This window comes from Myodes glareolus, chromosome 2, assembly GCF_982192425.1.
Source record: "Myodes glareolus chromosome 2, mMyoGla1.1, whole genome shotgun sequence".
Lineage (NCBI taxonomy): Eukaryota > Metazoa > Chordata > Mammalia > Rodentia > Cricetidae > Myodes > Myodes glareolus.
The window spans coordinates 122,425,995-122,669,787 of NC_142027.1; the positions used below are offsets into that span (position 1 = coordinate 122,425,995).

Here is a 243,793-nt window from a genome sequence, read left to right on the forward strand (position 1 = left end):
TACTATTTTAAGCTTTGGAGGAGGTTCTCATTGTAGCCCCGGCTGGCTTTGAACTATTAATCCTCCTGTCTCAGCACCCATCAGGCAGTTTGTTTTGTTTTTATGATCTTTTGATAAAGTAAACAGTTTTAGTTTCCATGTTGGAGCCTCCTCCTCCTCCTCTTCCTCACAGGCTCCAGGAAGATTTGGCCCTGACTGGGATGCCCAACATTTGATGGTGGCTGTAAAATGGAGTCCAATGTTTGCCCCCCCTCGTTCTTTTTTCCTTCCTTCCTCCCTCCCCCCAGCCCTCCCTCCCTCCTTTCCTCCCTTCCTTTCTTTTATTTTCTCTGCATTGGTGTTTTTGCCTGCAAGTATATCTGTGTGAAGGTGTCAGATCTTGGAGTTACAGACAGCTGTTTGTAGTTGGAATATTCTCTGGACCACCAATTAGCTCCCAAGTAAAGACACGGAGACTTATTATTAATTATGAATGCTTGACCTTAGCTTAGGTTTGTGTCACTGACTCTTATGACTTAGTTTAACCTGTTCCTCTTCATCTGTGTTTTGCCTCGGGCCTTTTATCTTCCTTTCATTCTGTATGTCTTCTTGCTTCCTCCGCGTCTTTCTGTCTGGCCCCTGCATCTCTTTTTTTTTCTTTCCTGAGCCTTGATTCTTCCTCCTACTTACTCTTCCTGCCCAGAAGTCCCACCCATACTATTGGGCATTCAGCTTTTTATTAGACCAGTCAGGTGCCTTAGGCAAGCAAGGTAAAACAGCAACACATCTTTACATAATTAAACAAACACAGCACATCTTCGCACAGTTAAACAAATATTCCTCAACAGTTGTTAGCTGCCGTGTGGCTGCTGGGAACTAAACCTGGGTCCTCTGGAAGAGCAGTCAGTACTCTGAGCTGCTGAGCCATCTCTCCAGCCCTCTTGTTTTCTCCCTGTTTCTGGGAGGAAATCCTCTGTCCCAGGGTATCCTGGGGTACTGGGAGTGGAAACTTCCATCTGAGGTACCTCCTTCCTTCGCTGCTTCCCCACATCACAGCTGCTGAGGACCAGGGACTGCTTTGACTCTGTCCATGCAGTGTTTGTCTCTTCTACAGAACACAACTGCTGGAAGAAGGAGGGTCTATGTGGCATGGCATGGCATGGCGTGGTGTGGTGTGGCGTGGTGTGTTGTGATGTGGTCTGTTGTGGTGTGGCATGGTGTGGCATGGCATGGTGTAGTGTGGTGTGGTGTGACGTGGCTTGGCATGGTGTGGTGTGGTGTGGTGTGGCGTGGTATGGGGAACTCTGGGGGATCTGATGTCATCCACCTGGAGTCAGAGTACAGATGTGTACGCAGACCTTGGCACAGGGCAGAAGTGCCAGTGCCCAGCTGGGTGAGCAGAGTCTGTGGGGCTGGGGCCACTCTCAGGCTGTGACTTGGAACACACACCAGGGAGAAGGGAGGTCCCTGTCCTCAGAGGCATGCAAATAAAGCATCGGACCCTCAGGACCAGCTCGCTGTTGGGGATCCTGTGGCTGAGGGCAGGTCTTCCCCCATTGGGGCCCCAGGTCCCTGGCTATCTTGAGCCTATCTTATGGAAGTCAAACCCTTGTACTCCTTGCCTGAGTCCTGAGAGCCAATTCTAGGAGCCGTAGACCATGGTGAGAGCCAGGGTCCTCCCAGAACCCAGACCACTCATGTTCATTTTTGGTTTGGTTTGGTTTGGTTTTTGTTTGTTTCTTTTTTCTTTCTTCTTTCTTTTGTTTGGTTTTTCGAGACAGGGTTTCTCTGTGTAGCCCTGGCTGTCCTAGAATTTGTTCTGTAAACCCCATTCTGGTCTCAAACTCAGAGATTAGCTCACCTCTGCCTCCTGAGTGCAGGAATCAAAGGTGTGCACCACTATGCCCGGTTATCACCCACATTCTTAATACGGCATAGAACTGTCTGGGACAGACTGACTACTCACCCATCCATCCACCAACAATCTGTTCATCTACCTACCACCCACCAACAAATACATATTTTAAAGACTTTTTCATTAATTTTTTAATGTATATGGGTGTTTGGAATGTATATCTGACACTATGTATTTGCAGTCCCCTTGGAGGTCAGAAGTGGTCATCAGATCCCCTAGGACTGGGGTTATGGATGGTTGTGAGCCATCATGGAGGTGCTGGGAACTGAACTTGGTCCTCTGCCAGAGCAGCCAGTGTTCTTAACTGCTAAGTCATTCCTCCAACCTCCAAGGTGTGTGTGTGTGTGTGTGTGTGTGTGTGTGTGTGTGTGTACATGTGGGTGCAGTACCTATGGGGGCCAGAAGAGAGCATTGGATTCCCTTGAGCTCAGGGAATTCTGAGCTGTTCATTATGGGTGTTGGGAAACAAATTCAGGTCCCCTGCAAGATCAGTACCCATTCTTTTTTTGTTTGTCTGTTTGTTTTGTTTTTTTCGAGACAGAATTTATTTGTGTATAACCCTGGGACTCACTTTGTAGACAAGACTGGCCTCAAACTCCTGCCTCTGCTTCTCAAGTGCTGGGATTAAAGGTGTGTGCCACCACAGCCCAGTCTTAACTCATCAGCTATTTCTCCAGTCCTCTGGGTTTTATTGCTATTTTGTTTTTGGTTTTCAAAGCAGGGTCTAGCCACCTTGCCAAGACTGGCCTCAAACTTGTGATCCCTCTCTCTGCCTTGGCTCCTGAGCACCAGAATGACAAGGGTGGACCACTTCACCTGGCTCGGAAGGAGGCTGTTAGAACCCAGCTCACTTCTGAAATCCTCATCAGAATTGCTGTCAGAGGGGTTTGGGGAGTCATCATTACTCCATTTCACTCAGGACAAACTGACGCACAAGAAGTATTCAGGGCTCAATGTCAGCTACACGGGTATTTATTTCTGTGTTGATATACCCCCTGAGGAAGATGGCAGAGGCCGTCCGTATTGCGACGGAGGTGACCCCACCCACAGGAGCCTGTGTGGGGGCCACTGGAGCTGGTACGGCTTGGCCCCTGGCCCCTGGGAACAGTTCTGTCCTGTCACTATTGCCTGTACCTCAGTTTCTCCTTCATGAAACCCAGGCCTTTGGTGACAGTGAGGTAAGTTATATATCTACCCATGATTCCCTCAGGGGTTGTTTGCAGAGTGATTCTAGGACTTCTCATTTCGGCTCAGTCTCCCTCCATTAGAGAACAGTGTTCCTGGTGGGAGGAGCGACATGAACAGAGGGTGCCCCGGGCATGTGGGCTGGGACAGGGTGCAGTGCCATCTGGCCACTACAAGCGCCCGCACCTTGGGGGTGAACAGAGGACCGAGGAGGTGTGAAAACAGCAGGTGACAGCCTCTTCTTGTCTCAGGAGGCAGATACCTAGAGGCTAGAGACAGGCCGAGGTTCACCAGCTCCACAGAAGCCTTGTTGGTTGTCTGAGGTGACAGTCATCACTGGAGAGGGGGACAAACAGGCTGTGTCAGGAGGGGGGAGGTCTCCCCGCAGTCTCCTCCCTCTGTGAAGCTCTCCCCACAGCCTGCAGCTGTGGAAAACGCCGAGTCTGCCTTTTCCTGAGCAGGACCCCGGTGACTTATTACAAACTCAGACGAGCCGCTTCCTGCCCTGAGATGACTCAGATGGATTCACTGGGGGAGGGGGGGAGAGGGGGGCGCTGCAGCTGCCATCCTGGATTAATCTGGAAATGCTGGCTCAGGATGTGGCGCTGTGGCCCTTCGCCAAGGTCAGGATCTCTCCGCTGTCTCCGGGCTTAGGCTAGGCCTTGAGGGGCCTCTGTTTGAAAAGTCACACCCCCAGAGGGGGCCGTACAGGCCTTTGGAGACTCTCCAGAGGCTCCTCTGTCCCTCTGTTCCAGTAACAGTAGCTAGAGAGGGCATGGGGGTGGGTGTTTCTTCAGTTGTTCAATCAGTAGGTTATTCTGTCAACAAACTTCCGCATTCATCCGTTCCTAGTGCAGGTGCCAAGCTAGGCGCTGTGGCACAAAGTAAAGGCGTTGTCTTCTCTCTCAAAGAATCCCAGCCCCACCGGACTGTTTGCAGTTAAACAGAGTGAAACCCTTAAGCCAGTTTAGGCCAAAGGGAATTGACTGATCAGCTTGTGATTGAAAAATTAAGTCCGTGCTTTCAGGTATGGATCCAGGCACTCCAAACATTTTCTAGGGGCTGGGGACATGGCCTGATCAGTCAAACTCCTGCTACACCAGCATAAGGCCTTGAGTGAAATCCCCAGAGTCCACTTAAAAAGCTGAGCATTGGGGTGGTGGTGGCGCACGCCTTTAATCCCAGCACTCAGGAGGCAGAGGCGGGCAGATCTCTGTGAGTTCAAGGTCAGCCTGGTCTACAAGAGCTAGTTCCAGGACAGGCTCTAAAGCTACAGAGAAACCCTGTCTTTAAAAGTAAAAAAAACTGAGCATGGCTACACGCACCTGTAATCCTTGCACCCAGAGGCAGAGACAGAAGGAGCTGTGGGACGCATGGTTGAGACAGACAGTGAGAGACCGTGCCTCAAAAAATAAGGGGAAAATAGTATGTGATGGCCAAATCTTTAATCCCAGTATTCGGGAGGCAGAGGCAGGCAGATCTCTGTGAGTTCGCGCCAGCCTGGTCCACATTGCCAGTACCAGGCCAGCACTTGCATGAAGCATACGCATATATAAGTCATACACACACACACACACACACACACACACACACACAAACACACACGCACACATGTACACGTAAGTCATTACACACACAAACACAGGCACATGTAAGTCATTATACACACATGCACACACACATACGTAAGTCATTACACACACACATGCACACGTAAGTCATTACACACACATGCACACGCACACGTAAGTCATCACACACACGCGCGCACACACACATGCTTTTCAAGGATTTCTTTGCCCTGCAGGGCAATGTGTTCTCCATTGCTGCAGCATGCCTTGCAACCCTGGCAACCACATCTGTTGACATCTTAAGTGAGGACCCCTCCACATCAGACTCACCATCTCTCCACACCCATGAGCCTGCCAAAGTCAATCTTCCCTCAATGCCTATGTCCTGTCCCCAGTGATTCTAGATGGAACCAGCTTGGGCCACATTCCCAGCTCGGAGACAATCACATGACCATAAGTGCTGTGATTGACTGGGTCTTTGAGTGGATGGGGACCACGCACATACTGGGACTGAAGGTCCCTGCAGGTAGGGAAGACACTGGACTGGGCTCCATCCAAAGGCGAATGGAGGTGGGGCAGTCAGAAGCTTCAGTGGGCTTGCAGCAGGGAAGGAGGGCCATGCTCCCCCAGTCCTTTCCTGGCTCTGAGCTGGGTGACCTTTGGTAGATGGGACAACCTCTCTGGTCCTTCTTTTCTCATCAGTAAAAAAAAAAATCAATCAACAGATCCAGCCATGCCTCTTCCTGGGCTGGGACCATCCTGGAACACTTGTACTGGCTTTGAACTGGTTCTGGCTTGTTTCTGCTGCCCGAAAGCTTAGGAGCTTGGCTGGGCTGGCAGGGCTCCTGCCTTCAGAGTTTGTTCAGAGACTTGCCTTTATCTGGGTGTGAAATGGAATCCTTGCTGATGACTCAGACTTCAAAGGATGGGCTGTGACCCTCTGGGCTGGGACCTTCTGGGTTGGGCTTCCCACAGCAGGAAAGCATTGATGCTGGGCCAAAAAAGGCCGGCTTCTCCCTTCAGCTTGGCTTGGCAAAGGCCAGGCACCCTTCCTGCACCAGAAGCTTCTATCAGAGCTGGCTGTTGGGGATGGGGGGGTGCTTTGCACTTGTCCTCAGCACACCCTCCCATCTTCCCAGAGGCAGCCAGCAGCTGGTGAGAATGCATTTAGCCCTCATTTGTTTATAGAGGACAGAAGTGTGTGTGTAAAGAGGTAAACAAGAGAGTGTCTGCTATTGCGGAGACTGTCCTGTCCTTCATCCCCCGCCCTGCTCAAGCCCCCAAGTTCCTGGGTCTTCCCTCTCCCCCTTGAACCCCTGCTGCTGCCTCTACTCCTAGGAATGGGGTGACAAAGGTGCATCACCGTCCAACCTCACCCAACTCCAATGCGGACTCTCGCGCAGATCCAGGGGAAGCCCGGATGCCTCTAGTTGCTAAGGTCCCTTGTTGACTACTCCGTCTCGGCCTGCCAAGGGGGCTGGAAGGGCACCAGCTGGGGCTGCTGGGAGGAACAGTGAATAGACTTACTGGTCCTTGGGCAGAGTCTGCCTCCTCATGCTTCATTTGACTGGGACTTTAAGCCCTCAAGTCATGTACGCTCCATGGATACAAGTACCACAGACCCACTAGTTGTCCACACTGGCCTGGCCCATGCTTACAGACTTGGCTTGCACGTGGGCCTTCATTGCAGACTTTCGCTGTCCAGCTCATTCTAAAATATGACGTTCCCACAAAGGGACACAGGAAACACTTTTTCTTAGGCATTTCTTGATTTGTGTTTTATTTTGTGTTTATTATGAGTGTTTTTGCCTGCATGTAAGTCTGTGCACCACATGTATGCAGTACCCTCAAAGGACAGAAGAGGGCACTGTATTCCCTTGGAACTGGAGTTATAGATGGTTGTGAGCTGCCGTGTAGGTACCCAGAATTGAGTCTGGGTCCTCCAGAAAGCCAGCCAGTACTCCTAATCATGGAACCATCTCTCCAGCCCCAAGGAGTGAACTATTGATTCACCCCAGGATGAGAGAAATGGACTACTCCCACAGCATCGGGCTGAATGACAGAAGCCAGCTGCTGAGCTGAGAACAGACAGGGCCAGGATAGAAGCTCAGAGAAAAGACCAAGACCCTAGAGTGTACCATAGTCACCTGCTCTGTCCCCAAGACCTCACAGGTCCACTTGCTGCTCTCCCTGTCCTAGCTTCTGCCCTGCTTCCTGAACATAAGACAGAGTCCCTGCTTCAGGGTCTTTGTCTTGGCTGTGCACACACCCCCAAATCCAGACACGACCTCAGAACACACTGCTGCCTCCCAGCCTTGGCCCAAGTGTTGCTCTTCAAAGAGACCTGAGTAGACCCTTTTCATAACCCTCACGCTGTGTGCACATGGGGTACATCTGAACACATCCCAGTGTGGATGAGCCTCATCTATCATACAGGACTAGGGGCATAGGTTAAAGGAGGCAAGCTGATATAGTATGTATGAGGTCCTGAGTTCAAACTCTAGCCTGTAGGGGGCAGAGAAGAATGAAGGAGGCCGGACAGAGACTGGCATGGCCCCACTGACAAGAACAGTTGTATATAGTCACACAAATTGTCTACTTCCAACAGTATCAATAAAGGTCACAACTGCCAGCCGCGCACGGGTAGAGTCCTTGAACTCTGACTTGAATACAGAGAAAAAGAATTTTATGTCTTACCTCATTTTAACGAATTTCAGTCAGAATAAAAGTAAAAGAGGCCATGTGTGATGGCTCACACAATGTCCCAGAAAATGCGATCTTGAGGCAGGAGGATCACTGTGAATGCAGGCCATCCTGGGTTATAGAGGAAGACGCTATTACCAAACCCGGCCTCCATTAAAATTGCATCAAAAAGTCCTTTTGGAGAGGTGGATGGGAATACTGAAGAGAAAGGATGTTTTGGATCTGGACCCCAGGAGGTGTTCTTCTTCATGGGAGATGTGGCAGTACGTTAAGTTGCCTCTGTGTGTATGTATGTATGTATGTATGTATGTGTGTGTGTATGTATGTGTGCACCTTTGTGTGTGCACACACATGGGTATGGAGGCCAGAGGCTGAACTCGGGGCCTTCCCACATCACTCTGAACCATTTATTTATCTATTTATTGTGTGTGTGTGCTGTGGGAGACATGGGATTATCAGAGGACAGCTCTCAGGATTTCATGCTTCTCCCCCTATCACGTGATTCTCAAAGATGGAACACAGGATGTCAGACTCTTCAATGAGTGTCTTCACCCAGAGAGCCATCAATCGTATTGTTTTGAGATAAGGTCTTACTGGACCTGGGACTCACCTGCTCAGCTAGGCTGGCTGACCAATGAGCTGCTGGGAGCTGAGTCCACCGCCTCCCCGCCGCTGGCTGTATATATAGTCCTATGATATATGTACATATATTATATAACACCCGATAATACTGGTCTCCTAGGGGCTATGGGCCCTGGGCCGTGGAATTTTTGTTGTAGGAGTTGGGCATGGGCAGCTTTCAAACACTTGTGAATGCCTTAGGGTTTTTTTATGATTTATTTCTTTTTATGTTATGTGCATTGATGTTTTGCTTGCATGGATGTCTGTGTGAGCGGGTCAGATCCATTGGAACTGGAATTGCAGTTGTGAGCTGCCATGTGGGTGCTGGGAACTGAACGCCAGTCCTCTGGAAGAACAGTTACTGAACCATCTCTCCAGCCCTGGGGGACAGTTTTTAAATGGATCCAACTCAGATGGTAATTTATGGGATTGGATTGGGTTAGAGGAATTTAAAATCCTTGCTCCTGATGTCTGTCTTTTCCTATCTGTCGTGTGTGTGTGTGTGTGTGTGTGTGTGTATGTGTGGTTTTTCGAAGCAGGGTTTCTCTGTGTAACAGTTTTGACTATTCTGGCACCTGCTTTGTAGACCAGGCTGGCCTCGAACTCACAGAGATCCGTCTGCCTCTGCCTCCCAAGTGCTGGGATTAAAGGCATGTGCCACCACCACCCAGCCTTTCCCTGTTTCTTGGAGAGGCAGCTGGTGCGCTTTAACCTTGCCCATGGAAGTCTGTGCTATAAATACTGTGCCCATGGCTTACAGGCAGACCCAGCTGCTGGCCTTTCTCCAACACAGCCTCTGTGTCCTCGCAGGATTCCTTATGTGCTGAGCCTGTCATCCATAGAGTCCCCAGCCACAGAAGGCTGTCTACAGCCAGGTCACCAGCTCCCGGCTCTTTACCTGCTCACAGCTGATTGACCGTGTGTCTTTCTGCCGGCTGCCTGAAGCCTTGAGGCAGCTGAAGGTCAGACCCACTAGGAGGGACCTGCAGTGTCCTTGCTTAGGAGATGTGATCAATATGGCAAGGATGACTGGCTGCCAGCCAGCTTTCCCGGTGCAGGTACCACCAACTGGAAGTAGGAATCAGACCAGGATGCTGGTGACAGGGTCTGGGCTCCCTGGCTTCTTAAATTTGTTTAAAAAACTGTGGTTTGCCACAGTAGAGACATCAAGAAATGGTCACAGGGGCTGTTTTCAAACAGCTAGTTCCATGGCATTGAGCATCTTCCCAGTGATGCACTACTGTCCTCGTGGGCTGTTTCTAGAACCTTTGTCTTCCCAGTCAGTGGCCTAAAGCCTCAGGGAACCTCAGGGAACCTCAGGGTTTCTGCAGAAGGAGGCTAAGAAAGGGCAATATTAGAGGCCAGTAGCCCAGGGTGGATCAGAACCTGGAGGTTGGTCTGGAAAGATGGCTCAGTGGTTAAGAGCACTGGTTGCTCTTTCAGAGGACCTGGGGTCAGTTCCCAGCACTCACATGGTGGCTCAGGAACACGTGAACTCCAGTTCTGGGAGATCTGATGCCCTCTTCTGGCCACCTAAGGCACTACATACATGTAGTACACATACATACATGCAGGCAGACATTCATACACACTAAATAAGAATAAAAATCTTAAGAGAAGCTAGAAGTCTCAGGTGGGAAGTTCCTGGAGGGTTTGCTAAAGGAGCTGGGCTGTCAGTGAGGGAGATACAGGCATCCCTGGGCCACAAGAGAAATTCTAGAAACCCAAGAGAATCCAGAGCCTCTCTCCTATCTTCTATTGGGGCTTCCAAGGCCCAAAGGGAGCCAGAAGGCAAGAATAATAGCTATAGCCAAGGGCTTCAGGCTTGGGGACTGAGGGTGGCTGGCAGAGGGGTTGGATAATCTAGGGAGCCTGCACCCCAAATCCAGTTTTGGTTCCTTTTCTTTTCTTTTTTTTTCTTTCTTTTTTGCTTGTTTGTTTTTGTTGGGGGGTTGTTTGTTTGTTTTGTTTTGTTGAGATAGGGTTTCTCTGTGATCAGCTCTAGCTGTCTTGGGAACTCACTCTGTAGACCAGGCTGGCCTTGAACTCATAGATATCCTTCTGCCTCTGCCTCCCAAGTGCTGAGGTTAAAGGTGTGCACAACCACCGCCCAGCGTGGATTCTTTCCTTCTGGCATCAGCCCTGGTTTTCACAGGGTCAGGGTAAATCTGGCCACCTTCCCAGCTTGAAGACACTGACCCCCAATTCTAGGGCCATTTTCCAGGGGCCAAAACCAGACAGCTCTCTGCTCTCCCTCCGTCTGGCCTGGTTTAAGGTGGCTGATCAGGACTGGTTGGGGCCTTTGCAGAGGGACTGACATGCTCAGGGATTTTTTTTTTCTTTTTTGAAGTTAATCAGGAACGCTGAGCAAGCAGCAGATGGGCAGCAGTGAGCTGTCTTCTGTCTCTGGTCTGCGTCAGCGCTATGTCTGCACTCGGCTAGGCAGTGCGCCTGTGTCGAGGAGGACCCCGAGGACTGGTCCTGCCGAGCTGCTGTAAAACACAGGGCTTCATGAGTCAAACTTCTGACTTTAACCTGAGCCAGGTTCCTGTCTATGGGGCGAACCTGGTCCTCGGTCTTTGGGGTTCTCCTAGGTAGGGTGAGACTCCCCGTGTGCGTGTAGACTCAGTGGGTACAACGGCCTCTTAGGGTGGCAGGGATGGAATTATTAAACCTAACTGAAGCCTGCATGAGATGTCTAACTCTAAGCCAGGACCGTTCCAGGGCTGTCGAGTCTGGGAACCTCTGGGGGACAGTGCCGTGGCCCCAACTCTAAGACATCCAATGTGGCTGCTCAGAGATGGAACTGTTGTGGTTTGGATCTGCCCCCAACAGGCTCATGTGTTTGAACTCTTGCCCTCCAGTTGGAGGTGCTATTGTGAGAAACCGTGGCACCTTGGGGACCCGTGGCCTAGCTGGCAGCAGTGGCTCTCTGTGGACAAGCCGCGGTTGCGTTCCCTTCTGGTTCTGGTCAGAACGGTCTGGGTCCTGATTCATCAAGGTGTGAGAAGCTGTATACACTCCCGCCACCACAGACAAAGCCACTTACCCTAGCAATCCCCTCCGCTATGGGCCTTGTACCCAAAATCTTCCCCCTCCCACTGCCCCCCGCAGCTGTAGTCTAAGCAGTACATGTGTTCACACTAATCTTGACCTCAGCCAGGAAAGGGTAGGTTTTGCTTCAGTAACGAATGACCCCCAAGTCCCAGGTTACCGGATGCTGACCATGATGCATTTGCAGGCCAGTGGGCCCAGCAGAAAGCTGGGCGCTTGATGGACAGAGAGCCGTGACGTGACAGAGCTAAGGACATGATGGGCAAGGCATAGAATTGTGAGGATGGGGGTTCAGATCCCTGGTACCCATGTAAAAGCCTGACGTGTGTGCTGACTGCCCACCTGGAATCCCAGCACACGGAGGCAGAGCCCGGGGATGCCCCTAGAGCAAGCAACTAGTTAGATTAGCTTGGAATCGGTGAACTCTGGGTTCAACTTAGAGACCCTGTGTCAATGCACAGGGTAGTAGTGATACAGTAGTAGTGAGAAAGACAGCAATGTCAGCCTTTGGCTGTCATGTGCTAACACCCATGCACAACCTCCACCCTCAAGGGATGCAAACCTAAGTAAATCAATCTCTCTCTCTCTCTTTCTCTCTCTCTCTCTCTCTCTCTCTCTCACACACACACACACACACACACACACATCTTGCTATGTAGCTCAGCCTAGCCTCAAACCTGCAACTTCTCTGCCTTAGTCTCCCCCAAATGCTAGGATACAGACATGAACTGCCCCACCCAGCTTAGTTGTCATTCTTAGAATGTCATTACCCGCTCTGTCCATGATCCACTGCCCAGAGACTCAGAAGGGGGTGGCTTGCGCCAGCACCTCTACAAACTGCTACCCTCATCTGCTGTGGGATGAAGGAGGCCCAGAGAAGTCGCTTACCTTGCTCAAGGACACAAAGCAAAGACATCTCCCTAGGTCCTCAAGAAACCCTTTACTTGCTGAGCGTGTTGGCACACACCTTTAAGCCCGGGATTTGGGAAACAGAGGCAGGTGAATCTCTGTGAATCTGAGGTTCCAGATCAGCCAGGGTTACAGAGTGAGACCCTGTCTCCAAATAAAATAGCCTTCATCTTTTCTTTTCCTCTAGATACATCTCTTATTCTGGGACACAGACACACACACGCACACACACGCACACACACACACACACGCACGCACGCACATACACACGTGCGCACACACACACACGCACGCACGCACGCACATACACACGTGCGCACACACACACACATGAATGCATGCACACAGGCATGCACAATGCGCCACCCTGCTCGCACACAGGATGGTAATTTGGGGCAGGATGGGGCTGGGGGCCTGTCTTACTCCCTCTTAGGGACTGAGATCTCCGTGGCTTCCTGTCCCGTGTCATGATTCATGGCTTGTCTAAGGTGCCCGCCGCAGCGTGAGCTCATCCCAATCCTGTCTATTGTCTGAGTCGCTCCAGGAGATGCATCCAAGGCTGGGGATCACAGTGGCTGATTTATGACGCCAGCCTCCCCACAGCGTGAGGCAGAGGCAGTTAGAGGTTCACTGAGCTCCGAGAAAGATCTGGTTGGCTTGCTTAATCCCCAGAGGAGACGGAGCCTGCGGCGAGCCGAGATGAGCAGAGGTTCTGAATTCTCCAGGCAGACAGCGCATCCTGTTTCCTGCAGAGAAGTCCCAGGAGGAAACTGAACGCTGTGGGGTGGCAGATGGCTCATGGCATCTTGAACTTGCCACTGTTGGAGATTGGCCTCGGGCCCACTTCTTACAGCTCCCGTCTCTCTGCCAAGCTGAACCATCTGGCCGTGCTGGACTAAGGACTCAGGGTCACCCCTGGCTGCTTCTTTCCCAGCCTGTCCTCTAACCGATCCACTAAATTACAGCCACCTTCATTGCCTAGACCCACGCAGTAATCCAGTTCTCTGGGCTTCCAGTGGCCACACCTCCCCCACCAGCTCGGTTTCTCCCACAGCAGCCTGTTAAATCTGTTAAGACCTATAGCATGGTCTCTGCTCTAAAAACCTCCCATGTCTTCCGCCTTTCTCAGAGCAAAGACCCTGGATGCTCTCCCCTCAAACCAGTGACCGCCTCCCCTCACACCAGTGACCCCCTTCCCTCCCCTCACACTGGAGACCCCTTTGCTGTCCACATCTGCCTCCTGATCCCGCCAGGGTTCTTAAAGGCAGCCAGGCCTCTGGGCCTTTGCTTAGGCCACTCCACACCCCAAACTGCACACGACTGGAGTTCACCTCTTTCAGCTCTCCTGGCCTGAGCCTTCCTGCGGCTTGCTTGAAAACCTCTGGGTGTCCCTCTGCGCCCTGCCCCCACCCTGCATTTTTCCGGTCTTGCTTCGGACTGTGGTCTGTCGCTGGGACAAGACCAGCACACAAGCGGTCTCTCTGATTCTCTACCGAATGTGTACATTTGCGCCTACAGTTAGACAGGCACTTAAGGGTGGCAGCAGCAGGGGGAGGGGGGAGAGAGTAAGACTTGGGTTCCAGTAGAAACCAGGCTCAAGGTCCACATAGTTAAGCTCTGGGCTCGAGAACGCAGCCAGTTCCTCCCCTGCCCCCAAACCCCCCCAGTGTGGCCTCCTATATGGCTAAGACTGGGATCCGGGATACTTTCCAACTGGCTCAAGATCTGCTCCAGGGCCAGGTGCTGTACGATGCTGGGTCAGTTTCCCAACTTCTTTGAGCACATGCAGCACAGGATGTCGTGGATGATCATGAGGCCAGGTGGGAGCACATATCCCATTCCAAAGTCTCCCCCAGTCCAGGGAGGAGAGGAGTCCCAGCACAGTAACACAGACCTGGGGATGTTCTCCTGGCTCACTTGACAAATCAAAGGTGTCAAGTTCTGTGGCTATAGAGCCGCCATCGTCTGAGATTTGGAGGAAGCAGAGACTGAATCTAAGGTCTAGTTACTGTCACAAGCCCTGTCGTCAGCGAGGCGATGGTGCCTCTGTGCCCAAGCACAGTAACTACAGTGACTGAGTTGAGGCTCAGCCTCCGTCCCCTGGCCTTCCTGCTCCCTAGTCCTCTTCCTCCGTGAGCAAGCCTCTGGCCACAGGGCCTTTGCACCTGCTGGACTTGGTCCTGTCTGCCCCCCATACACAGCCCTCCACCCTGACCCACATCCTGAGCCCCTTGGTATCCTCCCCCTCCCTGGGCTTGGCTGACGCCTCTGCTGTGGGTCCCCATGCTCTGAAAAAGGAAATCTATTTAAGACATGAAGAGATGGAAGCGGCGGGGGGGGGGGGGGGGAGTTGTAGCACATGCTCTGACATGGAGACTCAGCTGAGAAGCAGCCAGCCCCCAGATGGCAAGAGGCCCCGTGGGAGGCAGCTGCAGCTGTCACATGCACAGATGGGAGGCGGGACACTGGGTGCCAGGGCTGAGGGAGGGGTGGAGCTCAGGGGGAGCAGAGCTGCTGTTGAAGGAGATGAAAACCTTCTGGAAGGGGGTGGCAGGGATGACTTCACAGAACAATGGCCGCACCGTAAACATCACACACAAGCTCACATACACATGCGCAACACACATGCACACACACAGACACAGAGATACACACACATACACATTTAACACACAAGCATATATGCACACACACATAAACATACATATATGATACACACACACACACGTGTGTGTGTGTGTGTGTGTGTGTGTATGCATTCATGTATATACAAACACTCCAGACAGCCTGGCCTGCGATGGCCAGACCCTAGTGCAGGGCAGGCTCCAGTGCAGGAGAGGAGCAGCCTAGGACGCAAGCCTGCCTTGGGAAGCCCCCTCTCTGGCCTTGCCTCTGGAGCTGTGGGTCTGTGGCATGTTTTTTTCTGGTGCTGAGGATGAAAACCATGGCCTTATGCTAAGCAGGGGCCCCACTACTGACCTATGGCCCACTCTTTTATTTTTTATTTTATGTGTATGGGTTTTGCCTGAATGTCTATGTGGCATGTGAATGCAGTTCCCACAGGAGCCAGAAGAGGGCGTCTGACCCCTTGGAACTAGAGTTGCAGCTAGTGTGGGCCACCATGTGGATGCTGAGAATCAAGCCTGGGTCTCTGAAAGAGCAGCCAGTGCTCCTCATTGCTGAGCCACCTCTCCAGCACCCAGCTCTTTTACTATCTATTTTAAGGCAGGACTTCACTGAGCTGCTCAGGCTGCCTTGAACTCATTGTATAGCCCAGGCAGGATCTCAAGTGCTAGATTGTTGGCCTACATCAGCAGGCCTGGCCTTGGCTGTTTATTCCTTATTGCATGTGTATGACGTGCATATGGGGGCGGGGTTGCATGCATGCGCAGCAATCATGTGGAGGTCAGAGGACAATTTTGTGGAGTAGATTCTCTCCTTCCACCTCTTCATGGGTTCCTGGGATTAAAGCCAGGTTGCCAGGCTCACAGAGCAAGTGGTTTTACCCAGTCACTGACAACTGTGATTTATTTTATTTATTTATTTATTTATTTATTTATTACGTATACAATATTCTGTCTGTGTGTATGCCTGCAGGCCAGAAGAGGGCACCAGACCTCATTACAGATGGTTGTGAGCCACCATGTGGTTGCTGGGAATTGAACTCAGGACCTTTGGAAGAGCAGGCAATGCTCTTAACCGCTGAGCCATCTCTCCAGCCCGTGTGATTTATTTTTTAACTTATTATGTATATTGGGGTTTTGCCTGTATGTGCAGTCCGTGTAAGATTGCCAGATCCCCTGAAACCGGAGTTAGAGATAGTTGTGAGCTGCCATGGAGGTGCTGGGAATTGAACCAGGGTCCTCTGGAAGAGCAGCCTGTGCTCTTAACTGCTGAGCCATCTCCCCAGGTCCCCACCCCCAGCTGTGATTTCTAAAGCATGCAGCGGGTCCAGCAGGTTGTCACCATCGTAGAACCTGGGAAGTTTTCATAGTTGCTACTGTCCTGTGGCAAGGCTGGAAACATGGCGGTGCTTAAGAGCTCTTCCTGCTCTTCCAGAGGACCTGAGTTCAGTTCCCAGTCATCTTATTGGACTCCAGCTACAGGAGATGCCATTCATTTGAGCTCCGTGGGCTTCTGCATGCACACACGCGCACGCACACACACACACACATACACACACTTCCTTAAATTTTGACAGATTCCTTGAAATGTTTTAAATTTATATTTATAGATATTATAAATATAGAATGTTCCACCTGCTTGTATCCCTGAAGGCCAGAAGAGGGCACCAGATCTCATTATACATGGTTGTGAGCCACCATGTGGTTGCTGGGAATTGAACTCAGGACCTTTGGAAGAGCAGACAGTGCTTTTAACCCCTGAGCCATCTCTCCAGCCCCTTAAATTTTTAATTGAAAAACATCTAATGCTCCAGAGAATTCACTTAACCCACCCACATTCTGCTGGGTGAGGATGGAGGTGGGGGGTGAACCCATGGAACACAGGCTTTCCCCTACCTCCCTGTGTCTCCTCTGCATTGGCTTAACATCCATGGTGGCTCACTGTGGCCTGGTTCTTGTTGGCCGAGCCTGGCATAGTCTGGTTCACCATGACCTGGCTCTGGGCCACTACCAGGGGACACTTCAGCCACCCGGAGGAGATCCGGTCTGGGAGCAGAAGTCAGGAGAGTCAGGCCTAGCACATTCACCCCAGATGAACTTCACGCTTTTAACACTATATATCACCTGTCCCTGCTGGACTCTGACCTGAAGGGCCACTTGCCAGCCCCTGGGCCAGAAGGCCATTACCTTGGAGAGCAGGCATTTGTTGAGCAGTTCTGGTTAACCAGCATCTGCCTGTTATCAGCCTTGGGTTGGGGTCATCTGGGCTGCTGTGTGATGGAAACTCAAAGTAACCATTAGTACTGCGTACTCGCTAAGCTGGTAAGAGTGGTACATGCTGGCTTGCTTCTCATGATATGGAGATTATGGAGTACACAGTATAAAAAGTGGTCACGTCTGTCCCTCATTTTCCCCATCAGGAAGACCCTGCTTAGAAACCAACTCTACAAAGGAGGAAACAATAGAATAGGATATATCCCCCTAAAAAAGCCAGTTCCCGTGGACCGGTGAGTGCTTAGATCCAGCGATACCTGTAGCTAGCCATTCCATGCTGGTTCCCAATACTAAGAAAGCAAGTGTTTGGCTGGGAATAGAACTGGGAACCCATGTTCCTGGGAGTCTCCCCTGGTCCCCCAACCCCTCCAATTGTGAAAGCCCAGCCCGTGACCTCAGAATAAACAGCTCTCTGTAGGCCTGGAGCCCTGGCTCACTGGGGCTCCTCACTGGTCCCCACCTGCAGGCTGTGCTATTGACTGCCGAGCTGTGATATGTATTTAACAATGGCTCAGAATCAAATTAATTCAGATTGGTTAATAAACTGCAACCTCCATCTTCCTCTTGGGCAGCTGTTGCTTTCATTTGTTGCCGTTGTGGTCCTTAAAACACTGATGAAATTATGAGAAGGTTACTAGTGAAATTACCCAGATTTGATTAGGTTTGAATGTATTAATACAGCTCTTTCCTGCTGTCTCTGGAGGGGGGCCGTGGGGCGCGGCAGAGGGGAGGAGTCTGGAGAGGGAGGGGCACGGCAGAGGGGTGGAGTCTGGAGAGGGAGGGGCGTGGCAGAGGGGTGGAGTCTGGAGAGGGAGGGGCGCGACAGACGGCCCGTGGCAAAGGGGCAGATCATTGGGAGCATAGGGGGTCACCCAGAGCCCGGTTCACCTTGTCACTTCGGATAAACCCCTTTTGGGGGTAAAGTCTGCATCCATTGAGTGCCGACTGCATGCACGGCCCTGTTGTGAAAGTTCTTATTGAGTCTACAGGGCCAGGCTGGGACAGGGGCTATAGGAGGAAGTCATGTCCCAGGTCAGCTCCAGGTAGTGCTCGAATGTCGCTTTAAACCCAGCTTGGCCGGAAGGAGGGGTTCCTATGCGAATTAATTAGATTAGCTTGACTTTTGATGGTGGATTGGGCTGTCCCTGTGAGAGAGGCCCATCTGGCCTAAGGCCAGGCAGAAGACAGAGGCCCAGTCAAAACTCAGCCTGGGGCCAGCCAAGGGACATTGGTAGCTGAGGAGGCTCCCCTCCCTGCTTAGGTCACTCTGTGGCTGCAAAGACCTCACTCTGAAACATGTGACTTTGCCCTGACATTCCTGAGCGGCAGAGAGATCCGCAGGGGCCTCTGCCATTTCTTCAGAACTCAGCATTGAGCTAGGCTAGAACTGAACCCTAGGATGGGTGCTACAGAGGGTTCCCCACCATGGCCAGTCAGAGTGTAGGGTGGGGGCTCCAGTGTCCCCAAGAAGGACTCCTGGGTTCCAGCATTTGTGACCACTCAAAGAATGTCACACAAGTGACCCCCGGATCTTACTCAGTTCTACTGGAGTCAGCAGGGTCAGCAGCCAGACAATCCTCCCTACTGTCGGGCGTGGAGGGTGCACCAGCCCCATGGGTAAGGGCTCTGTTAGGACGGACCACACAAGGCCATTCTGGAGGGCTAAAGTGATTTCCTTCCTCAAACCCTGCTGCCCCACCCCCACCCTGGCTGAGAAGCCAGAGAAATCAGAAAGAAGCCTGTGTTGTTGACTACTTTAGATTTTTTTTTTTCCTCCAAAACTACAGAGAAGATCTCTTTTCTTTTTTTCTTTCGGAGACAGGGTTTCTCTGTGTCGATTTTGAAGCCTGTCCTGGAACTCGCTCTATAGACCAGGCTGGTCTCAAACTCACAGAGATCCGCCTGCCTCTGCCTCCCGAGCGCTGGGATTAAAGGTGTGTGCCACCACCAGGATGTTGCTTTCCAAATGAAGTCCACGGAGCGGAGGCCAGGGGACTCAACTCTAGCCCGAGGAAACGGCTCATTTGGTGAAGGACTCACCTGGAAGGGTCGGCTAGGGCTACCCAGTGAGACGAAAAAGGAGGGTAGAAGGGGTTCCCCATAATGGCTTAACAGGCAATGACGGCACCTGCTGAGCCGAGCAAACCCGGTGACCTGAGTTCAGTTCCTGGAGTCCACAGCCAGGGGTAGAGAAAACCAGCTCCACAAAGTTGTTTTCTGACCCCCGGAGCCAAGGGAGAAAGTCACTTTCACTATCTGTGACTATCTCAAAAAACAAACCAAAGAACCCCAAAGAAACACAAAAGAAATGCGGAGGGGAACAGAGGGGACAAGCGAAGCCTAGCCAGGCAAGCTTTTTTGTGGGATGTTTGGAGGACGAGACAAGGGGACACGGGATATCCTCGCTTGCTAGGTGTCATCCCTTGTCCACGCCCAGCCCACGTCTGCCCTCTGGTTCACACTTGCTCCCCAGCCCTGACCACGGCGTTCAGGACAGCCTCGTCCCTGCTGGGCATCAGCCCCTGGAGGTCAGTCCCTGTGTTTGCTCACAGGCGGCTCCGACAATAGCTTGATTTTACTAATCTTGTCCAAAGCAATAATTCAAGAAAGCTATTTAAGTCTGGTGAGGGAGGAGGGTGTTTATCCCACCTGTGCCACACGGTCTTCCTCCTTCTCATAATCGGCCCTGGAGCCAAAGGAGAGGTGGTTCCTGGTAGTGAGGGCTGTGCCGGCTCCAGATCCCACGGTCAGTGGTCTGTGTGGAAACAGGTGCTTAAGCCTGGAGGAGCACCCAGGGCGGGTGGGGAGCACGGAAGCTCAGGGAAGAGCTTCACCATGTCTCGTCCAGGTCAGATCACCACCTCTGGTCTCCAGCCTGTCACTCAGCTTTGGAACATGGATCTGTGAACTTTTTAAAAAATACCTTTTTATTTTATGTGTACAAATGTTTGCCTGCATCTGTATAGTATGTATGTGTACAACATGCCAGCTTGATTCCTGTGGAGGCCAAAAGAGGGCATCAGAGTCCCTGGAACTGGAGTAACAGACAATTGTGAGCTGTCAAGCAGTCGCTGGGAATCGGACTCAGGTCCTCTGGAAGAGCAGCCAGTGCTCTTAAATGATGAGCCATCTTTCCAGCTCCAATAGTTGAACTTCAAAAAAAAAAAAAAAAAAAAAAAGCTGAGGTTGTAGCTTGTGAGTGAAAGTGAGATCTGTTGGGGGCAGCAAGGGAGCTTGGGGCTGTGACAGGGTCTGCATGTCACCAGAAGGCCTGTGTCTGTGACGGGGTCTATACGTCACCAGAAGGCCTGTGGCTCTGCCAGGGTCTATATGTCACCAGCACACCTGTGCCCATGATGGTGTCTGCATGTCTCCACCATACCAGCGCTTGCTCCAGACAGTACTTACAGGGTTCAGTAGCGCACACAACCTCCAGGAACCACTGAGGGAATGAGCTGACTGTAGGTTAGTCAGCTTGTGGCTTCTGGTATATTGTCACATTGCCGTCTGTGTGGAGGTTATAATCCCGCCTCTCCAAAGCCACCTGTCACCCTCTCTCCACTCTGCACAATCTGGGGGACCCCTGTGAGCTATACCGCAACTATAGGCCCCCTAGTACCCTGCTGGGGACTACAGATGGGACAGAGAAAGACACTGAGTATCCCTGAGTCCCCTGGGTCTGCTGGCTGGTGGGGTCCTGGTAACAAAGACTAGAGTTCTTGATCTGGCCTATCAGCTACGGTCCTCAACCCCCAGGCTGCCATGGAACCCGGGATCCTCCTGCCTCAGCTGAACAGTGAGGCAGACAGGACAGATCACTGTTCACCTCCCAGTTGCTCCCTATTCCTCCTTTGAGGCCATGCCAAATAGTAGCTGAGTGGCTAGGCTAGGCAAGGTGGCACACACCTTTAACCAGCACTAGAAGGCAGAGACATGCACATTTCTGGGAGTTTAAGGCTAGCTTGTCTACAAAGTGAGTTCCAGGACAGCCAGGGTTGTGTAGGAAGAATTTGTTTCACAAGCAAACAAACAAACAAACAAATTGCTGAGTGAGCAGCTCTCCCAGCATCGGGACCGTCTGGGGATCGCTTGTGAACTGCTAGCACCTCTCATCCTGTGGCGACCACTTCCTGTCCCCTGCTCATCTCTGCTTTAGGGTGGCTGCAGGCCAGAGGTCCTTAGGGTGGCATGGTGCAGGAGCGGCTGCTTCAACACCCTCTAGTCAGAAAGGCAGAGTCCAGCTGGTCTGAGGGCACCGGCTTGTGTTGGCAAATCCTTCTCTGAGGAGATGCAGGTGCCTATCCAGCCCTCAAAAGGCCCTAATGACAAAGCACAGTTCCACCGCAGCCACCCTGGGGAGCCAAGTGAGTTTACTGGGCTTCCCTACACCGTGTGGGTAAGGGGTGACTGACGGGAGCATGAGGGACCCTAAAGTCTGCACCCACAGTAAACAAAGGCTTCTCTATAGCTGCATGGAGCCTCCAAGGTCAACCTTCCCCAGCCTGTATGGAGACCACAGACAATCAGGGCAGAATTGCATGCAGTCGCTGAGAGGAGCAGAGGGAACCTCAGGGGAAGGTCCAGCAGTCCTCCACGCCTCATCCTTCTAGGACAGAATATCACAGCCCACAGGCACAGTGGTAATGGACTCTCACAGTAGGCACAGAAGAGCTCATAAGGACCGGGGCAGCATTGCTTTGAGAGTGTCTTGTGACAGCCTGTCAAACCAGATACTCAACCATGAGGCAGGAGGATCTCAGTGTCAAGGGCTGCAAGAACTACAGACTAAGTTCGATTCCAGTCTGGGCAACTTTAGGGAGATATGTACCAGAATAAAAAGTGGGGCTGCAGAGATGCTCGGCAGTTTGAGAGCACCGAGTTCTCTCCCAGACCTGGGTTGGATTTCCAGCATCCACGCGGGGCCGGGGGGGGGGGGGGGGGAGTTCACAGTTGTCTGTGACTCCAGTTCCAGATATCTGACCCCCCTCTTCTGGCTCCCATGGGCAATACGCGTAACTGATGTAGAGACATGCATGTATCATACACACAAAATATTAAAATAAATTTATAAAAAAGAGGGCTGACAATGTAGCTCATTTGATAGAGCAGTTGCTTAGAATGTGTGAGGACTTGGGTTCTGTTACCAGCACTGAGAGAGAGAGAGACCCAGGGAAGATCCTCAGGCTGAGTCAATTGCCTCGTAAGGTCTAGAGGGAAGGGCAGCAGGTTCTGACACAGATGCCCAGGGACCTTGAACTCACTCAATTATAGGACTCACCAGCAAGTGGGAATTCCTGGGCCTGGAGAGATGGCTTGGCAGTTAGGAGCACTGGATGTTCTTGTAGAGGACCTGGGTTCAGTTCCCAGCATCCACATCACAGCTCACTGCCATCTGGGACTCCAGCTCCAGGAGATCTGGCACCCTCTTCTGGCCTCTTGAGGACACTGCACTCACAGTTGCGCATAAACTCAGGCAGAGACACACACGTAAGATAAACAAACAGGGTTTAAGTTAGAATTCCTGTGAATGAGAAGGTTGGTGTGCCTGGTCTGTGCAGTGATCCCAGCACACCCAATCCCCCTTCCTGAGTCCTAAACCCTGATTTCTGTTCAATACCACCATGGCCTATGTACTCTCTTTCCCCAGTTTCTGCATGTGACACTGCTCCAGACAGGAAGATGAAGAGGGTGTCACAGGGCGGAGCTCTGAAGGGGGAGGGGAGAAGTTAGCAGGGAACTTTGGTCTGCTCCTCCTGCCAAGATACAGATGCAATGCTGGAGATGGAGCAGGCACCTTGTAACAATAGCGAGTTATAAAAATGGAAAAGGGTAGGTCAGAGGCTGGGGCTGAGAGCCTGTGCTTTCAACTTGGGGATGGGAGACCTGATCAACGGGGGGGGGGGGGGGGGGGGCAACTGCCTCTGCTCTTGACTGTGGGTGACCCCATCAGAGGCCCTGTACAGGATTGCTACCGAGTCCCTTCCTACTTTCCAGACCCAGGAAATAGGAAGCACTGGTCCCTGTTAACAGCTGCTGAGGAAGGGGGCAGCTGTCTTGGCTCTCTTGTACTTCAGGCCTGCAGGGAGCTCCATCCTGAGTGGACTTAAAGTTTGTCAGCAATAGGCCATTTTTGAGTCACGTGATTGAGAGCAGCCCAGTCTGTTTAGGGGTGTGGGCGTCTTGGACTAGAGGCTGATTCACCTGTGCATTGTTGTGTATCTCCCTTAAGAAGCCTGGGTCCAACTGGGCTTGGTAGTGTACATCTTTAGTCCAACACTTGGGAAGCAGAGGCGGGTGGATCTCTGTGAGTTTGAGGCTAGCTTGCTATGTAGAGAGACCCTGTCTCAAACCAAAAAGAAATGAGAAAGACAGAAAGAAAGAAGGAAAGAAGGAAGGAGAGGGAGGGAGGGAGGGAGGAAGGGAAGGAAGGAGGAAGGGAAGGAGGGAGGGAGGGAGAGAGGGAGGAAGGAAGGAATACCCTCCCCACTGAGTGGTTTCAGTCCCTTGCTACTTAGTCACTGTTGAGGAACCATGGGCTGCCTGGGTTCAGTCTCAGATGAGACGTCTCCCAACTGTGTCTCTTAGCTACTTTCGTGTCATCTTTACACAAGCTAGGGTGCTTTGGGAAGAGGAAACTTCAACTGAGAAAATGTCCCCACCTACGGGCAAGCCTCTGGTGCACTTATTCCCCTCCCCCTCCCTGTTGGTTTTTTTGAGACAGGATTTCTCTATGTAGCTCTGGCTGCCCTGGAACTCACTCTGTAGACCAGGCTGGGTTCAAACTCAGAGATTCCCCTGCCTCTGCCTCCTGAGTGCTAGGTTTAAAGGAGTGTGCCCGCCCCCCAGCTATGTGTATTTTCTTAATTAGTGATTGATTTGAGAAGGCCCAGTCCACTGTGGTTGGTGCTTCCCCTGGGCAGGTGGTCCTGGGATATAGAGGAAGGCAAACTGAGCAAGTCAGGAGATAAAGAGCCAGTAAGCAGCATCCCTCCCTGGCTTCTGCATCAGTTCCTGCCCTGACTTCTTCAGTCAGTGAGGGAGTGCTACCCCAGGCGTTTGACCCTGTGTGACCTTGGAGAAGTTACAGAATCACTCTGTTGCCTGGGGCAATCCTATCAACACCCCCCACCTTTACTGAGTTGACAGACACTGGGCAGGGCCAACCACCAGCTGGACCTCTAAGCCACAGCTCACGTGTCCCTCCAGTCTCCTCTGATGAAACTGACCGCAGTCATCTTGCCTTGGCTTTGATGGAGTCTGGAGGTCCCTCAGCAGCCCCCCCCCCCCGGGGGTGGCTCGGCCCTCTGCAGTGGCTCTTGTGCCTCCTGGGACAGAACCCAGGTGGGAGGGCCATCCTGAGGCTCCTGACAGAGGGGAATTCCACCCTTGACCTCGCGTAGCTCTGCTCGGCAGTTCAGGGAACAGCGGATCCCTTGAAGGGGTCAGCTTTGCTGATGGGAACACTCAGAACTAGGTCCCCATTCTCAAGAGAGTCACTTGGGAACCGCACAGCTCGGTTCATGTTGACTTTGTAACAGCTGGACCCCATGGTGCCCGGCTGACCAAACCTCCACTAATGAAGAGACAGGGAGATGTCCCCTGTTTCACCCTGGACAGGCTCTGGGTGGGACTGGCCGTGAACGTGCAGGCAGACTAGGGGATACCGAGGGCTGCTCTGTGAATTTCTATCCATGGCTCAGGGAGGAGCCACAGGGCATTAAAGGCCCGTGTGTTCAGAGCCCTTGCGTGTGAATGAGACCCGCCACACCATGTCACTAGTGAAGACCTTTGGAGCTAGAAGGCTCTCTTTGGTCTTCAGGGCTGGGTCACTATGGACTTTTATCACACAGTGCAGGCTTTATCTTTGGGTCTGCGGCTGTCAGAGCGCCAGAACCCTCTGCCCCAAGCCGGGTGGGACTGGCTTCCCCAGGTGTGCTCAGGAACCCACACAAAGGAACTTTCCCCCGAGAATTTGAGGTGATTAGGAGTGGACTGTTCTGACCCACTGGGTACACTGGACTTCGACCAGAGCAAACACTGTACAAAGAACAAAGCGGTCAGGTGCACCAGTTCAATGGACGACCCAAAGGAAAATCGAGCAGAGGAACGCTACGCAGAAAGAGAAAAAAAAATCTAAACACAAACAAAACAGACGCAGGGATGGTGACACATGCCTTTTATCTCAGCAGAAACAGGTGGATCTCTGTGGGTTGGAGGCCAGCCTGGTCTACGCAGAGAGTTTCAGGCTAGCCAGGCCTACATTGTGAGACCCCTTCTCAAAAGCAAACAACGAAGATAGAAATTTACCCACCTAAGGTTGCCTATGATACAGAGATGGTTGGCTGTGACCCTGTCTCACTGTTGGCTAGCTATGTTCTCCTAGCAGTCTCAATTTGAATTTGTCAGTCTGTGTGATGGGCACAAGTGTGTGTGTGTGTGTGTGTGAGAGAGAGAGAGAGAGAGAGAGAGAGAGAGAGAGAGAGAGAGAGAGTCTTGGAGGCATGTAAACTGTCCCTAGGATTGGGTTCCTCAATGATTCTAGCCTTGGCTGTGGTTATCACTGCTGCAGCAGGAGGTGGGGACAGGACCTTTGAGATTTTTCTGGGATTTTCCACAGCTGTTCACATGGGTTTGGTCACACATTTTTTTTTTTTTTAACAAGGAAGAAAAAGAAATTGAGCTCTGTCTCTCCTGTTTTCGCAGTTAACAGCCAGGAAGTTGGGAAGCCACAGCCTGGGATTCCCTGGGGGCCACGTGGAGGCTGAGGTGAGTTCAGCTGGTGCTGTGGCCGCCTGGTGAGGGCCACGGAGGGGTCAGCAGAGCAGCCTGCCTCCTTCCTAGCCCTGTGCTGCCTGGACATCTTAGGACAGGGGCTTCGAGAGGGCAGACGTGAGGCCCCAGGGACCAGTTTCACCTGGAAGATTCCACAGCAGGGTAGAGCTGGCCCCGGAGGCCTCTGACCTTGAGGTCAGCTAGGTAGGAGGGGGGAAGTTTATTGATGTCTACAACCCTCAGGTCCCAGGCCCTGAGGGCGGGCAGTAAAGAAACAAATTGGTCCAACAGTGTCTTAGGGGTTATATTGCTGTGCAAAGACACCACGACCTTGGAAACATTATCTATAGTGGCTCGCTTACAGTTCAGAGGTTCAGTCCATCCTGGGAAGGTAGACCTACGGGGTGCTGTAGCTGAGGCAACAGAAGTTGACTACCTCACTGGGCAGTATCCTGAGTATGTGAGACCTCAAAGCCCGCCTGCAGTGACACTCTTCCTCCAACAAAGTCACACCTCCTAACAGTGCCGCTCCCTTATGAGACTATGGGATTATGGGGGGCCAATTTCATTCAAAGTACCACAAAGGGTAATCCAGCTACTTGGGAGTTAGGTGGCTGCTGGCCCCATGAGCCTGGTGTCCTTGTGTGTGTGTGGGGGGGGACAGGAAGAGAGGCCCCTGGGCATAGGAGCAGAGAGTGGACTGATGGAGACATCAGCCAAGGGCTGCTGAGTGTGTCCGCTTGGCCACCTCTTACCCACAAACCTCAGCCTATGGGATTCTGCTCCCCCAGCCTGTGACACTTTGTCCGCGACACAGATACTCACGTCTGAGGTGAAGGTTTAGGGGACCGTCTTCTGATGGTCCAGCCCGGCCCCCATCGATTATCCCTCTGGATGCACAATTCAGTATCACTCAGGTCAATCTGGTTAGGGGTCAGCCAGCTTAGCTGAAGAAGTGGGCTCGGCAAGCCATGATCTCTGTGACACTGTGTAGTTGTTAAGGCCTGGAAACAGCCATTGATGATATGTAAAAAGGATGTGGTATTTATTTATTTATTTGTTTGTTTTTTTGTTTGAGGCAGGGTTTCTCTGTGTAGCCCTGGCTGTCCTGGAGCTCACTCCATAAACCAGTCTGGCCTCAAACTCAGAGATTCACCTGCCTCTGCCTCCTGACTGTTGGGTTTAAAGGCATGTGCCACCACCATCCAGCAATAAATCTTTATTAACAAAAACAGGCCAGGGGCCAGATTTAGTCAGCAAACTGTAGTTTATTAAGCCTTGGTGTCAGTCAATCAAAGGTACCTATTTCCCTCCATGTGACCCAATTCTAGCCAACGAGAAGGGCTTCCCTAGGGAAAATTGTGGGTTATTTATTTGTTCTTAAAGAGAAACAGGGGCTGGAGAGATGGCTCAGTGGTTAAGAGTACTGGCTGCTCTTGCAGAGGGCCCAGGTCCAGTTCTCAGCACCCAGATAGCAGCTCACAACTACCTATGACTCCAGTTCCAAAGCATCTGATGCCCTCTTCTGTCCTCTGTGGGTACTGCACACATGATGCACAAACTCATACAAGCACACACATATATAGAAAAACAATAAACACGTTTTTAAGAGAGAGAAAGAAACAGGACTGCGGTAAAGGTCTTGGAGGGAGAATCGCCTGTCATGATAGCATGAAGACCACATGAAAAGCCAGGCCTGGTGCACATACCTGCGAGCTTAGCCCTGGAAAGAGAAAATGATTGCCGAGTCTCCTCGCCGGTCAGTCTAACCTAAATGGGCAAGCTCCAAGTTAGTGAGAGCCTGTCTCAAAGGAGGTGAATGCCTCCTAAGGATGGAGCCTGAGGTTATCCTCTGGCTTCCACACACTTGCACACAAACACACACGCAGATGCACACATGAAATACGGTTCAGTCCTAGTGTGTTTGCCTTGTATGCACAAGGTTAGAAACCCAGCATCCATTAATAAAGTAATAATGATGATAATAATGAGCTGAGCCCCTCATTCCTCCCCTGTGGACTTCTTATCATGGGAATGAAGATGCTTGATAGTCTGACGAGCTGGTTCAGTGTCTGAGGTTAGACAAGGGGTCAGGGCCCTAAGCTGTTTAAAGCTCTACCAGCCTGTGCTTGGCTAGGGATCCATGGGGACCCCCAGATGACCTCTGGGACAGGGAACAGGGAGAGGCGTCTCCAGAGCCCTGGCCCTGCAGTCCCCAGAGAGGAAGGATGTGGCCCACGCACAGGGAGCGGGCCTAGCCCTGTCACCATGGCAGCAGTCTCCAGCGTGTGTGCCAGCTGCCCACGGAGCTGCAGCTCCACCCGGTTCCCTGTGAGAGCTGCCACGGTGGCTGGGCTCCGTGCCCACGGCAGCCTCCTGCCTCTCAGCTGGGAACGCTTGTTGGCCCCAGGCACACAGTGGGCTATTAAAATCCAGGTGGCACTATGCCAAGGCATTCAGAGTTGCCCCAGCAGGTTAGCACACAGGCTGGCCCTCTTTCCTCGATCCTTTGTCCCTTCTGGGTGTGTGCCTCGGTCAGTCATGCCTCCTTCTAGCTGGTGGCCTTGGGCATGGGGCTTCATTTTTCGAAGAGTGTTTTAAAGATGTACTTTTTAAAGTACTTTTTATGCATATGGGTATTTTACCTGCAGGTATGTATGTATGCATGTATGTACTATGTGCATGCTTTACTTGCATGTATGTACACCATGTACATGCTTGGTAACAAAGAAGGTCAGAAGAGAGCATGTGATCCCCTGGAATTGGGGTTGCAGAAAATTGTGAGTCACCATGTGGGTACTGGGACCTGAACTCAGGTCTCCTGCAAAAGCAGCCAGCACTCTTAACCTCTGAACCATCTCTCGAGTCTCCTTCAGGGATGTTTCATTACCTGTGTGGTAACAATGAGATGGTGTGGTAGGATTGTCTAGGATGGTACTGAGAACACTGTGGGTTGTGTAGGCCTCTGCCCAGCCTTGGGACCCATGGTAGCCCAGGCTGGACCACTTGCTGTGTGCCAGAGACAGACCCTCGAATCCCCACAGATTCTTTGAACTGTGTCACAGGTAGGGAAACTGAGGCACAGGAGGTCACATAACCAACCTAAGCAGGGCATCCATCTACTCTCCAATCCTATTCTATCTTGTTTTACAGAGGCCCTCAAATAACAGCCAATTATTATGAGTGGACGCTTATTGGGCATCTTCTGAATGCAGGCATCATATTGACCACTTAGGTGCAGGGGGTAAATCAAGGCAGAGCCAGGTCCCCAAAGGCAGGAAGAAGCTGAGATCCCAGAGGCTACCAGACGGCCGGCCAACTCTGCGGGGTTTCCTGGTTCTGGCGTAGGGAAAGGGCTTGAGTACACCCACAGTGCCTTTCTCTGTGGCAAAGGGAACATACGCAACTAAAAGCCTGTGACTGGGAACTATGTTCTCCTGACTTCATCGCCCTTGGCTTCTTCCAGCCCAGTGGTGGATATTGGGTCAATTTCACATAATCAAGTCCAACTTCACCCCGACAACCGCCCCCCCTTCATTCTCCAGATGGTTTAGGCCTCACCCAGAGAGAATCCTGGCAAGGTTTAAGTTCAGAGATTGGCCTTGGATCTTGGCAGACATCAAATTTCCACAGACCTTGGGTCTCACTGGTCTCCAGTCCCCGCTGACCTCAGGGTTCCACTGGTCTTGGGTACCTGTAGCCCTTTGGTCTCCATTAGCCTCATGTCCCTGCTGACCCTACTGGGCTGGGGTCCCACTGACCTCTGGTCCCCTCTGTCCTGTTCTGTCCTGTAGCCTGTGTTGTGGGTCCTTTAGGCTCCAATGTCATTGATCTGGTGCTTGTTGTCTCAAAAGGGGGGACCCAGAGCTGTGCTCACACAGAGACATGAACACAGGTAAACACACAAAAGTGTATTTGGGTACGTGTGCAAATACAAACACATGCACACACATATGCATGCATGGACACGCAGGTACACACAGTCACTACCACCACTGACCCTTACATTCAAGTTGTGCCATCACGCACCAGACTTGGGTCCCTCTGGGCCCCAATCTAATATGCCTTCACTCTGATGGTCCTGCCTCTACGTCCTGGGGACTCATGAGAAGAGGGCGTTCTGTGAACTACAAGATGCTTTCCTCACCTAGAACAGAGCAGAGTCACTGAAAAATACCCCAGAGAACACTCAGATTCCTCTCCCACTGCCTCTTCCTTCCTTGCCCTGCCTCCCACCCCAGCAGTGGGGACCCCGAGCTCACCATCACTGCCATGGGAGCCGCAGGCACGCCACCCCCCTGGCTCTGTGAAGTCGGAGCCTCCTCGGCATTTCCCTCCTTCAAAGTGCTTCCTTTCGTGCTAAATAATTAATTCTCGCCACGCTCCCAAGTGAGGGAATAAATAAATGTTATTTGTGTGGGGCAACTGAGAGCATGGCTGACAGCTCCAGACTTTGGCAGAGGGGTCAGCCGGGGACACAGCCCTGGAGCTCACAGCGAAATAAGAGGACAAAGCCCCTGCCACCAGCTCCTCAGCCCCGTCAGGGTGTCAGGAGCAGAACCAGAGTGAGCTAAGCGACACCCAGGGCTCCCTCACCAGATACCAAACCAAGCGGGCACAGATTAGTCGGGCCCCTTCCCCTCATAGGAGAGCCCCCGCAGCTCTGTTCTCAACCCAAACCACCCCCAGGTGGGAGCCATTGTCACTGGGAGGGACTCACTGCTCCTGGCCACCAGGCCCCTCTCCCTCCGGGCTCTGCTTCCTTGTCATTGCCCAGAGTGTCCTCCCTGGCTGCCCCTCTGAGAGGATCACACAGTGAGATCTCCTGCATCTCCCATATTTCACTGTACTTCAGATCCCGCGCCATGAGTCACTCGTCTGCTCCAGCCCCAACCTGTGAAGGTCTAACCATGGCCCGTCTGGTGTCTGGCGTACAGGAGGTACTTAGGACATGGTGGTTCCCTTCTCGGCTACTCGGGAGTGGGCCGGCAGCCGTACCCACCAGTCCATACCACACTGATGTCTTTGGCTCAGCTGGGCTAGCAGCCAGAAGTGTGTGTAGTAGATGGGTCAGTCAGCATCTGCCTGATGGATGGCGCCATCAGCCCGCAGCTTGAAATACAGTGTCTAACACATTTAATGTGAGTGTAGCTGGGCCCTCAGCTCCTAGAACAGTGACTGGCATACAGTTGGCACTCAATAACTACTAGTTCACTTTTCCTGCCACACCTCTGACACCCAGCACTTAATAGACAGTGACTTTTACTCAATGAACAAACAACCTGCGCCTCCCAAGTCCAGAAGGTTTCAGAATGGAGGGGCTACAGTGTGGGGGAGAGGTGGGCCTATCTAGAACCAGTCTGACAGGCCATGACTCGTTCTTCCTCTCTGGGGAGCAGTCCTCTCCTGCCAGGCCGAGTTTGCCTGCCCTGCAGTACCCGACCCCAGCAGGTACTCTGGAGCAGCCCGGCTCTGTGGGCCTGAAGAGTGGAGAGGAGGAGAGGAGGAGGAAGAGGAGCAGTGGAAGGAAGAAGGAGGGTATGGAGGGAGAAGCAGGAAGGAAGGGAGGAGAGCTGCAGATGGCTGGCCATCTGGCTACTCGGGAGTGGGCCGGCAGCCGTACCCACCAGTCCATACCACGCTGACGTCTTTGGCTCAGCTGGGCTGGGCAGGGGCTCCAGGGCAAGACAGATTCTTAAGGCTCCATCGAAACCTGTGGTTGCTGGTTCCCTGTGTGGGGTCTGCATTTGGACCGATGCATGGCAGGTTGGCAGGTATAAGCAAGTGATCAGGGGGCTCAGGGCTCCAAGGTTATCCCAGATCTGAGGGTGCCAACTGCCCATCCCAGGACTCACAGCTGGAGGGTGGGCATGGAGGACTCAAGCGTGTTTACACGTGCACGCACACAGGTACATGGAGTTATGAGTTGAAGACCAGGCAGGAAGAGAAGGGGACAGAATTGTCCAGACTCGTGAAGCTCAGTTGATGTTGTTTTCTGTTTATTATTGAGAACATGGTTCATGAGAACACACGTGTGCTAATGTGTCTGAGTGTGCCCAAGGCAACATAAGGCTTTCATGTGAACATCGAGGTCTCTGTGCACAGATATGGGTCATGAACCTTTAACAGGGATTGCCTAATGCCACCGGAAAACACAGGCCAATTATGCCTACACACAGATACTTACATCACAAGTAATAACAGTAGCAAAGGGGATGGAGAGGTGGCTCGGTGGTTAAGAACACTGTGCTCTTCCAGAGGTCCTGAGTTCAATCCCCAGCAACCACGTGGTGGCTCACAACCATTTCTAGTGGGATCTGATGACCTCTCCTGGCATAAATATGTGCATGCAGATGGAATACTCATATTCATAAAATAAATAACAGCAGCAAAGTTACAGTTATGAAGAAGGGACAAAAATGTTACAGTTGGGGGGTCACCGCAACCGGAGAAATGGTATTAAAGGGTGGCAGCGTTAGGAGGGTTGAGGACCACTGCTTTGTAGGGAGAGAGCAGACAAGGTTTGTACACACAGGGGGCCAAGTGGACAATGTCGGATCTGTCTGCATATCTAGCAGGGGTGGGTGGGGATGGGGTGGAGCTTTGTTTCGATGCTAGAAGGCTGAGTGTGGGCACCACTTGAGCGCAGTGTCCCCAGTGGTGTGCTTCATCACACCTTCAGAGGACCTCATTACTTGCACCCTGTTTCCATTCTCATGACGTCATCTCCTCTCCAGGCAGCTTGCTGCAAGTAGCTGGCCTCCAGGGTGAGTCAGGGATGCTGGGCTGAGCAATGGCGGCTGCCCTCTATCCTCCACCAATCTCGGCAGATGGGTCTGTGGGGCTCTGGGTGGCAGAGTCTACTCCCAGGGTTTAGTGGTCACTTTATAAGGGACAGATTCCATCCACCTGACAGTGGGCGCTGAGATGGCCATGTCTCGAGGGAACAAGACTGTCACTGCAGAATGTGGGCCACGCTGCCCCTCGGCATCGCTAGCCGTGGAACACGGCAGGAAGGTGAGCGGTGTGACTCTCAGACTGGGCGGTGTCAGGAGGCTTGGTGAGCATGGACTCTCCTTCATTGCCATGGCAGCAGCTGCTCGGAGTCTGTCTTCCCATCCTCTCTCTTCTGTCACTGAGTGTGAGCCTCTGGAGGGCTGGCAGTGGACACCAGTAGAAGTGTCGGTCTGAACAGGGATCCTGATGCAGTGGCAGGCCTACGGTTGCTGGGGCTGGGGTTGCTCCACCCACACCTCTCTGCAGGGGTAGTACTAGCTGCCAGAGAGAACCTCAGCTGGGTAGAGGCCACAACGTGTGCTCTGAGCTTCAAAAGCCAGTGTCCCAAGAGGTGGCAGAAGACTGTCACTCTCCGCAGGATGGACCTCTCTGCCCCCCTGGACATCTGTCCCGGTGGGATTGGGAAGGCCACATGCAAAGTGAGGTCCAACCAGAAATGGAATGATGGTGCATTAGGAGTAACTAATGGCAGAGGGCAGGGGACCTGATAACAGCAAGGTGTGATGCCAAGAGTGGTGGCATCTTAGCCTTTGTATCAGGCCCACTGTTTAGAGAGGCCAGGTAAAGCCACCCTGTCCTTTAAAACTTTGGAAGGCAGAAGTAGACAGATCTCTATGAGTTCAGAGCTAGCCTGGTCTACATAGTACACTCCAGGCTAGTTGAGGCTACATGCGGAGGCAGGGGGAAAGGGGAAGAAGAAAGACCCTATCTCAAAAATAAAAATAGGGATGGGCACACATAGCGGAAATAATGCTGGAGTGTGGCTGTGGCTGATTGAATGAGAAGGACCCCAGGGGCTCATATGCTTGGTCTCCAACTGGTGGAACTGCTTGGGAAGGATTAGGAGGTGTGGCCTTGTTGGAGAAAGTGTGTCATTGGGATGGAGATTTCAAAACCTCAAGCTAGTCAGTTTTCTTGACCGCCCATTCCTTTCCCTCTCCCCCTTCTTTCTCTCTCTCTCTCTCTCTCTCTCTCTCTCTCTCTCTGCCTCAAGGTTGTTGTCTCTACACATAAGCTCTCGCCTGCTGCTCCAGCACTTTACCTGTCTGCTGCCCTGCTCTCTGGAATGACGATCATGAACTCCAATCCCCTGGAATCGAAAGCCCCCAAATTAAATGCTTTCTTTATTTTATTTATTTATTTTTAATTTGAGGCAAAGCCTCTCTAGTCTGTAGTCCTGGCTGTCCTGGAACTCACTCTGTAGACCAGGCTGGCCTTGAACTCACAGAGATCTGCCTACCTCTGTCTCCCCAGTGCTTACGTTAAAGACGTGCACCACCTCACCTGGAGAATACTTTTGTTTATAAGTTTCCTGGGTCATGGTGTTTTGTCATGGCCACAGGAAATGAACCCAATAGCTCAGGACAGGCTGTCCTTGTTGCTGCATGGTTTTCCTCTACATAGACACATCACGACATGTCTGTGACCAGATATAATGTCCTTTCCCAGCAGCCCCTTGTTAAAGTTTCAAAGGATGTCACTTTGTCCTAAATAACATGATCTGGGGCTGGAGAGATGGCTCAGTGAAGAGCACTCACTGCTATCCCAGAGGTCCTGAGTTCAATTCCCAACAAATTACATGGTGGCTCACAACCATCCATAATGAGATCTGATGTCCCTTCTGGCATGCAGGCAGACATGCAGCTAGAGCTGCACACCATGCACATAAATAAATAATATGATCTGATACAGCATTCATGAGGTAGGTGGTTAAATTTTCTCTAGCACACATTAAAATAAATGCACAATTATTTAAAAATGACAATGCGTGTCAAGACCAACTCCTGTACCCTCACTCCTATATAAGGCTCATTTTGGCCTCCATCTCAACCCTTTGGTGGTCAGCTTAGAATGTCAGGGTCAGGCTGTAGCTCAGGCTTGACCATGGGTAGAGGGGCCAAGACAGCCTTCCTGTCCCTCCTTGGTTTCTGGAACCCGCTCTTGCCTGGCCAAGTCCCAGTCACTGGAGGAGACACTAGGTTCAATTCATCCAGTCTTCAAAGCACGTCTGTGTGTAGCAGGCTCCAGAACCCTAGCCAAGCCCTTGACAGGAACACACTGGGCCCTTGTGGAGGCCACGGCTGCTTGCTCAAAGGTGGCCAGCTGCCAGCGAAGAAGCCTCAGTTCCACTGCTGAGTGTGGCATGGGAGCAGCTTCATGCCTGGAAGTGGAGGCTACCTAGGGGAAGGAGGCCTCACCTCAGGGCCTCAGTGCGCCTAGGGGCTGCCAAGGTGCCATCCATCACCACTGTCAGCCTCTCAGAGACTATGTGCTTCTTTTCTTCTTCTTGGACCTCTGTGGCTTCTTCTCAGCCAGCTTTTCTCTGTTACCAGGCACCCAAAAACCCATTGTGGGTTCTAGTGATTCCCCCACCCATGCCCAGGTCCCTGCGTAAGACAGAAGGCTCTGTCCAATAATCCTGATGCCCTTCTAAAAATAGTAGTGGTAACCGAGCCACACACATAGGCAGAATGCATTAAAAACATGAAGGTAGAACTAAGGATACTGTGTCTACAATCCAAGGGATGCTAAAGATGGCTGGTGCTCTCTAGAAGCCAGGAAAGAGGACCAGAGCACATTCACACCAGGAACCCGCTCTACTGACAGCCCAACCACAAATGCCTGGCTCCAGAGCTGTGAAGTAAATTCACCCCGTTCAGTCTACCTGTTGGACTTGACGATTGCAGCCGGAGGCAACAAACACACCCAGGGGGCACTTATGGGAAAGACAGTTTAGCCCTATGATCCCCATGGTCTCTGCTTCCCAGAGTGCCTCACTTCAACCAGGGGGGTTTTCTGGCCACTATTTGCGCAAGGTTGGCTGATCTGTGGCTTGAACAGACAGATATATCTTTTTTTTTTTTTACCTCTGAGGAGAAACTCAGCTATAAAAACAAAAATCAAAAAACCATACGTTCATATTAATAGGAATAGGGAAATCAGATGGCAAACTACAATGTCTGTCTATGGAAAACACACTCAGCAAAATCCCTTAGCCTGATGAATAGCATCCACAAAGATCCGATAGCTGGTGCCTCACCCACTGTGAGATGCTTGGTCCTGCTCCCTAAAGATCATGAAGAAGACAAGAAGGCCACTGTACCCCTCTTCTGAGTCACACAGATGCCCTGTGGCCAGTGAGTAGATACAGTGCATCCAGCACAGGGGGCTGGAACATCAGGGGATGGACACGTTGTTGCTCTAGTCAGGGACAGAGAGGTGGATGCTGGTCCTTAGCTTGCTCTCTCCTGTTTAGTCCATCCAGGACCCCAGCCAGAGAACGGTACTACCCACATTTAGGGCCGACCTTCCCTTCTTAGTCAATCTAACCTAAATACTCCCTCACAGGGTTGGCCAGAGGTGTGTCTCCTAGGTGATTCCAGAGCTTGTCAATCATGGGAAGGAAGGCATAAAACTGTCTTCACAGGGGGAAGATTTCTTTATATCTCAGGGACTCAAGGACAAAGGCAAGCCAGAACCATGAAACAAAACACTCTGGTGTGAGTAGACAGCTGAGCAAGGTTGCAGGATGCATGGTAACTATACGAGCATCAGCTGCCCTCCAGTCTATCAGCAGGGGAAGAGTCACATCCAGCTCCAGGCCTGCTTTGCAGGAGGCTGAGGCAGGGGCAACACATGCTCACAGCCTGTCTGGGCTACAGAGTGAGTTTGAGGCCAGCCTGGGCAATTTAGAGAGATCACATCTCAAAGAGTAAAAATGGGACTGGAGATGTAGGTCAGTGGCTCAGTGCTCTCGGTGACATCCTCAGAGCCATGAAAGAGATGGGAGGAGAGGAGGCAGACGCTGCCACCGTCTGACAGCAGTTGGTTTCTGTTGGTATTATTTCAAAGATTTGTCCGCGCGCGCGCGCGCGTGCGTGTGTGCATGTGCGTGTGCGCACGTGTGTGTGTGTGTGTGTGTGTGTGTGTGTGTGTGTGTGTGATGGAGAGGGAGAAAGAGAGAGACAGACAGACAGACAGACAGACAAACAGAGTTTATATGCACCACACATGTGTCTGGTACCCTCAGGAGCCAGAAGAGGGCACCAAATCCCCCAGAACAGGAGTTACACGGCAGTTAAGAGCCACCTGACATGAGTGCTGGGAACCAAAGCCAAGTCTTCTGCAAGAGTTGTAAGCACTCCTAACTGCTGAGCCATCCCTTTATCCCCTGCTGGTGTTATTTCAGCAGCTGGGCTCTGTCAGGACCTTAGTGACTCTCTCTCTTTCTCTCTCTCTTGGCGTGGCATGAGAGCTAGAAGGTTCTGGAGCACCCAAGACAAAGAAGGATGAGAGGATGTGCAGGTAATGGCTGGTAGCACTTGCTGAGCCTGCTCAGGATCAGTCTGGCTGCTGGACACTTTAATACCCTCGGCCAAGGCTGAGTGGGGCCTGGGTGGAGAGAAGACTCAGGCTTGCTCACAGGCCTTTCATGGTTCCTAGGAAAGCTACGGCCCAGCTGCCAGTCATAATGATGTCCTACATAACACCATTTCATTTTTTCCTGTGGTGCTGATGAACCTAGAACCTCAACCCTGCTAGCCAGACACCCCAACCTCTTCCTGGGGGATTGTAATCATGGGCCCTACCTCTCTGTCACACTCAGACTCTCACTGAGGGATTCTAGGCAGGGGCTCTACTACTGAGCCATACCCCAGCCCCTCACTGAGGGATTCTAGGCAGGGGCCCTAACTCTCTGTCACACCCCAGGCCCTCACTGAGGGATTCTAGGCAGGGCCCCTACCACTGAGCCACACCCAGACTCTCACTGAGGGATTCTAGGCAGGGACCCTACCTCTCTGTCACATCCAGACTCTCACTGAGGGATTCTAGGCAGGGGCCCTACCATTGAGCCACACCCATTCCCTCTTTTCTCTTAATTTTTTAAATTTTTAATTATATGCGTGTGTGTACTGAGGGTGTGTGCAAGTGTGAGTACAGATACTTGCAGAAGTCGGAAGAGGGCATTAGGTCCCCTGGGGCTAGACTTACTGCATCTCATGAGGTACCCAGGGTGGGTCCTGGGTAAGAAATTTGAGTCCTCCGCAAGAGCAATAACCTTAACCACTGAACCATCTCTCCTGCCCCCTCTTTTTACTTTCTGAGGACAGTGACTAAGTAGCTTGGGCTACACCTCTTCCTGCCCAGACCCTTCTCTGTCTCCTGAGGCCATCACTGTCACCTTCAGCCCAGGGATCCTCACCATTCCTGGCGCCTGCACCATCCCCCATCAGGACAGTAGAAGAAATGGATAGGGGACAAATGGTCCCTGGCTGGTATCACATGGGTTTGTTTCTCCCAAAACAGGAGGTAGGGAGTGGGGGATGGGAGGGCTAGGGAGCCAGCCTCACCATGCTGTTGCCCAGCTAGCCCTCATTTCCCATGGTTCTGCTTCTCCTGCCTCAGGGCCTTTGCATGGGCTGTTCTTATCACCAGAACTTTCTCTACCCACCCCTGACCTAGTTGCCTTTAGCTAAGCTGAGCTCCTTCTGGATGGTGGGTTTATGGAGTGTCCCCTGATACCTGTGTCTCCGCCAGTGTCTCCTCTAGGCTCATGTGGGGCCACACGCTGTCTCCATCACAGGCCAGGCACCAGGCTTACAAGACACGCAGCCCTGTGGCTCTGAGACCCACCCGTGAGCGGAGAGATTGCTTTAGCCTCTGCTGTGCCCAGCTCCTACCACATCATGCGTGCTGAGAAAATAGTATTGAATACGAAAATTAGTAGTAAGACTCCAAGCAGGCAAGGGAGGGACAGTGGTGATAGAACACTGGGCATTCAGGACCATCTGTGGGGGATGGGCACAGCATGGACGCATGGTCCAGGGTCCGTACTGAGAAAGGTCTCCTCCCAGGCAGGTACCAGAGAGGTCACACCCCTCAGGAGCTGGTGATGTGGCCTGGACTCCAGGCAGGAGATAGTTGCAGATGTGCTGGGTGCCATCTGAGATGACTGGGTGCAATAGTGAGGCATCATGGGTAATCCACCTGACGGCACACCTTTGGAGGGTGCCAACATGTGGGTGGGGTTAGAGCAGTGGATGTGGGTGACACAACAGAGTGGAAAAGGCAAATGAAGGGAAGGAGCGTACCCAGGGATTATGGGGGGTGGGGAGGCCAGGTCCCAGGAAGACCTTTAGATGTTGAAGAAACAGCTTGAAATGGGGATCTGGCCCTGGCTCATCCTGACTTCATCTGAGTTGGGAGCTGCAGACCCCTGGCGCCTTGACTTTCTCGGCCTGCCTCAGACCCTTTGCCTGCTGGAGTGAACAGAGTAAACAGCTTGTTTACCTGTGCCCGCAGCTGCTCTGAGCACAAGACCCTCATGAGTGCCTGCTGGCAGGGGAGTGGATTCTGGTGGTTTTACAGCTGGAGATCCCAAGTGCTGGGGCGTGGCTATCAGTTAAGGATCCCTTTATAAGCTTCCCTGGAACACAATGAAGTTGGCGTTCTTGTATCAAGGATGACCCGTGTCCCCGTCTGTCTGGATGCGTGTGTTTTTAAGTCTCCAGCCTAGTTTCCGGTTCACGTACCGCCACATAGTGCAGGCGCTACACATCTGGACTCCCAGAATGCCCTGGACCCCCTGCAAGAACTGTTGGTAACCATCACTTACGTGACCACTGGGACACCCCTGTTCTCACAAGACCTCAGGCATTGTGAGCCTGCCGGCAATTGGTATATAGATGATGCCTGGAAGCCTGCAGGCTCAGTGGGGACACGGGAAGGTGTGACTGGTAATGTAGACACCACTGCCGGCCCTTCTAAGTTCCCTGGCCACCCATGGGCCACACACAGGCAGCCCCTTGACCAGGTGTCTGTCACATTCTACATAACGCGCCAGTTCTGTCGTCCACAGAGCTCCGTTCCATTTTGTCAGTGGCTGTGTGTCTCTGGGGCAAGTGCTTGCCCACTCTGTTTCTGTATTTTCTGCTCTATGAAATGGAGTCTGTGGTATTCTTTTGCCCTAAGGCCTATATGAGAGTTCCCTATGGGGCTCCCTGAGCTCTAAGACCCCGGCTTCCAATTGACAGTCGAGGAGTTCACTGTAGCCCTCTGTGCCCAGTGCTGAAGTGACATCTGGTCAGTGTCCTAGGCCCGGATGACTCTTGGCCCTGGGCCTGCAGCCTCACCTCTCACACTTGCCCCATTTATGTCCCCTTTGGTGGCAGCATGCTAGGTTTTCAGCTGGCTGAGAGCCAGCGCATTTCCAGCTGAGTGCACCTAACTCATCTGTGCCCTGCCATCGGGGTGGAAACTAGTGCTCCCCCGCCCTCCCCTCCCCCCCCCCCCCCCCGACAGGCACCGGAGAGGCCCAGGAGACTTCTCTCAGGAGGGGGGACCAGCTGACTCCAAAGGCACAGGCAGGTCACCTCCCCGTTGGCACAGAGGACACGTCCCTGTGTCTTGTCGCAGTGCAAGGGGGCTCATTAATTACAGGGCCATTAAGCACTCAGCTCCTTGTAGACGTGGCTGCAGCTGTCTGAGGCCCACTGGCTGGGTGGGGGAAACCTGTGTCCTTGTCATTAGGAGCCGCAACCAGCCACCAGGTTGTAGAGACTTTTAATTTCATCATGGCCATTCATCCATGCTCCCTTCTAAATCATGTTAATGGAGGATTAAAAATATGTAAGCTTAAATTAGTAGGCATTCTCAGCACCTCCATAGCTATCTTAAATCAATAGTCTGGCTTAATTGTAGTTGGGCACCATGAGTGAGCTGGGGAGAGGGGGCAGGATAGGCTCTTCCCTTGTGGTCCAGGTCTGGCCTGGTGCCCAGGTACATCTCCATAGCAACAGCCATCACTGACACATTCTGTGTCCCATACAGTTCTGGGTACTTGGTGTCATGTAACTCGCCCCAGTTTTGATGTGGTTGTGAGAACCACTTTATAAATGGTTCTGCGAGCTCAGGGGAGGTAGCTGGGTCGGTATTGTGTTACATAAGCAGGAGGGTCCGAGTGTAATACCCCAGACCCTAGGTAAAAAGCTAGAGATATGGATGAGTGTGCTTATAATCCAGCAGGGGAGACAGAGATAGGTGGATTCTTGGGGCTCATTGGCCAGCCAGCCTACCCTGACTGGGGAGCCCCAGGTCCTAGTGAGGAACCCTAGCTTAAAAATCAAAGTGCAAGCATGGGCAGTGGTGGCGCACGCCTTTAATCCCAGGAAATGGGAGGCAGGGGCAGGCGGATCTCTGAGTTTGAGGCCAGCCTGGTCTATAGAGTGAGTTCCAGGACAGACAGGGCTGTTACATAGAGAAACCCTGTCTCAAAAAGCCAAAAAACAAAAAATGAAAAACCAAGGTGTAAGGGGAGTGGTGACCGGAGAGATGGTTTAGCAGTTGTTAAGAGCACTGACTCCTCTTCCAGATGACCAGGGTTCAATTCCCAGCACCCACATGGCAGCTCACAGCCTTCTATAACTCCAGTTCCAGGGAATCTGGCATCCTCTTTTGGCTGCTGTATAAACTGTATTCATGTGGTGCACACGCATGCCTGCAAAACACACCATTTTAATATGCGCATTCTTGTGGCTGGTGTGCGTCTATGCAAGCAAAACACCCACACACAGAACACAAACATTAAAATCATTTTAAAGCTGTTCCTACCTCAAGGCCTTTGCTCTTGATGCATGAGGACCCTTGCCTGCTGTGCCCCTCGGTTTCTCCTCTCCCTCTAGATAAGGTCCTACTATACAGCCCAGAGTGGCCTGGCACTCGCTACGGATAAACCAGGCTGGCCTCCACCTCAGAGAGATCTGCGTGACTCTGGAGTGCTGTGTTAAAGGTACACGCCACCATTCCTGGCACATTCCTGTCATTTCTGAAGTACTTATGAATCAATACCACTTCTTCTCACAAACCTGAAACCCCCAAAAGGTCAGGGGCTTGATGAGGCTTGCCTCTGATGTCCGCAGCAAGTGCAGGACACTCCGCTGAACTTCTGTGCTGGGACCTTGTGACTTCACTCGTCTATATCTGGAATCTTCCTGAATGATTAGTGGGCTTGGGATCTGTAAGCTGCCAGTCTTCAAACTCCCTCAGAATCCTACTTCAGAGAGGAGGCCCCGGCTTCTGCCCTACCCACTCCAGTTGGGAAGGATTCTATTTAGGGCCTTTTGGCAGAAGCTGCAATCCCAGAGGGCTCCGTGGAAGAGAAGCCATGACCCTCCCAGTTTCATTTTTTGGGGGGCTCCAGGTCTGACAACTTGGCCTTAATTCTCAAATTCTTCCCAGAGCCCCAGCCTCCCTTCTCCAAGTCCAAGCTGTTGTCTCCAAGCCTATGGTCCTTGCCCAGCATGGATTGAACAATCTCTTCAAGAATGCCCACAGTCAAGGTCAGGGCCCCTAGCCTGGGGAATTAAGAGTCTGGGCCAAGCCATCTGTCTGAAAACAATTAGCAATAACCACGCCAGCGCATCGGGCTCAGGTCACAGGGGGATGAAGCTGTGGGGGTGAGGAATCCCAGAAGGTTCCCAGCTGAATAAACTTTCCTGTGTGTGGGCCAAGAAAAACCTGCGGAGTGGGAGCAGGATCCTGGAGCAGGAGGAAGCCTGGCGAATGGGAGGAGGGGGCACTCTCTGACGCAGGCAGGCAGGCAAGCCTCACAAAGCGGCCTCAGCTGCTGATGTGGGGGACCATCTGGCGAGGGCTGGCGGCAGAGCAGCCTGTTTGCTTCCTTTCTACAAACACACCGCATTCTGTGAGGGGTGGCTGCTGGCCACCTGGGTGAGAGAGGTGGGCGAGCGAGGGAGGAACGAGGTCCCTGGGGTGTGGAGACCCTTTGAACAGACATCTCACCCTTCTGGGCTTTAGTCTACTGCCACCCTCTCCTCCCTTCACCCTGGAGTCCTCTTTGCCCTAGAAGGGGACAGTGGTTTTCTGGTCAACCTTGACTATGTATTCACATAAGGTTCCGTTCCCTGACTCGCTTTTCTTTGTGTTAATTTGAAGAAGTTTCGTGTCTTGTTATTTTTGAATGAAAGTTTTTTGCAGCAAGAACTGTATACTTGATGTCTTTTGGAAAAAGAGAGATCCAGAAGGTTGGGGCAGCAGTTCGGCAAGCCAGGGCCAAGGTCAGCTGGAGTGGGCCAGAAATGGCTGCTCCTGCAGCCAGGTGTTGATGGCTCTGCCTGTTTTCCGCTTATTTAGTCACTGGTTGGACACCCCAGAGAGAGAGAACTACCTACCACTCTGGTGACTCCAGTTAGCCTGAGGCATTCTAGGGGCACAGGACACCTGAGGCAAAGTTGGGACAGTCCCAGGCAGGCACCAGTAGAGCCGTCCCATAAAGGCACGTCTCTAGCCACCCTGTCTGAGGTAGGAGAGGGGAGAAGGGTTCCTATCAGGCTCCCAAGCTCCCATCAGTGGTGGCGGACAGGTGATGGCTAGAGCAAGCTTCATGGTGAGGCTGCCGCTTATTCTAGGATGTTAAAGAGACAACTCCACCCTCAGATGGAGGCGGCACAGGCCAAGGCCAGGGTGGGACCAGGAAGAAGGGGCATACCACACCCCGTGCAGACAGAGCTGAAAGAGGAACCCCAGGACCCAGGATAGGGGATGCTCCTCAACCTTCCAACAGTTCTCAGGTGCCGCCTGGGTGTGAAATCTCAAGTGATTTCTGATGACATCAGAAAGTGCCACTCGCTCTCTGGACCTCCCTGAAGGCGGCCTGGTCACTAATCAGTATGGCTTTCTGGTGAGGAGGTGGAGCCAGATCCCCTACTTCCCCGGCTGTGGGCCTTCGGGCTGGTTACCTACCCTCTTGGAGCCTCTTTACATCTTTGCCTGCCTGTACTCCAACTTTGATGTATAAAATAACACATCTGTGAGAGGTTTGTGTAGAAAATGTGAAGTGTGTGTGTGTATGTATGTGTGTGTGTGTGTGTGTGTGTGTGTGTGTGTATACCGGCACACATACTAAGATGTACCTGTTGGGCACCTGTTGAGCACCAGAAAATATGTAAGAAAATTCTTTTCTTCCACTCTGGGTTCTGCGGTCAAATTCAGCTCACCAGATTTGTACCCTAAGTGCCTTTACCCCCTGAGTCAATTCTCTATTCCACAGCTAGCGGCCTTGTTTTTAAGTTTTTTTTTTTTTATTGCGTCTGGGTGTGTATCTGCATGTATGTCTGTGTACGATGTGCATACGGTGCCAGTGGAGGCCAGAAGGAGGCGTCAGATCCCCTGGAACTGGAGTTGCAGGTGACTGTGAACTGTGGGTACTGAGAACAGAACTTGGATCCTCTGTCAGAGTAACAAGTGCTTTTAAGTGCTGAGCCATCTCTGGCCCACAGGTAGCTATTTTGAAGTTTTTAAGCATAGTATGATAACAGTCACCAGTTATCCCGTCCTGCGGAAGACTGAAACAGGAGGATTACCTACATAGCAAGGCCCTGTCTCAAAAAACAGGCCCATGAGCAGAACATAGCTCCCATCAGATCTGCCACCTCCCCAGTGTGCTAGGTGGAGTGGTTACCCCACCACACCCACATCTGTTAGCTCTGGGGCAGGGATCCAAGCTGTCTAATATCTGTCCTGCTCCCTTATAACTCAGACACTGGTTCCACGCACTGCTGGGCCAGTGTCTGTGTCCCTGGGCTCCGTTTCCTAAGATAAAAGCCCTCTAGAGCCTGCGTCATGGCTCCCAAGGCCACACTTGGCGTCGGTGCCACAAAGAACACCAAGCAGCTGCTTTCCCCAGACAGAACAGCAGAGGGTAGGCAGAAGGAGAGGTCAGAGCAAACAGCTTCAGGCATCCTTCCCGGTGGAGTCATGGCCATTGATTTGTTCTCCCACAAGCCTGGGTGACCGTAAGTACAGTGACCTGCCAGCCGGCAACACTCAGCTGAGATCTGGCGTTCAGGACTTGGGGATCAGTCACAGCAGCACAGGGTGTCCCATATGGCTGGACTCAGTCACTCAGCTCCTCTTGGTCTTCAGCCTCTGCCCTAGAGGTCAACCCCATACAAGTGTGACCAGGGCTCAGGCCAACAGAAGCAGGTCTTCCTTGTGACCCAGAGTGTCAGCGCAAACTCGGGTGGGGCCACATCTCCAACATGAAAGGACACTACGGCAGGAGGAAGAGTCCAGCAGCTAGGACATCAGAAGCTATCCTTCCTTTAACCTATGAGGGGTGTGGCAGTCCAGACCTGCACAGTGAGCCCTTAGCACACAGGCTGGAGGGACACTTCCATGATTGTCCCCAGCATTGCCTGGTACTGGGTTCCATGGTTACAGCATCACCAGGGGTTTCCTCATGGACCGGAGAGCCTTGAGGACCAGGACTGGACCTCCCTGGTTCCTGGGTGCTCTTGGAGGACCAGAGGGGACACTGCAACATTTGGGATGACACGGGATCCTGTAACATCATAGGATAGCTTCCAGGACCTGGGGGCAGGTTGGTGTGAGATTTTCCATCTGCTCGCAAACCCTCATTAGCTAGGGAGCAGTAATATTTGTTAAGTGAATAATAGATCATAAATCCTTTCTTGACAGCCAGGCTAGTAGATGGCGAAAGTGAGATAAAGCACACAGTTCCTGACTAGGAGGAGGAACCAGAAATAGTGGTTACGAAGGCACACTTATCATCTTCATCAACCAGTTCCAGGCCGAGTGAGTGAGCGCCATCCTTGTCTGGGCCAGTGGCCTCTGGTGGGGACAGCTCGTGGGAGGGTCAGTGAGGGGATAAGAGGCATTAGTGAGTGGGGTGAATAATTCTGGCAAACATCAGAGGTGCTTCTCACCAGGGTTGGCCCAGGTTGGGCATGGTGGCTTCTGCCTGTAATCCCAGCCCTGGAGAAATTAGAGGCCTAAGAATCAGAGGTTCAGTATCATCTTTGGCTACATAGTGAGTTCAAGGCCAGCCTGGGCTATATGACTCACTTTAAAAATAATAATAACAAACTGGGTGGTGGTGGTGAATTCCTTTAATCCCAGCACTTGGAAGGCAGGGACAGATGGATCTCCGAGTTTGAGGTCAGCCTGGTCTACAGAGTGAGTTCCAGGACAGCTAGGGCTACAAGAGAAACACTGTCTCAAAAAATCAAAACAAATAAATGAAGAATATTAGGGGCTGGAGAGGTGGCTCAGCAGTTAAGAGCACAGGCTGCTCTTCCAGAGGACCCGGGTTCAAGTCCCAGCACCCACATGGCAGCTCACAACTGTCTGTATCTCCTGTTCCAGGGGATTCAGCACCCTAACACAGACATACATGCAGGCAAAACACCTATGTACATAAAATAAAAATAAATAAATTATTAAAAAGAATATTAACAACAACAACAGGTGTAGGGAGGGCTGAGATTATGCTACACCTGCTTTGGGGAAGGAGATGGGGTGGGAGTAGGGCTGGCTCCAGGAGCTGGGGAGGGGTAGATGGAATCTCCAGGAGCCTCCAGAGGAAGCCAGCTCTGTCCACACCTTGAATTAGCCCCCACAAGACCTCCAAGAGACCTCAGACCTCTTGGATTGTAAAATAACTGTCCTGAGCCCTAGAGCTGTGGAGGTCACTTCCCAGGCCTCCAGAGTTGACTGTGGCAGGTGTGAGCAAGGTCACCCACAGGAGCCATGAGCTGCCACATAGGACAGATCCTCCGACCTCAGTCCTGGAGAGTGGAGGCCAGAGACGAGGACCCTAGCCAGTCCTGTAGCCACAGCCCATTCCACTGGAGGCCAGGGTGGGGTCTCAGATACACCACTGTGGCCGATACGGGATACAAAGCAGGCCCGATGGGAAAGGAGTCTCGGCTCCTATGGGGAGGGTGCAATACTGAACCTGGACTCTGGCTCTGGCTGCCCTCTGTCTTCTGGGCGGTTTTCCAAAGGAGCCTCGCCTACTTGCTCTTTAGTACTGGTGTGAAATCAAGGCTATGGATTAGGAAAGGAAGATGACACTGGCTGGCGTGTGGGCTGGGAGGGGTTGGGCCTCCCCTAGCCAGGCTGGTCTATCCCTGTCCCCCTGGGAACAGAAGGTGCCAAGGATGAGCTTGTAGGTGGGCTCTGCCTAATGGACCTCCTGTGAGCCCCAGAGTTCCACTCACCGGCGAGGGAATTGCAATGTCCCCGAGGCTCTGTGATTTATAGGCAGGCTCCTTAGGGTTGAAGAAGGAGAAGGAATGTACTCAAGACAGAGCCACACAGGACTCCACACCCTGTCAGCAGACACCGGGAAGTTTCCTTCCACCACTAGAGGCCTAGGCAGCCATTGGGCTTCTGATGGGCCTTCCTAGGCTCTACCCTCAGCCCATCCCAGCCTTCCCCAACTACTCTTGCCTAGCACATGCTAGTCCCACCATGGAAAATGCCATTCCTGGCTGTCATCTCTGTCTGTTTTTAATAAAGACTCATCCAGTGGGTAAGATTTTCCCAAATCTAGAGCATGGTCTCCTGGGATCAGGGTATGGGCACAATGGAATTCCTTTTTTTCTTTTTTTTCGTTTTTGTTTGTTTGTATGTATGTGTGTTTTTGAGACAGGGTTTCTCTGTGTAGCCTTGGCTGTCCTGAAACTCTCTCTGTAGACCAGGCTGGACACCAACTCAGAGATCTGCCTGCCTCTGTCTCCCTAGTGTTAGGATTTAAATAATTCTGGTGTTTCCTGGAGAGTGAGGAAGCTCTGGACTCGTTCTCTTCCTGGGGTGGGAGAACAATTGTCCATTCACATGACCCAAACCCTCACACAACCCTTCCAGAGTTAGCTGTCTCTGAAGGACCCACACCAACTTTTTTGCTCTGCCTTGGAACTTTTGACCTGGCAGGTGGCTTCGGGACACACCCTAACAGCCAGCTCTACACTGCCACAGCCTAGAAGCAGGCTTCAGGCTAGGTTCAAATCCCAGCTTGACCACGTGAAACAGGGCACAGATAAACCAGCCATTGCTGTGGACGGTACCATCTTGGATGCATCCTCCAGCTCCATGGAGCCTCCATGGACCCCCTGACCACATCTCATTTAGAAACGCCAAGCAGAAACTTCCAGTTAAGCTGCCTCCAGCCACAAACTGATACAGAACTCACTGCTGCAGAAGGACCTTGGGGCCAGCAGGCTCCCAGGTGAGGCTGAGCCCTGTCTTGTGGGCCTGGAGCATAGTGACACATCGGCTACAGCCCACCAAGCTCCTACCTCTCCCAGAAGGTGCTGGAGGTCCACACACACTCTCCAGGCTCCTGTGAGTGTGGCCACCCGCTCCTTTGCTCCTTTGCTCCTTTCCCTTGCTCTCACCACCCTGTGCCTATCGATGCAGCCTTCACAGGGAAAGGCCTCGGCACCCATCTCCCTAAAGGACTCCCAACCAAGGAGCCATCCTCTATAACCAGAGGTGACCACAAGCCAGTCACACTGTCCTGCACCAGACTTTAGATATTGAGGGAAATGAAGAAATAGATAGGGGATACTCTGCAGAGTTTGTTACCTGTATGCACCCTCCACTCCTTCCCCAAGCCCAATCCTGTTTATATGTTTTTAAATTATTATTTTTATATTTTATGACATTATTGGTTTATTTTGTATGCATGTACATGCATGTGGAGGTCAAAGAGTAACTGGAGGGGATTGGCCTCTTCTGCCATGTGGGTCCCAGGATTCAAGTTCACCCCAGCAGAGCCATCTTGCCTCCCCACCCCCTTCCCACCCCCAACTCCCAGCTTGCATTTTGGACCTGGTTTCTTTAGCTCTGAGCTACCCACTTCCGACTGACATGCTTGGTTTCTGATGGGTTTTTCTTTTTAATCCCACAGGATTAATTGATTTGTGCCAGGCATACGGTTGGCACTCAATACACGTTGATGAGCAGCAGACAAGAGGCGCTGGGAGAGGGGCATCGGGCACCCTGCACAGGTCAGGTAGGTTTGTTTTCCCAGGAGCCTAACTCTAGAGTTCTGCAAGGCAGAGCTGAAAACCTCAGTAGCCGCTGGAACATCTGGCAGCCTTGGTGGCGGGATATCTTTCTCCCACCCAGCCACTGGGCACCAACTGCAGAGAAAAACTCTTTTCCTTTTAATTTTTGCTGGTGCTATTACTACAGTTCACCATATAGACATCTGTTGTGCCCACCTCCGGGGCAGTGGCCCTTCCTGAAGGACAAGCCTGTAGGCTGCAAGTTGGGGATTTTGATTTTAATCTTTTCATACTGGGCATCAGTCTCCACAGATAAAATGAAGGGTATACACAGGCCTGGGTGTGTACCCAATCTCTGGGGAGTGCATAGTATAAGTGTGTATACAGGGTCAGGTGTACACATGGGCCTGGGTGTGTGCACAGGTCTCTGTGTGTATGCACAGGTTTGTAAATGTTTATAGGTCTTAGTGTGTGGTGGGTCAGTGCTTGCACAAGTCTGGGTATATGCATAGGTCTCTGCGTGTGCATGTGTTGGTGTGTGTACAGATGTGTGTGAATGGATCTGGAATGTGTGTATACAGGTCTGGAATGTTTTTGCATAGGTCTGGAGTGTGTGCACAGGTCTATGTTTGTATGTGAATCTGTGTGTGTACAAGTTGGTGTGTGCACAGGTCTGGAGTATGTGCACAGGTCTGGAGTGTGTGTACAGGTCTGAAGTATGTGTACATGTCTGAGTGTGTGTATAGATATGAAGTGTGTGCACAGGTCTGAGTGTGTACACAGGTCTGAAATGTGTACACAGGTCTGGAATGTGTGAGCAGGTCTGAGTGTGTGCACAGGTCTGGAATGTGTGCACAGGTCTGAGTGTGTGCACAGGTCTGAGTGAGTGCATAGGTCTGGAGTATGTATATGGGTTTTAGGTGTGTGCACAGGTCTGATTGTGTGCACAGGTCTGATTGTGTGCACAGGTCTGGAGTATGTATATGGGTTTCAGGTGTGTCCACAAGTCTGGAGTGTGTGTACAGGTCTGGAGTGTATGCACAGGTCTGAGTGAGTACACAGGTCTGGAGTATGTATATGGGTTTCAGGTGTGTGTACAGGTCTGAGTGTGTGCATAGGTCTGGAGTGTGTGCAAAGATCTGGAATATGTGCACAGGTCTGGAACATAAGCACAGGTCTGAGTGTGTACATAAGTCTGGAGTGTGTGCAAAGGTCTGGAATGTGTGCACAGGTCTGGAACATAAGCACAGGTCTGAGTGTGTGCATAGGTCTGGAGTGTGTGCAAACGTCTGGAATGTGTGCACAGGTCTGGAACATAAGCACAGGTCTGAGTGTGTACATAGGTCTGGAGTGTGTGCAAACGTCTGGAATGTGTGCACAGGTCTGGAACATAAGCACAGGTCTGAGTGTGTGCACAGGTCTGGAGTGTGTACACAGGTCTGGAGTGCATACATGGGCTCCAGGTGTGTGCACAGGTCTGAGTGTGTGCACAGGTCTGGAGTATGTGTGTACAGGTGTGGAGTGCATACACAGGCCTATGAGTGGATATGAATCTGTATGTGCACAGGTTGGTATAAGCACAGGTGTGGATGTGTGTGCCCTCTGATCACATTGGTGTGACCGCTGAACCTCTCCTTCCTCCTGTTCCTCTGCTGAGACACACAGACCAGCCTCTCCATTCCCTAAGATCTCTCAACCCTGCTGGCAGGAATGTGGAGGCCTTTGTGGGTACAGACAGACCTGTGCTGGAGAAGAGGGGAAGGGCGGGCAGGTACACACGGACAAGGTGCCCTGCCTGTCTGTTCACACTTCAGCAGGCCTAGGGAGAAGGAATCCATTCATTTATTCACATCAAAGCGGCCGTTGGCTGGGCCAACGCAGTGACTACAAGCACACATTTTGGAAGAGCTCTGGGAGTCAATGGTCTCATTTGCCTCATGCGATAGATGAGAACAGAGAGGGGAGGCCACCATCCTGAAGACACACAGCAGGCAGAAGGTCAAGCACTTGGCTTGCCAAGGCTGGGATGGGTTTCCTGGGGTGGAGGTGGGGGGCCTCAGTGGGAGATGGATGCTACCTGCTAAGTCCATGGCCAGGCAAGAATTCTGTGATCTCCCACCACTTCCCGTTAAGCAACCAGCCCTGAGCCAGCAAAGGGGTGGAGCTGTGTGTGGGCACCCATCCCCGTAGCTGCCTGCACATCTCTTCGTGCTTGTTCCAGTTCTATCAAGTAAGTCATTATAATTTTATGCTTTTTAGATGAATATTTTTACTCCAGGGTGCAGTAATTATCGTGGCTGTGAGTTTAATGATTATTCTGGGCTCCATTGAAGAAAAGTTTCCCCATAAATCAGCCCCTCCCCCACCCCCTCTTATATATCTCCCCCACCCCACCCCCCCGTGCCTAAGCAGGCACTCTGTCACTGAGCCACACCCCACTTCACTCTATCTCCTTTCTGGAAGGTAGTCTCAGCTTCTCGGGCTGGCTCTGAGCTCACTCTGTAGTCCAGTGAGCCTTGAACTTGTGATCCTCCTGCCTCAGTCACCAAGTGTCTGGGATTCCTGTGGCCCTTTGGGGAGGCAAGGCCTGCAGTCGACAGATCTGCCTGAAGCCTCACCAGTAGCCCCAAGGCCCTCAGGCAGCTCAGACCAAGTTTCCCAGAGCCCAAGTCACATCCTGTCCACAATAGGGTCTCTGCCTTTCAGCCTGCCCATCCCCCACCCCCACCTCCTGGAGTGGCTGCCCCAGGGTTGAGTTGAGGGGATGGAAGGGACTGACTGGTGACCTCCAAGGCATGGACGGAAGGTCCTGCTAGCCCAGCCTGAGTACATTTTACATACAGCGGGACATTTTATATACAGCCAAACCTGCAGCCAGGAGAGCCAGGGTTTCCGGTCTCATAGGATGGGGGAGGGGTTGCTGGAGGGGAGCGCAGCTCTTCCAGGGTTAGGGTGGGAGCTGTCCAATGTGCCACAGTCCTCACTGCCCCACTACCACCCCTTGTCATCTGATCCCAGAGCAGCAAAGTTTGGTACTCAAATTGTCTTATTTTAGTGTGTGTGTGTGTGTGTGTGTGTGTGTGTGTGCGTGCGTGCGCACGTGCCCGTGCACATGCACATGTGTATGGGTGTGTGCACACACGCAGTACCATGGCATTTATGTGGATATCAGAGGACAACCTGCAGGAGTCTGTTCTTGCCTTTCACTATGTGGGCCCCAGGGATGGAACTCAGGCCATCACACTTAGCCGCAAGCATCTTTATCCCCTGAGCCATCTCTCCAGCCCCAGGGCTCACGGTTCAGAAACTGATATCACTTCACTCTCCCACCCATGTGGACGGTGAGGGGCAGGCAGCACCAGGTGGAGAGGCTCGTGGTCACTGAGGCTTCAGACTGCTGCTGGCCTCTGGTCTTGCCATGCCCCAGAGTTTCACTGTAGCTGGTAGAAAGAGAAAGGAAAATTGTGGAGGGCTAGGCCCATGATCAACTGGATCACCTAACTTGCTTTCTTCTGGCTTTTAAAATGGAGTAACCCTCTGGCTGCCTCTCTGTCCATCCTGCCTCCCTGGGTAACAGGTGTCTGAGGCTCTAGATTGGCAGTGGCTAGGGTCAAAGGGTTTTGGTAAGAAACGGTGTTCACCTGTAAGAATGGCCACAATGAAAAACACTGATGACAACATATGCTGGAGAGAATGTGGGGTAAAGGGAACACTCCTTCATTGCTGGTGAGAGTTCAAACTGGTACAGCCCTTTGGATATCACTGTGGCGATTTCTCAGAAAAGTAGAAAACAACCTTCCTCAAGACCCAGCAATACCACTTTTGGGTATATATCCAAAGGATGCCCAATCATGCCACAAAGACACGTGCTCAACTATGTTCATAGCAGCATTATTTGTCATAGCCAGAAGCTGGAAACAACTTAAATGTCCCTCGACTGAAGAATGGATAAGAAAAATATGGTATATTTACACAATGGAGTACTATGCAGCAGAAAAAAATAACAACATCTTGAAATTTGCGGGTAAATGGATGGATCGGTAACCCAGACCCAGAAAGACAAATATCATATGTACTCACTCATAAGTGGCTTTTAGACATAAAGCAAAGAAAAACCAGCCTACAATTTACAATCCCGGAGAACCTAGACAACAAAGAAAACCCTAAGAGAGACATACATGGATCTAATCTACATGGGAAGTAGAAAAAGACAAGATCTCCTGAGTAAATTGGGAGCATGGGGACCATGGGAAAGAGTAGAAGGGGAGGTGAGAGGAAAGAAGGGGAGTGGAGAAAAATATAGAGCTCAATAAAAGCAATTTAAAAACAGAAATGGTGTCCAGCAGTGCAGTATGACTGAAATGTGACAGAGTGCTCACACATTGATATACTCCCAGAAAAATGGCTTGTGACCACATCCTCCACCACACAGATGTCCACAGCAGCATCTCAGCAGAAAAATATACACAGCCACAGGTCCATCAGTCAATGACCAAATACATACACTGCTGGGTAATCACACCATGGAATACAACTCACCCATGAAAAAGAATAAAGGATGCTGGCAGTGGTAGCACATACCTTTAATCCTAGCACTTGGGAGGCAGAGGCAGGTGGATCTCAGTGAGTTCGAGGTCAGCCTGGTCTATGAAGTGAGTTCCAGGGCAGCCAGGTCTGTTACACAGAGAAACCTTGTCTTAAAAAAAAAAAGAAGAAGAAAGAAAGAAAAGAAAAGAAAAGAAAAGAAAAAAAGGAGTAGCCTAGTTCGAGGCCAGCCTGATCTACAAGAGCTAGTTCCAGGACTAGGCTCCAGCTAGGCTCCAAAGCTACAGAGAAACCCTGTCTCGAAAAACAAAAACAAAAACAAAACAAAACAAAACAAGAAAAGGAGTATCCTAATAGAATCCTACTTATCCAGGAAAAAGAATAAAGAATGAAATCTATAAAACATTACTTTGCTTTTGTTTTGTTTGTTTGTTGAGGCAGGGTTTCTCTGTGTAGACCTGGTTGGCCTCGAACTCATAGATTCATCTTCCTCTGCCTCCCAAGTGCTGGGATTGAAAGGTGTGTGCACCACCGCCTCCAGGCTATGTTGCTGAGTGTAGTGCTGTACACCAGTGATCTCCACCTCAGGAGGCTAAAGCAGGAGGATTGTAAGTTTGAGGTCAACCTGGGTGACATAGTGAGCTCCATCACAAAATACCAAAAATAGGGGCTTAACAAGATGGTTCATCTATTAAAAGCACTCGTTGCTCTTGCAGAGGACCCAGATTTCATTTTCAGCACCAACGTGCTGTTTTACTGCTGTCTGTAACGCCAGTTCCAGGGGATCTGGTGCCCCCTTCTGGCCTTCATGGGCATTGCATGTATGTGGTACACATACACACTGGCCAAACACTCCTACGTATAAAATGAAAACAAATCTTTAAAAAAAAAACATTCAAAATAAATGATTATGCCAAGTCAGAGGCTAATCAGTCTTCTGGTGGACCCAGAGAGGCTGCTGGTGAGCTTTGAGGGCCTGCATAGTCTTAGTATTTCCTCTCACCATGTCAAAGAGTCTAGCTAGCATCCCTAAGAGTGGCCCCAAACCATGCCAGTGTGCTTACCCACTACAGTGAGGCTGGGACCATGAGCCACCCTCAAGGAGGAAGGTCAAAGCTGAAGAGGAGATGACGAATTTCCAGTCAGCTCTAGGAGGTGCCGTCCGCTAGGAGCCAAGATGCCCTGGACCCTGCAAGCTTGTGTCTCCCCTTGGGGCTCAGGGCCAACAGGTGGCTCAATGGAGCCTCTGCCAGGTGTTGCCCTTGATGGTTCAACGAAATCTAAGAACTCTAAGTCACTCACTGAAGAAAGTAGGGAGCTGGGGACAGTGGTGTTCATCTCCTTCCATCCCAGTGCTTGGGAGGAGGTGGAGGCAGGAGGATCAGGAGTTCAAGGTCATCCTTGGTTGAATAATGAGTTCAAGGCTAGCCTGGGCTATCTGAGATCCTGCCTCAGTAGCAACAGACAAACAAAAGAATGATAGTACAAAGCAGGGCTTTGGCACTTAGAGGCCACCACGACCTGCCTGCGAGAATCCAGGGATGTGAGTTCAGAGGCTCCTGAGGGACCTCCGTGCCTCTCTTGTCCCTTCTTGGATGCCGGGGTCACTTCAGAGGGCCTGGGAGGAGGCTGGGCACTTGTGGGCTCTGGTGTCCCCCACCGGCTCCCCTCCTACTGCCGGAAGAACAGGGTACTGGTAGTTCTTGGGAAGGCCATCACAGGCTGCCTCCCTGCAGCTGTTCCCAAGCAGACCGAGGCCGTGACACAGCGTTCCTGCCGAAGCCTGTGGGTGTCTCCTGACTCCCCCTTTTATGCTCAGACACTTCTCCGGTGACGTCCCTGTTGCCATGGCGAGAGGCGCCCTATTCTATCAGAGTGACAATCACCACCTCACTGGGACTGGAGCCAGCTCAGCCCAAGGGCAGATTAATCCTGCCACCACAGTCTGACGCTGAGCCTCAGGGGACACAGCTGCCAGCCACAGCACTGCTCCTGGGGAGGGGCAGAGCAGAGTGGGGCGTGCGGGGTCTCCTTTAGAGCCATCCCTGGGGTGTTCTGGGTTGGGAGAGATCAAGCGGACATGGGTCCCTCCTTCTAGGTGCTCTGTGTATGATCTGCTACACGAGCCTGGCTCCGTTATTTTGAAAATGTACACCTAAAACCTGCCTTTCGGCTCTGTGTTAGGGGTCATGTATTCACTCAACCAACACTTGCTGAGCTCCCACCAAAAGCCACGGAGGGGAGAGCGGGTTCCAGAGGCAAGTTCCTTGTTCTGGAGATCAAAGGGAGGGACAGGGGAACTTTGTTGTGGAGCCAGGAAATCCTGGTGGCGGGTGAGGCTGGTGGACAGCCTTGGGTGTGCTGGGGAAGATTCTGTAGAGATATCCCGAGGAGCCCTGAGGATAAACCAGCAGGCTGGGAAGCAGGTGTGTGCAAAGGCCCTGGGACAGGACTTGTTCAGGGAGTAGGAAAGCAGATGTATGTGACCGGCTGTGTGACCCCTGCAGGTCATTGACCTTTCCCGGCCTTAGAAGAGCAAAGGGAAGAGGTGTAAAGTATTCTGCAAGCTCTGCTCTTGCCCCTGGCGGTCGGCTTGGGTTTCACTGGATTGACCCTGATCTGACCTCTGGTTGTCAGCTGTAAGAACTAAGTGACAAGGGAGGGTACTGCACCCCAGCCTGAGGTTTCAGCCCATGGAACTCCCCAGAAACAATAACAACAATTAAAAAAAAACAAAAAAACCAGAAAACTTTTGGCCTCGAGTGTCAGGCCAGGGAACTAAGAAAATACCGCCCCAGCTCTGTGTCCTGGGGCAGGTTCTTTGACAACCTCAAGCCTCCATTTCTGCAGTCAGATGGGATCTATGTAACGGATTATGTTGTGAGACTGTGGGGCTCACTGGAGACCGTTTGCAAGAACATTTGACTCTGGACAGAGCCACACTAGCTGTCCCAAGGTGACCTGAATGGCTGAAAAATGTGAAGGTGGGAGCTGGCCGAGTGACCAGCTGGAAACCCGAGAGCCCAGCAAGGTACTGATGTGGAGCACGGCTGGGGCTCAGTCACCAAATGGGTGCTCAGGTCCCATGGCCAGGCCTCTTAGGAGGAGGAAAGATCCCTAAACCAACCCCCCACATACACCTCGTGCCCTGTCACCTGCCAGACCTCAGCCTGGTCCCACGTGAAGAAACACTGACCTTTAGGCGGATACTGAGTGGCTATCTAGGGGAAGAGTTCTGGTGGCGAAGAAAGTGGTACGGAAGCCGTGGGGTGGAGCCGAAGAGAGCGAACGAGAAGGAGATGACATTTGGTGGGTAGAGACACTCTGGGGGTCCCAGTGGGCCTTACCTTCAGGGTTCAGTCAGGCTCGACACGTCTCAGTCGCGTGGAGGTGGCAACCCCTGGCAGGCAGTATATCAACCTGCCCCAGCGCTACCTCCGCGGGGGTGAGTCTCTCTGCTCGCCAACAGTGAAGTTGACCCAGCTCAGGGGGTCTTTCTTGATACTTTGAAGTGGCAACCTGTGGAGTGATTGGGCCAAATTGCCCCCTAGCTGCTTGTGAGCATCCATGGAGGCCAGAAGAGGGCATGAGACCCCCTGGAGCCGTTGTGATTGGCCTGACATGGGTGCTGGGAATTGAACTCAGTTATTGTCTTAGAGCAACAAGCTCTCTTAACCGCTGAACCCTCTCTCCAGTCACCCTTTGCTTATTTATTTATTTATTTATTTATTTATTTTTGTGACAGGATCTCATTGTGTAGCCCAGGCTAACCTTGAACTCACTATATAGTATGTTGTATAAACTGGTCTTAAACTTTCAGCAATCTCCCTTCCAAATGTTAGGTTGACTGGTGTGAGCCTCCTTGGCTGGATCCCCAGAAGTTTGCCAATACTTTCTCTGAACCCTGTCCCCAAAGCTCTCCTTCTGGTCCTGTCACAGCCTGCATTTCTGGTCCAAAGGCTTTTATTTTTGTATGATGACCTGAGAGGCAGGACTCACTCCGTGGTGTCAGAGCAGTGACACCCCTTCAGGACAGCCGCAAGGTGCAGCTTCTCCAGGAGCTATAAGCCAGGACGGCAGGCTGCAGCCACAACATCAGGGCCTTGTGTGGAGGCCGACCTCCAGGTTCCCCCCCATCCCAGACCACTACAAACCCTCTGTGTGTACTTGGAGCAGAACCTCACTCAGCCCTGCACACGGTGTGCAGGGCCCAATAGGACCTGATAAATGGACTAGGTCAAAAAAGCCAATCAAGTCAGGCGTGGTAGCATATGCTTTTAATCCCAACACTCGGGAGGCAGAGACGACAGGTGGATCTCTGAGTTCGAGGTCAGCCTGGACTATAGAGTGAGTTCTAGGACAGCCAGGGCTACACGGGGGAAACCCTGTCTCAAAACACAAACAAAGCAACAACAAAAGAGAATGTTAAGGAGACCCTGTTGCCTCAGCTCCATGTGCAGGAGCCCGCAGCTGAGACAAAACGGAAAAAGAAGATCAAAGCAGGGTCTGGAGAGATGGCCCAGTGGCGAAAGGGCGCTTGCTGCTCCTCTAGAGGACCAGTTCAGCTCCCAGCACCATGTGAGGCGGTTTACAGATTCCTGTAGCTCCAGCTTTGGGGCATCCAAGGCCTCTTCTGGCGTCCATGGGAACCGCCCATGGGAACCGCCCCCCCCCAACACAGACACACTCATAAATAGAAAAATAGTAAGGTGGATATGGTGGCACACAGCTTTAATCATAGCACTCCGGAGGCAGAGGCAGGAGGATCTCTGTGAGTTCCAGGCCAGCTAGGGTTACATCGAGAGACCCTGTCTCAATCAATAAATCAATAATCAATAAAAAAAAAGCATGAGATCCTGAGTTTGGATCCCCAGAACCCACTTAAAATAACAGTCACAGTGGCAAATATTTGTGACCCCAGCGCTGGGGAGGTGAAGACAGGAGAACTGCTGGACAGCCGGCCTGCCCAGTGAGCTGGAGGTGCAGCCGACCCACCCAGTGAGCTGGAGGTGCAGCCGGCCCGCCCAGTGAGCTGGAGGTGCAGCCGACCCACCCAGTGAGCTGGAGGTGCAGGGAGAGATTCGGCCTCAGAAACAGCATGGAGAGTGACTGAAAAGACAGTTGTCCCCAATTTATAACCTCCAAGTTTCATAGGTGAGCTATCCCATACACACATGCATACATACACACATAACACAGACGCGCACACACATATAACACAGAGACACATATGCACACACAAACACATTTTGTAATGAAAAGAAACACAGATTGTAATGAAACAAAATGGACCGACTATACCAACTTCCCGTGACAGACTTTTATGGGCATAGCCGGTGGAGGGCAGGCAGGAGGGTGACCAGCTCACAGGTACAGGCTTCCCCTTGAGGTGACAAAAACAATCAGGAAGGATGTGGTGGTGGCTGACAATGCGCTATTTGTCCCATGTGGGCTCTCTCTCCCTCTTTCTGTGTGCCTGGGTTTTTTGTTTTGTTTTTGTTGTTGATGGTGCTATTTTTGAGACAGGGTTTCTCTGTGTCACCCTGGCTGTCCTGGAACTTGCTCTGTAGACCAAACTGGCCTCGAACTCAGAGATCCACCTGCCTCTGCCTCTTGAGTGCTGGAACACCCGACCTTAGTTTAACTCCAACACTCTTGTTACACAGACAAACCGTGTCTCAAAAAGACAAAAACAAACAAAACAAAAACGCACACACACACAAAAAAATCATTATGTCTGCATGCCGGGTATGTGTCTGGTGCTCAGGGAGGCCAGAAGAGGATGCTGGATCCCCTAGAACTGAAGTTAGAGATGGTTGTGAGTCACCACATGGGTGCTGGAAATTGCAACAGTAACCTGTGCTCTAACCACTGAGTCACCCCCCCAGCCCCAGTGACACTTTTCTGTCTGCTCCTCTGTATTTGCCCTTTACTCTTGCTTACTATGCCCTTAACAGACGCAGCCTCATGCAAAGTCCAGCTGTGCCATCATTCTAGACCCGTGTGGCATGCCTGTGTGCACTACGCCCAGTATGTCCCAGCAAAAGTGAGCTAAGCTACGCCTGCTGCTGGGGACAGAAACCAGGGCTGGGAAGTCAGCAACAGACTTGGATCTGTGGAGTGTTTTATCTCATGTACATGTTGCTTTAAGGAAGCAAACAGCTCCCAGGTGAGTTGAAAAAGAGTCTGAGAAACCGAGAGTACTGGGAACTGGCAGGCTCTGCTGTGTGGGCAGTAAGGAGGCTGTGTGTTCAGATGTCGGGAGGAGTGCCAGGCTCAGCCTTTGTACTGAGGACAAATGTCCTCTCTGTCCCAGGAGAGAGTCTGTTTTGAAGGACAACGAAGCCCAGTAGCAGTCCGGAAGACTTTACTAGAACACAGTGGAGCTTGAAATGGGTCAGGACTCAGGACCCGATTTTATTTTTTATGTATTTTATTTTATGTGTGTGTCTCACCTGCATGCACATGTGTGAACCACATGTGTGCCTGATGCTTTCAGAATTCAGAAGAGGATGTTTGATTTTCCAGAACTGGAGTTATAGGTGGTTGTGATCCACTATGTGGATGCTGGGAACCAAACCCAGATACTCTACAAGAGCAACCAGTGCTCTTAACCACAGGACCATCTCTCCAGTCCCTTAAAAAACAATCCTTTTTTGGGAGGTATGGTCTCATGTAGCCCAGGCTGGCCTCCAACTCAATATGTAGACAAAGATGGCCTTGAACTACCAATCCTTCTGCCTCTATTTCCCAAGTGTTCAGATTACAGGTACACAGCACCATGCCCAGTTTAGTGCTGGGGAATGGAACCGGTTCTTCATACATGACAGGCACGCCATCATGAGCCACATTCCTAGTCCCCTCTATTTGCAAAAGGGAAAACAGTGTGGATTCTGGGAATCCAGGGGGCAGGGGCTGGTGGCAAGAACAGGGCATGGCCAGATGGCTCACTTCTGGGGACCTTGTCAATTTCCTGTCTTCCTGAGAGACCACCCTGGTGGCCCAGATGCCTGCTGAGGACCCGGGGCCTCTGGACTTCTCTTCACTGTCCCTGCTGTGGGAACTGTCACCTAGCCCTACACCCACTCTGTCTGGCCGAGTCATTCTCACGAACAAGTTTTTAGGTAATTTCCATGTGTAGCCACTCAGATTTATCTTAATAACCTGTATTAGTCAACAGACTTTTGCCCAGGGGAAGAAACCCCCTTCCAATAGCCTCCATCAAGTTACAGTTTCAGGAATGGCTGGATCTGGGTGCTCACACACACCTGTGGGGCTGGGGGGATGGGGTGGAGGGGACTGCAGCTGACGCTGGATTTTCTGGGTGGTGGTGCAGGGGGGAGGGGGCTGGAGCGGCTGTCACTGAGGCAGCCTGGGGGAGCTCCTCTGAGTTGATGTCTCCCCTATCCAGGCCCTGATTGGCACTGCTCTGAACCAGAATTGAGCTGCTCCTCCATAGAGAGAACATTAGAGGTTGTGCGGAGGCGATGGCATCCTGGGGACTTTGAGATGCTCTTTATTAGACAGGGAGGGATGGCCCGGGTCAGAGCAAGTCATGGCTCTAATCGATTTATGATTATTTATGCAAATGTCTTAGGAGAGAGGGTGTGGCCTGACAGGCCCTGGAGTTAATAGGAATGCTCTGTGATTGTCTCCCTACACTGTGTCCCACCACTGGTACTAAAACCAAGTAAAAACTGGTCAGGGTAGGGTGCTCTGGATAACCCTATGGTAGTCTATTTGGTTTTTTTGTTTTTGTTTTTGTTTTTGTTTTTCCAAGACAGGGTTTCTCTGCAGCTTTGGAGCCTGTTCTGGAACTAGCTCTTGTAGACCAGGCTGGCTACGAACTCACGGAGATCCGCCTGCCTCTGCCTCCCAAGTACTGGGATTAAAAGCGTGTGCCAACACAGCCCGGCCTTATGGTAGTTTATAGTCTCATTCGGTGCCACTTCTGGGCCACCCAAGTGAACCCCTTGAGGCCCACATGTCCTGAGACTCTGTTGTTGGTGGGGGCAGGAAGAGCTGGGGTTCTGAGCCGCAGCTATGATGGGTGGTGGTGGGGGGGGGCATTGAGAGCGCTGGTTTCTGGGAGTTCACTCTGCGGCTGCAGCTCCTGAGGGACGCTTCTCTGACCTTTTGTCTGTAAACAGGAGTGTCTTCTGGGTGCAAATCCAAGGGACTCCCGCTTGAGGCATGAGGAGGCATTTAGATCAGGAATTCTGGAATGGTAAGGAATTAAATGACAGACTTGGAATTGCAGGACGAAGGTGCTGGCATCGATTAGTGATGTCTGTGGTGGGAGTGGAGGATGGAGGGTGGTAAGCATATAAGGCATGGCGGTATTTGCTGAGATGTTTCCTGGTCCTTTCAAAGCTTTCAAGGAGGCAACGGCAACGTCGGAGACTACCCAGTGACCAAGGACACATGTGCTTCTGTTGGGTGCTGAACGGAACCCTCTAGAATGGCACTCAAAGGCAACATCTGTTCCAGCTCCTCCATCTGCACATAAGCATCAACTGTGCTCCGTACCCCGGACTCCAGCCCCCACTTCGGGTGTGATAATTGCGGGGGTGGGTAGCTGGTATTGGCCTCAGCTTCCATGGTGCCTCAGACACCTTCACGTGCCCCTCACCCTCACACACAGTGACTCCTGGGCAGCCCATGTTTCTTCCCAAGTTGCCACACTTTTGAAAGTTTTCTGTTGACGTCCAGTATGCATTCAGAAAAGTGCACAGGCCTCCCTAGGGAAAATTTTGAGAGTGTGTGTGCATGAGTGTGTGCATTTGCCACTGCGCACGTGTAGAGATCAGAGGACACCCTGCCGGGGTTCTCCTTCCTCCAGGTTGGTTCTAGAATCAAACTGAGGTTTGCCAGGTGTTGCAATAAGCACTTTCACCCACTGAGCTGTCTGCCCAACCCCAGCTTTTGTTGTTGTTCTGTTTCATTGAGACAGACTCCCGTACTGTAGTAGCCAGGGCTTACCTTGAACTCAGCATGTAGCCTGAGCTGGTGTCGAACTTGCAATCCTTCTGCCTCAGCGTTGGGGATACCGGTGTGTGCCACCACTCCTGGCTAGGAACGTTCCCAGAACAACCTTATCACTGTGGTCAAGTACCTCGAGAAGTATTGCGAGCCCAGCCCCAGCCTTTACCCCAGAGTTCTCCTGAATAAGTGGCCCCTGAATGTTGCTCACTTCCCACTGGGGGTGGCTGTACCTAAACTGATCCTTTAAGCCCACAGGACCTGGAGTGCTGTATGCCTGCACGTCTGGTCTCATCCCATCACTACGGCTTATTCTTTCTCTTTGCTGCATAGGATGCCTTGGTCAATGACTACACCAGGCTTCCCTCTTCCGGGGTCCGTGTGCGCAGGCAGCTGAGGAGCATCTTCACATGGGTAGCCCTTCTGCAGCACCTCCTTGACCTACTGTCTAAGCACAAGGGACACTTTCTCAAGGGATTCTTTCAGGATGGAGGTTGAGTCACAGGATAGACGGGAGGTCACATAGGAGGGATGCAATTTTCCCATGTGGCCGAAAGACCTTATACTGTCCCTTGTATGAGTGATCCTGTGTGTGTGTGTGTGTGTGTGTGTGTGTGTGTGTGCGTGCGTGCACAGGTACATGTGATGCTGAGAATGTACCAGGCGTCACAGGTACTACATGAGTGCTCTCTCTCTGGGCTATGTCCTGCTCCAGACTTTACCTTTTTTTTTTTTTTTTTTTTAAACAGGGAAGCTTGTATATGGGGGATGGGGCAGTGTGAGAGAAAGTACGCAGAGGTTAGGAGGAACTCGGCAATTCTGCCTTGGCACAACCACCACAGCTGGTGACGTCACTGGAACGAATGGGCTCTGCTCCTTCAAGCCCAGGCTTCTCACCATTGAGTTTCAGCGGGCTCTTGTGCAGTGCAGGGTGGGGCCTGGTCTCCTGTCACCTTCCCATCCCCTACCATGCTCTGCCACCTCTCTCTCTGGCCTGCTGTTCCGGTCCTGTTCTCATCGTATTCCTCGTGGTGTGTGTGTGTGTACGCGCTCTGAGGGGCGAACTGAGCGCAGGGCCTGCTGAGATGGAAACCCGCCAGATTCCCTGCTGCACACAGGGAGGGGCAGATGGACAGTTTGCACCTTGTAGACACCAAGCTCCCTGTTCTGCCTCAGGGTCTTTGTACTTCCCGTTCTCCTGGCCTGAAACACCTTTCTGTGGACATCCCCACGGCTGCTTCTCTCTTTATAGAGGACAGCGTGCCCTTGCCATCTCCCCCCACAGAGGCCTCTCTGTAGTTCTCACTTCCACTTTATTCTTCGCTGTGTGCATGTTAGTATGCACACGTGTGCAGGCCGAGGACCTTAGGCATCATTCCTTATGTGCCTCGAACTTGTTGTCGAGACAGGGCCCCTCACTGGCTTGGAACCTGCCAAAGTAACTTGGTTGTGGGGAATCAGTGAGCTCCAGAGATCTGCTTGTCTTTCTACCTCCCTAGCATGGGGACCAGTATGTCAGCATGCACAGCTTTTTTTTTTTTTTTTTTTTTTTTTTTTTTAACATGAGATCTGGGGATTGAACTTAGGACCCCGGGCTCATTACACAGCAAGTACTGTACACACAGGACCATATTCTACAACCGCCATTGCATGAGAATTCCTTTGTGTAGTGTCCCTCACTCGGACACAGGTCCCATAAGAACAACGAATAAATGTTCTCAGCAGAGCCATAAGTCTGCTCACTGTCAGCTCTGTCCTCCTACCCATGGTCCTGAGCCTTGGTTTCTCTCTTTGCCTGTGTGTGCCATAGTCCCTATGCAGTGCTATGGATGATAGTTACACAGTGCTAGGTGGCCCTGAGCCTAGAAAGTTGCTGCTACATAGCAAGCAGCCCCAGCATCCCGGGCTGCATCTCTAAGGTTCGTAAAATAGGTGCTCATTGCAACCTGTTAAGGAAGCCATGGGGACAAGCAGCATAGTTATCGTAGCTGCAGAAGATCCTACAGCATGTTCCTGGCTTGCAATGGGGCAGCTCCAGGCTGTGATTAAGTGTCTCTTACCTCGCCGGCCCTGCCCACCATGGCTTGGAGCAGATGGTGGATATGTGCCCTGTACAGAGTTGACCGGGCCCTGCAGGAAGGATGTGACACCCCCGCCCCCAATCAGGCCACCTCCCATGGGACACCTGGCTATGAGGGTCTGGGAAGTGCAGCCTGGTCCCATCCAGAGAGGATTGAGGACAGGATTTATGTATAATATAAATCGTTACATAGTGTGTCCCCACGAAGCCTGGGTCACCACATACCTCAAAGTGAACCTTGTTCAAGCCTCAGAAAAGGCTCGAGGTGAAGGTAAAAAGCCTGAATGTGTTCTGCCTCGGTAAGCGGACCTGCCCTGGCCTGCTGGCCTGTGCCCCAGGCAGTGAGCAGGAGCATCACGACAGGTTCCCAGGGTGGGGTCTAAAGATCAGCTGTCAGAGCCCCCCTCATCTCAGGCCGTGGGGGAGCAAGCTGGGTGGTGAAGTGGGGAGTGTCTCGGCATTGCAGTTAGTTGCCTGGCCCACTCCAGACCTGCAAGGGCAGTGGGGGAGGGGCTGGCCATTCTTACTACTGGGTAAGCCGAGGCTCAGAGTTGTAGTTGTCCTGAGGCCACAGAGCTGGGATATACACCAGGAAAGGACTGGCACTTTGCCCTGTGATCTCCTGCCCTGCCTGCCTCAGTTTACTTTGAAGCCCCAGGATAGCCTAGCTGGCTGTAGCTTGGAGGTGGGTGGAGCTGGGGGAGGTCTCTCAAGTTTGAAGTCAAGGGTCATGCTGGGACCTCATGTGGCTGTCCTGTTAGATGTAAGGTGTGGCAGGAGGCCCTGGCTCCCCATCTTGGGGACATCTCTGAGACCTACCTGTGTGTTTCCAGAATGTAGCCTTCCCCACGAGAGACACAAAATCCACAAGGCCTCTTGTGAGCTAGTCCAACGTCAACCCCTACCTGCCAATTCCTGCAGGCTTCACAGATCATCGCTGTCCTGTGTGGCACAGAGGGCGCCAGGATCTAGACACTAAGAAGCCGGGATGATGAATCTGAGTAGCTCCCTCAGGCTCCAACCCCAGCAGGTGGCGCTGTCTGTCGAGAGGAGATGGAAGCCCGAGGGCGGGCCTTGATGGAGGAGCTGTGTCACTGGGGGTCCCTGGCTGCCTCCCCCTCTGTTGTTTCCTGTCCACCATGAAGAGAGCAGCCTTCTCCTCCACACATTCCTGTCGCTATGACCCCTCCCAAGTTACCCTGGATTGACCCTTCTGAAACCCTGACCCTGGATTGACCTCTCTGAAACCCTGAGCCTAAAGGACAAATCCTTTCAGCTGTCCCTTCCTAGAAATCTGGCCCACAAGAGTTTTTGTTGTTGTTGTTGTTTGTTTGTTTGTTTGTCCGTTTGTTTTTCCCCAAGACAGTGTTTCTCTGTGTAGCCCTGACTGTCCTGGAACTCACTCCATAGACCAGACTGGCCTTGAACTTGGAGACCCGCCTACCTCTGCCTCCCAAGTGCTGGGATTCAAGGCAAGCATCACCAGTGCCCAGCTGAAGCTTACCTCTATATTCCTTACACTCATGCAGTCACTCAGGAACCATTACATCCGCACTAACTCTTTGCTAGGTGCTCCTCTGGGCACTGGAGATAGAGCAGTGGACAAGGCGGATGAGGTCCATGTTCCCACAAATTTTACATACACATCAGTAGGGACAGATAACCAACAAAATATGTAAGCTAAATAGAGGCCCTATCAGGAGGTGGGATGGTGTGAAGACCTTTGGCCAAACATTATTCTGGATGATTCTGGAGGCACCGGCTCTGGAGTGAGTGGGTAGAACGAACCAAGCTGATGGTGTCCCCAGTGTGGGTGGGACTCTCCTGGACAGCAGCAGCTTAAGAAGAAAGAGCTGAGGATCCTGGGAGTGAGAGGAAGTTCCTTGTCTGACAGCCTGAGAGCCAGATCAGCAGGTGTCCTTCCCCATGGGTCTGAGCTGGAAGATCAGTTTCTCTTGGGCCTCCAGGCTGTGAATGGAAAGTACATGGCAGCTGGCCTGGGTCTCAGGTCCATACTCAGCGGGAACCACAGCTCAGCTTCCTGGGCTGCCAACTGGCAAACTGTTGACCCTGAGTTTTGTGGCCTTGATGTCTGTGTCAGCCAGGTCCTAAGACGCCTATCTATTGATCTATGTATCTACTGCCATTTATATATACTCTATCTTCAATCAACCATTTTTTCTACCTGTTGTCTGTCTGTCTGTCTGTCTACCTATCATTTATCATATGACTATCTGATCATCATCTATCTCCTGTATGTGTATCTATGCATCTATTTCTTAATCTGTCAACCATCTGTCTTCACTAGTCATATCACATGTTCTCTTGATTCTGGGGCTTTGGAGCACCTACAAGGGTGACAAGTCATACTAAACGTGAAACAGGGGAATCTAGGGGCCACGGAAAGCGCTGGTTTCTTGAAGCACACCCAGGAAGTGAAGAGTGGTGACCCAGATTATCTGGGATAGTCCTGAGTGCCAGGCATGTTCCTCACAGATCCCGATGCCCAGGTAGAAGTGTTGGAGGGGGTGGTTTGGGGGAGGGATGAGTTGTAGGAACTGGGTTGTCTCCCTGCCTAGCCCTTTTCTTTCCTGGTTGTTCTCATGGCTTGCTTTCCTTGTCTCTGACACAACCTGGGAGGTTCCGACTGGCCCTGAGGTGGCAGGTGCCATGACAAGAGGGCCCCACAGCAGCTCAATGCTGACCGATGCCCATCTGTGTGGTTACATCTGGGGCTGCTGTGACTTGCACTGGTGTGCTGCCTCCTTAGGGAAGTCAGAGCCCTGTCTCCTGGCCCTCATGCAGTGGTTCCCACAGCTCTGGAGTCCCATGCAGTTGTGTACTGACGGTAACGGTTGGCGGTTTGAATGAGAATGGCTCCATAAGCTTATATGTTAGAATGCTAGGTCCCCAGTTAGTGGAGCTGTTTAGGAAGGATTAGGAGGTGTGGCCTTGTTAGAAGAGGTGTGCCACTGGAGTTAGTATTGATGGTTCCAAGGTTCCATTTTCAGGTATCTCCTCCCTCGGCCTCACGGTTGTGTCTCAAGATATGCCTCTCAGCTACTGCTTCAGCACTATGTCTTCCTGCCTGCTGCCTTGCTGCCTTCCATGATGGTCATGGATTTACCCTCTGAAACTGTAAACAAGGCCTGAATAAACCCTCTCTTCTATAAGTTGCCTTGGTTATGGCGTCTCATCTCAGCAATAGAAAAGTGATCAAGACAACTGCTTCTCAGCTGGATGACATCGGGGTCCTGATGCACATCTCTGAGCCTCACTTTTCACATCTGTATGGCGATGACAGCAATAGTGCCATCTTCAGGGTCCCAGCAGACTCGGCAACATAGTTTATCATTCAATTCCCACAGTAAGCTGTGAGATTTGGAAACCAAAGATCAGAGGGGTTGAGTGACTAGCCAGAAGTTGCACAGCTAGCAGTTAGGCTGTAGGTATAGATGCCCAGGTACCACGTTACAAGCTCTCTAGACCAATAACCTCTGTAAGATGCCTAGCTAGAAAGTTTTGGGTGTGGCCTCTGCTCTTTCTGATTTAGAAGAGAGTGTTAGGGAGAAGCTGCAGTCAAGCTTGCCTTCCTAGTTCCCTGCTACCGCCACCCAGAAGGCTGCTGCATCCATCTTGAACATCAATTCCTTAGTGGGACACCCTGAGACACTCCCTTCTCTTGAGCCATTGGGATCTCTGGGCAGTTGCCTCCCAGGCAGCCACCCCTGGGTGGCACGTTCACTTATGTTCTGTCTTTGCGTTTCCTTCCTGACACCCTCTATGCTCTCTGCAGTGGGGACATCTCGAAAGATGCTAAGTGGCTTCCCAGGTGCCTAGGGGCTACAGCTCCACAGAGGCATGGAGCTACCCTCTCAGTGAGGCTGGTACCTACCCTGCTAGGCCAGTGCCAGGGTCAGGGCCTGTCCCAGGGGGATCGCCACATGGATGTAAGACACCACGGCTTCCCAGTGTTAGGATGGGTGGCTGGAAGAAGGCTCTTATCGGAAACCTCAGGCTGGGCAGCCTGCAGAACAGACCCAGTGGGTTCAAAGGGCCAGCTGACAGCCGGATGCGGATGACAGATTGGGCATGCTGGCCACTGTGCTATCCCCTCCCGGGTTTGCCAGAGGGCTGGCTCCCCGTGCTTGTGGGAGTCAGGTCCACTTCCTCTCTATCAGCAGAATGGCTTGATGAAGTCTCAGCTGGGGGGAAAACCCAGATGTGTCTCCTTGGAATCTGGGTCCTTTCCATCTTGAATGGCTTCTTCTTGCATGGCCCTTCTCTGGGATTGAGGAGGAGGTGCTTGTGACTGTCCCTCAGCCTGGTGACCTCTTAGGTCCTTGAGATATCTGGAGTGCCCTGCTTCCAGCTCCTTTACTTTTATCTATCTATCTATCTATCTATCTATCTATCTATCTATCTATCTATCTATCTATCTATCTTTTAAGACAGGGTTTCTCGGTGTAGCTCTGGCTATCCTGGAACTTGCTCTGTAGACCAGGCTGGCCTTGAACTCAGAGATCTGCCTGCCTCTGCCTCCAGAGTGCTGGGATTATAGGCATATGTCACCACCACCTGGTGCCTCCAGACTCTTAAGAGGCTTCCATACTAGCCCAAGAGTGGCCAGCAGAGGCTAGAGGGAACACTCATGGGCATGTCCTGCCTAGCCTCTGGATTCTGATTTAGTGTTGACCTGGGCCCAGGCTCTAGATGGCTCTTGTGTAGGTGTCCATCTACTCTGAGCTGCTTTGGACTCCAAGGCTGTATAACCAGCCAGGCCCTTTGGAGGTTTGGGGTAGGGGAGGGGGCTTTCCATCAACTGTGAAGCTGCCTTCCCAGGCCCAGTAGGGAGGCCAGGCCACCCAGGGACTCATTCCCGACATTCTCCAGGAAGCGGAGAAGCTGGGAATGTGACACAAAGATGCAAGGGGAGCCTGCCTCATGCAGCAGCTCCAGACCCAAGGAAACTAACACACAGTGTGCTCAGAACCAGATGTCCACGCTGGGAGAAAAACAGGAATTTTCATGACCCATCGTCAAAGATTCCACATGGGATATAGTGGAAGCCAGACTCTCCTTTCCTCCAGCCCTGTTCCCAGGCCCCACGCCCTTCTCTGTTCCTGCCTCCTCCTCCTCCCTGCCACCTCCCAGGCCCCTCAGATGTCCCTGAGACCCAAGAGAGCAAAGCTGTATCCCTGTGGTCCTTGCAGATGTCCTGTTGGTGTGTCCTGGAATCAGTTTCTCCTGTGACCTTAGTGATTGCACCCCAGACCTCATGGCTTCTCCACCCACTCTTCTCCCACAGAGCCTCTGTTGTTCCTGGGCTACCCCAGGGCCTTTGCACTGGCACTCTGCACAGCTTGTTGCTTTTGGCTGTCTGGGCTGTTCCAGGACTGGTCTCCCACCCCTCAGCCTCCTCCTCCTCCTCCTCCTTCTTCTTTTTGGTTTTTCAAGACAGGGCTTCTCTGTAGCTTTGGAGCCTGTCCTGCAACTCACTCTGTAGACCAGGCTGACCTCAAACTCATGGAGATCTGCCTGTGTTTGCCTTCTGAGTGCTGGGATTAAAGGCGTGTGCTGCCACCACTGGGGGCCCTGCTTTGCCTTCTTGATGATTCCTTTTTAAACCCTTTTTTTCTCAGCGTACAAACCACCTAGCCTGGCTTCTGGTATATTTACTTATATTTAAATATGCACTTGGGGCAGGGGATGTAGTTCTGTGGAAGGCTGTTTACCTACTGTGTTCAAAGTCCTGGGTTCAAAAGAAAAAAAGAACAAAGCACCAGCCCATCCTTGTCCTCCTAGCAAGGTCACAGCGCACAGCCAGCAGGTACCTGGGGCTAGTGACTATCCTTCCAGATGTGTCCCTGCATAGACATACACATACAGTTGTAATTATCCGGCCCTGATTTTACATGCTGTGCATGGGGCTTTTGCATTAGAGCTCAGAGACCTCAGGGCTTGTGGCCAGGGCCCTGCTGTTCCAAAAGCCAGCAGCTGAGGCAGCCTCTGGGTGCCCTGGTCCCTGACAGCCAGGACAATGGCACTGTGGTTCTCATGACTCCCTGCTCAGCTCCTTCTGAAATGCTGGCAGTGCCACAAATAAACTCCAGACAGACGAGGAAGCGGGTAACATTGCAGTTTCTTGTGGTGAAGTGTGTGTGAGTGTGTGTGTGTGTGTGTGTGTGTGTGTGTGTGTGTGTGTTAAGGCTGGGGGCTCCAAACCACATTCTCAGAGATGCTCTTGCAGGATTGTGAGGACAGAAGGGCGGCTCACCCTGTGGCTGTGAGCCCCCCCCTCCCGTAGGCTTGTCCTTTACTACTGCAGTTACAGAACCCTAGTACAGAACAAGTGCCTATTATGTATGGAAATGATGGAAATTAGGGCTTCACTTCCCATTGGCTGATGCCTATGCTCTGGGGGGTGGGGCAGGGTGGGGCAGGCAGGTACAGCGGTCCGCCACTCCCTCCCAAGTCATTTAGTATTTGCTTTGCTGAATGTGTGACGTGAGGGAGGGTGTCCTCAGGCCCAGGGACAGGTGTAGGGTATGCAGCAAGCTTCTGGCTCTTATTTGTCCTCCAGACTGGGGTTAGCTGAAAACATCAGGCCTGAGGACTTTTAGCTTGCCAAAGGGATTGTAATTTTCTGCAGACACAGTTCTGTGCATGTGTGAGCCCTGGCCCCAGGCCTTTTGGCACCTTTCAGGATAGACAGCCTACCACAGACCCTTTGCACACGCTGTGATGTCTAGTTCTGGTCCTTGGAGTGGCTGGGCAGGGCTCTGATTTCTCAGCTGGATTCTGAGCCTGTCACGCTGGCTTCTCTAGATTAGCCCAGGAGAACCAGGGGCTTCATCTGACAGCTTGGCTGCTGAGCTCTGTTAACTTGAGTAGATTACTGGAGGAGAAGGCTGTAGTCTGAGGAGTCTTCACTGCTCGGAGGTGGAAAGGATGGGCAGCTGGAAATGAACATGAGATACACTGGATACGTTCTGAAAAACTCAAGAGGTTTTTTTTTTTTTTCTCGTTGTTTGTTTGCTTTCCGAGACAGGGTTTCTCTGTGTGTAACAGCTCTGGCTGTCCTTGAACTCACTCTGTAGACCAGGCTGGTCTCAAACTCACAGAGATCCACCTGCCTCTGCCTTCCAAGTCTCAAGTTTTCATCCTTTGGATTCCCAGGGTACTTTGAGGACCAGTCACCTCTTGCTCTCCCATCCACTCACTTCCTTATTCATGGATTTGTTCCTTTCTTATTTAGGGCAGGGCCTCCCTGTGTGTCCCAGACTAGCCTTGAACTCCCCAGCCTCAGCCTCCGGAGTGGCTTGCACCATCGAGCAAGGCACTCAACCCATCTTTGTTGAGTGTCTGGTGCATCTGGTGCTTGCCCTGAATGTAGCAGAGAGCTGAACAGATGCGGTCTGCACTCTCACTGACAATATCTCAGCGACAAACGCCCACGGGAGCTTCAGGTGGTGGAGGATGGAGGAAATGACCAGGTGTAGAACTGGAACGAGGTCTACGCGCTGCGGTTGGCTGCTTTTAGATAGGAGGTCGGAGAAGGGCTTTTGAAGGGGATGATACCAGAGGGTGGGGCTGAAGATGGTTGGCTGAGAGACAGCCACACACAAAAGACCTTCGGTAATTTGCCAAACACTTAAGGAGAAATGGCAGAATGATTAGAAGGTAGAAATGGATTTATTTGTTTAGGATTTTGTTATTAGGTTGTTGGGTATTGAAGGTAGGACTTAACACATGCTGAACAAGCACTCTACCACTGAGCTACAAGCACTCTTTTTTTTTTTTTTTTTTTGTAGACAGGTTTTCTCTGTAGCTTTGGGGGCCTGTCCTGGACTCGCTCTTGTAGACCAGGCTGTCCTCGAACTCACAGAGATCCTCCTGCCTCTGCTTCCCGAGTGCTGGGATTAAAGGCGTGCGCCACCACCGCCCAGCTGAGCCACAAGCACTCTTATTGAGCTACACGTACTTTATAACTAAGTTACATCCCCAGTCCTCTTCTATTCCTAATTTAGGACAGTTTCCCAGATTGGCCTTAAATTTACTCTGTAGCCCAGGCTGCCTGCTTACTACTTGTGATCCTCCTGTGTCAGCACCCCTAAGTATCTGGGGTGACAGGTTTGTACCACCAGGCCAGGCTCTCACTTGGATTCATTTATTTTACTTAAAAAAAAATATTTTGCCGCGTGGTGGTGGCGCATGCCTTTAATCCCAGTACTCGGGAGGCAGAGGCAGGCAGATCTCTGTGGGTTCAAGACTAGCCTGGTCTACGGAGTGAATGCCAGGACAGGGTCCAAAGCTACAGAGAAACCCTGTCTTGAAAAACCAAAAATAAAATTATTTTATGTGTACTTTTGTCTGCATGTATGTGTGTGCACCAGGGGCATGCCTGGTTTCTGCAGAGGCCAGAGGGTGTGTTGGGTCATCGGAACTGGAGTTACAGATGGTTGAGTCACCATGTGGGTGCTGGGAATTGAACCTGGGTCACTCAGAGGGAGCATCCAGTGCTCTTAACCTTTGAACCATCTCTCCCTACTTTGTAATTTGTTTTAAGACAACGTCTCCTGGATTCAAGGCTCCAAGCTGGGTTTGAACCTTACTATTTGGCCAAAGATGACCTTAAACTCCTGAGTCCTGGGATTGCAGGCACGCCCCGTCATGCTTTGTGTAGGTAATGCTTCACCCGAAACCCAGGGAGGCATCATCGTGCTAGGCGAGTGTTCTAACCACTGAGCCCCAGCTGCAGCCCCTTCCTTTTGTGTTCATGGGGCATCAGTAGGCAGGATATACTGCAGAATATCCTTGAGCCACTTCTGAAATTCAGGCTCTTCAGGCATTGCTTGAAGCTGCCTTCCTAATCAACTGCCCTTAGATCCCCACCCCCAAGTGCCCAGTACCAAACAGGGTGGGGCATCATGAGGGAAGTAGCTGTCGGGGTGCCAGGGTGTAGGAATGGGGTGGGTCCAGCTCAGCTGAGGCTTCTTGCTGCCAGCATGTCTCTCTAGAGCCTGTGTGGGAGCACCCATTAGGAATTTGTGGCTGGGGCATTTGGGTAGGGCAGATTTGTTTCTCAGACTTGGGCCTACTATTAGGTCATGGGGAATCAACATGAGACTCAGCCAGGGCTTTGGAATGAAGCTTCAGAGTCACTACGGAGTGTGTCTGACCTTCCCTGTGGCTCAGTAGGACAGGGCTTCATGGTTTATAGCAGTAGACTGTGGCAAGAAGCCACCAGTCCCCTTGAGGGCTATGCCCTCCTCCGGCCTCAGCTGCTTTGCCTTACAGAGATGTGGGTGGAGAAGCTGCTCCAGGGCTCCTGGTGAGGGCTTCCCTAAGACTGCGGCCTAAGACAGAAACCTGAATGGATGCAAATGAGGGAGTGTCCCCAGATGACTCCAGGGGACCGGTCAGAAGGTTGGAGTGGGAGGGTTAGCCTTGGCTCTTCCCTCTCCCAGGCAGATTCAACCAGCCTTCTGCAGCTCCGGTTTTGGGTTTTTACATAGTCAGCTGGACAGGACAGCCAGAGTGGGTGAAACAAGATGGGCGTGTGCCCCTGACCTATGACTCCTGTTCCAAAGGGCACCCGCCCACTCGTACACTTCCCTTTTTTCCACTCTTAGACTCGGTTCCCCTTCACCATTTACCCCCCCCCCCCCGCCCCCGCCCCTATTCAAAGCTCAGGGGTAGAGAGGGAACCCTTTGCATGGGTGCAGGAACCCTAGCACCCCTGAGGAAGAGGCCCCTGCCCTGGCAACCACACTCCCGCCGCAGCCATTCCCCAGCTCCCAAGAGGCTCTCTTTTCGGCAGAACCGAATCTGCTGAGACTTCACTCCAAAAAAGGAAAGTTAAATTGAAAAAAAATTTCAAACTCTCCAACGCGTCTAGGGAAAGCAGAAGAGAAGGGAGGAGGCGGCTGCAGGGCTGGGCTCCCTTGCCGCCTGGCTGCTGTTGAGATCAGAGGCTGAGAGGGCCCACTGTGGGGTGTGTGTGTCAGTGAGCCCCTGAAGCTAGTGGGCAAGTTCCCACTGGGGTCGAATGGTCCTGGCTGTGTGTCCAAGGGTGGGCCACAGGCTCAGAGCGCAGCCTATGCAGGCGTCCTGGAAAATTCCCTATGGGTGTTGACTCTTGGATGTGATGAGCCTCGGTAACAGGGCACCGCACCGAGACCCGCGTGCTGTGAACTAGCGTTGGCCTCTCCAGGATCGCATACGCTAGTCACTAAACCTGTTTGCCACTGGCTGTGGTCCGCGGAGCGTTCCCCAAGGGCTGATCTCCGAGGCGAGGCCCAGCGCGTCGCTGAGCATCTGCACGCGTCTCTGAGGGCTCCGTGGGTGGCCTTCCCCGGGGCGTCGTCTCCGCATCCCCTGGACACTCCTGAGTTATAATTTAATAGCTGAAACGCGATTCCCGTGAAGTCTCTGGGGTTCGCGGAGCGGGAGGGGGCGGGGAGCCGTTTGCTCCGCCTTCCTCCGGCCAGAAACGCTGCTCGTCGAGCGCGCACGGCGGCGGGGTGCGCAGGCCTGGAAGGCGTGCACGCGGGCCCTTTAAGGCGGCTTGGGCGGGCCTTCACGAGGTCCCGCCCCTCGCCCCGCCCCCTAGCCGCCAGGAGCGGAGCCGCGGGCAGCGCAGGCCGGGCCACATCCCCGTCCCCGCGCCAGCCGCCCGCGCCCGCCATGCGCGCCCCGCAGCGGCCCGCGCGCCCGGGCCCCGCGTCGTAGCGCGGCGGGCGGAGACCGCAGGCTCCCTGCCTGGGCCCGCCGCGTCCTCGAGCCCGATCGGCGCTGCCGCCCGGCTCCAGCGCCCGGTGCCGCCGCCGGCGAGGTGAGTCGGGCCGAGTGCGCGGAGGGCGGCGGGGAGCGGGTGGCTTCCGGGCCGGGGCAGCGCACGCGGCGGAGTTGGCGCCCCCGAGGGGACAGGCGGCGCGGCGGGGCGCGCGCGGGGGCGCGGGAACTTCGGGAACTCCCGGGACCTTGCAGGGTGGTGCAGGCCCCGACCCCGGCACCCGGGACCCTGCGGGATAGAATAGGCCAGGACTCGGGGACCCTGCCGGGTGGAGCAGGCCGAAAACCGGGGAGTCTGCGGGATGGAACAGGCCAAGAACCGGGGACCCTTCAGGCGGTACAAACCGGGACCCGGGTACCTTCGGGGTGGCGCAGCCTGAGGACCTGGGGATCCTATGGGGTGGCACAGCCTGAGGACTGGAGAACCCTGCAATGAGGTGCAGGCCGGGACCCAGGACCCTCCTGGATGAAGCAGGCCGGGACCCCAGTACTCTTCTGGGATGGTACAAGCCAGGACCTGGGGACCTTCTGAGATGGCACTGGCTAAGACCCGGAGACCCTGCAGGGAGGTGCAGGCCTGGACTTGGGAACCTTCACGGGTGGTTCAGGTCAGGAACCGGGGACTCTGCGGGCAATTTAGGCCAGGACCCCGATACTCTCCGGTCTGTCGAAGGCCAGGCCCCGGGGACCCTGCAGAGTGGTGCAGCCTGAGGACTGACTGATGGATCTTTTGGTGTGGAGCAGGCGGGGACCCGTGGACCCTCTGTTGTGGCGCAGCCTGAGGACCCGGATTCTCAGGGGTGGCTGGCGCAGTCCGAAGATTTGGGGCCCCTCCAGGGCAGCTTGTCCGGGGAATTCGGGGTGGCGCAGGCCAGGATCTGGGACCCTTGGGGATGGTGCATCCTGGGGACCCGAGGACCCTGTGGGCGGCCGCTCCCCCTCCCCCTCCGGTGACGCGGCGCCGCCTCCTGTTCCCTCCCCTTGGCGGTGCGGATACTTCGGATGCCACTAGTTTGGGAAGTTACAGATCCGAGCCTAGCAGGGCGGCCCGGAGCCCCAGCGCCCCCCGGACGCGCGTGGGAAGCGGCCTCCCCTCCCGACTTTGCTGGAGGAGAGTAAGCCGGCGTCCAGACGGGCGGTCCCGGAGGCCCCCGTGAGCTGGGGGCGCCAAGCAGCGACGGCTGCATAATCTTTACATTGTAGCTTTATTCGCGCAGCCAGGTCCACCCGCCGACGTGCGCGCGCCCTCCCCGAGAGTCTGGTGCAGGCAGCGGGGGCGGATCCGTTCGATCTTAGCCTCCTCCCTTCCTCCCCTTCTCCTCCCCCCCACTCCCCCGTTGGTGAGAACTGGTTTTATTACGATTACGATTACGATTTTTCCCCCTCTTTGCAGATTTGATGGAGGGATGTGTGAGGGAGGAGGGAGGAGTGGGAGACAGAGGATCCTTGGGGGCTCTGTGGGCAGTGTTAGGGTGGCCTTGACTTTGCCCTTTTGAATCCTGCTCTGTTCCCTGGGCTGCTTTGATGAAAGGGGCTCTGAGGCCAGGCGCGTGTGTGTGTGGGGCATCTCAGGCCACTGATGGGGACTTCGTGGGTGGCCCTTTTTTTTTTTGAATTGTTGAGGAGCGGGCAGAGTAGTCAGGGAGTCTGAGGCGAGTTTGAGGTGGCCTGAGACCTTAGCATTCTTGCTGGTTCTGCAGCTCAGCCCATTGGTTCGAATCTTGCATGGCTGGCTCTGATGGGGGCAGATGACTTCACCTGTCTGTGTTTTCCGTCTTCTCTTCTGCAGAGTGAGGATGAAAAAAAACAGTACCCAGGTCTGGGGTGCTTCTGTGAACTGAGTATGTGAGAGGGTCCTTGGGTAGGTTACTATGACTACTGTTATTTCCGGATCGTCATCCTTGCTCCGTAGTCAGACTGGGGAAACCCATGGGGAGTGTCCGCCTCACCTTTGGGAGCTGGGAGGGTCTGATGGAGGAGGCCCCCAGGATGGAGGAGCCCTACAGGATGGAGAAGAGCCAGGCCTCAACCCATTGAACACAGGCAAACACGGAGTTGGCAGCTAGCTGAGCTGCGGAGTGGCGGAGCGGGTAGTGAGGGCTTTTCGGGTACTGCCTAGCTTCCCTTCATTCCTGCCATGGCCCTGCTTGGAAATTTACCGCTGTTACCTTGGGGTGCCAGGGGAGCCTGCGGTGTTCAGGTCCAGACGTGGGGGTGGGAGTGAGTGTCCAGACCTGGCCTCTTCCCACGGAGCTATTTACGCTTACCCAGGAATCAATACTATTGATAAACCCATGTCCGTGGTAATGTGGCTGTCAGGCCCTGGTGAGGGATGGAGACCCCGCCTAAGGCTGTGCCCCTCCCCCCCTTAGTGAAGGCTCATGGCTTAATCCCTTCTTTTCTCCCAATGAATACTCCTGTGGCCTCCCAAGGGTTTCCTAGCTCTGCAAACAGGAACTGAGCTGCCACACAACTGGATGTGGGATTGTTCTGGGCCAGCAGGTGCTGCTACTCCACATCCCCTTCTCCACAGGTACCCTGGAGTCCTGGCTGGAAATGGACCGGTTGTTTTTAGCTGGGTCCCACCCAAAGCTGCTGGTGGGGAACCTGGTGCTATCCTCTGAGATGGGGGCGGCATCCTCTCACCACCCAGTTAGACTGGAGACTGATCCAGCTGGCATCCACGTGCTGTGTCACCAGCGGCTGGAGCTGGTTTTTTTCCCCCTCTGTATGCGTTTTTCCCTTATCTGTTTCCTGTTCGTGTCTACCATATAGCAGCCTCCCAAGGTGATAGATACCTTGGGGACAGTTCCCTGCAAGGATGGCAGCTTGCGGGAGCTGGTGATTCTTGCTCACGGTGCCCAGGGTATAAGAGTGTTTGCTTGTGTGTGCGTGTGTGTGTGTGTGTGTGTGTGACTGTCTGTCTGTGAGCTGAGCCAACTGTCTGGGGAGGGCAGGGCTACACAAAGCCAGGCGGGGAAGGTAGTTCAGAAGCTCTGCCTCCCTGGGGAGGAAAAGAAGCTTGGGAAGGGCCAGGTGAACCTCCTTATAGGAGGCTGATCAGAAATCCACTTTGTGTTGTGTCAGGTGAATTCTGTTCTCTGAACTGGCAGCTTTGCAACTGCAGTAGCAAAATGGTGACATCCAGCAAGCGCTTACTGTGTGTGCCAGCATCTAGCAAGCGCTTACTGTTTGTGCCAGCATTTAGAAATTGTCTTTGTGTGTGCACCGGGCATGAATCTTCTGGAACATTCTGAGGTGGGCTGTCCTATTTTATAGATGGTGTCACAGAGGCCCAGAGAGGTTTGACGACTGGCCTTGGAAGCGGGGACTAACACCTGGGTTGTTCACGGGTCATTCAGGACACAGCCTTGGCCTTGGCCAGCAGCAGGGAGGATGGCAGCAGGAACCGACCTTTCTCATGAGGTGGCACCTGCTGATCTTTGCAGGGCTGTGGGAGGAGGGCAGCTTGGAGACTGGGAACTCGTTCTCCCAGGGTTTGGAGAGGGGGTGGTGCTAGCGGCAGGCTGGCATTTCTTTGAAGTCTCATTTTATCTCAAACATTCATGCAAATTTTTGGCATCTGCCTTGGCGACAGTGCTGTGTTTATTTTGAAATGAAAACAGGGGTTTGAATTATTTAGCATGGTGTCTAACAGGGCATGAAGCTGCAAGGGGGAGCCCTGTATCCTGGAGTGCTCAGCTCTTGTGGGTGTCTCCCTGGAGAATCTGCCTGGGGACATACACGTGCTTGCAGAGGTCCTGCTCCTGAGAGTGCCACAGGTCAGAGGGTGCAGTTGCCCGAGGTCACAGGGGAACTGTGTACCGTGGTGGTGGTGAGTGAAGTCACCTCCTTCACTATGGTAGAGCAGGTGCAGGCACTCCACACTGTCCTGCCCTTGGGCCCCTGGCTAGTCACGACCTTCTGGTTCATAGATGCCTAAAGGATCATGGAAGCATGGCAGGGGATAGGCTGCCTGATCCGCTTTGACTAAGCTGCTGGGTGACTTAGCATTGTAAAACTTCCAAACAGTCTTTTCTGGCTCACCAGTGGTGCGCCAGGCTGGTGCCTATGGGACCTGTAGGTCTCATCTGTCAAGTTGGAACCCTGCCCTCCCCCACCAGTGGAAACTAGCAGGGATTGCAGAGGCCAAGGTTTGGTGCTCAGTCTGTTTGGTCCAGGGAAGGTTACTTAACCTTTCTACGCCTGATAGTTTGTTCGTCTGTAAGATGGGGCTACCACCATCCTTTCTACTGCTGCTGCCACTGCTGCTGGGGTCTTAATAGCGTGAGGATCATACAAGTCGGCACGTGATTTTGAATCTGCTGTCACTGTATGTAGCTTCCCCATTTGAGAGAGAAGACTTAATTTGCCATGGGGATTCATGTTCTTTGTACTTGCTGTTTGGTTGGACAGGATGCATTTTGTCAGCTTTTTTCCTTGTTTGTTTGCTTATTTATTTATTGTAGTACTAGGGTTGAACCCATGGTCTCCTGTGTGCCAGGCAAGTATTTATACCATTGAGCTACACCCCCAGTCTGGAATCCTCCCTCCTGAAGGGCTGCTGGGAAGGCTCCTCTTGTGTCTGGCTGGCCTAGTGTCTTCCCTTGACCCCAGGTTGGGGCTTGTTGCCCTCTGGAGACTCAGGGCTCCTCCCCTTTCCCTGGTTGGTGACTCTTGGCTCAGCTGCTTCTCTGCTCTGAGCTGAGGTTTCCCCTCCCACCTGTAATCAACCTGCTGGAGAGATCAATAGCAGCTTGGGGGACTGGAGAATTCTGTGGAGATGAGGGTAGGAATGGTGTCTTCTGGTATATCTGGGGGTTTCCCCTCCCTCTGTAGTAATCCTGATGGTTGGGTTACCTTAGGGGTGTTTTGGAAAGACCATACCATGACTTCCTGTGTGTTGCTCCGTTCTCTTTCCCTTTGTGTCCAGAGCGCCGAGCTACTGAGCAGGCGGCTTTTTTTAATTTTAGTTCACTTAAACAGCTTTGGTGACCGTCTGGTTGCCCTGTGCACAGTGGCCACTGGGGTGGAGCTGGATATAGGAGCAAGGTTGGCACCAAGTATCTCTTTCCCAACCCCATGTTCTGCAGGCTTTCTGTGCTCCGTGCTGTCCTGAAGGTCTGCCTATCCTATGCATGGCTCAGTGTCCTCCTGTTCTCAGCCTCCTTCCTACGGCCTGGGTACCCACGTTATGGCCTCCTTTTCTCACCAGTCTCTGGCGCTGGAAAGTTAGTAGTAGTGGGGATGTCATAGAGCAGTGCTCTCCGTCTTCCTGATGCTGCAGCCCTGTAATGCTGCAGCCCTGCAATGCAGCTCCTCATGTGGTGGGGACCCCGTCCATAACATTTTTGTTGCTACTATTAAGTAATGTAAAGATCTGTGTTTTCAGGTGGTCTTCAGCAACCCCTGTGAAGGAGTCGTATGACCTCCAAAGGGTCACGACCCACAGGTTGAGAACCACTGTTCTATAGTGTTTTCGGCTTCTGAGCCTTTGTAGTAAGTGAGATTGGTACCATGCAGGACAGGAATGATTATAATTTTGTTCTTGGTTTGTAGTCCTCATGATTGAAGCCAGGTCCTTGTGCAGGCTACTTAAGTTCTCTATCAACTGCCACATCCTGCTTCTCTTTTGCCTTTTTATTTATGGAACAGACTCGTGAAGTTGCCCAGGCTGGTCTTGAACTTGGAGTCCTCCTGCCTCAGCCTCCAGAGTAGCTGAGAAGACAGGCTCTACTGAATTTAACCGTTAATGATGAGAGAAGCAAGAAACTGGTGGGCCAGGGAGCCCCAGGCCCAGGTGATGTGGCTGGAGCATCTGGAATTCTTCCTGGAGCAGGTGTGCAGGAAGGGTCTGCCTAGTCAAGGTCCCAACACCCTCCCGCTTCCCCCTTTCCCAGGCTCAGCAGGCAGCTGGAGTGAACCATGCGTAGGTGGCTCTGTCTTTATGCACTGGATGGCACATGGTGATGGTGATGCGGTGGTCGCTGACCCAGCCGGGACCCTGGTGTGCTATTTCCTCTGGTCCTCTGGGGAGGACCTGCCTCCTGTTAAGTGAAATTTACTTCTTTGCTATGAAATAATATGGCAAAGACTCTTTTTTTCTTTCCCTTTTTTTGGGGGGGGGGGAGTGGCACAGGGTCTGTCTTAGTCAGTACTCTGTTGCCGTGAAGAGACACCATGGCCAAGGCAGCTCTCATGAGAGTACTTAATTGGGGGCTTGCTTACAGTTTCCGAAGTTTAGTTCAGGATCATCATGGTGGGAAGCAGACAGGAATGGAACTGGAGCGGTAGAGAAAGCTTTATATCCAGATCCGTAGGCAGCTAACAGAGAGTGAGAAAGAGAGGAGACAGACGCCTACACCCACACAGGAGAGACACACAGAGAGACAGAGACACACAGAGACAGGGTCTGGTGTGGGCTTGGAAGTTTCAAAGCTGACTCCCAGTGGCACGTTTTTCTCCAACAAGGTCACACCTCCTACCTTCCCAGTTACACTCACTGGGGGCCTAGCATTCAAACCTTTGAGTCTGTGGGTGCCGTTGTCATTCAAACCACCACAGAGTCTCACTCATCTGTAGCCCAGGCTGGCCTGGAGCTCCCATCTCAGCCTTGTGTGTCACCGCAGCTGGCTGCCACATGTTGGCACACAGCTTTCGCTCATTTAGTCTGGTGGCTGATGTTGCCTTTTGTGTATTTGTCAAAAGTAAAGAGAAAAAGCTCCGAGAGGTTATGTTCTCTAAACGGCGGAAGTTTCTGGGCTTCATCGAAAGGCACTTTCATAAAAGGGAGCCGTGGGGCCTATGGGAAGAACGATGGCAGTGGGGAGTGTGGGGGTGGCTACCTACCGCTGACAGCTCTCTGGCTTCCATTCCTGAGGCAGTCCTGAGGGTTGTGCAGGCTGGCCGAGCACCAGCCACTTTCCTGTGTGTCCCTGGAGACATTTGTATGTGTGACCCTCTTGCATACTGGTTGTCATTCCTGGTCCATACTGGTCTGTATTCTGGCTTACTTAGTACAAGGGTACCACCCGCTGCTTGGTGCCCTGGGTGTCTGGGCTGGTGTGATGGCTGCACGATCCCCATCCTCCCCAAGACCAGGTTTCACTGTCACCTGGCTGCCCTGGAACTCACGGTGTAGACCAGGCCGACCTTGAGCTCAGAGGTCTGACTGCCTCTGCCTTCTGAGCTCTGGGATTGAAGGCTTGCTTTTATTATTATTATCATTTAATGATTCTGTGAAGTGCAGCTTTTGGGTGGGGTCCATAATATTTGTTTGACTCCGGCTCTGGAAGGCCGGTCTACACAGCTGGAACAGAGTGTGTTGGGGAGTCCTTTGACTTCTTTGTACTTCGACCCCTTTGACTTTTTTGCATTTGAGGACACAGGCCCTGGACAGGGTCTAGAAGTCATCTTGAGTGTTCCCAAGACTCCTGCTTCTTGCTTGGGTCCTGGCTTAGTCACTTGGGCTGGTAGTGGTACCTGACAGTTGTAATCAGTGGGGAAATGAGGTCACTGACTTTGGGCCCGGTCCATTTGCTTCTTAACTACTGACACCCTGTGTGGAGTGCTGAGCGGTTTCTGGGTGACTTGATGGTTTTCAGAATTCTCACCAGTTTTTAACCCGCTGTTTCCTCTTGGCTTTGGTGGCTTGGGAGCTCCCACGCAGCTCTGCAAGCCTGCCTTTAGTAGCGTGAGTCTGTGTTTGGGTTTTTTATCCATATCTCCCTGGGTCCAGATTCCTTTGTCTTGGCTTCCAGCATTGATTTTTATCTTATCGTGGGGATTCCTAAGAATTGCCTCAGTGCTGAGGTCCAGGAGGAAGGTGCTATGTGGGGTGTCTATAAAAAGTCTCCTGTGTGCGGTGCTGGTGAGGGTGCTCTTCCCACCAATGTTCCCTGGGGGAAAGAGGCTGACTGAGGTGTGGCTTAGCAAGTTAAACTCTGAGCAAGCCCCTTCGGGCACCTATCTACCTTGGGGTTTGACAGAGTGACTTTTTTTTTTTCTTTTTGGGTTTTTGGCTTTGGTTTTTCGAGACAGGGTTTCTCTGTAGCTTTGGAGCCTGTCCTCCTGGAACTAGCTCTTGTAGACCACGATGGCCTCGAACTCACGGAGATTCGCCTGTTTCTGCCTCCAGAGTGTTGGTTTTAAAGGTATGTGCCACCACTGTCTGCCTGGCAGCAGAGTAAGAATGTACCCTGGGGTGGTATGTCACCTATTGGTGCCCAGGGACCCTGGAGTACTGCCCCAGATGCTTTCAGTTGCCTCCCATTTCCTCTGACCTACCTGTGTGGCATAGTGGATTGGGAAGGGAGATAGATGGTTGAGAGCCCCAGGGGTGGCTGGAGCTGGGATTAGGCCTGAGACTAGTGTGGGACTGTCTGCTAGGGGGAATGCACCATCCGGGTGCTCTGAGGTCAGTCTTTCCTGGTTCGGGTGGGTTCCAGGGTCAGTCTCTCTTTGGAAAGTAGTCTTGGGGTCAGTCTTCACTGGCCTGAGTGGCCTCCAGGGTTAATTGTTCCTTGGCAGGTGGCCCTCAGGGTCAGTCTCTATTGTGCAGGTGTCCTTAGGATCGGTCCATGTTCCCCCACCCCATGGTCAGTTGTCCCAGGGCTGGTGACTGGGCTCCCCTCTGCCTTTGGATGCACTTGGTATTCCGTGCCTTTGGACCCTTGAGGAAATCTGCTCAAGCCCAGGTCTGGACAGGCTGCTGTGGACTTAGAGCAGAGTGGGGACCTTGCAGGGTGCGAACGGGCGAAAGGAACCAGGGAGCTCTTGCCCCACAGACGTGACCCAGCTGCTCCACCAAGCTCATGAGCTGGGGCACTGCACATACCCCTCTTGCCGTCTTCAGCAGGGTCTCAGCATCCCAAGATCTGAGTTGACTAAGAGGGAGTTGGGGACCCCCTTCTAGTCTGGGCTTCTGCTCTTAGTGTAGGACTCACGCAGCGTCCCTGAGGTTCTTTCATTAGCCCTGATGCCTGCTGTCACCTCCTAGCTCAGAGCCCTTCTTGAGGCAAGTGGAGGGATGTGAGGTGACCCCACAGGTGCCTTCTGCCTCCTGAATATCTGTCTCACTTACTGCCTTAGAGGTCTGTTCTCCTGCTGCCCACCCTTGTGGGGAGATCCCACATTCCAGTGCTGGTGGGTGGGGGTAGGGCTGGAGTTTTCTTTGGTCTTGTCTGTGGATGTCCTCTGTTGGGAACTTTAAGCCCTAAGTCTCAGAGCCAGGCCTAGAGATGTCTCCGGCCCGTCTGTCTTCATGCTGGTCTCTGCAGTGCCTGCTGAGCCACTCTGAGACAATCCCCGGTATCTCCATGCTTGACACCGGGCTAGCGAGATCAGCGTGCTGTGGGAGGCTAAGCTGACCACGAGGTTGGAGAGGTGTTGTTATTCTTGGAGACCCTCATGTCCTAGAGTTTTGCCCTAGGCCAGCTGAGCCTCTAGCACAGTGGCTCCTGGGTGGTCCCTATTGCAACTTGGGAGGCTGAGATTGTGGCCTCAATCTGCCTGGCCCACCTTTCCTAGCTTCCTGTCCCCATCTATTTTCTCTGCTTGGACCGTTTCCTGGCCAGGGTTGACCAATGTCTCCCTCCTACTCAAGTTCTCCTTTGGAGAACCCTAGGATGTGACCTTCAGTGTCAAGAGTCACCGTGGACATCAGTATTTAGGGTGACGTTATACCGCAGGGGGGTGTCCCCTGAATGCAGCATGGTGTCCTCTTAGGAGGGGCTGACATGAAGGCATGTGGACAGAAGATGGGAAAGAGACAGGGGCAGGGCTGCCTGGGACTGCAGACTCCCGGGAACATAGAAGGTGAAGGATGAGTTTTCCTGGGATTCCCAGAAGGACCAGCCCTGCTCTTGATTTTGGACGTTGGCGCCCACAACAGAGAATTGTGGGCACCTGGGGACTGCTTCTGTCCGTAGTCACTCTGGGAAGTGGATTGCTTCTCAGCAGTTGTCCCAGCCATCCACGCCATAAGGTGCCGTTAAAACCTCAGTCAAGCTGGGTACGACGATGCATGCTGGGAATCTGTGCACTGGAATGCCGAGGCAGAAGGGTCACAGATTCAGGGCCTGTCTGGATTGCATAGTGAGAAAAACTAACATGGCTGGTGAGGTGGCTCAGCAGGTAAAGGTGCTTGTTTTAACAAGTCTGGTGACCTGAGTTTGATCCCTGAACCCATGTAAATGTAGAAGGAGAGAATTGACTATACTTGCTATGTATGCATATACATATATAATATGCTATTATCTATACATGCTATGGCCCATGCTCCCTATATATGAGCACACACAGACAGACAGAAAAACGATAACTCAGGCTTTGTGAGGACCGTGCTCACTGCACAGACAGGAGGACCTGAGTTCAGTCCTCAGAACCCATGTAAAGTTGACATAGACTTGTGCGTGTCTAATCCTGTGGTTCTCAACCTGTGGGTCATGACACCCCCCCCCCCCAGGGCTCGCCTGCATACATTATATGATATCCTGCATACGTTACGCTTCATAACAGAAACAAAATTATAGTTATTGAAATAGCAGTGAAATAATTTTATGGTTGGGGGTCACCACAACATGAGGAACTGTATTGAAAGGTCACAGCATTAGGAAGGTGGGGAACCACTGCTGTGTCCCGGTTGTTTGGGAGATGGGGACAGGATCCCTGCCAGCCAGCCAGCCTGACCTAATTGGAAAGCCACAGTATGAGACCATCTCTCAAAACAACAAAAACCCAAACCAAGGTAGTCAGGACGTGGGCAGCGGCACTGAGATGTCCTCTGACCTCTCCATGCCTGTGTACACACCCACCCACATTCAGACACAGTCCAGTCACATCGACCCAGCTGGCTCAGTGGTAGAGCCAGGCCTCACAGTGGCTGGCAAGGTACAGTTGATCTCTGCCTCCGCCCCTTGCTCCTTCTGTGCTCGCCATGTTGGTCTCAGCTACTTCTCCTTATATATGCCTCCACCCCAGGGCCTTTGCACATTCTCTGCTCGAGGTGTTCCCCCTGGAGGTGTTCCCCCGTGAGGTGCCCCCATATCATTAGTTTTGCTCACACATTGACTGTCCCAAGGGCTCTTTCCTGATTTGTCAGTACGTTACATACTCACTGGGCTGAGCCCCCCTTTTTTAGTCCTCTGTTGCTTGGCATTGGTTGCCTCTTGCTGCTGTCTGTCACCCCCTGCTACACCCCAAGTTCTAGAATGGTGAGACTGCATGCTGGGTGCAGGGCACCTGCCCCAGGACTGCTGGAGACCTGAGTCTCCTGTCTGTCCTCATGTCTGCTGCCTCGTCCAGGATTTCAGTGCCGGAGTCCAGCCCTCTCTGTTTCACCACGACTGCTCTGGACTCTTGTGCAGGTTAGGTGCTGCCCAGCCTCAGTGTCTGAATCTGTACAGTGGACGACAGCCTTTAACAGGTGGCATATGTGTGGGTGAATGTCGTCCTTGTATCCACTGGCTTGCCCTTGCCTGGCTCTTAGGAACAGGTGTGCCTACTGGTGCCAGAGCTGGTTGGGGATATCAGAACTCTACAGTGCCTGTCCTGGACTGGCCCTTCTAAGCCTCGGTCACTAGAGTGCCCAGTTCCCCATTTTTCAGATAGGAAAACTGAGGTACATATTACCATTGTGCCCCTTCCTGGGTGGCAGGTGGCCTGGGCAGGACTTAGTCTGTCCTTGGGATCCTTCCCTTTGACTGGGTAGGAACAGTTTCCTGCCCTCATGTGCCTCTCTGGTCACTGTAGCTTATACCCTCAGGTCACCCTCCAGGCTTCTGGGCTTTGGCTGGCTCTGCACTGGGGGAGGTCTACCCTGCTCTTTTGGCTTCTCCTTGTATGTTATAAATAGCAAGCAGTCCCTATGTGGACAGGAAGCTGTGTCCCCCCTGCTGTGTCACCTGGCACCTGGGTTCTGCTCCTGTCATTGTCACAGGTCTATGGGACCACACTGCAAGTGTGCTGTGTGACTTTCATGTTTGTGCAGTCTTCTCTGTGCTTTGATTCCCTTGGCTGGTCATCTGGGCCCCCCCCCCAGGTTCTGGAAAGAGTACTTCTGGGTGTTTGGGAGACATTGAAATGTGTACAGCCGGGAGAGAGGAGCTGGCATGGATGGGAATGGTACTGAGCTGGGGCAGGGGAAGGTGACAAGATGGTGCTGTGGGGGAGGGTCTTGGCACCGGAGGCCGTCTCCTTTGCTGCATCTACCCTCTCTGACCCTTGGACAGTGCTTCCCCCATTTTCTGGACAGAAGGTGACAGAAAGGGGTTTGGAGCAAGAGACTGTTTCATGGAGCCCTGGGTCAGCCTTCAGTGTTGGGTGTTATTTCCTGTCACAGGCCAGGACTGACCTTTGTCCCTTCAGTACTGCCATAGGGGACCTGGTTCCCTGGTGGTCCAAGGGCCAGACTTGTCTGAGCATCTTTGGGTGGCTGAGACCCCATCCTAGCTAACAACTTCTACAGTCCTCATTCCTGCCCCCCAGTTGGCCTTCTGGGAGCTTCCCACACACTCTGCTGCCCAGCTGCGCCTTGCAGAGTTCTGTCACCTGGCCTGGTGATACCAGGAGGGCTCACAGAAGTTAGAGGCTTGGTTGGTGCCAGTATTGTTCTTATGACCTCAGCTGTGCCAGTGGGGGTTGGGGAGGAGAAAATTTCCTGTGTCCCTGCTGGGTCTTATGACTGGCCCCAAACCAAAACCCCAAACCTCCAAAACAGTTACTCAAGAACACTGATTGATAGTCACTTCTTGTCAACTTAGAGCCAGGTCTCCAGTGATGGGCCCGATCTGAGTCACATTTTCATAAAAGGCTAGGCTGTATTCTGGGGGTGGATCTATCATATGGGTGGCAGATGTGGGCATGTCCATTGTGCCCTGTGGAAATGGAGAGGCTATTACTTGGACACCAAAATCAGAAATTCGAATTCAGGGTTTGTGGGGTGTAACCTGGGGATTCTTGAGGCTCTGATGCACTTTTTAGCAAAATAGTCTCCAAATGATGCTGAGTATTGGACGCCGTGTGCTTTGACAAATGGCAAAGGAGAGTGGAGGCTGCAGGTGGGACTTGGGAGCCAGTTGGCTGGAGCCGGGGGCTAATGGGTGGGGTGCTAGGGTCTTCATGACTAAGAGGCTGGAGGCCAGGACTGAAGAAGATGGGGAACAACGCTCTGGGTCCCTAGCTATGGGTGGCTCAGCCCCTCCCAGACAGTGTCTTCCCCTTACTCTATTGTTGTGGCTCCAAACCGAGGGTGGAGATGGATTTATCTGTTGTCACTTGTTACAACCAAAGAGGAAGCTCACTGAGCCATTGCTTGCTTGGGACTGGGGATGATGGCTGTCCCTGACCTCCAGGACATTGGTGGTCATTATGTTCTGGGATCTGGGGGCTGGGGTGGCCAGGCAGGTGGGAGAAGGAGGGGGAGGCAGGGTGGTGGTGGTCTGTGGTCCCATGTTCTTTCTTTGTATTATATTCCCTCAAACCCAGTGTGTACCCAGCTTCGGTGGATGACCAGGGAACAGTGTGTCCCTAGCTTATCCCATGACAAACTTCGGTTGGTTCCCTAGGATGCGCTCCCCCAGCCATGGCCTTGTCTCCAAGGGGCAGGTGCCCTGGGTTCTGTGCTGCAGGCAGTGCCCAGAGGCCAATTCCCCAGATGCAGAGAAAGGCGGAAATTGCCCGCTCCTATCCCAAGGCCTCTGGGCCGGTTTCCAGAAACTAGAGCAGCGATTAAATGAAATGAGATCCTTCGAGGCAAGTGTCATGTGTGTCCCTCTTCCCCCCACCTCTCAGGCAAACTGGAGGTTGGGCTGACTGGGGGTGCCCTCGTGGGGTTGGGTACAGAGGCTGTAGGGCAGAAGTGGGTTGTTTCTACCAGCCTGGGCTAGGAGGCAAGGAGATAAGCAGATGCACTGGTTAAATAAAGATCTCAGGACATTGCCACCAGCTTCCCTCGCTGGAGACCAGCCAGCCCAAGCTGCCTTGGTTGGGTGTGGGCTTTTCTCACCCACATCTTTCTACTCCTTGGGCTGGTGTATTTCCCTGTTGGCCTGGGCTCCATCGTGTCCTTGTGGCAGGGTTCATGGGTCTCGTCATTCTGCATGAGACATGCTGTAGCCTGCCATCACAGTGAGCCGCATGGCCCTGCCAGTTTGTAGGTCAGCAGTGGGTGAACAGTGACAGCTTTGTGTGCCACCCGGCCTGGCGTTTCCCATGCTCAAGAAGATTGGCCTTAGAACCCAAGGGCACTCTGGAAATCTCGGAATCCCTTCCCACCAACATCCACATAGCCTCAGCATGTTTAAATCATGCTGCCTCAGTTTCCCTGTATGTAGCACAGGGCTGAGACAGTGCCACCCATCTTGGCTTGTTTGTGGAGCTAGGACTTTAGAACCGAGCCACTGACTGTAGTCATTGTCCCCATTGTCATTAGACTGGTGTCGAGATCTGTGTCTTGTGGGTTGATGTCATCTGAGTAGTGTCTGTCATGGAGAGTGTGTCTCATGATTGGCGGATCATGGTGGGAAGAGGCTGCCGAACCCCCCTGCATACACTGGGGAACAAAAGGAAATAGGTGTGCGGACTTCCCTGAACGTGCCTGCTGCTGTGCCGAGGCGGCCACTCTGCCAGGGCATGCCTTTGCCAGGCAGGGCTTGAGCCTTGGCAGCCGTGTTTTCTGTAAGTGGGGAAGTTAGAGACAGCCTGAGCATAGCTCAGCCTTTAGAGGGAACTCCTGGTGGGCAGGAGAAGGGGGGGGGCTCTTGATCTCATTCCCTCTTCCCTAAGTGTTTTGAGACGTGTCTCATGAAGCCTAGGTTAGCTCACATTCCTAGGGCGGGCATTGTAGGTCCAGCATATGCACTGTTTGGTTCTGTTCACTGGTGCTCGCTTTTGTGACATCAGAAATGCCTGCAGACCGCCCAGTGCCCTTTGGGGCACACTCCTCCCATGGCTCTTTGTGTCTTCTAGGGCAAGGAAGCCTCATGCAGCTGAGCGCGCTGGTGCCCGGACCTGTTTGTAGATTGTCTCTGAAATGTTTTCAGTGTCTGCTAAGCACTGCAGATGCCCTGACCTTGCTACTTTTGTCTTGGCCTTTCAGTGTGGGGGCACAGATTATTCTGAAGGGGGCAGGTGGTGCAGTGAGAGGAGTCAGCCTGGGTTTACCACCCCCCAGCCCGTGCCCCCCACCCCCCTCCCTGTAGAGAAAGGTTCTATGCTTCTTTAGGATTCTGTGAGCAGCATGTGGCGCCCATGGTGTGTGGCCCCTCTGCACAGTCAGGCATCAGTAGCCCTTCTCCACAGGCCCTGGGAGCGGCTCAGCCCAGATCCCTACGGGGATTAAGTGGGTTCATTTGATCGTGAACTTGAGCAGGCAGCTTATCTCTGAGATAAAAGCTGGGTAGGCCATGAGCCACCTGGCCTGCCGAGGAAGCAGGATTCTATCCTCCACCCTTCTCTTCCCTGCTAGGGGCCTAGAGCTTCCCTGCTGGCATTCCTTGCCAGCATCTGGACCAGGCTGTGGGGCAGCCTGAGGCCTGTGCCTAGCTGAGGAAGCCCGAGTTATATCTGATTACATATTCAGTTTTCATGTCCCCTTGTGTTGAAAGTCCTGAGGCCCAGAGAGGTTAGTGGACTTGCCCAGTGTATCCAGCAGCCCTTGACTGTAGCTGACTGGGAAGGGAAGCACTGTGCCTTGGTCCTAAAGAGCCCGTGCCTTTGGTACCCGCTCAGCAGGGGTAGCTTTAATGGTCCAATCCTTCAAAGCTTGTGTGGCAAGGGGACTTGGTTGGTGTGGGATTCTCATGGGCAAAGCCATAAGCATCCCTTGCAGTTTCTAAGAAAGATGTCTAGGGTAGGAGTGTTGGGCACGGAGACCCTGTTGCTGTGTCTCTCGTGGGTAACAGGAATGGCGACCACCCTGTAGGTTAAGCCTGGAACTGTTCTAAGCACGTTGGGGTGTAGGTTCTTTTCCAGTTTCAATCACCACCAATGACAGTCCTGTCTGAGGGCTAGTGAGGGGCTCTAGGCTGCCTCACCGGTGGCTTCCCCATCTCTGGATGCATTTTCTCCCCTGTGGGCCTGCCTTCCCACATGCTGTTCCACCTGCCTTGAAGCCTTTCCCTAGAGACAGACATGGTGTCTACTTGCTGCCAGCCAGCTCCTGGCATTTTCAGGAGGCCTCAGGTTGTACTGGGACGGGTGGGGGGGCTTTGGGGAGTTAGAACAAAGTGGGGCCATTGGCTCCCACAGACCCTGCCCACCTATTGGCTGGCCCCTTCCATGAACTGTCATTATAGGCAGTAGGCTTGGTTTGTAATTTTACAAATTAGTTCTTAGGAAACAGTTTATTTATTCAGTTAGCAATTTTTTCACATTTCTGTGGTTTCCGTGTATGAGTTTTACATCGTACACTTTGTTGTGCTATCTCTTCCATGTGTGGAGTATGCATGTGTGCGTGTGGGGTCAGAGGACTGCCCAGGCTCTTCTTGAGCTGCCTTTAGCCAGTTCCTTCCTGGGACCTGGAATGTACCAAGTAGGCTAGGCTGGCCAGCCAGGGAATTTGAGGTTCACCTGTTTGAATAATTGCCATCACTGGGGCACAGGTCACAGGCACGCCAACGTACCTGACTTCATATGGGTGGGGATCCAAATTCAGGTCCCCACACTTACAAAGTAAACTCTTTACCCACTGAGCTTCTCCCCTGCCCTGCAGTTACTTAAAATACTTCTTTTTTTTCTCATTTAAAAAATTAGCCATGCGACTGGAAAAATAGATGGCTCAACCGTTGAGCCCTGGCTGTGCTTCCATAGGACCCAAGTTTGGTTCCCAGCACACACACGGCAGCTCAGAGCCACCTGTGGGGATCTGATGCTGTCTTCTGACGTCCATGGGCACTGCATGCATGTGGTATGCGTACATGCTGTAGGCAGAGCACTCATACACATAAAATAAACACAAATAAATCTCAAAAAATAATGTAATTGACCTGTCCACACAGTCAAATATCACTCAGCCACAAAATGGAATGAAGCACCATGTCCCGCCCCCCAACATGATGTGGAGTGGCATAGAGTGACACGGGATGAAGAAAAGGGTATGTGAAAGCTCCAGGCATGACGTGGAGTGACGTGGAATGACTTGGAATGACATGGAATGGTGTGGAAGGAAGGAAGGGGTATGCGAAAGCTCCAGGCGTGTGAGCTACGGAAACATCCAGAAAGGACAAACCATGGCGCAGAGGAGCAGTGGGGTGGGTGCTTGAGAGACTTCAGTGTGGACAAGGTCACTTCTAGGGTGACAGGCTGTTGTGGAACTAGATATTAATGGCTGTCCACTGAATTATTCCCGTTGTCCTGATTCTGTCATTTCATGATTCTTGAATTTCATCTCAATAAATACATGTGAAAACCAATGAAGATTTATTTTTTCAGTTTTTATTTTAACATTTATTTTGGGGGCTGGAGAGGTGGCTCAGTGGTTCAGAGCACTTGTTGCTCTTACAGAGGACTTGGGTTCGATTCCCAGCACCCACACATAGTGACTTACAACCAACCATCTTATTAAAGAGTTAAAGAGAATTTGACTCCTTCTGACCTTCACAGTTATTGACACACAAGTGATACATAGACATACATGCAGGCAAAACACCTATAAACAGATACTTTAAACATTACTTTTATCTATTGTGTATGTTTGTGGGGGGGTACCACACATATCTGTCTGCCATGGCACGTGTATGGAGGTCAGAGGACCACTTGCAGAAGCCAGCTCTTCTAAAGCCATAGGGTCCCAGGAATTGAACTCCAGTTGTCAGCTTTGGTGGCGAGTGTTTTTACTGCCAAGCCAGCTCCCTGGCCCTAATGTTTCTTTACTAAGCAGCTTCAATTTTTCTTTAGTTTGCTTGGCTCAGCAGCTTGTGGAAGCCCTCAGGTGACACTCTAAGATGAGAGATGGGATGTTAGGCCAGCGGGGAAGGGGTAGTGGAGGAATTTGAATTGGGGCCTCACCCTATGCTATGATTAAGAGATGTGCTCTAGGGCCTTGCTGCTGAGCGGGAGTGGGCCCTTGGGTGACCCCTGAGTGCTGCCCTGAGTGAGAGGCAGGCCCGCTTGTTTGATTATATCTGTGGTCTGGAGTCCTTGGGACATGGTCACAGTGCACACAACCTTGTCTGTCACCCCAGTGGGGCTGGGAGAGTCACGGGCCCTTGTTGCCAAACAAATCTCCAACTGGACCAGGCTGTGAAATCAGTACTGCTCGCTCCTGGAGTAGAGGCTAGGTCCTCTCCTCCCATGTGGCCTTGGCTTCTAAGCAGACTGAGCTAGGCTGAAAAGGACCTCTAGGAATAATTCTGAAGATCCCCCCCCCCCCCGAGCCTTAGTTTCTCCAGTTGTGTGATAGGTCCAAGAGGGAGGTCAGCAAGGCAGGGTGGTGGTGTGGAGGGTGAAGGGGTGATGAGGTGTCACCCCATTTTACAAGGACACATTGAGGTGACTCAGGGTAGCTCAGCCCAGGCTGGCAGCAAGCGCAGGGCAGAGGGCAGATCCTCACTGTCTGCTGGGGAGATGGCGGCACTTCCATCTTGGATCTTCCTGGGCACTGTGGTGTGGACAAATGTGTCAGGCGGTGTCAACTCACAGGGGACTTGGTGAATGGTGTGTGGGGAGCCAGGGTCTGCCTCCCTCATGACTCCTTCAGTGCCTGCTACCTCTTCCATCCTGGGTTGCAGGATTCTTGAGTATCCCCTGAGCCCTGGGTGACAGATCTCTTTAATCTGCCTCTTGACCCAGGCAATTAATCGTATTCTGGTGGATCGATTGTGGCCCTGATCTCGCCTTAGCCCCTGGCCCAGCACATGCAGCCTCTAGTGGCCTGTCCCTGCTCCTGGGTTGCAGTCGAGACTCTCTGCAGCAAGCCTGCTTTCCTCAGCCTCTGGGTTGAGCCTCCTAGAGCAAGCGTGATGGGGATTGTTGGTGATTTTTACTCGGCCCCAGGCTGAACCTAGTGACTGACTCCACACTAGGTCTGTTAGGCAGACCTACTATGTCCTATGTCCTTTCTGCAGATGGGCCCCAAGGGCAGCACCCCCATCCCTTCCCGTGATCTCTAGGTCTGTTAGGCAGCCCTGCTATGTCCTTTCTGAGATGGGCCCCAAGGGCAGCACCCCTGTGCCTTCCGTGATTTTTGCCCTACTTGTTCCTCAGGCCAGGGAAATGTGGAGACAGCTGGGGAGGTTAGGTCCCCTCTGTGGGGCCTTGACCCCTTTCTTCCCCTTCCCTACCCCCATCTGGAAAGCAAGGAGGTGAGCTGGGGGATGTAGTGGCTTAGTGGGGGGTGTGTGCCTGCTTGACATACACGAGGGCCTGGTTTCCACCCCTAGTTGTTCAAAAACCAAAATTAATAATAATAAAACCAGAGTGGGGCTTGTTGGGAGTGAAGGTTTGCAAGGGGCTGGGGCCCATGTGGGCGACTGCTGATGGACAGGTGGATAGCAGATGGCGTGTTGGGTTGCCTGGGCCTCTGTGGGCTCCCGGCCTGGTTTGTCCTGGCCTGGCCTATACTTGGCTGTGAGCCAGACTGCCTCTGACCACAGAGAGGCCCCTTCTCTGGGAAGGCGGTCGATGCGGCTTCTTCCAGGCCTCTGCCTCTAATTGCTCCCTCTGGTTCTGCCTTTTGTAGATCCGCCCCCCCCCCGCCCCCATCCTGGGTGAGAAGCTAGATGGCTGCTCTGAGAAGCCCATTCCCGGGTGTAGGTGGAGGGCAGACACCAAGTCCTGAGGATCGAGGACCCCCCCCCCCCCCAGCTCTCTTTGACTCTGGTCCTGGGGATGGGATTTTTCTCCATCCATGAGATGGGGTCGGGATAGCTGGGCTCACAGGGCTGAGGAGACACTACAAAGGCTGGTATGAAGCCCACATGGTGGCTGTGGTTATGGTTCCTGTGGTGTGAGTTCCCCCTTGTCATTAATTATACCCAGACTGAAGAGACCTGATGTCTTGGGTACCCAGGCAAATGCACCTAGAGGCCATGGGTTCTTGTGACAGTGGGGTCTGCTTTACATATCTCTCCTGACCTTGTGATCTCCTTGGGAGCATCCTGTGTACCCAGGTCCTGTCATGTGATGTACCTCCCATCCCACGCCCCCTCCCCCAGCTGCTGGCCTTCTTGGCCTTGGTTTCACAGCCCCTGCCCTGCTTGCGGGAGGGCTACAGGGGTGAGGCTGCTGCCATCCACCTCCTGCCGTGTCCGTGGCAGCCAAGCTGCTAGAGCTGAGACCTTGGTGGCCTCTCTGTGATTGCTTCTCTGCAGCTTCAAGGAGAGCTGCCGAGGGCGGGCGTCTCAGCTGTCACTTGAGAGGGAAAATAAAATATCCCCGTGGCTTCTAAATGGAAGGGCGGTGGAGCGGCCTCTTTGCTTGGCTGTCTCAGCTTCTGGCTCCCACAGCGACACAGGCCCCTTGGGGACAGGGTAGGCTTCCTGTTTACCTGGTGTGGAAGGTGTACCCAGACGGGCTATCCTGGGAGGGTGGGGGATCCCCCAGTTCCCACAGAGCCTTGGGGCTCTGACTGCCCCAGCTTTGGGCAGCTGGGTTGTGTAATTTGGAGTCCTCAAACTACAGTAGCGTATAGGATTGGCGCAGAGGTGGAATGGGGTGGGTGAGGTGGGGTGTGTGCATCACGTGCATGTTGGGCCGGGCCAGATATGTATCTAAGGGCTTCTCTAGGATATTGCCTCTTTTGGTGTTCCTCCAAATGGGCCTCTTGGCTATAGAGCTTGGGGTGGGGGTGCTGGTGGTCATCTAGAGGAAAGAGGGCTCGTGAGAGATGTCTCTACGGGCACCTTCTGGGGAACGTATGGAAGCTGAGGGTCCTGAGTGGGAACTAGGTGCGGAAGGCCTTGCTCCAGACACTGGGCAGTGCCGGTGTGGGTTGGAGTGTGGGCTGCAGGGCAGGGCCTGGGTCCTGCTTATGATTGAACTCCAGAGTCACATTTGTCATTTTTTACCTGGGGACCGAGGTCATCAGTCCTGTGGAGAGTGTGACTGCTGGCCAGAAAGAGGCTGGGAGGTAATGGGGATTTGTGCCAAGCGCCTCCTGGGATCATCACCGGTGGACAGTTTCTGTCATCTGTCCAGGTACACAGGAACTGGGCGGCATGGGCGTGGCATGTCTGGAGCCTCTAGCACAGAGCTGGGCTTTGCTACTGGGTCCCTGCTGTAGACTCATGGCTTAGATCCAGACTGCATAGCTCTTCACGTGGAGGGAGTTAGATAGGGTCTAGGGAGGTGCATTGCCTCAAGATCAGAGACTGCCTTGGGTGGTGTACAGGCTGGCCCTGTCACTCCTGTAACTACTGAAAGGTTGAGCAGGTCAATGCTCCCTGTCTCTTGCAGCTGTGTCCTTTCCAGGCTCCGCAGCAGTCATGTCGGTCCCCTCCATCTCCCTCGTCCCCCTTCTGTCCCCCCCCCCAGCCAGCTGGTCCTTGATCTTGAGTGCCTGACTACAGCTCCACTTCTGCACCCCCTCCCCCTGCCGCCCCCAAATCCATTGGAGGGTTCATTGAATGTCCCTGGAGCTGCTTTTCCTGGTGGCTCTGTAGGGAGTGTGGGTGTGGGCAGGTATGGCTAGTCATGTCTACTGTCTTCTTTCTTGTTTATGGTCACATTTCTACCTGACCTGAAGCAGGGGTTCAGCTGCCTGTCCTCCTGGTGGCTTTGTTTCTGAGCAGGGTGCAGGGTTACAGTTAGGTGGCTTCCCAGAGGAGGAGTTGTTGGTTGTCCTGTTTCTAGCAAGCCGAGGAGTTGTTGGTTGTCCTGTTTCTAGCAAGCCGGGGATGGGGTGTGGGGCAGAGTTGGATGTGCAGCTAATGGGCTTGGCTTTGAGGCCAGTTCTGCCTGAGGCCTGGGAGAGGTGCCTCGGAAAGCGCCCCCTCCCCCAGCTGCCTTGCTGGGAACTGACTTCTAAGCCCCAGGGGGCAGGAGGAGCACTTGGAGCTTCCTCCAGCTGCTGAACTGGGCAGCTAGATTTTAGCTGGAAAGGAGGGGCACCCCACACTCTGTGTGTCTGCTGAGGGCTGTTGGGGTGCATTTGGGTGAGAGGAGTGGTGGACGTGCAGACCTGGATGTGAACAGATAGCTTGCCAAGTGTGCACAGGGGATGGAGAGGAGAGCACTTGCATGTTGTGTGCTTGTGAGCAGGCTGACTGTGAAGAGGACAGGAGTGGCTGTAAGCCAGACAGGCCACCAGTGGATGTGACAGTAGGGACAGTGGAGGGAGGGTGCTGAGGCTTGCCGAGTGTGCTGAGGAGAGCCTGGAACCCAAGGAGGTCTCCTTGTGGCAGGGCAGGAGGCAAGGCCCCATGCTAAGAGTACAGCACATGGGAACTCAGCTGTTTGTGTGGGTAATATGTGTGTGCTCATACACACATGTATGTGCCTGTTTTTTATTTATTTTTTTCCTAGACGGGCTTTCTCTGTATATCCCTGGCTAGTCTGTAGAGCAGCCTGGCCTTGAACTAAGAGATTGGCTTGCCTCTGCTTTTCAAGTGCTAGGATGAAAAGCATGCGCCACCACTACCTGGCCTATGTGACTGTTATTGTTTGATCTCTGTTGCTGTGATAAAGCATTTTTACCAAAAGCAACTTGGAGAGGAAAGGGTTCATTTCTACTTAAACTTTCCAGGTCCTGCCATTGAGGGAGGTCAGGGCAGGAACTTAGGCAGGAACTGAAGCAAAAACCATGAGAAGCGCTGCTTACTGGCTCACTCCGGTTCCTGCTCAGCTAGCTTTCATAACATCCAGGCTCAGCTGCCTAGGGATGGTGCCGCCCACAGTATGCAGTGCCCACCCACATCAGTCTCAGGGCTGTCTCACAGACATGGCCTCAGGCCAATCTGATAGGAGCAATCCTTCACTCGAGGTCCTTCTTGTTGTAGGTGAGTCTAGGTTGTGTCAAGTTGACAATGAAAAGTAGGTCAAGGCCTGTGTCCATCCATCCTGGTGCCCCAGCAGCTCTGACTCCTGCCTGAGCATCTGGGACACCCGCCTCAGGTAACTATGAGAACTAAATGAGGGCCGGTGATACTGGGCCGTCTTCTTGTCCCCACCCTGAGCTGTCCAGGCTCTTGCATTCCACGGCAGGTGGTGCTGTCTCCCGGATCACCCACCCAGTTGTCTGCTGGGGGCATTCCCTGATTTCTCACCTTACCTCATATGTTCCCGCCGCCTCCACTCTGTTCTTCAAAGCAGCATGGGAACTTGTTTCTCCTTAGTCAAGGCCTGGCTGAAGGCCTTGTTGGTCAGGCTGAACCTTACCTGCTGTTCCTCTGTGGGCAGCCATGCCTGCCCTGTCCAGTGCCTTGCATGGGACCCTGGCTCTCACTTTGTCTCCTGTCTGTGTTGCTGGCAATGCCTGCCAGTGTGGCAGTCGCCTCTCTCTCTAGTCCTGCTGGGCTCCCTAAGTGGCGAATACCTCCCTTGGACTCAGTGCTGTTCTTCACAACTGGCCTACACTGATCCTGCCATCACCAAACAGGGCTCGCAGGCAGTGAGGACCTGGAGGGGATGGCCTCATTTCCCAGCTGACCTCCTAGGGTAGGGGTCAGTCTTCTTACTGCTAGGGAGGGAGAGTGCCCGCCTTTGAGGCCTGGCGCGGCCCAGCCCATTACAGACAGGCTGCAGGTGGCTGGCTGCTGAAGCTTCCGGCAGCCATGCCCGTCCTCCCCATTCCAGCTTCCCACAGGGCCTGTCTCTGGAGTTGCTGCAGATGGCAGGACCCGGTGCCAAGCCCCGGGGCATCACAGCAAACAAAGGCTTACAGAGGACACAGGGCAGAAAGAAGTGACTGGATGGTCCCCTGTGAGTTGCCTGCAGCTGCCCCTTCATGCCTGGAGTTTAAGAGGCCTGCCAGGGCAGGCAGTGTGGGAGTGCAGGCCCTGGAGCTGGGCTGCGAGCCCTGCGAGTCCTGGATTGAGTCCTGGTGATGCCAACCAGCAGTCATGGGAGCATGCAGTGTGCACATCCTGATTCCTTACACACTCACTTCCAGCATGCCTGTGAGGTTGATGTTTCTGCTACTGCGAACGTTTCAGAGATGCATGTGAAGGCACAGAGAGGGAAGCTCCTGGCCTCTGGTCTGCACAGCTGGGAACCTGGGGTGCTTGCTCCAGAGCCTAGGCATGCTGTGCCTCCCCTTTATTGGTCTCTTGGCTGAGATGTTGGTCCATTGGGAGGGGTCTTGGAGATGACGTTGGGGACAGCTTGTTTCTGAGGGAGGCCTGAGGTCAGGTTGCCAGACGTGCCTAGGTCCCAGCTGTCAGTGGTGTTTGGACTGTGTGGTGTGCTGCCAACTGCGCTTCGTTCCTACTCATCCTTCTGCCACACAGTAAAGAATTCCTAAATGTTGGATGGCCGTTCAGTGTTGTAACTGTACTGTTTGGGGATGTTGAGGCAGGCGGATGGTGAGCTTCAGGCCGGTATGTGTTACATGATGAGTATTCGTTTCAAACATTAAAAAGCATGAGGCTGTGGGTGCAGATGCAAGTGTGACTATATGGGTGTCTCTGATGGTGCCTACAGGTTAGCCTAGTTTCCCTGGGGATCATGGTTTGTTGTTGGTTTGTTTTTTGATGTCACACAGCAAACATCTGTTTGGTTGTGTACAGATTCCACCATGTTGATGGCCTCAGCTCCTGTGAGTTCCTGCTGCTCCCTGTTTTGGTCAAACACTTGATGTTTAATTCCAGCCATCCTGGCAGGGAATCCTGGTGACTCCAGACTTAACCTGCACTCTTGGAGTATCGCCCTATGCCATTGGCCATTGTCCCCTTCTGGACGGTTTAGAACCAGGCTCTCTGCTGTATCAGTCTTTATATGGTGACTTGGTTGAGTTTGTTTGTTCTGACCAGGTGGCGCTGGTGATTGACCCTATAGGTCTCATGCATGCTAGGCAGGAGTTCTACCACCCAGCCCAGTCACCTCTCCAAAGCCCTCTTTTTACGTTTTATTTTCAGACAGAAACTCACTAAATTGTTCAGGCTGACCTTGAACTTACTCTAGCTCACTGGCTTTGAACGCATGATTTTCCTCCCCCCTGTGTAGCAGGGATGACATGCTTGTTACCAGGTACTACTCGGTTAGGGGTTGTTGAGTGCAGATGGAAAATGTGCCCGCCTTCACTTGTCAACTCTTGCTGCTTCTCGAGGTCCTGGGGGAGTTGCTGGGGCAGGGGTCATGGCCATGATGGTCTTGGAACCAAATGGTTGGGGTTGGAAGCTCAACTCTGTCTCTTTGTAATGCAGAGGTTGTAGGAATGAAATTTGGGTTGGTTGAGCTTGTCTCTTTGTCCTTTTTTCTGTCCCTGCCTGTTAAGGGGCTTCCCCCATAGGGTCTCTGGGAAGTCCCTATCCACAGGGGAAGCTGTGATGTTTAGTATAGTAACAAGACCCCATTTTCTCCCACAGCTCTCCTGAGTCTTTGAGGACGCAGCCTCCTGGTGGAAGTTTCTGGTAGGTTTAACTTTATTTCTACTTTCTGTCTGGGGGTGTGTGGGGGCCCATACTGTTTGATTTTTCTGGTGGAAGCTGGTGGCATGTTGCGGAGCCAGAGTCTGTCTAGCCAGTGGGAGAGGCGTGGACTGGCGCTTGGTAGGTCTCTCAGGGTTTTTAGGCAGGGTAGGAAGCAGCCGGGGACTGTGAGCTCTCTACCCTTCCCATTGGAAGAGTTTGTTCTTTATCCATTCTTTGATTATTTATTTGTTATTTACTTTCTTTTGTGGTACTGGGGATGGTACCCAGGCCTCACCCATGCTAGGCAAGCACCAACCATAGAGTCATGCTCTCCAGCTCTCTTTTTATTTTGAGACAGGGTCTCACTAAGTTGCCCTGGTTAGCCTTGAACTCACTTCATAGCCCCGGCAGGCTTTGCGCCTCTTCTGCCTCTGGCATGACAGGCCTGGCTCCTTGAACTGTTACCTCTTTGTGAAGCACCTCCTGTGTAGGCCGTGCAATGGGTGATGGAGATGGCTGTCAGGCTGGACAAGGGCCCTGCCCTCAGTGCAAATCTGATGTGAGGTGCTGATGGGTGAAGAATGAGCTCAGGAAAGAAGGGGTGCGTGTGTGGGGTGGGGTACAGTTTCATATGGAGTGCCAAGAAAATGGCATCTGAGGCTGGAGGGACGGCTCAGCGGTTGAGAGCACTGGATGTTCTTCCAGAGGAGCTGGCCAAGTTTCCCAGACCCATGTGGTGGCTAGCTCACATCCCTAAGGCCAGTTCCAGGGGATCTGACTCCCTCTTCTGGCCTCCACACACACCGTCACACATGTGGTACACAGACATACTTGGAGGCAAACACACCCATACATGTAAAATAAAGAAGATGGGAAGGGAGGTGTCTGGGGGAGGGTGTCTAGGCAGACGGCGTATATGATGTGGGGCTGCCTGCTTGGCAGGACACTGCCTCACTTGTGGGGTGTCTGGCTAGGGTACCTCTCATTGTCTTGAGCCTTTGAGGCACCCCAATAGTCAGGAGGGGAAGGAGCCCCCCCCCAACCCCCGTGGTTCGGCTCTTTCAGGTTGGCATTGAACTTGCTATGCAGCCTTGAACTTCTGATTCTTTTGATTCCACCATTCCTGCCCTGCAGGTGTGTGCCACCACTCCTGGTTTGTGTGGTCCTAAGGCTCAAACACGGCATGCCGGGCACACAGTCTACCAACTGAGCCACTTCTGCAGCCATAGGCTTTGGTTTCATCTGAGGCAGGAAGGGGTGGGCATGAGTCTGTGGGGGTGGGGCTGTCCACCAGGTCTTTGAGAGTGGAAGGAACGGCCTGGTTGCTCCCCCCCCCCTTGCTCTCCATCCATCCGCATCTCGCCTAATGGGGAGCCACCTCAGCCTGACTTATCTGCCTGTCACGCCAGTGGCCCACCCGAGGACGATAAAAGGGCTTTTTGTCTGCAAGCACTTAGCTTCCTCCACTGGGGCGATCCATCATGCTTGCGGGAGGAGGGGAGCAGACAGAGGGGGAGGGCGGGGAGCCAGGGACCCAGGCGTCTCCTTGGCTAAGACAAGGCTGTCTGGGAGCTGCAGGAACAGGCTAGGAATGTCCTGAGCCCCATCCCCAGTGGGCAGAGGGCCATGAGGCCTTTTGGAGACCCCTTGGGGTGAGTGATCTGGTGAGGGAGAGGGCACAGGGGTCTGAATGATAAGCTGGCCACCTGCACACCCTCAGGTCCCCGCTGAATGCTTTGTGGAATGACCTTATGTAACCCCCAGAGCACTTGAAAAGTGCCATGTCACTGTCCCTGCGATGCAGATGTGGGCAGTAAGGTGGAGGTGAAGTCCAGCATGGCTCTGCACTGCCATGAACCTTGGGTTTCACGGTGGGCCTGGCCCTGCTGTTCTGACCTCATAGTGGGAAGTGGGGGCTCTAGGGTTTTCTAGAGGAGGGCCCCTGCCACTGGAGTTTTAGGCGTGGGTGGGGGATGGGATTTACCTGAGCCTCGGCTGAGAGGTATGCTAGGAGATACAGAGGGAAGCTGGTATTTGGGGGGAGGTTTTGGGGGGCTAGGATACTCAGGAGTACAGTCAGGGCAGGCAGACAAGTGCTCAGGGCTGAGTGGGTGAATTCTGGTGTGTGTACCCCACCTAGACTGTGGGACTGGTTTTGTCCTCAAGCCCTGGCTGTGGCTATCATGGGCCAAGGAGCACAGGACTCCCCCTCCCTCCCCTATGGGTCAGTACCCTCCATCCTCTTGACTCCTTCCCAGCTCAGGGTGCTGAACCTTGGTCAGGCCTCTGCCTTCCTTCCCTGCCCTCCTCTCCTCTGCCCTCCCCTCTTCCCCCCTTCTTCCCCCAGGGCCACCCTCAAATGACAGCAATTAATGGTGCCTGTGATGGCGGAGTCTGACAGCTGAGCTGCCTGCCTGCAGCTGCCCTGCTAATCGGGCCCGGGGGACCCCCCCCTTTCTTGTTCTATGCATGCCCTCCCCTTTGCTCACTGGGTCATCAGGGCCAGCCCCATAGGCCTGTGGGAGACCTGTGGGAGGCAGCAGAATCACCCCAACCCTGTAGCTTCTCCTCTGTCTGCCCTCTGTGGCTGTTCTTTTATGTCATCAGGGAGACTTCTGCCTGACCTTTCTGTGCTCCAGTGAGTGTGACTGGATGGGGACACTCCAGTTGCCCACCTCTCCTCACATGTCCTATTCCAGAACTGATGCTAGCCTGAAGTGACCCTAGGGTGACCGGGAGCCTTCCTCACAGGCCTCTACATCTCCTGTCTCCTGAGAGGAGAGGGCTCCCATGGAAGCAGACCCTTGTCCTACCCTGGACAACCACTATCAGTCAGATCCCTGGCCTGATCCTGGGAGACCTGGAGGCGTTTATTGAGCTGAGTCCTGCCTGTTGCCTTTGCCAGGGTTAAAAGAGTCCCAGCATGTCCTGCCCACACTAGGCTTGCCTTGCCATCATTTTGCAGCAGCAATGATAAGGCCCCTGCTGTATACCAGGGCCTGCAGTCCGTGCTTTCACCTTGCTTCGTTTTAGGACTTAAAAACCAGTTTTGACATAGTTGTGTGTATGTGTGTGTGTTCATGTGTGTATACACACGTGTGTACGCACACACGCACATTGTCTCTCAAGAGGACGTCAGAAGACAGCTTGTGAGAGTCAGTTCTCTTTTCCCACCATGTGGGCCCCAGGATTGAATTCAGCTTGTTAGCTTTGGTGGCGAGCTCCTTTCCTCTCTGAGCCATTTCGCCAGCCCCATTTTCTGGTTTTTAATAACCTTGTTTTTGTAGCTGGAGAAACTGAGGGGACAGAAACTAAAGTGATTTGAGAGAAATGATTTAACAAGAGAGACATAAAACGTGACTTTGAGCTCAGACCAGTCCTACCCAGTGTTCTTATTTCAGGACAACGCAGAGTGAACCTCGATAAGCTCGCTGGAGACGGTGGCCATCTTAAGGGATGAGGGTTTTTACCCCTGTTGTCACGTGCGCGCCTGTTTGTGTTTGTGTGTAAATGTGCGTGTTTGCACAGAGTGTACATGTTCTTGTGCCCGACTTCTTTCTTTCCACGTGGCAGTTTTGAGTTTTCTCGTTTCTTGTGCCACCGGCTCACCTTTTCATCTTGCCGAGGACAGTGCCGGTGTGCAGCGGCAGCTTGCTGCGCTGGTCCTCCTAGCCGTGGCTCTGAGGAAACTCCCCTGGGCCATTCCTGCTTGAGTCTGTGAGCACGGCTCTGTTTCTCCTGGACACACTTCTAGGAGTGGGATGCTAGGTGCGTGGTAAGTGTGGAGCCGTCGGGGAAGTGCTGTCTCACCCGCGTGTGGGGATTGCAGTTGCCCTGCTTCCTCGTCCGCACTTGCTGTTGGTCTGCTCCATTGGCTGCCTGAGTGAGTTCTGTCGCATTTTTGTTCACACTTCAACATTGGCTGTATTTTGGTTCTGTCTGGCCACCTGGTGGATGGGGGAAAGCTTGGATGGGTGAGACAGTCACACACCTGCCAGTACTGGCTCTGTCTTTTCTTCCTAGTCCCTGGCGATTACTTACTTTTTCTTGTCTTACTGTGTGGGCTCGGACCACGGTGCGTTGTTGGGTAGATGCATCCACCTTAAGCTTTCAGGGTTACCAAGCAGTAGGCACTCTGAACATTCCCAGTTAGTAGAGGGGAAAACTGAGGCACATGTGGTTTCTCTGCATGAGGTGATTTCTCCTTGTGAGGACAATTGGCACGTAGGATTTGGACTTGCACACTTTCTCCTCTATGTCAGGAAGTTCCACCTCTATGTGCTTGCTAGCCTGGAGGATCGTGCCAAGAACTGATGGCCAGGCAGGGCCAGAACTCAGCCTTCTGTCCAGGGTTTCCTGTGCTCCAAAGCCAAGGCTGTGGAGGAGAGTCCGGGCCTCCGGGTTAAGCCCTGTCCTTTGGCACCCTGTACTGGGAAGTGGATGTCAGGCTCTGGTCTGCCAAGGGTCTGCTCTGACCTAGCCTGCTGTCTTAAACAAAATTACACACACAGTTCCGAGGAGCTGTTGTGGGGGCGAGGCATGGGCCTGGTGCTCAGAAGCCCAGGAACAGTGGTGGCAGAAGGGGAGGAGGGGGGACCTCCTGTTCCTTACAACCCCCCCTTCCTTGCCTGAGGGGGTGTCAGCTAAGACGACTTTTCGGGGGAAGAAGGCCCGTAAATCAAATAAGCAATCCCGTAAATAAATAAGTAATGAAGTTAGCGGGGTGCCTAATTACATCAGAGTCGTAATTACGGATGGATGCCTGCCCGATAATTGTACTTGTTTTTAATCTTCGGCTCCGACATGTGTCTCCTCCACCTAGCAGCGGTCGTTGGCCCTGGCTGGTGGCTTTTTAGGGGCCCTGTGCGGCCCAGGTGGGTGGGTAGGGTCCCCAGCCTTGGCTCTGTCCCCACAGTGGGGTTTGTAAGGCTGACTTCAGATCTGAAGTCACCGAGTGGTGACAGTGACAGGGATGTTAATACCAGCAGGGTTTGTAATGGCACCCACAGTGCACTTGATGATAGTTTATTTAACCTCCAAACCTCTCGAGTGCTATCATCCCCTCTTTATGCATGAGAAGACCCAAGCACTGAGAGGTTTAGTGTCTTGCCTGAAGTCACACAGCTCTCAGACCTGGGTCCTTCCTGTCTCAGCCTCTGGGTTATCCTATGTGGGCACCTTGAGTACTTTCCCTGCTCTGGGCGCAGTGTTGAGCAGGAGCGGGGGCAATATTGTCATCCTGCATGATGGCCTTGCATCCACAGTGAAGTTACTCTGATGACATTGCATCTCACTAAGGACAAAGCTAGCTCTGTGTCTCTTCCCTCTGGTAGCCATCATTGGACCCACCCCACAGAGGTGGAGGCTGGGGGAGGAGGACCGGGCGTGGGCTCCCACAACCAGTAGTTGGTAGGGCCAGGGACTGGGATTCTGATCATCTTCAACCCTCTGGTGTAGGAGCAGAGCTTGGTTGCGGGGGAGGGTGACTTTCAGGGCGGCCTGGAGGCCCCCCAGCCTTGTGTGTAGGTTAGAGCTGTCTCAGCCACATAGGTCTGAGCTGCCTTCCACACATGGAGCTGAAATCTGGCCTTGTCCTCTGTGTTTCCCTTACTTTAGTATCTCCTTTGCATCTGAACAAGTGGAATGTTCTGGACAGTGTAGGGTTGGACTCTGTGAGTGGCCTCCGAGTATCAGCTTCCTCAGTAAGTGCTACTTGCTGAGGGTGATGAGGGCCCACAGGTGAGGTTCATCCGTGAGAGGTGAGGTCAGGTAGGGGCAGTAGTTAGGGGACCTGAGGTCAGGTGCGATGGCACTGAGGTTGTGTTAGACCCCAGAGGGAGCGAACTTTTGGTGCTCAGACTGAAGAGCCCAGAGAGGAGGACTTGTTCTGCTCCAGCTGGATCCAGGAGTACAGACAGCGCTGTGGGGAGCCGCCCCATTGTCTCAGCTCTTCCGTGGTGCTTGTTCCTGTCACCAGCTGACTCCTGCCACCCAAGGGAACCCGGGAGGCTGTCCCTCTCTTGCCTCTTCTCTCCCCAGTGAATTCTTCAATGCCTTTCTTACCCTGCAGGGAAAGGTGACTAAAGGGTGGTGGTGTGATCAGGGGTGTCCCAGACTCCAGAAGGAAGGAAGTGAGTCCAGACTGGGGCCTGAGCAAAGAAAGCTAGACAGTATGAGAAGGCCAGAGCTGTCCTGTTGGAGTCTGTGGCTTTTATCTCAGAGTGCACCCCCCCACCCCCTCCTGGTTCTGGACAGTCTTCGGCTTGTTGCAGAAAGTTCCAAGTCTGGGGAAATCATGTCTGACACTTCTGCAGATGCTGTTTTGAGAAAGTTGGGGCCCAGGACGGTGACACTTTTTTCCAGAATGATCCTTCAGGTGCAGTGGGGCCAGGGGAGCACAAAGTGACTAGATTTGGCTGTTTTGCTGTCTTTCTTTAGCCTACTGCCTGTCTCTGTGACACCAGGATAGCTGTGCCTTTAGGGATATCGTGAGGGACCATGGAGCTTGTGTAGACTGTAGTCCGGTGCCTGGCATTTTGGGGATGTCGTGTCCTAGCTTGGTCAAGTCCCTGTGGGAGTATTGGGTGCCTCATCTCTGTGTCACTTCTGCCTGGGTGTGGGTTCTCAGAGTCCCGGGCAGTGGCTTCTGCCTTTCATGACTGTGGCTGTGGCTGCTTCTGGGGAAGGTCTGGGTGGCTGGTATCTCCATTGGAGGAGGTAGCCCCTTTGGGTATAGGATAGTGCACCACAGCCCTGGCCTTGCCGTGTGAGAAGTTCACTGTGCCTGGAGCAGCTGACAGGGATGAGAGGGTACCCTTCTGTTTTGGGGCAGAGCTGGCTGCCTCATGCCTCTCTGAAAGGGGTTTGGATTCCATGGTCTTTGTCTCACCGGATCTGGCAGGTACTGGCCAGTAATGTGGTCCTGTGGCTTACGTTTGGCTTCGGGGGGGCCGGGGAGGGGGGTTGTGTAGCTATACTGTTGGTTCCCTCGTGCCCAGCGCTGGGGTGGGGGTGGGGAAGGGAGAGCGGCCATAGCACAGTCCTCTGAAGTCTGAACTGTGGTGTTCAGTTGAGTCATGTGATCTTTGGATAGAGGGTCTTGGTGGGCTGCCTTGGATGGAGATGGACGTGAACCCAGTGACGAATATCATTCTCTAAGGGCATTCTGTGAGCTGGAGGCATTAGGTAGCTGATGCTGCCATAGCTGAAGGACACAGGACACTAGGAGCTGAGGGGTACGAGGACCCTCTACCACCTTGACTTTGAACTTCTAGCCTCTGGAATGAGGGGAACAGACTACTCCTTTAGGTCCCATCCCACGCCTTCGGCCAGTAGCTGGTCACCTGTCACTGCAGCCACCTGGGTGAACATCCATACGGGTTTTATGTTTGATTCTGTGACTGCTGCCGTGTGCACAGTGCTCCTTGCACACAGTAGGGACTCAGAACATGTTTCGGGAACATCTGACAGCTCCAGGCCTGGGGCCCAGGCGTCTCTTCAGAGGTGTGGGCACCTAGCAGAGGCTCAGCCTTCTGATTTTCATTCAGGTAGAGTCATGAGATGAATCTTGGTTGCTGTTTTAAGACCAGGTTTTACTGTGTATCTGAAACTAACCTAGAACTTACTCTGTAGTTCAGATGGCTTGAACTCAAAGCAGTCCCCCTGCCTCAGCCTCCCAAATGCTGAGATTGTGGTTGCCAACATGTCTGAGATTAGCCTTTGGGATCCAGTCTGCATCTGTCTCCCAGACTGGCCTCAGAGTTGTGGAATCCTCATCTTCCCGCCTCAGCCTCCATTCCTGTAGCTAGGAGTTGCAGCATGCACCACCACACCTAGTGAAGACCCCAGGCTGGCCTCGAACTGAGAATCCACCTGCCTCTGCCTCCCGAGTGTTGGGATTAAAGAAGTGTGCCACCACTGCTTGGCCTGAGATGAATTGTTTTCAGTGAGTGATCAGTGTGTCAGTTCTAAGCACCCAGAAGTGTGCCTTGGCCACCTCTGTCTAATTGTGAACTGTTCCAGAGGGAGACCCTGCGCCCTCTGGGGCTCGTTGCCATTGCCTTCAGCCCTAGGCTTTGTGGCTACCCTGGCCCTGGATAGAGTCTCAGATGGAACCTTGTGTGTTCTTCTACTGGCTTCGGGGGCCCTCTGTTTTGAGGTCCCTGTATGCTACAGTGTTTCAGGTCTTCATTCTTAACCACTCTGTGGTTAGACTTTATTGTGTGGAGATGTAGCCACTGTGCCCTGGTGCCCAGGCTTGGGACAAGATGGCAGCAACAGTTTCTAGTTTTCTCCCTTTCATTGTCCCTGCCTCACTTTCTGACTGACCAGGAAGCAGCTTGCTTGGGGGATTAAGCTATATGTTGAGCTGGCCATGGTCCTCTGGTGTTCCAGATCTCCCTGATGTTGCTCTTGGCTGGCCCTATCACAGGCCACAAGTAGTTGCCCTGTGGGACAGCCGAGCACACGTGTCCAGTCTCCGTTTTGGTTCCTGTTGACTTGAATTGACTGCCCTTACCAGCTTTTCCCATCACATGGAGCTGGGCTGCTGGGTTGCTGGGAATGGTGTATTGCAGATGTTGGCTGGTGGTGCTGCCAGCCAGGATGGTACTGCCTTTGCCCAGAAGACCACAGGCTGCTTCACTGTGACCCTGAGCTTAGTTTTGGCAATTAAGGTTGTCTGGAAGGCCCTGCATGTAGTTGTTTCTGGTTTCTCATGATATATTGTCTCATTAAGACACTTAACAAACACTGAGCTGCCTGATATCTTACAAGAAAACAGCAATGGGCATGACCATGGAAGGGACATGGCCAGGGTATGAGCCTACCCTCACTGTGATCTGGCCCACTGAGTTTTGAAAGTGTACTTATGGGTTTCAGGGCAGCCTTTGTAGAAGGCAAGATTCTCTTGCAGCCTCTACTGGAACAAACACAGGGCAGAAAATGGGGGGGGGGGCACCTGTGGCCCAGCTGCTTGCCTACACAGCTTCCTGGTGGTATTTGGATGGCATGACTGTGGTTCAGTCTCCTGGTGTCACAGTGAGAGCCAGGGACAGGAAGACAGAGGCTTTGTATCCTAGCTGAAAAGATGGGCATTAGTTGTCCTATTATTTAATGCCTCAGTTTCCCCTTCCTGTAAAAGATGGCTGCAGTGTGGGCACCCTACAGTTGCTGGAGGAGGGTGGGTCTACAGAAACCTGAACATCCTCCTTGGGACTGACATCACAGGGCTGGCAGGATCTTTTGGTCTGCGAGGGCCTGACTAGCTCCTTGCTGGTCTCCGTGTGACTGTTGATCTCTTCATAACCTCAGTGGGCATAGACTTTTGCTCTGTGTAGCCTTAGTCCTGAAGCTGACTGAGGCTTCTTGTTGACTGTGGCACTGTGGGTACCCACCAAGACCCTGGTTCACGTCCCAGGGGAGTCTCTGTCTGGGATTGCTTCCTTTGGGTTACATAAATTCCTCCTGGGCTCAACAGTGTGCCCACTTTCTGTCATGCTGTGGGGATGGCAGGGGCCCGGGCTCCCTGCTTCGTGTGGTTTTGGTTGAGCTGTTGGGCATAGCATTGTCAGTCATCCTAAGTGGCTTCTGAGATGGGTAAAGGTGGGAGTGTGTCTACAACTGAAGCACACTGACTGGAGGCCTCCTCCCCTCCTCCCCTCCTCCCCTCCTCCCTTCTCCCCTCCTCCCCTTTTTCCCTCCTCCCCTCCTCCTCCTCTCTTCCTCTCCTCCTCATGACCCCTCCCTGGCCTCATCTTTTCATGGATCAGACCTTCCTTGTTCCCATTTTGGCTCCACATTTGGCCCAGTTACAGGCTGTCTACATGACCTGGGCATCCTGCATGGTGCCTTTGGGGCACACATTGTTGGCCTGACTCTTGGGTGCTGGGACCGGGGAGGGAAGTAGAAGCTATTTGAGACCCTGAGGCTTTCCCTTACACAATGGTTCTCAACCTGTGGGTTGCGACCCCTGGGGTTGTCAAACAGCCTTTCTTGCAGGGATCACCTAAGACCATTAGAAAGCATAGCTATTTACATTAATATTCATAACAGTAGCAAAGCTATAGTTATAAAGTAGCAGTGAAAATAATTTTATGTTGTGGGTTACCACAACACGAGGGTCTCAGCATTAGGAAGGTTGAGAACCACTGTTCTAACCCCCCAGTGTTGCTGCCCGGAGCCACACAGCTGCAGAGCCAGCCTGCCCTGAGAAGATGCACAGCCCACACCCAGAGGAGGTCGGGCTTGAGGTGAGTCACCCAGCAAGTCACGGCCAGTGCTGACGCTTGCCCGAGCATCCGGCCATCTCTTTTGGCCTCTGTGTGCATTTGGCTCTGCCTTTTTCTGGGCCTGCCACCAAGATGACCCAGGCCCTGAGCCTCAGGTCCTGTTTCCTTTAGCTGAGATCGGAAGGACGGGAGCGTTTTCCTCTGGCCATCTGGCCTTGCAGGACTGGAGGATGTCGGGACTGGCTTGGAGGAAATGGTTAAAGGAGGGGTCGTGGCTGACGCTGGTCCCCCTGCCAGCAGCAAGGAGGGAGAGGGCTTCTCGAAAGCTATAAAAAGGCCTTGCAGTGTTGAGCCCCAGTGGCTGGAAGCCCGCCAGGGTTACCATGGCGATGAGGAATTAGTCTCGACTGCCAAGGCTGCTAGCAGCTCGGTACTTTTGGCTCTGGAACAAGAGTGGACTTATGTAATTCCGTGTTTATAGGCCTGGGTGGCGGACACAGAGCCGGGCCTGCGTCTTGGTGGCGGCCCACAGTGGGTCACACCATTCCACAGGGTATTCCTGACACGCCTCCAGTGCCCTGATTTTTTCTTCTTTTGGGGGGGCATTAGGACAGGGGACTGGCAAGCTGCTGGTCCCTACCGGGGCCTCCCCAGCTGGAGTGGGAGCCCAAGTCTCGCGGGAAGGGGTGCGGCCACTGTGTGTGGCCGCCCCTTGCCCACTTGGTCTGGACGGAGGATGGCCGTGTCACTGGCCAAGAACTGGCCCCCAGATGCTCATGGACCAGGTCTGAGGTACGGGACATGCTGACTTGGGCCGGCATGTTGCTGGCCTTCCCTTGCTGTATGGGGGAGTTCCTGCAAGTTGTGTGGAGGCCACTCAGGCTGTTGCTGGCCATGCACTGGTAAGAGAAGTTGCCTAGCTCAGGATGCCCGTATCCTTAGACCTAGGGATGGTACCACAGACCAGAGGGCTATGATTTGCAGTATATGGGCAAGGGGTACTGCCCTGGGACCCCTGGAGTTGCCTGCCGGGTACCCCAGACTTGCTCTGGGGTATGGGGGCCCTGGTTCCTATGGGTCTCTGTCAGCCAGCTGGATGCATGGGGAGGCCCCTGGAAGGATGGACATGTGTCTCAGGGTTTTGTACATGGGACAGTAGGTTATCTTATTGGGAAAAGTTGTGGATATCCTGAGAGGCAATGAGTGCTGGCTGGCGGCCCTGGGAGGGGCTGTGTGGCACAGGCACTGTGCTGCTTGCCTTGAGCGCGCCCACCCAGTGTGCGGCAGGATGGTTGGACAGTGCAGGTTGGGATGTCTGGCAGAGCCATTCTTGATGACTGTGGACTGTATGGGACCAGGGTCTAAGGACCTGGGAACTTGGGCTAGGGGGAGCCAGGTGCAGGCAGCATGGGCCCAGCCTGCCTCCCCACTGAAGTGGAACTTGGCTCAGTGCCCTGTCTGGTTTGAAATAAGGGCCACCGGCCCAGGCTTGCCCAGGGCCTTGGCAGCAAGAGAGGGGTAAACATTGGAAAGTTGGAAAGGCTTCCTGAGCTCACAGCAGCCTGCGGCAGCAAGCCCAGGGTGGAGGAGGAACTCCTCCAGGCCTGGTACTGGGACTGCTGGGAACGGCTTCTGAGACCCCCAAGTTCAGATTGATGGGGAGCTCCAGAAGGTATGGCTTGTTTGCCGAAGACCCTGATTGTCCTTCAATCCCTTTTCCTATTGTGTGGCCTCCAGTATGCCAAACCTCTAAGACCTATGACCCTGAGTGCAGAGTGGAGCGACAGGGCCCTGTGTTTGTGGGGGTAACGGGAGGAGGGATAGCACCTACAAGTGAGGCTCTGGGGCAGGTCTCACGTTAGGTGACCCTGATAAGCCACTTCCTGTTTTGGAGTCTTAGTTTTCCCATCTGGCAAGGAGTCATTAACAAGTCCTATGGTTTAAAGGACTTGAGGCCATGGGTCTTTGGTTCAGGGTGGGTTAGCAGTCAGTGCTAGGGGTTGTGGTTGGCAGTGAGGATAATGATGACGACAGTGGCCTTACCCGGACCAAGGGTGGTGCATGTCATCTTGAAGTTAGTAGTATTAAGTAATGGGATCAGAATGAGGGTCAAGATATAGCCCGAACCTTGGAGGACATGTGGTCTTGGTCCAGCCCTGGAACTCCCTAGCCTCCAGGTGCCTTGAGGGAGCAATGGAGGCTGCCATGGGGGCAGCAGTTCTGAATCGTGTCCAGGGGAAGACCCTTATTCTCCCCACACTCCCTTCACTCTGCAAGAGTGACCCTGGCATGGGGTAGGCCTCCACCTGACCTTCACTACAAGACTGTTTATCCTATTATCCCTTGAGCCTGGGTCCTTGACATTGCCCAGTGTGGCCTGGGGGTTGGGCCCAGGTGGGAGGACCAGTATTCCTGTGGAAGGTAGCAGTGGTTCTTTGTAGGTGACACCGGATGTTGCCGATGCCGGGTGCTGGCTCCGGGCCTCCCCTGTCTGGCCAGCAGCAGTCAGCTGGTAGTTTCTTTCTTGTCTAGGCCACTATGCCAGCTGCCTGCTGCCATCTGCCCTGGACCTCCCACGTCCTGAAGTGGGGCCTGTAATGCCCGTGTTGCTCTGGGTCTGCTTGGAGAGTGCTAGCTGAGGGAGGCCACCTCTGTTCTGTCCTGTGGGAGTAGTGATACTATCCCTGCTCCTGAGAAGCCTGCTTAGAAGCCCAGAGCAAGGTTGGCTATGGGAGAGAGGGGCTGTATCAGGTGTTGGCCAGTGAGCCTGCAGCATAAGAAAAGTACACACTTGTACACATACATACTCAAATGTATACATGATTATATGCATACATCCTTATGTTTACAGCGAGTATTTGGAGGTGTGACTGAGGCTGGTTGGCTCAGTGTCCTTTCCCTGGTTCTGACCCTGATAAATTGAACTCTAGCGATTCAAGCACATGTCATTGGGGCATCTCTGGGAAGGGCACACAAGGTCATGGCTTGCAGTGGCTTCTCTAAGAACATCTTGCAAGTCTCCATGTACCTTGGAATAAATGTGAAGGAAGGACCATGGCTCCCAGACCCAGGCTGTCCTGTGTTTGTACCCTGATCTGCCTTGTATGCTGGGTGATTTGACTTGGCCTTCAGAACTCTGATTTCCTCATCTGTAGGCTGGGGTGAGAGGTCAGCACTTTGACAGGCTTATGTGACCGTTAGGTCATAGTCCCCTGAACTGAGTACTTGTTAAAAAGGTTTTATTAAACTGGGTGATGTGGCTCACACCTTTAATCCCAGCACTCAGGAGGCAGAGGCAGGTGGATTTCTGTGAGTTCAAGGCAAGCCTGATCTACAGAATAAGTTCCAGGACAGGCAGGCTTACATAGAGAAACCCTGTCTCTAGAAAACAACAACAAAAAGGTTTTCATTACATCATGTTTTGGGGGCGTGTGTTCTCTACTTTCTCTATGGCTGTCCTGGGGATGGAACTTGGGTGATTAGGTTTGCCCCTACCTGCTCTGTTATCTTGCCGGCCACACGACTGCCTTCTTGTCATCAGATAGTGTGGGGACTGCTGCGAACCACCTGTTCATCAGTGTAATGGCATGATCATGTGGTTTGCCGTCTATCGTCATTGCTGTAATTGCCTGCTTTGTCTGTTCTGGCAGTGGTGTGATCAGTTTTGTTCTCTGTAGTTAGCCCAGTCACCGTGGCTTGCTTGTTCTGTCATTGACATAATCTATGGTTCATTTGTTTTGTTGTTGGTGTGATCACCATAGTTTGCCTTCTCTGTCATTGGCGTGGTCTTTGTGGTTTGCCTGCTTTGTCATTGGCATGGTCTCTGTGGTTCTCTTGCTCTGTTTTTGGTATGGTCTCCATCATTCGCCTGCTCTATCATTGCTGTGGTCCCTGTGGTACGTCTGTTCTGTTGTTGACGTGGTCTCTGTGGTTCTCCTGCTCTGTTGTTGGTGTGGTCTCCATGATATGCCTGCTCTGTTGTTAGTGTGGTCTCCGTGGTTCTCCTGTTCTGTCATTGGTGTGATCACCCTGGTTTTCGTACCTTGTCATTGGCATGGTCTCCATGGTTTGCCAGCTCTGTCATTGGCATAGTCTTCATGGTTCCCCTGCTCTGCTGTTGGTGTGTCTTCGTGGTTCTACTCTGTTGGCATGGTCTCTGTGGTTCTGCTCTGCTGTTGGCATGGTCTCCGTGGTTCTGCTCTGCTGTTGGCATGGTCTCCGTGGTTCTGCTCTGCTGTTGGCATGGTCTCTGTGGTTCTGCTCTGCTGTTGGCGTGGTGTCTGTGGTTTTCCTGCTCTGTCGGCGTGGTGTCTGTGGTTCTCCTGCTCTGTTGACATGGTCTCCGTGGTTCTCCAGCTCTGTTGGCGCGGTCTCCATGGTTCTGCTCTGTCGGCGTGGTCTCCGTGGTTCTGCTCTGTTGGCGTGGTCTCCGTGGTTCTCCTGCTCTGTCGGCATGGTCTCTGTGGTTCTCCTGCTCTGTTGGCGTGGTCTCTGTGGTTCTCCTGCTCTGTTGGCGTGGTCTCTGTGGTTCTCCTGCTCTGTTGACGTAGTCTCTGTGGTTCTCCTGCTCTGTTGGCGTAGTCTCTGTGGTTCTCCTGCTCTGCTGTTGGCATGGTCTCTGTGGTTCTGCTCTGCTGTTGGCATGGCCTCTGTGGTTCTGTTCTGCCGTTGGCATGGCCTCTGTGGTTCTGCTCTGCTGTTTGCGTGGTCTCCATGGTTCTCCTGCTCTGTTGGCATGGTCTCTGGTTCTCTTGTTTTATCATTTGCATGGTCTCTGGTTTTACTCTGTTGTTGGTATGATCTCTGTGGTTTTCCTGCTGTGTTGTTGGCATGGTCTCTGAGAGAGAAAACCATGTCTCTCAGGAACTGTTGGTTCTGGGTGGAAACTTCTTCATGGCTTGGGTAGAGCCCCACACATGGCCACTCTCTAAAGTGGACATACTGCTGAGCTTGCTCCATCTGTACCCAGGTAGTTCTGCCTTAGGTAGGGTTTCTAGTAATACATCACCTTGACCAAATACAACTTGGGAAGGAAAATGTTATAGGCTCACACATCCCTAAGTCATAATCCACCAGGGGAGGCTGAGACAGGAGCCTGGAGTCAGGAACTGAAGCAGAGGTCATGAAGGAATACTGCTTACTGGCTTGCTCTAGGTGGCTCACTCAGTCTGCTTTCATATACAACTCTGGATAACCTGTCCAGGATTGGCACTGCCCATAATGGGCTGGGAGTCATTGATCAAGGAAACACCCCACAGGCTTGTCTATAGGTCAGTTTGATGGGGACATTTTCTCAATTGAAGTTCCTTCTCCCCAGATGACCTTAGCCTGTGTCAGGTTGACAAAATGCCTGAGAGTTGCATAGGTTCCTCAGCACCCTGCAGGACTAGGCTGGGGACCCAGAGCTAAGCTCTGGGGAACTTTCCACCGCCATCTGTACTACTTCTGTTAATGTGACCAAATGCCTGTTGAGACGTGGCTTAGGGAAGGGAGGATTTGTCTTGGTTCACAGTTTAGTGGGTACAGTCCATCATGGTGGAGCAGCTGTGACAGCTGGTCACAGTGCATCCAGTCAGAAAGCAGAGAGCAGACAGGAAGTAGTGCTGAACTAGGAGACCTTGGGGCCCACCCCCAGTGACCTACTTCCTCTAACCAGGTTCATTGCCCTAAAAGCACCAGTGTTAAGAGCAAGTGCTCAGACCCAGGGGCTGGCTCACAAGCCCTGGCAGCCATCCTGTGGGGTGGTGCAGGCTTGTTTCTGGGCAGAGGTCATAGTTTAGGGTCCTCTATTTTCCTGGGCAGAGCCTGGAGAGGCAGGGAGGGGGTAGGCTGTTCTTGCTTGTAGACCTCAGCCATGGTCCTGTGTCAGGACCTTTAAGCTTGTAGCACCTGCCTCTCCTGAGATGCTCTGCCCACCTGCTCCAGTGACCCCTCGAGAGACTGTGCCGACTCCTTTGTCTGCGCTTGACTGATCCTGTGCCTTTGTTCCCAGCTGGGGTTTCTAGGTATCCATTCTGCCAACCTCCTTGAGACCCTCTGAGCTCTTATACGCAGGCCGGGGCCTTGGAGCTACTGCTCGCTCTTCTCAGCTCTGGAGCCGTCAGCCCACCACCAAGACGCTAACTGGTGGAGGTCAGGTCGGGTGCCGTCCTGAGTAGGGCTGGTCTGTCCCAACAGTAGACTCACCCCAAGGAGGGGTGCAGGCAGCTGTCTATGGGCGGCTTCTGTTGCAGGGACTCAGGTCCTTCTCATGACCTCATCACCTCTCCAGTCTCCACCCTCCTGATGCCATCCCTTCACTTTTAGATGTTAGTGTACAAGCTTGTGTGTGTGTGTGGGATCACACATGTTCAGGCTAGGCCCTGGTGATTTGGTCAGCTGTACTTGCAGCACCCGCAGAGAGCCTCTTGGGAATTACCCGACTTGACATTATCCCAGGTCTGTCTCTAGGCTGAGGGGTCAGCGTGTAGTGGTATGTGTGTGTATATATGTAGGTGTGTAGTGTAGAAGGTGAAAGAGAGAGAGAAAAAAAGGATAGAGAATTTTATTTATTGTTTATGTGTATGTATGTATATATGTATCGTGTGGTATATGTATGTGTGGCATATGTGTAGGTTGTGTGTATGTGTGTAGGGTATGAGTTTGGGTATGTAAACGTAGGGTATGTATGCATATGTATGTGTGTGTGATATGTGTGTGTGTATGTATGTTCCTTGTCTAGAGACAGGGTCCTCCATCCTGAGACTCAGTGGCTGGGCCTGATGGACCTGTGGCACTCCAAGAAGATGGAATATCATACTCTGTGTTTACTGGGTGCTTAGCTCCTGAGAGAAGTCTTGGAGGTGTGGGGTTGGGATCAAGGAAAGTAGGGCTCTTTGCTTGAGGTGTGGATGTGGGTGCTGAAGGCCAGCTTTGCCTTGGAGAGGGCGGGGATGTGAGCATTTGCACTCCTTAGCTGAGCCCAGAATCACCCTGTCATGTAAGGCTCAGAGAGGGTAAGTGGCACACAGCTGGCACACAGTATGAAGGGGATGAATGGTATTTGTGTGTCTGTCTGCCTTCAGGGTGATACTGAGTGCTTAGGGGATTATCCTGTTTCCTTCCCACAAGGCCTTGTTCTTATCCTTGGCTCAGGGTAGGCCCTGAGCAGCTCTGGGAGGCCCACTTCCCAGACTGAGCTCTCTTCTTGGCACAGACACTGCCCAGGCTACCCGCCCTGTTCTGGAAGACTGGGGGTGGGTTCTCCTGCTGCACTGAGCCAGACATGCAGAAGATCCGCCTCTGCCTCCAGTTGTGTTTGACAATGCACCCTTTGTCCCTTGGCCAGTCTCCTCCATGCTCCCAGCTCCTCCACCTGTGATGTCATGGTAGGCCCGTACAGCAAGGTCCCAGGCGGATGGGCAATGTGGGGGCTGGCAGGATAGGAAGGACTGATGTGTGGGTCACATGACTGGGCTACCCCTGAACCTTTCAAGGTTTCAAGGTCAGGATTAATGGCGTGTGTGTGTGTGTGTGTGTGTGTGTGTGTGTGTGTGTGTGTCTCTCTCTCTCTCTCTCTCTCTCTCTCTTCTTCTTCTTCTTTTTCTTCTTCTTCTTCTTCTGCTTCTGTGTACAAGTCCCAGCCGGGTCCTTTGCTTTGCATTTTTCTCTCCTCTCCCCAAGCACCTCCAGCTCTTGGCCTGTGAGTGGATGAGTCATTGATCTGGCCTCTCCCAAGAGCCTGGGGCATGAGACTCTGGCTTTTTGCCAGCCAGAGGGGCCACTGGGCCATGACCATGCCCCTAGGTGTCCCTGCATGTGCCATCCTGCTCCCTGGGGACTCTCTAGGGCCTAGCTGTGGGCTTGAGGAAGTTTGCTTAGGAGAGAACCTCAGAAGAGATTGTGTGATTCAGCGGAGCAAACAGGACCCCAAGGATCTGCTCAAGTGTGGGCACCCCAAATCCGTGACAGCATTTAGAAGACAGGTCTTTGCAGGGTGACTCCAGATAAGATCACCCTGGATGTCTTGGGTGGCCCCATCCCTGATCAGTGCCATTATAAGTAGGGGAGAGTCTCAGGAAGGAGGCAGGATGGGGCAACATGGCTACCGCAGTAAGGACACCCGAACAACCTATGGGTGGAGGAGGCTTACCTGTGCTTGCCACCTGCCTGCTGTGGGACTTTGGCCACTCCACTCACCTCTCTGTGCCTTTCTCTTCACCTGCACCATGTTGTCAGAGTGGAATCTGCTGTCAGTGTGGTTAGACGACTGGGTAGGATGCCAGGAGAGCTACAGAGATGGCAGAGGCTGTTTATATTGGTCTGTCACCGTGGTGGCCACTTAGACCCGGGGTGGAAGTAGCATTGCCCTGTGGAAAGAGTCTCACCCTTCACTGTGTGGCATGGAGCTGTCCCAGGCACACAGATGGAAAACAAGCAGAGAGGCCTAGGGAAAAGGACACCTGTAGGGGCTGCGTCTTCCTGAAACTCACTAGGTGGACCATACTGGTCTTGAATGCACAGAGATCCACCAACCTCTGCCTCCTAGTGCTGGGATTAAAGATGTGTGCCACCATGCCTGGCTGACCCCCTTTTAAATTCTAGTCGGGAATGGTAGGGGCAGGTGTGTGGCCCACTATCCAGGGTCGTTTTGGCCTGGCTGGCCTCTTGTCGGGTCCGGGCTCCTTGGCTGAGTCAGGCATGCCTTCAGAGAGGCCGCCATGTTCCTGTGGAACCTTCATGGAGGCTTGCTTCAGTTACTGCCAGGCGGTGGAGTTTATGTGCTGCCAAGGACTGACCCAGATTCTGAAGAACTGTCTACAAGGCCTGTGTCCCTGTCAGAGCCACCAATAGCGGGGAGAGGAGTCGGGCACGCCTGCTTTGGCTCTAGGAGGCGAGACTGGCTGGGATCCTACCCAGGTGCCTGCTCATTTGACCACTTCCTTCTTGCTCGATTCTGCATGGAAGAGGGATCTGGAGGCTGGAGATCTGAGCCCATGGAGCTTTAGCAGTTGGTGTCTGGATATCACTCACTTGGGTCTCCCATGACAATGGGTGGACTCTCTGCTTCCTCCTGTGTTTAGTACAGAAGTTTCAAGTAACTAAACAGAGCTTCAGGCACAGGCAGCCTGAATCCAGGCACTTGATGTTCTTTCTTTGGAGCTACACTCATCAGCCCTGTGCAGGAGAGCTTGCTGCCCTGACAGCCGGCAGAGCCATCAGAGGAGCCCGGTGACGTGACACCCACCTGTGATCCCAGTGCTTGCTGGGCTGGGGGCAGGAGGCTCAGAAGTTCAAGGTCATCTTCAGGCACGTAGTGAGTTCGAGGCCTGCTTCTTGGCTGGTGCTAATTAGTTGTAGGGTGCTGTGGGGGGGCTGCCAGTGAGACAAGGGGTGGTGTGCTCCAAGGAGGCTGGGGTCACCACCTCTGGCAGTCTCCACGGGGTCCAGTGTACACCTCTAACTGGCCAGATGTTGATCGCTAGAGTGTTTCTTTGCGGTAAATGAGGCTCAGAGGATGGCTCACTGTCACCAGGGCTCCTAGCCTGGCGTGGTGTTCTGCCTGTTGTAGGTATTGCTCCCATGCATGGTGCTGTACTGGTTGTCTGAAGGCACAGGCCGGTCTGGCTTGGGCCTCTGGGCCTCCGTTGTGTCTGGGTGGCAGGCTGGTTTACTGGTTATTCAGAGGCCATGCTGGCATATGTCCCCAAGTTGAACTTGCTGTCTGGCTTTGCCTAGAATATTTAGGCTAGGGTGCCCTCCCAGCTACTTTCCTGAACTTCAGCCCAGCTCCTCATCTGTGTTGTCCATAAAATCTCTCTTGGCTTGCGTGCTCCAGGGCCTGGGGACTGTTCTTTAGTCTCTCTCTAGACCCTCTTCCCAGGTGAGCTGGTCCTGTCCACCTGGAACTGCTTCTGGGGACTATTGTTATCTGGGTGCTACCTTTGGCTCCTGGCCACAGGGCCTCCAGACCCTTTATGGTTGCACAGCCTCAGATCTACTGTTCATCATCGCTGAGTTGTTGGGGCCATCACTGGTGACTGTTGTATGTGTTCCGTCTGTGCTGGTCCAGAGTGGGTGTCCCCTTGGCTGGGTGTCCAGGGCCACAGGTCTCTCCCTTGGCTGACAGGGAGGGTCGGGTAGGTCGTTCTGTGGTCAGCCCCGGGCTGACTGGGGGAGGGACCTGAATTGAAGGAGTCCTGCCACTGGGCAGCTAGTAGCTAGCCGGAACATTGGTCCTCATGCGCGTGTGGCCGTCTGCTATTCCCTTCAGGCCATCTATGATCTCTCCTGGATTCCTCCAGAAGCGTCCTGAGGAGAAGGGAAGAACAGACAGATTATACAGTGGCTGTACAGCTGTGGCTGGACAGCCAAATATGCGGGTAGGTGAACAGGTGGGCATGTGGGGCTCGGCCTTGTCTGGGATGCAGGGTCCCGTGGCTTACATTAAAGCCAGAGTTTCTGAAAGGCTCCTCCCAGCCTAGGTCTTTCTGATGTCCCTTTGGCCCCCCTGCATGGCAAGCTGAGCTGATGGGTTGCAGCCCAGCAAGTGGCGGGACACTGTTGGACAGACCCAGCCAGCCTCAGGTTTTGTTGGATAAGGTGAGTTGGAGAGGGGAGCTTGTGTTCATTGTGCTGGGCGTGGAGTCTCTGGGACATATAGGGCTTTCCATCAAGGGGCCTCCTGGAGGAGCTGTGTGTGTGTGTGTGTGTGTGTGTGTGTGTGTGTGTGTGTGTGTGCGCCTGCACGGTGGTAATTACCTCAGTGTTTTGAATTGCACGGTTGGGAAGTGTTGAGCCCTTTTTTAGTGTTGTGCCGTTGATCTCCGGATCTCACCCTGTGAAATTCTGTCCTGAAACCCCTCCCCCATGCTCTTCAAGGCCTCGCTTCCGCATTCTAGTTGGCACTGTTTATCTCTAGCCACCTGCTTCTGTGTCCCCTTTGGAGTCTCTTGTGCAGAAGGACCCAGGCCTGGCTGCCCAGCCTTTAAGAACCTGGGTCTCAGGCTGTGTCCCTGCTGAGAGATAGGCTTATGTCTCAAGTGGTTCTGTCTAGTGACCACCTTCCCTGGCAGTCACAGTACCAGAACCTAGAGTAGGCAGACTGTTAGAGCACCTCAGCTAGTGTCGCTACCCAGCCCCCCACCCCACCCCGCCACATCTATACCCCAGCCCATTGTCTGATTCTTCTTCTTTGTGGGCGGAGTGGCCACTGCCATGGCCAGATGGAGGAGAGGGTCGATGGCAACCCTAGGCTACCCAGAGAGGCTGGGGAACCTGGTGTGGGGACCTGCATGCCTGAGAATTACCGGCTATGGTTTAGCTGCCCTTAGTAGTGGACTGGGGAGATGCTTCAGTCAGTGAAGTGCTTGTCCTGCCAATTCCATCCCTAGAGCCCATGGAGAAAAGCCAGGCATGATAGCATGTGCTTGTAATCCCAGCCTTGGGGAGGTAAGGCAGGCTGATGGGTCTAGCTCCTCAGGGAACTCCAGGTCCCAAGGAGAGATCCTGTCTCAAAACACAAGGTGCTCGGCTCCTGAGGGATGACACCAAGCTTGGCCTCTGGTCTCTGCATGTGTACACATGCACAGTAATCAAATTAAGTGCAAGGGAAGCCCTGAGGAATAAGTAGCTCTGTCTGCCTTGGCAGGAGCCCTTGGCTAGCCATAGCCCAGGGACGCCCATGTGGCTAAGCTGGGGCCAGAATCTGTAGCCTGCTTAACTAGATTTCTTCAGTGCCTAAGTGGCCGAGGTCTGGGGGTGTTGTGTGATCCTGGGCAGAGGAGAGCTGCTCCCTGTGCCTTGGTTTCTCCATCTGTTGAATGGTTCAGGTGTGCTTGGTGTCAGGCTCACAGCCTTCACCACATTCATACAAATGAATGGGGCCATGATGGGGACTCGCTGCTGCAGTGTAGGAAGTGGGCCCTGGGAGGCCACACAGAAGCTGGAGGATTTGGAGGCTTCCCCCCAACAGTGGACAGTGCGTTTCTAGAGGTAAAGATGGGCCTATACTTCTTTATAGATAGCTTGTCCGCGAAGCCTCCCAGCTAAGCACAGAGAAGTCTTTACCCAGCTCAAGGTTGCACAGCAGCATAAAGGGTGGAGTTGGTGTCAGAACCTGTTCTAGCCACTGGGACAGTAGTTTATGTGGTTGTGTTGAAAGGGGAACTGTCTAGGATTGGGCGGCTTTTCTTGTTATCATTTCTACTTAGTGACCAAGAGATTGTGCTTTGGCCTTTCTTCTCCATTGCTTTGACCACGTGCTTGATCCCTGCTGGGGCTGGGGTTGGGGAGGAAGAGCCCTGTGTGGTGGGAGGATGATGTGGGGCATGGGAGTCAGAGCCTGTAAAGTTGCACCAATGCCTAGGTTTGTCAGGAGCCTCAGAAACCCCCATAGAAGGCATGCCTGGAAGTCACAGTCCTCATGTGGCAGTATAGTGTGCCTGGAGGCCTCTGGCTCCCACAGAAACATGGGAGCTCCTGGGCAGATCTGACCGGTGAAGTGGGTGGCCATTGTGGTTCCTGTCCACAAGGCTCTTGGTGTCTGTGGAAGCTGGGCTATACCTTGTCCTACTGGGGTCCGCTGCCAAGAGAACCTGTCAGCCTACCCAAAGACTCTGGCTCCTATGGTGGATGTGAACTCTGGTCTCTGTCTGCCACATACATTCCAATTCTGGGGAGCCCCTGTCACTACCTGTTCTGCTGTAAGTTTGGTGTTATTGGGTGCTGTCTGTTAGCAGAAGGCAGGAGGCTGGTGCTGCACACAGCGCGTCCTGTGAGCCTCTCTCTGCTGTCCTGCTGTTCTGCATTATTCCATCTCCATGTCTGAGCCGAGCCACTGACAGGCTGTGTCCGCAAGTGCCACATACCGGCCTGCAGTCCTAGAAGGAGGTTGCTGCCTTGGGGTGGGATCAGAGGTGGGCCCTTACAAAACTGGAGCTGGCCTCCTCTGCTGGGCACAGTTCTTTGCTGAGCACCGGTTATGCCAGCCAGCCAGCACCGTGAGGAGAAAGGAGTGGGCATACATGTCACCTGAGGTGGGTGCTGCACAGGGATGGCCTTGGAAGATATCTCTGCCATAGGCTGTGACTATAGTGGCACACACCCCCGGTTCAGCCAGTCCCTGCCCTTGTAGGGTGACATTGTTTGTTCTACAGAAGCTACTCTGTTGAGATTGCCTTACTGAGAGCCTGTTACCCTCCAAGCTCCTCCCTTGGCACTGCCTAGACAGGTTCCTCCTGGCAGGCTGTGCCGCCAGGAACCTGCTGTCCTCGGGCTGCAGCCACTCCGCCATGAGGTGTGTGAAGATATCCCTTCCCTGTTGCAAGCTTGTAAGGCTTCTGTCTGCCTCCTGCCCGATGCTGTGCCATCTGCTCACTTCCCTTCCCCGTCGATGCCACCCCATCCCACAGTCTGTCTCTAGCTTGGACGTTTATAGTGGCTTGACAGCTGTGTTACCCATGACAAAACACTGACGCTGTACTGTCCCTCAGCCCTGTCGGGGGCTCCCCATTGCTCCTGGAACAGAATCTATCTCTTCATGGTCTGTGGGGCCTTGAGTGACCTCCCTCCATCTAATTCAGTGGCCTTCTCAGATACACAACTTCTAGTCTCCCCTCTGGGCTCCTGCTGTGGTGATGCTGCACCCCACCTGAACACTGCTTCCTTCCTCTCAGGACTGTTCTAAAGCCTGTTTAGAACCCGTTTGGGACCTGAGTACCCACCCTTTTTCTTTCTGACCTGCGTTGTGCCCCTGTGGACATTTGTGTGACTTGGTCACACACTGTATTTAGTCTTATATGTCTGGCTCTTTACTGAGTGTTAACACCCTGCAGTCGTCTGGTGTACTCTATGTCAGTATCCCTGATCTATTTATTTTATTTTATTTTATTTTGGCCAAGTAGTGCTTGCATTGAATGGGTAGGCCATGCTGGTGAGCTCTTCTGTCGTGTGATTGTTGAGAACGGGGTTGTTCCAAACATGCATGTGTCTGTCTGATTCTGTCAGTTCTTTGGGTGCCTGGGAGCGGGGCTGCAGAGCCTCGGTAATTTTGTATTTCAGGATTTGAGAATCTGCCAAATTGTTTTCCTAATTTGTGTTTGTTTTCCAAGCGGGCTACAAACGAGACTGAGAGTAGAAGAGGTGACATGTGGGTCAGATAAACTCATGGGATGGGGTCCCTAGCGTCTCTGGAAAGGGGTTGGCAGGATGACCTTGGATGATGCAGCTCCCATGTTCTCAGTGGATGCCCTATGAATTTTGGAGTGGAAGCCAGCCAGGCCAGGCTGAGGCATGCGGTTCCCCGAAGGTGGCCTAGAAAGGCGTTCTCTCAGCCTTTAGAGCCTGTGGGCGCTGTGCCTATATTTCCACAGGCAAAGAGAATAGACGTGGAGGGTCATTTGCACCTCCCAGCCTTCCTGCGTTTCCCCAAATCAAATAGCAGTTTTGAGGCCTTTCACGGTGTCTGTGTGACACAGGACGGAGGTCAGCCTCAGGGTAGGGTTGCACTGAAACCGGGCAGGCGGTGTGGTGTGGACTTGTTTGCCCCTGCCCCTCCCAAGGCAGCATCTTGCCTAAGGCACAGTACAGCTGCCACGTTGGCCTCTCTTCTGTTCTTAAGTGTCACGTGACACGTCTCATTTTGGTGGTGGTCTGTGTGAGCCGGAATTCTTGATAGCAGGTAACAGAGTTAGCCAGGGCCGTCAGAGTAAGCCATTCCTGCTCAAAGAGCTCAAGGATGACTTTCCACTGGGTCCTCAGGTGCCAGTCACTGCCTCCCTCCCTAACAGTCTGATTGGCATGTCTGAGCCACATGACTCTTCTAGGAGTCAGGGTTTGAATGTGAAGTTCACACTGGTAGGTTGGGTCCAACGTACATAGTTGGTACGTAGCCAGGACCTTCAGACTGGAGACTTGTGACTTTTGGACCTGCGATCTTCACCTTCCCTGCTTGTTTCTCTACATGAGACCTTTCACTGGCCGACGCCGGCCATCTGCTGCTTGGAGGGCAGTTATAAGGAAGGGTCAGGATAAAATTAAAGGGAACTGTGTCAGTCTCCTGTCTTTGACCCCTTGGGCTGTAGCCCCAGCCTTAGCTCTGGGGTGCAGTGTGAAAAGGAAGGGAGTTTTGCCTGAGGGACAGGTAGGAAAGGGAAGGACCGTGGGGAGGGGCTCAGCCTTCTCACACTCCTGGCTCTTGCAGCATCCAGGTTCCCATCCTTGAGACCACTGGGATATTCTCAGAGCTTTTCCTCTATTAGCCTTGGAGACTCTGGCCTGAAAGGTAGCATTTATGGATTCTGGACCTGTTTGGTGCCCTCCTGTCCAGAATGCCTGTGTCTGGTCTTGGATGTCCCTGAGGTGACCCTCAGCATTCAGTTCCCTGACTCCTAGTGGCACCAGGTCAACTACATGTATGTTCTGTCCGCATTACACAGGATAGTCTGGCTGAGGACAACAGGGCAGACAAGCTTTGCCTGGGTCACCCTGTGACCCATGGTGGGTCATTGGTGTGTACTGCGTTGTTAGCACACGATCTAGGGACAGGCCCAGCAGCTGTGAGCTGGAGTTGCCAGGGGCTTTTGGAGAACTTTGCCCTGGAGACCTGGAAAGTCCCAGCTGTGGAGTGAGCTGGCCGACCGAGGTGGGTGTGGGAGCCATCGGATGACTGTGGGTATGTTGTCCACAACGGAGGCCCCCAAGTCTGCTGGTCGAAGCCCTGGCTAGTGGGGATATGGCTTGTGAAAGGAAGGTAGGCAAGGCATTGTGGCTTTGGGCTGTCAGTGGGGAGAGGCTCAGGCAGGAGAAGGACTAGGCCTCTGTGGCTGTGGACCAGCTGCCTCAGGCTCAACTTGTTTTCTCTTTTCTCCACAGGCACCTGTGACCAGGTCGCCTGCCATCAGATGACCGAGACCAGTCCTTAGTCCTAGCTGTGGTCAAGAGTGTATTGACCTTCAGAGGCTACCTGGACCCCACCACCATGTCAGGATCGACACAGCCTGTGGCACAGACATGGCGGGCTGCTGAACCCCGCTATCCGCCCCATGGCATCTCCTACCCGGTGCAGATAGCCCGCTCCCACACGGTAAGGGGCATGTCTGCCCAGTACCACTTCTGCTACTCTCACGCATCTTCTGAAACCAGGCTGCCGTGCCCATGTTGCTTTGGTCACAGTGGGGACACTGGTGACTGCCAGGGATAGTGATGCAGGTCTGTAATCTCAGCATTGTGGAAGTGGAGGCAGGAGGATTGTGACTTTGAGACCAGCCTGGGTTACATTAGCAAGTCCTTATTCCAGTGTGGGATGGTCTAGGCTGGGGCTAGACTGAGTGGACACTTTGTTGTTTCTTGATTGACAGTGGAGTTGGCACGCGCAGTGGGGCCCCTGTGGTGTACACCCCCATTCCCAGTCAGACTCGTTTCTGCTCCGTCTGGGACTGAGGTGGTTTGGGGGAGGGAGACTGAGGTCACACCCACTTCTTCCTAACCCTCACGGTCTTGGTGCTTATTTGACTGTAAGGCTGAGGCTCAGTGTCTGCCCCTGCCAGGGTCCTGTTCCTACTCTCTTACTGTAGAGCATGCAGGGGGCTGGGCCTTCGAGTCTTCTCTGTGGGCCTTTATTATGTGCCTGTTGTATACCGTGCTTCTGGCTGTTGACTGCAGGGGTGTGAGATGTATAAGCCACTGTTGGGTGGGAGTTGCCTTGAGTGTGTATGTGTGTCTAGGCTCATGTCTGTCCCTCCTGGATGGTATGGTCCATTTCTGTGACAGACCTGTGTCTGTGTGGGAGATATCTCTAATTGTGAGTCAAGTATGCTTTCCCATGAGCCCCCAGGGCCTGGCCTCAAGGCCCCATGCACAGTGGCTCCCCAAGAACTGAGGGCCTAGGTGGAGAGCCAGCTGTGGTGAAGGATGTTTGCCATGTAATGGACAGACAGTGTTCTCAGAGCGTCAGGGCCTTGGGTGGAGCAGCTGAGGCCTGGGGGGAGAAAGCAAGCCCTTGCCACCATCCAGGGGCAGCCACGGCAGTGTTAGGACCCTACACTTCTTGGCCCCAGCTTATATGCCACCATTTAGTTACCATCTGCTGTTTGAGCTACTGCCTCACAGCCATCACTAGTGGCAGAGATATCAGCTCCAGGCCAGCTGGGAACCCACTTCCATTTAACGTTAGGGGCTCTCAATCTGTCACCTGTAAAGTAGGGTGACGAGAGCACCCACAAGAATGCCTATGCATGCCCTCATATGGCTGTCTGCTGCCACCATAACTTGATACTGTTCAAGCCATTTCTTGGAGAAGTCCTGCCTGGGGCTCCCCCTGCCCTCCAGGCTGATGCCTGGGGCTTCTTCTTGTCCTCCTCCATTCATATTGCTCATCTACTTTCTCTGAGCATGCCCAGCCTCAGGGTGTCTTCTAGCTGCCCTAGCCCTCTCCCTCCCACCTGCCTTCCTGATCTTTGCCCCATTTGTGACCTTTCCCCAGCATTTAGGATCATTAGCTGACCCTAGGCACCTTCTGATCTCCTGCTGGGCCATTGGTGACGCAGGATGCCACCAGCAGGACCTAGTGGTTACTAACCCCGCAGGGGTGAGTGTGGCCTGATGGGCTAGCTACAGGTTGGAACATGTCTGTCCCCTGGTAGTGCCCACGTGCTCCTTTCCAGGGTTCATGCTTGTTCTTTGACCTCTAGTCCTTGCTGGGCCATCAGCAGAACTCTGCTGATCCCTGGGGACAATGAGGGCCTCTCTTCTAGTGGGTATCCAGGCCTCTTAGTTTCTCTCCGCTGACTTGATGAAGGCTGGGGTCTGTGATCTGGAGTCCCTGGTCTCTCCTGTAGCTTTCCCATGACCCTCCCCTGACCCATGCCCCTTCCCCCTCTTCTCCATTAGCCCAACCTTCCTGCAGCCTTTTCAGCCTCCCCACCTCATCTCCCCAGCCTTCCCCAAGGCCCTTCCTCAGGTCAGCCGCCTCTTCACTCCCCACCCCCACCTACTCCTCCCCCTCTCTGTGGCCCAAAGGCCCACAGAGCACAGCCATGAGAAACTGTACTGTGCTTAAAACTTATGTTTGGGAAAGAGAGGCCAGAGAACAGAAATGGAGGCGCAGCAAGGCTGATGCCCCAAAGGAGGAAACAACATTCTAAGGAGCCATGTGTTCAGACCTGGTGCGATGACCAGCTCAGTCTGTGGTGCCTTGGGCCTGGGGAACGTGATGTTTGGGTCTGGGCCACTTATACATACGTGAGAAGGCCTTTCTTCCTGGAAGCGCTGCCCTCTCACTTCAGACAGGTGAGGTGCTTTATACAATGCTGGGGTCCTCCCTGAGATGACATCATGCTTGGAACGTGAGCTGAACTCTGTGTGATGCTACTATAGGAGCCCCGACTGTAGATACCTCCCCACCTCCTGTTATCCAGGGGTAACATACTTCCTGTAAGCCTCAGGCTTTGCTGACCAGATCCCACGGTCTGTTACCCCCACTCCTGGCTCCATGCTGCTGGCAATGGGGTGCAAGAGCCACGTACCCGCAGGTCAGTGCTTGACAGGATGTGTGCCAGGGACGCCTGATGAAGTTGGCTATCCCTAGCCTTGGCCTTGGGCCTCGCTGGCTGACTCTGCTGTGGGATGGACCTGCAGGCTGTTGTCCAGTTGGTCACAAACTCTACTATGCCACATAGGGCATGGTGAAACTGAATGCTGACTTGGGTTGATGTCCTGGGTATGTGGGCACACCAAGAGGTCCTGTACCACCTGCACATGTCACAGTTCTGTCTTAGGATCCTCCTCTATCTGTTCAGTCATTCATTAATTCCCTTGCTCACTGTTAATTTCTCTTCTCATTCATTTGTTCAACAAATGCTGATTAGGTTTGTCACCTGCCAGCTTCAAAGCCCTGGGGACAGAGCTGTAAAGGCAAAGAAACCCTTTTGCCTTTGGGAGCTGACGTTCTCTTGGGGAATAGTGAGTGAAGATGAGGTGAGGGGGGCATATTTAAGTGAGGAGCCAGATATTGACAATGGAGTTGGGACCCAAGAGGAGGGACAGGCCAGGCTCCTCCTGGATAAGCCGTGCTCCAGGCCAGGCCGAGTGAGAGCCCTGAGGTGAGGCTCGGTAGGAAGGAGCATTGTTTAGGAATGATCTATGGATCTGGGGTTCACAGGAGTGACCTCCCTCTCATCTTGTGTGGTTCTCTGCTGGACTTGTTCTGGAGTACTGTGTGCTTCTTGGGACTCCCCCCCCTTGTTCTGTTTGCTGTGGAAATATACAGGGACTGGGGTGACCCTTATCTCCTGAGTCAGGCCTGCTGTAATCATCTGTGGGGTAGCCTGCCACCTGTGACTGTCCCATTTCCCTGCTCTGTGACCCGGAAGAGCTGCTCCCTGGGCCCATCAGACCACCCACCATGTCCCCCTTCTGTGACTGCCTCGAGGGTCACTTTAGTCAGTCAGCTTGTGCAGAGGGCTTGGTCTGGTAACTTGAGACAGTCTTCCCCTCAGGGTCCTCTCTGGGACTTTGCTCTTGGCTTCTTTGTAGGATCTTCTTGGTAGCCTTCCCATGGGTTCAACCCTGCAGTTCTCTGGGGTCTTTTGCAAGGTCTCCCCAGCTCCTTCCCTAGCACTTTGGTCTCTGAGGTTGCCCACTCTTCCCGGACAGGAACCCAACTGCTTCTGTGCCCTCAGCGCACCTGACTGGTGCCACTGATTGTTTGCAGTAAGAACCGCTTTACAGCCAGTGGCTGAGAGTTCATGCAGCTTTCAGATGATCTGAGCTTGGTTTCAAGCATCCATGTCCAGCAGTTCACAACCGCTTCTAACTCCAGCTGCAGGGAAAGCCAACGTTCTCTCTGACTTGTGTGAACATTGCATTCAAGTGCATATACACATAGATATATACACTGGCACATAATTAAAGATAAAATCTAAAGCAAACAAAATAATAAGGATGAAAAAGGCTGGGGGGTGGGGTAAGGTGGCGCATGCTTTTAATTCCAGCACCTAGGAGGCTTAGGCAGGTGGATCTCTGTGAGTTCAAGGCCAGCCTGGTCTACAAATACGAGTTCCAGGACAGCTAGGGCTAAACAGAAAAGCCCTGTCTTGAGAGAGAAGAAAACATGATAAAAGAAGAATAGCTTATCTATAGTCCATGCTCTCCGCAGCTATGACCTAGTCAGACATCACTAATCGATTGCCATGCAGTGTAACCAAGTGTCTAGGCAGACAGCACAGACTGGAAGCCTGTCTTGTTTTTCCAATTAGATGTGCACAGTTGCTCTCTCTCCCCTCCCTCCTCTCTCATTTTCCCATAGTGATGAGGTGATCTTGGCCCATGTGAAAAATGTAGGAAGGCTTTAGTTAGCGACTATGGGATCCAGGTTAAGACCGAGGATGCTAGTGAGCCACGGGAGCCTAACACTGAGTTCAGGCGTCAAGGCTGGGGGAACTTGTCAACTGTGTTGACTCCCCAGCATTCTTGCTGCAAGGGTAGGCCAAGGTCGAGGCCTTGTCCATGGACCATAACGACCCAAGCCTGGCCAGACCAATGAAATCCTGGCACTGCTCAAAGTGAGAGGGTACAGCTTCTCCCTCCTTCCCTCCCCATACTGTTTGTGCCAGCTGTTCTTCCCCATGGTAGGCGGGGCCCTAGAACAGCTGTTTGACTGAGACCTGGGTTTATAGGCCATCATTGTAGCCCTGTATGCCCTGCCTAGCCCTCCCTTCCTTGGGGTGCCTGAGCCTGGCTCTCACAGGGATACTCATCCACAAAGATACCTGGGGTTTCAAGGGGTACTTAATGCTAACCAGTTCTCTGCTAGGGCAGTTCCCAGCCCCATGTCCGTAGGTAGGACCTGGGGTTAGTGACCCATTCTCTGTGTGGTTCTTTCTCTAAACCAGCAACTGAATGCTGCAGGCAGTGGGAAAGGAGGGTTTGCAAGCTGGCTGTCCAGCCTGTGGACTTGGAGGGGCTATGCTTAACCCTCCTCCCCCTGGCTTGAGTGCACCAGCTGGAGAGTAGGGTAATACCGGAGCCCTACAGGTCCTGGTGAAGCCTTGTGGGGAGGTGTAGAGTCCAGCATTATGGTTTCTCAGCCCTGTAGCTGAACGGGACTCAGCATGGTGGGAACATCACTCTGGCAGTGTGGCTAGAAGGATGTAGGCTGGGGATGTACCTGAGCCTCTTGGCACAGGGTGGCAAGGAAAGCTGCTGCCGCCCCTGCACTTGCTTACCATTCCGTTTTTTCCACAGGACGTGGGGCTGCTCGAGTACCAACACCACCCTCGTGACTACGCCTCTCACCTGTCCCCTGGCTCCATCATCCAGCCACAGAGGAGGCGGCCCTCACTGCTGTCTGAGTTCCAGCCTGGGAGTGAAAGGTGAGGAGAAACCCTGGCTCCTTGTCTTGGGTGTGGTGTCTCTCAGGTAGATAGACTTTTTGTGGGTAACGCTACGGGGGTGGGGTGGGGTCCAGACCTTCCTGGTACCATGTGCTCCTGATGGCATTCTAGAGCCATGACGGGGCTGTGAACTTACAGGAGGAGGAGGCAGCTATGACCCAGGGTTGAGGAGCTTGGTTAAGAGACAGGAAACTTAAGAGCTTTCCACCTGTTGACTAGACCAGGTTTTACAGCAGAGGTGCTGTGATCAGCTAGTGATGTCTGCGCAGGGTGGGTGCGAAGGAAGAGTCGGGTATGTTGTTCTTTGCTTGATCCCCATAGTGCTTCTTAGGCCTGTGTCTTTTTGCATTCTTGGTGAGCTCAGGAGGGTCTGTGGGGACTTCAGGCTGCAATGTGTGATGTGTGTCCCTGGCCTCCCACAGGTCTCAGGAGCTCCACCTGCGACCTGAGTCTCGCACCTTCCTGCCTGAGCTGGGCAAACCTGACATAGAATTCACAGAGAGCAAGCGCCCACGCCTGGAGCTGCTACCTGATACCCTGCTGCGTCCATCGCCCCTGCTGGCCACTGGGCAGCCCAGTGGGACTGAAGATCTTACCAAGGTACATCCCAGCTAGACTGATGGGCTGTTCTGCCGCTGCCACTGCTGCTGGGGGCAGGAAAGGGGCTGGGGGTGGAGATAGGGAAAGGCTGGGCAAAAGGAGTGAGGTCAGCTCTGGCATGTGTGTGAGTGGGACTGAGCGCTGGGGCTGCAGTCAGGCAAGGAGAGTAGGCATGGGTGATGGGAAGGATTGGGAAAGGTATCTAGCCGCAAGAGTGTGCACAGACTCTGTGCCAGGACCCCCTGTATGACTGTTAGCACTGGCCGGAATGACTGGGAAGTGGGAGTGAGGGCCCGCGAAGCCGTGGAACAGAGAACCAGGAACTGACTGGCCTGAAATCAGCCCCGTGTTCACTGTAGCACATTATATCTGCCCCATTGGTACTGGGCTGCATAGGTAACCTTTTGTATGACACAGTGGCTTGGGACTCCTGGCTTCATATAACAGACTGGACAGCCAGGACTGCCCCATGTTTTTTGAACACTGGGGAAGGGGACTCTAGTGTTCCTGAAGATGAGACAGGACGGAGCGGGGATGGTGCCTGACATGTCAGATTTGAGGGCCTCTGGTGAACTGACAGACAGCCCTGCTGCCGCCCAGGTCTAACTGGCGTCTTGGGTATCAGGTGGGCTGGACGGGTCTTACATCTACAGCCACGTGGGCCTGAGGAGCCCCAGAGCAGAGTCAGGGTGGGCCCTGTCTCTGGAGACGCCCCACACTCCGTGAGGTAGTGGTCCTCCTTCTCTCAGCCCCGTCCTGTGTGTTCACCCACCCTGGTGTGCTAGGGATGGAGCTTGGCGTTGTCCTCTGTTGTCCCTGTTGGGCCAGCACTCTACCGACGAAGCTCTCTCTTCAGCCCTATTTACTTTTTCTGTTTGTTTTTTATTTTCCTAAATAGGGTCTTGCTAAATCAGGCTGGTCTAGAACTTACTCTGTTGCCCAGGCAGGCCTTGCATGTAGACTCTGGGCCAAGCTTGATCTAAGTCTTCTGTCTGTTTTCTTGTCCCCATGCTGTTGCTGTGCTGCCCTGGGCTTAGGGCCTCTCTGAGCCTTGCTTGCTCCTGTTAGTCAGGCCCTGTAGTAGATGACTCCGGCCAGCTGGATAGAGGGTTCAGCTGTGAGCCTTGCACACACCCCTTAAGGCTGGACCAGGTGACAGGACCGGACTCCAGCCTCTGTAGCAGAGTGAAGACACTGGCATGAGCTCTGGGATGTTCTTGGCCCATCCCCCTCAGCCCTACTCTGCTTGGTTGCTGTGACCCTCTCTGGTGACCTAAGGCAGGTACCCGGATCTTAGGGGGACATACATGGGCTTTGCTTCTCTGACACCGAGGTAGTTCTTATTCCCTACTTGAACTATTCCTGACACTCGCCTACCTCAGGCAGCTCTCTTTCTCTCTGCAGCTCCAGAACCTCCTTCCCTGTTTTCTCTTCTACCCACTCAGCCTGTTGGCCAGCACCCATATCCTGCCATGCAGACGCCGGGTCTAGCCACTGTCTAGCCTGTGCTGGCCTCAGTTGCTCTGGGGCATCATCACTCACCTGCCCCTGCTGCCTGCTTCTGCCCCCTCCACCACTGGGTCCTGTGAGGCCAGCAAGGTCCTGTCTGGGTCCCAGGGCTCCTTTCTCAGGCAGCAAAGTCTAGCTCTTTTTCAAGTGGCCATGAGGTCTGGTGTGGCCGAGCCCTGACATTTTCTCTCCATGCCAGCCTCCTGCTCATCTCTGTGGTTTCTTAAACCTGACCCGGCCCCACCCCTAGGCCCTGACACTGGCTGTTGTGTGCCTGGTTCCTCTGTGTTCCCCTCAAAGGCTTGCTGGACTGATGGCAGTGGGTACCCAAAGCTGTTTGGGAGCCCCTGATGGGATGTTGTGACGTCTCCTTGTGTTGTGGCATAGAGCTCTTCTGACCGTACTGAGTCTGGGCTTGGGACAGGTGTGGCCACTGGGCTGTCCTCCAGCTCTGTGCTGTGGTGACCTGCTCACTCCAACTTCCGTTCTCCTGCATCTCTTCCTGCCCAGATGTTAGTCCTTCCCTCCCCACCATCCCTTACCCTGTGCTTGCCCCCTTCTCTCCCTCCTCCCCTTCTGCCATACCTTTGCTGGTCTCTCCACCCACCCACTTCCCACCTGACCAATCCACTTACCATCCAGCCTCCACACATGCTCTGTTATATACCCCCCCATTGCTGCCCCATTCGTTCATCCACCCACTCGTACCGTCTGTCTATCCCTTCTCCCCACAGACGTCCTGAGTCCTGTGACTAGTGCTACCAGGATGGCCATTTTCTGTTCCTATGTTTGACCAGTCTAGGTGTCTCCATGCCTCCCATGGCCAAGAGGACTGCCTTTAGTGCTGACAGGAAGCTGGAAGGGACATCTGACCACTGTAGGCGTGGTGGCAGCTAGAGACTAGTCTTGAGAGGGAGGGTGGCCATTCAGGGCAGTGGGGTGGGGTCTTCCTCCCTGCCTTGTATTCAAAGTGGGTGAGTCAAGCATCCCCAGGCTAGGTGGGGTCCTATATATGGGGCAGCCAGCAAGGAGAAGGTATGCCCAGGAAGGCTGCAAGGACGAAAGGCTGGCACTGGGTGAGCGTCTGCAGAATCTGTCAGGTGCCAAGGTCTTTCTGTTTGGAACTTAGGCTGGGAGCTAGAATTGGGGGATGGGACTCAGGTAGGCAGTTCCTGGGGAGAGGCTCTTCCTCCCCATAGAAGGCAGGAGGGGCTGTGCATGGCCTCTTAATGGTAGGCCTCCATGACTGAGTAGCAGGTGGGTGTCCCAGGACCAGCTCTGGGTCTTATGTCCATGGGAAACTGTCATTCTCTGCTGTCCCCAGCTGTTCCAGTCCTAGCCTCGGGCCCTCCTGATGGCCTTGTCCTCACAGTCACCCAGTGAGGCCACTTGTGGCTCAGATGTTCCTGTTACCCTGTCTTAGGGTTTCTGTGGCTGTGATGAAACACCATGACCAAAGCCACTTGGGGATGAAAGGGTTTATTCGGTTTATGGGTCCACATCGCTCTTCATCATCACGGGAGGTTAGGATAAGAACAATCAGGGCAGGAAGGTGGAGGCCGGGCCTGATACAGAGGCCATGGAGGAGTGCTGCTTACTGGCTTGCTTCCCATGACTTGCTCAGCCTGCTTTCTCATATAACCTAGGACTGCCAGTCCAGGGATAGCAGCATCCACAACGGGCAGGGCCCTCCCCCATCAATCGCTAGTTAAGAAAATGCCCCACAGACTCATATTCAGCCGATCTTACAGAGGCGTTTCCTCAGTCAGGAGTCCTTTCTCAGATGACTATAGCTTGCATCGAGTTGACGAAAAGCTGGCCTGCACACACCCCTTTTGGGGTCTCTACTTCGCCTCTCTGCCTGATTGTGTGTCCCCGTCTCTGTCTCTCTCTGTCCCACCATCTGTTGTTCTCTCCCCTGCCTGGGCCCCGGCTGGGCTGGAGCCAGGCTCCAGGGGGACTGGGTGGGTGTGGATGGAATGTGCGGCTCTTCAGAGCAAGCGTGGTTTGTGTGGAGTCCAGCTGGAGGCAGGAACAGGGGTTTGTGAGGGTGTCTGGCTCCCCACTGTTTGGCAGTGCCCTCCTGCTTAGGCTTCCCAGTGCTTGGGAATTCATTGAGCTTTGTTTTAGGGGACTTCAGTATGTCACTGAGAACCTTCTTGGAAAGGGGCCTGGGACACCAGCACAAGCACAGACCCTGAACTCTGGCACCTGTAATGAAATCCAGGTTTGGTAGCTTTAGGCTGAACTCAGCCCAGGTGGTTGCCATCACCATGGTCCATGCTTCTTAGAGTACTTGAGGGACAGCATGTGTGACTCTGAGTACCCCTACCCCACACCCCCCACAGGTCCAAGACCAGCAGAGAGCAAGCCCACCCTCCCTGCTCCGCAGTTCCAGCCACTTCTGTTGTTCCCCTAACTCTGGTCTGGTACCTGCTGCTGTGTCTGGCTTGGCTGGCCACAGACCTCTGTTGGAACTGGAAGAAATCAGCCTTGGGTTCCCCTTCCCAGGCCTTTTGTGACAGGTCTTTATGTCAGAAATTGAACATTTTTTACTGTTCCCTTGAAGCCTTCTGCCTAGGCATGGGACAAGGCAGAGTGACTGACTCAGTGGAGTCTGGCTTCCTGACTGGGGAGAGTCTGACTGACAAACCGACAAACTGACTGAAGGTCTGAGGAGAGTCTGGGGAGAGAACGAAACTGCCACCTGGTTTCTTGGTTGGGTTCAGGGCTTGTCTGTCCTCAGGCTTGGGACCCACAGGAGGGTGAACAAGCAAAGTCTCCTAACACTTAGAGGCTGCCCTGCCAGGTGCCCTTAGTTTATCTTGGCATGCCGGGCACTGGTCTGCATCTGTTAAGGAACCAGTAGGGTTGTTTCTCCTGGTCAGGTGTCGATCCCCACCCTGTCTGTCATCCTCCTGGAAAGATCCCTACATCTGTGAAGGAGTCATTCGAATGGCTTCTCCCAGCCCTGTAGACTGTCTTGGTGGGTGGAATCTCCCCGCCTCTGGATGTTTCTGTGATTGTGTCTCACAGTCCATGGCCTTTGTTCTTGTGGCCTATTATGTGGGAGTGTTTAGATCAGGCAGCGGAGACCTGCTGTGTGTGTGTGCGCTATGGGGGGTGTGGGCTGGGTCATTTCAGGCCTGGTCCCAAGGAGGAGCTGCCATGAAAGACAGCCTGAGCCAGCTGGTCCAGGAAGTGGGGCTCAGCCACATGGTGTGGCTGGTGTTGTCAGCTGCGTCTTCTGTGTGTGCTGCGTCAGACGGAACCTTGTGTAGCTGGCTTGGCTTTGGAGCCCATCCTGCACTGCAGGGAGTTTGGTCCATGGTTTCAGGTTTCTCACCCCCCCTCCCCCTTCTGCTTATGGGGAATAGCAGAGAGGATGATGTGGCCACCGGCTCAGGATCATACTTGCTGCCACCTTCTGTTTTGAGATGCACATTGAGACAGTTCTCTGGAGGATTCTGTTGGGAGGAGAACCTGAAGTCCCCAGTGTGCCATGTCCCTCTGTCATCATGTTTTATTTGGCCACAGGAGGCCAGAGGCAAAGTGCTGGGCTGGGAGCAAGCTAATGGGGACGGAGACTCCTAAGGAGGAGGACACATAGGAGTTGTAGGCCTTTCTAGTCGCAGGAGTGGTAGGAGTGGGGGTAGGTGGGGCACCTGGTTGCCCAGGCTGCAGTTGTTCCCGGGAATAAAGTGTCCTGTGTCCGTAGAGTGCAGCTGCGTGGGGGTGGGGAGCAGCCACTGGCTTTGCCTGGCCATGTCTGCCAACAGCTGCTGCTTTGGCCTAGAGGGGAGCAGGGTGCGGCTGGCATTGCTGGGAGCCAGGGCAGGGAGAGTTTTCTTGCCTATGCTGTTCAGAGGTAACTGTGCCAGACTCCGGGCTGACATTTTGGATGCGCCAAGACGCACGACTCCCTGTGGAGGTGAAGTTACTGCTGTCTCTCTCTCTCCCCATTGTACAGATAGGACACTGAGGCAGACAGCACCCACGCACTATCTGAGGTCACAGAGCTGGGTCCTACAGAGCGGGCCTGGGATCTGAGCCCAGTGTTATATAGAAGAGAACTGGGCGGTTTTCCTGACCCCTTTGTTCCCAGAGCATCCGGTTCAGCCTGGGTGGTCCCTGACTCTAGCTAGAGAACAGAGGAAACCATGGAGGAGCCAGGTGCAGGGCCATGTGTGAGGTACACAGTTCAGCCTCAGGGAGGAGTGGCTCTCAGCAGCCCCGATGAAAGATTCCCACAGTGAAAAAGAGCCAGGTGTGGTGGCACAGGACCGTCATCCCTGTGTGGGGGAGACTGAGCCAGGAGGATCTCAAGTTCAGGGACGTGCTGGGCAGCAGGGAGAGAAGGCTCAGCAGCTAGGAGGATTTGTAGAAGACCTAGGTTTGCTTTCCAGCACCCATGTGACTCACAACTGTTTGTACCCCCAGCGCCAGGGGTTCTGACCCCTCCTTCGACCTCCAGAAAGACTATGCGTGCATGTGGTACATGTGGAAAAACACTCATAAAATAAAACAAATCTTGAAAAGATTGAGAGTAAAAAAACGATATAGGTAATAGGTTCATGGTAGATGCTCGCTTAGCAAACATAGAGCCCCAGGTTCCGACTCTGTTGCTCCTGTGTTGTGATGGTGTGCTTTCTGAAGAGCTGACTGACTGCTCCAGTTCAGGTCTACAGCCTGCTTGCATACACTGTCATGTGTCTGTGGAGAGCATATGGAGCTGGGCCGCAGGGGTCACTGTTGGTCTTGTTTCTCTTCTGGGGGAATAGGAGAGATACGACCAGGAGGAGGTAGTAGAGACCGTCATTGCTCAGGTGACATGGTAGCCTCCTCGGTTTTGCCTTTAGAGAACATCGCCATGGGAAGGGTGGCCAAGACCAGACAAGAAGGCAGGCTCCACATACAGAGCTGTGATTGCTTGGCATAGGAAGTTGGTGTGCTACAGCCTGAAGTCATGGCTGGAAAAGAGGTGTCAGGGTCACTTGGGTGACCACACTCTGCTACTGTCCACCTACAGGACCGTAGCTTGGCGGGCAAGCTGGAGCCTGTGTCGCCCCCCAGTCCGCCTCACGCAGACCCCGAGCTGGATCTGGCCCCATCTCGGCTATCCAAGGAGGAATTGATCCAGAACATGGACCGTGTGGACCGTGAGATCACCATGGTGGAGCAGCAGATCTCCAAGCTGAAGAAGAAGCAGGTGAGTAGTGGGGGCAGGAGGGGCACTGCAGTGGAGGCAGGGACCAGGGCCACATCCCTAGGTGCCCTCAGCCATGTGGTTTGCTGGTTTTTTGGGGACGTGTCTAGAAGCCCCTGGATTGGGCACATCAGGCTAACACACCTCCAGCAGAGAGTCCAGAGCCTGTTGGGAACCAAGGCTTCCTGGAAGAGGCACCTCGAGCTGCCCAGGGTGGAGAAGGAGCCTTAGACTGTTCCTTGCATGAATAGATGAATGGAATCTGGGAGCAGGACAGTGAGGGCTCCCAAGATGGTGGCTCAGAATCCCAGGGTAAGGCTGGGTTCTGGTGCAGTCAGGTCAGCCATGCCAGGCTGATGGAGAACTCAAGACCTTCCAAACATCTTTATAGGTATGCAGTGTCACTGCCAGGCCACACTGAACAAGACACTGAGGGCCAGAGGGGTGCAGTGACTCTGGAGCCCAGAGTGATGGGACTAAGGTCTGACATCAGGCTTGAGAGGTGTGCTGTCTTAGTGTTTTCTTCTGGCTCCTGGGGAGGAACTTCACCCTTCCTGCCTGTTAGGTTTCCTGAATTCAGTTTTTGGCTGGAATGTGAGAGCCACCACCAGGGGTCACTGTAGGACTAAAGCAGTTTCTGCTCACCGTTCCTGCCTCATCTTCTCTCTATTGGGGCCATGAACCTCTGCTCCCATGTGACTGAACATGCCAGCTTTATATGTGCACACAGGCAGAGTGGAGCATGCTCCAATAGCATCCATGGCTCCTTTTATAGGTCATTGCAGCAGGCATTAATGAGCCTCTTGTGTAGTCTGAGATCCGTGCCTTGAACTCTTTGATCTTCATTTCTCTCTTTGAGGTAAAGCTGACAGCAGCAGCAGGAAGGGATGGCAGGTATGAGGGAATGAAGGAGAAGTCCAGTGTGAAGACACACACCTGTGCTGGTGATGATGATGATGATGATGATGATGATGATGATGTTGGTGATGATGATGGTGACTGCTGGTGATGATGATGGTGGTGGTGGTGGAGGAGGAGATTCTGATGATGGTGATAGTTGGGGTGACAATAAAGGTGGTGGTGATGGTGGCAGTGGTGATGATGATGATGATGATGATGGTTGTGATGGGTAAGGGTGGTGATAAGTATAATGGTAGTGGTGAGGGTGGTACCATAATGATTTTGATAGTTATGATGGTGATGATGTTGATCATGGTGGTAGCAATGGTGATGTTGGTGATGGTGGTCTTTGTGATAGTGATGGGTGGTGGTGATGATCACGGTGGTAATGATAATAATGGTGGTGACGATGGTGGCTATAATGGTGATGATGGGGATGGGGATGGTTGTAGTTGTGTTGATGGTGGCAATGATGGTGTTGATCATGGTGATGAAGATGATTATGATACTGATGATGGTGTGACCACGATGATGGTGGTCATGGCACGGCCATGATGGTGGTGGTGATGGTGTAATGGAAGGCTCTGTCTGGTGAGAATTCTTTCTGCCTACCCTAGCACTCTCCACATACTTCCTGGTTTAGCCTTCAGAAGATTAGGATGTCTTCTTTCCCAAGGGAGGACTGGAAGGTTCAGAGACATTATGTAGCATCCCAAGGCTGAGTGGTTGGTTGTAAGGGTCAGAAGTAGTGTTCCAGGCTGAGGGCTTCACTCTTTCTGCAGCTTCTCCCGGAGCCGTGGAGCTCGCAGTGGTGGTGGTGGGTAAGAAGGGCTGCCCCTTGCAAATACAGAAGTGTTCTACATATGTGGCCTCATTAGTCCTCATTGCAGCCCAGGGGAGAATTGAGGAATTGTGCACCTCTCCCTACCTCCCACTCCTGCTCCATCTCTGGGGCAGGATCTGAACCCAGAAAGCCTGGTCCAAACTGGATACACAGCCCAGGGAGTCTGGCCAAGGAGGGCACAGAGTCTCTGGGTGACTCACAGGAAATGGCGATCAGCCTGACTTCCTGTGTGTGGCTGCGGGCAAGGGGGGGAGCAGCGCCTCAGCTTCCGGCCTGTACCGCTCACACTGTCCCCTTCCCCACAGCAACAGTTGGAGGAGGAGGCCGCCAAGCCGCCCGAGCCCGAGAAACCGGTGTCGCCACCACCCATAGAATCAAAGCACCGCAGCCTGGTCCAGATCATCTACGACGAGAACCGGGTATGCCCTTCAGGAGCAAATAGGTGGGGAGGACGCTGCATGACATAGGTGTCACCTCACACATGCTCAGCAGATCCAGGGACACACTTGGTGATACCAATATCTTTATACTGATAGTTAGCTGCCTGGCCATCCTAGGAAGGTGTGCGTGGTAGGCTCAGACCAGACCGGGGTGGGTGGGGGCATGGGGAGTGACTTGTTCAGAGCCACACAGCTGAGATATGGTAGACACGAGATTTGAACCATGCTTGTGAGCTGCAGGGTTTGATTCTCAGCCTCAGCCTCTGCTGCCACAGACTCCTCTGCTTTGCTAGTGAGCTGCTGACGCCTGACACCTGGTGGGTGGAAGGGATGCTCCTGTCTCTACCCCTCTGGAACCTTCTGATTGGCTGATTCTCTGGAGACCTTTGGACTGCCTCCAACTCTATATCTGAGAGTAGGAAACCAAAGCCAGAGGAACCTGGGTAGGTTAGGCTCGTGCCTCAGGGTCTGTAGGAAGTAGGTAGGAGTTCTTTATTGCTAAGGAAGATACTAGGGCTCAGAGAGGGTAGGGGACTTGCCTGAGATTGCACAGCTGTTTAGATTTGGGGCTGGGACAAAGAACCAAGATTGAACTGGCCCGAGGAGCGGTGATCAGAGAAGTGGTTCTCTCCAGCTGCTGAACACATGTCCCCAAGGCCACCTTCCTGCTCCCTTCATGCTTCAAGTGAGGTCTCTCTGCATTTTCTTTCTAATCATGAACACCTCCCTGTTCCTGCTTTTGTACTTGCTTGAGGGCTGCATCACAGCCAGTTACAGCAGGGATTGGTGTGTGTGGGGTAATACCTATAATACCCTGTTGTTCCTCTGCCTAAGCTAGGCCTGGAGCTGGCCTTACCTCCCCAGCTTCCCTTGAGGAATGGCAGGGCCTGGCGCTCCCTGGGATCAATAGGATTAAATTTTAATCCCCCTTCCTTCCCACAAAGAGGCAGGACAAGGACTTGCCTCTAATGCTCTGTCCTGGTAGCCAGAGCTGGCTCAGGGGTTGGGCCAGATCCAGAGCTAGTTTGCCTTCCTTGATTGGGTTGTGTCCCTGTGACCTCTGACCTCCTGGCTAACAGGCGTCTGTAGTCTGAGGCTGGCCTACTCGATCTCCAGGTTGCCCTAATCACCCTTGGGTGAGACTGGTTCAGCTCTAATGAGTGGGTACCAGCATCTGCAGTGACCTGGCCTTGTCTCCACATAAGGGTTAGGGACCTGCTGTATGCCAGGGCTGGTGTTAGTGTGGCAGCCGAGTGCCTGTTGTGTGCCAGTGTGGTGAGAGGACAGGGCAGTGTAGGTCCACTGAGAGCCCTGTGGTCCTGTTCTGAAGCAGGTGGGAGGGGTTCAGTGAAGCCTGGTTGATTAGGCTGCTGCCTTATCCTGATCAGGGGTGTATACCTGGCAGGGCAGGTACCTCCCTGGAGCCCCCATCTCGTGACTGTCCCTGTCTAGTGTGCAAGCAAACCAGGCATAAGGTCAGATGAGGGTAGTGTAGTCTCAGATTTGGGGATGTTGAGACCTGTCTGGGTGGAAGAGCCTGGCAGGTGGCTGGGACTGCATGGGAAGCAGGAAAGAGGCGGGGTCCTGAAGTGGCTAGACCTGGAGTGCTTGGGATAAGCAGGGCCATAGGAGGTCAGGGCCCCCAGCCGTCTTATCTGGGAAAGGGTAGCTTCAGCTCCCAGGGTGGCAGAAGATGGTGAGGGGGGAGTGCATGTCACTGCCTCTGTGTTCCCAGCCACCATTTCTGGGTATCCCCCTGTCCCTGAGAAGGGACAGCAGACTTGCCCCTTAGCACCTTGTAACACATCCTTATACAAATTGTGGGTCTAGCCACCTTAGTGGGTACGGTTTACAGGGCACAGGATTGCCTAGGACCCCCAGATCCAAGATCCTGCTCCAGCTGTGTGAAGCACAGTTCCTGGGGACTCCTCTGTGTTTGACGCCACCCCTTTTACCAAAACACAGAGTTCCTGCTTTATAATACACACCAAGATACCATAGTTGAACGAGTGTTGGTTCAGCCCCCGATCTTGTGCCCTGGCCACACCCTGAGGCTGTTGATCTTAGGGTCCCAGATTGGCACAAAGGATTCAAGAGTGGGGTGCTGTTCCTGGTTAGCTGGACCTTAGCTCTCAGCAGAGGTCAGACTAGTTGCCAACTGAAGCCCACCCACGACCCACTGCCCCTGCTGGGTGCTGGTAGATTGAGGTTGTCTAGCCTCAGCTGGTTCTGTGGGGTACTGCTCTTGGGTAATGATGGTGACTTCTATGACACCCTGAATTTCCTTCAACACCTGCCTGGTCACTCTGTTTTCTTTCACATGGGTTCAGGCTTCTCTAGCCGCTTCTGTATCCCCTATTCTAGCCCTTGTGCCCCCCATTCACTCCCTGCTTCCTGTGAGTCGGTCCTGGTGGTCCCAGTCTGGGCAGACAGCCAGACGGAGGCACAATGTTGTCTTCATGTGTTGGCCTGAGAGGACGAGATCCAGCCTATTGAGGGGTGCCCCCACAGCCATGGGGCCCTCTGCAGCACGCTTCTGTTTTCCTAATGAGTCCTGGTTTGTGAAGGGAGGGGACAGAGACCAGACATAGTCATTCTATTGTGAGACGGGATCCTAGACGGCTCTGGTATCCCCTTCCCCCGCACTGGCTCTGAGGTCAGCAGACGCTCGAGGCATCCAAGCCTGGCAGAAGGTAGCGGGTGAGGCTGTAGCCTGGTCAGCCTTGGTCAGACCCTTAGCTGCGGCCAACCTGGGACTTCTACAGGGTTAACAGGGATCCTTCATGCAGATTGGGCGTTCCAGAGGCACTGGTACCAGTCTGCTTCAAGTCCTCTTTTAATTTCACTCTTCTCTTTGCCCTGCAGAAGAAAGCAGAAGCTGCGCATCGGATCCTGGAAGGTCTGGGGCCCCAGGTGGAGCTGGTGAGCTGTGGTGGCTTGGCTGGGCAGGCTGGGTAGGCTGGGAAGAGTAGGGTGGAGGAATGGGGTCTGGCAGCAGGTGTTGGGTGGGGGAAGGAGGAGTTGGAAGGAGGAGGGGGAAGTCATGTACTGCCCAGCGCTGTCCCCAGAGGGAGGCAGGAAGCAACACCTCCTGATAAGGATGCTGACAGATAACTGAGTGGCTGCTGGGCAGTGAGCCTGTCTCTGCCTCTGAAGCCTGAAGCTGGCTCGCCACTCTAGCTCCGCATGAGAGTCCATCCAGTGGTTAACTGGTCTGAATTCCCTTCACTGAGCTTGATGGCTGTGTAACCCTCTGTAAGACTCTTGACTTCTCAGTGCTTCTGCCTGGGACAGTGCCTGCCTGTGGTGGGAAGGGTGGCCATGACTGCAATGATTATTATCATTGTCCTGCTGGTCTCAACTGTGTCGTAGCAGGGTGGGAAGCAGCCCAGCATCAGGGGAGCTGTTGGAAGGGGTGATGCAGAAGGGGCTGCCCCCTACTGCCCAAATCTGCCCCGGTGGTACAGAATTAGATCACATCGGCTGCAGGTGGCAGGTTTTGCTGGTGCATCGGTGCATGGAGTGGATGTGGGTCTCTGATGTGTGCAAGTGCACTTGGGGTACACATGAGTCCTGGGCACTGTGTTCTTGCTGAAGGCTGTGGGGAGGGGGCCCCCTGGCTGGGTCCATGCTGCACCCTAACAGTCTATTCCCAAAGAATCTGGAGCAGACAGATGGGTGCTGACATCCTGTATTGCCTGTGGTGGGCTCTGTGACCCCATCTTGCACCTGGGACCTGGGCATTGCTACTGTGCCACCACTGGGTGTCTCGCTATCTTCATACACTCGTCACCGAGCTGTGCCACCCGCCGCACAGTTCAGCCTTTCAGTTGCGTGTAATGGTCCAAAGGAGCCCTGTGTCCCTGCTCTTGGTCCTTCTGGACCTCTGAATGGAACCATGCAGCCTTTTGTACTCCCTCCTTTCTGCCTCCCCCAGCCCCAGCATCGGGTGCTCGTGTTCTCCTCCCCTGCTGCCAGCAGCGGCTCTTCATCCCTTTTCAGAACTGCAGCATATTCCATTGTTTCTGGACTGCATTTTATCTTTCCGTCCTCAGTTGATGATGTTGGGTGACCTTTTGTTTTTTGCGTCTACTGGGAATGAAGCCACACCGCAAGAGCAGGAGCAAGCAGTGTTTGTCTTTCTTGAGTCTGTGCCTTGGAGTAGAGTAGCTGGCACCTGTGTTGTTGTTTTTTTTTTTCCCTATGGAAGTTCCTGGCTGGTTTCTAAGGTGGCTGCTCCACTGTGTCTTCCATCAGTGAGTGCATCTCGCCTGTTTCCCTTTTCTGCCATTCTTTCCTCTTTATTTCTGATAGATTTCGGGACTGTGTGTGTGTGTGTGTGTGTGTGTGTGTGTGTGTGTGTGTGTGTTTCTTTGTATGTGTTAGGCCTGAGGACATAATCCAGGAAGGGGGTCCATGACCTCTGTGCTTAGTGCTTGTAGCAATTGGTTCCTGGAGGTATTGGTATCTGGACTGGTGGGGGCACCTACTGTTGGGCACTTGCTGTGCTAGGTCTCTGGGTTTTGCCACCTTATTTTCTGGAAGAGGCTCAGGAAGTGTTGTGCTTTGCCCAACATATCCTCCACCCTCCCATCTCTCTCTCTCTCAGGGAAGGTGTGTGTCAGCTGTGAGTGTGACCAGGTCTTCACGGGGCTGCCATGTGTGTGCAGGGCTAACACTGTACTGACCTCCCAGGGTGCTGGTGATTGGTTATACTTTGGTCACTTGGGCCACCATGAATTCTGGTGCTGTGATAAAACACTTGGACCAAAAGCAGCTTAGGGAAGGAAAGGGTTTATTTCGGCTTCTATGACACAGTCTGTTATTGAGGGAAGTCAGGGCAGGGACTAAGTAGGAGCTTGAAGCAGAAACCGTGGAGGAACATTCTTTTGACTTTTTTGGCTTTCTCACAAGTTCCTGTTTAGCCATAGACAACCCAGGACCGCTTGCCTCGGGAGTGATGCTGACCTCAGTGGGTTGGGCCCTTCTGCATCAATTAGCAGTCCCCTCCAGGGGGAACAGGTTTTCCTCTCAGATCATCCTAGGTGGTGTCAGGTTGATAAAGTTAACCAGGACAGTCAGCTACTAAGTACATCCGGGAACCTTGGCACAGCAATGACAAGGTAGTGGCCATCTTGCCCTGTGTCCCAGAGGGAGAAAGAGAGGAGAGGGAGGTGGGGGCTTCAAGGTCTCTGTCTTGAGAGTCAGGGTACAGTTTGGAGATCTGTGTAGGCGTTGTATCTGTGACTCCTACGGCCCAGTGTATCCCAAGGGGGCCTGTGCTGTGCAGGGACGAGGCCGACCAGGTGGGAGGCGGTGGAGGGATGCTGGGGCCTCCCCTCTGCACAGCTGAGTCACTTGCTTCCTTCCTGCTCTGAGGCGTTATTCTGAGAGCCCAGTGTCCTTGTGGGCTGGGCTGTCACTCCATCTCTTAAAAGCTTGGTCACCCCAAAGCTGGCTTGCAGCCAGGCTGCAGGGTGTCTACGCCCACAGCTGGCCAGAGCTCCACTGTGCAGCTGTGACCATTGTCTAATGGGGAGGGCAGGGATGCTCTCACTGCAGCAGTGTGCAAGCCACCCGCTGTCCTTGTCCCTCCCCAGGTCCAGTCCTCTGTGAGGATGGTCTGAGAGTGTTGTCCCAGAGCTGAGCCCCCTTGGTGGCTTCTCTACAAGGTGTTCACTGGGGCAGCCGAGCCCCTCAGTGCCTAGGGCCACAGCTTTGTCCTCACTCCCCAGAAGGCGGATTAGGGTCTGTCCCCTATTGCCCTCTTGGGCGTGGGTGTTCCCTTTGTCCTTGCACGCTGGGAACACGTTTTGCTCGCTGCCCCATGGGGTCAGTGACCATGGCCTCCACCCCTTCCTGCCCCAGTAAGGCAGTTCACCATCTTTAAACCCAAACAATGGCAAACCTGTCAGTACATCTGGAATGTTCTAGGCTTCTCACATCCTGTGAGGTGGGTCCTCTGCTCTGTACCCATTTTCTAGATGAGGACATCCAGCCTTATCTGTTCCTGGAGCCCGAGGACAATGCCCACTCATATTGGCTTTTGTTTTATTGGCATTCGGGGGACACAGAGGATCAGGTGCTGCTGCCCTGAGTGTCAGGAAAGAACATTTTCATAGGCCCCCGACTCCTGCCCTTACAACCTCTTCATTCAGCAGTGTCAGCCCCTCCTCCCCTCTGGACAGTTTTGCAGCGAGTCTGACTGCTGGTCCTCTTGTTGCTTTATCCATTTTTCCCTTCCTAGACGAGGAATGCTTCCCCAATTCAGGCTGTGCGCCCATAGGAGGTGCTGGTCCGTGGTTTCTTATCACCAGGAGAGCAGTTGAGCCTGACTGAGCCCCTGGTGAGTTGCCATGGGATGTGAGAATTGGTGTCTTTGATGCTGGCCTGGGTGCAGGTGACAGGCCTTGTTTCTGAGCAGTAGGGGTCTATCAGGGGCAAGAGGCTGGTATGGTTCTCACACTGGTCCAGTGCTGTGTCTGCCACCTGTGGAAATTCTCCCACAGATCCTCATGTGTCTCTGTCTTGTCCAGGAACCCAGGACTTGACAAGGTTCTTGTAGGTGTGGGTGTGTAGTAAGGAAAGGGCATGGAAGGAGACGGGCAGGATCCAGCTGGGGCAATGGGGTGGAGTTCAGGCTATGGGCATATTTTACCATTGACCTCAAGCTTTCCATCTGTGCAGTGGGCTACGATCGCATTGTGAGCAATCACTCTGTAGCAAAGCAGGAGAATCAGTAGCTGGACACCTGTGGCCTTGGCTCTACAATCTGGAAGCCAGCAGAGACCTTTGGGAGGTAGTGGGCAGGTCCCCCCTCTGTCTGTGGCCTCTCCATGTCCTTCCAGCAGGCTGTGTGGACAGAGGAAGCTATTGCATGGAGGACACAGACCATTGGTGCACGCTGCCCTTGCTTTGCTCTTGAAACTCCGTTCTCCCATGTAGGTGGCCCTGGCTCGTGGGTCCCTGCTGAGGGAACCTATGGTGTCTTCAGCATTAGGTCCACCCATGTTCCTTCCATGTTTCTCTGATTTATATCTACTGCCACTGTGGCCACTGTGTGCACACGTGTACATGACCCAGGATTCGTGGGCATCTGGTATCTCAGGCTAGCTTTTTCTGGCTAGAGAGAGGCCGTGGTGGCCTGCTATTGGCCAATGGGTCGCTTGGCAGTTGGAGCTGAGCTCTGCAGAGGGTGTGTGTCTGTCTGTGCCTGCCACCCGCAGCCCTCAGCTTCTCACTCTTGGTTTGTTTTGGTCTTTGTGGTCCAGGGAAAAGGCCTTGTTAGCAGTAGGGCTGTGGGTTTTCATGGTGATCTAAATGCTAAGCCAACCCTAAGCATCTTGCAGATAAACTACTTTGCCTCGGATAGGAGCATGGCCTGGTCCCTGCAAGTGGGCCTGATAAAACAGTTTTCATTCAGCCTTTTTCTGGCCAGGTCCTCTGTTTCTCTGTATCCTTGATTATTCAGCCAGCAGACAGCTACTGGGGTTGAGGGTGCATGGTCTGGGTTCTGGCCGGTGACACTAGCCCCACGCCACCCTGTCACCCATCCCCTCCATCACTGATATACTTCTTTCTTCTCCTGCAGCCTCTGTACAACCAGCCGTCCGACACACGCCAGTACCATGAAAACATCAAAATGTGAGTCACTGCTGCCGTGGACCATCCCAGTCCTGGGGATCAGGATACCAGTAGGCAGTCTGGGTGGAAGTCCCCAGTTGAGTCAAGCCCAAGCTGGGGGTCAGAGCAGGCCTGGGACGGAGGGAGTGGCAGGTTGGGAACAGGGACTGGAGGCAGGAGGCCGTGGTGTCAGGAGACAGGCTAGGCAGGGGGCGCCGTTAGCTGTGGACTTCTGTGGAGCACACTCGTGTCTGAAGTGACTGTAAGCGCTATTCCAGAGGCCTCCTGAGCCATGTCTCAGTGATGGGTCTTTCCCCAGATGGAGGCGCCATATAGTGGGGTGCAGCAGGGATGCCAGGCTATGCTGGGGTTTGATGGCTGCTGTCCTTATGCTAGGGGAAGGTAGAACTCCTGGAAGGAGGCCTGCTTTAATGGGAGTGGCTCCCATCAGTGGGCTGTGGAAGAAACGCTTCTCATTATTCAGAAACAAAAAGGCAGACAGTCTGGAGCACATGGTGGTGTCGGGTCTGGGGAGAGCAGGAGGTGAGGGTGCTAGGGATGGTTGGAATAGTCGAGTTTGCAACTGTAGGCGTACATGGGTGATTGGTGGTGGCCTCAGAGTGTGGCTTGCTGGGCTCGATAGGTGGCGATATAGCCATCTGGCCAGTGTCCGGGAAGCTAGCGTCTCTCTTGGTTCTCAGGTGTCACGGATGCTGGGTTCTAGAAGGTCCCTGTGTGGCTTCTGGAGTTGTGTGTAGTCACACCCTGGCCACCCTTTTGTGTCTCCTGGAGTACTGACCCTGTGGGCCCTGCACCGGCCCTGCATTGGCCCTGCATTGTTGGGCCCAGCTGCTGCCGTGACTGTCTCTGTTGACTGGTGTCCCTTTACTGCCCAGGGCCCAGAGTCCTTCTGTTTCTCCTCTGTGTGGGTCCTGCCCAGCTGACCGGTCATGGGAAAGGGGCTGCAGAAGAGGGATGGTGACAGGCCATTGTAGGGGTTTGTCATAGTTGCTTTGGGGTCACAGCGGGGTGGAGGGCATGTGCCACCAAGCCTGGCTCTGGGACATCCATTTATTTACTCACTCACTCATTCACTTGCTGATGTCACCGAGTTCTAGTCTCACCCCGTGGAGTCTGGACACTATGGGCCTGTTTCCTGCTTTAGTTTTTCTGAGCAGTAGAGAAAAGGAAGGGGTTCAGTAACCAAGAAAATCTGTGCTCACTTTAGGCTTGCCCCGACCAACTTTCATGCCCTGACACTCCTGGGGTGGCTTTCTTTTTTTTTTCTTAATATTTATTTATTTATTATGTATACAATATTCTGTCTGTGTATATGTCTGCAGGCCAGAAGAGGGCACCAGATGTCATTTCAGATGGTTGTGAGCTACCATGTGGTTGCTGGGAATTGAACTCGGGACCTTTGGAAGAGCAGGCAATGCTCTTAACCACTGAGCCATCTCTCCAGCCCTCTTTTTTTGTTTTTTTGAAACAGGATTTCTCTGTGTAGCTTTGGAGCCTGTCCTGTAACTCGCTCTTGTAGACCAAGCTGGCCTCAAACTCACAGCGATCCGCCTGCCTCTGCCTCCCGAGTGCTGGGATTAAAGGCGTATGTCATCACTGTCTGGCAGGGTGAGTTGGGCCAATGTCTCAGTGGGTGAACAAGGTCTCCTGGCTAAACTGGAACCTCCTGAGTTCTGGGATTCCAGGATTTGCTGCCATACATAGCTGATGCAGCTGACGATCTTATAACTGGCAATGATTTTGTATAGCTTGTATTGCTTAAAGTATGTGATGTTTGTAGGGAGAGTTATGGAATGTTCCAGGTTATGGAAACAGCCATGGATTCAAGCCGTAGAGGTGTGTGCCCTGGGCAGCACAGGTGATGTTGGCCATAGCTAAGCTGTGACTTCACTTACCAGGGTAGAAATGGATTGGGTTTCTTTGGTGCCCTGTGGCTTTACTAGGCACTGCATCTGTCTGGGCATGGTGGCGTAGGCCTGTGGGCCCAGTGCTCTGAAGGCTGAGGTAGGAGGTTGGTGAGTTAAAAAGTAACCAGGCTACAAAGTAAGACCCCAGTGGCTTTAAACAAACAAACTTGAAGACACAAAGAAGGAAGGGAAGGGAGGGGCTCTGGTCTTGAGTCTACACTGGTTGGGGTGACCACCCCGCCGCACGATTCTAGGTATTAAGTCATAAACATAGCTCTGACGGAGTGAACTTTCTTAAATAAAGTCAGTTGTCTGTTTAGCAAGTTCATATGTGAGTGTATTATGAGCTTGGAGCGCTGAAGCTTGATGTAGGTGCCATTAACATCATGACCACTGTTGCCCGTTCCAGCCCTGTGCTGTTAAATGCACATAATCTTTCCATGAAGGAGTTCTGAGAAGAGAGGAAATGGAGTCATAGGAGAGAGGGGAAAGGGACACTAGCCAGACCTGGGGCAGGATGTGCCGGCTGAAGACTGAGCAGCTGCTGGGCCGTGTGGAGCATCCAGGCAGATGGGACCAGCAGTGCAAAGGTCCTGGGGCTGTGCTGAGCTTGTTGAGACCGCAGACTGCCTCAGCCACAGGCAGGATCAGTCAGGCCCAGGAGGGTGCTTCTTATCCTTCCAGCCTGGCCACCGTCTGCAAAGACGTGGCCTTTACTGTAGGACGCGCTGTGCTGGGAGGCTTATCTTCAGGTTCACCCTGATGGCCACTGGGAGAAAGGGCCCGGGACACCGTGGGAAAGCCCTGAAGAGCTGTGGGCAGTGAGGTATGAAGGGTTAGGGCATGGAGTCCTTGGTTCCTAGCTCAGGGCTGGGCAATATGTGATACCGCAAAGCCGCATCTTGGCTGGTAAAACAGTACCATTGCTCACTGGGGACCAAGAGACTTCAGATGGGGCCATTGGCTCCTTTGACCCCATTCTTGCTGCCCTGGTGTGGCCTGTTGTTGAATCTGAGGGATAGTGGAGCCTGGGACTGGAACACAGGGATCTCTGCCTCCTGAGTGCTGGGAATAAAGGTGTGTGCCGCCACCGCCTGCCTTTTTTTTTTTTTTTTTTTTTTAAATAGCCTTTGAACAGAGTTTTCATACAGTTTACCTTTAAAGTCTGAATGGCTTTTACCAGGCCACGGAGTTGTGAGCCGGTCAACGTGGGTCTAGCCACACAGCATCACTTGGGGATCTTGGTGTCTCTTTGTTTCTTCCTGGTCAAAGACCCTCCCTTGTCCTATCCCTGCCCCATACCTCTCTGGATGTTTCTCGTGCATGGGGGCTGGGTTGTCCCAGTAGCTCATAGTATCGGAGTGGGTACAGTGGGCAGGCGGGGTACAGAGTCCAAGCTCTGAAGGTGGGCGGTCTCTTCTGGACTGAGACTATTCCCAGAGGGGTGCTGGTGGCATGCTCAGTGACATGATGAGACTCAGGGCCTGGAAACTGCTTGGAAGACAGTAGCAGTGTTAACCCAGGTGGAGTGTCAGGAGCTCCCAGGCCTGCAGGATAAGGCCCTGACTGAGGCCTGGGGGCCTTTGGGGCTACTGCCTAATTGGGTGAGAAAGAGCCAGAACGCTCAGCCCCCTAGAGGTGGGGTGGGGTCACTAGGGGAAATGAGAATGCCCTGAAGGAGGAGCCAGGACCTTTGGCATCACGTCTCTGCAGAGACTCAGTTCTGATAAAGTAGACCGAGTGGTGTCAGGTCAGGGGTGTCCCTGTGATCCCAGCACTCAGGAGCTGGGAGAGTGAGGTTGAGGCTAGCCTGGGCTGCCCAGCAAGAGCCGGCCAAACAAACAAACCCTGCATAAAGCAGTGTTGTCAGAGCTGCTAATGATGGCGGCGGCCCTTCACTGGGAGCTGTGCAAGCCAAGAATGCCATAGGTTGGTGTCTTTGGTTTGGCACGTGGCAGGTAGGAGACTTGGGGCTGTCACTTGCTACTTAGAGAGCCAAGATCTGCCTTGTGCGAGTGCTGAGAGCAGGGCCTCTGTCTCACCATCTGTAAGGTGGGACTAGCCCTGGGGGCCACTGAGGGCCCACTGAGTTAACATCCTCACCCAAGTTGACATCTGGACCCTGCGCATGGAGGGGTGCTGGAGGTTTTGTTCTGAGTCCCTGACCATAGAGACAGTTACTCCTAATTCATTCAGTCCTCATTCACCAAACATTTCCTCGTTCATTCAATCCTCATTCACCCAATAGGTCTCTGTATAGCTGATCCACGCCAGGCACTGTTTGTTCCTGGGAGACAGCTGTGAACGGGCCCCCACTTGAAATGGGGAGATGGGCAAGCTCAGTTCTCATGTGGGATGTGACAGCTGTGACAAGGACAGTGAGATTGATTGAGGTGGGGAGCCCCGCCACCCAGGGAGCAGAGCCGCCACTGCTCCTTCACTGTCTGCTGTAATTGCTGAGGTGGGAAGGCTCCCTTCCCTGGGGACCTAGCCCCTGTCATTTTAATTTCTCTGCCTGCATGCCTGGCCATGACTTTCAAGTTAATTTCATGCTTGGCTTCCTGGTGTGGGTGATTTCAGACCTGTGGAGGTCACCTGTGCGCCTCTTGCCTCCTCTGCCTTGCCCTGGAAAGTGTCAGTAGCTGCCAAGCTAGTGCCAGGGAACCTGCCACTTGGACTGGGAGGCTGGCCTTAGGGGCTTAGATCTCAAACTGCTAGGAGAGGGAAGGCAGCCCCCAGGTCATGCTGACGGAGGGCCATGCAGGAGGCCACCAGGCACTGTGAGACCATCAGGGGTCTCCATGGCTGGATGCCAGACAAGTCTCAGAGCACAGGATGAAGCTGCACAGCCACCACCCAGCCTGGGTTAGCGGCCTCCTGGTGTTCCCAAGTCACTGGCTTTGTGTGCCTACTCAGTCTCTGCCAGAGCAGCCTTGGTCCTCAGGTCTCAGGCTTAGAAGGAGGTTCCTCGCTTCCATATATCCTAGGCCCACCATCTCATTTGTGGGGTGAGCAGGAAGTAGTTGGTTAGGACCCGGGTTACTGGGAATATGTCTTGCTCTAGAGGTTCAGAGGTGCCAAAAAATTTCTCCAGGGTCACATAGCCAAGCCCTTGAGAGATTTAATCCTTATGTCCCTGGCCTGGTGCCCCACGTTGGTCTAGGCTGGTCTCCTTTGCCACAGTAGGCATGGGCTTTCTAACACCTGGTCCTCAGCTTAACCAGGCACATGTTGGGCACAGGTGGGGTCACACCCTCCCTAAACCTCACCTTGTCCTGCCAAGCCCTGGAGCCCAGGTCCCCTCAGCTCCCTTCATGTCTGTTACCAGCAGGCTGCTGATTTCATGGACTGTTTGTGGAGTCTTCCCCTGTCTCTCCGTGGAAGTTTCTGATTTTTGTTGTTGTTGTTGTTGTTTTTTTTTTTTTTTTGTACACCATGCATCAGGATTGGTGGTTGCCCTGTTCTTCCAGGAGGGGGAGGTGGCTGCATACCTCCCCCCACACCTCTTGTTGCCTTTTGCTCTCATTTTCCTTCAGTCCAGGATCTTCTCAAACTCTACACGGTGGAGAGTAACTGAATCTTAGATCCTTCTGCCTCTACCTCCCAAATAATGAGATTACAGGTGTGGACCAATGCTCCCATTTCATGTGGTGCTGGGAATTGAACCCGGGACTTTGTGCTTGCTAGGCGAGCATTCTACCAGCCAAGCCGTATCTGTGTTCACAGGCATGGGACCTCCAGGCTTTCACTCCAAGGTGACTCTCAGTAGTGGAAGCTCCCGGTAGATTGGGGACATGCTGGCACTATGGGAAAGTTGGGGATCCCTCTCCAGAAAAGTGATGTAGCTGTGAGCCCGGGTTAGAGAGGGCAAGCCCAGTCCCCAAGGCCTGTCTGTGTCTCCCACAGGAAGGACCCAGAGGTTGGTCACGGCACCTGGCTCAGTGTAGCAGGGTTGTGGGGAGTAGGGGGTCTCTGTTGCTCAGTGGTGAGGTAGGGTGGGCAGAGTCCTGTATCCCATGGCTGCTGTGCCTTCCCTCAGGATTTCTGTTCCCTCTTTGTAGTCTGAACCCTCCTGCCTGCTCGTGTCTTTTTTTTTACCCTCCACCTCCATTTTCCAAATCTTTGTCCATTCTGAGGTAAACCTCTGATCTCCTCTCTTCCTCTCTCTTCTCCCAGTTTCTCTCTCCTGTCCTTCTCCCCATGTCTCCGCCCCCCTTTTTCTCTCAGACTTCCCCACCCCTTTCCTCAGTACCACTCGCAGAACCTTGTGGGGCCTGTGTGGTCAAGCTGCTTGCTCTGCTGAGAGGAAGCTGTCTGTCTTGGCTGGAGACCCCTTGGTGCCTTTAGCCCCTCACAGGACAGGGTCCCCAGGACAGTGACTCGTTTGTCTCCGGCGGCAAGGAGCCCAGGGGTTGAACTTGGTTGGTTGGTACCCGTGGCTGACTAAGCAGGACAAGGATGGTGCAGGCTGGCAAGTGTGGGGCCTGGAGGGACTGAGGGACTGAAGGACGGGGACTGTGGGCTCTCATCTGACTGAGGACAAGCTGAGAGCTTCCATCTCTGACCCTTGTCTGTGCTCTCCAGAAACCAGGCAATGCGGAAGAAGCTGATCCTGTACTTCAAACGGAGGAACCACGCGCGCAAGCAGTGGGTGAGTCCCTTTCTGTCCTGTCTTCTCCATGCCATATGAAAGCAGTGAGTCCTTTTCAGTCGCCTCAACACCATGGGCAAGCGGTGTCCTGCTTCTTACTCTGCCCTTCTCCAAGTCCCCATCCCTAACCCTTCTTTTCCATTGGTGTAGTGGATGAGGTCCTGTGTCCCCATCCACGGTTATCCCAGAGTCAGACCCCGAGGTCCCTGTTGGCTCTGCAGCTGTTGGAATGGACTTCTGGGTCATAAAAGAATGCTGTAGATGAGCCATAGAGTCGGCAGCTGCTGTGGTGGTGGGGGCTTATGGTGGGGCTCCTAACCCCTTTCCCAGTGCTTAGAATGGGGAGCCACTGAAGCCCAGAAAGGGGGGGGCTTTTTTTTTTTTAAACGCACACTATCTGTGAGGGTGTCAGATCCCCTGGAACAGGAGTTAAAGACAGTTGTGATCTGCTATGTGAGTGCTTGGAATTGAACCTTGGTATTCTGGAAGAGCAGCCAATGCTCTTAACTGCTGAGCCATCTCTCTAACCCCAAGAAGGGAGTCTTGAATTCACTCTAAAATACCCATGATGAACTTTTGTGCTGAGGGAGATTTTTGGGGAGAGATGGAGGTAGGAGAGCCCTGAGAAATGAACCTCCCCCATCCCCAGCCAGGTCAAAAAACAGCCCTTGGAAAGCAGCAAGGCCCCTGGTCTGTGGTGGTGGGTGGTGGTTTCCCGAAGCCAGACAAGTGGTGTGGGGAGCCCTGAGCAGTTGCAGTTTGACCAGCAGGAGACCAGGGCTAAGGGATGGAGGCCAGATCACTGTCTTTGGCTCAGCTGCGAGGGCAGGAGCAACACCCTACAATCATGTCTACTTGCACAGTGCCAGAACTGTGTAGCTAAGAAGTTTGTGGGGTCGGCATCAGAGTGGTTCCATCAGGCCCTCCCTCCGTGCCTTCAGCTCCGTGCATCAGGGTGTCTACACAGTGTCTGTCTGCCCTGTGGTCCTGAGTCTGGGGAACGGTGCCCTTCCTGGGCTCTCTGCATGCGGGCACCGGTTAGGCACTGAACCAGCGTCAGGCTTTGGCTGGATGTCATCCATTCTACTCAAGCCAGGGGCTGCTAAGAGACAGTGGGGAAGTGAGGCTGGTGAGGAGAGCGGTGGAGGCAGGCAGGGCAGAGGCTGGCCTCAAGGCTCTGCTCAGCTGCACTTGACCCTTCCTGAAATAGAGATGGGCTTCGAGGTGGTCCCCACCTCCTGCCTCAGTCAGGCCGGCCTGGTACTACTGGTATTACTGGTACTGGTGTGGCCGGGCTACTCAGTGGTGCCTGGAGCCTGAGGGTATGTAGTAAACAGAAGGCGGCAACTAAGTACTACTTACATTGAAGCGGCTGGTGATGCTCGAGTCCAAATTGTGGGTGAAGAGATGGAGGGCGGTCACCAGTTAGACTCCTTCGGCTGCAGGCACTGAGGTGGATTTGTCTTCCCAGCCTTGTGTTTCAGGCAGGGAGCTGAGACAGAGAGGCTAAGGTACTTACCCCATGTCATACAGCTGAGAAGTCATAAGGTCTGGGTTGGCACCCAGCTGCCTGATTCCCGAGTCTCTGTTCAGATCCACCTGGGTAGGCAGGGCTTGCTCTGAATTCCAGGGCGAAAATCAAGCTTTCCGATAGCTCAGGTGGGGAAGGGGTCCTGGTAGCAGAGGAGGAGTGGCCATGCCTAGACGCAAGGAGCAAGAAAGGGCAAGAAGTCGTGTGCAAATCTCTGCTGAGTGAGGGCAGGTAGGAAGGGAAGGGCCTTGCTGCTGCGGTGAGGAGAAGGCAAACATGGAGGTCCACTCTGCCGTCCTGCCTTGTCACCGCTACATGCTCCCTGCGGTTTGCCCTGAGCTCCCAGCCTCAGCCTTATCCAGTGTCCCAGGTCAGAGGTCTTTGCGGCTCCTGCAAGGAGCCAGTGAAGTGGAGGAGAATCTGGGGTGGGCTTGGGGTCATAAGGAACCTCTCCATGACTGGGGCTGTGGAGGGAGGGGACAGCTTTTTAGAGATAAGGAGAAGCCTCCGAGCCCTGGGCTTTGCGGCCCAACTGGCCCAGCGTAGGGAAGGGAGGCCTCCATGCTGCAGCACGAGGAAGGGACACAGAGCGCTTTCTCATTTTCCAGCAAGGCCTGGAGAGCTGGGCCGTGGGCCTCCCCACAAAGCTCTGCTTACTCGCCTTGTGGAGTCAGACCCCAGGGCTGGGGCCAGTTCCTGGGAGCATGTGGTCCTCCAGAGAGGAGCCTGCTTCACTCCTTCCTGCTGGAACAAGTATGCTGGAAGCCTGTCCGGCAGGCTGACAGAGGTCTGCCTCTTCCCCTGGCGAAGCTCCTTCCCTGTGGGTGGTATCCTGCTGTCCCTGGACAGTGGCCCCCTGGACCAAGTGCACACATTTCCTAGTAGAAGCAGACACAGACTATAGTAGGCACATGTGGTTAGACCTGGAGAGTCCTGTTTTAGACAGAGCCTCCAGGGCAGCTGCTTGAGACTTTGTGCTGGTACCTGGGGCTGTGGAGCACGTGGATATTTCTGAGATCTTGGGGCCTTGTCATTTGTCTGCAAGATAGGGATGGTACAGCCCCAACCCTCCGCTGACTGACCCTGGCTCTGGCGTCCTCTGCCATCTCCGTCCTCTGGTCTCTTCTTCCCCTGGGCACCTTGGTGGGAGCCAAGAGGCCTAGGCTGGACTGGTGGTGTCCACCCCCGTTCCCTCTGCTGGGGTCCCACACCCCAGGCTATTGTTCACCTCTTGTTGAGCCATGGGCACAAGGTGCTCTGGTCAAAGGTTAAGCACACTGTGGCAGTACTGGAGCATAAGAACATACCGGGTTGCTATGTGACCATGTCTCCTGTCCTCCTGTGGCTGCTAGAGGTGGGGTTTTTAAATGATTCTTTTGGATATAGAGAGGTCATGTGGCTGTGCTCTGACTGGTTGGGAGATACGCAGCAGACAGCTTGATGGTTAGACAAGGATGGGAACTTCCTCATCCTGCAGAGGAGGGCAGAGCCTTCTTTCCAATGTCTCCTTGGGTTTGGGTTCCTAGTTTTGGACCATGGATGAAGAACTGCCAGAAAGTGGATGCTCCCTGGGAATATCTTTCTTTCCTGGGCCATAAGAGCCAGTGTAAGCAGAGGGCATGAGCTCAGCCTTTTGGTTCAGGGCTGTTTCTCATTTGGTTGTGTGACTGAGATAATAACTTGGTGGGCCTGGTGGCTTCCAAGTCAGATGAGGCCCTGTAAAGGAGACCCGGCTCTGGGGAAGGAGTGGCCACAGCATCCATGGGGCACCCATGGCTTTCCAGGGGTCACGAGCTCTGTGATGTGACAAAGCGAGCCTGTCTGTGTGAGTACAGCGGGCAGTCTCTGGTCCTCACCAGTATTCCGCTCTTTGGCCATGCCCCCTCAGGAACAGCGCTTTTGCCAGCGCTATGACCAGCTCATGGAGGCGTGGGAGAAGAAGGTAGAACGCATTGAGAACAATCCACGGAGGAGGGCCAAGGAGAGCAAGGTGCGGGAGTACTACGAGAAACAGTTCCCGGAGATCCGCAAGCAGCGGGAGCTGCAAGAACGCATGCAGAAGTAAGGGCTCTGCAGGGGTGAGGGTGTGCAGGGGTCACGGTGAAGAGAGGAGCCCATGTTAGAGAGGGACTACATGCAAGTTTATGCAGAGGTGAGGGCGCCACAGGGGTGGCAGGGGTGAGGGTGTGAGGGGTGAGGGTGAAGAGATGAGCCCATGTTAGAACACATGCAGGACTGAGTGCTTGTGAAAGTGAGGGCACGGAAGTGAGCCCTTGTAAGAAAATACACATGAGGCAAGTGCATGTGGAGCTGAGTGCTGTGCTGGTCCATTGGGCCCCTGGTGACACCACAGGGCTTCCTACTTAGAGCTAGGGTTCTTTAGTACCTGCTGGCCCAGACACTCCTAAGTGTCTCCCTGCTGTCCTCGCTCCTTCTATTCCACACCCCGAAGCTGCTGAACGAGACTAGGGTGGTTGGTGGGTGGCTTCACTCAACTCCTAGCTGGGTGCCTGTCTCTACTGAGGCCACAACCTGGGCGGGCTGTTCTCAGTGAATGAGGTTAGGTAGTGGTCACCTGCATTCAGAGGTTCATCAGGCCTGTCTCACCCACCCATAGCAGCATGGGTTTTGGGAACTGACCTGAGGCCCAGAGACCTGCACCTGGCCCTCAGGCTGGAGGCAACACTGGGCCCCTGGTGGGTTGCTGTCCCTTATCAGATTGGTTCATGGGAGATGGGCTGCTATCCTGTAACCTCAGGGAGTGGCATTCCTGAGGGGCTCCAGGCCTATGAGGTGGGAGGCCTAGCCATAACTTCCCATGCTTTCCCACTAGAATGTTCTGTCCCCTGGACCCAGCCTAACCTCTCAATAGGAAGGCTGATCCTAACTATGTCCCTCTGGTCTCCAGCAGAGTGGGCCAGCGCGGCAGTGGGCTCTCCATGTCAGCTGCCCGCAGTGAACACGAGGTTTCCGAGATCATCGATGGCTTGTCTGAGCAAGAGGTGAGTCCACTATGATGCCATAGATAGCCCGCTGTCTCTGCGTGTCCCTCTCCGTGTCCCTTACATGTGTTCCATGCCACAGCAGGCAGGTGCCAACAGGAGGGGAAGCCACCCTGAGGCTTTTAGTCCAGAGACTGGTGGTAGGCGCATGTCAGAACCAGTGTTGGGCGTTGTGGGCACACTAGTAACCCATGGCCTTGCCAGGCCACGCCTGTCCCCCAAAGTGCAGAGTTGATAGAGATGCCAGCAAACTGGAAGATGACCTTGCAGGACAGAGTTGAGGAAATTCACTAACCTGCAACCCCTGGTGCCCAGAAGGAACATCAGAAGGCTGGGTTGGTGAATAGGGATAGGTACCCCTCACTCTTCTTCCACTGCCACGTTTCATGCCTTCTGTTGACTGACCTTGGCAGAACTAGCAGGTGAGCCTCTCAGTGGGATGAGGTGGAGCAGCTGAGGACCATCCTCTAGGAGCCTGTCTTCCAGCCTGTTGTCCTGTGGTCCTCCCCAGAGCACCTGGACAGTAGTGCCAGTATTGGTGACTCTACCTATAATCACTGTTTCGGGGCTTGCCCCCTTCTGGTCTGTGGGCCAGGTGTCCCCATGGCCAGCACCACAGTGGACCCAGAATGCCATGTCCCAGAACCCTTGTTTCCTTCCCAGTGGCTCTGCTCACAGGTAGAGGTGGCCAGAGCACCCATCCCCTTTGAACCCCTCGAGGCTGTTTACATGGACACTAAAGTGAGGTGCTGGACAGGGCAGTTGGTGACGCCTTTGTGGCTGTTCTCTGAGGTGAGTCCCCACCCGTGCACCACAGATGGCTACTTAAGTTGTCTCCTTGTATGCGGTGACAGCCCCAAGCACCTAGCAACCTGACTTGGGGCGGGTACCCCAGCGCAGTATAAGATGCCCAGATGCCTGGCCTTGAAGTGATGTCCTTTTGCATTGTTCTGTTGAAAAACCTTCCCTCCTTTTGGGGACAGAAAGCAGAACTCGAAAAGCCACCAGCTGCAGCCCTGGAGCCGGGTGGCTGGTGACCGTGTGCCTGGGTTCAGTACCTGTCCCACTGATGTGGTGGCTTCTCCAGCAACTCTAGGATGTGGACATGACTTTTATTTCCTCTGGAAGCAGGAAGGTGTCTCTGTCCACCCACACACTGAACCCTTCCCTGGGTCCTAGCCACACAAGAGTGCTGCCGCTGCCTCCCCTTGGGGGGGACATTCCCAGAGCAGGGCTGGAGTCTGGTTCAAAACTAGAAAGTGCTGATCAGGAGACATTCAGCAGTCAGTGGCATTTCCCCAACACGGGTGGATGAGGCAGCCATAGAAGGGCAGGGCAGGCTGAGTCCCCAGGGGATGCTGGTTGTGAATACTTGGCAGGTAGGTGGCTAGGCTCTCTGCATGCCCTGTACTGTGCCCTGGATTCCTGGCTCTGAACCAGACATGTGCCACCCCGTGAGTGCATGGAGCTGGGCTGGGCCGTGCCCCGTCCCTGCCCTCACAGTGTTTTATTACACTGCCTTCGTGGCCCTGAGTTTCATGGGTTCTGCTGCTGCAGATGAGGCTTCATACTCTGTACTGAATTTATAGCTCTGCCTTCCTGCCATCCCACGCCTCTAAATCCTCACCAGCGCCAGCCACTGCTGGCTCTTAATTCATTCCCCCCACTCCCAGCAATGTCCAAGGCCCAGGATGCTCGCTCCTTACCTGCTAGGTCCTTTACTTGCCCTCTGACCCCACCCTCTGCTCTACTGCAGAACCTGGAGAAGCAGATGCGTCAGCTGGCAGTGATCCCGCCCATGTTATATGATGCAGACCAGCAGAGGATCAAGTTCATCAACATGAATGGGCTCATGGATGACCCCATGAAGGTGTACAAGGACCGCCAGGTTACCAACATGTGGAGTGAGCAGGAGAGGGACACTTTCCGTGAGAAGTGAGTGCCCTCCATGGCTGCCTAGGAGCCTTGCCTTCGTCTTCTCCGTCCTCACACCCTAACCACAGGGACATTCTGTCCGGAACTCTCCCTGCTCCTGTGGCACACTGGGGTCCTTGGTTTCTTATCTCTGCTTCCATCTCCTTGGGAATTATGTCCTTGTCTCCTCTTCCTTCTCCATAGCCTTGAGTCAGGCAGTTCCCCCCACAGAGGCTCAGAGAGGTGACGACGCCTCACAGGCACAGAGCTGAATGGCAGAGGCAGGGTGCAGCTGTCCATCTGGAAGGGACAGACTGTGGGGAATGCCGGGCAGGAACCAAGGGGTGGTAGGAGATGGAGCTCAGCTGGGTGTGGTGGCCACACTTTTAGTCCTGGCACTTGGAACACAGAGGCAGGTGGATCTCTGAGTTAGAGACCAGTCTGGTCTACAAAGCAAGTTCCAGGGCAGCCAGGGCTATGCAGAAAAATTTTGTCTCAGAAATGGGGAAAAAAAAGGAACTTCAGGAGGTTTCTGGGTAGCAGTTTCAGGGGGATGAGTGTGGAATGCTGGGTAGAGGAGAACAGTTCAGCCCCGGGCGAGGACCCGAGAGGTGGTGTCTAGGCAGAAAGAGACATTCCCCCCTTTCGGGAGCCCTGGAAGAGGTGGTGGGTCTCATGGTATGTAATTTGGAACAGTGTCATAGATCCTCCATCAGAGGCAGAAAGCCCTCCTCAGAGAGGACCAGGATGGGAAGCAAGATAGTAGAAAGTGAAGTGGGGACAGAGGCCCGCATGTTGCCCACGAGGGCCTGCTGGGAGCGAGCTTCTTGTGCGGCAGGCATTCATTGAGCAGAGTGGCTGACCTGCTTTCCCTCCAGAGAGGCCTTTGTCTTTATGCCTGCTAGGGGAACGGTTGTCTAGGGTCAGACTGTACCTGCCCTATGAAGGGCGCTGTACAACAATAGGCTGCCCCACTCCAGATCACAGACCATTCTTGGTGACTGCACAGGGCTTGGAGAGTGGCTACAGAATGGCCTTTGGCCACGGGAGCACAAAGCATTCTCAGAGGGCTAATAGAGTGGGTCCCTAGTACAGGTCAGTAGGGGACGTACCCCGAGGAGCTGCTCCCGCGGGCATCTAGTCCTTGGTCTCTTTGTGGCTTGTGTCTGGGACTCCTGTTCTCTGTCTGGTGTATGATGTGACCCAGGACAGTGGCCAGAGGACAGTCATGGGTCCTGAGGTGACTGAGGCCCTGTGTGTCCAGGTTCCCTGGTGGGCTTGTTATTTTAGTAGATGAGCACTGTGGGGGTGTTTGTGTGGCTGAACCTTCCTGAGGCGTCTCATTCCTCTTCAGGTATAGTGATTTACTCTGATCCTCCATAGTCGGTGTCTACTTTGGATCTATCTTCTGTCTGTGCAAGACACCGCCGTACTAAGTGGGTCTTTGGAGGGTCCTGGTCTTTGTGGAGGCCTCACCTGCCAAGGTGCTGATGACAAATGCTCTACCACTTAACAGCAGCTTGACCCTGCACAAGCCAGTCTCCGTCCAGCCTCAGTTTCCTCCTGTGTAAAATGGGCATGGCCATATAGTGCTCTCTAAGTGCCCGTGAGGGTTCCATGTCAGGGCAGCCCGACAGAGGCCTGGCTTTGGTGGGAACTGGCCTGGTACTGCTGGCTGCTACTTCTGCCCCAACGCAAAAAACTCTGGACACCCTGTCCCTTATGTGAAAGGTTGATGATTTGCATAAGACCTGCGTGTCCCCATTCTTATTTCAGGGTTGGTCACAATAACAGATGTAATCTAAGTCCACATGAACAGTCGTTACTCAAGTGTTATTTGGGAGATAGTAACACGGGCATACCAAATATGGTTTTCGTAGGCCCAGATGGTCTGCGTGTGCTTAATGTATGTGGAGAACTTTTGTTGCCTAGTTGTTGTTATTCAGTGGTTATTGCTTTGTTTTTAAGACAGAGTCTCATAGCTCAAACTTCAGACTCACTGTCTAGCCAGGGCTGGTCTCGACCCTCCTGCCTCAGCCTCCTGCATGCTGGGATCACAGCATGAGCCACTCTGGCCTGCCTTTCTGCAGCACAGGCTGGCTTTGAACTCTGAAACTGGTTATCTAGGCATGTACTGCTATGGTTGACTTCCTTTTGGTGTCTTATTGACCTTTGATTAGTAGAACCCCACAAATGCTCCCTCGGCAGTGGCATGATGTGCCCAGTGCCGGGCTGGACTCCAGGACCTCTGAGGACAGCCTACCTCTGGGTCTCACGGTTTAATTTTTTTCTTTTATACTTTGGAGATGAGGTCTCACTAAATTGCCCTGTTTGGTTTGAAACTCACTGTACCCCAGTCTGGTTGTCCTCCTGCCTCAGCCGCTTGAGTTGCTGGGTTGCAGATTGTGTCATCAAACCTGACTCTAACCTGTCTTCAGTGACCTGATGGTGGGGAGAGGGATCAGTGTCCTAAAGTATCTCACATTTGGTTCCTGGTGTCCTGGGGCCCATTACTGCCTGAGGAAACTCTGTAGAAGGTATAGGGGCAAGAGTGGTAGGTGTCCCAGGCTTGCCTGCCACCTGGGTGGGCAGAGCCCTGGCAGGGTAGCCCGCCATCCTGCCGCCCTGCTACCATGGCTTCCTTGGGAAGAGCTAAGAGGCCCTTCCGGATTCCCCAGTGTCTGGCGGGGGGAGCGGGAGAGGCCTCTGGCCTGCTGCCCAGCCACCTGGAGGCCAGGCGGGGCGGCCCAACACAGGCTATGCTCTGGTGGGAACCAGCCCGGTACTTATGGCAGCCATTTCTGCCCCAGGAGATACCGGGGTGGTGGCAAGTTGTTGGAGAGTAGGGGACAGGCCCAGTGACGCCACTCAGCACCCCTGGGGTGTGAGCAGGCCTTGACCCTGTCCCCACCCCCACGACTGCCTGCCTGGCCCTGACATTTCAGCTGGCCGGCTTTCCCAGTAATGTTCAGTCTTCACAGGAAGCTGGTGGCTTGGCGCCAGTTCCCGCCACCCCCTGCGGCTCTAGCCACTTTTGGCTTTTCCTGGGCATCCGAGGCTCCGCTCCAGCACTCCGGAGGCCTTATCGCCTGGCTGGCCTGGCCTCATTCAGGCAGGCTTGGCTTAGGCTGAGTTAGGCCGCACTGAGCTAGGCCCAGCTTCTCAGACCCAGCTGAGTAAAGACACAAAAGCAGATCTTGGGGGGGGGGCCCCACTGGCAAGCTGAATGCCGTGTCCTCATTTTTCCTGGAAGCCTGCGGCAAGACAAACAAATGTATTTTCAAAGGCATTACAGCCAGTGAGTCACTCAGAGGAACGCCCTGGACCCTGGTCCCTGCCCCACAGCCCTTCCCACGCCCTGAAGATCTGCTAGCGGGGCGGCACCCGCCAAGCCAGGCTGGGGTGGCAGGCGCCCGGGTACTTTCAGCTCTTGGTTGTCTTGCGGGATCTCCCTCAGCCTCGCCTAGCCTCAATGCCTGTCTTTTTCCCCTTCCCTCACCCCCCAGGTTCATGCAGCACCCCAAGAACTTTGGCCTGATCGCCTCATTCCTGGAGAGAAAGGTGAGTGTCCATTCCTGGCTGGCAGTGCTGGGTACTAAGCCAGCTCGCCATCCATTCCCCAGGGCCGGTATCTGCGCTGGGTGGAGTGCATGCTCCTCCTCTGTCTCCCTGGCCAGCTCCATCTTTTTTCTTGCCTCCTCCTCCTTCCTCAGGGGGAAAAGCCATGCAGGCCCCACCCGGGATGGGGAGGAGCCTCGGGCTTCAGTCCCAGGCGGCAAAGCTGTGGGGACTGGCATCACATAGCCATTTGCCCAGCACACAGGGATAGGTGCCAGTTTAGAGAGTTTAGCCACGTTCCAGCTGAGGCCTTGTGGCCAGGTATGGCCTGCATCCAGGACTGTGTGTTTCCGGAATGACCTCGTGAGTCCATGAGTATTGCGGGCTTCCTAACAGTCCAGATACTACTTCCAGTATGTGGCTAAAGTGTCTCTATCACTTGAATAAACATTCTTGCAGATTGATGTTTGAACCCCACCCGTCCCCCAAACCCGAGCCTGGAGCACTCTGTTCTAGCTCTGCCTCCTATTGACAAGGAGTCACACTGTCACCCGAGGGCAGCTATGTGGCCTTCACTCAAACACTAGGCTGGTTGATAGCACGTGGACAGCCCTTAGTGTGGGCATGTGGCAGCATTGGCTCTGTGCTGGAGTTGCTTCTGTAGGCCCAGCACCTTAGACTACCATTACCCACCCTTGAGGGCTGTGGTTTATATGTCTAGTCCCTCAGCAGTGGGATGCCCACCCTGGCTGGCCCCTTGGCCCAAGTCCCAGGTCTGCTGGCAGCTGGCGGGAGGTGGAACATGGGATCCAGATAGCCATTTTCAAAGACAATGACCATTCCTGACATCTGTCGTGGGGGTGGTGTGTTCTAGGACCCTTTGGGATCCAGTACCTGACGAACTAGTGTTGGAAATCAGCCCTATAAATAGCCTACCTGGCTGGTGACGCGTCCTGCTGGGTGTGGGCCAACAGTCCTAGGTTAAGTCTAGGCCTCCATAGAGTCAGGGTGGCTCAAAATTGGAGGTTGAGCAAGGCTGCGGGGGAGGAAAGAGGATGGGAATCTGAGGGGGAGAGGCACTCAGAGGGCCTAGATGAAGCTGGCCAGAGCCTCTAGGACACAAGGTTCCTGCTAAAGCCCAGTAGGCCCAGGCAGTGCGACAGCGAATGCGGTTGGCATCCAGGTCAGACTTGTCATCTCACCACTCGCTGTCAGACCAGGAGGAAGTTTAGTCTCCCTGGGCTGAAGGGCAGTTTCTCTGCTGGGCCATGGGTGTGGGCTAGAGTTGGCTGGGAGGACCGTGGGGGCACAGTGTCTGTTCATGGCTCATTCCAGGGGTGACCTGATGTATAGGCAGCTGGGGTCTGTCCCACCCAGCAGTCCTTGTGGTCTTTGTCCTGATACAGGAATGGACATCTCAGGCACAACTGCCACTGCACACATCCATTTACGCTTCTTGTCCCTGATGCCTAAGTTCTGGGAGAGGTTGTTCTGGACTCCAGGAGTCGGGGAGTAAGCACAGAGCCATGTGTGGCAAAGGCTGGGTTTGTGGAGCTGTATGTGCCTGAGGCCTTGTTCTTCATGGGAGCTGGGCTATTGGGATGCCAGCCCTGTTACAGCTGCAAGGACAGGACCTATGTTGATAGCCCATAACCATAACTCTCTACCCTCTCTCCATGCCGGGCTCTGTCCTGTGTGTTTCTCATTCAGAGTAACCCACGTGAGTAACATGCTCAGTGTGCTCATCACACACAAGCTGGTGAGATTGGTCAGGGTCACCCAGCTTGTCACTGGATTTGAACTCAGGCTTTGACACCGGGCTCCTATTCTGGATTCCTTCACCCTGCGTGCTCCTCAGCATCGTCTCTCTGTCCCACAGACAGTAGCCGAGTGCGTCCTTTATTACTACCTGACCAAGAAGAATGAAAACTACAAGAGTTTGGTGAGGCGGAGTTACCGGCGCCGAGGCAAGAGTCAGGTAAGAGATGGTCTGGGTTGCTTGGCTTTGGGGCCCAGGCTGCTGCACTCTAGGGTCCTTCATGATTGGAACCATACACTGTTAGGGTTCTCTCTATGGCATCTGACTTGAAGAGGGCTACTGGCAGTGCATTTTGGGAACAAACTGCTGCTTCTGTCTTAGCTGGGTCATCCCTGGCGCACAGCTTATCCGTCCATAGTCCTTATGGCTAAAAGGCCACATTTCAGGATTGGAGAGATGGTTCACCAGTTAAGAACACTGACTGCAGCCTGGCGTGGTGGTGCATGCCTTTAATCCCAACACTTGGGAGGAAGGTGGATTTCTATGCGTTTGAGGCCAGTCTGGTCTACAGGGAAGCAAAGATCACACAGACATCTTGTCAAGAAAGAAAGAAAGAAGGGAGGGAGGAAGGAAGAAAGGAAGGAAGGAAAGCACTGGCTGCTCTTAGAGAGGACACACATGGTGGCTCACAGCATCTGTCCCAGGGGATTCAGTTTTTTTCTGGTCTCCATGGATATCAGGTACATATATGGTACTGAGATCTACGTACAGAAAAAAAGACCCATGCACGCAAAAGTTTCTGAGCTGGGGAGCACATTTTCAGAGTCTAGACTGCCCGGGACAATGGGGCGAACCACCAAGCATTCATAACTCTGCTTCTTCACTAATGGATATTTGAGGGGAGAACTACCCAGTTGTCACCATGCCCGTTTCATGCCTTAGTGTCTCGAGTGAGCCTAGAGTGCAAGCAGCTTACAGTTCTGCTCGCTGCCTCCGTGTAAATAAAGCTTTATTGGCACGCAGCCTACGTCACTCTCCACCTTTAGGAAAAACTGGCTGACCTCTGGAAGATGTTAAGTAAATACAAGCAATACATGGGACCCTGGTACACAATGGCCAGGGATTCTGTGGCTGTGTCGTTTGGGAGGTGGAGAGATGCTGTGTACTGGCCATCTTCCTCTCCCAGGTCAGGTCCCCTGGCACACTGGGCTGGACCATCAAGAGTAGAGGCTACTGCCCCACAAAACTGGTGCTTTCCAGTTCACTCAAGCAGAGTACAGTCCAGGAGGCCAGTCTGCTGAGACAAGTGAAACACCCCAGAACGAGTGCCTGGTTAGTCGGTAAAGTGCCTGCTGTGTAAGTGTCAGAACTGAGTTTCGTCCTTAGAACTCACACCAAAAGCTGGGTACTGTAGCACATGCTTGTAATGCTTCTAGTGGAAGAGAGGTGATCCGTGACTTGCTGGCCAGCCCACCTATCTAATCAACAAGCCGTAGGTCCTAAAGAGAGACCTAGTCTCAAATACAAGGTGGACAGTTCTTGAGGAACAAGACCTGAGGTTTTCATCTTGCTTCCATGTATATGTGGTCACAGATACAAACACACTCGTGTGTGCATGCTCAGTGAAACACCCAGGACTTGGTCTGTTGCTGTGGATTTCCAGCTCATTTTATGTGCCCACAGTGGGCAGGCCTACTCATACTTCTGACAGATGTGTGACTCCACAGCTGTGTGGCATAGAGCAGTGGGTATGCTGTAGGTCTTGCTGCCATGTTCAGGAATGTTCTAAACTAACAGAGAAAAGGTCAGTTAGCTATCAAGTAGAAGCCGTGGTGAGGTTGGGAGGCTTTGGGTCTATGGAGACATGAGACCCTGTTTAAATCTCCATTCCCAGCCATAGAAAGTAGAGGGGGTGCTGCTGCTACTGCTGCTGACAGAGATGATGGGTTTGGTGATAACGCTGGTGATCATGGGTCTTTGGTGATGGTGGTTGATGATGGTGTTGGTGATGATGATGATGTTGGTGATGGCAATGATTGTCTTTTCTGTAGCTATGATAAAAAATACCATTGCCAGGGCAGCTTACAGAAGAACGCGTTTACTTGGGCTTACCGTTCTAGAGGGTTAAGAGTCCATCGTGGTAGAGAGGTGTGGCAGCAAATTGCAGGCATGTTGACAGGAGCAGGAAGCCGAGGCCTCACATCTTGAACCACAAGCACCAAGCAGAGAGAACTAACTAGGGGCAGTTGGTGGCTTTTAAACCTCAACGCTTGCCCCTGGTGACACACTTCCTCTCATAAGGCCACACCTCCCGTGCCTCCCTAAACAGTGCTGCCAACTTGGGACCCAGGTGTTCAAGTGCTTGAGAGTATGGGGAACATTTCATTTAAGCCACCACAGTGATGATGCTGGTTTGGTGGTGATGATGATGATGATGATGATGGTGATGGCCATGATGGTGAGAGGTGTCGTAGCCATAGTGACAATGGTGAGAATAGGGAACATAGCTAGTGGGGCATCCACAGGGGACAGACCTTGGCTGTAGGAGCTGAGGAAGACGATTGTCGTACGGGGATCATTGGGTAGTAGGGCCAGCCTGTGATCTCTGGCCAGCCACACTGCCAGTGTGCATCATGTGAAGTTCTACTGCTGAGCTGTGAACTGTAGGGACTGTGTTAACTGGGCTTTGTGCTGTGGTGATATGCTCTGAAACAGGGCTGAGGGCAGAAAACTGCTCCCACCTGAGGGTGGCCCTGCCCAATACGCCTGTGCTGTGGGGCTGCTTCTGTCTCCATCTGCTCTTTGGTCCCTGTTCCCACTGGTGCCTCCAGGAGCTGCTAAGCCACCTTTCTCTGTCCATTTCTTTGCCATCTTGGTCTCCCCCTCACTGTTCCTCGTCCTCTGCACATCTATTGGCTGGGGTTTGTAGATGCTGTGGTCCTGGTCTGGTTCCTGTGGCTCCCACCCACACTGTTGCTTAGGGATGCCACAAGTGGCCATTCTGCTTCTCAGCACACCAGGTGCCATGCAAAGGGCAGATGGATGTGTGTCCTCATCAGGGCATGTACTGAGTGCTTACTGGATGGCACTAGGCTTTGAGAACTACCATTCTAGGGGAGTCCATGTGTTCAGGAACACACTGGGATTCCAGCAAGCCATTCCTTCTCTCAGATTCTCCAGGGAGGAGCTTCAAGGTAGGCAAGACACCAGGTGGGTCTTCCCAGATGGCTAAGGTGCTGGTGTCCCTCCCCCTCTCCAAGTTCCACATCCTGCATGCCACCTTGGAGAAGTTACATTTCCTGCACTAACTGTCTTCTTTCCTAGCCCACGCAGGTGTCCCGTAATCCCCTCCCCCTCCCCACATGCTCTTTCCATCTCTGCCTTGGTAGGATTGAGCCTAGAGAGGAAAAGGACAGAGAAGTGACCTTGGGGACTCCTGGGTATTTAGCACCCATACCCCTCTGAACACCCTGGGATGGATGTCTATGGAGATGTGGACTCTCATGTTTACCCCCTACTTTCGTGGCCAGCTTGTCCAAGCCAAAGCTCTCTGGTTCTTCAGAACTTGCTGTTAGTGACTCTGAGAACCTCAGCCCTAGGAACTAGCACCCAAACAGAGAGCAAGGTGGTGGTAGGTAAGGAGAGCCTCAGGCACCCCTAGGGCTCTTTCTTTCGTGTCCCTACACAGGCTGAGATGGCTAAGGACAGGGTAACAAGCGCTTCCTTGCAGGGCTGTCTGGCCAGGTCAAGAGGAGGTATTTACCTTGTTAGTGTCCTCCACCTGTCCTCGGGCATCCCTGCTGACCTGAACCTGACAGCCAGCCCTTCCCTGTCTGGACCCCACCGGCCCTGTGTCAGTACTTGTTCAGTGGTCACACTTAAAAAACATAGTGGTGGCGCGTTCCCTTCATCCCAGCACTCGGGAGGCAGAGGCAGGTGGGTTTCTGTGAACTCAAGGCCAGCCTGGTCTACAGAGCAAGTTCCAGGATGGCCTCTAAAGCTACAGAGAGAAAACAACCTGTCTCGAAAAACCAAAACCAAAACCAGCAGAAAGCCAAACAAACAGCAAAAACAACCCAAGTAAATAAACAACAGTCATTGGATACCAGCACTGACCACCAGTGACCTTCAGGTCTCAGCCCACCCAGCCAGTACTTGCCTTTATTCTGGCCAAGAAAGAGTGAGGCTTTCCTTGACCTCAGCTTCCCGTGGGCAAGGAGTGTAGCTGGCCATTTGGAGTGGCAGGCTCACCTTGCTGCTTAGCTGCAAGGTGGCTCCCATTCCAGAAGCTTCTCTGGACTCTGTCCAGGGTGAGGCAGACTCAGGAGTAGAGTCTGGGGACAGTGACCTCCTTACTTGTTCTTCGAACCATTCTCTGACACCTTCCCCGAACTGCCCCATTGACTGGGCAGCGGTCTGATGGCCACTCCTGGTCCCTCACCCAGATCTGCTGAGGAGAGTCACAGCTGTACTGTCCCAACCACTGTGGTCTCTCCATCCTAAACCTGGAGCCCACAAATGCTGTGAGTGGCCTGTGACTGAGCAGGCGTGTCCCGAGGGTAGACTAGGTAGGTCTTCAGGAGTTTTTCTGCAGTCAGGAAAAGTCTGTCCTGGACTCCAGACTTCTCGGCCAGCCCCTCTTGAGGGGGACGTTGGTGGCAGAGGCTCTTCATCCTCACTGATGTCAGCCCTCACATCCTGGCCCATGTTCTGTCAACTGCCCCCTCACCCTCTGTCACGCTGTGCTCCTCCCGGCCTTGGCCACACATGCTGGTCACTCTCTGCCTCTGTGCATGGCTTCCACTCTGGGCTCTCATCTTTTCTCTCTCTGTCTGGCCCTGTTTCCTGCTCTCTGTCTGTCTTCCTGTCTATCCTTGTCTTTGTGACCCTGTGTCACCTCCTATTTGTCCCCATCTCACCTCTCCATCCACCTTTCCTCCCCACCCACACACTTTTTTCTGGTTGCTTGCCAAGGGCAGCTGACCTTGTTCCCAGGCAGGGCCCAGGTTGCCTGCCCAGGAACAGTATGACCAGCAGGCTATTCCAGGGCAGCACCAGACAGGCTGGCCAGTGTATGGTAGGCACTTTTTCCTTGAGGACCAGCTAGCTGCTCCTTGCCTGTGAGGTCACCAGGGGTTGATGACCAGGGCCTGTGGGTCAGACCAATCCACAGTGCCCTGGCTAGGCCATTTAGTTGTTCGGCACCAGTGAGGGAATGTGCTTGTGTCTCAGACCTTGGTAGGAGGCCTCCAGCCTAGGGCCTGTGGCAGGCTGGGTAGCTGCTTTATTGAATGTGTTCTGGGCAAGGCAGACCCATGCCAATTTAGGCCCAGCTCTGCAGACATCGCTGATTTCCTGCCCAGCTCCCTGCCAAGAGGGGAATCTGTTCAGGGCTGGCATTTGGGGAGCCCAGGAGACTGGAGAGGCTGTGCTCTGTGGGTAGAGCAAGCTGGGTCACTTCTGTGGGAAATGATAAAGGTTCAAGACCTTTGCCTGGGCCAGGACCCACACAGCACAGAAGACTCAGCTCTTCCCACTACCCAAACGTTGGAGGTGGGAGTGTGGGTGCTGCTTGGACACGATCCATCCCTCGGACAGACATGACCCTGATGCTTCTAAGAGCTAGTTACTGTATACCAGATCGGTCGCACTGGGAGTTGCCCACCTGGGAAGGCCCTGCATGTTTGGGTCTGTTTAGATGACTTGACTCTGAGCAAGACATATGAGGTCTCTGGACGTCAGCTTTGAGGTGGTGTGGAAGACTGCTCAAGTCCTGGGCCCACATGAGCAAGGGTTGCTTTCAGGGATCTGACCCCAAGGGCTTCTCAAGAAGACACACGAAGCCAGACTTGAGCAGTAAGCAGAAACTGGCCTGGCAAAGGGCACAGTGAGTGCAAAGACCCCAGGAAGGGACTCCTCTTCTGAAGGCAAGAGGGGAATGAGAGCAAGCTACTGTGTGGAGGTAGACCCAGAATGGATGTCCCAGGTCAGATTTTATTTTGGTGGCAGTGCAGGATCCTGCTTAGAAGGATGTGTGTGTGTGTGTGTGTGTGTGTGCGCACGTGCAGATTGATAGATGTCCCCTCTGTTATTCTGTTCCATTTCTGTGGGACAGGGTCTCCACTTAACCTGGAACTGGGCTGGTGGTCAGCAAACCCCAGTCATCTTGTGTCGTCTCCTCCTCGCTAGCGCTAGGGTTAAAGGCGCATACATCTGTGTGCAGCTTTTGATGTTGGTACTGGGATCCGAACTCAGATCCTTACGCTTACACAGCAAGCGCCTTTCTTTGCCCCCTGTCTCAGTAAGGATTTCTGGTGCTGTGATAAACACCGTGACCAAAGCAACTTTGGTAGAAACAGATTTTATTTCAGCTTACAGTTCACCTGCACAGTCCATCTCTGAGGGAAGTCAAGGCAGGAACTGAAGCAGAGGCCATGGAGGGATACTGCTTACTGGCTTGCTCTCCATGGCTTGTTCAGCCTGCTTACTTACAGCATCCAGGACCACTAGTCCTGGAGTGGCACTGCCCACAGTGACCTAGGTCCTGTGTCATCAAACAAGAAAATGCACCACAAGCCATTCTAATGTTCTCAGTTGAGATCCCCTCTCCCTAAGTGACTCAAGCTTGTGTCAGACCAGCCAGCACGCCCACCATGTCCCATCCCCAGCCCCTAGTTGATTTAAAATGAGACCTTTAGGGCTGGGGGTGCAGCACTCAGCTACCCTGGGTGAAAGTGTCTCCCCAGCAGATAGCTCAGGAGAGTGTGAACAGTTAGTGCTGGGAACCTCTGTGGTGTGTTCCAAGTGCCACTTGCCACCACATAACTCCTTATTCCTGCCTCGCTATTCCAGCTGTAGGAGTGACCTCACAGCCCTAGGCTGGCTGGCCCACGGTGGCCGCATGCCTGTTTAAACGCTGACCTCTGACCTGGTGTGGCACACACCTTTACCCTAGCACCTGGGAGGGAGAAGCAGGCGGATCTCTGAGTTTGAGGCTAGTCTGGTCTACAAAGCAAATTCCAGGCTAACTGTGGCTACATAGTGAGGTCCTGTCTTCAAAACAAAACAACAACACCCCTCCCTGCCCCGGTTTTAAACCAACGACAAGGTATACATTTCTGTTAATGACAGGGTGGCCATGCTTTATGCTTGACCCTCACTATTCCACAAACTCAGATGGCTTTAGCACACCTCTGAGGGCTGAGCCTAAATCTCCTGCTGTGTGTCCCTAGAAGGGAGGAATGGGGTACCCCCAGCTGCTGTGCACTTCCTCTGCTCTGGTCCCACGCCCCATTCCTGTTCACCCACCCTACCCCTCAGGTTTCCTTTCCTGCACAGGAAGTCATCAGGGCTCAGTTGCTGGGGCGTTTGGTTTGTCAGTTCTTGGTAGTACAAAAAGTACAGTGTTTGTGTTGAATGAATGAATGAATGTGTGTCAGTCAATATGGCTGTGAATTGTCAACCCAGGGCATCCCAAATGCCTTCCTTTGGTCTTGGCTACCACAAACCTCTGAAGACTCAGTGCAGAGGCTGGGTCTTACCAGGCCCACTTCCTCACACAGGAGGGTCTTGGGGATACGTGCCAGGCAGGGCTGTGTGTGCCCCCTTGAAGGTCTTTGCTGTCCCTCAGAACACTTCAGTCTGGCCTCGTCGGCTTCAGAACATGCTCTGTAGGGGTGGGCTCCACACTTTGGGGGCCTTGGTGTTCCATTATAGACAAGTGTTTGTTTGAGATAGGAATAAAGTAGATGCACAGTTCCACTTGGAGGAACTCAGAGTCCCGAGGCTGTGGTGGAGATCCCATCTGGTTGTGGGCTCTGCTGGGAATGCTGTGTGACCTCGGATGGGTTGCTTGACTTCTGTGGCTTGTTCTCATCCTTGGAACAGGTGTGTAATTCTTGTTAGGAAGAACAAGAAGCTCAAAGGTGACATGAGGACACAGTCTCATCCTAGGCACGTTGTCAGCTAGCACCTATCCTTACAGCTGTCATTTTTGTGAAAAAAAAAAAATGAGTTCTAGCAGATCTGGACACCTGCAACTCCCCTTAGAGCCTTTCAGGGTGTCCATAGTGTTGTGATGGGGGGTGGGAGACATCCATGGCTACCCTGACCATAACTGATAAATTGTTACTTGCTACTACTGCAAGCTTGGGAGTCATGGGGGATGGTGGCATTCTAGTTCTGCTTCTCATGGATCTGATCTCCAAGCTGGGGTTGAAGTCTCCTGGGGCATCCATTTGGCCATGGGATACAAACAGCCTGAAGTTTTCCATCAATCTGATCTGAGGACTCCAACAGTAGACTTGCAAGGGGCTAGATGAACATAGGGAGCCTCAGGGTTAGCCTAGAGTCAGCTACAGTGAAACTCGGCCCCTCACTTGCTTTTGTAAATAAAGCTTTATTGTCATATGGCATTCCCATTTGTTCACACAGTGACAACACCAAGCTGGAGCCTAGGGGTTGTTTAGCCTGAAGTCTTTTCACCAGCCATTAGAGAAGAACTTGCCAGTCAGTCTAAGGTCCCATTCTGCAACTTGGAAATGCTCTGGAGAAACCTGGGAATTGATTTTATTTTTGTTCGAATTGATTTTATTTTGAGACAGGATCTCACTATGTAGCTCTGGCTGCAATCCTTTTGTCTCTACTTCCCAGGTGTTGGGGTTACAGGTATACACCACTGCTTCTGACTAAGCTGGTACATTTCACATATTGATGCTGCCTCTAGCCAGGAATCATGGTGATCTTGGTGAGGTTAGGGTCTGGCAGCCTTTGGGCATCAAGAACCACAGCTTACAGTTGCCCATGTGATCACTGCAAGCCCGAGATCCCTAGGCACAGCTGACTGGTGCTGCCAACCAGCCTTGCAGGCCCTGTGATTCACCAACCTCAAGCAGCTGGTCAGAGGGACCCAGCACCCACTTCAAGTCTCCCAGGAGCCAGTAGGGGCCAAGCACATGGCTTCATTCAGGCCAAGGCACTGTTATGCATAAGAGTGAATCTTCCGTCACTCCTGTCACTCCTATTCACAGGGGCTCAGACTGGGCTGCAGGGACACCTCTTAAGGTTCTTGCCATGGGCAGTGAGGTCTAGGTCCTAGACTCGGTTCCAGTGCTCTCCCCTAGCTCCCAAAGACACTGGACCGCAGCCTCTGTGTGTAGGGGTGGGAGATGCAGCTGAGTGACTTGGGTACCATGCGCCTGCATGAGACAGCTCAGGCCACATGGGCGGACACCTGTAAAGTGCAGGCCAGGCAACAGAAATCCCTCCTGCCTTCCATCTTCTTGAATTCAGACCCCCCGGTTTCCATGGCGCTCACCTTGAGCTCATGTAAAGGGGACACTGTTGAACTGACAAAAGCCCATTCAGTGCCAGCTTCAGGGAGCTCTGGCAGCCAGAATGAGGCATCTTTCCTGAGCCTCATGAAGGGGCAGGATCTGAAAGCAGGGCCTGGACTGGCTGACAGACATCTGGTGCCCAGCTGAGGAGCCAGCAGTCATGCATGGCTGCCTTGGCCCCTCCTCTCCGAGAACATGGGGTTCTTGGTGGTGGGGAGGGTGACTCTGGGGATCCAGAGTAGTCAGTGTAGCCTCAAGAGCACATGGTAACTGTACAAGCCAGGCTCTTGCTCTTCGTACCAGTGTGCCACGATATCCCTGTCTATCCCTTGTGTAGCCTAGTCCTGCAAAAGACAAGGCCTAGAGCCATGGTGGACCGCTTTGTTTTCCTGCCAGGAAGGAACAATGGAGGGGAAGAGGACCGCCTTCCTGCCTTCTCTCTTCACACCTTGTGTTGGCGTGCCCGCCTGCACCCTGCCTACTATCCCTGCTCCAGGCCTTTCTGCAGGTGTCAATCCACTGGGCTTAGTGGAGAAGGCAGGAATTGAGCCCCTGTGTCAGGGCACGGTACTTTTCTCGCTTCCCTCTGACTCCTGCCTCTCCCACTTGGCTGGTTTCCCAGCTGCCCCGGCCTCTGTGTTCACCGTCCCTCCCTTCCCCAGCTTCACCTGTCTCCCGTTTTCCCTCCTGCCTCTGCTCCCTGGGCTGTAGCAGCAGCAGCAACAACAGCAGCAGCAGCAGCAACAGCAGCAGCAGATGGCACGGAGCAGCCAGGAGGAGAAGGAGGAGAAGGAGAAGGAGAAGGAGACCGACAAGGAGGAGGAGAAGCAGGATGTGGATAACGAGAAAGAGGAGCTCAGCAAGTAAGGCCCTGCAGCTGCTCCGCTCACACCTGGGCCCTGGGGAGCAGTGCCTGGCGCCAGTTTGGAGCCCTAGTCAGTTCTCCCAGGCCGCTCCTCCCGGAAGCCTCAGCCCCTGCTCCCTCCATCCCCTGCCCTCTCTGCAGCCCCCCAGAGACCTAGAAGACTGATTGTTCATTTGAGCCCTGCTCCTGGACTCGTAAATCCAGACAGCCACTTTGGCACTCAGCCTTGCCTCTTCCCCAAAGCCCCTGAGGTCCAAGAGGGAGTGGGCTGAAGAGCCTCGGGAGGACACGGGATGCAAGCATCTGGCAGCCCCCACCGCCATAGTCACTCCCGTTAGCACCTGACAACTCCAAGCTAGGAGGAGAAGGTGGAAGGGCCGCAGGTGCCAGTGATGGGCCTGTGCACATCAGCGCCTCCCCCTTCCCTGTCTCCACGGCTCCAGCCAGCATCTTTCAGGAAGATGAATGGGTGACAGAGGCGATAAATCTGCCCCAGTTGCTTCTGAGAAGCTGGGTGCCCAGATCATGTGACACCCCCCCCCCCCCCCCAAAGCATGCACACACAGAGCTGAGGCTGGACTGCTATTCCCCAGGCATGCAGTCCTGGGTACCCTGGCAGATTGCTCTGTAGGGACACAGAATTAAGTCCTCTGGCTAGTAAAAGGACTGTAGAGAGTCTTAAAGGCCTCTAGCAGGACCCCCTGTTTGGTGTCAGTGAGTCCCCACTGGTGGCTTGTGGAGTCAACTGACTGACTACCCAACAATTGCCCTTCCCTCCCCAGACCTGTAGAGCCTCCCGCTGGCCTTCTGATACTGACATGGTGTCACAGAGTCTGCCTGCCCATAGCATTGCCTGCCCACAGCGCCCTCTTTCGGCCGGCATCACCTCTTCCCTTTCACCAGCTCTGGGGGAAAGACCCAAAGGTCTCTTCCAGCTGTCCTGAGGTTCTCGGCTCTAGCTGACCCATGCTGGTTTCCCTTCCATGGCTGCAGGGAGAAGACAGATGACACTTCTGGGGAGGACAACGATGAGAAAGAGGCTGTGACCTCCAAAGGCCGCAAAACTGCCAACAGCCAAGGCCGCCGCAAAGGCCGCATCACCCGCTCCATGGCCAACGAGGCCAACCATGAGGAGGCTGCTGCCCCTCAGCAGAATTCAGAGCTGGGTAAGCAGGGCCTGGGGACTTAGGAGAGGCTGGAAAGAGCTGGGACACGGAGAGTGGCTCCTGCTAGGATTCCCTGAAGTTGGAGTGAACTGTGGGTCGCTGTGATTGGAGTTCAGGCCTAAGCGTTTGCCTGCTGAGCTCACTGTGACCTGGGGCATTCATTCTTTCATTGCTACACCCAGAAAGAATATAAGAGATTCCAATAGCCTGGACACGGGCAGAATTTAGGACCCGGAAGAGGCTGTAACAGTCACCCCTCCCCCACCCGGGCCCCATTTGTTGTCTTAAATCAGAAGATTGAGCCGAGTGGCCATTTCCTTGGGTAATGATGAACTGGGTAAACTTACTTGCTAGGAGGACAGTTTCTTGGTGGCACCTGTACCTTCCTTTGTGGGTCTTGGTTCCCCTTCCTGACCTGGAAAGGCTTTTTAATCCTGCCTCTTCTTGATAAAAAGAGGGCCAGTAGACAGAGCAGAGCTGTAGTTCCATGGGCAGCCACGAGGGGCAGCAGTGCATGTCCACCCTCTGCTGCAGGTCAACTTGGCTTCCTGAGTCTCTTCCCAGATGGAGTGATAGTGAGACCCTGTTTTATTTCTCACAGACCCTACTAGGGGCTCCCTGGATCTGCGCTAAGTCCTCACTCCACAAACCAAGAGAGTTGGCTTGGGCCTTTACTTCATAAATTTTATGGGCTACTGGGGCAGTGTTTCTTACATCACGCCTCTGATACGATTGGGGTTCGATCTCAGCCCCACTGATCACGGATCCTGTGTCAGCTGCCACTTGGTAGCAGTGTTCCAGAGGCACACCTCATGTGTAGGAGAGTCCTGTAGGGCCTGGCGTATGCTAGGATAAAGTAGAAAACACACCGTGGGCATCTCTCAGTGCTCCAGAATTATCTCTCTTTGGGGGTGCCATTGGAAGCGGGATTCTGTGAGGTCTGCAAGATAGCAGGGCTCAGCAGCAGGAATGGAGAGATTGTCACGAGGCAACCCTATCCATTCCCTTCCTGCCTTGAGCTGCTTGCTGGACTCTGTCCCTCATTTTGTATAGGGTTCCCAACTCTCCCCTGCCAGTAGGGACTTGTAGCTGGGCTCTGGGCAGGCCACCTGTGTAGCGGATGGAGAGTAGTGCGTAGTTCAAACAAGGCCACTCTGCCCCATGTGTGTCTGACTGTGTCCCTCCTGAGGTACCTCATTGTGTTCTGACAAACTGGGAAGACTGTAACAGTCATCAGCACACTCGGAGTCCCAGCCATGGTGACGTCACTCATGGGTCTTGGGCAAATGCTGAGGAGCTATTTTAATGGTCATGGTTGGAGTAGGCTTTGGGCATCTAGATTCTAAGAAGGTTGGGCCCAAGGAGGCGTGAAATGGCCTACTGCGCACAGTGCTGACCCTGTCTACCTGCAGTTCCCGCTCATCATCCCTCTCTTACCCTTGTGACCACGTCCCCAGGTGGGCCACTCCCTTCCTAGCAAAGTGCATATAGAGATAGAAGCCGTGGTCCAGTCCCTAGGCACCTCAGTGTCGTTGTCTGCAAATGGGGATAGCAGATGATCACCTCTCCATAGTGCACTGTGGGGTTACGTGTGCTTAGCACCCGGCTCCCTAGCATGAGGATTAGGCTCTGTGTTAAGGGGTAGCTGAATTAGGCCTCTGCTGGCTCAGAGCCAACTGCAGGGAATGCAATCTGTGGGGCTTCCACCAATTGCCTTTCTCCCTTTCAGCTTCCATGGAGATGAACGAGAGTTCTCGCTGGACTGAGGAAGAGATGGAGACAGCCAAGAAAGGTAAGGTGCTGCGATACTGTGCAGTCCCAGGCACCAGAGTGCCTTGCAAGACTGCTGATGCATTTGGCCTGGATCAGGGGCTCAAGAGCCCCAGTTGGACCTGCTAGAGTTTGGGTCTGTTCTGTGAGTGGTGGGCAGGGTGTACCTGAAATTAGAACGGCTCAGCAGCCTGAAGGCTGGGTGCGTCAGTCGCCAGCGACAGCGGTTGAACAAGGTCCTGGTGGAGTGGCAGTTCACTGGCTGTCAAGACAGGGCCACAGCGTCAGTGGCACTCAGGGCTTCTTGTCATCACACAAATGTGCATGTGGCTCTCATACGGAGTCCCGAGGACTCCCATGCGGGGTGCAGGTTTGGGCTCTGCAAACATTTGGAGTTTGTGCCTGAGTTTTCTTATTGTGTTCTGCAGTGCGTGGGGCTATAGCTGTGGGGACAGTCATGGAATTGTCTACATCAAATTCAGGGGGTCATCTGAATTCAAGGGGTCATCTGAACTGGTGTTAAGCTGACATGCTGGGCTAGGCCATCATACCCTCCAAGATTGGCACCTCGCGGTTACACCCTACTAGCAAAATAAGATTCCTATCCCCAGCCCCTCTCTGAGCCCTGATACTAGAACCTGGCCTTTGAGAGGATTCCCCTGAGGCCCTGGTAACATTATCGAAAGCTCCCCTGAAACCGCGTTCAGCATGGCTGAGGCCTTCACTTTCCAGCTTGGTGACCTATCTCTGAGCCTCAGTTTACCTATCCCTAAGATAGGAGTGCTATCCAGGACGACTATAAGAGTGAAAGTCAGGCATTAAGGGTCTCAGGGTAGGCGACTTTTACTGACGGTCCCAGAGCTAGCAGCTGTGAGCATCTGTCCCTACTTCCACCTGCTTACTTGAGTGTGGCACCGCAGTTGACTCCTGCCTTATTGCCAGCCCTCTCTTACCCTGACTCCTCTCTGAGAAGTCGCTCCCGTCCCCTCCTGTCCCTGCATCCTATCATGGATGAAGAGCTGAGGCTGAAGGTCTCCCATAGATCCAGAAGTGATACACTGAGGATCAGGAGCCAGCCCAGGCCGCTCATTCTTCACGCTCTGCCCCTGCCCTGCCTCTGCCTAGGCCCTGCCCTGTGACCGAGGTTGCTGTGTTCAGTCTGTGGTGTGGGCGGTGCGAACCAATTGCTTTCATCTGGAGCTTTAACATAGCCGCTACCACCACCACCTGTGGCCCTGGTTCTCAGACCCAGCTCCTCACTTGTGGGGTTTGCTGAGGTCTAATTGGCTCAGTAGCCATGTCCATACTGCCTGAGAGCAGGAGGATGCTCTTAGTGTTTCTCCACTTGGACATGTGTCTTTGCTGGCCTGTACCCTCTCTTACCCAAGGTGGACAGGACCATTGCTCAGAAACCACTGTCTCTAGCTGGCTGGGTGCGGTATACAGTCACCCCAGAGGGGCCATGTTGCCAGTTCTTTGGGTTTTTTTGTGTGTGCGCATGTCTACGTTGTGGTTTGTGGCATGAATTCTAAAGAGTCTTTACGTAATGGTTCGATTCCCTTGGTTTAATCTCTGAAAAGTACGTGTAACAGACTTGACCACTGAAAAGCAGTCTGTTAACCTGGGCATTGTGGCACACGCCTGCCATCCCAGCACTTGAGAGGCAGAGGCAGGAAGATCGTGAGTTCAATGTCACCCTCAGCTATGTAGCAAGTGGGAAGCCGGCATGGGCACCATGAGACCCCGTCTCAAACAGCAAAACAAAACACACCTACAAAGACCCACAATGGCGTGCTACAACTTCCCACACCCTAGATGGAAATCCCATACCAATTATCGGTCCCTCCTGCCCATCAGTCCAAGGGTGAGGCAGCACTAATGGACTTCCGGTCTGTGGCTGGGAGTCATTTCGCCCTGACACTTACAGGAATGATTCCTGCCTGCCGCTGTAGTCCTTACGCCTGGCTGCACTCACTTAGCACTGTGTTCAGGGTTCCTCATAAAACTATGAAGGCTGCAGGGCTACGTGAACCACATGGAGTGTGACATCCCCACTCCCACCCCCCCCCACACACACACACTTTGCCTGTGGGCTCACCTGGTGACAGAGTGGTGGGTTGTCCCTGCCTTGGGCTGTGCACGCTGCTGTGGACGTCATGTGACCACCTTTGCTTTTGTCCACATGTGGGGCTCAACATACTGACCATGCAGTTGCTCGGGGAGGTGCCCTCCTTCCCCCACATCTCTCTGTATTCTCATGCTGTCACGGCTCATAGCTGTTGTTGCCTGACACCAGGAGGCTGCTCGCTCTCTCTTCCTTTTGGAAGGGCAGATCAGGAGGTGGGAGGAGGGTGGGATGACTCACCAGCTGGGATGGGGTGCCCTGATGCCACTGTCTCAAGGTTAGGGCCTGCAGGGAGGGCCGAGAGCTTGTCCCCAGTGATCCTGGGGCCCATGTGCACCGGCCCTGCTCAGTGACATTTGAAATAGCGCCGTGAGCGCCAGCGCGGGCTGCTGCTGTGAATTACAGCAATCTGGACAATTATGCCTGCTCACAGTGGCTGCTGAAGGCTGTTCCGGAGGCGGGGGTGGGGAGGCAGGTGCGCACAGCCCGTGGTAGCTCCTTTTCCACTGCCTGTGGGGGTGAGAGGCTAAGAATGTTCCAGAGCACCCTGCTGAGAGAGTGCTGACAGCTCAGAGAGGAAAATGACCCCAGCCAAGCTGTGTCCCAGGCAGATGGTACTCACCCATCCTTGGCTCAGTGTGGGGTAAGAGCCTACAGTGAGCCAGGCCCTCGGGGAACCCAGGCAGGTAAGCAGCCAGGTGTCCCCAGAGCCACCGAGCATCCTCTGCAGCCCAGCTGTGAAGGACAGCTGCAGAAGAACCCAGCCCTAAGACAAACCCAGTTGGACTTCCTGTCTGTGTGATCTCCGACCACTCACTTTCTTCATCTCTGTGACTAGTCGCTGACTCCAACACAATGGGAACTGTTTCTTTCCTTCACTCAGGGGGCTAGAGGTGTCAAGTCGAAGTGGGGGCAGGGCCATGTTTCTTCCAAGGCCTCCGGGGAAGGTTCTGCACCCGCTTCAGGTGATGACCTCACAGGACTGGCCTCCATCCTCTCATGGCCTGTATTCGGATTTCCTTTTTCCCTCCCTCCCTCCCTCCTTCCCTCCCTCCCTCCCTCTCTCCCTCCTTCCCTCTTCCCTCCCAGGTCTCTTTGTAGCCAGGGCAAGCCTTGAACTCGCAGAAGTTCCCACCCCTGCCTCCTGAGTGCTGTTACTGAAGTGCGTCACCACACCTAGACACAGATTTCCTTGCTGGCCCGCCCCATCAGAGTAGCCATCTTGCCCCGTGTTCGCTCTGTTGCTTCCACAGGCCCTTTTCCCTGTGCATAACTTCTAGGTAGATACAAAACTTACATTGGAAGCATTGTTCAGCCCAGCCACATCCATGTGACTTTATTGATCAAAAAATAGTGAATAATTAGTCAATAGTTAACCTTCTGATGCCGTCATATCAGATCCTGGTACCTTAGGTTTATTGGCCCGTTCTCTGCCCCCTACCTCTGCAGCTCCTTGGTCTGGTAGCCTCCACACTTCTGCTTCAGTTTATCTTCTCTAAGAGGCGGGCAGATCTGCCTTCCAGGTTTCTCACCAGGGTGGAAGGAGCCAGACGTGTGCAGCCCTTGGTATACAGTGGGCACTCAGTGTGGCAGACTGCAGGTCAGCACACAGGCTGGAGTCTCAGCTCGGCCTTCTATGGAATCTGGTCTGAGTGGGTACCTGAAGCACGGGCTGATTCTCACTGTATCCTGAGGGTGTGATGCAGGGGCATGGCCTGCCAAGCAGTTGTCGAGCCACAAGTAGAGGGCAAGCTTACCATGGAGGAAGGCTCTTCATCTCACTTCTGCTCTGAGGCAGCTGCTGTTATGCAGATAAGGAAAGAGGCCCAGAGATGTTGAGTGTGCTACCCAAGATCACGTAGCTGAGAAGTGGGCATCTGGGATTGGAACCCAGGCTCTCTAGTTGCCGAGCAGGACTGAGTGGTGAGGAGAGTACATCGGCTGGTCCCCAGGGCTACTGTTTTTCCAAGTAATGAAGGAAGGAAGGGAGGGCAGCCAGTGGAGCAGATAGCCCTGTGTCGGGAGCGGTGCACTCAAGTGAGACGATTAGGAACCCAGACAATGAGTCGTGACAGGCAGCAGTGGAGAGCTACAGTGGCTTTGATAACAATAGTGGAGTTGGGGTGTTTGGCTATTATTTGAAGAGGATGGATAGAACTGGAATCTGGCAACCAGTGTCTCTGTGTGGTGTATGTGCTGAGGGGGCTGCCCTCCTGGGCTCATACTAGGTGGAGCCTGAGTAGGAAGCTACCTCCTAAGGAATTGCTTATACTCAGGCTCAAGGGCCATAGTGGGAGGCCAGCCTGCAGGACTGGGCCAATGACCTCAAGTTCCCCAGGGAGACATTAATCTGGCCTGGAGTTCAGATCCTGGACAAAGCCAGTGGTTGGAGGATAGGGAGCCCCTATACTGCTTAGACCAGGGCACTGCATACTTTTTCCAGGGCAGGCAGTGGAGGCACTGCTCAGTAGACACCCTCCCATGCGAACCCTGCCTTCCGGTGGGTGTGGTCTGGTCTCAGCTTTTTCATAGTTGAGCACCTAGACCTGATGGGGAGGTGCTTAGCCATTGTTCTATCAGAGTTCATGCCATCCCCATTGCCAGGCCAGGCTGACTGTTCCAAGAATGCACTGTGGATCTCCTAGGGGGCCCTGTGCACAGCAGTGAGGTAGCCTGGTCAAGTGTGCCCAGCCAGCGGCTGGTGCGCTGAGTTCAGAGGCCACGATTGCAGGGCTGGGCTTTGCCCACGTGAACAGCTAATGAGAAGGGATAGAGCTCTCCATAGGCAGGATGGAGATGGCCCTGGAGGAGCATGTCTGGAGTTGCTTGGCCTCTTGTGTTGTGATGATTCTCTTGGAGAGAGCAGGGCTCCTTCCGATCGACTCAGGTATTGCTAGACATGGGACTGGGGCTGGACTCTGGTCCCTCATCAGTGTCTTAAAGGAGATGTTGTCAGCTCCTGCCTTCTCTCACTCTGGGCCAGCATCCGACTCCTTGTTGGGAAGAGACAGGTAGTGACCCCATGTTCCCATGAGTAATTAGTTTCTGCTTTGCCCATGAGAAAGTGGCATGGTTGAGGAGTATACCTCTGTGAGGCATCCCTCCCCAGGTGTGTAGCCAGCCAAGGCACTGGGGACAGGGTATTCTGTGCCCTGCAGACCAGAGCGTCTGTGGCTCTGGAGGTGGGCAGATAGCCTTAGGTGGTGGTGCCCTTTTGACTAGCTCACGAGTGTCTGGCATGATATGGAGTACCTCTGTTGTTCTGGTAATTGGCAAGTAGAAGTGCTGGGATCTCAAGAGTGAGGTGGATCTAAGCAGAGTGGAGGATGAGAAGGTGGCCAGGGCAGGTTCAAGGGTGAGGTCATCCCCTGGTGCCCCCACAGGACTCCCTGTGCCCCACAGGCACACTGGAGGTCTCTGAGCGCCTGCCTAGACTGGCGCTTAGTGACCACACATCCCCTGCGTCCAGCACAGGCTCAGCGTTTCTTGAAGAAGGATGTGGCTGGAGGACCAGGACAAACAGGGAGAGTGTTTCTCTCGCTTTTTGTTCTTAAGGTTTTGTTTTGCGAGTGAGTCTAAGGAGGTGACTGTGAGGGTAGGGGTTGAGGTGGGGTGTCCTCCTAAGCTTCTTCCTGGGAGGAGCTGGGAGACTATGGGAGAGTCAGTTCTCCCATGTGCTGTCCCAGGTGAGAGTTCTAGAATGTTCCCAAGACACAAATGGAAGGAGAGGCACTTGGATGCTTACACACAGACCCCTGTGCAGGGAATCCAGACTGGGACAGTCACAGCACCTCATGGGCCCCAGGTGGGCATCATGGCCACTATTTCCTCCTCCCCACTGTGGCTATTGGGCTCCTTCAGTCCTCTGCCAGCTTCAGGCCCTGACTCAGGCCCCCTGCCTCACTTCCTGTCTTGGCCAATTTCACTTCCTAAGTAGCTGCCTCTAACTCCTTCCTTAGAAATTAGAGGTGGGGTGGGAGAACCCGAGACCGCAAGGCAGACTGGAGCAGGAGTCGCAATGAGCACGTGGGGCCAGTGCGCCCAGTGTTGGGGACACTTCATCCAACTCAGGAATCCCTAGGACTGACCACAACCCCTCTTCCAGAATAGATACTCATGGGATCTTCATGGATCCCAGCCTCAGACACTCGGGTGCCTAGAGCTTTGTTCTTTTCTTTTCTTGAGTGTCTCTTGCAGCCCCAGCTCCCATAGGTGGAAGGGCAGCAGTTGTGGATGGGAGCAGCAGAGAAGCTGGTCGGGGGAGTCGATGTTATGGAATGAAACACCCCTCTGAGGGCCAGGAGCAAGGCCCAGAATGCTTCCTGGACATATGCAAATATCCTGGGACCTTCTCGCGGTTGGGAGCAGTAGAACTGTCTGTTTTCTGGGGCTCCTCAACCTTGGGAGCCTTTGGGTTTCCTTCCAGGAACACACTGACATTTCCACAGGGGGCATGCTCTCATAGGCCCCCTTCGGAGTTCCCCTGTGGAGCACAGTGGGATTCCATGGGAAAGACCTGGGTTCTCAGCAGTCTGGAGATCTCTCTGCCAGCTGGCCTGGGATGTGGCTGAGCACACGGCCAGGGATACAGGAAAGCTCTGAGCTGTGTGTCCCTGTCCTCTGGGCTTCTAGAGCCAGGATGGAAGGGCAAGGGCTAGAGGGACGAGCTGGCTGTGGAAGTCAGCCTGACCGGATGCTGTTGTAGAAGGCAGCTCGGTTGTCTTGTCCTCCAGGGAGCTGTTGGAACCTTGCAGCAGGTGCTCTCAGAGAAGAGAGGATGTAGGAGACAGCCAGGGCCCCCAGGTCCTTCCCCCCACCCCAAATGGTTGGTGTCAGAATACTCCCAAGCAGATTCCAAGTTCCCCAACCCCCATCCCCATAGAAAGCTAGCCAGCCCTGGCTACCCACAGCCCTCTGGGAGGCTGGTCCAGGCTTTGGGGGCCTGTGAGGAAGGGGGGGTGCGACCGCAGGTGGAACCGGCTGGCTGGCGGGGAAGGCTGGCTGGCGGGCGGCCGGAAGAGGCTGCTTGCTCCCTGCCTGCCGGGGGTGGGAGCTCTGTTTTTCTGGATCCCTCAGTCTGTTCTTACCGCTGCTGACGCTGCCACGGATGGGGAGAGAGGGAGGGAGCCTATGCCAGTTGGCCCGCCCAGCCGAACCTGGGCCTGTGCCCGGCCCCCGCCCGCCCCCGCCTGCTGCGTCTGGAGGTCACATTCAGTCCTGACGCGGCTCGCTGGGTCAGGCAGCAAGAAGAGCTGAGCGCGGAGCCCTGGGTCCCGCAGCCCGGCCGCTTAGGGACACAGCTGTCCGGTTCGTCCTGCCCAGGGCTTTGGATTTCATGTGGCTTGGTGGGTCTGGGGGCTCCCCGCCAGCATCCTCCCCAAGTGTCCTCCCTGAGAACACTGGTGCCTGGAAGAACTGCGGATGCCGCGTGCACACTGGTGACGCCTGGCACAGAGAAACCCAGCATACAGAACTGACAACTTCCCGCTGTCGTTGCCCTCACCCCCCTCCCAAGCGGGAAGGGCACCGCTCTACTCACTGAGGCAGCTGGTGGCAGCGGCTGGAGGAGTCCTGGGCCCCGTGGGGCGGTGAGCAGCTCCCGCCCCCAGTTCCTGCTCTCACCCTCACTGCTCCTGAGGATGTGATCGGAGCTACAGCCAGGGCATATCAGCAAGAAGCCCTGAGCAGCCTTGCTGCCACAGCCTTCCTGATCACCGCTCCACTCCCTGGAGCATCCTTCTAGCCGGATGTTTCCAGAAAACTTGGCCGAGGGGGAGACACAGATGAGAGGATGTGAGTGGCCCCTGGCTGGGGATTGGGCTGGAGGGTGGGGTTGACTGGTGACAGTGACTTTGATGGGGCTACAGGAAATTGTGGCTGGAAGTGTGGTGGGAGGACTTGGAATTTTGAACCCGTGGCCACAGCTCCCCTCTCCCTGGTGCCTCTTGCCTTTCTAGGTGCAGCCACGATCTCCTAGAAGGAGGCTGCACTCATCTGGGCTCCAGGCTTGGCTGGGGCATTCTCAGAAGGGCTCCCCGGGGTGGGCAGAGCGGCTAGGCTGAGTCCACATTGTGGGATGTGAAGCTCCTGTGCACGGCACCACAACGTGGGGAAGCTTGTGTCTTCCCGGGACTGTGTGGCACGCTCTGGGAGGGGCTCCCCGACACCTCTGCCCAGTGATCCTTGATGACTGCATGTGTTCAGGAACAGCCGAGTGTCATCACCCACCCTGTCCGTTCCTTACTTCTTTAAGCTGAGTTAGTAAAGGGACCCAGCCGCCCAACTCCTTGTTGACTTAACTGAATTTGGAAATGTCTGTTCCCCAGGGTCACCCCACCCCCAACAGTTCCAAATGGAGACCTGCCCTGGGGTTCCGGGCCTGCGATCCCTCGGCAGCCTGACGTGTTTGCTGCTGGGCCCTCCTGGCCCGCGCTCGGGAAATATAAATAAACGCAGCCCCAGCCGCCAGGTTCTGGAAGTGGCAGCTGCTGCTGGCGCGGGTGGAGGGAAAGGTCAGGAGCTGAGTTACACTTGATCCCGAGCCCTGGCCCTCCCTGCCTCCTGTCCTTGAGGATCCCTGAGAAGCAGCTATGGAGCCACGTGGCTCTTGTGGTCACTGCAGGCCAGCAGGTGGCCTGGCTGTCCGGTGCCTCCCCCATACCATGGGGCCCCTGAGGCTGCTACAGTGGGAAGCGGAGGCTTCAGACCCACTTCTGAGCTGGGTTGAGGTGGGTGGGAAACTCACAGTCCCAGTCTGGACCAGGGTGTGGGGGCGGGGCAAGACAGACTTCATTCAATACTATGCAGACCTAGGGGGCCACTTGCTGGTGTGTTTGGGGGTTTTGCTGTTTCCTTTGTTTGTAAGCCACCACCAACTGGGGTTTGAATGAGGGGGTGGGTGAGGATGGATAGTCATTGTGTGTCCACCCTCCCCTCATTATTCCCCTTCCCCCCCCCCCCCACAGTTACAGTCACAGCCTGGTGTTGAGCTTGAACTTGACTTGTGTAGAGGAAAATGATTGAAGCCCAGTGATGGGAAGTCGTCTGAGCTTTATTACAAAGTGGTTCTGGCACTGTCGATCAGCCTCCTAACCTCCACCCCCAGGGGCAGGTTCTGGCATTGCCATGGGAAAGTGGCCAGCTTTGCCTTCAGGGAAGCTGGGGCCCACTGAAGGTTGCTGAGGTGTGAACAGAGGGTCCAAGTAGCCTTCCAGCTCAGGGTTTGTGGCCTCAGAGTTGAACGGTGTATGTCCACTCCATATGGAGCTTGGAGCTTGCGGACAGGGAGGTCTGTGGCCTTGGTGGGCTGGGCCGGCCTGCAGAGCTGGGGTTTCTTCCCCATGTGGTCTCAAGCTGTGACCTGAGAAAGATCCATCCTTGGCTGCTGAGCCAGGCCAGGCCAGGTGGACCCCGAGTCTGGTGTGGCCCCTTAAGTGTGAGGGCTCAAGCTCACCCTGCTCCCTTCCTCAGCTTGGCCCTACTCCAACCTCTGCTCTTCCGCTGCTTTTTTCCCCCTTCACCTACGGTGAGACCGGAAAACAGCCTGGCTCTCCTGAGGCCTCGCTGCAGCTGTGCAGTGCCGGGGCTGGGTCACCATAGCTCCCGCCCAACGGGGGAGGGGGAGACTTCTGTGTTCTGCCCCCTAGAATCTTAAACAAGGCCTCGCTTGGGGCCATGCCTTTCACCACCACCATCGTTTCCCTGATCCCTGTCCGTGCTCCTTGGTCTTGGACTGGAATGAGCCCTCACCTGTCTTCCACCCACAGGCCTCCTGGAACATGGGAGGAACTGGTCAGCCATCGCCCGCATGGTGGGATCCAAGACCGTGTCCCAGTGTAAGAACTTCTACTTCAACTACAAGAAGAGGCAGAACCTGGATGAGATCCTTCAGCAGCACAAGCTAAAGATGGTGAGTTTGGGCCAGAACTCATGGGCTGGGCTCCCTGGGGACTGTGGACAGCCAGGCCTCCCACAGTCAGGCCTCCCTCAAGTGGCCCCTGGCTGCCTGGCGCCTGCATGGGGAGGTACGGGTGGGCTGGGCCCTGACTCAGCCAGGAATCCGCCGCCGCCCTCAGTGCCCTGGGTTGGAGACCCAGAGGCCAAAGAGCCCTAAGTAAGCAGCTTGGCTTATGCTTGGCTACCCCATTGGGCATTAAGGTTACAGCGAAAGAGAAAGGGTCCAAGACGCAGAGTCCGGAGGAGGTCGTGGGGCCAGACACATCCCACACTGAAAACTGCGAGGTGCATGTAGGATCTCTTTGGCAGCCACAGCCAGGAGGGCCTTGGGGAGACCCCACTGTCTTCTTGCCGTCCCTCGATTCTCTCTCATCTTGGACACACTTGTGATCGTCATCATCTTAGGGCTGGAAAAACTGGGGCCTGGCAAGGCTCTTTAGCCACCTAGGTTGAAGTGTACACTCACAGCTTCTGCCACCCCTGCTTCAAGGTCCCATTGTGGTCAGAGGCTTAGGAGGGGCCTTGCATCCATCCTTCCATGGGTTTAAAATCTTGCGGACTTCCACGCAACTGAAGGTGCATTGCTCTTCCTGCAGCCTGCAAGGCCCAGAGCAGGTTGCACAGCAGTACCACGGTATGGCATGCTACAGAGATAGCGGCATCCCACCAGAGCTCTCCTCTGGCCCCGTGCAGAAGCCCACTAGGGCTGCAGTGGTCATCCCCGTGGCCCAGCCATTGCTTCCACTTCAGGTTCCTCTGAGTGTATAACTGCCCAACTCTTCATGTTCCTGGGGGACTTTTCCCTCTGCCCCCAAGGATCCCCAATGGGACAGTGAACCTGAGTACCCAGTGGGTTAGAGAGAGGGGCTAGAGCTGAGCTTGTGAGTTGGGTACCTGTGTGACCCGAGCAGAAGGTGAAGGACTGCAGGTGGTCTTGTGGGTCAGAACAGAGGTGCCTGTGGAGGGGAAGCACTTCGTGGGGCTTCCTGCCTCTTGCTGTTAGTTATATTCCCTGCTGCTTACATCTCAACCCTGTCCTCTGGCTATGTGAGGCCCTTGCAGTCACTATGCAGCAATGGTCACCAAGGGCTCTGTGCTGATAGACACTGCCCAGGAGACCTGTGTGTGTGAATCTAGGGTCTGTCACTTGTAGGCTGTGTGGCTTTGGACAAGTGTCTTGTCCTCTTTGCCTCAGTTTCTCCTACTAAAATGAGAGGGATAACAATAGACTCCGAGGACTCTGAGGGAGAGGGTCTTCCTCAGAAATTCCAGTGCAGTTACTAGGAAGGGGTTGTGAGGTGACTTGCCAGTCCAGGGGCATTGATGGCAGAAGGCTCAGGGTACAGGTGTCTTCTAAGTGTCCTGTGCCTATCCCAGGTGGGAGATGGACACGGGCATGCATGCATTGAGCTACTCTCTCCAAAGTCCAGCGGGCTCGTGGCCAGTGGGTCTGTACCCTGGCTCTGCTGTCCTGTGGTTGGTGCTCAGGGCACACAGCTTGGCCTCCAGGCCTCAGTTCCAGCTGTGTGATAAATAAAACAGGGATGCCCTTACCGGAGGGTGTGTGAGCAGCCATTGCTGTCCACTGTGGAGTGTCCAGCATTTGGCCCAGGTCACCGAATAGGACAGGGTTAGTGTCTAGAGGGCAGAGGTGTGGATGGAGTTTCCGGAGGAACTGGCTACTCCATTGTGGGGTGAGCTACTGAGCTGAGAAGGGGGCTGAGGTGCTCGAGAAGGGGGTCCTTGTCCCTGGTTTTGTCTTTCAGGCAGCTGCCCTGGTGGCTGCCTGTAGAGGCTGCCTGATTCCCTCCCCAGCCGACCTCAAGAGCAGATAATCCAGTCCAGGGCAAGTACCCCATTGTGCGAGTATGTGAGCTGGCCTTTGTAGAAACCCCTGACATGGGTTGTCTGTTTCCTACCCCCTCAACATCAGGCTGCCCCTAGACTGTGGTCAGGCCGGGCATGGTGGTCCATGTCCATAATCCCAGCACGCAGGCATCTTGATGCAGGAAGATCAGGAGTTCAGGGCTAGCCTGAGCTATAGGACCCTGTCTAAAAAAGAAAATCACAAGAACAAGAGGGTCATTTCTACCTGTGAGTCCTGTGTGGCTGCTGGCCCAGCACCATTTGAGTGCAGGAAGGCACACTACCCTGGGCCACCCAGGGAGTGGGGGCGGGGAGGGGGCAGGAGGTCAGTGGGTGCCCCCTCCTGCTCACCCCAGGCCTGGCCTGCACATGGCTGCTGGAGACTCATCAGGAAACGGGAGCTCGGGCGGAGCCCTTTGTCGCAGGTTATGTAACATTTGGCAGCCTTGTCCTCTCTGAGGTCTCCCTCCCCCTCCATGTGGCCGAAGGCTGCCCTTCTGTCTGTGTCCTGGCCCTCAGGGCTCGGCCGCCAGGTTGCTCAGTGTGTCATCTGGGTCTCGGCCCTGCTGGCCTGGCTTCCTTCTGCAATCTTCTCTCTGTGGCTGCTGGGAGACGCTCCAGGCAGGGATGTACTTGAACTCTAGCAGGCAGCCTCCTTAGCTCTGAGCTTTGCCTCACCGAGTTGCTGTCATTGTCTCTGAGGATCGTTTGTCTAATGACATGGTTATGGAGTGCCTGGCTCTACTCCACATGTGGGGAGCTAAGCAGGCAGAGCAGGCAGAGGCCCCAGTCGATGAGGAGTTAAGTCTGGTCAAGAACTTCGAGCACGTGGTCTAAGGCAGGGATCTAGAGAGAGTGAGGGTTGGAGGGCATTGGTTAATTCCCCCCAGGGAGATCAGAGAGGGCCTCTGGGGAGATGACGTTGGAGCAAAGAGTTGAGGAAGTGAGTGTCCGCGATCTGGGGAAAGGGTGCTGAGGCAGGGAACGGCCTGTGCAAAGTCCCTGGGGCCGGCATGGGGGCTGGAGAAGCAGACTGAGATCATGCCGAGTGGCAGGACTAGAGATGGAGGGCCCAGTCCAGGTGTTAGGGAATGCCTGGAGTGTTGGAAGCAGGGTAGCTCTGTGCAGTCACGTGACTACGCCTTGCAGATTTCTGGTACTTAGTAAATGCCAGATGTAATTTGTGTTTGTATCTCCAACATGTCACTTTCATGGGCCTACCTACCAATCCTTTGGTGCTGAGACTATGGCTGGGTTTTCCGTAGGCTCTAGAAACACAGCGTGTGCTGTGTCGTCTGCCCATGGCTCTGGCAGGCCAGTGAGCTCCCGTTTCCTGTGAGTATCCCTGCAACCTGCTGCCTAGTTCCTGTTGCTAAAGATAGACAAAGGAAGGGGATCCCCAGCCACATGCCACAGCATCCTTGTGCCCGCAGACTGGAGCCTGGGCCTCTTGGGAGGTGCCAAGACCAGGCCCTGTGTGGGTGTAGGTGGTAGGGCAGATGTCTCATGAGGTCTGTGTATAGTCAGGACAAGCCTAAAGGTGGTGATGAGCGGGCAGCACGTATTTCCTCTTTTGTTCCTGTGTCCCTGGATCCTTGTCTCTGAGACTTGAGATGGCACGTCTGTACCTCAGGGCCTTGTGCTCTGTGGCAGTGGAGACAGCAGGCCATCGCCCCAGAGCCTGGGTGTGCTATGTTTCCAGGACAAAATGTCACTAGCCAGACGCAGCAGAGCTATTGTCTCTCACCAGCTACTGTGTTCCCCTCTCCTGACTTCAGTCTTTTCCCCGAGAAGATCCTCGGTGCATTGTGTCTCTGCCCTCCACACTCCGCTTCCCACTTAGCCTGTTCCTCCCCTTTGGATGGTGCCGAACCAGGGGCGTCAATGAGGACCAGGGGTGCCACTAGGCACCTCAGACCACACCCTTTGCCTCATACTGGACCTGGTTTGCACCATGCCCCATGGTAGATCCAGAGTGACCCCCACAGGCAATCCTGGTCAGTTTGGGACCTGTTTGTGCACTGACTCTGCCTTGCACACTAAGCCTAAGGAAGCCTTGGCTCTTGTGGACTTCTGCCCAGCCCAAGGTAGGGGCACAGAAGTTCAGCCTGGAGAAGATGTTAAATGCCCACATGCTGGGAGAGAAAAGCTGGCCCTGCTGGATTGGGGAAAGACAAGGCCGAAGCATGGTCATCCACACCCCAGGTCTTTGCACATAGGCCTCTCTCACCCAGAACCTTGCCTGGATGCTCCTCTGTGCTCAGACCTGCACTCCAGGTGTCACCTTCCATTAGAAACCTGATCACCCGTCCAGCTGACTTGGCCCTGTGCCCTCTATATCCCTGTCTAGTCCCGCCGTGGCCCCTGGTCAGTCCCCTGAGTCCTTTAGTGTGTGTCGCTAGCTTTGAGGGCAGTGGCCCTGTTGTGTTTGCTGAGTCTGTATTCACAATTCCTCTACCAGCCACGGTGCCCTGAGTGTGCACTGTGACACTGTGGCCTTCCCGTGCTGGCCCAGCCCGTGCCCAGTGTCCCACTGGGACACATGGCACTGTGAAGCCTCTATGATAAAAATAGCCCTGGCCTGTGTGGCCACTCTGATGCAGCCAGGTTGTAGCTTTGACTGGGCCGCAGGCATGTTCCACCTCCAGCCCTGACCGCTGCTGTCCTGTCCCAGGAGAAGGAAAGGAACGCACGGAGGAAGAAGAAGAAGACCCCGGCAGCAGCAAGTGAGGAGACAGCCTTCCCGCCTGCCGCCGAGGACGAGGAGATGGAGGCGTCTGGTGCAAGTGCCAACGAGGAAGAGCTGGCCGAGGAGACGGAAGGTGAAGTCGCTGTCCTCAGAAGGGAGGGAGTGGACACACATGCACACCCTGTTCTGTGTCTGTCTTCCTGAGCATTCCCTGGTTCCCTGGGCCAGGCCTGGGGTTGACCACAGAGGAGCCCAGACTAGGCTGGTTTCTCTCTTTTGCCTCCCCATAGTTCACATGCTTTCACTGTAGGGCCTGGAGTGACCCCCGGAGGCCAGGCCACAAGTCCTCTCAGCACCCAGGCTGGGCCCTAGGCTCATGACAAAGACCCGAGCCCTTTATTGAATGTCTTCCCAGTCATCCTCAAGAGCAAGGTGGACATACCATGGAGGGACCACTGTGGAGACAGAACTGCCTGCAAGAGTAGGGAGTGACTATGAGCCCCAGATACTGGGGGGAGGGGGAGGTCACAACCTCCTTAGGAGCAGGGACAGGCTTTCTGAGGCCTCTCTTATCATCTGGGGATTCCTGGGACAGCAGGGTGGAAGGCTCCAGCTAGCTTCTCATACCCAAGAGCACTGGGCCTATCTTCAGTGTGGGGAAACACCTCCCTGGGGACCATGATGTGACTTAGGTCTAGCAGGTATTTGTGCGAGGCCCTGCCCTTGCAGGACAGGAACCAATTGACCTAGAACCTCCTTGTGTGGTAATGGTCATGGCAGTCATAGGCTCATCTCTATCTCCACAGCCCGAGGAGGCGGTGATACTGTCGTGGAGAAGTCACTCCGGGTCTCCTGAGACCTGGTTTGGCAGCTTGGTCCCAGCCCTGTGCTCTGTGCCCTCCAGGGGAAGGGGCCTGTGCTCTTTCCTGTCACTTGATGTGTGGGCTGTGAAGTGCCCACTGTGTCAGACTCCGTGAGCATGCTTGGTGAACACCCAGAGTACCCGGTGGAGTGTCTCTGGCCCAGTGCAGAGCTGAGCCTCTAGCTAGTCCTTCCCAGTACTTGGGAAGTACTTAGGGTGGGGCCCAGCCACAGCTGTCATGGCCCCTGCCTGACTGAGGGCTGCTGGTGTGGACATGCCTGACGGCGAGTAGTAGACACCCGCAGCCAAGAGAGCCCTGTCTGCTTGTCCACAGGACTTCAGTGGCTTCAGCCTCCTGTGTCCTGTTGTTGGGCTGTGAGGAGGAAGCCCAGAGGTCACATGCACTCTGTGGCCCAGGCAACTTGATTACCTCTCTGTGTGTTTCTTTACCTGTCAGTGTGCCAAGGAGAACCCCAATCTTGAGGTTTCTGAGGGTCACATGCCCTGCATGCCCATGGCCAGTTCCCTGTTGGTGTTACTGACCATTTCTGGGAGGGGTGGGGATGTCCTTCTCTCGGCTCCAAAGGAGCTGGGGACTGACTGACAAGGCTGGAGGCCACAGAAACTCCCGTTGGGTTGTGTCCCTGGCACCTGGCCAGGGCTCTGTTGACCCTGGACGGACATACCTTGCCTGTGCGGGCTGCTGCAGGTCACCATAGCTGTGGGTGGCCAGGGCCTCCGTTGGGAGCTGAGCAAGGAGGTCCTATGGAAGCTGCTGTGGGCCCCCTGCTCTCCGTCAGCAACACCCCTTACCTTTCCACAGGATTATTACCACCTCAATTCTAACCCTTCTTTCTCTAACTCTCTTTCCAGCCTTACAGGCCTCTGGGAATGAGGTTCCCAGAGTGGGGGAGTGCAGTGGCCCAGGTAAGAATGTGGCTGTGGCTGAGCTGGGGGGGGGTGTGGGGGTGTGTGAGATCATATATCTCTCTCCCTGTGCCTCACCTTGTGCTGCTTTGCCCTCTGCGTTTTTCTGTGCACAGTGTCTGTTCCCCGTGCTGTGGTCAGTGTGCCCTGCTTAGCTTTTCTCTCTTGGGTTTGCTCCAGTTCCTCTTCCCTGTTCTGTCCCCAGCCTTGTTTCCAGGTGTCTGTTTTGCAGAAAATGGAGGGACGTGAGACCCAAAGATGAGAAAAAACTATGGAGTCAGGGCTGCAGCTGGGTCTCTGGTGCTTTAGTCCAACATGCGTGTACACACACGTACACACACAGTGTGGAAAACCCGCGGAGCAGGAGCAGTGGACATGCTCCTTCAGGGAGTGTTCCTATGCAATGGTCTTGTATTGTGCTTACGTTATCAGCCATGTTGTAATGCACTTACGGTCCCTGGACCTATACAGTTGCTCTCTGGCCTCCATGGCCGTCTGGTACCCTGTCCTGTGGATGGGAAAACTGAAGCTTGAGAGAAGCCCTGAGTTTCCCATGGGAGTACCAAAAATTGGGCCCTGAGTCGAATGGAGCTCAGATTATGTCTTCAGACCCAGATGAAGGCCTGTCTTGAGGCTATCTTTGGACTGGCCCTGTAGGGCACTGGCTACTGGAGACCAGGGGACAGGTTGGCCAGTCTATGAACAGATGATGGAGAAGCTGAAGTTGCAAGCTGGGCAGCCCAGGAAGGGTCTTTAGGGACGTGGGAGAGACAAGGCTCACCTGGGTGTGTAGGAGCCCGGGGCTGTTCTGGTATTCTTTGGGACTGTTGTCACCTCCCACATAGCAGCTCATCCCCCTCTGCTTTTCCTCTGCGTTTAGCCGCTGTCAACAACAGCTCTGATACCGAGAGTGTCCCATCGCCACGCATGGAGGCTACCAAGGACACTGGGCAAAATGGGCCCAAGCCCACCAGCACTGAGGCATTGCCTGCTACCACCCAGCCACCTGTCCCTCCGCCAGAAGAACCTGCAACGGCCCCCACTGAGCCCTGCCCAGCCCCTGACGCCAGTAGTCCACCATCCCCAGTAGCTCCCCCATCACCTACCGCACCCACGGCTGCTGTTCCCGAGGACGAACAGGAAGACCAGGTGGCTGCAGCTCCTCAGACAGATGATGCCAAGGAGCAGAAATCTGAGGGTGAAGAGGTAATCGATGTGGGAAAGACAGAGGAGCCCGAGGCCCCTGAGGAGCCGCCCAGGAGTGTGAAGAGTGACCACAAGGAGGAGGCTGAGGAGGAGCCCGAGGACAAGGACAAGGGCACAGAGGCCGTCGAGGCTGTGTCCGAGCCACCACTCAAGGTGGACGAGGCTGGAAGCAAGGCTGCTGCAACCAAGAGTTCCGGCTCGGGTGCCCCCCAGGACAGTGACTCCAGTGCCACCTGCAGCGCTGACGAGGTGGACGAGCCCGAGGGAGGTGACAAGGGCAGGTGAGAACCCTGGGCGGTCCTCCCTGTAAGCTTTGGTTCTTGTATGTTCTGCAAATACGGGGAGCACCCTCCATCTGCCAAGACAACACAGGTGGCCCTGCCTGCCTTGAAGTCTGTGGCTGGTTTGTGGGGGCCAACATGAGACTGAGACCAGAAGTGGAGGTGTCTTAGTCACTATTGTGTCACTATGAAGAGGCAGCATGACTAAGGCAACTCTTAGAAATATTTAGTTGGAGGCTTGATTACAGTTTTAGGGGTATAGTCCATACCATCCATCATGGCAGCAAGCATGGCAGGCATGGTGTTGGAGAAGTAGTTGAGAGCTTCATCCTTCTCCATAGGCAGTGCACGCGTGTGCGCGTGCGCGCGCGCGCGCACGCACACACACACACACACACACACACACTTGATACTGAGCCTGAACCTGGCTAAGCTCTTGAAACCTTAAAGTCCACCCCCCACCCCCCAGTGACACACTTCCTCTAACAAGGCCACACCTCCTTCTAATCCTTTTCAATAGGGACACTCCCTGGGAATTAAGTGGTCAAGCTGTGAATACGAGTCTATGGGAACCATTATTATTCAGACCACCACCAGGGAAGGAAGACCTGTTTGGGTTACCCTGGAGCTGAGATCTAGAAGTGAGGTGGCCATAGAAGGCTCAGGCAGAGACTGTGCTAGTTGGTGTCCACCAGCTGTGAACCGGACCTGGTGGCTGGGAGAATCAGAGTAATGGAGGCAGAAGGTCCACATCCAGGTGTCATGGAGTCGAGCCCATCCAACAGCTTGAAAATTACCCACCCAGCATCTTTCACTGCTGATGATTCCCTGGAGTCCTTGACTTGTAGACACAGCACTCTGTTCCCAGACGCCTCTTTATCCAAATTCCTACTTCCTTCAAGGATGACATCAACATAGCTGCCCAACAAGGTCTCATGCACAGGGGCCCTAGGTTAGGTCTGGGACATAGGGAGCCAGGTGCATGCAGGACCACATGAATCAGGTTGTCCAGTGATGGCAGTGAAGATGCCAGCGGTAGGGACATTGATTGACATGATCCCATCAAGGACCCAGACACTGGAGGCCCCTGACCATGCAGTCACCCCAGCTTCATTTATGAAGTGATAACCAGTCTTTGGGGAGCATTCTGATTGGACCCTCCCTGCCCCAGAGGCACCATGTTTTAGGCGGGACCATCTGGGCACTCAAGGGCAGGCCTGAAACCCTTCCCTGATCACATTTGGATGGCTCCACCCGCCTCCGGGCAGCTGCAGGAGATGTTTTGTGATGAGGCAGTGTGCTCTGTTTATTTTGACTGCAAACAGCAGAGTCTGTTTTCTCTTCTCTCAAGTCTCTGAAAAATTCCGGCAGAGCAAAGGAGGAGACCATGACCTTCAGACCGGCCCACACAGGGCCTTTCCTGCTTCCCCTGGCTCTCCTTTCCCCTTGAGACTTGTAGATCTGAGGTGGATGTTTTGTGGGCCTTAGGTGTTCCCTGAGGACTTCACTGGTAGGGCCCACATTCAGCAGATGGGCAACAGATGGTCCTGGATAAGCAGAAGCTGACCAGCGGGTTTCTGAGTGCCCGGTGTCCTGTCAGGCACAGCAGGGGACACATGGCCCCATGTCAGCTTTGGTACCACCAGGTCTCTTTTGAGATGAGAGTGCCACAAAGCCGCAGGTGGCACCAGTGTCTGGACGGTAGGCTCATCGGCCTGGGGGTGCCACCCTGAATACTAGCCCCCTCCTCAGCCTTGTTAGGCCCTGATTAGACTAGTGCCTCCTCAGTTCCAGTCCCGTCTCTGGTAGCACCAGCCAGTAATGGCCTTTCCTCCCTTTCTGGTGCTTGGCGGCTTTCTTGCTTGCTGTTTAACTTCCGGGCTGGAACTCAGGACACCTGGCTGATCAGGCCCTGTGGGACCTACAGTCCGCTGCCCTGGGGCTCACCTGTGCTCTCAGGGAGCAGCTAGACTTCCTGGCTAGAAGCTTACCGGTCCTTCACCAGCCACGCCATGGGGGGTCAGGGATGACAGGAGAAATGAGAGCATTAGCTGGCCCATCAGCCTGGGCTGCTGTCTGTAAACTCTGGGTGAGCCCATCAGGCCTGACTCGGGCTTCTGGGAGAGCTTGGCCTGCCAGGAGTTTGCCAGGAGGCTTGGATTGCAGTCCCCTCACTTTCAGAGGAGGAGCCTTGGAAAGCACCCCGCCCCCGCCCAGCTTGCTTTCCCCACCTGTAGTAGGCAGAGACACACGTATCCCGAGAGTTGCTTTGTTTTCCGACCCTGGACCCAGGGGCCAGGCCTGTGGTGTTTGGTGCAGCGTGTACTGGGCAGGCTCCTGGAGGTACTGGGCGCAGGACTAGCAGGGCCCCAGTTCCCGAGTGCTTGGTGCTGGTGAGGCTGGTGAAGTGAGAAGAAGGAAGGGTGGTGTATGTGAGTCTTCTGAAGGAGGCAACGCTTGCAGATGGCCATTGGTCTTAGTGAAGTGTAGAGGGGAAGCCGTCTGAGCACAGGAGAGCCAGCACAAAGGCTCTGTGGCCATCTGAACTAATGTTCAGTGGTTTTCACAGAGCCCTGGAGCAGGGAGGATGGGGACCAATAGGTTTTTTGTCTTGGGAACAGAGATTGTCAGAGCTGCTTCTTTTTTTTTAAAAAAAAAAAAAAAAGATTTATTACTTTCAGTTATGTGCCCGTTTGCAGTATATACACATGAGTTCTGGTACTATGAGAAGGCCAAAGGCCATCTGATCCCCTGGAGCTGGAGTTACAGGCAATTATAAGCACCCTGACATGGGTTCTGGGAATCAAACTTCAATCAAGAGCAGTGCACCACTGAGCCGTCTCTCCTGCCCATGTATTTATGTGTGTGTTTGTACGCCTGCCTCAGCATATGTGTACCACATTCATGCAGGCACCACAGAGGACGGTGGCCAGAAGAGGGCATGGAATCTTCTGGTGCTGAATTGAGGCTTCTCTGAGCCATCTCTCCAGCTCTGGGATACTGTTCTAGCTTTATGCCTACCTGGAGAGAATGGGGAAACTGAGGCCCGTGGTCCTGTTAGAGAAAGCCTTGGCTCCCAGGCGTGTGCCGTCACGTACTAGCATCACAGCTTGCGTCTCTGCAGAGATGGATTTGCACACACACAGAAGTCCAGGTTTCAGCCAGAGCTGGAACTTGGAACTGTTTTCTACTTGTACACAGATGGAGGGGGCACGGTGCTCCCCAGATTTTATTGCTCCTGGAAAACAAGGGCCGTGTTGTGGTCCCCTCCATCACAGCCCACTTTCCTCTTTGTAGCTGCAGGAAGTTGTGACAGCGTGCTCAACAGCATGCCACGTAGAGCACAGTCTTGTGACACCGGTGTTTTCAGTGTCACTACAGATCAGACCATGACCCTAGAGGAGGCCCCCACCCCTTCCCGGCTGTGGTGTCCACTGATGTTCTGGTCCAGGGTCCTTGGAAGGGAACGGGATGTGGCCACTGTGTCTGGCCTCTCTGGCACTGTGTTTTGGGGGATGAGGGTCAGGGCTCCGTGATTTAGATGGCACCAGTCTGTGTGGCTTAAGCAGTTTGTCAGGAACACTCATGAGTGGGTTGCGTGTCTTCATTCCTCTTGAGTATGTTTTAGCTTGGTGTGGATTTAGTGGGTATAGCCTTGATTTTGTTTTTGGTGTTTTGTAAGTGGGTCACACTAGTAGCCCAGGTTGGCCTTGAGCTTGTAGAATCTTCCTGCCCAGACTCCCCAGTGCTGGGATGACAAGGTGTCTTGCCACCATACCCAGTCTGGGCATGACCTTTAGAGTTGTCCATTCATCTTCCTAAGCTGGTGCAGTATTTTATTTCAGTTTAAGTTTACCAAAGCTGGCCATTAAAATGGCTAGGCACAACTGGGTGGTGGTGGTGCACGCTTTTAATCCCAGTACTCAGGTGGCAGAGGCTGGCAGATGTCTGAGTTCAAGCACAGCCTGGTCTACAAAGAATTTCCAGGACAGCCAGGGCTGTTACATAGAGAAACGCTGTCTCGAAATACCAGGTCGGGGTGGGGGGATGGCTAGGGGCAAGTGAGTGACGGGACATTGGGATATGCTGGTCAATATCAAGGTGGAGCCAGATGTAACAGGGACCAAGTATCTGGTGAAGACAGCGGCAGAGGAGTCCCTGCCATGGGTGTGGACAGGTGGGACAGGAGGGCTGGAGGACTCAGGGTGACCTGTTCTTCCTGTCCCCCCCTGTTTGCCTCAGGCAGCTTCAGCAGGCGTCATCCTGTCTGCTCTCCCCGCTTGGCTGAGCGTGTGGCAGATGCGGGCAGTAGGCTGCTACCCGCAGGGCCTGTCGCATGTGTGTCTTGTCACAGCAGAGCCTGTGCCCCTCCATCTGTGGACAGCATCAAGCTCTCCTCTGCTCTGCCCCCTGCGGCTCTAACCATGCCCCAGCTGTCAGCAGTTCTCACCCCAAAGGCTGAAGTTCCAGCTTGTGTGTCTTCTGTGACTTGAGTCAGGCTAGCCACAGTACCCAGGGGCACACAGCCCATAGTGCTTTCAAGGACCCATCCCAGATTTGTCCTCTGTCCTAATTCTAGGGCTGTAGCCCGTAGCTCAGCCCCCATCACTGGACAGGACTGAGCAGACACAGGCTCCAATTAGTGGAGTCCTCAGTCCCCTTCCCAGGGCCCAGCCTGCTCTGGGTTTGAGACGAGAATAATCTCCAGGGAATCTCTGTGTCCCTCCACCCTGATCCGGTTGAGTCTGTGTCCTTTTGGCCACTCCCTGAGGGCCCCTGTGGCCTGGGCGCCCGTTAGGATTTTTCAGCTGTCTCTTTGCCCCGAGGCCACATTGGAACAGTGGTGTGTGGGGGCCAGAGGAGCGCTGCTGCCCAGCAGTGTATGCTGACCTGGCACCTGGACCTCGGCTAAGGGCCTCACTGGCGGGCCCCACCTTCCAGGACTCGAAGGAGAAGCCATGGAGGCAGGACAGCCCCTTTTCCCAGGAAGGCCCTCCGAGAGCCTGTGGCTGATGCTCCAGCCTGACCTGACGCTTGTCCCTCCCCAGGCTGCTGTCACCAAGGCCCAGCCTCCTCACCCCAGCCGGCGATCCCCGGGCCAGTACCTCGCCCCAGAAGCCGCTGGACCTGAAGCAGCTGAAGCAGCGAGCGGCCGCCATCCCCCCCATTGTGAGTGAACCCTGCATCCAGGCAGCCCACCTTAACCTTGACTTCTGTGTGCTCAGCGGTGCGGGTGGAAACTCTTCCCAGGCCAGTGACTCCCAGAGTCCAGACACAGGACTCTTGGTAGGGTAGGGAGGCTGGGAGGAGATGGGAGATCGATCGGGAAGGCTAATCTGATCAGTTGCCCTCCAGAGGTTCTCCCACGTCCCAGACAGGCAGCTGTTGCCAGCAAGCCCCCAGACCCCAACAACACCTCAGCCAACTAATGTCCGGGCTCTGTCAGGTCTGTCGTGGGGACCTTTGGAAACACGCCGTTTTCCAAAGACACTTGGCTGACTGTAGTCTCTTCGGCCATTTCCCTTTTGAGATTTTAGGTTTGGCCTTTCTGTTGAAGACAGGAGTTCATGGAGATCCTAGCTGGCATTTCTGTTAGGCATTTTGATGTTGGACATGTGTGCCTGGTCTCACTGCTAGCCCCCCAAAGCCCACATGGCCATTTCTTACTCCCAATTCCCAGTGATGTAGGGTGTGTCAGGTAGAGTGGATCCCAGTATCAGTCCAGCTCTGGGCAGATGAAACAGGCCCTTCTTTGGTGGTGGTGACCCCTATGTCTGATGTTAGGACTCTTTCTGCCTCCACATGGAGACTTTAAGGATGTGGCTGCATTTCTGTACCCAGCTTTCACCCTGGCCGTACACAGCCACTCCCTAACATGTCAGCCTCTGACATGGGGCTAGGATGTTCATGCCTGCCCCGTACCCCCCAGCAGGTCACCAAGGTTCATGAACCCCCCCGGGAGGACACAGTACCCCCAAAGCCAGCTCCCACTGTTCCTCCACCCACGCAACACCTACAGCCAGAGAGTGACGTGTCTCAGCAGTCGGGAGGAAGTCCACGTGGCAAGAGCCGGAGCCCAGTACCTCCTACCGAGAAAGAGGGTGAGTGTTGAACATGGGTCTGTGAGACTGAGGGACAACCCTTCTCTACTTAGCTTCCGTGGCTGTATGGCCCAGGCTGGCACATCGCACATCACAGGGCTTAGCCACAAGCTCCAGAAACAGCTTGGGCTGGGGGCTCTTAGGAAACCAGAGGCAGTCTAATGCTGGTGACTGACTCCCGATATGTGTGTGTGTGCACGCACACACGCACATGTGCACATGCGGACATATCTGTAGCCAGCTTCTCCTTTGGTGTGAATCAGTTTGCATGTGACCTTTGGGCTCCCTGAGGGGACCGTGGGGATCTCTGTCCTGGAACAACAGCAGGGCTGACCTGAGCTGGACTGGTTAACACATGGCTTGCCCACTGTCCACACCCCTTCATCTTCAACACATACTACAGAGCCTTTCGTGCAAGTAGTGGGTGGTATCCGCCAGGGCTCCATGGCGCTTGGACATCTGTGCTGCCGTGTACTAGGGTTGTCAGAGGGGGGTAAAGTTGTTGCCTAAGCTGGCGGTGGCAGGCATGAGAAATAAGTTGGTCAGGCCAGGGGCAGGACAGTCTGGGCTGTGTGTCCAACAAGGATCTGGCAAGGCAAGGCGGGGTTAGAGAATGACGGGAAAAGATCTTCAGGGCCTAAAAATTGTTAGAGGGAGGTTGTGGCTGGCAGAAGAGTCAGAGAGAGAAATGGGAACTAGACTGTGTGGCTTCGGTGGAGAATAGGTGGAAAATAGCTTTGAGCGACTGTGCTGGGGGGGGGGGGTCGGCGTCATCTGATTAGGGTTTTTGGGGGGGGGGGAATCAGTGCCTGCTTTCTTGTTGAGAAAGCGCGGAAGGGAGTAGGGCAGGGGTGGGAGGCAGGCGCAAGCACTCCTCCCAACAGCTCTGGGGCAGCCTGGACGTGACAGGTGGCCTTGGACGTGGGAGGAAGGGGAGGCTTGCGTTTGTTCCTGAGGCCAAGCCAGCGGGACGTAGTGATGACCCGTGGGGTACAAGGACAGAGGTGTCTGTCTGGTTGGAGCTAGGGCCGGAGCACGTTACTGTGACGGGTGGGCTTTAAGGGGCTAAGTGTGGTGTAGAACACAGTGTGTTGTGAGAAGCCGGCCAGACTCAAAGGGACAACCTGGAGTGGCTGTAGCGGGAGGGGAGACGCACTGGTCTGGCTCAGGCCAGACCGCTGTGGCAGAGTAGGACTGAAGCCACCCAGAGCCAGTCAGGTCCTGCTGAGTTGGGGCCCCAGGCCCTGGGAAAACAGCCAGCAGCCCATGGTCCCTGAGGCTGGTTCTGGGCCCATCCATGGGGCCAGGGCTGCCTTGTTTCCTAGGCTCCTCCCTGGGGAACATTGCACCTGGCGGCAGGCTCTGTCTCTCCCGTGGTCTGGCCATAGCTCTGCTCCCCAGAGGACACATGAACCCAACATTCAGGAAGCCAGCTTTCTCTGTCCTGGCTCCAGCAGGGAACCTCCAGGCCAGGAAGGTCCCTCGGGATCCCTAGGCCCTGCTGGAGGAACAGGTTGTCCATACTGGCTCTTAGCCACCTGCCTGCATTGACTGGGCCTGACCCCATTTCCCTACAGCCTGAGACTTCATCTCTGTCCCCTAGCTCTTCAGAGCCAAGCTAGACAGGGCAGCCAAGGTGCACAGGGAGCCAGGACACCAAGTGTTGGAACTTCCTGGTGGTAGAGGATGTGAATCCCCTGCCAATTCTTCTGTAGCCATCACCTCCCCAGGGCATGAGTTCAAGGGGAGTTCAACCTTCCCTAAGGGGAGATGTGGGCCCTAACACTTGGGCTTCTGCTTCCGACACATCTTACCTTCAGTATAACCTAGGATTATGTGGAGGTAGCTCAGGTTCATCTGTCACTTCCTGTTCTGAGGCTGGAGCCCCTGTCCACCACAATTTCTGGGTGGGTTGTGATTCCCAGAATGTGTCCAACTAGGGCTTGCTGGTTAGAACAGATTGCAGCTAATGTGAGAACATGTGAAGCCTCAGTGAGTGCTGACCTGACTCTGAGCATCCAGGACCCGAGAGTCACAGGGTACGTTCGTGACAGGCACAGGTCTTGGGCTTTCGCCAGCTGCCTGCATTCCCAGCTCTCCCCTGCACTCAGCAGCTAGGGCCTCAGTCTTCCCATCAGGAGAGTGGAGGGACAAACTGACTGTGTCATCCTGTAGAGTGCTACCTTTTGCTGCTGTTTGTAGCCATGAGTTTCAATCCAGGCATGGCGACATTCGGCAGTCACTGGTCTCTGTCTGGTTGGTCATTGTCCTCTGTATGTACCCATACAGGCTTATCATAGCCTGGCTGGGGCCAGACCCAGTGACTAGCATATAGTAGATGGCTGAGATGTAGACAGCCTCTGCACCAGTGGTCAGCTGAAGCGGCTGCTGCAGCCACATCTATTGCCGTCCCTGATCAGCAAGCCTGACCCACCACCTTGGTCCTTTGCACCCAGCTGGGGTTTTTGCAGGGAGCCCTGAAGCAAAGATTAGCCCTCTGTCCCAGGCCCTCCGGTGTGCCTCTTCAGCTCTGCTGTGGGTTCTAACTTCGTGGATGGTGATGGCCAAAGTGTAGTGGTGTCACCTGCCTGAGGGGTCTGACAAGCCCTCTTGCCTGGCACAGATGGACTATCAATTCCAGAGCCCTGTGCCCCGTGCAGTGAGCCAGTCCCATGCCAAGCAAGTGTCATATGGGGACATGCATGGCAGTACACCTGCCCTACTGTGTCCTCGTGCCCCTGTGGCTTAGAGTCCTGTCATAGCTGGCCAGCGGGGCCGCAGGGTACAAGGATGGCAGAGCATTCCCTGACTGCCTACCTCTTCCCTCTCTCAGCAGAGAAACCCTCCTTCTTTCCGGCCTTCCCTACTGAAGGCCCGAAGCTATCTACTGAGCCCCCACGCTGGACATCGGGCCTGCCCTTCCCCATCCCTTCACGGGAGGTGATCAAGACTTCCCCACACGTCCCAGACCCCTCTGCCTTCTCCTACACGCCTCCCGGTGAGTAGTGACACCCCTAATTGTGTCTCTGCAGTCAGTGGCAACCAGCTCTGCGCTGGCACAGGGCTACATAGTGAAGGGTCCTAGTCAGATGAGGCCAGGCTGAAGATTTGGCCTGCTCAGTACTGGGAAGCTGGGGACCCCCTAGACTTGGGAAAGCTACCATACTATCTGTGATGACCATAGGGAGCCATGGGAGGTGCTTGAGGTGGCAGCGGGGAGGCCTAGCATGGGAGATATTTTCCACCAGTGACTAAGCCTAAGGGCATTGGTGGGAGGGTGGGGGTGGCCTTGGTTGACAAGCCATGAGAGCAGTTGGAGAGCCTCACCATCATTAAAAGGAACCCGGCCACAAAGACCAGCATCAGCAAGGGCGAGCCCAGGTAGAGCGGACCCTGAACGATGAGTGTAGCAAGGGAGATTGGAGAGTAGGGAAAGGCATGCCTGGCAAGAGGAATAGCATCCGCGAAAGGCCAGAAAGAGTAGAGGCACTGGGCACCAGATCAAGCTGTCACAGCAGAAAGTCACCACCCAGGGACCCCCAGTCACATGCCCCTGAAATCCGTGCTATAGGTGACTCTCCTGGAGGCTGTGGGGAGTCATCATAGGCTCATGGCATAGGGAGGGGATGGTCTGGTCTGCTGGCTTTGGAAGAGACCCTTTGACCCCTGTAAGGAGGCGAATCCCAAGGAAGGAGTGGAAATGGAGCTCTGGCTTAGAGGCCTGGGTGTGGAGGGACAGTCCAGGACTTTAGGGTTCCAGTGGAGGGCTCAGATCACTGAAGCAGAAGCATGTGGAGGTGCACCAGTATAAACTTAATGTTTCTTTGCAGGTCACCCACTGCCTCTGAACCTCCACGATAGTGTCCGGCCCGTCCTACCACGTCCCCCCATCTCTAACCCCCCACCCCTCATCTCCTCTGCCAAGCATCCCGGCGTACTTGAGAGGCAGCTAGGTGCCATCTCCCAGGTGAGTGCCTCTTGGGCTGGGCCTCCTCATCATGGGGAGCTTTCAAGCCATGGTGCTGGGTGGTGATTGGCACTTGGGCCTGCTGCTTAGGCCAGCTGATGGGGCTGTCTGGATCTGAGGCTGTGCATTCCACCATACGGCCTCAGGCAAGTGACTCAGCATCTCTGGGCCTCAGTTCACCCTGTTAAGTGCTGAGCTGTAGCTGCAGCAGGATGTAGCGTGTCTGTTGTGTGGTAAGCTTTGATCGCCTCTGCGGCCTGCCTGCCCTCGCTGCACACACGTGCAAAGCATTCTCACTGTGTCCTTTATGTGAACACTGGTGTCGGTCTGTCCACAGCCCTGCACCTGAGAGGGCCAGAGCCATGTCCCTGACCAGTATATCCTCGGGTCCTAGGCAGGGCTGTCCCTGTGTCCGAGTCTGGCTGTGACCTGTTCCCTTGCCCTGGCAGGGAATGTCTGTACAGCTTCGAGTGCCCCACTCAGAGCATGCCAAGGCCCCCATGGGCCCTCTCACCATGGGGCTGCCTCTTGCTGTGGACCCTAAGAAGTTGGGTGAGTGCCCATGACCCTTTGGCTCCTGTGACCTCTGCTGAGGGGTGGGCAGTCTTGGCTTGGAGAGTCCGGTGGAAGGGGCAGCCTGAGACCTCTGTGTATTGTCTCCCCACCCCCAGCCCCATTCAGTGGAGTGAAGCAGGAACAGCTGTCCCCGCGGGGTCAGACTGGGCCACCTGAGAGTCTGGGAGTACCCACTGCTCAGGAGACCTCTGTGCTGAGAGGTAAGACCCAGTCAACCATCTTCAGCTCCTAGAGAGCCCGAAAGCCCACCTCATGGCTGTCTCCTCACCCTTGAGACACTGAAGGGGATAGTTGGGTGACTTTCAGGCTTGGGACCCTAAGAGTTGTGTCTTATATTTTCCAGGGACAGCACTGGGCTCCACCGCCAGTGGGAGCATCACCAAGGGCCTCCCCAGTACCCGGGCCGCAGACGGCCCCAGCTACCGTGGCTCTATCACCCACGTAGGTGCTGGGGACAGGGTGGTGCAGGCAGGGAGAACGGATTGGGATGGGGTGAGATGATCTCTGAGCAGATGAGAGATGCTGGACTGAATGGTCACTGTGCGGGGGGCGGGGCAGGTCTAGGGTGATGAACAGAACAAATGTCACGTCTCAGGCAGTTAGGTGTGGCAGAAACCAGCCACAGATAGGGATACAGGCAGGGTGACCAGAGTGTCAGGAGTCACAAATCAGTGAAGTGCCTGGACTCAGAAAGTCCCTAGGGCCAGGAAGAGGCAAGTGATGTCAGCTAGCATGGCCAGAAGAAACACATGAAGTACGTGGTGGGAGGTACCAGATGTAGTACCACTGGATGTGGTCAAGCACACCTCCTCAGAGGGCTTCCAGCCTCAAGGTTGCCCACCATAGTGTCCTTTCAACTCAATACCGGGACAAACTTTGATGCCCCAGGCTTTTCCTGGAGTCTGTTTGGAAATCATGGGCTTTTGAAGGCAAAGAGCAGAAGCTGGGGGGCAGAAATTCAGCCATATGCTCTGACACCAGTGGCCCTCCCTGACTCAGTTTCCCCTCTGACAAAAATATTATCACCAGGAGAGTTATTCCAAGGAAGTCATAGGTCAGCAAGGTCACAGTGTCAGCATGCAGAACTTCCGGGCCAGGTCAGAAGGTATTGGCTCTCCAAGGCTGGATGACCCTTTCCATTGATTAAAGGGAGTAAGATCTGTGCTCTAGGGCCTGTCTGTTTGGGACAGAATCAGTGACAAAGGTGTTGGTATGACCCACGTGGATGGCAGGTAGAGGCTATACACCCCGCTGTTGTCTGACTGCCCTGGAGCCCAAGGCCATGCAGTCCCATGTCCTGCTCAGCTCCCAGGATTGCACTCAGGTCTTGGAGCAGGCTGAGTGGGTCATGGTGACTCCTCATGTTCTTTGGATTTTGTCCAGTTGGCTCTGCAGAACAGAACCACAGTCTGTCTGCATTTCTGTCCTCAGAGGCCAGTCCCGCCATGCTTGGATCCCCCAGACAGCAGAGTCTCGCTTTTCCCCAGAGCCTGTCTGGATTTTCTTAGCATACACCTGGCCTGGCAAGCACCCACCAGGGTGAAGGGGAGGCTCCCAGAGTCAGCCCATCCTGCTCCTGCCCCATAGGGACTACTCAGCAGGAGAGAGCTCAGGATTTGGGGGCACTCTGTTGGGGTCTCTGAGAATCAAACCAGAGTCCTTATTATGTGGATGTAAAGGAGTTCTCAGAAAAGTGAAGTGACCTGTTAACAGTGATCAACAACTTGGGGAACCCTCCCATCCCCCATGGTCTGGCTCCAGAGCTACACCAGTGACCCCATTCATGTTCACAGAAGTCACCTAAGGTGGATACTACCCCATGAGACTGAATTCTTTTGGTTTGACACTCTGGTGGGGAGCTTACCTGCTCTGAATCAGTGTTTCTTAGTTGGTCAGACTTGTCCTCAGGGACATCAGGTGGCGTCTAGGGTAGACGGAGGGTGCAGGAGTATTGAGTCAGTAGCAGCTGGCAGTTCTAGGCTAGGAAAAGGTTCCTGAGTGATCATAACTGCTCCATGCCTCAGTTTCCCTATCTGAAGTAGATAGAGTAATAGCATCTAGCCTGATGTGGTGGCTCAGACCTATTGTCCCAGCTCTCAGAAGGCTGAGGCAGGAGGATGGTGCGTTCTAGGCTAACCTGATCTATAGAAAGAGAGGCCTTGTCTCTATGAAGCAGTGTAATACTATTCTTGATAGCGTCTGTGGAAGGGTACAAGTGAAAGTCAGGGTGTCAGGGTGTTCACAACAGCGCTGGCACTAGGAAGCCAGTGACAAGGGACGCCAGCTGAGTGAGGTTCTGTCTCAGTGTGATCTGTGCATGCTTCGCAAGCTGGGAGAGTCATCCACAGATCTGGGTGCTCACCCTCTCTTACCGTGCAGGGAACTCCAGCTGATGTCCTTTACAAGGGAACCATCAGCAGGATCGTCGGGGAGGACAGCCCAAGTCGCCTTGACCGTGCACGAGAGGACACCCTGCCCAAAGGCCATGTCATCTATGAGGGCAAGAAGGGCCATGTTCTGTCCTATGAAGGTCAGTACAGACCACAGACAGCCATGAGGCGGTGGTAGTTAGGTGGGGTGGCTGTGCCTGTCCCCTCTCTTTCCATTTCCAGGCTCTCTGTTTTCAAGACAGACATAACAAGGAGAATGGGAATGAGCACATCAAACAGTACCTGTCGCCAACTCAGGAGGCCCCTACAAGGGCTATGCTGGAAACCCAGTGCTGATTAGGAGGCGTGAAGATGGGGTGCTAGGTGCATCCCCAGACAGCCAGTTGTGGCATGTCCACACTTAGCTGAGAGGCGGAGGTCTTGGCAGGGTGGAAGGCAGGCGATGCCTTTGGAGCTGCCACTATGCTACTCTAGGTAGGCTTCACAGGTTGAGGAGATAGATATACTCCGGTCCTTCTGTGAGGGCCCCGTCCTGACCCTGGAGGGATAAGACTGCCCTGGTTAGCAAGGAGCTGTGGGGCCTGTAGAGGTATCTTTAGACACAGGTAGAGCTAAAGTAATGCCAGGAAACGGTTAGAGAGTGACTTCCTGTCCTGCAGGCATACCACCCAGGTCAGGGCTGGCCTTGGTGGCTTCCCCGACATAGGCTGGGAAAGCTGGTAGCAGTTTTAAGAGTCATGACAGGGGGGTTGGAGAGATGGCTCAGAGGTTAAGAGCACTGGCTGCTCTTCCACAGGTCCTGAGTTCAATTCCCAGCAACCACATGGTGGCTCACAACCATCTGTAATGATATCTGGTGCCCTCTTCTGGCCTGCAGGGATATACATGCAGACAGAACACTGTATATATAATAAATAAATAAATCTTTAAAAAAAAAAAAAAAGAGTCATGACAGGGAGAACCTGTGGTAGAGTCGTGACACACTGCTCTCTGTCCATACCAAGTGGCCAGTGCAACCTGAGAGTTGAATCCGTGCCTGAGGGAGCATAGCATCTCCCAGTGCAGGCCTGGGATCTGCCAGCTTCTCTATTCCTTGAGCCCCACAGCCTCTTAGTCCTGGAGGTACAGGTGGGCCCACGTGGCTTTGGTACCGGCCTGTGGAGCACAGTCTTGGGACAAGGACTGCAGCTGCTTCTGGTGCCCACTGCTTGTCCTGCTGATAGCCCCTGGTGGTGACAGAGCTGTCTGACAGAGGTCCTAGCTCGAGTACGGAGTCACAGCTTGGGAGCCTCCACAGCCTCAGATTGTGACCTAGCCTGTCTGTGTGGAGATTTGGATGCCCTCTGTCCTTTCCAGGTCCAGTGGGTCTGAAGCAGTTCAGGGTGCTTCTTCTCTTTCTTCCTGCCCCAGCTGCCAGCCCTCTGCTTGTGACCTCCCGTGTCTCAGAATGTCCAAGTTACTAAAGCAAAGCCACTCACTCACTGCTGGGCATGCTAAGGCACCAGTGTAAAATGGCTTCAGGTGGTCCTTGAGCCAGGTGTTCACACACATCTGTGCAACACAGCTATAGAGAAGCTTATGGGGGCTTCCTCGTGTACGCAAGCTGTGTTGATGTGTTTTTGTTATGTGAGGATATACCCATGGGCACAGATGCACACCCACCAACACAACAGTGGGTCGCAGCGCCTTGCTCTCAATTTTCAATTGAGCTGGCTCGAGGGTCTCATAGGCTCAGCCAGCCTGCCTCCCAGCTGTGGGATGGCAGGGCCTCCTCCTTACTCTACCTGTTTGCGGGCCAAACCCATGCCTGTGGTGCCAGCACCCTACAGCCACCACACTGTACGTTCTTTCTGACTCCCAGGTGGTATGTCTGTGTCACAATGCTCCAAGGAGGACGGCAGGAGCAGCTCGGGTCCGCCCCATGAAACTGCCGCCCCTAAGCGCACGTATGATATGATGGAGGGCCGTGTGGGCAGGACCATCACCTCAGCCAGCATCGAGGGTAAGTGGCCTGCTGTAGTAGCTCACCGGTAGCAGCTCACCGGGGCCAGGTGCTGTCCCAGGAGCCTCCCAGACCCCCAGGCTGGAGTGGAAAGGGAGGTGACATCTTGACTTACCTGGGAAACTGAGACGCAGCCTAGTGTAGAACAGGGCCAGGGAAAGGGGCGCTTACTTGCTGGGTCTTATGCCATGAGGGAGGAGACTGGTTGGTGAACCCCAGCCCTCCTGGACACCTTATGGTAACACCATCCCTGCCCTCCCCAGGACTCATGGGCCGTGCCATCCCCGAGCAGCATAGCCCCCATCTCAAGGAGCAGCATCACATCCGAGGCTCCATCACACAAGGTACATCCCCACCCCTACCCCACCCCTTGGTGCAGTTCTGTCCTCAGGGTGACTATAGGCTAGGGATTTAGAAACAGGGAAAGCACCTCCCCCATGCATGTGCTTTATAGGTGGAGTGAGTACCCCTGCTTTGCACTTGGAGAGGCTCAGATTGAATGGCTCTTGAGCTCATGTCTCTGTGATGACCTTCACAGTGTGGTTTCACTTAGTGCCCTCACTTCATATGAAGAACTAGGCTCTGAGAAGACAGTATGTATAACCAAGGTCACACAGGAAAAGAGGTTTTGAACTCAGGCAGTCTAGATCCAGGCATCACTGCTGAGAGCCCCCAGGCTGAGCCAGGCAAGGCCATGGAGAGTCAATGCTGTTTGCCTGGCAGGAATCCCGCGGTCATATGTGGAGGCCCAGGAGGACTACTTACGTCGGGAGGCCAAGCTCTTGAAGCGAGAGGGCACACCCCCACCGCCACCGCCACCACGGGACCTGACTGAGACCTACAAGACCAGGCCCCTGGACCCTCTGGGTCCCCTGAAGTTGAAGCCAGCTCACGAGGGTGTGGTAGCGACTGTGAAGGAGGCAGGCCGCTCTATCCATGAGATCCCGCGAGAAGAGCTGCGTCGCACACCTGAACTGCCCCTGGCCCCGCGGCCTCTCAAGGAGGGTTCCATCACCCAGGTATGAGGAGCACATAGGAGGAGCCTGAGGATGTGCTCATACTGACCCCGTGGCATTGGTACATAAATTGAGGCCCAGAGAAGTGGGCAGCTTGCTCTGGGTGGCTGATGGCATTTGTGAAACCCAAGTCGTGAGGCCTGAACTCTGACTGCTGCCAACATCTCCACCTGCACATTGCGCACCAGAGGCTCCATGGGGACCCACCCCTAGGGCCACTGTCCCACCCATGGCCATGGCTTGATGGGAAAGAGAAAGGCAAAGCAGCTGGGCAAAGGCATCTAGGGAGGGACCTGATGCCAAGGACACCCAATGATGGACTAGAATAGTTCTAGAGAATTCTTTTGAATTCTCTTTTAGGACAGTAACCAAAATACTGCGCCCTCCTGAATTCCAGCACTTGGGAGACTGAGCCAGGAGAATTTTAGGTTCAAGGCTACCCTAGACAAAGCAATACTCTGGCTTAATACCCTTCCCCCAAAATTTAAAGTTCAACAATAACAAAGACACTGAGTAGAAATTGAGATCTGGGGCCTAACTGTGCCCAGTGTCTCCAGCCTGGCTAGGGCCATAGGATCATCTCCATGATGTCCAGCACACAGTTCCCTTCTCCATGGTGTCCTCTGAGGCCCAGTAGTGAATGTACTGGAGCCGCAGCCTGGGGTCACAGGTACGCCTGACTGTACTTCCCTAGTGTTATGGGGTGGTGGAGGTCCACGGGGTGAAGAAGATTGTGTTCACCCGCAGTTGGCCTCCCTCTGACTGGATCAGTGGGCGGCTCTGGGGCTGCAGCCAGGCTCCCAGACATCATGTCTATCTGCCCATGGGGTTTGAGAGGCCCTGTCCTGTGCAAGAAGAAGTACAGGAAGGGCAGCAGCCGGGCAGCCAGTACAGACCTGCACCCTCTTCTTAGGGCACACCGCTCAAGTACGACTCTGGGGCACCCTCCACTGGCACCAAGAAACACGATGTGCGCTCCATCATTGGCAGTCCTGGCCGGCCCTTTCCTGCCCTGCACCCTCTGGACATGATGGCCGATGCCCGGGCACTGGAGCGTGCCTGCTATGAAGAGAGTCTAAAGAGCCGGTCGGGGACCAGCAGCGGTGCAGGAGGCTCCATCACACGTGGGGCCCCAGTCGTCGTGCCAGAGTTGGGCAAGCCACGGCAAAGCCCACTGACCTACGAAGACCATGGGGCGCCCTTCACCAGCCACCTACCACGTGGCTCACCTGTGACCACACGGGAGCCCACGCCACGTCTTCAGGAAGGTGAGTAGGTGACACTCCCACAGGTTGCCAGCCACTGGCTCCTGCCACAGCCAGTCCATCTGCTGCCCTGCCTCCACACTGCATACAGAGCCTCTTTGCTCCCTCTTACCAATGTTTTTTAAATAATTTCCATTAAGGCTGAGGAGAAGGCTCGGTGGCTAAAGTATTGCTGCACAAGCATGAGGACCTGAGTTCAAACCCCCAGTGCCCACAGAAGCCAGGCACACTCAGCCATCCTCATGCTTTGTGGTGAGGTGGAAGGCCAGGATAGGAGAATCTCCTGAAGGCCACAGCCCCTGAACTGTCCCCGTCTCAGCCATGACAGAAAGTGAGGATGTCTGAAGTTGTCTTCTGACTCCTTCCCTCCCTTCCTCCCTCCTTCTCCCCCTCCCCACACATATCATGGCCTGTGTGTACTTACACTCATGTGCGTGCATGTGCACACGCACACTCACACACACACACACACACACACAATTTATAATAGTAATAGTTTAAATGAAACGTTCCCATTCTTTAGTGTACATATTTCCAGTAACATTGCCGTGGTCTAAAACGCCATTATGTGGGGTCTCCTCTTTCACTCTGCTTTGATTCTTTCAGCCCATCCCCCTCCAAGAGTTCCTCTGTCATTCTCAGCTCCATCCACACATGTAGCTTTTGCATGTGCCAGCCCTCTATCGGAAGGCCGCCCCTTCAGTCTGTTTCTAGCCAACCCCTAGGTAGCCCACGTCACCCTGTTCAGATGTCAGGGCCTGGGGAGGCTGTGCCACCTCCAACCAGTGCTCCCTACCTTGTTGTCTGTCTCTTACTTGTGACAGTGACTCCTTGGGGTTCGGGGATCTTGTCTGCTTTGTTCTTGAGGTGATTCCTCTTGTCATCATGGGCACTTGCCAGCCCATGGTAACCTCAGGCTGATGGCATAAATGAATGAGCAGCGATTGGGTGAATCAATGTTTTCATAAGTCACAGAGAGGCCAGAGACGCTGGGACTGCTGGCAGCATAGCCCAGAGGTGCTTCTCTAAGGCTGAGACCAGGTGACCTGTCCCCACAGGCAGCCTTCTGTCCAGCAAGGCATCCCAGGACAGGAAGCTGACATCGACACCCCGGGAGATCGCCAAGTCCCCACACAGCACTGTGCCCGAGCACCACCCCCATCCCATCTCCCCCTATGAACACCTGCTCCGTGGTGTAAGTGGTGTGGACCTGTACCGCAGCCACATCCCGCTGGCCTTTGACCCCACCTCCATACCCCGAGGGATCCATTTGGATGCAGGTGGGTACCCTGGGCCTGTAGGTGTGGGGGTCATAATTCCCTGGGTGGGACATTCAGGGTCTGGAGAGTGGGGAGGGGTAGGCTTAGCTCTGAGATCACCAGCAGGTTCTGGAGGGCAGGCTGGGTCTCCCGTTTCTCAGTGGGCTTCTTTGCCTGCAGGGCTCAGCTGCGCCTTGCAGGAGGGCTCCAGCGTGTACCATGACGCACAGCTGTTTTCATGGCTCCGTCGTTAGGGTGTCGTTAGGGTGTCGTTAGGGTGTTGTTAGGGTGTCGGGACCTGTATTTGATACATTTTTTCAGGAGTGCTTCTTACAGCCTTGACAGCAGACACCCCACACGGTCAGGGAGCATGTCTTATGCTCTGTGTGCACATTTGCATGGCATGTGGATGCACACGGAGAGGGAGCACAAAGACAGACACGGGCCACCTGACCCTCCTTCTTTCCCCAGCAGCCGCGGCCTACTACCTGCCCCGGCACCTGGCCCCCAGCCCCACCTACCCACACCTGTACCCACCTTACCTCATCCGCGGCTACCCTGACACCGCGGCCCTGGAGAACCGCCAGACCATCATCAATGACTACATCACCTCGCAGCAAATGCACCACAATGCTGCCTCTGCCATGGCCCAGCGCGCTGATATGCTAAGGGGCCTGTCTCCACGAGAGTCCTCACTGGCCCTCAATTATGCCGCTGGCCCACGAGGTAAGTGGCCTAGGACTGCCCTTCACAGCCTTGTCCTGTGCCTTCCTGTGCTGTGGTGTACAAAAGATACTAGTGTGCCTATGTATCCTGCACCACGCAAGGTGAGCAGAACAGGCCGTGTGGGTGCCACCGAGTGCACCTGGTAGGCCGGGTGGACTTGGGGGGAAGAGGGACGGTGCATCTAGCATCAGTTCACATCTAGCGACAGTGTGAGTAGCAGGCATCTCTTGCTGTCATGTACATGGGCCTTTACATGTTCTGAGCCCATGGTGTGCAGCATCTTTCGGCATCTGAGAGGTGAGAACAGAGACTGGACCTGTGGTATTGCCCACCTCTACTCTAAGAACTCAGAAGGTTAGAAGCAGGAGGATCAGGAGTTCAAGGCCAGCCTCAGCTACATAGAGTTTGAGGCTAGCCTGGGCTACGTGATATACTGTCAATACAAATCGCAGAAAAGAAAGAGAAAAGAGAGTCTGAGGCTGTTTTCTTTGGAGCACTAATTCCTAGAGTCTTCAAACAGCCCGGGTCCCTTTGTCAGGTTTGTTCAAAGATGACCTTGTGGATCCAGAAGCCACTCTGGGGACTCTGGAGGTGAGACCTGAATGCAGGGAGCTGACTGTAGGACAGGGCTGTCTGCAAGGGGGAGGCAGTGCTTTAGCTCAAGAAATGTTGGTTGAGAGGTACTACGTGCCAGGGCCTGGAGCCAAGCTTGGCACCAGGGAGGGGCACTGCCAGGTGAAAGGTCTTAGGCTTACACTCTTGTGGACAGGCGGCCAGGCACCTACAACTGACTTCCCCCTACAGGTATTATCGACCTGTCCCAAGTGCCACACCTGCCCGTGCTGGTGCCACCAACGCCAGGCACCCCTGCTACCGCCATCGACCGCCTTGCCTACCTCCCCACGGCGCCCCCATCCTTCAGCAGCCGCCACAGCAGCTCACCGCTGTCCCCAGGTACGCCTCCCAAGTGGGAGGGTGGGCATGGGCCTCCTTCCTTTGCTGTGCAGGTAAATGCTCACCCATTGGGCTCCAGCTCAGACTCTGACCTTGGGGTTTCCAGGAGGCCCCACTCACCTGGCTAAACCAACTGCCACATCCTCGTCAGAGCGGGAACGGGAACGGGAACGGGACCGTGAGCGAGAACGAGAACGAGACAAGTCCATCCTCGCGTCTACCACGACAGTGGAGCATGCACCCATCTGGAGACCCGGTAGGGCACCCCAGACCCCGCCCCACCCCCAGGTCCTCATGGGCCACCTGGGCCTGCCCCCTGACTCGGCGGCCTGTCACCAGGTACGGAGCAGAGCAGCGGGGCTGGGGGCAGCAGCCGCCCCGCCTCCCACACCCACCAGCACTCGCCCATCTCCCCCCGGACCCAGGACGCCTTGCAGCAGAGGCCCAGTGTGCTGCACAACACGAGCATGAAGGGCGTGGTCACCTCCGTGGAACCCAGCACGCCCACGGTCCTGAGGTGGGCCAGGTTGGCACCGGGGGGAAACAAGCCTGGGGGGAGGGTACACAGATGGATGCGCTGAGTGGGAGGGGATTGTGTGGATGGGCAGATGGGTAGAGAGTTAAGCAGACAGCAGGATTGGTAGGTGGGTAAAGGAATGTATTGACAAGAATGTTATGAGAGAGTGGGTAGATCGGTGGCATTGAGGCAGGTGGAGGATGGCTCAGAAGAGTATGCAGTGGGTAGATGAGACATACAAGTAGCTGGGCAGAGGGTGGTGGATAGAGCATGCTTTGGGTAGACAGGTATATGGGTAGACAGCAAGAATGATGGCTGACTGTGTGGTGGGGGTAGAGAGGGATGGATGGATGGATGGTGGGTGGGTGGATGGCAAGTTGATGGGTGGGCAAATGGGTAGAAGGATGAATATGTGGGAATGCAGGCAAATGGATGGGTCGGTGGTTGAATGGATGGGTTGGAGGGGAGGCAGATGAATGGGTGGGTAGACGAGAGCAGAGTGATGGACGGGAAGACAAACATGGATGAATGAACAGATGAGTGGGCCGGCATGTGGGTGGGTGGATGATGGGCTACTGGATGGTGCATGTGTGAGCAGGTAGGTGGATAATAGACGGATGGATGAATTGAAATCTATAAAAAGGTGGGTGGGAGATGGATGAATGGATGGATAGATAGAATGGAGAGGTAAGTAGACGGGTGCAGAAATGGTTGGGAGGTAGGCACACGTGTACGGTGGGTGGGGGGACAGGCAGGTAAACGGGTGGATGGGCTGATGAATGGATAGAAGAGTAGATGGGTGGACGGACGGGTGGATGGGATGGCAGGTGGTGGGTAATGGGATGTGTGCGTGAGTCAGTTGGTGGTACCTAGTATGTAAGGCTCAAGAGGACCAATTTGAAAGAAAAGGAATAGGGAGCTTAGTGGAGCTGCAGTGCTGGTGCCGCCCACAGCTGTATCCGAGCGGGTGCTTCCTGGGATGCCAGTCCCGTGTCCCCTGGCTCCTTTGTGCTTAGCTGCTGAGAGGCTCTGCATCTGTGCCAGCTTGTAGGAGCGCCTCCTGCTTGGGCTTCTGCCCTCTGCTCACCTCCGTCGCATCTGGCCGTGCGGCAGTGGCCGTCCTTGGGAAAGAATAGTCTGTCTTTTCCTGTATGGGTCGTTGTCTTCTCAGAAGCTCTGGCACCCTTGCCTTAATTGGTGCTGAATTCTCAGGGTTGGGATGGTGCTTGGCGCCTGGTAGGAACTCAGTGAAAAGCTTTGGGCGTGAGGGACCGAATGGGCCAACATAGGTCAGTCAGGAGGCAGGCTTATTTGGGAATCTCAGGGAGTGTGAGCATCCATTAGTCATCGGCAGGGGCTCCGAGGGGGTGGCCAGCACGCTCTGAACCTTTCTCTTCTCTTCCAGGTCCACTTCCACCTCTTCACCTGTCCGCCCAGCTGCCACATTCCCACCTGCCACCCACTGCCCACTCGGTGGCACCCTTGAAGGGGTCTACCCTACCCTCATGGAGCCCGTCCTGTTACCCAAGGAAACTTCTCGGGTTACCCGGCCTGAGCGGCCCCGTGTGGACACTGGTCATGCCTTCCTCGCCAAGCCCCCAGCCCGGGAGCCTTCCTCCTCACCCAGCAAGAGCTCTGAGCCCCGATCCCTAGCACCCCCCAGCTCCAGCCACACAGCCATCGCCCGCACCCCAGCAAAGAGCCTTGCACCCCACCATGCCAGTCCGGACCCGCCGGCGCCTGCCTCGGCCTCAGATCTGCACCGAGAAAAGACTCAAAGTAAACCCTTTTCCATCCAGGAATTGGAACTCCGTTCTCTGGGTAAGACCACCCTGACAGCGGCCACGTTCATAGACGCAATAATCACGCGTCAAATTGCTCACGAAAGGGGGCCGCGAGAAGGAGGTTCGCTGGCCAACGACTCCCCTGGCGACGGTAAGACATCCGGCCCGCCGCCTGCCCACCCCATCTGTGGCCTAAAGATATTTTCAGATCTTTGCTTTTAATTTTTCCCCCCTTTTTTTGGTTGGTTTTGGTATTTGTTTTGAGCCCGTCCTCGTCAGTTCACACGCTGTGGTGACTCCGCCCACGCGGGCACTCATCGTTTGCACATCCTTTCATCATGAGTTTTTTTGTTTTTGTTTTTTTTCCCCTTTTTTTTTTCTTTTTGGATTTTTTCACCTTTTTTCCTTTAATGAATGGATCTGTGGTTTGGACTCCGATTGCGCCTCCCATCTCCTTCCACCACCTGCACCTTCGTATAGAGTGGGGGTGTGGGGGCTACAGCTGACGGCTGCCCCTGTTCATGGACGAAGTTAAGGCAGGAGAGAAGGTGGGAGAGAAGAGGGCGAAGGCTGTCCAGGAAGGCTGGGTGTCCACCTCTCCTTCCCATGCCAGCATCCAGCCCAGAGAGAATGAAGGTTCTGTGTGCTGGGTCAGAGGAGGCAGGGGACCCAGTGATAGTCCAGTCTGAGCCCCCACCCCACTCCACCCAACTCCTGCACACACGCACCCTCCCTCCCTCCCATTTCTTCACCACCAGTCTGTTTTCCTCATCTTAGCCCCACTGCCCAAGCCAGAATCCCACAGTCCTTTGGGTGTGCCTGTACCCTAGCACACGGACCCATCTCCCATCGCTCTCTGTTCCTCCTCTCTGGCCACCCCTAGGCTGATGTCATGTCCTTCCATCCTGAGGCCCAACCAGTATGGAGGAGTGGCTGGGAGGCAGCCCCCACCTCGGCCCAGGCCCAGGCCACATTCTGACTCCAGCCCACTTGTTACAGGTTACCACAGTGGAGCTGGCTACAGCCCCGATGGGGTGGAACCCATTAGCCCTGTGAGCTCTCCCAGCTTGACCCATGACAAGGGGCTCTCCAAACCGCTGGAAGAGCTGGAGAAGAGCCACCTGGAAGGGGAGCTGCGACACAAACAGCCAGGTGACACCCGGGAAAGCGTCAGGTAGGGAAACTGAGGTGCGGCTCCAAGCTGTCCCCAGCCCCTGACAGCTCTCTTGTGTCCTCAGGCCCCATGAAGCTCAGTGGGGACGCTGCCCACCTCCCCCACCTGCGGCCACTGCCCGAGAGCCAACCCTCATCAAGCCCACTCCTCCAGACTGCCCCAGGCATCAAAGGTCACCAGAGGGTGGTCACCCTGGCTCAGCACATCAGTGTAAGTGCCCGTCTCTGTCCCTGCCGCTGGGAGAGCAAGTGGGTATGAGGGTGACATCCCAGAGCCAGACAGGTGCTAACCATGCAGTGGTCAGCACACCCAGTCCTTTGGGGGCCATCACCATAAGGTCCACATGGGGACAAAGCCGGGTCAGGGTTCTGCCCTACCCTCCCCGGAAGGTTCTGTCAGGATGGCCTCTAATTGCCCCCTCTTCGCAGGAGGTCATCACACAGGACTACACACGGCACCACCCGCAGCAGCTCAGTGGCCCCCTGCCTGCCCCTCTCTACTCCTTCCCTGGAGCCAGCTGCCCTGTCCTGGATCTCCGCCGCCCACCTACCGACCTCTACCTCCCACCCCCTGAACATGGCACCCCAGCCCGGGGATCCCCACACAGTGAAGGGGGCAAAAGGTGAGGATGTACTCAGATCTGTATCAGATGCTGACTGAGGAACAGTGGCGTGGGGGTGAGCTCAGCGGGGTGTTGGGTTGCTGGGAAACTGGTGTTCAGGGAAGTGAAAGCTCACTAAGGTCCCAGATCCAGCACAAAGTAGGGTGCCAGTTGAGTACTCTGTATATACCAACTCAGCCAGGGATCAGGCATACTCAGCATTGAGCAGATGGGGAAACTGAGGCATAGAGAAGCGAGTTGCCATCCCGTACCATGTGCACACATACACTCTTACCTTGGCTGGGTTGGTGCTCCAGGCATGGGAATAGGTGGGCCTTCCGCTCAGGACCAGAGCGAGGCCTCCGAGAGGCATGCAATTTGAAGGGCCTGGGTATAGGCCGTGGGATCTCAGGGGAACAGTGAGGTCCTGGCAAAGGTGTCTCAGGGTCAGAACATCCTGGGCAGCCTGGTGTAGTGGCACACACCACTAAGCACAGGTGATGGGGCTCTGGGCATGCTGAGTCAGGCCAGCCTGGACTGCACAGCAAGACCCCAACTCAAAAATAAACAAAAATTGCATGAGTGTTAGATTATTCCAAAAGCTTCTCAGCAGCCCAGGGGACTCCATACCTCAGCTGCCATCCTCTGGCCATTCACAGGGAAACACACAGAGCCCTGCCTTATAGTGGAGCCCTGCTGTGGGCAGTGGGGTGTTCCCTTTGCCGGGAAGAGCTCTACCCTCAGCTGACACTGTCTCCATTAGGTCCCCAGAACCCAGCAAAACATCAGTCCTGGGCAGCAGCGAGGATGGCATTGAACCCGTGTCCCCACCAGAGGGCTTGACCGAGCCAGGACACCCTCGGAGTACTGCATACCCACTGCTGTATCGGGACGGGGAGCCAGGGGAGCCCAGGTACCCAGGGCACAAACCCTGCCCAGAGGCGGCAGTTGCAGTTCTGTGTCCACCAGGGCCTCAGCCCTCTACTGTGATGGCTGTTAGCCCCTTCGCAGCTCAGCAGACTGATAAACAGTCATGGGACTCAGTGGCAGTGGCAGCACCCTGACCCATCTCAGCCTAATTCATGCTGAGGATTTGAGAGTAAACTAAGCTGGACCAGACAGGGTAGGGGTGGATGGGGACACGGTGGACAGGCTTTCAGTCTCAGGAAGTGTGTGTTCTTGGGGCTTCTTGTGTCAAAACTGGCTGTAAGATGTTCTTGGGGCAACTCATAGAACACCTTTGAGGCTTGCTCACAAGCTACCCCAAGCCAAGGTGAAGTACGGATCACAGCAGGCCTGGGATGGGGACATGGCTGGTCTTTAGCACCTCACTGTGACTCAGGTGGCGAGCTGAGCTCCCTCTTGCTAAAGGCTTGCAAGGGCAGTGGCCAGCCTGTTAACCCTGGGCATCTCATGCTCCCTCAGAATGGGTTCCAAGTCTCCAGGCAACACCACCCAGCCGCCAGCGTTCTTCAGTAAGCTGACCGAGAGCAACTCTGCCATGGTGAAGTCTAAGAAACAGGAGATCAACAAGAAACTCAACACCCACAACCGGAACGAGCCAGAATACAGTAAGGGGAAGCCAGGCCTGGGACTGGCACGGGGAGGAAGCTAATACTCTAAGCCCCACCCCAGAGGAGCCTACATCTGCCAGTGGGTGCTAACTGGCTCGGCATGTAGTGCGACAATAATACCCTGCACGCTGTAGGCACTCAGTGAAGCCTGTGCAGATACCCGAGTGCCGGGGCACACAGCACATCGCTCTAGGGTCATGCCACGGACAGGGCACCCTTCACCAGGACTGACGTGGGTGGACAAGGACCTTTAAAATCCTTAGCTCAGGGTCACATGGACCATGCGTAGGAAAACGCACTGGAAAGTGACAAGGGCTTTGCACTGTCCCTTCCTGGGTGGCTTGGACAGATGGGCAAGGCTCTCCCCTTCTGGAGCTTGACTATAGAAGCTCGTGCTGGTAGTATAGGCCTAGGTTGGTAACCAACTGCCAGACTCAGCCTGGAGCTTACTAGGTCCCTAGTGGTGCCCAGATACTCAGCTCAGACTGCACAGGGGCCAGGTGGGGTGCAGATCTCCCAGAACCGGTGAACTCAGACCTTGCCAACCTTGTCACCCTGCTCTAGACATTGGCCAGCCTGGGACGGAAATCTTCAACATGCCTGCCATCACGGGAGCAGGTAACCCTCCCGCGTGTCTGCATAGCACGCTCTCTTCCTCAACTGCTGACTCCAGGGTCAAGGAATCTTAGCCAGTTCAAGTCTGGCCCTGCTTCCCGGGTCAGTGGGCCCTGAGTGACACAGCGGGCCAGCCGGCCTCCGCTGCCTAGAGTCTAATGCCACGTGAGGAGTTTCTGGGGTGTAAGGTCAGGGTTCCTCAAGTGGTCAGGAACACATCACCTGGAAACACCTGCACATTTGCTGGGGCTGGGGAATGTCACCAGATGTGAACCAGGTGGACTGGACTTAGAATGTACACAGGCATCTCTCATAGTAAAGTCTCCATTTGGGGATTCCATCAGGAAGCTTCAGCCTTTTTCTAAATCAAAAGAGGATGCATAACAGAGATGGGTGTCAAACTCACACAGTTTGTGGCAGAAATTGCAGGCTTTCTGTACGGTGCTTGGGACTTAGATTGTCTTGGGGGTGAAGGAGCTCCAGGCTGCTGGCCAGGGTATCTATGGTTATAATTGTATTGTTCCTGTGAAAAAACTGGGTGGGACCAAATGGGCGTAGTGACACCTGAACGGGGGCTGAGTGAGGCACAGGGTCGTCTGTGGGGATGTGCACTCCATGCCAGAGGAACAAGGGGTGTGGAGCCTTGGCTCCTGCAAACAAGGTGGTCAGACACATCCTTGGGGACATTTCCAGAGGACCACAGGAACCGCAAAGCGGAAGGGAGGAGGGGTTCTGGCAGGGAATGTCACATGCCCAGAAACATACTGGTGTCTTTGCTGAGCCCCAGGCAGAAGGAAACTTTTCTAGAGTGTTCTAAATGTTGATGTAGATGCTAGACACCCAGCTGTATGTACATATAGAAATTCATAGGGTAATACAGTGATTTGTACTAAAGCCTAATTTAATTGTCTCATGTACACTCATACATACACACATGCATGTATGTGTGTGTGCCTACTCATAAATTCCCCTTAAATGTTAGTTCTCCAAGACATGTCTCCAGGCCTGGCCTGTAGCACTAATACCCTGCCAGGGATAAATGGGGAAAGTCATGCTTGTGCCCAGTGCCATTGAGCCATGAGCGCAACACCCTGGGGACAAGGCCCAGGAGCGAGGCCTTCTGGATGTGGAGGAGTAGGTGGGGCTTGTTTATTTGGGGTTGTGTTTTTTAAATGTTTATCCCTGTTGGGAAGGTTACTTTTTGTTGTTGTTTTGGTTTTGGTTTTGGTAACTTGGCCCTGAGGGAAGATAATCTGCTGCTGTGAGTGGCCCTGGCCCCAAGCTTGCCTGAGCCTAGGCCACCAACAGTCACCCTGGAGTGGGGTTGTGAAAGTGACTGTCCCTCCCATCCTCAGGAGCCTGGCTAGTTTACAATCCAGGGACTTGCTAGCATATTGGGCCGCGTGGTTTTTCACTAGGCTTGGGCAGCCTGGAGGTTCACAGGACCCCTAGGCCTGTGGCCTAGGCTGGGAATCCTGCAAATAAGGTTTTGTTGTTGTTCATGGTTTTATTGTTGTTGGTGACCGGTTTGGGGATTTTGGTTTGATTTGTTTAGTTTGGGGTGAGGTTGGTTTGGTGGTTGTTGATTATTCCATTGTTCTCTTTCTCTTTGTCTGGGTTTGAAGGCGTTCTTTTGGCATTTTGTTAGAAGCAAGGACCTTGTACTTACCCAGCAAGGGTCCTGACCCTGAGCGACCATCCAGACTCCGAGACAGCTATCTCTAAAGTGTGCAGGCTAGCATTGATTGGACTAAACTCATCTGTAGACCAGGCTAGCTCAAGCTTGTGATCCTCCTAAGTAGCTGTGGTTCCAGGCCTGCTAATCAGGCCCCAGCCCTCAAGAGGTTCTGGAAGCATCCTGAGTCATTAAAGAGATGTCCGCACAGCCTGGCATTTGCAAAACATCCCAGAGCACAGTTCATGAGAGGGAGGGAGGGAAGGGCCAGATAGAGAGGGTTTGCAGAGGTTCAGCAGAGACTACAAGCATTCTTTGAGGCCAGTTTGTTGATTTGACCACTCTGTCTTGTCATGGGGCCGGGCCAGCCAGGGCTAGAGTAGCCCTACACCTGTGAAGCGCTGCCCTGTCCTCGCACGCACATAACTGCATGGCTGTGACCCCATCCCTCGTGCCCAGCTCTATACCTTTCTCCTCTGGCTCCTATGGGGAGAGATGGGGCAGGGGAGGCGAGCCCAGCTTGATTGATCAGGCAAACTGAGGTCCCTAACCCCCTTGAGGAAAAGGGGGATAGCAGGGGGTCCTCTGGTCACCTTCCCTCCCCACGTCCTTGCTAGAATCCACCCTCCAAAACACCATGGCTGAATCTCTACCCCACTCCCCTCGTCCCTAGCACCTAGCTCTGGCTTGACCACCTCCTCTTAGGCCACCCACCTGTAGTGTCAAAATTAAATAAACAGCCTCAGCTGGCATTGGGGTACAAAGAAGACTTCTGATTTCCTGAGGACAGAGTAGGAATGGGGCTGGGGATCCTCTAGCTGCCCCAGACCCCCTCCCTGGAGCAGCCATGAGCTGCAGGGACAGTCAGGAACAGCTCCAACACCCAGCAGAGCGGCGGGGGAGGGGGCAGCGGGCGGGCGGGACGAACAACACTACAGTTGTGTCTCACTGTGTCTCTCTCTCCTCCCTCCCCTTTCTCTCTCGCACCCTCTGGCTCCCTGGCCCCGGCCCCCGTGTGTCTGTCTGTCTGTCTCTCTCCCAGGCCTTATGACCTGTAGAAGCCAGGCGGTGCAAGAACACGCCAGCACCAACATGGGGCTAGAGGCCATTATTAGAAAGGCACTCATGGGTAAATATGATCAGTGGGACGAGCCCCCGCCGCTCGGCGCCAATGCTTTTAACCCTCTGAATGCCAGTGCCAGTCTGCCTGCTGCCGCTATGCCCATAACCACTGCTGACGGACGGAGTGACCACGCACTCACCTCGCCAGGTCTGCAGGCCTGTCCCCGCCCGCCCGGCTGTGTCCCTCCCCACCCCGGTGTCGTTAATCCTCTCACCTCCCTCCTCGAGCTTGGGAGCCTTATTTTTGTGCGTGTTTGACATCTAGTTTGCTAATCCAGAACTGGTCTGACACCCCCATGTTGTAGAGGGCGGCCCCTCGCCCCCAGCACTGCTGCTTCTCCCGTGCTCACACTGCTCCCCACGTCCCACCCCCTCCTCCGCTGCTGCGTGGTCAGGGATGGCAGTGGCCAGGCCCACCATGTGTTGGTAGGAGTCTAGTGTGCTCGGTACCTCTCAAGGTCAGACAGCACATGGTCAGCTCCCACTTGGCCAATGCCTGTTAGCATTTGCCGTCCCCAAGCGCAAGGGCACTACCAAAGAGGTGCTCTGCTGTCCCCTTCGGGAGTCAGGTCAGCCTTGAGGTCTGGACCTCTCAGTCGAGGCCTTCAGGTCTAGCGTAGCCCAGGGCCATCTTGGGCAGTGTATGTCATTCAGCCAAGATCTGATGCTTCTCACTGAGGGGGTACAGTCCTGGTGGGACACCTAGAAGGGTAGTCACCAACCTCCCTCAAAATGTTCCTCTATTCCCCATGCCAGGGGCTGGCCATCTGGTGGACTCTTAGTGTCCTGGCTCAGGGCTTCTCACACTAGTTTCCTGTCTAGGAGCCCTAGGAGGCAGGTGGTTTCCCAAGGCAAAAGTCCCCTCACCCACTGCCCCTCCTCAGTGTCGATGTAGGTATCTTGCCGTCAGCACCATCTAACTCAGCCCCTCTGGACTTTGTACCCTGCAGGTGGTGGTGGGAAAGCCAAGGTTTCTGGCAGACCCAGCAGCCGAAAAGCCAAGTCCCCAGCCCCAGGCCTGGGGTCCGGAGACCGGCCACCTTCTGTCTCCTCGGTACACTCAGAAGGGGACTGCAATCGCCGAACACCCCTCACCAACCGGGTGTGGGAGGACCGGCCCTCATCTGCAGGTGTGTGTCAGCAGGGTGGTGGTGTAAACAAGGGGTAAGCCGACTGCCCAGGATAGGTGGTCCCTGGGCCCCCCTAGCACGGAAGGGTGTAGGAAGCAACAGGTCAGAGGATCCATACAACCGGCCAGACTGGTTCTGCAGAGGAGCCTGGCATCCTTTTATGCCTGTCAAGCACTGTAGGGTTTTGGCAGGAAAGCAGAAGGCAGTGGAAGGCAGACCAGAGGGAGAAATGGAAAGGTTACCACAGTCTAAGCCTAAGGTGGCAGGGCTGCACAGTGAAGAGGCAAAGGGAGACGGTTGCATGGTGCCGGCCCAGGAGACCCAGGCTCTGGCTTCTGGTATGCCAGACAGGGTCCCGGGGTGGTTATGCCGCTCACAGAGCCCTCTCCAGTACTCTCGTCTTTCCCACAGGGTCCACGCCTTTCCCCTACAATCCTTTGATTATGCGGCTACAGGCAGGTGTCATGGCCTCCCCGCCCCCACCCGGCCTCGCCGCAGGCAGTGGGCCCCTGGCTGGTCCCCACCACGCCTGGGACGAGGAGCCCAAGCCACTGCTGTGTTCACAGTATGAGACACTCTCGGACAGCGAGTGACTCTAAATTGGAGGGGAGCAGTGCCAGGTCCCTGCAGGAGGCAGAAGCAGCCCAGCATGGAGCAGGCAGCTGTCGACTCTCCCCACTGAGGAAGGAGCCCCTGAGTCTGCCTGCGCGTCCATCTGTCCGTCCACCCATCTGTCCATCCAGAGCTGGCATCCTGCCTGTCTAAAGCCTTAACTAAGACTCCCGCCCTGGGCTGGCCCTGCGCAGTGACCTTACTCAGGGGATGTTTACCTGGTGCTCGAGAGGGGAGTGCACAGGAGCGGAGAACAGCGGGCCCGGAGGGGGAACAGCGATCATGTGTCAGTTGCACGCGTGCATCTGGGGCAGCGGGGACCCAACGCAGGATGACCAGGCACCTCCACGCCACTGCCTCGCCCCTTAACGCATTTGGAACCAAAGTCTAAGCTGAGCTCGTGGCCCTGCCCCCCCTCTGCCCCCAGCCCGCTCGCTTGCGCTCTGGACAGACGTTCCCAGCTTATCCTGCCCCAGTGCTGTCATCGCAGTCCCCAAAGGCCACCCAGCTCACAAGACTGGGAACCCATCAAGCAGGCGGGTGCACAAGGGTTCAGGTGTGGCCTGGGGCACGGATGTCTGTAGGAACTGGACCGTTCCAGCCATTGCTATGGCGATGGAGGGAAGGCAGGTGTAAATGGTGTTGGCTTACAGGGTATATTTTTGATACCTTCAATGAGTTAATTCAAGATGTTTCACACAAGGAAGGAGACCCCCATGTTACTGCTGCTGCGCTTTGGCCTCTGCTTACCGTTCCAGAGGCGTGTGCCGGCCAAGGCGGTGACCCCACTATACGCAGGACTGGGGGGCAGGGGCGCCGGCACACAGCCCTGCACCCTCTCTCCTCCCTTCCTTGGGCAGAATGGACTTGATGCATATTCTGTGGCCGCCATCTGTGCACGGCGGCATTCTGTCATTTACACATGTTGTTCAATTAAAAAGCAAATTATACTCAAGTTCCGAAGCTTCCGCTCTGCTTCTCACTGGACAGCGGGGGCGGAAGGAGCGTAGTGCCCCAGGTAGAGTGCCACCAGAGGGCATCCAGTGTTCGCGGCTATGGGGAGGCCACCAGGTACTCGTATCGTAGAGCTGATGCTCACACCTATGGACACCCATGGTCATTGTACAGGGCTATTCATACCTGTGCAGAAGCTGCTAGGTGTTCACACCACGGTGACTGTGGGGCATTGGTGCCTGGAGTAAGGGCATGGAGTGTTCACACTTATGTTGACAATATGCGGTGTTTGCACTGCATGGAGGGGGGTTGAGTAGTTGAGTCTGATGAGGTTGTGGGGTGTTCACACCTGTGGTGAGTGTCAGACATTCACACCTGCAATGGGAGCCTAGGGTGGATGCTTGTGAAGGTGGCAGGTGTTCTCACTCATAGAGACAGTGTACATACGTCATTTACATGGAGAAGATTACGGTCTTACAGTAGGCATGGGGTCCTTGTCCATGCTGAGTCTTCTAGTGTCCAGCAGTTACACCTGCGACGAGGGTGTGTGTCTGTCACACCTGTGGTGAGGGTGTCCTGGGCGACTCTTGTTTCTTGCTATGGACTATTTTCTTTTTCCGGCCTATTGTGTCAGTGGTATTTGTCTTAACCAAAATGACTAATCCTACATCTTTGGGTTTGGCATAAAAAAGCTCAAAAGAGCCATGCTGCCACCTTGGTGGTCTATTCTAGCCAGGGTCCTCTAGACCAGTGGTTCTCAACCTTCCTGATGCTGTGACCCTTTAATACAGTTCCTCATGTTGTGGTGACCCCACCTATAAAATTATTTTCATTGTTACTTCATAACTGTAATTTTGCTATTCTTATGAATTGTAATGTAAATATCTGATATGCAGGATATCTGATATGTGACCCCTGTGATCGTTCAACCCCCAAAGGGATCATGACCACCGGTTGAGAACCACTGTGTACACACACTCTCTCGCCCTGCCCCTCTCCCTCTTTCTCTCCCCTCCTTCCTTTCTTTTTTTCCTTCCTTCTTCCCTTCCTTCCTTCCTTCCTTTCTTCTTTCATTTTCTTTCTTTATATATATATATATATATATATACATTTTATATGTGTATATATAAATTCTGATATCTATATGTATATATGTATATGTGCATATATAGATGGATATCAGAATTTATTAAGAATAGTGCTGGGAACAGAACCCAGGTCTCTAATAGAGCAACCAGTGCCTTGACCACTGAATCATTTGTCTGGCTCCTTAAGTTAGCTTATAATAGTAACAAGAGCCAGATCCCGAATGCCTCAATATTTGGAATGTTTCAGAACAATTTGCCTCTCACTTGGCGTAGGGGATGACGCCCCTTAGTCACCGAGTCCACAAGGCGGTGTGCATCCGTAGTGCCAGTCTGGCACCTGGGAGCCTGGAAGGTTTTTGGAGTCTGCTGGTCCCTATTGCATGGTGTAAGCTTAGAAACTCCAGTTCTCGTGTCACCCAGGGAGGGCAAAGCTACTCTGAGCAAAGCTACATGGGGAGCAGGGGGCGAGATGATCTTTCTCCTGATGAAGGCTCTTTATCTGACTGCTGCCTGAAGGTGCCACCCGCCATCAGGGTGGGCTTCACCACATCAAAACCATGAGGACAGTTCTTCAGGTGAGGATTTGTGACAAGGTGACATGAAAACCAACCATTAATAGTTCCCTCCCACAGCAGAGCCAAGAGGCTTCCGGACTGCACACAGAGATGTGTGTTTCGCCTTAGCCTTGAGCCTGCAGCCTGGTGCCCCCCCCCCGACACCCACACATGCCTTCTGCACAGCAGAGCCCTGCATGCGATACCAGCCGGTCCAGCTGACCTCCATCTGTCCGCTTCACCTGTCTCCAGAGCTGGTTTGAGGGACTTGTGGTAGGTTTGGGTGCCTCTTCATACCACAGCCTGTGGAAGGTGCTGGCTGGAGTCACCAGAGGCCGTCCACTCAGAGTTTACACATCGGGCAGAGCCATGAGCTCAGCCCTGCCTTGCACTACACACCAGCCAGGGTGTCTGCCTTACACTAAGGAGTCAGCCTTCTCCCAATCCTCAGCTCCGAACCCAGGCAGCCAAGGATGCTGTGACAGACGTCCAGAAGGAAGTCCACCTTGGCTCTACTGGCGGGTAAGTGGGTCTGCCTGAAGAAAAGAGATTCCATAGCAGGGGGCAGCCTGGGAATCCAAAGCAGCCACACCTGCCCTGTGTAGCTGGGAAGGCTCAAGGGAGTGGAAAAAGGATGTGGAGAGACAACGGGAGGTAGGTGTTGCTGGCCCCAGCACCACTTTCCCAGAACACCCCAAGCACCCGGTGCTAGCTACCTGGGCTGTCTGAACTAGGGTGGGGAGGGGCATTTGCATCCTCTAGGAGCTCCAAGTTGCCCCGAGTTCATCTGTGAACTACAGGAACAGACATGAGCCGAAATCTGGGAGTCACCATGCAGGCCTGTACTACACCGCCCAGAACACGGGCTTTGGTAGGACTCGGCCTGTGTCCAGGCTGCAATACAAAAGCCAGCAAGCAGGTGGCGCTGTAGGGCCTCACCTTGGACCTTGTCAGTTTCTGAGGCCCAGACAATGTGGAGGCAGAGCTTGTGGCTTCTGCATGCCTTCCTAGTCTCTCTGTCTTCTATCTGTGAGTAGCTTGTCCTCACTGTCTTTAAAATGGAGGCTCATGTGACTTCTCATCCCAGGAAGATATTTCAGACACACTATGAAGTCCAGCTGGGGCACACCCTGCTCTAGGAACTCCCATGTCCTCTGGGTCTCATAATACGAGAGACCTATTCCTGCAACGCGTCAGATATAACGTGACCCCTTCCCCAAAGGAGAGCTCTGCCCACAGGGTGGACATGCCATGCCTGGTTCCCTGGACTTGACTCAGGAGCACACAGACCAGGCCAGTCAGGGGTACTTCCTGGAAATGACAGCCTTCAAGAGAGAGGCAAAGCCATGGCGGACACAGCGCATGTGAGCAAAGTGAGGTTGAGGCCTAGCCAGAGACACTTGGAAACCAGGGTGGGGCCCAGGAATTTGGGCAACAGTGATGAGGGTGATGGGAAAGGACTGGGCCAAGCTTGGCATGGAACACTCTACAAGGTGGGTCGGCAGGACTCAAGGGCACAGGTGGTGCTGAGAAGCCCTAAAGCAGCTGCTAGAGTTGGGGTGTCTCCACTGGCCTGCCCTTCTGTAGAACACCCGTGGTGATGACTGAAGCAGTGTTCCACTCAGTGGCAATGCGCTTTGTCAGCTGGGTGCACGGGGTGCCGGCGTGAGCAGAGAAGGCCACTCGTGGCTTGCATAGGATGACACATGTCCCTCATCCTTGGCATCTGGGCCCAGGATCTGAGGCCATGCCAAATGAAGCTAAGATGGCCAACAAAGAAGCCTCACTCAATTGGTATAGATTCTCCAGGGAGCTCTGGGGACCCACCTGTCACCTCCATCAGAACCTCTTGAATTCCCAGCCCACACCCTTCCTGGGCACTTTCTCTCTGCTCCTTGTGGAGACTGTGATAACGAGGTAAATGGACAAAAGGAGAAAAGTATCCCCAACAGTTCTGGGGTCGGGACCAAGATTCTCTATTCCTGCCCAGGGAGGAGGTGGAGTGTCTGCAGGAAGTCAGGCAAAACATGAGTCTGGCTGGTAGGAATGGGATTCGAATTGACTCCAGGTGTGGGTGCTGCGGATTTTCCCCCATTTTACAGCGTAAAAAACTTGGCTGCAAACTGGGCTTGGCAGGGCAGGCCTTTGATCCCAGATCAAGCAGATCTCTGAGTTCAAGGTCAGCCCAGTCTGTGTGGGAAAATTCAGGGCTGCACGGGCTACATGGTAAAACCCTATCTCAAGAATAATGAAAAGGTGCCTCCATGCACAGGGCACTTTCCAGTTAGCACCCTGGGGTCAGGTGCCACCGCAGGGCCACTACAGGGTCTTCCCTTCCTGGTACTGCAAGGCCGGATGAAAGGCCCAACACAAAGCACCGTAGGGCAGGGCAACTGGGAACGTGACCTTTGGGTGGAGAGCCCCAAGGGCTGGGACAGGAACTATCCAGACCTGGCACCTCTCCGCATCTCCAAGTCCCCTGGGTGACCACAGGACAGGTAGACTGCTGAGGGGGAACTTGGGGTGTAGGACTTCTCCAAGCTCCCCACATTGTAAGCTGGAAGCCTGGGAACCTTATATTCTCAAACAGGTAAGAGCCATCAGTGTGGAAATCCAGTTAGGACTTGTGACTGTAGATTGTTGATAGGGCCCTTGCCTAGCCAGAGGCCAGGCTGGCACATATGGAGACTGTAAGTCCTCTCTGTCCCCGAGGAGCAGGGAGCCAGGGTCCTTCAGAGTGCAGTGCTAGTGGGAGGAAAAGTGGGATTCCCCTCCCCTACCCCAGGGCGCCTCAGAAACTGAAGGCATCCTGGCTGTGTATGTTTTATTAAAATAAGTCACCAACAACTTCGGTCGTTCTTTAACCACAAGGCACCTCTGATAAGCTATATAGATGGGACTCTATCAGTCATTTGAGTTCTGTTTGCCCCACGAAGGGTGTCCCTTTCCTCAACTGAGCCACCATGGGGACAGCGGGCAGGTTTCCAGCTACTGGACACATAAGGCCAAAAGGACATCTCTACCTCTATGGACTTATGGGGGGGGGGGGGTCATTTTAGCCTGGGTACCATGGGCCAGCCTGAGGTTATTGGCAAAACCAAGGCTGTCCTTCCCAACACCATAGATGCAAGGGTGAAGGGTGAGCCTGGTACTCAGAAACCATGCTGTCATGCATGGTAGGATCCATCCTGGGTGAGAATGAAGGCCAACAGGAGCTGACACACTTTCAAGTCCACAGCAGGGCGCAGAACCTCAACCAGAGTCAGCCATAGTTGGCAATGTCCCATCATTAGCCTTGAAGCCTCCCTGGCACCTGCCAGAAAGCTAGTCGGGAATGTGTCTTGTGAGGACACTTGGGACGGCCCTGGAGGGTAGTACCCTACATAGCAAAGGATGTGGTCTGGGCAGCCAGAGGCCACAGTCTTTGCCAATAGCTCAGCCCTCCGCACCTAGGGTTCTCAGCGGGGATGAGCACGTTTGAATGGCCTGTTTTGGAAACGCTCTTCTTTGAGAAGGAGTTGGGAGTCAGGCCACTACTGAGGCTGGGTCCCGTGTCCTGTGGTACACAGGGCTGTCTCTGCCTCAAGGGCATACCAGGACATGCTTGGCCCTGCTCCTGAAGCCATACAGCCTGGTAGCTATAAAAGGTAATGAAAGATGCATTCAGACTCCTCCAGGCTGGAGCTCAGGCACAGTCAGCCCAGCTTGTGGTGGGGACAGGCTGCCAGAAACAGCCTTGTGCTCGCTGGTCCAGACCACAGAGCTCTAGGTCTCCTGGGGCCCAGGTTCCAGGCCGAGCCCCCATCCATCTTTCCGGGACCTCTCCCAGACTCCGCTCCTCTGCCACCGACCCTGGGCTCCTCAGAGTACATCGGGGCCGTGGGAACTGGGCACGGCATCCCCACACCATTGCAGCTGCAGGCTGGAGGAGAACCAGTGGCGTGGCTGGCCGAGGCTGCAGTGCAGCGTGGTGCGGAAGGAGCTGCGGGCCAGCTTGGGGAAGATGATTGCCGTGCTTCCGAACCGCAGGGCACGTGGGCGAGGCTCCAGGGTCAGCTGGCTGCGGTAGCTGCGCCACGTGCAGTTGGGTGCCGCCACTATGGTCTCACTGTAGGCTGTGATTGTAGGCACCGGAGCGTAGAAGATCTTGTCGCGGAAGTACCTCTCTGAGGCGTAGGTGACCTCAGAGTTGCAGCTGGGGAGGACAGTAGGTAACAAAGGTGGTTAGCCTACCACCCTTGGTGGGCTAGCCTTACACAGAACCCCCTTCTTGACCTTGACTGTGAAGGGTCAAAGTCCCAGCTGGGACAAGCCCCACAGACAACTGGACCCTAAATTGGGAGTTTGGGGGGAGACTAAAAGGGACACAATTGGGATGATGGCTGGTGTTTAGGCAGTGACTTTGTGGACCTGGATTGTCACCATAGAGGGATATCTATGTTGTTGGAGTATTGGGGGGCAGGGGCTAACTATGGGAAAGGTCACATGGGAAAGAAAGCAGGTGAAGGCCTATGAAGGTTCCCACAGCCCTGGCTGGTGGGTGACTCCACCATTCAGAGGGACCAGTCAGTGACCCAAGAAGACGTGGGGGGTCATGGCAGCACCAGAGGGTAAGAGTTGTTGAGCCCCAAACTGGCTCCTCTGCCCTCAACAGGCAGAACCCCTTCACCAGCTCGGCAGGATCCCCTAGAGAGGATGCACTCACCGGATTTCATGCGCAGGTTCGGGGTCCACCTTGATGCTTTCTCCAAAGAATACAGGCAGCAGGCGGGGCCTCATCTCCTGGGCTGGGGGACTTTGGAAGAGGGAAACGGCCTATGTGGAGAAACGAGGGGTCACGATTTATACACTACCCCCAGTACTGGGAACAGGGTGTCAGACAGACATCCCCACATCCCTGTCTGCGTGACCCCATGAGGCTGGGGCATGACTGTCTTCCCCATGCACGGGCACCCAGGTGGGATAGATCGCTCCTGGGTCAGGTGGGCGCACCCCGCTCCCAGGGGACCCCAGGCAACCTCAGTTATCAAATGACTTCAGCACTGACCCCATCACAAAACTCCCAGATGAGGTGTTTATGGGAATGATACCAGAGAGGCTGTTTGTAGCTTGGCGTCCCCCAAATGTACAAGTTAGGTTTGCGAGGAACTGTCATGCCCTGGGCACAGCACAGGGTCCCATGTGACTGCCAAGGAGGGAGGACATGCACCCAGGCTAAGACTTCAGAGAGGTGGGTGTATTCTACGCGGTACAGAGCATTGCAGAGCCTAAAACACCAAGCGAGCCTGCCACCACAGGACCATTGCCTCTGCTTGATTCACCTGGATTTACCTGGAATCAAAAAAAAAAAAAAACAGCCCATAGACTGGGGGCACTAGCTCAGGCGTTAGAGGGTGCATGAGACCTTGTGTTCCACCTCCAGAACCCCACAAATGGGTGGCTCGCCTGTAACCCCAGCACTCAGAAGGTGGTGTCACGAGGTTCAGAGGTAAAGGCCAACCTCGGGTGCACAGTTTGAGGCCACCCTGGGCTACAAGAGAACCTGGTGACAGACGGAAAATGAGGGGACCTGACACTGGGCGATGTATGATGTGACTCAGAATGAGAAATAGGTATGGCTATAGAAATAGGCAGAAACCAACTGCCTGGGCGGCCCTATTTCAGTCAGGCGTCTCACGTGACTCGGTCAGTCGAACATAAAGCCCAGTTCAAATGGAGGAGGTGGGGGGTACTGCTCCCAGTTCAAATGGAGGAGGCAGGTGGTACTGCTCTCCAAAGGGCCCCACTGGAAAAACGGTTCAGCTGCCCCCAGGGAGTGCCCATTGCAGGCACTGAGAGAGAGATGTCCACTGGGGACAGGGCAGCTGGACGCATCATACCGAAGGGGTCTACCAAGGGTTCTAAGGCTGGAAGGGAAGAGAATTGGGTGGCAGCCACTAACCACCCCCTATAGAAGATTTCTGCAGTCAAAACCCCGGCTAAGGGTTGTTTTGAGAATGTCTCGCCTTCCAGCTGGCCTGCAGAGCCCATGGGAAAAACCCAGCTGTGTTGGGTGGAAGACAGTGCCTCCTCCCCCTCCCCAGAAATTGGGTTACAGCCCCATGGTAACTATGGAGGGGGGTGCTCTAGCACCCTTGGGGCATGCAGGGTGGGCAGGTAGCCTGAGGCTTTATATGCACTGGGGTCTTCACACCACAGTATCTGCCTCGGCAGGCTCCCTGGAGCACAGAAAGTCCCAGAAAGGTGGCCATCCAGGGATCAGGGCCCTGTTCTCTTCTAAAGAGATTGTCCAAGGCACTGCAGGATGGCTCCGTAGTTAAGAGCACATACCGTTGTTTCTGGAGGGGACCCAGATCCCAGCATCCACATGGTGGTTCACAAACACCTAATTCGAGTTCCAGGGAACAGTGCCCCCTACTGGTCTCTGTGGGCACCAGACATGTCCAAGGCACACATCAACATAGAAGGTAAATCTGAGACCTCTCGTTACAACTTGCAGTGTAACTTCACTGAACTGTGAAACTGCGTGTAGAACCCACACTCGGACTGAAGGCTGGCCAGTCCCTTGGGTTGCAGTGACCTCTGGCAGCTCTGGGACACAGGATAGAGGGGAAGGAAGGCTGAGGGCAGAGGTCATTCCTCCCCCATACCATCTTCTACCAACTCCAACGCCTCCCCCCACTTGCTGGCCCTGACCCCCCCTTTCCCAGGGCAGCTGGCTAACTACTGGTCGTCTGGGCAGATAGGGGTAGGGTAGAGAGTAGGGCTGAAGTTTTGAGAATCATGGTCACTGACTGCCCATCCCGGTAGTGGTAAACATGGCTGGCTGGAGGTGTAGCGACATGGGAAAACCTTGGCACCCTGGGAAAACCGAAAGCCACAGGGTGCATGATACTGCACGGTGGCAGAGACCAAGGTGCAATACAGAGACAGCCCCACCTGACAGTGTGCTGGCCTAGGGGAACAAGACCCTGGGCATAGCCATGGGGCCAAAAGAGCACCATAGCCCATGGAACTCATTGGACCAACAAACACCCATCAGTGAGGAAGGGGAATGCCCCACTAGCTGCTGCTGGAGGGACCAGACAGCCAGGACCTCCATGGCTGTGTCACCCCCCTCCACACACACACACGGTGCCATGTGGATACTTTGCAAGGGGTCAAATGGGTTTCTGCAAGACACCTTCGGCAGCTTCTGGTTTGTTTTGAATAAAGTCTCACTCTGTAGACCAGGCCTGGAACTCCCAGCAATCCTCCTGTCTCATCCTCCCAAGCTCTAATTGTCATTAGCTGTGTGTCAAATATGTTTGCGACCAGGAGCTCCAGTGATGGGCTTGGGTTGACGCTAACCTTGGCCCAGGAGGAAAGGAAGCTACGAGGCCATGGCAGCCCAAGTTCCTGTGCTCCCTGCAGGAGACCAGGGCAGCTGATGGTGGGCAGTGGAGCACTAACTGGCATCCTTAGAAACAGAGACACAAGAACAGAGTTGGGTGAAGATGGGGGCATCTCAAGCTGGAGTACCACCAGGGGTACTAGCCAGGGGTTCCCACCAGAAGCCACACATTGTCACTGGACCGATGGATTGCCACTGGAAGCCAGGAATGAACTCCACAGGTCTTCACCAGTCAGAGAGAGCCCTCCTTAGGCCTTGTCTGGTAGTGTGGCCTCCAGAGTTCAAGCCACCTGTTTGCGGCACCTTCCCAGCCAGTCCTAGCTGTGGTGCTTTCCCCAGAAGGTGGCTGCTGTGGGTTCCCTTGACACCTGTCAGGGTGTGTCCCCTCTGCTCTTCACACTCCAGGTGAGACTTTTCCAGGCAGGTGCCCCAACCGTGGGGGCTGGGCTCTGGAGAGAGGTGAAGGAGGCCCCGGCAGATCTGCCTGCCTCCCCTACTGCCTCTGCAAACAGAATCCGCCACTCACCTCCCATACTGGCTCCCTTCCACAAGAGCCCACACAGACACCTCACCTAGACCATGGCTCTGGTGAGCCCTGTCCCCTTTGCCTATCGATCCATTGTCTGTTCCATCCATCCATCTACATTCCCGTTTTTCCTTCCCTCTGTCCATCTATCCGTTGTCCACCCATCCTTCCTGACTCCAGGCACCAGCCCCCTCATCTCACACCAGCCTTCACAGAAGTGAAAGGGCTGAGGCCCTAAGAGTGACACCCATATCGTGTCCTTCCCGCTCTACTTGGACTAGAGCCCAGATCTACACCCACTGGGGAGGAGGAAACCCACCCCTCCGGATAGTCCAGAGTGACGTCCAAAACACAGTCTACCCTACACTACTGAAGCTAGGCTTCCTCATGAATCAACCTGGAGAGACTGGGGAGGCGGAGTCTCCCAGGCAGCGACTCCCCATGCTGCCTCTGTCATTCAGCAGTGAGCCTGTCCTCCACATGAGTAGGGGGGGCGGGGATCTAAGCAAACACCTAACACCCAGAGAGGCCCCCAGGTCAGGTCCCGAAAACCACCTGCAGTCCAGCTCTGGGGGCAATAAAACCAGATGGGGGGCCGGGAAGGGCACAGTGGCCCAAACTCCTTGTCAGTGCTGGGAGCCTGTCTGTCCTCAGCCAGGGGGACCTGGCTTCCTGCCTACCTGCCCCACACACCACAACTGTGATGGAATTCGGGGAGTGGGGAGCACCCGATGTTATCACCTGGAGCAGAAGTCCAGCTTGGAGCCCAGAGAGGCAGAGCTAGTGTTTTCATCCAGTCCTGTCTGGGTGGCTGAGCATTTCTGGGGTGAAGGTAGCAGCCAAGCAGGCCCCATTCCAGTCAATGCCTCTTGTTCTCCAGGAACCAAGGGAGGGCAACACCCCCAGCACCCCCAACACACACAAGGCCACTTCTGTACCCCTCGCACCTACTTTTCAGTCACATCCCTGCCTGAGGTTTCTAATTCGGGGTCCGGGGGGGGCTCATGAAACTGAAAAGACACAAACCTATTTTAAAAAACCAGAGCATCAGTCCCAGCCTCAGCTATCAGGGCTGGAGCCAGACCTCCTCTAGGTCTCCGGGTTCTGCCACCGGACATCAGCACAGGCCACCTTCTTAGATCCATCTCAGCCCTGGATGACTAGAATCTGCTCCCTGGTTCGCTCTGGTTTTCTGAGGCACCATTCCCGAACTGCCTGCCTGTGGAGTCACCCCACACGGCTGCCATCTCTCCCGGCGCTATGCTGCACACCGAAGGAGGTGACTGTAACCCCCCACTAGAATAACAGCTCTACACTGACTCTGAGGCTGGGAGGGAGGCGGAGCATGTGACCTCCTTCCTATAGTCTCTTCCTCGCACAATTGTAAGTAGGGCCCCAAGTCATGGGCATCTTTCTTTTATCCCACACAGCAGATCAATCGATTGGCAATTGTCAGCCTGCCTAGACCTGGGCCTAGGAGTTGCCCAAGCAGGGGAACAGGGTGGCCATTAAACAATATAGTACAGAAGAAATGGGATCTCAAGAAGATGGGCATCCTGGTGGGCGGTAACTGGTAGATGGACAGATGGGCGGGGCCACAACTGGGACCCCAAACCTGAGGCAAGGTTGCCACGGCTACAACTTCCTCTCACTATGAAAAGCAGCACCTCGACCCTGTAGCTACACGTTTTGTTTTTCTGTTTAAAAATGTAAAAGTCGTTAATTCGCATTGCAGTGAAAACCAGGGTGTGTTTAAACGCACACTGGAACCAGGTTATTCTGGGCAGCTTTAGACAACTTCCTAACCATTTTTGTGCCTCAGCTTCCTCCAGAAAATGGAGACCAGAGGCATGTAAGCACTCACTGGCAGACTGCAAGGATCAAACACGTTGGTGGGGAGAGCCATCCCTGGCCTGAGGAAAATGACATCCACACACCAGGTGTCCTTCATTATCTGGGCTCCAGCGGCCCCAGGTCTCCCTGCCCAGGCAAAGTCACAGAGCATGGCAGTTTCGCTCCCTAGCTGGCACCTACTTAGCCAGCAAAGGAAACGGTAACTGCTGCAGAGCACAGCGCCTATGGCTGGCCCAGAAAGCAGGGGAAGCATCCAGCGCTCCGTGCAGAAGGAGGTTTCTGGGTCACACAGAGTTGGAGTGACATGTTCCCGCTTGCTTCTTTCTGATCTCCCCCACAGTATGCCCTGGGATTTCTTCCCCACCACGCAGCCCACACTAGGTAACCCACGGCTGCGGGAGCACTGCTGGCCTGTCCCCAAGGCTCCTGAGAACAGCATTGCTCACTAGTGTTTGCTCCGAAAGACCTTGACCACCACCACCCCAAAGAGAGATGCAAATTCAATTCAAGATAAGATTCCAGCTTCCCTGCATGCTTGAGTCACTTGGGGAGATTTAAATAAAAGTTTAGATATCCGAACTGTGCCCTGGACGGTGTCAGTGCCTGGAGGAGGAAGCAGGCTGGACATTGATTGCTTAAAGAGCCTCAAATGCTTCCTGTGCTCTGCACACCTTGGCGGGAAAGGTCTTAACACACCCCAGTGGAGACCATCAAGCCACAGATGTGGTCATGCCACTGTGTTCAGTCGTCCTTTCTTCAAGTTGCTCCCTCGGCCCCATTGCCAGAGCAATCCAGGCAAAGCGGGGTCCAGCAGCCCCTAGAGTCGCAGCTCCGAGAGCACTTCCACTTCTACAACCCACGAGACAAAGTCCCTGAAGGCTTTCAGGCCGAGCTACGTTTTCAAAAATGTCTCCATTTAGCAGCCCTAGGATGGGTCAACAGGGCAGAAGGCAGCGGTGGCAGCAGCAGCACAGATAGGACCCACGGACAGAGGGCCACAACAGGCCCCTTTGCAGATGGTAGACTTTGGGGGCACCAGGACATTACTCAGTACTCAGCCCACCAGCACCCACCCTGAAACTCCCAGCCTACAGGTCCTGTTGAGTCCGGTGCAACTCCTGTCTGCCTCAGGAGGGAGGAGACCATGTTGGCTTTTGTATGGCCCTCCCATTGCCGGGTCCCCACGTCTTACCGCTGGAGCCTCATTGGGTCCTGGGGGTTCGGTGGTGGCACGGGTTTCCAGGGTGCCCGGCGACAGGGCGTAGAAGGGCGGGCTAGGACTGGGACTGGGGGGCAGTCCCGAGTCGGGACTGTCCAGCAAGCCGTCGCGGCTCGGCTCCCGCGTGTCCCCCATGGCCTGCAGATGCAGGTGACCCACCATGACTGGCGGGCGCGGAGTGCGGGCCCCAGCAGCTCGGGTCCCCGCCACCACTGGACCGGAGGGGAGACAAGGAGGCTACGGCCTGCGGCTCCAGCTAAGACCCGCTCCCGAGGCAACCGCCTCCAGCCGCCAGCTGAGCCTCCTTTCCCAGGCGCCGCCCCCTCCCCGCCCTCCTCCTGCTGTGCCTCTTGCTCCCGCCCCGGCCACCCACCCGGTCAGGGCAGGGTGAGGACTGCCCCCAGCCTGCAAAAGGCACCACCATCCCACCCTGGTGGTGTTAAATGCTGACGTGAGTCCACAGCCAACTCAGCAAGAACGCAGAGCCACCCGCGGGGCCAATGCAGGTCCCTTACCTGGCCTGAGTCTCCAAGAAAAGCACCTTCAGCAACCGGCAGGGGGCAATGGGGGAGGGGGACACTTACAGTGGGATACTCAAAGGTCCCAGGATCAAGATCTGCCCCAGGGACCACCAGAGTCCTCTGTGAATCTGTCTGGGTAGGG

General features: G+C 54.1%; 2 protein-coding genes across 22 annotated transcripts; one reads left to right on the forward strand and one right to left on the reverse strand.

Moving 5' to 3' along the window:
- Positions 1-74,744: 74,744 nt before the first annotated feature.
- Positions 74,745-230,497, forward strand: Ncor2 (nuclear receptor corepressor 2). 21 transcript variants are annotated; one of them, XM_087903625.1, is made up of 50 exons: positions 74,746-74,904; positions 100,325-100,369; positions 120,851-120,959; positions 126,451-126,661; positions 131,821-131,948; positions 132,392-132,569; positions 139,108-139,287; positions 141,334-141,447; positions 144,334-144,390; positions 149,060-149,112; positions 155,604-155,670; positions 159,090-159,262; positions 160,110-160,203; positions 161,960-162,138; positions 165,624-165,678; positions 167,555-167,653; positions 177,481-177,632; positions 178,628-178,800; positions 180,530-180,592; positions 190,462-190,604; positions 195,192-195,339; positions 196,942-196,995; positions 197,876-198,482; positions 203,531-203,651; positions 204,412-204,583; positions 207,417-207,581; positions 208,414-208,550; positions 209,000-209,102; positions 209,222-209,326; positions 209,470-209,567; positions 211,506-211,656; positions 213,378-213,518; positions 213,782-213,862; positions 214,242-214,537; positions 215,448-215,802; positions 216,858-217,079; positions 217,530-217,784; positions 218,589-218,738; positions 218,845-218,994; positions 219,078-219,264; positions 220,661-221,190; positions 222,039-222,191; positions 222,278-222,423; positions 222,642-222,835; positions 223,578-223,727; positions 224,240-224,385; positions 224,953-225,006; positions 227,721-227,948; positions 228,751-228,930; positions 229,342-230,497. In XM_087903625.1, exons 4-50 carry the CDS (start codon positions 126,557-126,559, stop codon positions 229,521-229,523), a joined length of 7,674 nt encoding a protein of 2,557 aa, XP_087759751.1. In that variant the 5' UTR covers positions 74,746-74,904; positions 100,325-100,369; positions 120,851-120,959; positions 126,451-126,556; the 3' UTR covers positions 229,524-230,497. The 21 variants fall into 21 exon arrangements, with proteins under 21 accessions (XP_087759758.1, XP_085534884.2, XP_087759763.1 ...); XM_087903632.1 differs by lacking the exon at positions 120,851-120,959 and having other exon boundaries at positions 74,745-74,904; positions 207,420-207,581; XM_085678758.2 differs by lacking the exon at positions 120,851-120,959 and having other exon boundaries at positions 74,745-74,904; positions 160,113-160,203.
- A 4,451-nt stretch (positions 230,498-234,948) lies between these two features.
- Positions 234,949-243,413, reverse strand: Rflna (refilin A). Its single transcript, XM_048447199.3, has 3 exons — positions 243,104-243,413; positions 236,844-236,953; positions 234,949-236,333 (listed from the first exon to the last, which is right to left on the reverse strand). Exons 1-3 carry the CDS (start codon positions 243,290-243,292, stop codon positions 236,000-236,002), a joined length of 633 nt encoding a protein of 210 aa, XP_048303156.1. The 5' UTR covers positions 243,293-243,413; the 3' UTR covers positions 234,949-235,999.
- Between the last annotated feature and the right edge of the window lie 380 nt (positions 243,414-243,793).

Coding starts and splice junctions, on each gene's coding strand:
- Rflna (XM_048447199.3), bottom strand. CDS start 243,292: ATGGTGGGTCACCTGCATCTGCAGGCCATGGGGGACACGCGGGAGCCG. Junction 236,954..243,103: donor GACCCAATGAGGCTCCAGCG/GTAAGACGTGGG, acceptor TTCTCCACATAG/GCCGTTTCCCTCTTCCAAAG. Junction 236,334..236,843: donor GAACCTGCGCATGAAATCCG/GTGAGTGCATCC, acceptor TGTCCTCCCCAG/CTGCAACTCTGAGGTCACCT.
- Ncor2 (XM_087903625.1), top strand. CDS start 126,557: ATGTCAGGATCGACACAGCCTGTGGCACAGACATGGCGGGCTGCTGAA. Junction 224,386..224,952: donor CCGGAACGAGCCAGAATACA/GTAAGGGGAAGC, acceptor ACCCTGCTCTAG/ACATTGGCCAGCCTGGGACG. Junction 227,949..228,750: donor CCACGCACTCACCTCGCCAG/GTCTGCAGGCCT, acceptor TGTACCCTGCAG/GTGGTGGTGGGAAAGCCAAG.